Here is a 278,239-nt window from a genome sequence, read left to right as displayed (position 1 = left end):
CCTATTCCAAACCCATCCAATTTCCCCATAACAGGACAATGACCAAAACCAGCATTAAAGAGACTTGGAAGGTAGGGATGTTTTCAGGACAAGGCTTCCTGTCTATGGTAAGGTCCAAATGGTCTTCTAGTCTTGCCTGACTCTAAGCTGACCCATGATGGAATACCTACACTCTTTGAGCCACTGAGGCCTTGAGAACTTGCTTGTGGTGACTTGGAAGTGATGTAGGAGGCAAAAAAGGGTTAAAAGTGTAGCAACTGGAATGATGCCACCTGCTGGAGACTTACTGCAGGACGCTCTACCATGAGGAGAAGGCGTCTGAGGGCAAGACATGTGGCTCTTTGGTGTCAGGAAGTGACGTTTGCTTAGACAGATGAATCTAGGCCTTTCTCTCTCTCTTTAACAAATTCTTATTCTCCTTAATAAATGCTTAAAAGTCTAACTCTTGCTAAAGCCTATAATTTATTGGCGACCACTCATTAGATATTTTAGACAGACTACCCAGAATTTCAGCCCCTTACAAAAAAAACCCCAAGACTCTAATTCAGATATGAGCTATAAGAGGGATTCAGACCCCAGTTAATGGATAACTTAAGATATGGGAAACAAGTCAGGGCCTAGGTTCTTGTTACCCACATTAATCACCATTCATAACAAGAACATAAAGAGGCAAGTCAGAGAGACTTTAACAATAACAATGATATACTGACAGAGTATAGAAATTCAACTGATAAATGAAGATATTATGAAAACAACATGGGAATCAGGGCAGCTAGGTGGCAATGGCTAGAGCACCAGCCCTGGAGTCAGGAGTACCTGAGTTCAAATCCGGCCTCAGACAGTTAACACTTACTAGCTGTGTGACCCTGGGCAAGTCACTTAACCCCAATTGCCTCACTTAAAAAAAAAAGAAAGAAAAGAAAACAACATGGGAATCAAAAGTGACATGCGCAGAAAAGGCCAAATTTGTCCCCAGGTTCACCTTATGATGTGTAAACCCCCAAAACACACCTCCACGGAAAAACCCCTCAGGGGTTGGCTTAGGATCCCAGGAACTCCAAATTAGGATAGGCCCTCCCCTGTACCTCCCTAAGGTAGAGATCATTATAATGAGACTGACAATCAATTTATCCATACTATAAATATAACTATCTTTTCTTTCACTATATGAGAGATACATTTCCACTTTTCTGGTTCACTCACAGTATTGTAATAAAACTTGGGAAACTGAGTCAGAGTCTTGTAATTCTTTTGGGATGACTCACGATCAATTTGACCTTAATTCAATCCCACATCAGAAGTACTAGTGGGGGGAAATTCAGGAAAGCTGCAAATTTTGCTCCAACCAACTGATAGCCTACTACAAAAAGATTCAACTGTCAATATTTTGTTTTCCTTCTCTAAGTAAACAATTGGGTGAAATGTTAAATATGTTGTCAAGAGTAGTCACTGTGTCAGTTCCTTTTGTTTGATTTTGTTCATGTTACAAGATAGGGTTCAATGAGGCAAGGGGTGGAACAGATTATTGGGAAAAAACTGAACCAAAGTCCAAAATATGTTAATATTTAATAAACTGTTATGGCCTGTTAAAGGGATCCCCTGAATTTGTCTTTTTGAGTTGCTGTATTTCCCAGAAACACTGGACTCAGAGCATTCAGGAGGCCCTGAATATGTCAAGGATGAAGCTCCTCCTGAGCTGACATAATTTGTTGTTGCCCCCCAAGTTGGACTCCCCATGTGTCCTTGGGAGGCAAGCCAGGTCATTTTACTATAACCCACCTCCAATCATGTCAACTAATTAGATTTAAATAATATTAATCAAGTATATTTGATTGCTGAGTGATGGATCTCCTACAATAGGAAGGTTATATGAATTCTGACCCTGCTGCCATGAGGGGTCTTTGGTCTGAAAGATAGCTATAGACCTCCTTTTCTTAATAACCCATTGGCCTGGGACAGCTAGGTGGCATAGTGGATAGGGCACTGGCCCTGGATTCAGGAGGACCTGAATTCAAATCTGACCTCAGATACTTGACACTTACTAGCTGTATGACCCTGGGCAAGTCACTTAACCCCAAATGCCTCACCAAAATAATAATAATAATAATAATTAAGGAAAACATTCCTCTTTCAAAGAATCACTCACCCGCATGATCCAATCAAAATTGAAGTAGAAGTTTTTATTATTTGGCACACAGAGGTATGGCCTGGAGAAGAAGCCTAGACTTCAACTCCTGGGGAGGTACAGGTTTATGGCATATTCCTTAATCAGACAGCACATAGAGGTATGGCTGGGAGGAGAAGTCTAACTTCAACTCCCAGAACAAAAGAGAGGATGACAATTTTATAGAGGCAAGAAAGGAGTCAAGTGTCAGGCCAGATTTGAACTCCGGTCCTTCTGAATCCAGGGCCAGTACTCTATCCACTGCACCTCCTACCTGCCCCAAGAGGAATGTTTTCAGGAACCCATCTACCGGTAACAGCTGGGGAACAGATCACCTTGATGACTGTCCCCCTCACTCCAGATTCTTAACAAGAAGCATCCCTTACATGGGCCCATGTGGGGAGTTACTCCATAAGAAAAACATACTGTTAGGACTCTGGCTATGATCTGACTCCATTTGTGTGTTTGTTTTTAACCAGGAGTAAATTTTATCTGGGTCAGCATTTATGTATCTGTAATGTCTGTCCCTAATTTTGGTGTTTTGTTATATGCCTGTATCTAAATTTTCATATAAGTTTTTATGTCTGTTCCTGTCTCTAAATGTTTGGTGAATTTCACTCTCTATAGTCTGAGAAGCCCCCTCAACACGGGGACAGGGACTGTCTTTGCTTGTAAAATTGTTTTTGAAGAGACTCCTAAGATCTCTGGAGTTCTTGTGGAACAGATTCCTGCGTCATTCCAGACTCTGATTCTTGATCTGGCAGTATCTAGAGTTTCTCATAGGAGAAGTTCATAAGGGAGTCCCTCAAATTAATAGGGTCCTGAACTTTAGGCCACAAGAGCTGTTTGTTTTCTCTGTCCATGGGAGAGACTGTCTAAGCATTTTTAGCCTGGGGCTAAATCTTAGGAGCAAGACCATTATTTTAAGTGAGGTCTACTTAAAAGCAATTCAGGTTTAGCTAAAGTTTGTAGTTTCTGTTTAAATTAAATCTAGAGAAATGTCTTTATCCCCCAAATATCTGACATCAGGGCAATGTGTTTAAAATGGCAAAAATCAGTTTTTTGTCACATAAGATACTTTGATGAGGACTCAGTGACTCAGTTTCTCAAGTTTTATTGAAAGACTGCTGACTACAAGGAGATCACCATGGAGATAGGTGTCTCAAATAGGGAGAAGAACAGTTATATTTATAGTGAGAAAAAGTAGGTTATCTCCTCATTATCTTAATCTCCTCCTTGTGGGAAGTTCATGGGAGGTCTTATCCTAATTTGGACTTCCTAGGGTCCTAAAACAACCCATAAGTCGGGTACCTTTTTCCCTGGAGGTATGTTTTGGAGGTTTACCTGTCATAAGGTGAACCTAAGGACACATTTTTGTCCCTTTTCTGTAAATGTTCCTAAAGACATGCTTAAACTTGTCAAAGCTCGAGGGTCTCTGTGTTTTGGTATCTCTTTACTTAAGATCTGGTTTCTAGGTGTCCTGTCATCCAGGAATATTAATGACTATTAATGGTTAATAGTCCCTGGTTACTGTCTCTGTTGATGGTGAGGATTGGTAGGGACTGAACCCTCTTGGTTACAGTAAGAACACAAACCTTAGTTTCTCTGTTAACCCTTTTAGGTACTATTAGTCTTAGGTTATTTGTCAACCCCTTTTAGCTACTATTGATAGATTACCTGTTAACCCTTTTAGCCTCCTCCATCACTGTTAAGTAGGCAATCAAGGATTTCCTAAAGAACACCTAAATTTTGTAATGGGCAGATTAATGAAGAAAATCCTCTGGGTTTAACTTTAGAAAAATAGGGTTTTAGAAGATATTGGCTTAATAATAGTATATGCAGTCTGAGATCTCTTAGAATGTAAAGGAAAGTAGGCAGTCTGAGTAATGGGTTTGAAAGATTAAGAAAGATAAAGGCTTCAGGGAAAATCTGGAAAGTGAAGAAGGATTAGGGACTGATGGGGGACACACATTCACATGCTCTCAGTACCACCACTAACCCAGTCTCTGGATAGTTGGTAAGGCACCATTATGCCAGTTTCAGATGGTTTAAGTTTGTTGAGAGGGTGTGAGGAAGTTTGATTTTGTTTTAATAGAAAGATTGTGAAGGATAATTTTGTAGTTTGATTGAAAATCCAACAGACAAAGTTATGGGGGGTCCTAAGCCCCTCTCTTTCCACATGGGAGTTTCTGCTATAGGGGAAAGGAGAAATCTGATAATAACTGGTTCCTAAGTACAATAGGATTTATTATAATTAAAATCTGTTATATACTGCCACTTTAAACCTTTTGTAGTGAAATAGCTTAAAATCAGGAAATCCTATAATATTAAATGCTTGGAATAAATAGCTCTTGTGTAAAATATAACAATAAAGAATTAAAATTATAAATTAAACTTTTATTGGATAGTATTTGGAATATAGATCCAGATATAATTGGATGAATTCATTTTAAGTGAAATGTATTATTTGCTGTGAGTGACTTGTAAAAATGCCTAATAGTTTAATAATTCATTGTATTAGAGATATTGTTAGGATGTGAACTCTAATTCTTTTCAGTTATGGACTTCATTGCTAAAAGACTGGTATAATACATTTAAAATTTTTAAAAACACTTTTTTTTAGAAATATAGAATGTAGGAAGGGGGGGTTTCCCTGGGTTTTTTATTACCAATTACTGCCAAGTAGTTACACTAAACATAAATAAGACACTAAATACAAACAGGACACCAAAATAAACAAAGTTGTAACTTCCCCAACAGTGTGAGGGCTTACCTTGGCTCAGAAGAATTGGGACTGAGGGGAGAGTCAGGTCTTTGGTCCAATCCTCTTTAGAAAAATCCCCACCCCTCATGGAAATTCTGCTTAGGCTTTCTGGGGAGGACCCCTAAGAGGCTGCTCTGAGGGCCAGCCTCCATCCTCCAGTCCCTTTGTGGTTGTTATGATCAAAATCAAGGTAAACTGAGACACAAAGTTCCAAGCATGATCAATTTATTGACAAAGCAAGAATTTTCCAATCAACAATCTCGGCCCCCTCAGCTAGCTAAGACCGTGAATGAGGGGGAAGGTCTATTTTATAAACGAAAAGAAAAGTATCCCAGAAATAGAAAGCAGCATTATAGATGGGGAAACAGTGGGATTGGCTACAGAGTCTGTAGCATCATAGGCATGAGGGACAATATTATTGACTGGAAAATGGGAATACAGGGCTAGCAACAACCCTTCTTCCACTTTGATTAATGACGTCTACCTGCAAGTGTAGCTGGTAGTACTAAGTTAATAGGTTTCTTTTAATTAAGGTAAGATTTACAGGAAAAGCTGAACTTTTAAACTCATTCAGAGGGAGAGACTGAACTTCTGAATTTCTATACTTATAAAATTAGCTTAAAGTCAAAGAAAGTGACTTGGATAGTTATACAAAATGTAGCACTACCTATTATAGAATAAAATCAATTACAAAATAAAATCAATCCATTACAGGATAAAATCCATTTGGTTTTCTCACTCACCAAATTGTAGTATATGAATTGATGAAATATTGTGCCATAAGAAAAGGTGAAATGGACAATTTCGGCAGAAATGGAAAGACCTTTATGAAATGATGCAGAGTAAAGTGAGCAGAACCAGGAGAACAAGGTATTCAGCAATCACATTATACAGAAAAACAACTTTGAAAGTCTTCTGATCAGTTTAATGATAAGCTGCAAGTCAAATCAGGTTTCTACAGTGAGAGTGTTAATAATGGGATGGACTTTGACAAGTTAATCTCTCTTGGTCATTTTTTCTAGGTTGGTCAGTCTAGCTGAGGTATTCCAGAGGCTGTGGGCCACTTCAGGGTCCAGGGCAGGCTTAGCAGGTAAGGTCAGGTTACATCTGGAGTTAAAATATTTTCCTGAAATGCCATCCAATTCTTCAGCTAAGCTTAGGTACAGGACCGGAACAGCACCCTGTTCAGGAGTCTTAGGTGACAGCAAAGGGAGAGAAAGGTCAGATGGGAGAGTCACACCCAGCTCAAGAGATCCAGCAACACATGGATGTGGGGGAGTGGAGGTAGGAGAGAAGATATTTCTTTCTAATCCATAGTAGAAAGAGCACACTGGTCTTAGAGTAGGGAGTCTTAAGTATTAGTGTCAGCTCTAATACTATATTACCACTTCTCTGAATCTTAGTTTTCCCTTCTATAAAATAAACAGGAATAATAACACATCTATCACAAAGTATTGTTGTAAGAGAGATGCTTACATGTTATAAAAGGGGAAATTATAATCTAAATATGAGTTATGATTCTAGGAGTCAAGTATAGAACTGTACCTTGCTCTGGGATCTAAGGGAGGTCCCTCCAGGGGAGACTATACAGAGACCACCACCTTCTAATTAATTACTTTTTCCTAATTTAAGTTGTATAAATGCATGCAACACAACAGGCCTACTTTCTCTTTTTTTTTTCTTCTTTTTTTTTCTTTTTCTCTTTCTTCTTCTTCTTCTTCTTTTTTTGGTAGGGCAATGAGAGTTAAGTGACTTGCCTAGGATCATACAGCTAGTAAGTGTCAAGTGTCTGAGGCTGCATTTGAACTCGGGTTCTCCTGAATCCAGGGCTGGTGCTTGATCCACTGTGCTGCCTAGCTGCCCTGGACCACTACCTTCTAGACTGCTAAGGAGGACATGAGAAACATTAAAAAGAACATCCCTTCTAGTATCTCCTCACCTTTAAGAAGAAGGTCAAGAGCCAGAAGACGAAGCGATAAAACCACATATAATTCCTCATAATTTCTGTCTTTACAATCCCTGGCTCCACTGAATTCACTGTCACACCTGAGGAACAGGGGTTGAAATATAAGTCTAAGTGAGAGAGGCTGGATAGAAGAAAGTGTTACAGCAATGGAGGTTGGGAAGGAGAGTTATGGAGCTCCTTATCAAATAAAACCCCAACTCTTGCAATCAGAACTTCCACAATCTATCTCAATCTACTTTCCCTTTTTTTTAAATCCAATATTCTTTTATTAAATTTTTTTTTTTTGCAGGCCAATGAGAGTTAAGTGACTTGCCCAGGGTCACACAGCTAGTAAGTGTTAAGTGTCTGAGGTCGGATTTGAACTCAGGTACTCCTGAATCCAGGGCCGGTACTTTATCCACTAAGCCATCTAGCTGCCCCCTTCTTTTATTTAAAAAAAAAATAATTGGGGCAACTAGGTGGCACAGTGGATAGAGCACTGACCCTGGAGTTAGGAAGGCCTGAGTTCAAATCTGGCCTCAGACACTTGACAAGTACTAGCTGTGTGACCCTGGCCAAGTCACTTAACCCCAATTGCCTCACCCAAAAATAAAAAATAAACATTTTTATTTATAGTTTTGAATTCCAATTTTTATTCCTCCTTCCCAATCTCCCCTACCCCCTCCCTGAGGAAGTAAACAATCAGATATAGGTTCTACATGTGCAATTATGGAAAACATCACCATACTAGTCTTTTTGTACAAGAAAACTTGAATTTAAAAAATGAAAGAGAGAAAGTGAAAAATAGCATGCTTCAGTGTGTGTTCAATCAATATAGCACTTTGGACTCCTCTTATACACTCCAAACTTTGCTGGGTCTTTTCTGTGTCCCTGTTTTCACAGAATCAGAGAATTTCAGGGGAAGAGGGAGAGATTTATGCATTCCCTTTCCCTCATCCATTTGATGTAATGTCAAGATGTAATCACAGGTGTTCAGGTTTTAATGTGTCAATAAGGCATTAACACCCTGCTAAGCCTTTAAGAAGTATGAAAACCTTACTTAGTCAGAAAGAAGTAATCCCATTGGACAAAAGCAGAAAAACTGGTCATGTCCTTGCTGACTTAGTCATGGAGATAGCAGTTCAGGTGAATTCAAGTGAGCCAGCCCCCTTGTCCTTCATTCCTGAAGAGGGCCATGACATTGGGGTGATGTCATGACTTTCACTGAATGGGATTTAAGTGAAGGAGGACTTTGCAAGGTCACCAATCTCACTTTCTTCTCCAGAGCTATCTGGGTCCAATGATGAGATATATATCAGGATGGCTAGAGATGGCTTCTGATGTTTAAGGTAATTGGGGCTAAGTGATTTGCCCTGAGTCACGTAGCTAGTAAGAGTCTGAGGTCAAATTTGAATTCAGATCCTCCCAACTTCAGAGCCAGTGCTCTATCCTAGCTGCCCCACCAGCCAGTTAGGGAGGAAGCTAGTTCTTCAACTTTTGGAGGAGGAAGATAAGGAAGGGGATTTTTCTCCCATTCCCCTTCTCTCCCCCCCACCAATGGGCTTTGAATCTAGTAGCAGAGCTCCTTCCTGAGAAGAAAGTACCTCATCTAGCACCTAGAGAGGCCAATCCAGAGCATTTGAGGCACAACAGAGGGAGCCAGGACCTTCCTTAGAAGTCATTTGTGGACTAGTCCATACTTTAGAATCCCTATTGTAATTCCACCAGACAGTCATCCATTGGGGCAGCTAGGCTAGCATCGGCCCTGGATTCAGGAGGACCTGAGTTCAAATCTAGCCTCAGACACTTGACCCGTACTAGCTGTGTGACCCTGGGCAAGTCACTTAACCTTCATTGCCCCAGAAAAAACAAAAGATAGTCATCTAGTCATTTCATAAAGACCCCCATTAACAAGGAGCTCACAACCTCAGAGGTAGCTCCTCCCCCTTTGAGGCTGCTGTGATCATTAAGAAGTTTTCTTCACATTGAGCCCAAATCTGCTTCTAGTTCCTAGTTGCTATTCCTAGTTGTGACCTCTGCACCTAAGAAAAGGTCTCATTTATCTTCCTTAAGACAACTCTTATCAAGGAACGAGTTTCATAAGAGCACAGCCCATGGCACATTTAGTTGGATGGGGGAACATATAAGGAGGTGTTGGGATGTGGGAAGAATGAGCCACTTCAGTCACACCATTACTTATACTTGGAATGGAGTACTACACAGAACCTGAGTATTAAAGGTCATACCGTTCAAAAGAAGTAAGAAAAAAAGATCAAACACCTTTTATGGATAGAATTAGAGCAAGAATTCTTAACCAAATAAGAGCTAAAATCAATCACAAAAGATACAATGGATCATTTAAGATGTAAAACTGACATTTTTACATGGAAATTAATGTAAGTAGTATAAAGAAGGGGAGTGGTTGATAGAAAAAAATCTTCATGCCAAATATCTCTGAGAAGTTCTAATATCTAAGATATATAGGGAACTGACATGAATATGGCAGCTAGGTATCATAGTGGATAGGGTGCCTGGTCTGGAGCTGGGAAGACTGGAGAGTCAGACAATACTAAAACAAGCAAACAACAACAAACATGAAAATAGAGATGAGGACAGGGAAAAATTTCTGATTTTGTTAGTAAAGGGGACTTGAGGGTGTTGTTGTTGTTGTACAGTTGTATCTGACTCTTCATCACCTCATTTGGGGTTTTCTTGGCAAAGATACTAGAGTGGTTTGCCATTTCCTTCCCCAGCTCATTTTAGAGATAAGGAGACTGAGGCAAAGAGGGTAAAGTGACTTGTCCAGGATCACATAGCTAGTAAGTGTCTGAGGCTGGATTTGAACTCAGGAAGATGAGTTTTCCTGACACAAGGTCCTAGGCACTCTATGTACTAGGTCACCTACCTGCCCCATTCTGCAACCAAAAAAATAGAAGTGTTATCTGAACCAGAAGTCAAATGCTTTGCCCCAAGGGGAGAACTGCAACCCCTTAATCCTCCCTCCTTTTCCAGGGCTTGGCTTCTCCAGGCTTGGGCTCTGTCCTGAAGGATAGAATTGTGATGCTGAGTATGGGTAGAGAAATATGAGTCATGATTAGTAGAGGGATTTAGAAGACAGAAGTGGAATTTAAGAGAGAAGACCAGAGGCAAGGAATGAATTTGTAACAGTAGAGAGGAGACCTCCTGGAACTACAGGTCTGTACTCCAATACAATCAGATGAGAAAGTTTAAAGTGACATACCCAAGGTTATACAATGTTTAAATGTGTCTGAGATGGGACTCAAATCCAGGTCTTCCTAACTCCAAGTCAGGAGGGTAGGTTCCATGCAAAGTGTTCATCTTGCCTTTCATCTTCTCCCTAGAATTTGACTGCTCTGCTCTCAATCTCTTGGAATTCTCTCTGCCAATCAGTACTCATGTCTCCCTTAGCATCATATCACAGGACTATTCTTCAGGAAACCACCAAAGCCAACTTAGTATCCTGGTGTTTCATCATCAATATTAAGAAAAATGGGGGGCAGCTAGGTGGCACAGTGGATAAAACACCAGCCCTGGATTCAGGAGCACTTGAGTTCAAATCCGGTCTCAGACACTTGACACTTAACTAGCTGTGTGACCCTGAGCATGTCACTTAACCCCCATTGCCCCACGAAAAAAACCCCCAAAAAACAACAAAACAACAAACAAACAAAAAAAAAGAAAAGAAAAATGCAAGGGTGTGGGGGTTGGGAGGGAAAAAGAATTTGGAACACAGTTGTTTTTTAAATTGATGTCAAAATTTGTATTTTCCATGTAATTTGGGAAAATAAAATTCTAAATATAAATATAAAAAAAGAAATGAAATGAGCTGATCTCATTAGTTAATTGGGGGAAAAATGCAAATCACAACAACTCTGGAGTTTTGTGCCTTAATAGCAAATTGGCAAGATTAGCCAATGTTGCAGGAGTCATGAAAAAGAGACGCACACTAAAGCACTGGTTGGTGGAACTATGAATTAGTCCAACCATTCTTGTGTGTGTGTGTGTGTGTGTGTAACCAAAATTTATTTTGGGCGTACATTACAGAGAATACATCATAAAAATTGCTATTAATAGTGGTGAGACATGTTCGTGCTAGTTTAGCGAATGCTTTGAGGAGTTAGCAGAAAATGCTCATACAAAGATGTATTTCTGCTCCCTGCTGTTTTGTGGCACAGTGGAGAAAAGAGCACTGGGTGAGGAAGTCAGGGTGTCTGGATTTCTAGTCCTGGCTCTGTCAGTAATTGGCTGAGTGACAATTGGTAAATCACTCTTTGAGGAGCCTCTATTCTTCCTCTGCAAACTGAGGGGCTCAGACTAGAGAGCCTCTGAGGTCCCTCCCAGCTCTTACACTGTGACTCTATGACAGTTGGATTAGTGTCCTGAGATGGGTGACTGAGATGGCTGGGTCTGACTGAGCAATACCAGTCTGGAAGAATTGATGGCAGGCAGAGCAGTCTTACCATGGGGCACAGTCTAAGTGGATTTTTTCTTTATAGTTTATCAGTTTGACTTTCACACTTAAGATTCCCAGACTGCTCTAAATGGAAAAATCAACCCAAAACATTATTTGCCCTTATCCAGTTTCCCAAGAAAGGTCAATTAAGTACCTTCTTGTGAAGGATTCACTCCAAAGTACAATCCAAACTAGATGGGGCATGAATAAGTACTGTGTTGAAAGGGTGTCAGTTTGAAAAAGTGACTCATTTTCTAAAGTTTTATTTCCATTCAAAGCAAACAAAATCCTCCTTGAACACCTAAACATTATTGGCAGACAAATGAGTCCTTGAAGAGGAGTCTGCCTAGTGCATGTATCTGGATCCTTCTTGGGCTATTTGTAGTCTGGATCCAAGGCATAGCAGCAGACAGTGGAGATTGGGTGCTGTATCTCTCTTCCTCCCTCCACAGAATAATACAGCACTCATACAGCTTGATTAAAGTGCTTTGCATATCTTAGTTCATTTGATTGATCCTCACAACAACTTTGTCCCCCTCCCACTAATGACTCCTGGTTATATCTTCATATAGCAACTTGCCTCTGTGTTTTCCTTTATTTCTGGAGGGGAGGTTAGGAGGCATATTAATAGCCTACATTCAAATGCGTATGTGTTTGATTTTAACAAATGTTTTGTTAGGCTCTTTAAGGCTGAGGTGATCCTGAGATGGGTGACTGAGATGGCTGGGTCTGACTGAGCAATACCAGTCTGGAAGAATTGATGGCAGGCAGAGCAGTCTTACCATGGGGCACAGTTGGCAAGGTCATTCAGTTTTCAGGGGAGTATAGTTTAACCAGGTACTGGACTTCTGTTGCATAGCCTGTGATGGGGCAGGTTTGGTGACTCTTCACATAGTTATACACACATCAGTAACAGAACACGTAGCCAGGGGTGTCGAGGGCAGTGTCATTCACCCGGGTTTTGCGACATAAGGGGCACACCATCTTCAGCTTTGGCAGCAGAGAGAGACCAGAGTTGTAGTCCAGGTGCCCAGGGGGTGGTAGGGCGGGCAGGGCAGTCAGGGATTTGATGGTTTCTTGATTCTCTGATGAGTACCACCAATCTAGGAATTGCAGGAAGAAAACACCTACAGAAAGGCCTGTGGAGACAGACAAGGCAAGGCCCCCTAGAGTTTTCTTGACAACCGACTGGCACCTTCTCAGGAATGCTAGTGGCTGGCTGATGCATCCCACCAGCTCCAGATAGTGTCTTTTCCAAAGCTCCAGCTAGGCTCAGCAGGGGTGAAGGATGCTGAGCCTTCCCCAGAATGTTGCATAGCTGCCGAATGAGGAACCATGGTCACAAAGGGATAAGCTGCCAGGAAAACTCGGTAAAACTGATTCCAGTGGGAAGAGGGGGAATGAAGGGAATAGTCGTCCTCTTCTCTTAGGCCGGAGACCAACTTCTCAAACTCCACTTTCAAGTAGGGAAAGAGGACCAGGAACAAGAGGGATCTCCAAAGCTGCTTCTTTGGGAGGCCAGCACTGGCCAACCTCAGGACCCCCAGAGGTCTCCCATCACGATCCTCTTTAAGCCGCAAAAGTTTTTGGAGAAGAAGGCACTGGCTTTAGACAAGTATTGCTGCTGCAGCAAGAGATCCAGAAAGGTCTCATCAAATCACCTCCAGAGGAAGCCATAGTGGGCAGGGCTGGATTCTTCAAGAACCTTAGCCACATGCTGACAGGTAGGCCTCACAGCAACCATCAGACTGTCCTGTGCTACCACCTCGAAGATGGAGGGCCGGTCATCAGCGCTAGGAGTGGCCGTGATATGAGTGCCGTGCTTGGTCATCATGCCTGCTCTGTGCCGGGCCCTGGCAGTGCTCGCACGTCACCAGGCGAAGAGGTATGAGGGGGGCCATAGGTGAGCCCGGCCTTCCTGAACCTCGGGGGTGGGGGGCGGGGGAGCGAGAGCTCAGCAGGGACCGCTTAGCGGAAGGGCGACAGGAGTCAGGCCGTCATGTCCTGGGGCGGCCACTTCGACCAGGCCGGGCCTGAGAACCCGGGCCCCATCGAGGAGCCCGATGCAGTGAGGGAGGGCCCTGTGGCCCGGAAGACTAGGGCCGCACAGCCACACTCCAGGCCAGGGAGCCCAGAAGCTGCGCTGCTGGTGGGAGAGGTGGAGACGCTCTAGCCCGCACGCCGCCACGCGATTCCTCTCCAACCATTCTTGAAAGCAATTTGGAGTTATGCTTAAAAAAATGTCCATATACTTTGAGGAGTCTAGTGATAAAAAGAAAGGTTGGCTGTATACTAACATATTTATAATAGCTTTCTTTGTAGTAACAAAGAACTGGAAACAAAGTAAATGCCCATCAATTGAGTGTTGGTTAAATAAGTTTGTGTTACGTGAATGGAATGGAAAATTACTATACCACAAGAAATGATGAGTATGACAAATACGAAGAAACACTGAAAGACATATGAACAGATGCAAAGTGAAGTGAGCAGATTTAAAAGACAAAAAGTCATGACTGTGAAATTAGGACCGATACTTTTGGCTCAGTTTCCTCAAATGTAAAATGGTAATAATAATAGTGACTACCTCCCAGGGTTGTTGTGAGGATCAAATGAGACAATAACTATAAAGCACTTAGCATAATACCTGCCACATAGGTGCTATGTAAATGTTTGTTGTTGTTATTTTGCCTTAAAGGAGGTATGTGAGGGAACCAGGGAGGTATAACTATAATGTGGGACTTGGTTGATATATTTGTCAGTTTTTGCTGAACTATATTTTTTATTTTAATTTATTCTTTGCTGAATGACTTTTTTTTTTTTTTGGTGAGGCAATTGGGGTTAAGTGACTTGCCCAGGACCACATAGCTAGTAAGTGTGTAAAGTGTCTGAGGCTGGATTTGAACTCAGGTCCTCCTAAATCCGGGGCGGGTGCTCTATCCACTGCACCACCTAGCTGCCCCTGAATGACTATTATTAATGGAAGAGGAGAAAATATTGGGAAATTAAGGTGATATAAAACAAAATATGCAAATATAGTTTTTAAATTTTAAAATGATCATCCATAAGCCCCCAGGCAATATCTCTAAGGGTTTATTCTTTTCCTGCCTTCAAAGCCAAATTCAGGGATTACCTCCTCCAGGAAATTTCCCTGACAGATGATAAGGACCTAAAGGAAGGTAGTTTTGTGTACATGTCACATTACCCTTGTATTAGATTGTAAGGTTCTAGAAGGCAAGGACTGTGTTAGTGTTTATCTCTGTTTCCCTGCATTCAGTACAGGGCCCTTCAAATCAAATTAGTGCAAAGTGCTTTGCAAATCTTACATTATTATTGCTATTAATATTGAAAACTTAATAAGTATTTTTAGAAATGTTTTTTAAATGTGTGAGGTCAACATTACTATAACAGTAACTAGGACAGGGAGACTTGGGCTTTGCACCTAGGTACTGAAATTTAGAGAGCACAAAAATTTGAGGTTATATATGCCTTTAGCAGCTAAAAGCTACTGTAGTAACTAATTTTTCCTCTCAAATAAATTTGTCTCAATTACTTGTATTATTTTTTTTTTTTTGCAGGGCAATGAGGGTTAAGTGACTTGCCCAGGGTCACACAGCTAGTAAGTGTCAAGTGTCTGAGGCCGGATTTGAACTTAGGTCATTCTGAATCTAGGGCCAGTGCTTTATCCACTGTGCCACCTCGCTTCCCCTACTTGTATTATTTTTACACTAGATTACAAAATTGATTTGACGGTGCATTTTGGCCTATTATGTCTGCCCCAGACCCATTTCAGGCTAGTCGACTCTAGTTTACTTGCCCTAGACTCATTTTAGTCTTTCTCAAGTGCTAAATAATAGTTCTGGACATGAAGGTGGGTATTCTGGGATGTTAGCTTATTCCCCTCTTGGACCTCTCTTTTTATCCCTATAATGTATTTATTATGCATTGTTGTGCACTCTTGCTATGGTGTTTGTGTCTCCTCCCTCCACCAGACTATAAACTTCATGAAGACAGGTACAGTGACTTATCTAAACTTTGTGTGTCTCAACTCCTAGCACAGAGGTCTGTACACAATAGTAACTTAAATATTGGCTGAGTTGAATTGTATTGAATGGAATACCTATGGGGCAGTGATGGAGTTTGGGGAACATAGAAAATGGTACCAGTGGTTCTCTATCTTCTAGTTTTCCCTTACTCCAATCCAATCTACACACTGACACATATGTATGATAGGGATTCATTCTGAAGAACAGAGCTAGGGGACATGTTGATGACATAGTAACATGGGCAGATGTGGAAGACTATGGCAAGAGAGGAAAACATTAGAAATGGAGGGAATTATGAGTTAGTACAGGAGTGCAGTAATGGAAGATGGTGGGAGCTAAGCTTTAGGAGGTATCAAAGGATCATTTGGGGTGAAGTAGACAGAATTTTAGGGGTAATATAAGAGGGAGAAAAGAGGAAAGATGAGGGGGCAATAGTTGAGGTGGTATAGAAGGGCTGTGGGATGAAGGGGTGGATGGTAGGTAAAACTCTAGAGGTGATATGGGGGTAGGGGAATAATTACCTGTTCCTTGAAGTCTCTGAGCAAGCTCCTTAGTGAAAGAGATCAACAGCAGCTTGGTACAGTCATACGCCACGTGTATTTCAAGGGGGTGCCCAGCCCCTACTAGGTGCTGTTCATCCACAAACCCATATGTGTGTCGAAAAGAGCTCACATTCACCACTCGGGCTGAGTCTGCCTGGAGCAGGCCCTCTGAGATAAAAAGAAGAAGAACTCTCCTTACTTTAACACTTTAGAGATGGAAAGTGACTTGCTCTGGGTTCCACATCAACAAGTTAATAAGTGTAAGAGTTGGGACTTGAACCCTGATTCAGAATTCAATGTTCCTCCCACTTTTTAACTCATCCTTCAGCTCCTTTGTGGTAAGATTATAGGAATTTGGCTGACTCATTCGGAGGGGCCACACCTGGCCTGCCCTGCAGTGATGTATGCTGCTGAGGTCAGAAGGAGAAAGCACTATCCATAGGCAGTTTTTGAAGGACCTCCCCTTTTGGGGGAGGAAGATTAAACAACCCCTGAGTGGAGCTCACAGCTCTTCCAGAGTTATCTTTTCCTCTCGGTGGGGTGAGCAGCAGGAGCGGTGGCAGACAAGTCCTTCAAGCCCAGCTGTAAATTGTTCTTTCCATTTAAGCTACAAGCTCCAGGTGGTGAGTTAAAATACGAACTGCTCTTTTGAATAGACTTAGGTTAGAGCTAGGAGGATTATCCGTATTTCTTTTCCCCTATTCCCTTGTCTTTGATTTTATTAAGTTCACCTTTGCTGTATACTTTATTCTCATTAATAAGACCTGATTCATTTGTGGAACAGAGGCTGTTAGGCTCCTTTATTATTGGTCTGGGAGAAATATCTAAAAAGGCAGTTTGGAGGGGAGAGAGCTTTGAACCTAGAGGTCCCTCATTATTTCTGGGACCCCAATATTTCAGTGAACCACCCAATTAACTCTCCATATATTAAATTTGGCCCCCACACCTTGAATGGAGGTGATGGCTCCTTCAGACTGGAGAACCATCTCTGTGGAAAGAGCATAGGGCTTAGAGTGAGAGGATCTGGGTTTAAAGGCCAACCCTTTAAGGGTCAGAGAGAGGGTATAGTGGTGGGCCCCACATGTACAGTGAGACTCTACCTGTTGGGAAAGACACTGCACTTGTGTGTGGCTTGAAGGGAGGCAGACTAGACATCTCTTCTCTTTTTTCTTTTTTTCTTTTTTTCTTTTCTTTTTCACCTTTGCAGGGCAATGAGGGTTAAGTGACTTGCCCAGGGTCACACAGCTAGTAAGTGTCAAGTGTCAGGCCAGATTTGAACTCAGGTCCTCCTGAATCCAGGGCCAGTACTTTATGCACTGTGCCACCTAGCTGCCTTAGACTAGACATCTCTAGCCTCTTCTCACCCTCACCCTTCTCCAAGGGAGAGTTCCATTCCTGCCAGGTGGGGAAGCAGGTGTCTGGGACCAGAGCCCACTCGATTATCCTCAGAAAATGAGGGTATTGGGCTATAATTATATCTATTTGCTCCCTTAAATATTGTTTGTCTGAGGGATATTATTGGGTTCCAGCTAACTTCTGATTGCTTTATCATTTTCAGGGGAAGGGAACCCCAAGTTCTATATCCAAGGGTAGACCCATTTCCCACCTAAAACCAGTTTCACCATGAACACACGGGACAAATAACAAAGAAACCCATTTATCCAAATCAATAACAAAACAGAGATCAGAGAAGGCCACGTATCAGGCCAGACAGAGTAAAGGAGCTCTTCCATTGGGAGTGAGATAGCTCAGCTTAACCAAGAGAGAGGGTCTTATATCTCACCCAAGGAGAAACTCCCCCAAATCTCTATAGTAGCATGCTGGATAGAGGAACATGATGGAGACTGTCCACTCCTTTCATCTTCCCAGAATCTTTTCCTTCAGCAACCTAAAATGAGATTGACATCTTCTATCTTTTCTCTAGTAGCTAGAAGGCAGGAGTACTTGGAGTAACTCAACGCTTGGAGAGTCAAGAAGACTGAAGCCCAATGAATTGCCAAAGGGGACTCTCACTTGGAGAGTCCCAAAAAAGACTCAAAGGGGATTGAAACTCTCAACTGTTGAGCAGGGTAGAGCCTTCATTTTCACCAATAAGGAGAGAATCCCATACCACTGGGATTTGGGACAAGGGTTACACTACCTTTAAATGAAGTTGTAGTAACTGATAACCCCAGGCCATAGCTCCTGGTTTATATAAATGGCATGCAATCTTTAATTAAATTTCTCTCTTTGGGGCTTATTTTGCCCCAACTTGAGGTCTCCCCTGGGAACATTTGGCTTGTGTCTGGGCCTCATAGAAAAGGACCTTCAACTTTCCTGCAAGCTTTCGGGCTACTTCAGAGCCCTAACTAGGGGCAGGAGATTTAGACTTTGCTCTTTAGCATTAACATTTGGGGGGTGGGGCGCGTGTCTGACATTGTTTACACAACTTTTGCAGAAACAATTGAATTTAGCACATAGTTATCAAGATAGTTAAACCAGAAAGCTACTGAGTACCCCTCTTTCTTCCTTCCAACCCCCTAGAAACTATACCCTAAGTGAGCTTTTCCCTGGTCTCGCCCTGTCCTGCTCCATCCCCACTCCCCACCAACCTGGCAGTCTTTCCAGCAGTGGTCTCCAGCTATCTTCAGGCTTCTGCTGATGGGGCCTATGTCCCAGAATCATTTTATCCCCATAACTAAAATGTCTCAGAGAGATGATTTGAGGGTTTATGCTGCTTGCTGCAGGGTACATGTTGTGAAGCTTTCTTCATAAACCAAAATTATTGAATGTGAAGTTTAGCTAACACAATGTCAAATATGGGACAGGTTTTATATAATATGACAAAAACATTCAATAGATTGTGCCTGAAATGATGAAAATTTAAGACAATGTTTGTCCCCCAGAGGTCCCACCTTGATCAGGAACTTGGTCCACATTGTTTATAATACCCACAAGGAAAAGGCCTCACTTATCTAGGCTTCAGGTCCTCAACACCAAGTAAATTGTGTTCATGTACAATATCATGAAAAGCCACTGAATTTGGAGAACCTAGAAATTCTTGGTGAATTCAAAATATGCCAGGCCTGTGGAACATGCACAAAACTGAGAATACAGAAAGAATTGATGAATGCAGTTGGTGAGCTGTTGTTAGTGATCTCTGAAAAAACTGAAAAATAAGACAAGAAAACAAGTCTCAATTTTCAACAAAAAGAGAGATTTTTTCAAAGTATATGTTGATAGTTTTTACTTTGATCTCCGACAGAATTCTAGAATATGTCATTAGATGGACAGCTTGTGAGCATGTTGAAGGGAAAAATCATTGATCACATACCAGTATGACTTAACTAGGTCATGATCAATTAACCTCTGTTCCTTTTTCTTATAGAGTTACTAACCATCCATAAATGGAATAAGCTTCTTCTTGAAAGTAAGTCTCCTAGTACTGGAGCTTATCAAGTAGAAATCGGATGAGAATTGTGTCAGAGAGATTCCTATTTAGATAATGATTTACTAGATGACCTTTGAGGTCCCTTTCAACATTGAGATTCTATGAATTTCTGAAGCATGGCTTTGTTCAGAGAATTTGGATCTAGGAGAGAAGAGAATGGGAGAAGGGTGCATTTTGTCCTTACTCAGTAACAGGTTTGTGAGCAGAAAGGGCCCAAGGTAGTTGGTCATGAAAGTCAATTCCAGGCCATCTGAGGTAAGAGTCTTGTAGGGAAGCCCTAGAAGAAAATAAGGATACAAAGGACTTACAGGCATCATAGAACCTCCAAGTTAGGAGAAGGTAAAAAGGATGTGTGTTGGGGAACTTGGACGAAATTTATGAGAACTAGACCCAGGAGGTAAGATGGAACACTAATTTTGAAGTATGGATGCTTAGGGGGGAGGGGTTAGGGTAGGGAATTGTGTTAGAATTTGGGAAATTTTTCTCTTGTGGCAATTTCTAGACCTGGGGTGTGGGGAGATGTACCACAGACTGCAGCATTGTTGACCAGCAGGTGGATATGGGGTTCCTCCTGAAGAAGCTTCTGGGAAAAGCTGTGGATGGAGGCCAGAGAGCTGAGGTCCAACTCTCGAAGCAGCAGCTGCTTACTTCCAGTGGCTTTTTGGATGTCTGCAAGTGCCTTTTGCCCTTCAGGGAGTCTCCGGCAGGCAAGGACCACACGGGCCCCACGTCGGGCCAGCTCACAGGACACAGCCTTCCCTATCCCTAGGCCACAAGAGACATGGTTGGGATGGAGGGGGCAAGAATGGTGAGAGGAGGAAGCTAGAACTGAGTCTGGTGGTTTCTCTCTTACCTCAAATTTAACAATACAACAAACATTAGTTGGGCACCTAGAGTATTCAGAGCCCTATGACTGGCACTGGAAGAGAGAGAAATTTAAATCAAGTCTAGCTCTTGTTCTTTTGTAGTTTACAATCTAATAGTGAGGGTTGAGATCATGATAGGAGGGATCCTCATGCCATCTCTAACAGTTCCTTATTAATAATCACTCTCCTAGACTGGTGCAATCATTTACTAAAGAAGACTTCTTGCCTTTGCTCTCACCTACCTCTGATCTATTCTTCACAAGTAGCTAGAACAATCTTTGTTTTACTTTGTTTTGTTTTTTAATCAAAAAAGTATCTTATTATTTCCCAGTTACATGTAAAGATTAGTTTTCAACATTTGGTTTCATAAGATTTTTAGTTCCAAATTTGTCTCCCACCCTCCTTTCCCTCCCTCCTCTCCAAGACAGAAAGCAATCTGATATGGGTTATATATGTACAATCACATTAAACATATTTCTGCATTAGTCATATTGTGAAAGAAGAACGAGAACAAAAGGGAACATCTTCAAAAAAGTAAAAACAAAAACAAAAGTAGAAACAATATAGTTCAATCTGCATTCAGAATCCGCAGTTCCTTTTTCTGGATGTGGAGAACATTTTCCATCATGAGTTCTTTGGAATTGTCTTGGATCACAGCACTTCTGAAAAGAGCAAAGTCTATCACAGTTGATCATCACACAGTGTTTCTTCTGTTACTGTGTACAACGTTCTCCTGGTTCTGCTCATTTCACTAAGCTTCAGTCCACTTAAGTCTTTCCAGGTTTTTCTGAAATCTGCCTGCTCATCATTTCTTTTGTTTTTGTTTTTGTTTTTTATTGCGGGGCAATGGGGGTTAAGTGACTTGCCCAGGGTCACACAGCTAGTAAGTGTCAAGTGTCTGAGGCCGGATTTGAACTCAGGTACTCCTGAATCCAGGGCCGGTGCTTTATCCACTGCGCCACCTAGCCGCCCCCTGCTCATCATTTCTTAGAGCACAATAGTATTCCATTACATTCATATACCACAACTTGTTCAGCCATTCCCCAATTGATGGGCATTCCCTCAGTTTCCAATTCTTTGCCACCACAAAGAGAGCTGCTGTAAATATTTTTGTACACATGTGTCCTTTCCCCTGTTTTATGATCTCTTTGGGATTCAGACCTAGTAGTGGTATTACTGGGTCAAAGGGTATGCATAGTCCCATAGCCCTTTGGGCATAGTAGAACAATCTTTTTTTTCCTTTTTTTTTCCCTTTTGGTTTGTTTTTTTGTGAGGGGCAATGGGAGTTAAGTGATTTGCCCAGTCACATAGCTAGTTAAGTGTCAAGTGTCTGAGGCCGGATTTGAACTCAGGTCCTCCTGAATCCAGGGCTGGTGTTTTATCCACTGCACCACCTAGCTGCCCCGGAGAACAATCTTTCTTATCCATGTTCCCCACTGCCAAAAATTTTCACTGCTCTTCCCATTACCTCCTGAGCAGAATTCAAATTCCTTGGCCCTCTAAAATTTAGCCCTACTCTATTTTCCAGTTTTATTTCATGTTATTTTCTTCATTCGCTCTATGCTCCCCCAAACTGGGTGCCTCTTTGCCCCTGTAATAGATAACAGTAACAATAATAATGCCCACCATTTAACTTTAAGGTTAACAAAGCACTTTAAATTTATTATCTCATTTAATCCTCATGACAACCCTGGGAGGTACATGCTATTATTATTTGCCTTTTGAATTCGATGAAACTGAGGCAGACAGAAGTTCCGTGACTTGCTTAGGGTCACACTGCTAGAAAGTGTCAGAGGCTAGTTTTGAATTCAGGTTTTCTGGTCTCTAGGTCCAGTGCTCTGTGTACAACATCCTGCTCTCTCCTGTATTTTAAACCTTGGCTCACATTGTTCCTTATTTACCCATGGGTAAACCTGTGAATGAGGAAAGGGAAAGATGGAGATTCTAGACCGTGTTATGGGGAATGGTAATGATAAGGTGAAAGGAAGATGAAGCTCTCAAGTGAGGGCAGTTGTGGGAAATATAGGAACCTGGAAGGAGGTGACTTTTACAGAAGTAGATTAAAAGGAATGGGATCTCTAGGGAGAGAGATGGAGGGTTCTGTGTATATGCTGTGTGTGTGTGGGGGGGGTGCAATGGAAAGGAATGAGAGGGGCAGCTAGGTGGCGCAGTGCATAGAGCACCAGCCCTGGAGTCAGGAGGACCTGAGTTCAAATCTGGCCTCAGACACTTAACACTTACTAGCTGTGTGACCCTGGGCAAGTCACTTAACCCCAGTTGCCTCACTAAAAAAAAAAAAAAAAGGAAAGGAATGAGAACATTGTCTAGAAGAGAGATGGGGAACCTGGGAAGGGAAGGAGTGTGAGCAATGACCTCCCTAGGCAGTAAGAGGGAGTCCTCACCTGTGTTGGCTCCAGTCACTACAGCAGTCTTCCCAGTTAAGTCTACAGGGCAACTCTGGAGGGTCCAGATGCTTGATCCCAGTCCATACAGCTTCAATAGCACAACCAGAAAGAGGAAAGGAAGGACATAGGAAACATAACTGCCTAGACTCCAGGCCTCTGTGCCCAGCAATGCTAGCAACTCCATGAAACTGGATGGAGATAGAAGCCTTTTAAGAGTTGAGATGAGACACCCCACTGTCCTCTCTGTTGACTTTGAAAAGCTCCTTTATATGGAGGGGGAGGTTATAGATACTTCCTTTATATGGAGTTCGTGGTCTGGCAAAAGAATGGAGTACCTAGGACTTTGATCAGAGCAATTTGTGATGATTGGCCTGACTACAGAGAGAATGAAGGTGGATCAACACTGTCCCCACCCCTTTTTTTTTTGTTTGTTTGTTTTGGTGAGGCAATTGGGGTTAAGTGACTTTCCCAGGGTCACACAGCTAGTAAGTGTTAAGTGTCTGACGCTGGATTTGAACTCAGGTCCTCCTGAATCCAGGGCCAGTGCTCTATCCACTGTGCCACCTAGCTGCCCCCCACCCCTTTTAATCACCCTCCTAGCTGGCAGAAAGATAGTACATAGGGCAGCATGGAACAGAAGAATGAGCATGGCAAGGCATTTCCACCTCTGGGCCTCATCTTCCTAATGTGTATGAGGCAGGATGTTTTGCTGGGTGCTAGGCTAAGCCAACAGGAATGCCACTCAAAACTAATATCACTACCCCCACACAATTTACAGGCTCATCTTGTAACTCTACACTCAAAAATTATGAAAATTCCTTTATTTCTCTACTCAAGCTGAGCCCAATGGGCTGGCTTTCTTTATCTTCAGTCTTGAGCTCCCTAACTCAAAAGAGGAAGACACATTCAATGTGAATGATCCTGTGATTTGACAGCAGAATGAAACAGCACAAAAGCAGACAAACATCAAAGTGACATGGAGCAGGGGAATGGCAGCCAGGGTTGGATCATTCTTTCCTACCTGCTCCTCCTCTTAGTTGGTCTGATGTGGTGCGGAAGAAATGCAATGGTTAAGGATTTTTCTACTGTACCACTGTCTACTTAAACTTTCCCTTAGACTGTTGCCAATCTCTGTCCCTCAGTCTAACAGTAACCTAGTTCTTTCTTTCTGTCTTGCTTTGGCTTCTATTGTTGACACATCCTGTGACCAGAACCTTCTTAAAGGTTCAGCTCCCTAACACACAGAACCCCCCCCTGAAGGGAAGAACAGTTCCCTCTTCAAACTGGGGGCTTCTGAAGATTGGGCTCTCTTTTCCTTCAGAATAAGGGCTCTTGTGGCTAAAGGCCTCTCTTCAGACAAGGGATATACCTAGTACATACATAGTGTGAGACCTGTAACACATTGACTAATTTAGGTTTTTATAAAAGATATGTGTGTAACTTGTAGCTCTGCTTGTTCTCATCTCTGAATTGTTTATTAAACCTGCTCCTGGAGTAATGTGTGCCAGCAAGATTGAGTAATTTTTGGTGACCTTGGCATAGGAGAGAGTGATCACCCCTCATCCCTCCAATGGATATCACAGTAGACTCTCATTTGCAACAGGGGCAAGTTCCCTCATGGGAAGAAGAAGGATAAGATCTGTACATTGCAGGATCTAGGGTAGGCTCCTCTTTTTTTCAGCTTCCCTTGGAGCCATGAAAGGAAGGGAAATAGTGACTGGTAACACTTTGGGGCATGTGGGAGCCGCCCCCACTAGCACTGTGGGGAAAGTCCTGATCCTGAGAGTGAAACTACTACTGTCCTCAGGGAGAGAACATCCCAAGCTGCTAAAATGGCCAACTACTGTGAATCCTACTGGGCTGGAAAGCTAAAAAGATGATTTCTCTTACCATCTCTTTCCCTTTTTTCTAGATCCTAAGAAAGAGTTTGAGTAACTCCTCTTTCTTCCCCAGGAATCACAGGCAGATGTCCTCTATGCCATATCCAAAGATCTGGGGTAGCCAGGAGGCAGGTTAGGAAATGGCTAGAGGTAGACGCGTTCATATGACAGGCTTTGTTTCCTTTCTATTTATGTACAACAAATGATGAGATTACAGCAGAGTAAGTGTATGGGATGATTATGCATTTTAAGTCAGATTAAACTCTGAGGATGGGGTCTGGAAGATACCCAGCGCCCCCCCCCCCAGTATAGTTAGTTTCTCTGTCTTTTGCCTAAGTTTTATTGCTTGTCAGTTCTTTGCTCATTAGCACCATTAGTCTCCTCACTTGTCAGCTACATCTTAGTTTTATGGTCCTGTAATAAAAATCGTGTCTCTGCTAGGTCGCCTGGTACTCATCTCTCCCCCCTCATATGTCAGAACCCCCAGTCCCATGTCATGGATAATTTGCAATCAGATAAGGGAATGATTTCTCTGCCCTCCCCTTTTTCTTCGACATTCCCTCAGCCCCCTGGTACTCGTTACCCCCCCTTCCCCCCTTCCCTCGGTTTTGACCCTTGTTTCCCCCCATCCCTTCCCCCCCCCTTGTTCCTGAACACATATACCATGTCTCCATACATTGATCATGAGCTAAGCACGCACCCTGGGTGAGACAGGATTGGATGTTAGATTGTGAGCTCACTCAGTGCACATGGGGGCTTCCCCCCCTCAAAATTCCTATAAAAATCCAAAGCATGAGCCTATTATTGTGACCCAATCTCAGTCATTGAGTTTACCCATTTTTATGAGAATGCGATAAACCTGTCTCTGCTTGACCTGGTGGTCTCAAGTTATTTGGGTAAACTGAGGCAGTTTGTCCCAAACAGTAAGTATCTGAGTCTGAGGTACACAGGAGCCTGATTTGGATGGGGAGGGGGAGGTGATGGAGGTGGGGAGGGGTTATGAGCTAATTACAGACTGTAGTTTTCCAAATGTTTTATGCAGTTGTTTCATTCCCAAGACTGATTTCAGATCCAGCTAGCAGAATTTGGTTCAAATTGCCTAGCTCTGCCTGCCAAGCACCATTGGATCAGCGAGGAGACCAGCCTGTCCATTTGCAAGCTGACCACCATCTGGTGGCAAGGCGGGATAATGCAGCCTTTAGGAAGACTTCAACATAAGCAACAGAAATGGGCAAGCTGGCTGGGTTGGTGGCTCAAGTAGAGCACCACCTAGTGGACAATTCAGATATTAAATTCCCTTGAGGGAAAATTAATATGGTGACAAGCTATTCCATAACTAATAATAGCTAGCATTTGTATGACACTTTGAAGTTTGCAGAGCACTTTAATGATTTTCCCATTTGATCCTCCCAACAACATTGGGAGGTGTGTTATCTCTATTTTGCAGTTAAGGAAATTAGGGTGGGGGGCAGCTAGGTGGTGCAGTGAATAAAGCACTGGCTCTGGATTCAGGAGGACCTTAGTTCAAATTTGGCCTCAGACACTTGACACTTACTAGCTGTGTGACCCTGGACAAGTCACTTACCCCTCATTGCCCCATTAAAAAAAAAGAGAGAAACTAGGCCATAGAAAAGACAGATGCCTTACTCAGGGTCACACAGCTGGTCTCTAAAGCAGATTTCAAAACCAAACTTCCTGAATCCATATTCAGAACTCTATTTCACCACCAAAGGAGATCAGATGGAGGGGCAAAAATGTCAAATAGTTCTCCCACAGAAGATGTCAGCATAGCAGATAGAGTGCTGGTCTTAAAAGTCAGGAAGACCTGGGTTAAAATTCTAACTCTGGAAGTTACTAGCTATGACCATGGGTCACTCACCCTTTTGGTGCCCCAGGTAATTTTTTTTCAGGGCAATTAAGGTTAAGTGACTTGCCCAGGGTCACACAGCTAGTAAGTGTCAAGTGTCTGAGGCCAGATTTGAACTCAGGTCCTCCTGAATCCAGGGCTGGTACTCTATCCACTACGCCACCTAGCCCCCCCTCCCCAAGGTAATTTTTTAAGACTGCAAATTCTAGAGTTGCAAAATTGCTGATCTGGTTGGTTGGAGGGAATTTCCACTGATGCAGTCACCTGCCTGGACACCCAAAGCCCCCCACCCCCAAGAAAATGGAAGCAAGGACAGATAAAGATGTTGAATACAAAAGTGTCATAGTCTTCAACTCTCCAATTACTTGGATATTTGAACTGTTCTGTCTTTCTGCCAAAAGTTTGTCTTGATGGTAATTCCCCTCTTCAAATGTGAAGGAACTTGTGCTCTCCCCCCCCCAAAAGCAACTAGTGACTAAAATAGTGACTATTTGGGGAAGTACCTACTCTATTTTGGAATATGATAGTAACTAAGAAAACCATGTACACTCTGAGATTCAGTCATATAAAAATGCTCTAAATCACTATTGATTAGAGAAATGCAAATTAAAACAACTTTGAGGTACCACTTCACACCTATCAGATTTGCTAATATGACAAAAAAAAAGAAAATAATGTTGGAGCTGTGGAAAAATTGGAACACTAATGCATCGTTGGTGGAGCTGTAAAATGATCCAACCATTCTGGAGAGCAATTTGGAACTATGTCCAAAGAGCTATGGGACTGTTCATACCCTTTGACCCAGTGGTACCACTGCTAGGTCTGTATCCCAAAGAGATAAAAGAGGGAAAAGGGTCCACATGCACAAAAATATTTATAGCAGCTCTCTTTGTGGTAGCAAAGAACTGGAAATCGAGGGAATGGCCATCAATAAAGGAATGGCTAAACAAGTTGTGGTATATGAATGTAATGGAATACTATTGTGCTATAAGAAACGATGAGCATCGAGTTCAGAGAAACCTGGAAGGACTTACATGAACTGATGCTGACTGAAAGGAGCAGAACCAGTAAGAACATTGTACACAGTAACAGCAACATTATGTGATAGAACAATGGGGATAGACTTGGGTCCCTCTCAGTAGTGCACCAATCCTAGACAATTTACAAGGAACTCATGATAGAATACAGTGTCTCAACATCCAGAAAAAAAAACCTGTGGATTATGAATGCAGATTGAACCATACTGTTTCTACTTTTGGGCCGTTTTTTTCCTTCTTTTTTGAGTTTTTTTTCCCTTGTGCTCTGATTCTTCTTTCACAAGATGACCAATGTAGAAATATGGTTTAATGTGATTGCACATATATAACCTATATCAGTTTACTTTCTGTCTTGGGAGGGGGGGAAGGAAGGGAGGGTGGGAGAAAAATTTAGAACTAAAAATTCTATGAAAACAAATGTTGAGGGCAAGCCTAGCGGTGCAGTGGATAAAGCAACTGGCCCTGGATTCAGGAGGACCTGAGTTCAATCCGGCCTCAGGACACTTGACACTAGCTGTATGATCTTGGCAAGTCACTTAACCCCATTGCCCTACCCCCCCAAAAAGAAAACAAATGTTGAAAACTATCCTTATATGTAACTGGAAAATAATAAAATAATTTTATTAAAAAGAAAAGAAAGGAAAAGAAAAGATAGGTTAGATTTGTCACAACCATTCTGGGAAAACAATTTGGAACTATGGCCCAAAAGCTATTAAACTGTGCTTACTCTTTGACTCAACATTACCAGAGAAGAAATCTAACCTATGACCACAGAAAAATGTCAATGACCTTGATTAAGTGTAAACAGCAAAAGAAGCTCCAATTATTCCATGGGAAAATCGCACAAACCCTAGGCCATCCCTGGCACTATGCCTTCTTTGTTCTGTTTCATATATAAACCTGACCCTGGGCTAGTGTTGGTATGGGGATCCACTATGTTACTTTGTCCTGCTGCTGCCCAGGATGACTGGCCTCTTGTGAGTAAACTCTCTCAACTGAACAATTAACCATAATAAAAACTATAACTAAACTGGTTCTTTCTTTGATATCTCAGTATTCTCCAAGGGTATGCCACTCTACAATTGGCATAATTAAGGGAGAATTATTCTTCCCCCTTACATTTGGCATAGTAGTGTTTGGGCCAGATCTAGTATGGGGAGAGTTAACTGGGCGGCTTGTCATAATATTGGGGAATATTGGGGTTCAGAAAATAACGAGAGACCTCTAGGTCCAGAGTTTTCTCCCTTCCAAACTACCTTTTTTTAGTTATTTCATTCAGACTGATAAGAAAGGCAATTAACAGCCTCTTTTCCACAAACAAATCAGGTTTTATTAATGGGAACAAATTTATAACATAAGTGAAGTTAATAGAGCCAGGGACAATGAGAAAAGGGATAGAGAAAGGGAAAGATATGACCTACTTCTCAGATGGTTAGAATCTAAATCTCTAGGGTAAAAAGGCCCCCCAGGTACTTGAATAAGCCTCTACTTCCTCAGCTACTCAGAACAGCTTGGCTGGAGCAAAAACTGACCTCAAACCCTAAACTTGCTTCCAGCTCAGCTGGCCTAAAGAGCCAGCCTTGCTTCAACCACACAAACTCACCACCTCTGGAATCTGTAGTTCTAAGAGAGAATCAGCTATGCAGTGTCTCCTGGTTTCGGTCAAAGGTCAACCACCACCAGCTTCTCTCTCTCTTCTCTTTCTCAATTATTTTTCTTTTTTGTCCCTCCCAGAGTTCTCCCTTTTCCTTCCTGCCTCTCCCACCAGAAGGGAGGTCTCTAGCCATGCTGAGGCTCCAATTGGTTCAACATACCCCCTTTATAATTGGTCCCCATTATAATTTGGCCATGCCCATGTAGGTGTGGGGGAACTCCCCTAGGTGAGGCTTTAGGTACTTTGTTGGATGTTTTGACTCAATCAAATGTTCTTTGTGTTATTCAGTCCACCTATATACCTGACAAATCTGATCAGAGTTCCTTTTGTTTGTTCTATTTCTCACGTAACCCACCCATCTTTTCTTGGCTTTTCAAGGTTACATCTTTTCAGTATGACCATGAGGAAGCAAAGATGGGATCATTGAAACCCCAAATCACAACTAATTCTTTACAGTAGGTAGAAAACAAAAGAATGGGCTTGGGGAGTAAGACTTTCACAGGGGGAATCCTGGGCCATTCTCATGTCTGCTGGACCAGCTTGGTCCGCTCAACAGGTGGCCTGAGCCACAGAAGTACACCTGGAAAATACACATTGGCTTGTACCTTGATAGGCTTCACCCATATAAGGGTGGGGTGAATCCCATATGCCAGCTGTTTGTATTGCTTAATGGAAAATGTGTAGCCCAGGCAAAGATGAGAACTTTCAGCACTGGTGAGAGATATTGATAGAGAACGTTATGAAATGCAAAATAGATCATTTTGATTGCATTAAATTAAGTTTTTGCACAAATAAAACCAATGCAACCAAGATTAGGAGGAAAACCAAAAAGCTAGGAAATTATTTTTACAGCCAATATTTCCGATAAAGGCCGCATTTCTCAAATATATAGAGAACTAAGTCAAAATTTTATAAGAATTTAAGTCACACCCCCAATGAAAAATGATCAAAGAATATGAAGTTTCCAAATGAAGAATTTAAAACTATCCATTAGCCATATGAAAAAAAATGTTCTAAATCACTGCTGATTAGAGAAATGCAAATTAAAACTACTCTGAGGTACCACTTCACACCTATTAGATTGGCTAATATGACAGAACAGGAAAACCATAAATGTTGAGATGTGTGAAAACTGGAAAACTGATGCACTGTTGGTGGAGTTGTGAACAAATCCAGCTATTCTGGAAATCAATTTGGAATTTTGCCCAAAGAGCTATAAAACTTTACATACCCTTTGACTCAGAAATACCACTACTATAGTTCTGCATCCCAAAGATATCCTAAAAAAAAGGGGAAAGGATTCACATGTACAGTAGCAGCTCTTTCTGTGGTGGCAAAGAATGGAAATGAGGGGAAGGGTCCATCAACTCTGGGAATGGCTGAACAAGTTGTGGCAGATGAATGTAATGGAATATTATTGTGCTATAAGAAATAATGAGACAGGTGGATTTCAGAAAAAACCTGGACTTACATGAACTGATGCGAGTGAAGTGAGCAGAACCAGAAACATTGAATACAATAACAGCAGCATTATGCAATGATCAAATATGACGGACCTAGCTCTTCTCAGCAATGCAATGATCCATGAGAATTCCAAGACTCAGAAGGGAAAATGTCTATCATCTAGGAAAAGAACTATGGAGTCTGAATGTAGATTGAAGCAGACTATTTTCATTTTTGTGCGTGTGTTGTTTTTTCTCATGGTTTTCTCTTTTGTTCTAATTCTTCTTTCACAACATAACTAATGTGGGAATATGTTTAACATGACTGTGCTGTATAACATATCAGATTGCTTTCTGTCTTAGGGGAGGAGTGAGCTAATGGAGGGAAAGGAGAAAATTTGGAACTCAAAATCTTATAAAAATGAATGTTGAAGGGGGCAGCTAGGTGAAACAGTGGATAAAGCACAGGCCCTGGAGTCAGGAGGACCTGAGTTCAAATCCGGCCTCAGACACGACACTAGCTATGTGACCCTAGGCAAGTCACTTAACCCTCACTGCCCCACCCAAAATAAAGTAAAAATAAAAATTAATGTTGAAAGCTATATTTACATGTAATTAAAAAAAATAAAATACTATTAAGATGGGGGAAAAGAGATCTTGAAATGGCAATTGCCCTCTGTATCATAAGATAAAAAACAGAGTTTCTTTTCTTTCTCTCCCCCTCCCTCTCTTTCTGGCTGCTTGAATCAATAGGAGAAGAGAGGGGCAGAGGAAAAACTAGGTTAAGATTATTTGTTATATGATTGATAAAGTGCCAAATCAGAATATACAAGAAAAAAGAGAGGTACAATTTTAAAAGAGTAATAATTTCTAGGACTGTGTGTATATTTTTTGTGGTATATGTTAGATAGCATGGCCACTGAAGACAAATAGTAAGATAGGAAAGTAGAAGTAACCTTTTTTTTTTTTTTTGGTGGGGCAATGAGGGGTTAAGTGACTTGCCCAGGTCACACCACTATTAAGTGTCAAGTATCTGAGGCCAGATTTAAATTCAGGTCCTCCTGAATCCAGGGCTGGTGCTTTATCCACTTCGCCACCTAGCTGCCCCAAGAAGTAACTTTTAATATTGGGGGCCACTATCTCAGACAGTTGTCGGTCTGTTTATATTTTTCTTTGCCTGTGTTTGTCTCTCAAAGAGTATAATTGTGCATATGGAATTTAGGAGGAAGAACTTTGCCAGCAAATCCATCTATGCCTTTTTAACTAAAGTGAATGTTATAAGTTTTCTGAAAGATTCTTTCTCTGCCTTACATTCTGAACTGTGGCTAGGTTCGGTAGTGTCAGGGGACAGATAAGAGAAAAAGGAGGGGGGGAGGAGAATCTTTCTCCTCAGACCCTATACTGGTGGTTTATGAATGTTTTTATAAATGCTGAAATAAATGCTAGCAAGTAATTAGATTAATATTATTTAGAATTGTTTTAAGGAAATAAGAGCATTTCCCACTCCTCATCCCCCACCCCCCCGCCCCGACAAATTATTGCTTTACAGCTAGAGAAGAAGGTCATCTATTTTAGAATTGCCAGTGAGTTTCAGGGGGAAAAATAGACCTGGCACTTTAAAACTGTCTGCCTTGGGGAGGCTAGGTGGTGCAGTGGATAAAGCACCAGGCCTGATTCAGGAGTACCTGAGTTCAAATCCCGGCCTCAGACACTTGACACTTACTAGCTATGTTGACCCTGGGCAAGTCACTTAACCCGCATTGCCCCACAAAAAAACAACAACAAAAAACCCAACAAACTATCTGCCCATATCATTAACACTTTCCTAGCTCATGAAAAAGAGAAAAGGTTTTGAACCAGGAAACAATTAAAAGGTAATTGAGTTTTACTAGAATATGCAATTAGGGAATCTTGAAAACTAAAGCACTGGATCAGTTTTTACTTTTTTAAGTTGGTGTCTTGAAATTGGAAATTTGGCTGAAATTCTGACTCCTACCCATTTTGGTAATAGATTATATTAAATCTAAATTTTAAGAATTGTCTTGCTTCCTCCCTACATAGAGAAAAAACTTATTTATGGGAACAGAAGGACAAGCCCAAACCTTCCTGAGAACTTCCAGATACATGAGTTGCAATAGCTTGAGGAAAAAAAATCCTACTAATCAGGTCCATTACCAAAGTGATGAGATTCAATAAGAAGATGGAAAAAAAAAATATGGGGGAAAGGGAGGTAAATTGGCAACTGCTGTGGTGAGAATAAGATACAAAGAAAAAGTTCCCCTTATTTGCAAACTTTTCAGGTTCCTGGAAACTGTTGTTTGGGGCGAGCTTTAGAGCCCTGTGAAAAGAGCTTTCCTAAACAATTTCATTCCTAAAACAATGAAATTGGGTTACTGAGAATGTACAGGGTTTGTTTATATTACAGAAATGATTTCTAATGATGATCTTTATACCAGAATGAGTTTAAATTCAAGAAGAAAAAATGAAGGATATTAATGAAATCTCTTGTGGGAAGTCCTGGTAAATTTTTGTTGCTTTATTGCAATTCCATGAGCAAGCCTGTGATTAGTAAAACTTGCTATCTGAGGTAAAGGTTTTTCAGGGACCATATCTGATATTGTTTTAGTTTCGAATTCAGGTATATTTGTCTGATGGATCCACCATTAGAGAGATCTGTCACAAGCTACTCAGAGAGGAATGTGATCCTGAACTGTTGTTACAAGTGTAGGCCTGTATCTGGGAAAAAGCCAAGAGGAGGACCTTAGCATAGCCAAAGGTAGAATCTTTTTAGTGGTTTCCCCATTTGTATTACTTCCTTTTGAACAGGAATATTTCCCACCTGGCTATTCCTGAGTCTGGCTATGAGATAAAATTGTTACCATGTAATTGGTTGTAAACTGGTGACTCTTACCTGAAGTCAAACAGAGCTATAGGATGCTTTATCCTGCCATGTATGCGTTGAGTCATTCTGTGTCCTTGGGCTTAGGTCTGAAGGACCAGTTTGATGCTGTTAAAATCATGGCTTTTTCCTTTTATAATAAATTTCTATAATCAGAACAAGTTGTCAGTAGAAGTTATGAGTACAATGTAATTATGTAAGACCTTGTTGATAAGAACATGTAGTCATTCCATATCCCAACAACCAAGCAAATTAATACATGAGCTTGCTATCTGCCTGCTAATACTTATATATGTGGTATGATTCTTTTTCTTAACAAGTAGATCAGGGGAATGCTTCAGACTTAGTATAAATATAGTATAATATGTTTTATCTCAGCAAAGTATTTCACAAAGTATATCATGCTATTCTTGTTTTTGTTTTTAAGTTGTTGTTTTTTTTTTTTAAGTGAGGCAATTGGGATTAAGTGACTTGCCCAGGGTCACACAGTTAGTAAGTGTTAAGTGTCTGAGGCCAGATTTGAACTCAGGTACTCCTGACTCCAGGGCTGGTGCTCTATCCACTGTGCAACCTAGCTGCTCTCATGCTATTCTTGTAACAAAATTGAGAGATGTAGTAGGCTCCTTATTATACATTAAAGTTTTCAGAACTGGCTAAATGACTGAGCCCAAAATGTAGTCATTGACAGGCTGTCGATTCAGTGGGGCAGCCTCCAGTGAATACTCCAAGTATTTCTATTTGGCCCAGTGTTGTATAATATTATCAGTGTCTTGGATTATGATATAGATTTGACGTATATTATGCCTCTAGTATGTAACAAGACATTATGCTGATTAAATATGCAGTGACACAAAGTTTGGAAGGCTAAGAGAATATAACAAGTTTGAGGTCCAAGTCTGGATTCAAAAAAGATCTCCACAGCTAGAATGATGGACCAAATCTATTAAGATGAGACCTAATGAAGATGAATCTAAATCCCAAAACCTGAATGAATACACCCCTCCAACAAATTACCACAATCTTGGTTTTGGAGGGTTCCTCTCTCTAGAGAGGTGGGGGACCACAGGAGAAAACTATTGTACTATTGATACAAATAGGTGATTTGTGGCTAAGCTTGGCTTAACTATTTGTCTTTTGTACAAGGAAGGATTCAATATGAGAGTGGTAGATTGGCAAATAACCAAAAATAAAACAAGAAGAATAAACAAAACTTTTTTTAAAGAATTGATTACAGGATAAGGGAGACAAAACAACAGTTTAGTGTAAGATCTAGATTTTAGTATAAAATATCTAGATTTTAGCAGATCTAAGCTCCAGATGAGTTAACCATATGACACGATTACCAAAAAAGCTAAGGAAACACTAAGCTACCCAGAGGGGCCTGGTATCTAGAATACATAGTGAGAGCCCACTTGCCCTGGTCAGATCACTTTTGCAGTTTGGTTCTGGGGGCCACATATTAGAAAACACATTATTAAACTAGAATGTATCCAGAACTAAACAACCCAGAATGGCAAATTTCATGCTGTATAAGAATAGTTGAAAGAAATAGACCTTATTGGTTTTGGTTTTGGTTTTTGCAGGGCAATGAGGGTTACGTGACTTGCCCAGGGTCACACGGATAGTTAAATGTCAAGTGTCTGAGGTCAGATTTGAACTCAGGTACTCCTGAATCAGGGTTGGTGCTTTATCCACTACGCCACCTAGCTGCCCCCTGACCTTATTGTTTTTTCACATGTTGGAAGACTTGTAGAATTGTAGTGTAGGAGAGAAAATAGACTTGTTCTGGACTCCAAAGGACAGAACTACAAACAAGTGAAAATTGTATTGGCAGATTTGGTTTGATGTAGGAAAATGTTCTTAACATGCTCAGATTAATAAATTGAATGAGTTAGCGGATTCTCCCCTCCCTAGAGGTCTTCAAGTAAAGGCTGAATGACCTTTAACAGTCCTAATAGGGATGTTAAGAATATTATTGTTTTCATACATTTATTTGCCAGGATAGCCTCTGAGATATTTCCCAACTCAATCTTTGAATTTCTTGTCAGAACTAGGTTTCCCAATGTTAGGTCAGTCTGGAGTTTCCTATGAGTGTGGGTGTCTCTCCTCTCAGCCTCAGGCTCCTCATCGGCTGTGTGTAAAAAGGTAGTGGTGAGTGTCTCCTTATTCAGAACCTGTCATTTCATAGCCCACAGGATTGGCACACTGCGTGCTGGAGTGATTTCAAAAGAATCACTTATCCCTGACAATAACATACCTGTCAATATTCACATTTGGACACAAGATTTCTAGTATACTCTCTATATATCCCAATTTGGAATGTTCTCTCTCCTTGAGAGAAGAAGCCCTAAGTACTAGCATTCATTTAGAGGGTCCTTGGCAGGGAGGGAATGTCTCTGCCATCTGAATGGAGGACACCTAAAATCAAGGAGTGGGGGAAATATCTTTGTTAGAGGGCCTTTGGACATGAAAGAGTGATCCTCTTTTGCAGGGATTATCGGATAGTGGTCACAGATTCATCAGTCTAGCATCTAGAGCCCCACAAGTATTTATTTTAGGTAGACAGGCATAGTGTGATTTGGGTTTTCAGGGCGTTGCTGGGTAGGGTTGGAATGTCATGGTAGAACTCACAGCCTTTCTTCATTCAGGACTCCTCAGGGAGGGTGGGTGCTGAGGGTGTCCAGAGAGGGAAGGGCCCGAACTTTGGGTGGGGGAGCCCTTCAGCAACTGAGTCACAGTGACCTGAGGGTTAAGAGCATGTGTCTGGATGGGCCGCTGCTCAGAGGGCTCCTTAGCAGTGGACCAGGGGGCTGCTCTCTTTCCATATGGGAAGGAATACCGCCACTTCGATGGGTGTTTTTGCTTGGATTCCAGAGGCTCACATGAGGCTTCAGTTTCATTGTGTCCAGCAGTAGGGAAGGTTTCCATATCAGCTGGGAGGTGGCTTCCAGGACTCTTGGACCATGGTGAGGGAAGCATACTCAGATCAGACCTTGGGATCTGTACTGATCCCATTCCTGGAATAAGACTTGAACCCAGCGGCTGCATCTGCAACAGATCTGCTGCCCCCTCCAATCCACATGGCCACTGGATGCTAGACCACCGCTTCAGAGGAGGGAAGCGCTGGTTCTGGGAGGGGAAGGCTCAAAGCCAGGGGCTGGGAAGGGAAGCCCTGGGCTGGGGAAAGGAAAACCACGATGGAAGTGGGGTATGGGGCAGTGGCGGCCAGGCAATTGGAATTTGAACCTGTTCCCATACTTTACATGCTTCCTTTGTTCCTTGTAGGACTCCAGTGGGTGGACCTCTGCCTCAGGGACCACAACTTTGGCCAGGGGCTGAATTTGGTGCTGGGGTAGATGGGTAGGATCCAGTGGATCCATGGCTATGATTCGTCCCATCTTATCATACACCAGACCTGATGCCAGGTATGACCGCCCTCGCTGTAAGCGCATGAACTTGGCAGAGGCAGCAGGCAGCAATGAGGGGGTAAGTGTAGGTACAGGAGCTGGGATAGGCTGGGCTCTTGGGAGGCCCCAGGGAGGACTAGCCAGGAATGGTGGAAGAGGTACTGACAGATAGTAGGGGGAAGGTAAACCAGTGTCTTCCACTTGGCCTGAGCTGTCCCCACCCCCGGTGGGATGGGAAAGAGGGTTGGGGGGCTCTGTGAAAGAGACGGAATATAACCAGGCTGTGAAGTTAGGGATGTCTGAGGACTTCCCCATAGGGACATATCTAAAGAAGGATGTGGACTCACTGGGCTGGCCACTTCCAAAGAAAACTGGGAACTCTCCCATATAGAAAGATCCAGAGAGGGATAACTGCTCAGGATAGGACTTGACTCTAGACAGGGGTGGGGCAAGACAAAGTGTTGGGGGCTATGTGAAGAGGGTTCTGGTGTTGGGGGGGGACCTGGGGTGGGCCTCAATTCAGGAGGTTCCCAGAAAGACAAGCTCTGATCCTCAGGGACTGAGATCCAACTCTTCTGATGCAAGGGGAGCTGGTCCCCAATCTCAGTGCCCTGCTGGGATGGGAGGAAACAGGAGAATGAGGGCTGTGGGGTGGCTAGGTTATTCATTCCTACATCATCACAGAGGTATTCTAGGAAGGGATTTAGCCATTGGGAGAGGATCTGGGGGGTGATTTGGTGGGGAGGTTAGATGGGAGGAAGCTGGAGAAGTTGTGGAGGTAGTTATAAACTAAGGAGGGATAAAGTGGTGAAGGCATTACCTCAGGTTGGGAGGAGGGTTCAAGTCCTGGGGGAATAGCAGGGGAAGGTGCATGCAGCACAGGCACAGACCCTTGAGCCCAGGTGTCTGTGGTGCTAGCCTTAGGCTCCTCATCCTCCCCCCATGTGGGGTCTTCGGCCACATCTGTCTCACCCTCATCCCTCGCAAGGAATCGCCACTCAGTGATCTGCAACATGGCCTCTCGAGCCTGGCTGATGGTGAACGGGATACACTGTAGGGGAATAAAGGGAGGCATTGAAAAAGGAGTTTTACTGGGCTTGGGAGAGTGAGGAGGTAGGAGTAGAAGAAGTATAGTTTAAAAAAATAGAGCTGGGAGTTAAATGATCTGTGTTGAAATCCTAGTACTTTTTGGATGTATTATAAATGTAATAAAACATTTACTGAAATATCACTGAAAACATTTGCTGAAATATCACTGCTAGGTTCATATCCCAAAAAAAGAAAAAAAGACCTATTTGTACAAAAATATTTATAGCAGCTCTTTTTGTGGTGGCCAAGAATTGGAAGTCAAAGGAATGGCCATCAATTGGGGAATGGCTAAACAAGCTGTGGTATATGATGGTGATGGAATATTATTGTACTATGAGAAATAGGATGATTTCAGAAGGGACTGGCAAGACTTGTGTGAACTGATGAAGTGAGCAGAACCAAGAGAATGTTATGCACAGAGACAATATTGTTTGATGAAGAACTGTGAATGACTTAACTATTCTCAGCAATACAATGATCCAAGACAATCCCAAAGGACTAATAATGGAGTATATTATCCACCTCCAGAGAAAGAACTGATATTGATTGAACACAGATTGAAGCACGCGATTTTTCACTTTCTTTCATTTTTTTCTTTCATTCAAATTTTCTTATATAAAATGACTACTATGGTAATGTTTTACATAATTGCATATATGTACAACATGTTTGCCTACCACCTCAGGGAAAGGGGAAGAGATGGAGATAAGAAGGGATAAAATTTGGAATTCAAAACTATAAATAAAAATGTTTATGATTTAAAATGTATAAAATAAAACATTTGCTGAATGATAGATTGTGATAATGGGCAAGTCATTTCATCTGAGCCTCAGGTTTCCTCATTTCTAAAGTGGTGATAACAATCTTGTTATCAACATACCTCTGGATTGTTGTGAGAATCAAAGGACATATGATATATTGAAAAATACTTTAGAAACTGTAAATCCTTATTTTAAAATATCTGTTATAATTATCCCTGCTTTTAGGTGGAGGGAGAGTAAATGCCCACCTGCTGGGCTAGGTAGACCTTGAAAGCAGCATCCATCACACGGGCCAGCAGTTCAGCCAAGACATCCCCTACCACATCCTCACCCTCCTCAATGCCCATAAGTGAGATCCATTCAGATTCGTTCAGACGGCCAGGCACAATTTCTATCTGAGGCACAGGCACCGTAGGGGGACGAACCTTCTCCGCCTTGGCCCTGGCCTGCCCTCGGTCCCTGCCAGTTCTCTGTAAGACGAAGAATAGACATAGCTGACATTTCTGTAGAACTTTGTAGCCCCTATTACCCCATGTGGTCCCTATGACGGCCGTCAAAGTAGGTAGGTACTAGTCACGGTGGGTCTCTCACCATTCCAATCTAGCCTGAGCCCTGTACCCTGCTCACCCTCCCCCCGCTTTGTGTCACAGCTGAGTTGCCTCGGGCAGCCCCCCACCCCCCTGGCATTCCTTGATGGAGGGATTGTTGGTCTGGATCATCTCTAATACCCCTTCCTGCTTCATTACTTGTAATACTCATTGAGGTCAGGCCGTGACTGCAGAAGGTCTGAGGCCCCGCCAGGACGCTCAAGGCTGCTCCTAAACTACCGGAAGCCTGCGGAGCTCACCGTGCCTTCATGCGCCATGGATACCGGCTCCTGGAGTCTGGTGGGACTGGAGCTTCCCTAATAGCCCCAACCTCGGTCCCCTCGGCTACAATGCCTCCAGCAGCGCTCCCTAAATCACCCGGGCAACCGTGGGCGGCGCCAGGCGCTGACCCGCCCCGCCTTCCCGAGCTCCCGCGGAGACCCGGCCGGCGTGTGACGTAGACACCACCACGGCGGCGCTCCGTGCGTCGTCTCCATGGCGGCGGCGGATGCGGGGACTGACAGAGTGAGGCGCGGTACCCGGGCCGGGGGGAGTGAGGAGGTCTGAATGGGATGTCTGACCCGGGCAGGGGGAGGCGGGGAAAGAACCGGGGTCTGGTGGGAGGGGTCTTGGCCCTGATCTGCCTCCCCCTTTCCTCTTGCTTAAGTCTGACTGAGGCTGCTCCCGCGTCGCCTTGCTGTAAGCCCCGACCCCCGTGCGTCGGAGGTACATTAGCGCGGGTGGTGTGGAATCGGAGACTTCCACCTCGGTGTCCCTCCGCGGTCCTACTGCGCAAGTGTGAGCCCCACCGGTGTCCTTCCGCCTGCTCGTTCTCCCCACCTGTAGGGTCAGACGCCTGGGTCCTTCCACCTCAGCGACCCCAAGGGGTGGCGGTGCTCCCGGGGCCCTCTCCGCTGACGCTCCGTGCCCTTGAGCCCAGCCATCCATCCGGGACTCAAGGAATGCCCATACTGACCCTCCTTTACCCCTCTTTGACCCCCTGTATGCATTTCTAACCCCACCCTTTCCCAGGGAACCCCCCCTTTTCCCCATCGCCATACCCCAAGCAGACCTCTTGCCCCAGGGTCTCTCCTAGTTCCTCAACCCCATCTCCCCCATCTTCATCACCCCCCCCCCAGCTTTGTGATGCGATGGATAGACTTCAAGACCTGGTGTCAGGATGTTCAAATCTAGCCTGTGTGACCCTGGGCAAGTCAATTAACCCTTGTCTGCCTCAGTTTCCTCAACTGTAAGATGAGGATAATAGCAGCATCTGTCTCCCAGGGTCTTTGTAAGGATCAAATGAGATAATATCTGTAAAACTCTTAGCACAGCACCTGGCATATAGGAGGTGTTACATGTAAATGGTATTCCTTTCCTCCCTATACTGTATACTGCTGTGTGTGTTCCCTTCCTCTCAGACTCGTGAAACTTCATGTGTTTTTCCTGAAAACTTCCCTGACCCCCCCAACGCCCTTTCATATCCACCTGGTCCTAGCTACCCCTCAAGCCCGGAGTGTCTCTACACACAGGATGTACCGTAGGGAACAGCCTGTCCCGCTCCGGTCCTGCCCAGCGGCCCTGTGCAACAATCTCAGCGTGCTGCCGTTGCCAGCCCCGGGGCTGACCCAGTTTGCATTGGTCCATGGGCCCAGCGTCCAGCTCCTCAGTGCAACCCCCGATGGCCTTCCTGTGTCCCAGCGCCAGCTGCAAGCTAAAGAGGGGACTGGGCTGAGCTATCCTCTCATCACCCAGGTGAGTCATCTGACCCAGAGGAGAAGCAAACCCTTTCAAGGGAGGGAGGTTCTTTCAAGGATAGGACCTGATGCTGGCAGGTGCCCCTTCCTCTGGTGATCCCTGCACTGTGTTGCTTCGTCTGCCGAACCTGTTCACATCTCTTATTCTAAGCCCCGACTAGTGTCCCTCTTCCTGGTGAATATTTCCTTCTGACACTCATATTCATTGCTCCTCAGGCCTACTGGTGTGTGCTGCCTTTCCGGGTGTTACTAGTGTTGACTTCACAGAGGGGCATACAGGTGAACAAGAAAAGGGACAGTTCTTTGCTTTCGGGGTCCCCCTCCTCCATCCTGTCCCTTGTAACTGACCCTACAGTTCTATGTGGGGACATCCCATTCTCCATACTTAGGGCTGATATCCCCAAGAGGATTCTACCCCTTCCCCCCAACCTTAGCTTAATCTTTGTACCTGTTCCCACAACATAGTTCCACTTCTGTTATTCCTCCATGCCAGATATATGAGTCAGATGGATCTGTCATGGTCTACTGGCATGCCCTGGACTCTGGTCATGCCCCACCAGGTACTGCAGGGCAGGGATTGGGCTGGGCTGTTAGGTGGGGAACTGGGAGGGAAGAGAGAGGGGCACAGGCTGGGTTTCTGTGGGGTAGTGGATGACCCTCCTATCTCAGCACAGTCCCTGTTTGCCCGAGGAATTGCTGCCAGTGGACACTACATCTGTGTGGGTGAGATGGCCTTGGGGAAGTGATGTGGAAGGGATCTGGGCCGGGTGGGAGCATGGAGGGATGGATGCAGGGACCACATTGGTGCGTTCAGTGGTTGGAGAGATTCCAAGGGCTCAGTTAATTGAGGGACTAAGTGGAAGCCTGGCCAGGGTGGAGAGTGATTGATATGGTTGGAGACAGCCACTGAGGGGACACTGTGGCCCTGGCCACAGGGACGTGCTCTGGCCGGGTCCTGGTGTTTGATGTCCCAGCCAAAGGACCCAACATTGTGCTGAGTGAGGAATTGGATGAGCACCAGGTGCCAGTGACGGACATTGCAGCTGAGCCTGCTCAGGGCCAGGTAAGAGACCCTTGTGTAGGGAGGGAAGATCCCAGGGTCATAGATTTAGGTCTGGGGTCGCTCGGGAGGACAATGACTACAGATGAGGAAGCGGCACAGAAAGAGAGCTTGAGGTCACCCAGTGAACTCTTCCTCCCTGTAAACTCGGCGAACTGTCTGCTAGGCCACACTTCCCCTCCAGCAGCCCCGGGACCTTGGGCAGGTCACTCTCAGCTGCTGTAGAGTGAGGGGGTCGGGCTCCATTTAAGTCTTCTAACACTACTTCTCCAGACCTTTCTGTGCAAGGGGGATGGCCCCGTTCATGTCCCATTTCTCTCATCCAACCTTCCCATAGGAATTCCCATTTACCAATAATGCACTTCATACAGGCTCTCCTAGAAATGGCTGTTTTTCACTTAGTGTCAACATTTTACAGCTTAGCAACTGTTTCTGCTGTTACAGGACACTTCTGTCTCTCAGTATAGACCGGGGGTTCTTAACCTGGAGGTTTGGAAACTTTAAAAAATATCTTGATAACTATATTTCGGTATAATTGGTTTCCTTGGTAATCCTCTGTAATTTTATTTTATGCATTTAAAAACATCATCCTGAGAAGGAACCCATAAGGTTTCTCCAGACTGACTGCCCAAGGGGTCTGTGACACGTAATAAAAGTGCAGAGCCCCTGATATTGAGACAACAGGAACCACAGCTTGGACTTTATGGGGGAAAGCTCAGTAAAGAATTTTAAATTGATTGTCTACAATTCAGGAAACCCGGGTCCTCATCCCAGAGGCCTCTTAGGTCATTTCCTCTCTCTGGGCCTCAGTGTTACTTCCCCAAGGGGACAATGATACCCACCTTCCAGGGGTGTTCTGGGCGGCCAGTGAAATCCTGGTTCTGAAGGTAGGTATTGCTGCTGTGAGTTTGGCTGGGAAAGAGATGCAGCCAGAAGTCTGGATTTCAGTACTGCTGGCATCCCTGGTCCAACCTCCTGAGCCCATTCCACCAGTGGTCAGTGGCTGACAGATAGATGCTGCCCTGCCCCTCGGATGGGAGGTGGCCATGGGAAGTTGACCTAGCCTATCCTCCCTCAGGACTGTGTAGCTGATGTGGTGACAGCTGATGACTCGGGCCTTCTGTGTGTCTGGAAGTCAGGGCCAGAATTTAAGCTGCTGACCCGAATCTCAGGCTTTGAGTAAGCGAGGCTCAGGAAAGGGAGGTGGGTCAGGCTGGGTCAGGGTTCAGATGGGAGGTCAGCCCTGGGGAGGCTACCCAAAGCCCTCTATCATCTCCCCAGGACTCCCTGCCCCTCAATCCAGTTGTGGCAAGGCACTATAGCTGCTGGTTATGGGGACGGGCAGATCCGCATCTTCGAAGCCAGCTCAGGGGCCCTGCATGTCCAGATCAATGCTCATGGCCGTGCTATCTGCGCCCTTGACTTGGCACCTGAGGCGGGCAAGGTGAGTTGGCCCAGGCCCTGTAGCATCAGTGACCACCTTGTGGGGATCTCCTGCTAGGCCTCTCAGTAGGGACCCTGATGAATGCATCTGTCAGCCCATTAGCCCCGTTTCCCCTCTCCTACAGCTGCTCTCTGGGGCTGAAGACTCCTTTGTGCATATCTGGAAGCTAAGCAGAAATCCAGACAGTGGCTGCATTGAGGTCTGTATCAAGCCAGGGCAGTGTCCCAATGGGGAAGGATCCTGGTGCTTTGGGCCCCGTGCAGAACACACAACCCTCCTCCCCTCCCTCCCTGTCCCCAGGTGGAACACTGCTATGGAGAATGTGTGACCGACACACAGGTGTACGGAGCCCGATTCTGTGACCCCCAGGGCTCTTCCTTTGCTGTGATTGGCTATGACCTGGCAGAGATCCTGAGATACAGCTGTGTGTGAGGAAAGGGGGCATCTGAGAGAGGAGGAGGAGGCAGCGCTGCCCAACATCAGCTGGGAGGTGGGAAGAGGGAGCCAACCTCCTTGTGTTGGCAGCCTTCCCCTCCCATTTGACATTTGTGAACCAGTAACTCCCACTGTTGTATATAAAGATGTGATGTGAGCCCCAACCCCAATGTGTCTGTTGCTTGTTTTTCTTTTGTGACCAAGGGACTTTACCCAGAGAGACTAGGACTAAGCCGGCTTTACAGAAAGCCTGGGAGTCACAGCCAAGATGCTCACGCTCAACTCATGATATTAAATAGACTTTAATGACTGAGTACGGGGGAGTGATGGGGGCAGGCTCCCTTTGGGGGGGTTATAGCTCCCTCCTTCCAGAGCCTCAAGGCAACCCGCCTCACTTTTGCCCAAGGCAGGGTAGTGCAGTTGGGCTGGGGGTGTTCCAGTTTTCTCTCAGGAAGTGGCTGGGGTCCACCAGCCAGCTGTGGACGAGGTCCCCTTGTGGTGGCCCCACAGTTACGAAGGAATCTGCCCTTGAGCCAAAAGCACAGCAGACCAGGCATCAAGTTGGCTGTCCCAAGACCCTCATCGTGGCACTGCTGACCCTCCCCTGATGTCACTCACTCCTTTGAGTGACATCAGAAGGCATTTCCTCTTCCAGCATTACCCTGTTTCCAGTAGCACCCCCTTCCACAACCCTTCACACAGGTGACTGGAGCCAGGGCCGGGCTTTTGCCCGGAAACCCCGGGCTGGAGGAGACCGTTGACGGGGTGCAGGGCTTCCAGAGCCTGAGCTGGAACTAGAGCTGGAACGGGGAGGAAGCGGGGGGCGACCTCGGGGAGCAGCGTCCAGGGAGAGGGTACGGGGTCGGCCCCAGGGAGTGGCTCGGGGGCCTGGGCAGGCACGGGCTGGAGAGGGGCTTCGGGGTACATGGATGGGGAGCTTTGAGGAGGGTAGCTTCTCTGTAAATAATGCCAGCCAGGGTGGGGGAACGTCCAGGGGGGGCCCCTCCCGCTTCGCCAGGATGTCTGTCACTGCTGCGATGTCATCCAGAGGTTCAATAGCTGCAGTACCAGGAGGGGATTTGAGGGTGGGGTATGCATCAGAGCTTCTGCCTCAGACTTACTCTGCTCCACCCCTATCACCCAAACCCCCTCCCAGCCACCAGGCCAGCTGTCACCTGTCGCTGTAATAGGAGGAGAGCAGAGCCCGGATCTCGGCTGACACAGCGTTATCCTGGAGCAATAGCCCCTCGCCTGGGCCCCCTGGGACCAAGGCTGACGGAGGGCAGGGAGGGGAGGGGAGAAGATGGCAGGGCACAGAGAAACCAAGAAAAGGAAGGGAAGTAGTCCCCGGAGACAAGACCAGCATGAGGAAGGGGAGACAGAAAAGAAGACATTAGGAAGGGAAAGGCCTGGAGAACTCTGTTGAAAGAAACCATTTTGGGGGGAAATCTAAGAGTATGGGGAGAGATCTGAAAACAGGCCTAGGGAGGAGGAGAAGGGGAGACCTGGTGGGGGGGGAAGGAGAGGGGAGGGGGTCTGAGAAGAAGGGCAGAGGGGACAGGGGAGGGTCAGGTGACAGGGGGGAGAGGTAGTGGGTCTTCTGAGAACAAGTCAAAGGTAGGGGGAGGTAAGTGCGTCTGAGAACAGGACAGAGCTGGAGGTGAATGAGTCTGAGAAGAGAGTAGGCCAGATGGGAAGGAGAAGTGACCTGGGTATGGTTTCTGCTCAAAGATGACGTGCCCAAGCCTGGGGATCCTTTTCCATCTCCCTGCCTCCATTCTCTGGGCCTCCTTGAACACCCGCCTCCCTCCTGTTCCCATACATAGAGTCTCCCTTACCCATCTCGTGGTAGAGCGAGCCTTGCTTGGCCAGTGCAGGGGGTGCCTTGCGTGGAGGAGGTACTTCTATCTTCATGAGCTCATCGCAGCATTGCTTCCATTGGCCTGCAGGTGGGGAGAAATAGGGTGCAGGCCAAGGTGGGTCAGCTGGGCACCTAGACTTCACCCTGGCTTCCCAATCATCAGAAGGGATGTCAGTCCAACAAGACCCTGCTGGGCTGTCTTCTAGTCTTAGGAGGGGACTACTGCAACCCTACAACCTCTCCCACTACTTAGAGCCTTCTCAGAGCTCAGCAGGCCCTCCCCAACCCATCTCCAACTCATAAGAGCCCCCAGGATCGCTGCAGACCCTGAGCCTGACTGATGGAGCCCCCAGGAGCAGCACAGGCCCTGTCCCCCACCCCACCCCACTCACTCATGTCAAAGAAGAGCTGCCACAAAGCCTCCATCCAGCGCTGAAGGGCCCCCCGGCTTTCCATCTGCAGTGTGTGGGTCACTTCATCTCCCCCATACCGGTTACTGATGCTGAGGGTGAGGGGTCCCCCCAGGCTCTGGTCCCGCTCCCCAGCCCGGACCCGAGTCTCCTGCCAAAAGGGAAGACGTTCAGGTCCAGCCCAAGTGCCAGATTCAGCTTCCTCCTCTCTGGTCTCCCCCCAATTTTCTCTTTTTCAGAGAACCCCCCATGAAGCTCCCTGCCAAGTGGTAACATAATCAGTTACTAGCATATCCCTGTTTAACCAGAGGTCTTTGAACCTAAAGCGAGACCGGATCAGAGGCTAAGCGAAGACATTTGACAAGAAACTCACATGACTGACAGGGAAAGGAAGGGACAAAAGAATCCAGGACAGAGATCTAGCTACAGCTGGACCTTAGCAAATATCAAATCCTTCCATCCCTTCATTTTACAGATAAGGAAACTGAGGCCTGGATTTCACAGAGTCAGGAAGTGAGGTCAAAGGCAGAGCTGGATAAAGTCAAACAGAAAAACAGGGCAATTTGGGAGACAAAACCAATGAATTTAAAAGAATGCCTTCTAAGGTGTTTCTAAAAACCTAGGGTCCCTGACCTTGTTTTTTAAAAATACGTACACACACATACATACATATATATGTATGTGTGATTTCATTTCAATATAATTGGGTTACTTTGTTATCCCATGTTTTATTTTTTGCATTAGAATGATATTCTGAGAAGGGGTGGATAGATTTCCCCAGACAGCCAAAAGGACCCATGACTTAAAACACCTTGGAAACCTCTGTTCTGGAAGAAGGGAGGAAGAGTGGAAAGAAGGGTAAAACTTATGCCATGGGACAGAGGAAGGTTGAGTGTTAAAAGACAGCCAGGGTCAGAGACAAAGGAGGAGGAGGATGGAGACCTCTAAGGAGAGGAGGAAGGGCACAGCCTTTCTAAAGAAGAAGCTGAGGCCTCGGGAGGTTGGGAAGCGAGGACCCAAATCACAAAGGAAAAGTCTCAGGTGGCATCTGAGGCCAGAGGAGCCTGGCAGACAACTGCAAGTGGCTCCGTTTCCAGGAGCCACTTGGCTGTTTTGAGCGGAGGCAGGTCAGCCTCACTGTGGCCTGGAGGCCAGTGCTGGGCAGTTTTCATCTTTAAGGCCTATGTGAGGGAACCCCCTTTCTGTCCAAGGCCCAGTTCTGAGGTCTGAAAGGGGGGTCCTCCCATGCTCTGCAGAGAATCCTCCCTGGTCCCACACTGGAGTGCTCAAGCTGGTATCATCACCTTGTTGATTGCAATGGTGAACAATGGATCTTTCTGAATGCTGGCTTCCCCAGGATGTCGATAACAGAAAAGGTTTGTTCCTTTCAGGATGCCGTGTACCTGGCCCCAGCTCTGCAGGTCGGGGGATACAAGCCAAGGCTGGAAGTCACTTCGTACCACCATCCTCCTCCCTATCCTTCCCATCCCCCCTCCCCAACTCTAAAAACCTCCCCTCACCCTGGTGCCTCTGTCTGCTTTCCCATCATACCTTAGGCCTGAATTTAAGGTGATGATTCCCCCACTTAGCTACATCTGATCACACAGGCCCTGTTCTGACATCGTCATCTTTTTTCCCCAGCCGTTATTCCTTAAAACAATTCTGTACATTTCCTACTGCTTCTCTCTCAGTCCCTCTACACACCCTCCCTTCTCCCTCCTTCCCCACCCCCCCCCACTCCTTCGATCCCTCCCCACCCTCACCTGCACCCTGAGGGTACCACTCATGACGGGCTGAGTCATGCAGAGGGGCTGGGCCGCCAGGCGACAACACACGCTGCCGTATAGGGGCAGCCACGCTGGGCTCTCCTCTGGAGAGAACAGAGAACAGAGTAGTGTTGGGGAAGGGGAGGGGGACCCTTTAACTGGGCCCCTCTTCTCTCCATCCAGAACTAGACTTCACCCCTATCCACCCTGCCCCTGCTCACCGTTACTAGTGAGGGTGAGGTCATGGGTACGGAAGCCGTCCTGTACCTCTGCAAGAGTCAGGGTGGTCTGGGCCAGCAGGTGGTATCGGGGACCCCTATGGGAGCGGGAGCAAGAATGGAAAACAGCCAGTGGGGAAGGGTCTTAAGGCAGGAGGACTGCATAGTAAAGCAACTCTCTTCTCTTGCCACTGATGGCTTTCTGAGGCATCTCTTGTTTCACTAGAGACCTCGCTGCAGGCCTTTCAAAACCACTCTGAGCCTAGCCCACCTTGCTGTCAATCACCTAGACACATCCTGGACCATATACATGTGTGTAAATGGTTTTCCTTGCCTCCCATGTCAGTGTTCTTTAGTGGTATGTTCCTTCCCTTCCTCCATGATAGCCCAGTGAGAGTTTGAGGCCAGAGGGCACAGAGATGATGTCTTACCCCACAGCTGGGGTAGGGAGCAGGATGGGACTGGCTGCACCGCTATTCCCAGAGCCCCCAGCACTCTCCAGTGAAGCCCGGACCCGCCTTCCTGAGGATCGGCCCAGAGAGTTACTGAGCTTGCTAGCCAGTCTCCGGGGGGCCCCAGCCAGGGCTCCCTCCTCTTCTACACAGGCCCCATACAGCTCTAACCGTAGCTCAAAGTCTGGTCCTGCCTCCGTGCTGCAAAAGATGGGGGTGAGGTGAGAAAGGGTTCTGGAGGAAGTGCAGGGAGACCCCAGGAGAGTTGTGGTGGAGAGGGGAGGAGTCCTACAGGGTCCGGATCTTACCTCCCATATCCTGCCTTCCCTCAGAGACATACCCTGGGTACTCTGCCAAGGATCAGGTCTGGGTTGGAGAGTGGGGAAGGATGAAGGGGTTAAGGACTCACAAAAGAACACTGCTCTGAAAGGAGATGTCTGTTAGTGTCCTGTCTACCAGGACCATCTCTGTATCCTGGATGTTCCCCCCCAGCTGCAGCAACAGGAATACAGCCCATCGGTGTAGGTCTGAAGGTAGAGAAGCCACAAGTCAGATAGGGAGAGGGGGTTGATGGGCTAGCAGACATTGCGAGGTACCTCCATCAACAGAGCGGAGAGGGTCCATTGGGGACTTTACCCAGCCCACTCCTCGGGGGAAAGATAGCAGTCTATGAGACTCACCTCCCTTGTTCTTGAAATATTCTGTGTCCTTCCACATGAGGGGGATTCGGATATCTAGAGGAGAAGGGATGCAGGGTGGGTTGAGACAGCAGAGAAATAAGGAAGGGGACCCAAGAGAAAATATTTTCACCTTGGACAATATTCTTTAGCCCCAGGGACAGAGCCTGTGTGCAAGGAGAATCATGGAAGAAGGGGATGCCAGGACGGGGTGAGGTAAAGGGTCAGTGAGGATGAACCAAGGCTTTCTTACCAGAAATGCAAATTGTGCCACGACATGGGGAACGTTCACCAGGGGCCCCAGTATCTGAAGGCCTTGGGTATAGGAGAGGAAATAAGCATGTTATAATAGTTAGACACCTCTCCTTCCCCACCCCCCAACCCCTACACAGAAACATAGGGATTATGGGCCATCCCTATATCAGGGACTCTCATACCCAGAATTCCCTCCCATGCCAGGATAACAGCTTCCTGGCATAGCAGACATTGGGGGTATCAAAAGGGGTTGGACAACCCTGGAAATGTTTGTACAGTGGTCGATAATTTGCTTAGTAACACCATTATTTGTGACGGCGATCACTTTTACTATACTTCCACCCGTGTATACACACATGGTTACAGAGATGTACAAACACATACACACTCCCTGGCTCAGATGCCTTGTTAGAAGAATAATCTTGCTTTATTGGGTGCCCTTTATTGGGGGCCGAATTTAGGAGTAGGAGAGACCTCACTTTGAATCCTGCTCTCTGACACTAGCTACATGACTAGAAGCAAGTCACCCAGCCTCTCTAAGACTCAGTCTCCACTTCTGTACATTGGGAATAACAATACACATCATACCTATATCACAGGAGTGTCACAAGTCTCAAGCGGGAAGTTTCCAAACTCAAAATCATTCCATAAACATCAGTTATTTTTTCTTATTCATCAACTAACATTACCCATCTCCTACCTTCCTGACCTACATCTCATTAACCCTTCCCTTTTATATGATAGATTCCATGCATTTGGGGAGGAGATGGGGAAGAGCATAAAGGAACTTAGCAGGTAATTAATAAGGAACTCTCCTGGTGTGCTGATGGATGGGAAGAGCACTAAAGCTTATCTTCATTGACCCAGCATTGTAGTTCAAGGGATTGTGGTGCTCTGGATTGGCAGCTAGGACTTCCAGTGGACATGGGTTGGAATCCCGGCCCTAAAATTTACTCCCTCTGTGACCTGGGGGAAGTTACTTCACCTTTCTCAGTCTCTTCATTTTTTTTTAAATGATTTTTTTTGTGGGGAAATGAGGGTTAAGTGATTTGCCCAGGGTCACACAGCTAGTAAGTGTCAAGTGTCTGAGGTTGGATTTGAACTCAGATACTCCTGAATTGAGGGCCAGTGCTTTATCCACTGTGCCACCTAGCTGCCCCCCATTTCTTCATTTTTAAAACTAGGGAATTGGACTAGGTCCCCTTCAGCTCTAAATGCCACATTGAGCCCCATGCCAACCTCTCCTTTACCCTGCATACCACGTAACTAGTACCTTCTCTCCATGCCCTTTGGCTAAGCAGTTTCCCGCTACAGTGATCTCAACTCTCGGACCCTCACCCCATCAACACATACCTCTAATACCTTGGAGCCCTACACTGCTCGACCAATCTTTTTTTGTTTGTTTGTTTGTTTGTTTTTAGGTAATGGGGGTTAAGTGACTTGCCCATGGTCACACAGCTAGTAAGTGTCAAGTGTCTGAGGCCGGATTTGAACTCAGGTACTCCTGAATCCAGGGCCGGTGCTTTAACCACTGCGCCATCTAGCTGCCCCCCTCGACCAATCTTACCAATGAGGACTATAGATTTGAAGTAGGAAAGGCCTTTTGAGGCCATATACAGTAGAGGCCCGCCCCACCCCTGCAATTTTGTAGATGTCTCAGGTGGGATTTGAAGTCTAGTCTCCCTCCGACTCCAGGGTGCCATGATGCTTCTCATACAGAAAGTGAACGGCATGGACTTGGTCTTTTTCAGGCCCTGTGTCTATAGTCTTCAGTTTGGAGCAGCTTTATGTGTCTCTAACACTGGACCCCAAGTCTTTGACAGCACAGACAACTTCCCCTGAAATCCCCTATAACTGTGGTTATCCCAATAGGTCACAGTGCTTCAGAGCACCCTGAAAGCCTGCCTCCCCTGTCCCCCTTCTTATATTCATCCCCATTAATTAACATCCTCATTAAGAGCTGGTGGAAGGGGCAGCTAGGTGGCGCAGTGGATAGAGTACCGGCCCTGGAGTCAGGAGGTCCTGAGTTCAAATCCGGCCTCAGACACTTAACACTTACTAGCTGTGCGACCCTGGGCAAGTCACTTAACCCCAATTGCCTCACTAAAAAAAAAAAAAAAGAGCTGGTGGAGATACTTCCAGCCTCCTTGCTTAGCACATCTCTGATGCCATGGAATTGTTGTATTCTATGTTCAGGGCCTCTCTGGAGGAGCTTGTGGGGAATCCTGTCTTATAATGTCAAAATCAGTGAGCAAAACAATTCTAGAAGCCTGATGTGATGTCCATTGTGGGCACAGAGTAGCTCAGTCATTCCAGGGGGCTCCTTCCATCTGTTCTGAAGCTCCTAGACACCACACACACAAACGCTCTGCCAGCCTAATACAACCTAAGCTAGCCCATCCCATTCAATCCTCTTTGTCAATTGGGCATCACCGGATACCCAACTGACACTCAATATGTATTGGGTAAATGAATTCTGGCTCTCTGGCCAGCATCTTTGGCTCCAGACAATATTTGCTTAGTGCTGGAGGGCCTCCCCTGAAACTCATCTCCTCCTTTTCCTCCCCCTGCTCACCGCCTTGCTGTCCTCTCTAGCACTTGTGCTTCCTTACGACGCTGCAGTTCCCCCATGTAGCTGAGGATGCGGCTGCTGCAGACCAGCAAGCTCTTGGTGGCCTCTAGGGCTTGTTCCCGTTGGGAGCAAGCAGCCAACAGCTTGCAGGCTCCCTCCCTCATCCGGATTTCATGGTCCAGCTTTCGCTGCAGCTCTGTATCCTGAGGGAAGAGAAACAATTGGTAGGACTGGAGAGGCAGATTTCCCCCACCCTCATCCCTAATAGCAGAGTCAAAGAATGCCCTGGGAAGCAAAACCCACAGAAGAATGTGCTGAAATCATCTTCCAACCAAGGACAGCTTGGAAGGTCGGAAGGAGGGAGCTGCTGTGCTGAGACAGGAGTGGAACCCAACCCCACAGTCACCCTGACACAGATCCAGTCCCAGGAAGGCCTCACCAGAGAAAGAGACCACCCCACCCCCACCCCCCAAGCCTCTGAATCAGCTACAATGCCAGTGTCATATGGAAATCTGGAACTGAGCTCACAGTCTGGTGAGAAGGCTGAGCCCTTGGCAGGGGGGAGACTACAGGGGTCCATGCTGGTGCTGAGGCAGAACTTGGGTTTTTCACCCCTGCTGGGAACCAGGAGGTAGGCTTGAGTAGCAGTGGCCCAGGTGGGGGAGGGGCACAGTCTGGTTGGAGCTGACAACCACATCACACAAAGCTGGTTGATTAGCAAGTTGGTCTGGGGTCATCTATGGATCAGGGAACAGTCCAGGTGAATGAAGAACCTGCTCCTCCTTAAATCATACCACCTGGGACTTCTTAAGCTTGGGATAGTGCAGCCTGGGAACAGTGCCCCACTTTAAGGAGCTAAAAGTCAAGTAAAAGAAAGGCAAGATGAGCAGACAGAGAATGGTGAGGACCATAGAAAATTTCTTTAGTACCCTAAATTCCTCACCAAAAAAAAAAAAAAAGAAAGTTCCTTTAGTGACAAGGAAGATCGAGGTGCATCCTCAGAGGAAGATGTCAATGTCAGGGCCCCTATATATTTATTGTTTTTTGTTTTGTTTTTGCTGGGCAATGAGGGTTAAGTGACTTGCCCAGGGTCACACAGCTAGTAAGTGTCTAGTGTCCGAGGCTGGATTTGAACTCAGGTACTCCTGAATCCAGGGCTAGTGCTTTATCCACTGCGCCATCTAGCTGCCCCCTGCCCCTATATATTTAAAAGTTCCAAGAAAAATACGAATTGGTCTCAGGCTATAGAAACACTCAAAAAGGACTTTGAAGATAAAGTTAGAGAGGTAGAGGAAAAAAATGGAAAGATATGAGAAAAAAGTCAACAGCTTGAAAAGCCAAATTGGACAAAAATGGAAAAGGAGTACAAAAACTCTCTGACAAAAATAATTGCCTAAGAATTAGGATTGAACAAATGGAAGCTAGTGACTTTATGAGAAACCAAAACACAATAAAGCAAATCCAAATGAATAAAAAAAGAGAGGGCAATGTGAAATATCTTATGGGAAAAAAAAATGCTGACCTGGAAAATAGGTCCAGGAGAGATCATTTGAAAATGATTGGTCTACCTGAAAACCATGATCAAGGAAAGAGCTTAGACATCATCTTCCAAGAAATTGTCAGGGAAAATTGCCCTGATATTCTAGAAGCAGAAGGTAAATTGGAAATTGAAAGAATCCACTGATCACCTCTTGAAAAAGATCCCAAAAGGAAAACTCCTAGGAATATTAAAGCCAAATTCCAGAGCTCTCAGGTCAAGGAGAAAATATTGCAAGCTGCCAAAAAGAAAGAATTCAAGTACTTTGGAGCCCCAGTCAGGATAGCACAAGATCTATCAGCTTCTATATTAAAGGACCAGAGGGCATGGAATATGATATTCCAGAGGGCAAAGGAATTGGGATTACAACCAAGAATCACCTACCCAGAAAAACTGATCATAATCTTTTGGAGGAAAAAATGAGACTTTAATAAAAAAAGAGGACTTTCAGGTATTCATGATGAAAAGACCTGAACTGAATGGCAAATTTGACTTTCAAATACAAGACCCTAGAGAACCATAAAAAAAAAATTGGAGTTGGGGGACATACCTGGGGTTGTGCAGTGGGTGACTGTCTTGTGTCTGAAGCCAGGTTTTGGCTGGGATCCCCCTGGGTCCAGGGTGGATGCTTCGTCCACTCTGTCACCTAGCTGCCCCATGATGACATCATTAGGGTTAAATTTAGGGGTGAATGGAATGTACTGGGGGAGGGGGAAGGGCAGAGGTAGCATGGGGTGAAATCCCACATGAAAGAAACAGGAAAGGGCTTATGGAGTAGGGGAAGAGATGGGGGAGGAGCAGGGCAGTAAATGAACTTTATACTCATCAGAATAGGCTCGAAGACCTTAAACTCATCAGAGTTGGCTCAAGGAGGGAATAGCATACACACTCAGTTGGGTGGAGTAATCTATCTAACCCTGCAGGAAAATAGGAGGGGAAGGGGGATAAAGAGAGGGGCAAAAGAAGGGAGGGCAGATTGGGGGAGAGGACAGACAGAAGCAAATCCCTTTTGAAGAGGGATAGGGTGAAAGAATATAGATAATAGAGTAAATATCATGAGGAAGAGAATAGGATGAAGGGAAACAGCTAACAATAGTAATCATGAAAAAGGGAAAGGGGGGAAACTGTACAAAAAATATTTATAGCAACTCTTTGTGGTGGCTAAGAACTGGGAATCAAGGGAATGTCCATCAATTGAGGAATGACTGAAGAAGGTATGATATATGATTGTAGTGGAATGGTATTGTGCTATAGGAAATGACAAGCAGGATGATACCAGAAAAACTGATGTATTACTAGTGAAGTAAGCAGAACTGGGAGGACATTGTGCATAGTGACAGCATTATTGTTCGATGAACAATTGTGAATGACTTAACTACTCTCAGCAGTACAATGATCCAAGACAATGCCTAGGGACCAATGCTGAAGCATATTATCCACCCCCATAAAAAGAACTGATAAAAAGAGCACTTGTGGATTGTACATATATAACTTTGTTGCTGTCGTGTGGAGGAGGGAGGAAAGGGAGGGAGGGAGAAAAATTTGGAACTCTAAATCTTATGAAAATGAATGTTGACGGGCAGCTAGGTGGTGCAGTGGAGAGAGCACTGGCCCTGGATTCAGGAGGACCTGAGTTCAAATCCAGCCTCAGACACTTCACACATACTAGCTGTGTGACCCTGGGCAAGTCACTTAACCCCAATTGCCCCACCAAAAAAAAAAAATGGAAAATGAATGTTGAAAACTACCCTTACATGTAACTGGAAAAAATAAAATAAATGTTTGTTGCAAAAAAAAAAATCAAAAAGGCCCTGGGAGAAATTGAGTTAAACCAATAATGAACTATCATTATGGCTCCTAAATTGGTCTCCCTGCCTCTTCTTTTTCCCTACTCCAATCTATCCTATACACACTGCCAAAGTTAGTGTCTTAATTCAGTGCTCTGATCTTCCCAAAGCACAAAGAGAGGCCTCCCCTTGCTCTAAAATAAATAAAAAAACAAACAAAGAAACAAATAAATAAAATGAATGAATGAATGAATAAATAAAAATCTCTAGTAGCTCCCCAATGTTTATAGCATTCAAGGCCTTCCACTATATATTAATAGCACATTGTGCCCCATGTTCCCAATTCTGCCTATTGACTTTCTATTAAACCTTGATGATACAGCCTGACCCCAATGCTGCATGCTCTGCTGAGAAGTCCTTAGATGCATAAGTGATCTTTGGGTACTTCTCTTAGGTGCATCACACCCTGCATATACACCTTATCTTCCCCTCTAATACAGGAAGACCTTGGAGAGAAGAGAATAGACTGTGTCTTAGTTATCTTTGAATCTTCAGCCCTTAACAATATTTTAGGTACCCAGCCACACAAGTGGGGTTGAATGAATAAAACACTGAGTCAGGGTTGGTAGGTACAAGGGGAGTCACCAAATAAATGATATGCCCCTTTCATCTGCTTAGGGAAGCGAGGTGGCACACTGGATAGAGTCCTGGGCCTGGAGTCAGGAAGACCTGAATTCAAATCTAGCCTTAGACAACTTATTAGCTGTATGACTCTGGGCAAGTCACTTAATCCCATGTGTCTCAGTTTCCTCATCTGTAAAATGGGCTGGAGAAGGAAATGGCAAAGTACTCTAATATCTTTGCCAAGAAAACCCCAAATAGGGTCACGGGTGTTGGAAATGACTGGAATTTTATCTGCTTACACTCTAGCTTGGAGGGCTGAATCCACTGAAAAGATCATGAGGATTGTCACAAAGCAACACATGCTATCCTGCAACATAGAATAAAGATTTAAGACTTGTATGATGCTGGACCCAGAAGGGAACTACAGGAAAGGAAGGAAAGAATCCCCTATTTTAGAAACCTTACAAGGATGGAGGGTCTGAAATTTTGAGAGGATCTCTAAAGTGTAGAGAGGAATGGGAAGTGAAAAAGTGGGAGGGGGGAAACTACAAACCCCTCTGGCCCATTTGACCTACAGGTCGGTCTGAACCCAGAACTTTAGGGCAAGAAGACCCATCCACTTTGATCCCAGCTCTGTATTTGGGAAAAGAGGGGGAGAATCTTTAGTCAAATACAGCTCAGGAAGCAAACGTAGGAAAACCACAAAAAAAATCTTCTGATCAAGCTAGAGTGGGGCAGGAGTGAAAGGGGAATGGGGGGGGGGTCAGGGCAAGAAGGCAGGAGGCTTGGTTAGAGTAGCAAGGAATAATAGAATGTTAGAGTAGAAAGGGGGCTTAGAGAACACCCAATCCACTTTACAGATGAGGACACTGAGGCCCAGGTGGTAAGCAGGATGATTCATCCATCCTGCAGAGCACTCACTATGTACAACTCACTGCACTTAGGTGCTATGGGAGCCATAAAAACCTGGAAAATGTGGTTTCTGTCCTCCTGAAACTCACCGGGAAGACACACACACACACACACACACCCCTACAACCAAAGGCAGTATGCCATAGATCTGTAACCAAAAGCCTTACTGCAAATTGGGTTAATCAGGAAAGTGTTTATATAGGAGTAAATATTTCAGCCGGGCCTTGAAGAATGGCTAGAATCGTGACAGAAGGAGGGCAAAGAGACCAGTGGCCTGGTGAAGGAACTTTGTGGAAGTGAATAAGTAAGCAGCCTGGTTTGGCTGGACAAAGACTTTTCTCTAGGGAAGTAGTGGCAGAATGCAGCATTTGAGGACTGTGAACACCTTTATCTCAAAGCCAGAGGGGAACCGTTAATGGTTTTTTTGGAGTTAATGTTAGTGAGCTAGGCATGCTAGCCTGGGATCTTGGGCAGGTCTGAGTCACTGAGCAATTCCAAATAACATCCCTAATCATGCTCGGCCTCCAGCCCTCACCTCTCACTCCATTTCATGCTCCTTTCCACACCCAAAACTTTAGGGGGGCAGCTACTGGAAGAGAAGGGTTCTCTGCCTTGACCTCTACCTCAGTCTCTTCCCTCACACCAATCCCCTCCTCTAGATACTCCAAGCTCAGCTTCATGGGACCCATGCCCCTCCCACTTACCTTCTCAACTTCAGCTTCTTTTATTCCTGCCAAACCAATAGTTTTCCTCCCCTAAGCCTGCTACCTGCTGACTCCCCCCCCCCCCCCAAGCCCCCTTCACTCCCGTTGTCTCTATCTGGAATTCCTTGTCGTTGCTCTCCAAATAAAGTACCTCTTCAGTCCTCCATCCCTAGATTTTTCCTCCTAGGGTTTTCCTTCGGGAGCCGGCTCTTCCCATTGGGATTTATCCATGTGTCATCGTTAGCTGCTTGCCTGCCTGCCCGCCCGCCTGCCTGCCCCGGGCTTGGCCAAGCTGTGCGCTCTGCAGTGGCTGCCTATGCAGGGGTGTGTGGGCGTGTGGGAAAGGCACAGAATTCCCTTCGTCCATACGACATAGGGCTATTCCCAGGGCCTCTCTCCTATGCCCCTGGTCCTTCGGCACAGACCACAAGTGATTGGCGGCGAGGCTCAGGGGGCTCCCTCCCGGACCGTCTCTCCCTCAGGCATCACTTACTCGTCCTTCCCCGGCTCCGTCCATCCCGCCGCCGGCTCTGGCCCCTGACTCTGACTGGCCGGGCCAGGGCCAGTGCAGAGCTAGCTAACGGGGGCTGCAGGCCGGAGGGCAGCGCCAGGCCAGCTCCGTGAGGCTCGGCCGGAATGCTCCCGGGTCCTCCCCAACGCCTCCAGAGCTCAGAAGCTCTGGTGACATCAGCTCCAAACCGACGCGAGAGCAGCCGGGGCGGGGGGAGGCCAGGGTAGTAGGGACATGTGTCCAGTCTTTCACCTCTCCCAGGCCACAGAGCCACCATCCCGGGGTCTCGGCAGTCCCCTCCTCAAAAGCAGCAGCCCCCACCCACAGCATTCGGCCCACAGTCCAAGCCCCGCCCCACCCCGAGATGGCCACGCCCTGCTGCTTCACACCCCTCGTCCCCCTCCCCTGGCTAGGGAAACTTGGTACTCAGTCCAGACCAGGCACCGGGACCTACCCGGAGAAATAGAGGGAGAGAGGGTTGTAGAAAACAGCTTCTCACCAAGAGCTTGCTGCCAATCCACTCTCATCCTCTCCTCTCCAAGAGAATCAAGGATTTATGAGCAAAGTTCTACCTGTTGGGCACAACGACTGGTGCGGAGGAGCCAGGATACCGAAGAAAGACTAAACAAGATCCTGCCCCAGTCCGGGGAAACTCTTTGGTTCCACCTTGGAAGCTACTCATTATAAAAACTTCGAAGCGGGGAAAGAGGGCAGTACAGAGAACCTCATGCCCAGGGCAAACAAGAAGAGGAAAAACATCTCACAACCTGTACATTTTGCTTTCCAGCTTTGGACCCCGAATCCGGACTTTCCAAGGTGTACAGACCATGGCCTCAGCCCAGCATCCTAAAAGACCGTTCTTTGTCACCAGTACAGCATCCCATTACCTTTAATCCCTTTTCCCCCTCACTTCCTGCCCCACCTGTGCAGGAGAATTCAGGAGTCGTTTTTTTTTAATCTATGCTCTCTCTCCTCCCCTTGGTCTATCTCTCCCTTTGGACAATGGACTTCTCAAATCCAGTTTCCCTAGTTTCTTGTCAGACTTCCTTCTATTAGTCTCCAGTGGCCCCCAGTAGCATCCTGAGCTTCAAATCTGACTGCTGTCTAGCACTTACTTTTGGTCTTCTGTTTCTTGACTCTGATCCTCCTCGGGATGCTCCCTTCCCCACCAATCTTTTGCCCTGGTATATATAACAATACAACTACTAGATCACATTTCTATGGTACGCTAAAGGTTTATAAAACTTTTCACTCTTTCTTTTTTTTATAAAACTTTTCACAGGAGCAACCCTGTGAGGCAGGTAATGTAGGAAATAATATTCCCATTTTCCAGAGGAGGAGACTGAAACTCAAAGATCCCATTCGTTTCAAGATCATAAGTGGCATCAACCTAGGTTTGGTTACATATATGTGTGCCTGTGTATTACTGTCTTCCTATGTCTCCTTTAAATGCACATTAAAGTCACCTTCAGGTTCTATCTTCTTGTTTTTGGGGTTTTTTTGCGGGGCAATGAGGGTTAAGTGACTTGCCCAGGGTCACACAGCCAGTAAGTGTCTAGGCTCTGTCTTCTTCCCAGATTCTATCCATTTTAGCCATCTGGCCCAGACTTTGGGCACCTTTCACACAAGTCCATCTCCATACCCTCCCCAACCTTGGTGGAGATGGAGGTACAGGAAAAGAGAGTTCTAGCCACTCAGTTCAATTCAACAATCATTTTCTTAGGCCATGCTGGTAATTATAACTCCCATAGGACCAGATTGCAAGGGAGAGACGGTCAGCAGAGAACAATGTATGTGATTTCAGCCAGTGAGGAAGGACTCTTGGATATGCCGTGGGCAGAACACAATTGGCATTTTTACAAAGCTACACTGTCCCAGTTCTGTTCCTTACCTTGCTTCCCTTTGTACCCAAGCCCCATACAACACCAGTGGCTCTCAAACTTCTGACCACCTCCTAATCTGTCCTATCTTATCTGGCTTCCTCGCTGTCAACTTTAGAATTGCTCTTTCTAGAAGGAATTTCAGAGGCCATCTCTGACCCCAACCTCCCCTCACCAACCTGCCTTCATTTTACAGATGAGGAAACGGACTTGCCACAGGGAAGTGACTCACCCACTTTCCACTCCACAGTGATTTTTCTCCTCTTCATCCTCACCCCTCTCCTAATTTCCAGAAAAGGCACATGCCAGCAACCAACTTCCAGAATGTGTGGGGGTGGGGGGCAAGAGAAAGGGCAGTGAGAGGCTCTCAAGATGGCAGCTTGGGGTTGGGGTGGCCACTCTGAAACCCACCCTCCCAGAGTCTGCAAGTAGACAATCCTTTGGGGAGCTCCCTGCCCCTTCCCCTCTGTCCTCAGTACCCAGCAGATTCTGGCACATGCAGAGTTGGCCTGCACCCCTGCAGGGTGGGGGTGGGGGTATTACCTCCAGGCTGAGCGCCATCTGCCGGATGTACAGCATGTTCAGGTCTTCCAGGATGTGCAATCTGTCCTGCATCTCTGTGGCCCTCAGCTCAGCCCTGAAGCAGCCCTGATTCCTCCCTCCAACCCCCAAACTCCCTCAAGTCAGGCCCCTTAGGCTGCCACGACAAACTTTCTCCACTGCTGCTGACACCGACACCGCCCCAGGCGGGAGCGAGGGATGGAGGGAGGGGAAGGGAAAGGAAGGTGGGAGGGGAGAAGGGAGGGTCTGGAGAACTGACTGAGGGGAGGGGGGCTAGCGGCAGAGGGGGCCCCTAGGCAGAGTTGAGCATCCAGTTTGGGTGTGATGGCAGCTGTTCGCCCAGCTGTGGAAGAGAAAGGGCCTTTCATTCCCTGCCCAGCCCCGCCCACATCACTGGCCCAGTGGACAGAGGGCCAATGTGTACAGGGATGAGGGTGAAGGGTACAGTGGTGGTGTGGGGAGGCAGAATGGGGATGTTTTGCAGGGGGACGGCAAGCAGCATTTGGCTGCAGGTTTCACATGGTTGTTAAGGGTCCCTAAGGAGCAAATGAGGACGGTTGGAGGCTTCCAACTGGGAGCCTGGCTCGGGTTCAGCTTTTGAGTGGGGAGGATGGATGTGTGGAGAAAGTGAGGAAGCTACAGAGCCCGGGAAGTGGAAACGGGTGAGTTCAAGAGAATGGCCCATCCACTCCAAACTGCCCCTCCCATGCTCGGCTGTGCCCCGCCTCAGTCCAGCCCAGTCCAACCCAGCCCAGCCTCTCCCCAGTTACCTCACGATTTTCCAGCAAAGAGAGGGGGCTAGGTGGGCAGGGCCTGCAGGCAGCTCTTTTCCCCCCATACACATACTCCCTTCTCTGGGCCCCTTCCCTTCCAGACAGGAAACCAGCCCCAGTCCCCCGCCAGCTGCAGCTCTTGCCCCCCTCCCACTGGAGCACACAGTGACCCACAAGGTCACAGTAATCCAGGCTCCGCCCTATTATCCTGGGCCAAGCCCAGCCCTTCTCTCAGTCCACAGTGTCCTCTAGCCTAGGACTGTGTTCCCAAACTCTGCAGCCTACCCCAGGCTAGGCTCCAGCTCCGCCCTCAGATCCCTGCCCCACCTCTTGGATCCAAGTTTAGGGTGGTAGGAGGGGACGGCCTTTTCCTTCCACAACTTAAAAGTTCTGCCCCAATAAACACCTCAGCAATTCCTAGACCTTGGAATTCTGCTGCCTGGGTGTAAAAGTGTAATGGTGGTCACCCTTTGTGTACGGAATCTGGGGGAGGCATTTCAGAGTAGTCAGTCGGGGCCTTCCCAGCCCTTCCCTTCCCGGAGGCAGCTGTGGGGAGGGAGAAGAGTAGGTGAGGAGAGAGCAATGAATAAGGCCTTTGTTCCCAGGGGGAGGAAGAGAGCAGAGTTCCAACTGGAATCTCTGGGGGGAATGAGGGGGTGGGCAGGTGGAGCCTTTCTACGTAACCCTTTTGAGGTGTGGAAGGGAGAAGTAAGCCAGATACTAGATGGGAGAAAGATTACAACTTTATTTTCTCTAACTCCAGGTTTCCTTCTAATCCTATACATTTTATTTTATGCATTCTCAGGAGGATGTGTACAGGGTTCACCAGAATTCCAAAGGGGTCCATAACATGCAAAAAGGTTAAGAGCCCTGGTTAGCACAAGGATGCCCTTGATATTTGATTAGGAACACTGAGGCCCAAAGAGAGGAAATGACTTATCCAATATCACAGGGGCAGCCAGATCTGGTTAAACACAACTCCTCAAACTAAAATGAGTCCCCCAACAATCTCTCTCTCTCTCTCTCTCTCTCTCTCTCTCTCACACACACACACACACACACACACACACACACACACACACACGGCAATCCCCATTTCCTTCCACCCTCACTATAGTAAAAAGAAAGAACTCTCTCTTCTAGATAAGTATCTGAGGTCATGGCTTGGACATTTAGGGACATCCCTGGTCCAACTCCAGTCTTAATTCCTAGGAATTAATCCATTGGAGGGAGCCAATTAATTTGGCGAAGATGGATAGTTGGAGAGGGGAAGTGGAAAGGGAGTCGTGTCCTCTATTATCTACCACATTGGTATCCCAACTCATGGAAATAGAAACTATATCTCCACCTTAAGCATCTGCCACTTGTCAATTCCACCAAAATCAGTTTCCAGACTAGACACAGGGAGAGTTCCTCGGAGTGCAAGAAGATTCTAAGAACTAGTCCTAGGTGTGTGGTTTTGGTGCCGAGAGGGGGTTCCAGGTTTCCTGAACATGATGGAAGGGTTGCAGGTGTGTGTGTGTGTGAGTATAGACGGATCAGGTTCGGGAAGTTTTGAAGTCTTAACTGGGTCCACCGAAGTGGGGCTTAACCTGCATGTTTTCCCAGACTGAGCCAGCCCAATCGGACATAGCAGAGGCTAGGAAAGGTCGGCCGGGCCAAAGTTAGTGCCTTTCTAAACCAACACCCTTGGTACCCTAATAGTGGCACTTGCAAGGTCCACCCCTTGCCCCACCCCCTTCCAGGCGAAGGGGAGGGGGGCGAACCGTAGGAGGCAGAGAGAGAAGCTGAGAGAGACAGAGGGGTGAGGAAGGTCTCCTACCTCTGGGGTGTCGCAGAATAGGCTGAGACGAAAGCGGCCGCGTTTGAACTCCATCTCCAGGGCAGAACCCCGGGCTACAGTGACCCGACTCCGGTGATTCCGGGAAAACATTCTTCAGTCTGTCTAACACTGGAACACTGGACCAGACCCCTTCCCTAGTTCTTTCTTCCCTTAGCCACTCTATCGTTAGGGTTTTTTTGGGGGGGGGAGGGGTCTGGTTGAGTCGTTATTTTCTTTTTCTTTTCTTTTTCTTTTTGTTTTGTTTTCTGTTACCACCAAGCCTCGGGTTTCCCTAATCTAAGTTCCGGGCTTCCTCTCATCTCCTCTGGGCTCCTGTCCTGTCCTGCCTGGCTTTGTCCCGTCCCTTCACGCCCAGCCACGCCTGGCCCGGCCCCCTCACCCACTCTCAAAGCCCGGGAATCTCCCAGTTACTCTACTCCCAAACTTCGCCCGCCCCTGGCCTTGGGAGGGGACACCTAGGTCAGAAATGAAGAGGAACGCACAGTCCAGAGTTACCTCGAGGAGAGCCCCGCCCCAAAGTGGACACCTGAGCCAACTCCGAGTTAAGAGCGAAGTTAGAGCAACAACCAATCTGAACTAAGGCCTGGAGATTGTCGGTTTAGGGACCAAGAGGGCGGGCCCCCTACCTGAGGCAAGGGCGGGGCCAAGGAGGCTCGGTTCAGCTGCTGGCTCCACCCTCTCAGCCGGAGAATGTCTCCGTGAGAAATGGCCTCTTCCGTATTCCCAAGAGGTTCTTTCCTCCGCTTAGGGACACCCGGGGAAGGGCTCTAGGATTGGAAATCAGAAATTGAAAATCGGGGAAGAAATGGGAGTGGTTGAAAACTCTGCATTGTAGGTGATGCTGTGAATGTGCGTTCAGGAGAACGCAGGAATGAGGGGAGTGTTACTTTGTCAACACATGTGTGCAGGTGTATGGGGTAGGGTCGTTATTTATACATGTCTCGTGTGTCAAGTAAACAAAAATTTATTAAGCGCTTACTATGTGCTAAGCAGCAGGGATACAAAGAAAAGCAAAAAGTCTCTGCTCTCGAGAAACTCGGGCTCGAATTGTGTAGACATAAAAGACAAGGGAATGAGTATGGAGAATACTAGACTCAAATCAGAATTGAAAAGGACACTAGAGATCGTCAATCTTCTCATTTTCTGAAAAGGGAAGTGAAAAAAAATCAGACAACCAGCTCAACAAGCTGCTATTTAATACCTGTTTATGTTCTAGGCACTGTTAGGCGCAGAGGAAACATGCAAAAACAAAACAGTCCCAACCTTCCGGGAGCTCAACATGAAATTTTGGAAAGAGCACTGGGCTGGGAGTCTGTACTTGGGGAATTCTTGTTTCTGTCTTTGGGTCCCGGTCCAAAACATCCATGGGGTAGGCACTTAATAAATACAGTGCCCCAAAAGTCTGAGTGCCATTTAAGCTGCAATCGCTTAGTTTAATGGCTGTAATAGTTTTTTTTTTTTAGTGAGGTAATTGGGGTTAAGTGACTTACCCAGGGTCACACAGCTAGTAAGTGTTAAGTGTCTGAGGCATGATTTGAAGTGTCTGAGGCAGGATTTGAACTCAGGTACTCCTGACTCGAGGGCCAGTGCTCTATCCACTGAGCCACCTAGCTACCCCAATGGCTGTAATAGTTTAAAAATTGTATTATGGCTTTAAAGCGGCACTGAGATAACACCCTGTATCCGCTGATTTGGAATACATCTACGCCGATGTTTCCTAGCAGTGTGACGTGGTGTACGATTCGAGTCGGCTAGGTGGTGCAGTGGATAGAGCACCGGCCCTGGATTCAGGAGTACCTGAGTTCAAATCCGACCTCAGACACTTGACACTTACTAGCTGTGTGACCCTGGACAAATCAGTTAACCCCCATTGCCCCGCAAAAAAAAAAATATATATATATATACTTTTTTTTTTCAATCAACAAAAATCTGCCTTTGGAATAAAGGTTCCTCTCCACTCCACTAAGGACAAAACCTCTCACCCAGGGGTGTGGTAAAGAAACATCTGTTTCAGGTGTACAGGACCGTGGGGTGGGAGGGGTGTTCGTGCGAAAGCGTATGCCGCAAGTGGATCGCTGGGGCCCGGAGCCCCGCCCCAGCCCCGCCCCTCCCGAGCGGCCGGGCCGCGGTGTGGAACCCGAGCTGGGCCCCCTAGGACCCGCCCTGTTTCTCCAGGGGACGCATTTGGGCGTCGGGTCGGCCCCGCATAAAAATGGCTGGCGGCCCAGGGCACGAGCGGAAGGGGAGTGATTCCATTTCCGGGAGCGGAGCTTCCGCGGGGCGGAAGGGGGTCGTCCGCGTGTGTCTCCGTCTTTTCCCGTCCTTATTAGCTACAGCTGCCCATGAGCAAGCTGTGGAGACGCGGAGGCACCTCCGGGGCCGCGGAGGGGTCGGAACCCGGTAGGTGGTACCCTGGAGGGCTCCGGCCCAGGTGGGGAAGGGGCCCGCCTCCCAGAGTTCCTGGGTCGCCAGCTGAGGGCCTGCGAGGGGCAGTGGGGGTGGGACCCCGAAGCGCGTCCTCCTAGGAGCCCCTACTGGCCGGGCCGGTCGGACTGGGCCAGCCTGCACGCGATCTCCATGGCAACGCGCACTCTCCCCTCCCCCCGAGTGGCGGCTCCTCGGTCGCTATGGAGACGGCCCGTCCTAGCCACAGTTCCCCGCTTCCATCCCCTCCCCGCCCCCCAGCTCCCGGGAAGGGCTCCCGGTGCCTGCCCAAATTGTGTATCCCGGGCGCCGCCCCTGCCCCGACCCCCAGCTAACGACACTGATCCCCCAGGGGAAGAGCTGGAACTGAGCGGCCACGGCCACGGGGGCCACAAGAAGAAGCATAAGAAGCACAAGAAGAAACACAAGAAGAAGCAGCACCAGGAGGAAGGGCCCGGCCCCCCTCTACCCAGCACGGCCTCCGGTCCTGCCCCAGCTCCGGCCCAGCTGAAGCTCCGGATCAAGCTGGGAGGCCAGGTCCTCGGCACCAAAAGGTAAGTGTAAGCGCGTGTGTCCCTAGGGGAGGGTGGGTACTAGCGGCGGGGTCTGGCTGGGGCTCTCCCTCCCGAGAAGGGGGTTAGATCGTGGGCTGGATTGTCGGGACTGTGGGGAGGGAGTTAGCTTTTAGGATGTCAGGACTGCAGAGTGGCGAGGAGAGGGCCCTCCTTGTTTAGACTGGGAGGAGGGTCTGCTCGCCTTGGGGGGAGGACAGTTGTTTTTGTTCCGTTGTTTCACTCGTGGCTCACTTGGTGACCCCATTTGGGGTTCTCATGGGAAAGGTACAGGAGGGGTTGGCCATTTCCTTCTCCAGCTCATTTGACAGGTGAGGAAACTGAGGCAAGCAGGGCAAAGTGACTTGCCCAGGGTTATGCAGATAGTAAGTGGATTTGATCATAAGACTGGATTTGAACTCATGAAGATGATTTTCCCTGATCCATGGCGCCAGAATGACCCCAAGGTTTCTTTGGGGCGGATGACATTGTGGGAGGAGGCAGGAGCCCAGCTCGATGACCCAGGAGCCATCAGAATGTGGGCGCTACAAGCCTGAGGGACTGTTTGTACATTCCTTTGGAGCCCCAGCACTTAGCACAGGGCTTGGCACACGGAGGATGGTTCCACTTGTTGCCCTAACTGGGAATCCTGAATGTGGAGCTCACTGCTCACCGGAGCAGCCAGAAAGTTAGACCAGAGGGGAGGGGAAGGCAGGCCAAAGGGCCAGGTAAGCAGGTTTCTCATTCGAATTCTGGGGCGGGGTCCTTCTTCTCCAGCGTTCCCACCTTCACTGTGATCCCTGAGGAGCCCCGGTCCCCCTCTCCCCTCATGGTTGTGGACAATGAAGAGGAGCCTATGGAAGGGGTCCCCATTGAGCAGTACCGAGCCTGGCTGGGTGAGAGGGATTGGGGGTGGGGGTGGGGGAAATTGCCCCCATTTTACGAGCTTTGCTGGATTGGGGTAACCGGATCCCGCGCTTCCGTCCGCAGATGAAGACAGTAACCTATCCCCTTCCCCTCTGGGGGAGCTGGCCGGAGGCTTGGGAGGCCGGGAAGACGAAGAGGAGCAGCGCTGGTTAGATGCCCTCGAGAAGGGAGAGCTGGATGACAACGGGGACCTGAAGAAAGAGATCAACGAGAGACTGCTCACAGCCCGCCAGGTGGGTGCTGGTGCGGGCTGGGTGCGGGGTGGCTCTCCCCAGGCAGGCCCTGGGGGGGAGGGGGGGCAGCCTGGCCGGCGCTGACCTCCTCAGTGGCCCCCACAGAGAGCCCTGCTGCAGAAAGCCCGGAGCCAGCCATCGCCCATGTTGGCCCTGCCGGCGGCCGCAGGCGCGCCGGCACTCACGGAGGAGATGCTGATGAAGCGGGAGGAGCGGGCCCGGAAGAGACGCCTGCAGGCGGCCCGCCGGGCCGAGGAGCACAAGAACCAGACCATCGAGAGGCTGACCAAGACGGTGGCCCCCAGCGGCCGCGGAGGCCGAGGGGGCGCGCGCGGGGAGCGCCGCGGGGGTCGCCCGGCGGCTGCCACGCCCATGGTCCGCTACAGCAGCGGCGCCCGCGGCGCCACCCTGTCCTTCCCCGTGGGCGTGCCCACGCCGGCCCCGGTCTCGCCGCCCCCTCCGCCGCCGGGGCCTCGCCCCCGCTGCTCCGTCCCCGGCTGCCCCCACCCGCGGCGCTACGCCTGCTCGCGCACGGGCCAACCCCTATGCAGCCTGCAGTGCTACCGCCTCAACCTGCAGCTGCAGCTGGGGCTACCCGAGGGCACCGGGGCGGCCCCGCCGGGCCCCCTGGTGGCCACCTGAGGACTCCCGTCCGCCCCACTCCCTTTCCCCGGCGGCTGCGCGTCTGCCCCTCCCAGCTGGGGGGCGGGCTGCGGGCTTTTCCGTCCTCCCCGGACTGATATACCTCGGGCTCCCTCCCCCCCCCCACCCCTCCCCCACCTCCTGCCCATGTCGCTGAGCAAAGCTCAGCCAATCCTTTGAGACTACTCTCCGAAAAAGCGGCCTTTTCTTGAAGCTCTGAACATTAATTGGTGGACATGGCTCCCACGAGGCGGGACTGATACCTTCCATTGGCTATTGGTGCTGCCGATCATAGCTGTTGGGCGATTACTTCTTCACTCTTTGTCTCTGGGCTCCTGTTGTCTGGGTGAATGGTGGAGACGCGGCAGCGCATTGGTCTCCGGAAGTGCCTTAGAAGGCTGTTCCCATTGGCCGAGTCTCAAAAAGCGGCTCCTGATTGGTGGCAACCTGACGCAACTCGATTGCCGATTGGTTGAGAGGCTCCAAGGCTCGGGAGCTGTGAGTCCGGATAGTGATGGCGGCGGTAGCAGCTATGGCCCGGACCGGGACTATGGTGGTTGCGGCCCGGAAAGCAGTGGCAGGCTGGCAGGCGGCGGAGGTGGCAGTTCTCTGCCCGGGCCAGTAGGCAACAGCATGGAACGGGCCGGCCCCGGGAACGGCAGCCATGAAACTTGGGGGGCTCTTCGGGTGCGGCAGCTGCAGGTATCGTGAAGCTAATGCCTGTTGTCGCGACAGGCCAGAAACTTGTCACGACAGACGATCCCGCCCTCTTCCACCCGGCTCCCTCCTGGAACAGAGGATGCCTGGAAAGTACCCTTTTCCTTGCCTATTGGGCAACACGTTGAGTGTCTCGATAGGTGTGGCCGATCTAGTTTTTCTGTCTTTGTCATCCATTTGGTCCCAGGGCTGGGGGGAGAATGATGGGCATTTCTTGGGGAGGTGGGGGACAGATGTCCCGCCTCGGGGACTCGGCCCAGGCATCTTCAGAGGCCTTTGTGAGCAGCGGGTTTGTGCGGCCTGGTCAGGCCCTCGGCAGGAGGTGGAGGACGCTGGATTGTGGTGGTGAGGAGGCGCGGCTGGGGAGCTTTTGGAGCTAGGAAGTGGCTTCTCGTCCCGTCCTCCCCGCCCCCCGCCCCGTAGAAGCGAGCTCCTTGGCCCATGGCTGTGATGCTGCTGACGCTGGAGCTTCTCTGTTGACATGAAGCTCACTTATAGAGGCTGTTTCACTGCTGGACAGCTCTAAAAATTAAAAGTTCTTTGCTCACGTCCAAGGAAATGTGGCTTGTGCAGTTTTTCCTCGTATCTTAGTTCTGCTTACAGTGATAAGACAAGGGTGAACTTTCTTTGTTACAGTTCTTGATGGGTTGAGTGCCCTCCCTCACCTTCCCACCAGTCTTCTCTGACTCCATTTCCTTCTCCTAGCTTAGGGAGCTGTGCCCGGGAGTGAACAATCAGCCCTATGTCTGTGAGAGTGGCCACTGTTGTGGAGAGACTGGCTGCTGCACCTACTACTATGAGCTCTGGTGTGAGTGTGTCCCAGGGAGGGTTTCTCCCCCCCCCCCCCAGCATAACTGCCCTTTACTGTCCAGGGGCAGCCCTCCTTCTGCAAGGGGGTCCCGACCATCCAGCCCCACTTTAACTGTGGCCTATCTCTGAAATTTCTCATGCCTTGCCCCCCACCCCCACAGGGTTCTGGCTGCTTTGGACCATCCTCATCCTCTTTAGTTGCTGCTGTGCCTTCCGTCATCGTAGAGCCAAACTCCGCCTGCAGCAGCAACAGCGCCAGCGTGAGATCAACCTGTTAGCCTATCATGGAGCCTACCACGGTGGTGGCCCCAGCTCAGGGGGCTCCGGCCTTGACTTACGTAAGCCACTGACCTTAGGGTTTCCAAGGGGTTAAGATGCTCACATTTCCTTATGCAACCTTATCCTGCTTGGCCTGGGCACTGACCACCTCCCACCCCCTTCCATAACCAACCTCCCCAGGCTCTCTGACTTCTCTATTCTGTTTTCAGGCCTTCTCACCTCCTTCAAGCTTCCTGCCTATGAGGATGTAGCTTGCCGCCCTGGAACCCCACCTCCCCCATACAGTGTGGCTCCTGGGCCCCCATCACCCAGCTCCAGTGACTGCACCAGCTGTTCCTGTGCCTCCAGCTGCCCCCCTTCTCCACTTGGTCCTATAGGGGCCTCTTCCAGGACCCACCCACACAGGGTAGAATGGGAGAGTGGAGCTGGGGCAGTTGCCCAAAGTCAGCCTGGGGATATGGGGGAAGGGGAGAGTCCAGCACCCCCAGACCGGTCCTGCCGCCATCGAAGGCTGACTGGAGATTCGGGAATCGAGTTGTGTCCTGGTACCTGCCATGGTCTAGTTGACCAGGGTCCTGCCAAACCAGGGTGGGCAGAGCCACCACCACTCCAGGAGAGCAGTGTCTGTTCCCTCAATTCAGCCCCTGCTGATCCTGTTCCCTGTGAATTCCCAGTCTCTTCTGAAGGGTCTGGACCCAGGCAGAGCTGTGCTCTGACTCCTGGGGGAAGGGGTTCTGGCAGTAGTAACTGCATATAGGAAAAGAGTGGTTGGTTGCCCTTCCCGTTCACATACCCGACACCTCAGGTCTCATTAAAGAGATTTAACTAGCCAGCTGTGAATTTGAAGTCTTTTTAAGCCTTGAGTTGAAGCCAGGAGAAGATTCAAAGGAGGGAAGGTTAGGAGAGAGGAGGGGACCATAATCAACCAGAAGCCACGGGTAGGCAACTTTTATTTTAGAAAAATAAACTCTTGACTTCACCAGCCCCTGCTACCAAGACTACTGGAGAGGGGTGGGGCAACACCTGAGATGAAGCATGCCAGGCATGGGACCAGGAGCTCCGGAGCCCCCACTCGGGGCCTGCCCCCACCCCTCCCTCCCCGTACCACGCATGAGGCTCTCGACCCCAGCAGCAAAGAGGAGCCAAGGGAGTGGGGAATCATCTGTTCCTAGCAGGCCTGGATGGGTGGTTGTGATTTGGGGAAAGCTGGCCCCAGGGAGTTGGTCCTGAGTTGACATGGAAAGGGCTCTTTGGAGGGTATCAGTAGTCCTCTGCCATAGCAAGGAGCACAAGACTGGTCCAGCCGTGGAAGGGCCGGCAGCCCATTCCACGGCCATCTTGATCACTGTACTGTTCCCATAAAAAGCCTGTGTCCCGGTACTGGCGCCACACGTTGCCCACAAGGTTGGTTCGAAGTTGGGCATGGAGTTGAGAAGCCTGGGCTTGGTGGGGGCCCTCCAGGCGCCCGTAGTGATCCAGGGCACCCAGTGCCAGGTAGTTGATGTTGAACCAGATGGCCCCTCTCCAATACGGGGGGTCATGCTCTGTGTTGCGCTGTCCGTAGAGAGGGCTGGAGGCGGACAATGACCGCAAACCAAAAGGACTCCATAGGTGTCGGCTGTCTGCCAGCAGGTCCAGCAGAGGTCCCAGGCGTGCAGAGTTAGGGCTCAACAGCCTAAGAAGCAGTGGGAAGATGCTGACATAGCCCAGGGCATCAACATACTGTAAGCGGGGAGGAGGACGCCCCACCACACGCACCATCCCCTGCGGACCCCTGGCAAGGCGAACAGCTGCTGTATGATTCCCAAAATCAGCAAAGGCTCCCAACTCAGCAGCCCAGTGCATTGAGTCCAGACCATTCTCATCCCTCAGCCTGGCTTCAAGCTCAGCCAACTCAGTCTCTGCCTCGCTCTCACCAAGCTTCTGTGCCACCTGGGCCAGCACGCTGGCACCAAGAGCTACCCAACAGCGTAGGTCCAAATGCCGCTCCTCTGGCGATGGGTGTGAGGCTCGTGGGTAGTCATCCAGGCCCGAGGGCAACGTTTTAGGGTTCAGCAGACCAGCAGTTGTCTGGTCCCGTCCTCGCCAGCGGAAGGACAGAGGGAGAGGGCCTGCCTGGCTGTGTTGGAGCCAAGAGAACCAGGCCTGGAGGCGAGGGAAAGCTGTACGCAAGAAGTCCAAGTCAGCAGTGTTTCCACTGTCCAGCATGCGCATCACAGGAAACAAGAGGGACGGGGGGTTAGCATGGGCTGCCCTCTGCACTAGGAAAGGTGGGGGCACGCGGGCCCTGGCCTCATCTCCCAGCACCTGCTCCCGCCCAATCCAGCCATCAGCATTAAGAAGCCCAAGCCAGTGGCCCAGGGCCTCCCGAGTCAAACGTGGCTCCCATCGATGGACCACAAGCTGGTGGAAACCTTCATCCCACAGAAAGCCACGAGGGAAGAAGGATCTTGAGGGGACAGCTGTGAAGAGTGGGGCTGGAGGGAAAAGGGATGGGGCTGGGGCTGGCTCCTCCTCAGGCCCTTCACTCCCAGGATCTGGTAACACCAAGCCCTGTCCATAGAAATAGCCAATGCCCCCCAAGAGCTCACTCAGGGCTGCTCTACCGAGTGCCTGCTCTCCTGAACTCAGGCCTCGAGCTCCCAGCCTGAAGATCTCCTCAAATCGGTCAGTGAAGGCTATGGCATGTGTCTCCAGGGCCTGAGACAGCACTGGCCCAGCCAGACGACCTCCAGGACGGGATTCCTCCAAGCCCACGCTTCCTGATTCAAAAACCAGCTCAACTCGGAAGGGAGGCTTTAGTGTCAGCTGCTGGACCACAACCTGTCCTTGCACTTTGTGGCCCGATTTGGGGCTTTCCCCTTCCCACTGAGGGGCTCCAGGCAGGCCCAAGTACCGCTCTGGGGAACTCCCAGGGGGCCGGTGCTGGAACCATCGATTTAGACGGTTCTTCACAGCTTCCGTCAACAAAGGCAGCCCTGGGCTGGGCATCCAGAGGACATTGTAGCTATGGAAGACAAGAGGGTACAAGTCAGTTGGAAAGAAGAGAAACTGAAAAGCATGGGAATGGAGGGAGGGGGGAGGGTTTGAAGGTTCCTGGGTAGACAGGAAAGAACAATAGAGAAATGGACCAGGATCCCTAAGGGGGCCAGAAAGAAGTAGGAGGAGGAAGTGGAGTCAAAGGCAAGGAGTCCTGGGCTACCAAAGGGCTTGAGGGAGAGGGTGATCTTTACCATTACCTGCCGTGTTTCAAGGCTGTCCCTTTGGCATTGGTAGGAGGAAGAAGGATGAGTTGGAAGTCACCAAGCTCCTCAGTGTGGCCATTAATGCCATTCAGTTGCCCCCCTGTCCCAGGCTCTGGCCTCAGCGTCCCCTGCCCATCAGTGGCCATGTAGAAGAACAAAGAGAGCAGAGGAGGCACAGAGCCCTGTAGGGTCTAAAAGGGCGAAAGGTAGGAATGGATGTCAAACACTGGTTAAAATGTACCACAGCCCCCAAAACCTTGTCACACTATCCCCATGGGAAACCTCAAGAGAAATCACCAGGGTTCTGAACTCTTCCTAGGGCTGAAAACACTCGTGTGGTACATGGCGGTGGTAGTGGTGGGGGGAGTCAGGGAAGAAACCAGGGTGCCTACTAGGGTGAAGGGCTGCTCTGCCTCCTCTTCGAAGCCCCTCCAGAACAGCTAACCGGGGTCTGAAGGGCTCATCCTCCAATCCCGAGGCTGCGAGCGGCCGGACTCCAGGGTCCTTTCCTGTGCTAAACCTACAAAGCCCCGAGCCCCAGGCTGGATTTGGAGGGGGCGAGAGGAGCCGACCTGAAGCTCGGCCGTGATCCTCCAGCTCCAGTCCCCGCCGTGGCTGCCGCCCGGTCTCTTCACAAACTCGGTGGTCAGCAAGAGGGGCCCGTCATGCAGCCGCTGCCGCCCAAAGCTGAGCCCGTCGTGCATCTCCCAGCCGTAGGGGCCCACGCCGTCGCCCTGCTCACAAGTGTGCCGTAGCTGGCCCGGCATTCCCGGGGGAGTCCCCTGCTGCAGCCACATCAGGCCTGGGGAGGGCGAGAAGGGGCGCGGGGAGGGGGCCGGTGCTTTCCCCCTCCTCTCCCCGCTTTGCCATTCTGCTCCTGCCCGTCGGGCCCCTTCCGTGCTTACCGGTGACCGGCGCGCGCGGGCTGCGCGTCTTCATGCCGAAGTAGACGTGCGGCCGGTAGGTGCCCCAGAAGAGGTCCGGGGCGGCCGCGGCGCTGGAGCTGTTGGGGGACAGCACGGGCGGCGCCGGGTGCAGGGTGACGGCGCGCCTCGCCCGCTGCCAAGCTAGGATCCCGCGCCATGACAAGCCCAGGCCCAGCGCCAGCGCCAGCGCCAGCCCCAGGGCGGCCAGCGCCGCGAACCCCGGCCCCGCGCCCCCGGCCCCGCGCCGGGGTCCCGCGCCCGGCCCCGCCCCCACCCGACCCTCTCGCCTCCTGCCCGCAGCACCCCGGCCCGCCTTGTCCGGAGTTCGCGGCCCGGGGGCTTCCACGGGGGGTCCTGCCCGGCGCTTGCGTTCGCCCCGTGCCATCCTGGGCACTGAGGCTACCAGATGGGTCCGGAGCCCGCCACGAACCCGCAACCAGGAAGACCGGAAGACCGTGAGCTCCCGTGGGCGGAAGTGACGCGCCTTCCCCCCGCCCACTGGCTAGTTCTCGGATCGGTAGTGTCCTTTTCTTCCCCCAGACAGACAGACAAAAAGGTTCGAGCAGAGACCATGATGGCTCGGTTTTATTTGCTCCACCCCAGCCCCTGCCCCCCCCCCCCCCCAGGCCTAGGCCTTCAGCCTTTCTCCCCAGACAAGGCACGGTTCTTGGCCTGGACTCGGGAACCGAAGGCTGCGAGCATCTCCTGCGCCGTGAGGTGGGCGCCTCGAAGGATCAGGCGGTCTCCGTCTCCTGGAAGGGGAAAAACGGCGGTCAAGCGGGGCGGGTAAAGGGCCGGGGTCGGGATCCGGGGGAGGGCGCTGGGCAGCGGGGGCCGGGGCTCGGACGCACCGAAAAGCACGTCCACGCAGGGCTCGGAGCCGTCGTGCCGCACGTCCGCCTGCACGATGCAGTTGAGGTTGGAGGCGCGCACCTTCTCGCTGCTCACAGCCTGGAGGAACTTCCTGCGGTCGGGAGGGAAAGGCAGAGAGCATCAGAGGGGGCCCGGGTTAGGGTGGGCAGGGCAAGGATCGGGGCGTCCCGTTACCTCGTCGCCTCCACGTTGCTCTCAAAGGGACAGAAACGAACCAACACTCGCTTAACACCCTGCAGCCCCAGCTTCCTCCCCGCAGCCCCGGCCATGGCGTCCTCGAGAACTGCCGGGGCCGCAGCATGCCGGGAAATGTAGTCCGCGCCTGGGGCCGGCGGGCGCGGCCCCGCCCCCATGCCTGGGCACGCCCTCGCGCCCTTTCGACCCTCTGGAAGAGAGCCATGGGGAGAAAGGCTTGCCCTGGGATGGGCCCTGCGGCCAGCGGCATGCCCAGGAAGCCGTGACGTTTCCGACTCGGCTTCTCACAGCGCCACGTGCTTCCTGGCCTCTCGCCCTAGCAGCGCCTGGTGTTTTCTCCCATCTCTGCCAGTCTCTCATCAATGTCCAAAACCTGGTTCTCAGTCTCTTCTAGTGTATCAGTGGCACCATCCGCCCACCTCCACCCCCAGTCAGGCTCCAAACTAGTCGTACCTTCCTCCTTTCCACCCCTTGGCCACCAACTTCTACTCAAGTTCTCATCGCCTTGGCAGGGGCAGCCATTCTTCCTGCCTGCACTGTTCACCATCCAGGAGATGCTGCCGGATTCATCTTTCTTTAAGCCTCTGCTCAAACCTTTTCAATTTCCGCCCAAGATCTGTGGGACAAAGTCCAAACTTCAGCCAGGCATTAAACCTGTCCAGAACCTGGATTCAGCCTACCTTTCTGCCCAAACCAACAGCACTAGTGGTTTCTTGAACAACTGTTCCACTTTCTCAGTTCGGTGGCTTTGCTTATTTCCAGGAGGTTTAGAAATCTTTTGCACACTTAAAGGCCCAGTTTAAATCCCTTTCCTTATCCACTCAACTGGAAGTTATCTCACTTCCAATTCTCTTACATAACTGTGCATTGTACTTGAGCACTGGACAGCACCTGAACAACTTGGTCCAATTGCCCATTTTACAGATGAGAAAACTGAGGCCCAGAGGATGCAATAACTTGCCAAGTGATAACAACAGATAGTGAATAGCAGTCAAGATTGAAACCCAAGTTCTCCAACTCCAGGTCTTTCAATTTCATCACTATGGTTTGCTACCTTTATCCACTCCTTCCCTTCCTGACTAGGCTGTGAGCTACTGGAGAGAAAGAACCCCATTCCATTTCTCAACATCTCCCTGGTAACCTAGTACAAGATCATATACAACTAAGTGCTTAATAAATGGCTCCTGATGTGAAAATAGTACCTTGTTTGTGGCAAGGAGAGGAGGACTGTTGTCAAGTTAGGAAAGAGCCCCTCAGCCCCTGAGGTATTTAGGCAAAGAGTTGGAGGATGAGGGCAACTGTTGGCACTTACACATGCAGAGTTTCCTGGTTCCTCTCCTTCCGTTGCTGCAGTTATTTATATCTAGTCTAGGGCATGAGGTTCTCAATCTTTAGGCCCACACAAGGCCCAGGGTCCGTGTTTTTGGTAGCTGGGTCTCAAGTCCTGTCAATGTTTGGCTTCCAGGCTCTTGATATGTGGCTGCAGCCAGCCCCTGGGTTCATGTCGATTTGGGGTAGTAAGCTCCTCTAGATACCTCTGACTTTGGCTCCAGATTTGACTCCAAGCTTCCCCTGGTTCCAGGTTCTAAGCTCCTATGGACTTGGTTCAGACTCTGGTGTCAAAGATTTCTAGGCTCTTCTGGGCATGTTGTTCTTGCCAGTTTCCACAGCTGTCAAGGTTCAGGACTAGTTCGAATGCAAAGAAAGCCGGGCAGATGCCATCGTGGGGATCGGTGCTGTCGAAGGGCCAGCCAGGCCTGCTGGTTGCCTGCCAGGTAAGTCTCAGGGCTGGGTCCTCCACCCCGAACAGTGCTGAGAAGTTGGGCTGTTTGGAGAAGAGTAACCCCAGGACGCAGGGGAGGTGGTTCTAGGTTCTCTAGGCTGTTGAGGCTGCTACTGGGTAGTTCAGGGGTCTGGACCTTGTTACAGGAACCTAGTGAGATTAGGGTAGGGTGAAAAACAGGTCAATAGGTGAATGTGGGGGTGACTGACAAGTTTGTGTGTATGGAACAGGGAACTAGAAGACAGCCTGATGGATCCAGAGGCCACAGATATAAGTAAGATAGAAGCTGAGAATGGGTTATTGTCCTGAGTAGCAAGTGGGTCACTACATATGCTTATGTGAAATTCGTACTGTGGCCTAGAGATAGTGCCAAGAAAGACTCACAACACGGCAAAAAAAAAAAAAAAAAAGGCAGCTAGGTGGCGCAGTGGATAAAGCACTGGCCCTGGATTCAGGAGGACCTGAGTTCAAATTCAGCCCTAGACACTTGACACTAGATGTGTGACCCTGGGCAACTCACTTAACCCTCATTACCCCGACAAAAAAAAAAAAAACTCACAACAGCATGGGGATCCTCTATAGGTATGGCTCCCGGGCACCGGCTGCTGCAGCAGGCACAACAGGGCCCCATCCACCCGCTGGAAGACACTGAGGGTGAGCAAAGTCTGACGAAGTTCGGGGGCCAGACCCCACTGCTCCTCTTCCAGCAGACCCCGAACCACTGCAAAATCCTGCCTCAGCTGTAGCGCTCCCTGCAGGCTGAAGGCCAGAGCAAGGTCAGCATTCAGACCTGACTCTGTCCCACCCCTGGCCTCCTACAGGTATTCCCTCCTCTCCCCCATCCCAGACCTACCTGAACCGAATCTTCTGAGTAAGAATGTGGTTGAGCCAGGTGTCAAGAAGTGCAGTCAAGGCCTGTGTGAGTGGGGGCCCTTGGACCTGGGGGGGCAATCCCTGTACCCCCTGCAGCACAGGCCCCAGAACAGCACCCACTACCAACTCTGCATAGTCATTGGGGATGCTCGGGAGTTCTGAGGAAGGGAAGAGGGCAGAAAGTGAAGCTCAGAGGTCCCTTTGTGTGGTTTTGGGTAGGGAAGAGAACCATGGGGACTAAAGTGGGATAGGGAAAGAAGGGCACAGGGACAAAGACATGGGCAGAAAAGAATGGTGGGGCAATTGTAGGGTCACTGGAGGATTGGTTGAGGAAAATGAGGACAGGGAATTCTAGGCCCCAGGGGGAGGAGTTACCAGATCGAAGTCTGAGCCTCCAGTGACGACCCTGGGGCATATGGAGCTGGAAGCCCTTAGCTGCTTGTCGCTGACATTCTCGGGAGAAGAGACACAGAAACTCCTCAGGCAGGACCTGGGAGGGTGGGAGAAAGGGTTTTTACTGGGCTCTGCCCCAGCTCCAGCTCACATATCTTCCCGTTCTTTGCCCTAGGTCTGAGATGAGAAGCTACTGAAATTCCGGGGTGGGTAGAAGTGTTGACACTTAAAGGTCCCAGTGACCAAGCTCGAAGGGGACATCCAAGAATCACCACACAAAGAATCCCCTTTATAAACCAGAGGCCTCCAGTTGAAGACCTCCAGGGAGGAGACCCCCCCCCCCGCCAGGGCAACCCAGAGCACCACTCCTTGTGCCAGGAACAAGCAGAAAAGTGTCTAAACCTTCTGACAAAACCTGTAATGTTCCCATCCGGCCTCAGGCACTTAACTAGCTGTGTGACACTAGGCTGTCACTTAGGCTCTTTGCTGAAGTTTTTTCAATTATATAATAGCACCTATTTTTCAGGGTTGTTGTGAGGATTAAAGGAAACAATAATTATAAAGCACTTAGCACAGTGCTTGGCACACAATAGGCGTTCCCTTCTTCCCTTCGGCCACTCCTAGGATGGCTATGTCTTTGGTGGCTTCACAGTCCTGGTCACCTTCCTCCTTGTTAATGTTGCCCTCACATGCCCTGGGCAAGAGAAGAGTACAGCCCCCTCCCAGCTCTTCTGGACCATGGGGCTTTTTCTCTCTTTTTTGAGGGTCATGGCAGCGGGGGGGCGGGGGGAACAGGACCTGTGATTTCACTGTGAATGGATAAGGTGCCTGATGCAGGTTGGGCAAAACATTCTTTGCCAGTTACCTGGGACGAAGACAGAATCACACAACCAGGATGTAAATGAGTGTAAACTATCCATGACCCTATTTTTTTTTGTTTTTTTTTTTTTTAGTGAGGCAATTGGGGTCAAATGACTTGCCCAGGGTCACACAGCTAGTAAGTGTTAAGTGTCTGAGGCCGGATTTGAACTCAGGTACTCCTGACTCCAGGGCCGGTGCTCTATCCACTGCGCCTTCTAGCTGCCCCCATGACCCTATTTTTTAATGCTTCAGTAACTGAGAAATGCCAGCAAAGACCTCTGGAGTGTTGCCTCCCAGCTACTGCAGTGGTGGAGAGGACAAAAGGCAGGAATGCTCCGTGGTAAAAGGACTATGGGAATTACAAGGATCAGTGTAAACTAAGAGAGCCAAGAGAGCTCTGAATTGGTCCAAACATTCTGGAGAAAACCTTCAACTCTGTGAGGAGTAATTAACAAAAACGTCCCTCCCCATGGATCCAGAGTCTTCACCACTAAGCATATACCTTGAGGAAGCCAATGACAAAGATCCCAAATACTGACAGCAACACTTTCTTGTAGAGGCACAACAACTGGCAACAAGTGGATGCCCTTTGATGGGGAAATGGATGAAAGTGTGAGGACACAAATGGGGTAAATTCCCCCCCCCCATGGAGACCTCATGAAGTAGTCAGAGACATGGGAAGACTGGTGTGAAGTTCAGAAGATGTGCCTGTGTAACTATGTGGATAAGCACGCTAATGACTCCAAGCAACTCTGGTTTTGCCAGCTGTCGTTAAGTAGAACAACCCTGGCCAAGAGTTTGTTTTCTTCCATTTGAAGGTGTGGGCCACTGTCTCCTCCCAAACCTGTGCCTCTCTCCTTTCACCAGACTGAACGCTGATAAGATTGCTCCCCAGGGCCAAACCACCATGGCTCCCTCAGCAAACACCCCTGGGCTCTCCCTGTCCCCGGCCTCCCTCTCCTCTTATTTTATTTCTATTTTCTTCTCAGTCTCTGGGTCTCTCAGTGGCTACTGATCTTCGAGCTCTCTGCATACAGGTAGAATGCTAGGCTCTGTTCTCAGTCATCTAGCCTTTACTTCCATTGCTTCAATCCCATATGTGAAGAAATCCCAGCTCTGACTTCTCTCACAGGCTCCAAATTCCTGGGTGGCAATGAAGTTTAACATAAAGAATACTGGACAAGGGGGCAGCTGGGTGGCACAGTGGATAAAGCACCAGCCCTGGATTCAGAAGGAACCAAGTTCAAATCTGGCCTCAGACACTTGACACTTACTAGTTGTGTGACCCTGGGCAAATCACTTAATTCTCATTGCCCCGACAAAAAAAAAAAATACTGGACAGATGGGTAGGAGCTTAGGGTTCCAGCCCCAGCACTACCACTCAATGGCTATGGGTCCTTGGCCAATTCCCTTCTCCATACACCACAGATTTCCCATCTGTAAAATCCTAGTATCATTTCAAACACTGTCTAAACTAGGCTCTTCTCCAAAAAACAGCTGCCTTATGGCATCCCTCATATTTTCCCATTCAGTCATCTGCCCTGTACTCAGCACCATGGGGGATATAAAAAATTATGGAGGACGAATTCACCCAAGAATAATCCTAACTGTTCAGGTTGTCCCATCCCAAGCTCCAGAGATACTGCTATCGATCCAATGCTTTGTTTTCACAATGACATCCCCCTCTCCCCCAATCACTCTTTAGTCCTCACCTGGATCCGAGCTGTCAGTCTCTGAATCTCTTTTCCCAGCTGCTGGTCCAGTTCCAGGACAGATGCCCCTTCAGAAACCAGAGCTGCCAGGGCCTCTGCCTCACAGAGCAGCAGCTTTGGGGGAAGCACAATGATTAGAATCCAGACTAGCTCTTCAATCCAAAGTTCCTATCACAACAGATCCATTCTCACACCCTGAGTGACTTCTCTTGGGAGACACTCAGATTCCCCTTGATAACAAACTTAGGTCTCACACAAACACAGGAAAATTTTCCTTGGTCACACCCTTTCAAAATCACTATCGACTCCAAGATTCCCCCTTCCCCAGGTCATACTACTCACAGATAGTGACAATCTCACACTCAAATCCTCAGAGTCACTTGCACCACCATTCCCTGCCAAGGCTTCACATGGACATTCCCCTTGGTCACATAGGCATTCTTTGCCTTCACCCCATCCTCCTCAGGTCTCACACAGAGATGACAGCAGTTCTTTCCCCTCCTTGCCATGAACAGGAGATACTCACAGGTAATTCCCTCTGGGTCAGCAGCAGCAGGAGTCCTGGGGCCCAAGAAGCCAGATGCTGCTGACATTTGCTGAGGAGCCAGAGGGTGGTGACTTGAAGAGTACAGAGCCCAAGGGCTAGGGGTAGTGGTCCTAGCCCTGGGGTTGAGGATGAAGAAGACAAAGTATCAGAGAAGCAGTCCTAAGAATAGCACTTAAGTAGAAAGGTCTGACATCCCAGCAACCCCTCAAAGTCATGTCCTGCCCTCACCTGGAGATTGGCAAGAAGCTGATCCTGGTTCTTGAAGGGCAGAGGTGAGTGGAGGAAAGAGCTGTTGGAGGAGACTAGTAGTGGGCATGCAGGGGGTGCCATCCCAAGATGTAGGCATAATCGTACGGTCTCCACGAGCAGATCCCAAGGCTCGGCAGAAACCTAGGATAGAGGGAGCAAGGGACACTATTGGAATATGGATGATCTTATTGTCTTAAGGCTCAACATTGCTACTTGCCCCGACTCACCTTGGTCCCAGGTCCGGGTCAGCGCCCGTCGGAGCAGACCATGGCACAGGGAAGTCAGCTCTTTCTCACACTCCTGTGGCAGGGATGCTGTGGGAAGGGAATAGAGGTGGCCACGTACACCCAGGTCTCACAAAAATGACATAAATGGAAGCTAGATCCTGCCCTATCCAGCACTCCCTTCCTCAGGCAGTGACATCAGAGGAAAGGGGACTGTGGCCTTCAAGACCCTCTCTCGGGAAGGAGGAAGTTAAAGGAATAGCTGTCAACCACCTCAGTCACTGCTGAGGGCAGGCTAACCAGTCATCTAGGGTATAGGTTAGAGTACCTTCCCCTCTGCAATACTTTTAAACACTAACTCCCCTTAGTTACTTACCCTGCCCCAGGGCCTGTCTCAGCTCCTGCACAGCCTTCTGAAGGTCTTCCCAAGGGCCCAGTCTCCGACCAAGGTTCTGGGCACATGCTGTCCAAAAGAGGCTCCAGTACTGGCCCCACAGCTGCCGAGACCCTCCCAAGCCCCGAGAACCACTTCCTGGAGCCCCAGTGTCTCCCAGTAGGCCAAATAACCCAGGAAGCAGGTCTCGTTCTTCCTGGCAAAGCTGATGGAGCTGGGTGGGGAGCTTGGATTCCTGAAGCCCCATCCAGAGCCTCTCCGATCCCTGTCTGCCCCGTCCCCTAGCCAACAGTCTGAGCACTCGACTGGGTGGAAAGGGCTGAGCTGCCTGTGGGACAACCCCGACAGCCACAGCCAGCACCTGGTGGTAGGCAGGGAGAACCTGAAGGAGTTCGCTGATCTGGGACACCAAGGCTGGACTGGGAGAAGCCTGGCCCAAGCCCTTGAGTTGCTCTTCAATGGCCATGTCCAGTTTCTGTATGGCTAAACCAAGGGGGAGTGCCAGAGGCCGAAGTTGGGGGTCACCGTGGGCCCGCAGACGCAGGGTGGTCCCGTGCGGGCCGTGGGGCAGCAGCTCCCAGCACTGCTGGGGCAGGGCGACAAAGGGCCGAGGGGCTTTCAGGAAGCACACGGTGGTCTGAAGGGAGCGGGCACAGTCCCGGGCCAGCAGCAGCTCCTCCCGCTCCCTCTGAAGCCTCAGCAGCATGGCTCGGAGCCGCTGCAGGGCTGCAGGTAAGCGCGGTCCGGAGAAGGAGCCTTGGCTCGCGCCTCTCCCGGGCCACGCCACCGAGTCCGGCTCTTCTCCTTCCTTGAGGGTCCCATCCTGCCCCTTAATTGCCCGGGTCCACCACAGCTGACCTCGGGGAGGCCACAAGGGGCCTGGCTCGAATTTGCCGTCCGGCCGAATGCCACCTGTAATGGCCACAGGGCGGCAGGCCTGACCACTTCGGCCGGAACGACCGCGTCCCTCCCCGTTCCCACCCCCAGACGCCGAGCGTACCGACACCTCCCTCGAGGGAGCCCATTCTCACCTGGCTCCCCAGGAGGCGGCGGCCACAGCGGGGGCAGGAAGCCCCCGGACCTGGACGAACGTGACATAGCTGCAGCGACAGCCTAGCGATCGACACCCAGCCCGGGGCAGGCCCGGCGCCTGTCAAAAGTCCCACCGCACCCGCAGCACGCCGGCCCCAAAGCCCACCCCGTCATGGTGTTGGGTACCTGAAGTGACCACCCTAACCCCACCAGGGGCAGGTACTGACCCTAGGCCCTCGCTTACAGCGACTGGGCCCCAACGCTCCCGGAAGTTGATTAAAGGGAGCCACGTGACAGAGGGGAACCAACGGCCAGGTACCACGTGATCAGGGTCAGCGCCGACCTCCGCTGCACGTTCTCCCACCCCTGGGAATTCCCTCTGCCAAGAAAAAAGATGACTAGCCGGGCGCTCCACAGGCTCCCCTCTGCCCCCAATAAAGATGGCCGCTCAGGTGTGTCATGGCCTCTGTCCTCTACCCCTTATCACGAAGGCTGCCCACGTCACGTGCCTCGCTTTGGGCCCTCTCAGCCCCCAACTAAGATGGCTACCCAGGTACGCCACAGCCGGCGCCTTTTGACGTTCATGGCTCTAGCTGAGCCTGCGCTTGCGCCTGCGTGCCCAAGAAGCAAGAGCTTCGTCTAGCCTCGCCCCGCCCAGTCTTGGCCTGGGCTTTGGAGGCGAGTGATTCCCTCTTTCTGCTTCCGGGGCATTAGAAGCGGGAGATGGCTCCGGTTCGAAAGAGCGACGGGCGCTTGCATCTGGGTATGGGGGGGCAGGGAGTCTAAAGTGGTGGGTGAGGAGGGGAAGGCCGGATTGTGGGGGGCTGACTTCCCTCCCCGATCCGGCTCTCACGTCGGGACCACCTTTCCCCGCACGGTTCTCACTGTCCCCCGACTTATTTACCTCTCGTTTCCGCTTCCGCGCGGTGGGGGCGGGGCCAAGAGAGGAGGAGATGGGGGGTCGGGGGGGGGAGAACGGTGGGAGAGGGACGGTCAGATGGTGGGGAGGAGTAACCTGGGGCGGGCGGGCGTCTGGGAGCGGCGGGGGCGGGGCCTGGGAGGGTGGGGCTTTTGACCGAGTTTCCCTTGTCTTTTTCAGTTTGCCCCATCCAGGACAAGCCCCCGCCTTGGGATGCGGACCCCAGGTTCTGCCGGGAGTTTGGACCTGAGGATTATGGAGATGAGGTAGCGCCTCATAGTCCAAGGTTCCCCGTGGGACCCTGGCCCCATTCCTTCTCCTCCCTGTCAAATGAGGATTAGGTGATGTCCAGACCCCCTCTCCTGTTACCTCCCCATAACTGCCCTCGGCCCCCATCACCCAGGCCTCCCTTCACTGTTCTAGACACAGATTATACTGTAGCTCAGTCATCATGGGAAAACTTCCTAGAGGAGGTGTCATTCTGGCTGGGCCTTGAATGATGGGTAGAATTTAGAAAGGTGTGAGAAATGGCATAAGCAGTAATTAGGGCAGAGCAGGCTCTGTGTCCCATCCCGGGATGACAGAAGATGAAAAACGACCCAGTTCTTCTCTGTGTAAGCTTTTCATTTACCTAAGCAGCAGTCCTGCGGTCTTTGTATCAGGAACAATAGACTTATGTAGAAGAATAGAAGGGCATTAGTCCCAATGCTTGGAGAGCCCTGAATGCTGGGATCAGGAGTTGATTGATCCTAAAGACATTGGGGTGTCACTCAAGATTTTAGAGCAGGGGTGTGATGGTGATATAATTTAAGGACCTTAGTCCAATGTCCTGCTCAGGATTGATAGAAAAATGAAGCAGGAAGCAGCTAGGAGGTGATTGCAATAGTCTAGATGTGAGTTGATGAAAGTCTGTACTAGATTTAAATAGTGGCTTGTGGGGATGGGAAGGCAGGGATGAATCTGAAACTTTAACAAGAAGGCTCAATAGAACTTGGGACGAGGCAGCGAGGTGGTGCAGTGGATAAAGCACCAGCCCTGGATTCGGGAGGAACTGAGTTCAAATCCGGCCTCAGACACTTGACACTTACTAGCTGTGTGACCCTGGGCAAGTCACTTAACCCCCATTGCCCCGCAAAAAAAAAAAAATAGAACTTGGGACCAGATTGGATATAAGGTAGTTTAGTTGTATTTGGAGGGACAAGAGTCAGAGTTAAAGACACCTGGGTGGTACAATGGATAGTGCTGGCTTTGGTACAGGGAAGACTCAGGTTCCAGGTTCCCTAAGACTATTAGCTGTGTGATCCTAGACTAACCTCTTTCAGCCTGTTTTTCTTGTCTCTAAGATGGGATTAATAATGCTACCTTCCACACAGCACTGTTGCAAGCCTCAAATGAGATGATATATATGTAATGCATACCTAAAATCGTTATGGAAATATTAGCAGTTACTATGAAGCAATTTATCAGGAAGCATGTAAGTGTCTACTATGTATCAGACACTGCTAAGCACTGAGGCTACAAAGACAAAAATGAAACAATGTCTGCCTTTTCAGGGAGTTTACGTTCTTTCAAAGGAAAACAACACGTGCATATAGAGAGTGTACAAAATTTACAGAAAGCAAATATAAGGTCATTTCAGGGGAGGACAGTAGGAGCTGGGAGGGGGGAGGCCTCAAGAAAGGCCTCCTGAAGGAGATAGTGCTTGAGTCAACATCTGAAGAAGATGAAGAGTTCATTCTAGGCATCTCAATCTCTTGGAATATATGAGGTAAAGTGAACTAGTGAGGGAGAATCTAGGAGGGGGAAAATTAACTCTTTAGGCAAAGGGTAACACCCTAAAATTACTATTATCATGGAGTGAGCTGGGGAGGCAAAGAAAGACAAGTAATAGAAGTCAGTGACCATAGTCTGCATTGAAGTTAGATGGCATTAATCTGTATTGGGTCAGGTGTGTGCCTTTCTCTAGTCATAACTTGAATAAGGAGAGGAGATACCAGCAGTGGAGATGATCCAGGTATGAAGTGTTCACATCAGACAGAATGGTGGATAATAGTGTTGGTGCCCCAAGAGGAACTCAGGTTCCTGGAGTAGTAGACCAAATAACTTGGGAGGAGCTGAAACAGTAGAGTCCAGTCTGATAAGGAAATCAAGAACAATGGCCACTGAGAAAGCTAGAGCTGGTAGGGGAGGATACAAGAGAGATCCAGAAGTGGAGCAGGGACGGACAAGTCTCATGCTAAAGTGCAGAGTTTGCCTGGATCTTGTGTGATTGATGATGGAGAGGCTTAGAAGTTGTTCCCATGGGGCAGCTAGGTGGTACAGGGGGCTAGAGCACCGGCCCTGAATTCAGTAGGACCTGAGTTCAAATCCGACCTCAGATACTTGACACTTACTAGCTGTGTGACCCTGGGCAAGTCACTTAACCCCAATTGTCTCACCAAAAAAAAAGAGAGAGAAGTTGCTACCATCAGGAAGTAAAAGAATATAGAGGTTGAGGTCTTCAAGAATGGCCTGGCTGCAGGGGTCTGTCCCTGATCCTTGAAGTCCTTGAGGAGCAGCATCCTTAGGGAAAAAAAAGAGTAGACGACAGAGTAGAAGAAAGTGCTTCTACAAGTAGAACTAGACAATTCCCATGAAGACAGAACTCAGTGCTGGGCATCAGAGCTCACCCCCTGTCCCAGTTCTGTTTTTAACTCCAAAGGAACCCCTGTGAAAGAACCAGGTTGGGGGGGGGGAGTCAAGTTGAGGACAGGAGTTCTAATGGATTATGGTACCTTACCACCAGAAAGACAAGCCCTACTAGAGGACCAAGGGAACAGATGTATTCATTCTTGCCCACTACTCTCTGAGCTCTGGGCCTCAGAATTTGGAATTAAAAGCAAAAGTGGGAGATCTCTTCTGATTACTCAGCACGTTATTAACTCCCTTCCTATACCCCCACCCCAAAGCCTCCCTTGTTTTGCCACCTTAAGGACTTGGAGCTTATATTTTGAGGTGGGGGGGAAGATCAATGTCCAGATCCCCAACAAAGAGAACAGAAACCAGCTGTGCCTTTGTGACCTCCCTGTGGTATTCTAGTCTATTTGGCTTGAATAGGAGACCCTACTTCGGGTTGGGTCCCAGATCCCTTGCCCTAGAATCTTTGTTTTATTGTAAACCAGAACCCACATACTTTATTTTAAAGTTTATTTTAATTGGAATGATACTGTTTTTCAGTGTTTCAGTTGTGTCTCATTTTTCATGACCCCATTATGGGGTTTTCTTGGCAAAGACACTGAAGTGGTTTGCCATTCTTCAGCTCATTTTACAGATGGGGAAACTGAGGCAAACAGGGTGAAGTGACTTGCCCAGGGTCACATGGCTAGGAAGTGTCTGAGGCTGGATTTGAACTCAGGTCTTCCTGATTCCTGACCTGGTACTCTATCTACTGTGCTGCCTGGCTGCCGTTAGTAGTAATAGCTAGCACTTGTTTAGCACTTTTAAGATTTTCAAAGAGCTTTACAAATTTTTCATTTGGTCCTTACAAGCATCCTGGGAGATGGGCGCTATTATTATCCCTATTTTACAGATGAGGACACTAACGGTGACATGCCCAGATTCACACAGCTTGTAAATGTCTGAGGTAAGACTTGAACTCAGGTCTTCCTTATCTCCATAGTGCTCTATCCACTCCATTATCCCTTTGTCTTTTCCTCTGTAGCCATTATTCAGTCATTTTTGTCGAATAATTCAAAAACATGCCTTTGTCTGTGAGCTGGAGTCTTGGCCAGAACAGCAAGGTGGTGAAACGGATAGAGCACTGGCCCTAGAGTCAGAGGACCTGAGTTCAAATGTCACCTCAGACACTTACTAGCTATGTGACCCCTGGACAAGTCACTCACCCCCAATTGCCTTAAAACATCCAGGACCAGGGCAGTTAGGTGATGCAGTGGATAAAGTACTCGCCTTAGATTCAGGAGGACCCAAGTTCAAATCCGGCCTCAGACACTTGACAGCACCAACTGTGTGACCCAGGGCAAGTCACCTAACCCTCATTGCCCCACAAAATAAAAACAAAAAACATCCAGAACCATCTCCAATCGTCTTGATATTTATCTTGCCGCAGGACCCAGATGGCTCTGGAGGAGAGAGTGAGATTGGTGACCTTGCATAGCCCTTAAATCCAGTTCACTGCAAGTCATGACATCACCATAATGTTGTGGTCCTCTTTGAGATTGAAGGACAAACAATACCAATAAGAGTCTTGGCTACAAAGGAATGGGAAAAGGAAGAAGATTGTTTAACCCCTGCTTCTACCCACTACCCACAAGCCTCCTCTTCATACTAAATTGACTTGATTGAGAGACTCAATTCCTAGGCCCCTGGTAGCTATAGGTCATTCTGGAAGCAGAGCCCAAGAGCAAGGAAGATGCCCCAGCTAGGTTACAGCACTCTTCTAGCTCATCCTAAAAGATGTCCTCCCTAGAGATTTAGGCCGGCTACTATGTCCTCATTCTACCCATGACCCTTTGACCCCATTGTGCCACCTCTTCTCACCCAGTGAGTGAACACCTGTGAAAGTTGGGATTTTTTGAGATCATCTTCAGAGTTCCCTGCCCTCACCCTCCAGGAACTTCTCCCAGCTCTCTCCTCTCTTCCTCCCGTCTAGGACATAGTAGCTTTTCTTCGGAGACTCATGGCACGTGACCCCCATGGCCGACACCGAATCCGAATGAATGGAAACAGTGGTCGGCTGCAGCTGTGGCATTATGGTGAATTAGTGGGTCCCAAGGAGCATGTGGCAGGGACTGGGATATGAGCAGGGAGTTCGTGGGACACGGTCTTGGGGAGATAGGGGAGGCTGGAAACCTCTGTCCTTATCTGTCTCATCCATGTCCGTGCTTTCTTCTTCACAGACCCCAGCTTGGATGATTTCTATGAGGAAGAGGAGGAGGAAGAAGGGGAAGGGGAAGGGGCCAGGGGTCGGAGTAAGAGTCAGAGCACTCTCTGTGGTTTCCGAAAGTCCCTTTTGTGCCAGTCCTCCAGAGCTTGGTCCAGCCCCAGCCCCAGCCCCCCACCCAGGCCTTGGTCCAGCCCCAGCCCCCCAAGATCTGCCTTCTCCCGTGGCCGTCCTCCCAGTCCTCTTGGCCCATCCTTACTCCAGCTGGAAATGCCCCAGAAGCTGCTGGTGACCAAGGAGGTGAGAACCCTGGGTGGAAAGCCTACCCTAGGTAGCCATCTATTGCCTACCCCCCCCCCCATCACCATTAGTCTAGACCCTGCATCCTACCCTCCTTCTTCCTTTCTTCCCCACTAGGAAGCTGACCGCTTGGCAGAGGAGCTCGTGGCCGAGGAGGAACGAGCAAAACGGCGTGCAGAAAAGAAACGGCTAAAGAAGAAGGTGGCTGGGGAGGGGGCCCTTTGAGGAGATTGGGGGGGAGGGTCGAGGAGGGGCACGCTGCTCCCCAGTGAGGCTTCTTGATATGGGGGGAGAATAACCATGGGGGACTGCTTGGAGGGGAGGCCCTCACTTGGTGGGTGAATTGCAGCGACAGAAGGAGCGGAAACGTCAGGAGCGAATGGAACAGGAGAGTGGAGGGGGCAAGGTGAGTATGGGGCATGGCAGAGGGGGCAGGATAAATACTTGGGGGGAAATCGGTTTGGAAGGGTAGGGTGGATGAGGAGGGATATAGGGTGCATGTTAGGGGGAGGGGAGCATGGGGATGTGGGGGCAAGAAGGGACAAGGTAAGTTTTGAGGGGTGGATTTCAAGGTTATTGGCCCAGGGGAATAGCTTTCAGATGACACTGTTTCTATTGGATATCTCTAACTAGGTGATGGAAGGGGTTGTGGCAGCAGCAGCAGGAGGCCTAGCAGCTGGGGCAAACAGCCTGACCTCCAGCCCCCAGAGCCCTAGTCAGGGTAGCAGCAATGAGGAAGTGAGCTCTTCCTGCCTTCTCCCTGGTGCTCCCGAGCTCTCCCTCCCATTCCCCAGAGCTTCCCCACACCCCTCACCCTTTCTTCCTTACCTCTAGGAAGAATTGGATTTGTCAAGCACCTTTGTGTCTCAAGCCCGGCGCAAGGTCAGTGACAGGCCTTCCAATACCTGCAGAGAGAAGAGATTGAGTCCTGAGCCCCCCAGCTGCAACCAACCAAGCCAGAGCCCACAGGAAGGGAGCAGGAGCCAGAGTCCTCAGCCGGAGGTGAGGTCACAGTGAGGGCTGAGCTAGGCTAGAAGGGGAGTACAGCTTGGACTCTCTAGAGGAAGGCCATTCGCTGAGAGCTCCCTCCTCCCTCCTCCTCCTCCACCTCATTTCACATTATCCAAGTACCTTCTGCCACTCTCTCCTATTTCCCCCCTATCTCCCATGCAGTGGCCCTTCTTGCCTTGGCAAGCCACTCGACAAGGGATCCCACTCCATCCCACCTTCTCCAGCAGATTTCCCTCTGTCATTTATCTTCAATCTCTCCTTACCTACTGGCTGCTTCCCTGCTGCCTACAAACATGCCCATGTCTCCCTCATCCTTGAAAAACTTAACTTGACCCATGCATCCCTGCTAGCCACCATCTCATATCTTTCCTCCCTTTGGTGGCCAAACTCCTTGAGAAAGCCACCTACAGTAGATTCCTCCACTTCCCTAACTCTCACTCTTTTCTTAACTCTCAACAATCTAGCTTCCAAACTCATCATGCAACCAAAATTACCCTCTCCAAAGTTACTAATGATCCCTTAATTGCCAAATCTAATGGCCTTTTCTCAGTCCTCATCCATCTTGACCTTGGCCTTTGACATCTTCTCCTTGATACTCTCTTCTCTCTAGGTTTTCGAGACACTCCTCTCTCCTGGTTCTCCTCCTAACTATTTGACCGCTCCTTCTCAGTCTCCTTTGCTGGATCTTCATCCAGGTCATGCCAGCTAACAGTGGGGATCCCCCAAGGCTCTCTCCTGGGCCCTCTTCTCTTCTCCCTCTATATTTCACTTGGTGATCCCTTCAGCTCCCATGGATTCAGTTACCATCTCTATGCTAATGATCCTCAAATCCACTTATCCAGCCCCAACCTCTCTGCTCACCTCCCGTCTTGCATCTCCAACTACCTATGGGACATCTTGAAGTGGGTGTCCTGTAGATATCTTAAACTCACCACATCCAAAACTGAGTTGTTATCATTTCCCCAAACCCTTCCCTCTTCCACACTTCCACACAACCACTGTTGAGGGCACCACCCTCCTCCCAGTCACCCAGGCTCAGAACCTGGGTGTTCTCCTCAACTCCTCACTCTCTAGCTCACCCCTCCACCTATATCCGATCTGGTAGCCAAGGCCTAGCAATTTCACCTTTTCAGCGTCTCTGCCACACACCCCCTTCTCTCCTCTGACACTGTCACCACCCCCCGCACAGACCCCTCGTTCCCTCACGCCCAGACCACTGCAAGAGCCTGATGGTTGGTCTCTCCCTCCTCCAGTCTGTCCTCTACCGAACTGTCCAAGCAGCCTTCCTAAAGGGAAGATGTGACCATGTCACCCCACTACTCAGTGTACTCCAGTGGCTCCCATTCACCTGTAGAATCAAATATAAAATCCTTTGGTTTTCATTCAAAACCATTCATAACCTCCCCCCCAGCCCCTTTCCAGTGTTCTTAAACCTTAGCACCACTACCCCCCAACACACACACACACACACACACACACACACACACCCCCAATCCAGCTCCACTGGCCTCCTTGCTGCTGTTCCTCGAACAAGGCACTCCATGTCTTCCAGGCATTTTCACTCACTATCTTCCATGCCTGGAATGCTCTCCCTATGCATTTCTGCCTCCCTGGCTTCCTTCCTATCTTAGCTAGAATCACACCTTTTACAGGAAGCCTTTCCCCACCCCCCTTAATTCTAGTGCCTTCCCTCTGTTGATTATTTCCAACGATCCCTGTAGAGAGCTTGTTTGTACAGTAGTTTGCATGTTGTCTCCCCTGTTAGATTGTAAGCTCCTTGAGAGCAGGGACTGTCTTTTGCCTCTCTTTGTATCCCCAGCACTTAGCACAGTGCCCAGCACATAGAAGGCGCTTTATTGACTGACTGACTGACTGACTGACTAGGACTGGAGATACAGTGCAGCAACCTGCTCCACTTAATATCTCCATCTCTAGGCACTCCCTGGATTACAGGCAGCTGCCTTAAGGCAGAGCCAAGAGCTAGCAGGTAAGAGTTTCCCCTGACACTGTATTGACATAGTCCCTGCTGTCAGGGAGTCCCTAGTCTGGTAGGGGATACTATTGTCCCCCCCTCCTAGTCGTTTGAGGGAGTTGTAGATGATGATGTTATGGGACTAGAGGTGGTCTAGTCCAGCCCTCTCAAGCATTGGAGGCCCAGATAGATGAAGGTGACTTTGCCAGAGGCAGCAAGTGGCCAAGCTGGACTTTGAACCCTGCATCCAAACCCAGCACTTTCCCCATCACGTCAGGAAGCCTCCTCGAGGTCCCTGTTCTTAGGGATTCCTTACTCGGATGGGAAGAAAATGGAACCTGCTCTAAGAAACTCCTAGTCAGATGGGAGAAATAGGAACACTGTTCCCAGGAAAGTCCTGGTCCGAGCAGGCAGCCCTCATGCCAACTGAGCCCCGATCTCCTTCCATAGAGCTGGCTACAGCTGCAGCCTGGAGGGGCTTATATCAGGAAGCTGTGCTCCTCTTCACGAAGGCTATAAAGCTCAACCCTCGGGATTACAGGTGGGTGGGGACCAAGGCAGAGCATGGAATGGAGGGGCTGGGGTGGGGGGAGAATGGCTCTTGAGGGTACGCTGACCTTTGGTTTCTCGTGTGTTGCCCACAGACTCTTTGGGAATCGGTCCTTCTGCCATGAGCGGCTGGGCCCTAGGGGATGCGAGAATTGCCCTCAACTTGCGGCCACAATGGCCCCGGGGACTGTTCCAATTGGGCAAGGCTCTGGTGGGGCTGCAGGTACTGGGGACGAGGGAGGGATGGGAGCTTGGGCTTGTGGGTAAGATAAGTGGTTGACTCTCCCTCCCACCCTTCACAGAGGTTCAAGGAAGCAGCTGATGTATTCCGAGAGACTTTGGCCATGGATAAGTCCCAGCCAGATGCTGTTCATGAACTCCAGCAGTGCCTCCTCCAGCTCACTCTGGTGAGGGGCCATATAAAGCAGAGACCTCCTCTTAGTCCATCCTTTCTCTCCTCCCCCGCCCCCAACACCCCCTATATAAGCCTAGGGAAGCCTGAAAGGAGAGAGAGGATCGGGTGGAAGTCCAGACTGGCCACAGAGAGCCAGGTCCTCTGTGCTTAATCTCTTCCCTTCCTACAAACTGAGTCTGGAGGGAAGGTTGAGAACTGAGGGGTTCTGAAGAAGTAGACCTGGTTGGAGCGTTGGTGGGGAGGTAGGAAATGGCACAGAACAGGGTTTTCTGAAAATATTTAATCCTTATCTGACCTTGAAACAACTTGGTGGATTGGGGAGTAGTATGAAGAGGGAGTGACCAAGGAGGACTTATGGAGAGTGAGGAAATGGAGCAGTGATGGGGAAATTCTCCTCTCAGCAGGAGCGTCAAGGGAGAATCTATGGTGCAGCTTTAAAACTCAGGACCCCACAGCAGCTTCTTCACTCTGAGGCTGGTGGGGCCCAGGGATTGCTCCTACCGAGTCCTGCTACCACAGTCTCCCCTCGGATCCAGGGCCTCCTGCCTCCCCCACGACTCCCCTCTGCTATCTGGCCCATCACTCAGGCTCAGAGTGGTGGCTTCTGGGCCTCCCAGCTTCAGGATTTTGCCAAGGCCAGGGGCATCCTGGGACAGCCTCCTCGCCCGCCTCCATCCAGGTGAGGGCCTGCCTGTCTATCTGTGTGTCTGCCTCTGTCCATCCCTGTGTGCAGGCCCCACATCTCGTGGTAGGAGGGATATGGCAGTTCACCATATATCTAACAGGATGGGGCTTGTTGCTTTTCTCCCAAGAAAGGGGAGTCAGCCCTGCTCAAAGGCTGGCACATGTAACTGGCCATCTTGTAACTCACTTCCATAGGGCCAGTTGCCAGGTTCTGAGTGGTCCTGGTCATCTGTCCAGAGATTGGCTGAGGGGGGATCCTCAGTTCACTTCAGAGTCCACTTTTCTCTCCCTCTTCTTCTGTTTGCAGGTGGTCATTACTCTTAGGCCTGGCCCAGGTGCTCTATTCTGTAGCCACTGGCCTTTGGCCTTCAGGGGCTTGTCCTGAAAGAGTTCTCCGGGATGCTGTAGGAAAATGGCCCTTTCTTCTCTAGTGTCCAGAAAGCCCCTCCTTGACTTAGGGCTAGTCATTGCTCCCTCCTGTTCTGGATGGGCAGTCCTCTCCTCTGACCTAAGAATAAGAAATCACCCCCAGGCCTCCCCAGCTTGTCTGGGGCTTTCAGCTTGGGCCTGGGGGCTGCCTTATGGGCGTTCTAATTGGGGCATTTTCTTTGTTGTTGTTGAGTCGTTCCAGTTGTGCCCAACTCTTTGTGACCCCATTTGGGGTTCCCTTGACAAAGATACTGGAGGGGTTTGCCATTTCCTTCTCTAGCTCATTTTTACAGATGAGGAAACTGACGCAGACAGGGTGCCGTGACTTGCTCAGGATCACACAAGTAGTAAATGTCTGAGGCTGGGTTTGAACTAAGGTCTTCCTGACTCCAAGCCTGCTGCGCTCTCCACCTGACCGCTCCTTTATACTTGGGGGATTCTGTATTTGGCAGTAAGCCTCCAAATGAGAGGTTCTTGGGTCCAGCTTTCTTATTTTACAGATTCAGAGGCCAAAAGGGAAAAGGGGATCTGCTCCTGGTTACCTGACAATAAGTGGCAGAGGGAAGATCTCTGGCATGCAGGAGCACTTCCTTTCTACCACCACCCTCTCAAATCTGTTGTCACTAGATTGTGTTTTTAGGGGGGTGGGGAACAGGGGACAGAGAGAGAAAGAAGATCTCAAAGTCTCCCTGTAACTGAGGACCGTTGGTCCCAGCTCTCCTTTGGGGCTCTTCCCACAAAACAAGCCTTCCCTTTTCAAGCAGTCCCTTCACACTCCTCCTCTGGACCTGCTCCAATTTTTCAGTGGCCTTAAAATGTGGTGGCACATAGGACTGAATACAGTACTTCAGATATGGTCTTAGTAGGGCAGATTATCTTCTTGGACTTGGGTCCTATTCATATTTTGGCAGCTGCATCATACTGCTACTTCTTTTGGAATCTGCATTCCACTAAAAATTCCAGACCTTTTCAAATGAACCAACCTGTTTGCACCTTGGTCCTGCCATCCACTGTGTTAACTAGCTTCATGAAGACTGAAAATTGTTGACACTCTTTGGGTCTGTTCCTTCAGCTCCTAATCCCCCCAACCCTCCTGTCATCCAGCACACTGTCATGAGACTTTGTCAAATACTTTGCTTAGGTGTACGGCATTGGGCATATTCCCCTGATCTACCCAGCCCAAATAATCCTGTCAGTGAAAGGAAATGAGGTTAGTCTGGCATGAGCTATTCTTGATGAACCTGTGCTGCCTCTCAACAATCATTATTGCTTCCTTTTCTAAGTGCCCGTCAACCATTTTCTTTCATTCATAATTGATCCTAGAATTTTGCTGGCCATCATTGTGAATTAAAAGACAAGTTCCCATTTCTGTATTGCCTTCAGGCTCCTGAAAGACTCTTCCTAATAACCCCACAATGGGTTACAGAAAGGTTGTCACATGATCGCACAGTTAGTAAGTGGAAGAGCCTACCAGCTGAACACAAGATCTTTAAATGGACCCTGAGCTGCCATGAGCCGTGCTGTCCCTCCTTTGGAAGAGGAGGTCTGCCCTTCTTTCTGCTGCCTCTCTTGGGGAGGGCTCATGTCCTGGGTGTTGGGTGATCACTGACCACAAGCTCCTGGGGAGGGATGGGGAGGCAACAAGGCTGCAGCTTACAGTCTGTCCTTCCTTCCTTCCTTCCTTCCTTCCTTCCCCCTCTCCCTCCCTTCCTTTCTTCCTTCTCTCCCTTCCCTCCCTTCCCTCCCTGTACTCCACCAGATTTGGTCCCAGGCCATTTATCCTGCCAGTCCAGGTTCCAGTTCCATTACCTTCACTTCAGCACCTTCAACTGCCAAAAACCTGGTGAGGCAACTTAACTCCCCTAGGTTTTTTTTTTTTTCCCCAGTTCTCAACCCCCTCTGATTTTCTTGGGCTTCCCTACCCACGTATGCACAAATGAACAAAACAATGTTTTCCTCCCCTTTCACAACTATGCTTGCTTCTCTCTCAGCAGCGGATTTCTTCCTGACATTTTCCCACCACCTTGCCAGCTCTAGTCTCCCTTCCCTTTAACATCCTTCCTTCCTCATAGGAGCCTTTAGCAAAGCCTCAAGGCCAGTGCACCATGTGTGACCTGCATATGGGCCCTGTTTAGGACCCTGAAGATGGCTGCTGTTGCTAGGACCCTCAGTGTCCTAAGGCTCCTGCTCAGGGCTCGCCTGATGCCTGGTGTCTGATGAAGAATCCATCCATAATGGCCAGGTTTGGCCCCCGGCTAATGAGGCAGAACTTTGTGTGCTGCTCCCCCTTGCATTCCAAGTCCGGGAACTGGGCTCAATAAAATGTTCTTCAGCCTCCAACATTTTGCGGCCTTTTCTGTCTGATATATCCAGTTTATTCTTTTTCTGAGCTATCTCGTCATGGCAGGGAAGACTCCCTGAAGAAATTAGCTTGGAAATGTCTGAACTGGGGAGTGAGGGAATGGGGGATATAGTCCTGATCCCCCCCGAACAAAAGAAGAGGGCTGGATAGGACCTAATGGAGGTAATTGCCCACACCCAACCATCTCCTGAAATGGATTTCCCCTTCCTGAACTCCTGCAGTGCCATGAGACCCTTAATCATCTGGGTTTAGAAGCCTAGGTATCCTCTCTAACTCCTCCCTCTTACTGACTCTACCATCCAGAAGATATAATCGCTCACCAAGTCCTGTCTGTTCTTCCCTTACACTGTCTCCTCTGCCCAAACCCCACCAGCCTCATTTAATCTCTTGGTTACCTCCTTGCAGGTCTTCTGGCTTCCAGGCTCCCCCCTCACCCCCCAATACAGGATTTATATCCTCCTGCTTAAAATCCTCCATTGATTCCCTGTTGCTCCTACTCAGACCCTACTACACCTAGCCTACTCCCTAATACAACACTAAGTTCCAAAGGTTTACTCATTCCCCCAACAGGCTGGACTTATTCTCTACACATTTTCATGTTAGGTCGTTTCTCCCACTTTAGAAGCCTTCCCTTCTCTCCAGCTTAAGGAAACCTCCTCATCCTATAAATTGTAGACCAACTTAAAGAATCCAGCACTGATGTCTTTCCCAACTCCTGGAACCCACCTATTATGAACCACACATTTATGGGTGAATAATACAACTGGAGGAAACCCAAGGGAAAGGCCTACAGGGAGACATCACTCTTTAAAGTAGCTAAATTAGGATTTGAACCCAGGTGTTGTGTGGCTCTGCCTTTGGTCTAATTCATTTATTTCCTTCTGTATGTGTCTTGTCACTCAACTAGATACTATTGTGATTCCTGGGGCTAGAACCCACAGATATACCCCACACCCCTCATTTTACAGATTAGGAAATGGGCCCAGCAGAATTTTCTTTAGTCAGAGGAGAGTACAAATTGTGTTTATAGGACCCAGAAAGGCTGGGGCGGGGTTGGGAGGCGGAACTGGTTTTTTTTTTGAAAGAGTACAAGCGTGAGTCCTTGAATGAGCAAAACCTTACCTGGCCTAGAGTCGGGTAGGTAGCCACAAATTTCCCCTTCCCCTTTCCTTTCTCTCTGGTCCAGCAGCTCCCGGCGTCCCCTCCCCCCAGTGCGTTTGATGTGCAGACAGGCCCTGGGGAGGGGTGGGAGCGGAGGCGGGGGCGGGTAATTAATCACAAGTTAAAGGAATTAAACTCAGTCGGGGATGTCAGCAGCCAGCGGCGGCCCGGTCACCCGGGAAATTACCGGGGGATGGGGAGGGGGTGCTGCCCAGCCACTCCACAGTGTGGGGGGTGGGGAAATCTTCCCAAGTCTACTCCCCCCCACACACACACAAGCTGCAACAGAGGGAGGGGTGGGGGGTGGGGGGAAGCAACCTGGACTCGCGAGCTAAGGGAATGTCTTTGTGTTACTCGCGTTAACGGTATGTGCCCTTACGTGTTCCTGCTTTGCCGCATGTGACTGCGGCTTCCTGTATTATGTGTGTTGTATGTGGTGCGTTACAACGGCGTGTGGGGTCGTGAGGCTGCTGTGTCACAACGGCGTGTACGATTGTCTATCCGACTTTGCCGTCTTCCCGTGCAAAGTTCACTTTCAGAAGCATTTACCAGGCGCTAGTTAGTGTATGTAGCAGTTAGTGCATGTATGCGGTAAAGTGTTACTGTGTGTCCCACAAACACTCTTTATTGTGTCCATGTTACAGTGTGTAATTATTGCCTCTGTTGTTGGCTCTGCATTACTGCTTGGACGTCTGTCGCTGAGGACGTTGTGAGTTGCGCGGTCACCAGGTCTGGGACAGCCTCCTGTACTGTGTAATTTTGCCCTTTCCTCTGTCCTCTCTCGACAATTTTCATTTGTCTCTCTGGTTTGGATCCAGGTCAAGGTCATCATTAATAAATTCTTGGGGTGGGGCTGGGACGGGCAGGGGGAGGTGTTTGTAGAAAGGAATTCCGGCAGATGCCCTCTAGGCCTAGTGGATTCAATTTGGAGTCTTGAGGGTTCAATCTCACACGATCTTTGGATCCTATAGGGTGAGGGAGGAGAGCAGGGTTTTTTTTGGGGGGGGGGGTCAGCTCTACATCACAAAAAGCTGGGGGGGGGGGAAATGGGGTACGGACCCTTCCCCCATTTCAGCTCTGCAGTCAGTCAGTCAGTACCCAGAGCTTGCCCAAGGCACACAAGCTCCCAGCCTCGGGGGACTGCTCCCACCCTCTCCGCTCGCAGTAGGTAAAAAGCGAAATACCCCGTCGGATCCTCTTTATTCACACAGACTGAAGGGCCAGGGATGGGGTTGGTGGAGGTGGGAAAGGGGCTACAAACCGCCGGATAGCAATAGTAGGCAGAGAAGACCTGGTTGACCCAGCTCACTGTCCATGCGCTGAGCAACAGCCATTGCTGGGAGAAGCCTCCGGCCAGAGGCAGGGATATAGATCTGATTAGAACAGAACTACAGAAAACGAAATGTGCGGAGGAAGGGAGGGGACAGGAGAGGTGAAGTCTATAAGGGCCAGAGGGCACTAGGGTTCCGAAGGAGGAAGTGGGTGGGAGAGGCGGCGCCTGGCGCCAGAGGGATCCCTCAGCCTAGAAGAGTGGGGGATTGGGGAGACTGGGCGGTATAGAGTCTGTCTGGGACAAAGTTAGAGAAAACATGGGTGAATAGACAATGCCGAGCAGGGGAGGCGGTTGGGATAAGGAGGAACACTATCTGAGACTCCTGGGTTTTCCCAAAAAGTGAGAAACTCGGGACGTCGCAGAAGCGCATGAGTGGGGAGTAAGCAAACTAGCTCCATAGATGTGTCTGGGACTCCTAAGTAAGGCCCTGGGACTGGAAAAGGTGGGGTTTTGTGTAGCGATAGAGAGCCAGGGACGGTGTGGAGTGCCAGGATGAACCACGCAGAGTTGACCCCCCCCCCGCCCCCAACAAACACCACAATAGGAATAAATGGGGGAGGGGTCGAGTGATCCAGTTAGTCCGGGGCGGAAAACCCCCAGAGACCGGGAGGTTGGCTAGTATGGAGGCTGGGGTGGAGGGACAGTGAATCGAAGGAGAACGGTGTGGGCATAAGTCAAAAAACTGGGTCGGGGACCTGGATCCTCTGAGCCGGCCCAGTGGGTAAAGCTGGGTCGCAATAGAGTCTGACATAAGGCTAGTCCGCGGGCCCTGGGAGCCAGGGCCAGACTTCTCTTCAATCGTCCACCTGGATTTCCTCGTCCGAGAGCTCCGGTCCAGGGGCAGGGCTGGGTTCCGGGACGGTGGAAGGATTGGAGCCTGATTCTGGAAGAGAGAGACTCAGCCGCCGGAGAGCTGCTGGCGGCAGGGAACGCAAGGAGGCCACGTCCGCCTTCATCTCCTCCACGTCCCTCTTGAGCTTGGCGCGGCGGTTTTGGAACCAGGTAATGACTTGGGCATTGGCCAGGCCCAGCCGAGCTGCCAGTCCGTCCCTCTCGGCTGGAGCCAGGTACTTCTGGAAGACGAAGCGCCTCTCCAGCTCCAGCACCTGCTGCGCGGTGAACGCAGTACGCGACTTCCGACGCCTGCGGGTCACAGGCCTGGAGCTCAGCGGACTCAGTGCCACCCGACCTGCAGGAACACGAAGGACCCGGGACATGATAAAGCCTGGGCCAGGACCTCCCCGAAGGCGGGCAGGAGGGCTTTATGGCAGGATTTGAACCACTGGAGTGGGCTTCTCCACAACAGGAAAGCTGAACCCACCTCAGAGTTCAGGGAATTTCCTAGGTCCCCTGGGGAGGGCCAGAGTTAAAGCCTGGGAAACAGAAGGTGATCTATGAATTCCTTAGGGGAACGGAGAGCCCAGCAAGGTCTGAGCCTAGGCCAGGAGGCTAAGGCAAGGGTCCCGTAGGCCAAGCATGGGGGGGGGGGGGGATAACTCAAGGCCCCTGGGTATAGTAGGTTGTTTGCAGCCCCCAGAGCCCGCAGGTTCGGGCAGGAACTGCTCTTCCTCCATTTCCTCCCAGCACAGGGCTGGGCGCATGGGGGTGTGGGGTGGGAGGGGAAGGGAGAGGAGAGGGTCGAGTAAATTCACGGGGAAGACTTGTTGATGGTTTGATTGATTGGGATGTCTGGAATGACTAAAACAGAGGTCAGGGTGTGTAGAACTGCGAAGAAGTGAGAGACTAGGGCAGGGTTAGGGTTAGGGAGGGAGGCACAAAGAGGTAGGGAGTTGAAAGAACAGAGGTGGGCAATTAAGGGAACAGGGAGATGGGGGCAGGGTATTGGAGGTCCACAAGGTTGTGGAAAGGGGAGAAGTTTCATGGGGTAGAGAGCTGTGCGAGGGACAAAGAGGTCAAGGACTGGATGGTGGGACTGATCAGGGCTTCAGGACCAGTAAAGGCCTCAGCAGCCAGGTGAGGGAAAAGGGAGAGACTAGCGATCTACCCCAAAGACCTCTCTCCCCCAGACCTTAGGACTCCTTCCCTGGGATCTCAGTCCTTTTCCGGGCCCCCTTATAGTCCCAATGGCTTGCCTCACACCTTCCCCATGCCCCTCCTCCACCTCCGGAGAGCCAAACGGGCCGCTGCAGGAGCTGGAGCCTTGGAGACACAAAAACAGCAGGGGAGAGATGAGCCTGAAGTCTCTGATCCTTACAAGCCTGTTAAGAGGTGAAGGCGGCTCCTGAACAAGGCTGGATCTCTCGCTACCTCGCTCTCTCTTCCTCATTCATCTATCTGTTTCTGTCTCTTTGTCTTTCTGAGCCTGACAGATCTCTACGCAATGTAGAGAGTAACAGTAGCAGTCAATGCTCCAGTCCCAATCTCTGCTTAGCCTCTCTTGGTTCATTGTGGTTGCGATTGTGTGGTTGTGTAAGTGTGAATGTGTGCTTACGCGCGCGTGAGCGTATAAGCGCGAGCGCATTCTCCGCGGGTCGGAACTGCCTAGAGAGAAGCCGGTCAGCTCAGGCTCGGGTCTGACAGAGACCTCGGCCTGCCGAAGGAAGGAAAAGAGTAAGACCTGCCGAAAGAGGAAAAGGCGGCCTCGCACAGTGCCCTTGACAACTCAAGGCCAACTGACCCAGGAGGAGGCACGTCGTGGCCCGAATTTTCGAAGGAACCGGACTCAGGAGAGAGGAGGAGGGTGTTGGATAAGGGCAGACCGGCTAAAGGGGAAGCAGTGAATGAAAGTCGGGGCACCACAGGGGCGGAGAGGGGGGCGGGGAAGGAGAGCAAGGGGAAGAAAAGAAACAGACCCACGAAAGGTGTCAGACGGGGAGGGGACAGGGGAACCCCAGGAAAGAGAGAGAAAGGGTGAATCGAAGGATAGGTGGGGGTCAGGAGAGAAGGGAAAATCAAGGGAAAGAGGAGGAAACGGGGGGAGGAGGAGTAAAAGGGTAATCGGGAGGGAGATGGTGAGGAAGAAAGGATTCGGGAATGGACAGATAAGAGGAAACGGTATAGAAGGGGAGGAAAGGAAGAGGTAGGAGTTGGAGGGGGAGGCTGTAGCAAGGAGTCGCGGTAACAGGCACAGCAGTTGAAGTACCCAAAACCCCCTCCCGTTCGCCTGCGTCCCTCTAACTGGAACCCCAGCCAGGCATCTGACTGCGTACCTTCGGCCGCCTGCAAGACACTGCCGTCGAGCCTGCGGAAGGTCTTACTGGCCAACTCTTCTAATGCGCAGAGAGGTGAAGTAGGGTCCTGGGCGGGCACGGGGGCTGGGGTCGGGCGGGCTGGTGGACCCAGGATGTCAGCAATGCTGAAGGGCGTCAGCGGCTTATTGGAGGCGGCAGGCGGCGACCCGGAATCCTGGGCAGAGGTCATGTCGGGGCTCCCGGGCCAAGGGCTCCCCGCTGACGGGGCCGCCAGAGCCGCGCCACAGCCTCTTCCTCCTCCTCCCCCACCTCCTCCTCCGCGCATCGGCTCATGCTCCGGGCCCCGGGGCCCGGGGCCGCCCCGTGCCGCCCCCCGGGGCCCCGGTTTGTACCCAGAAGATTGCTCTGGACAAGCCTGAAGCTGCTTCTTTGCTTTAGTCGGACGACTCAGTTCGTGTAGCCCTGCGCCCGCCAGCGGAGCCTTAGCCCTGCCTTAAAGGGCCTCGGGGCCGGAGGCGGCAACTGGGTGGGGAGGGGGGGCGGAGCTTGCGGCGGGGGCCGTGTATCCTTCCTCCAGAAACCACCCCCCCCCAAGGGTCCCCCAGCTCGTCTGACCGTCCGCTCTCCTCAGGCTAAGGCCCAGGTGACCCTGGCGGGGACTAAGGAAGTGACCTCTTGGGTCGAGAGCCCTTCAGAGACCCAAGGACCGGACACAGCGCTACCCAGAATGTACCCACTCCCCGGTCCTCTTCTGACTCCTGCTCTGGTGGCCACCACCGGGCCCATCGGCTCTTTTCTCCTGCCCGTTTCCAGTTTGCCTTCTTACTCTTACGACCCTCGCCCCTGTCCCTTAATCCCTAGACCCTGTTCCCCCTACTGTGCCCCTCGCCGCTGTCCAGCCTGGGCCCCCGACCCGTAATGGGAGCAGGCTCTCTGGCCCATAAAACTGCGGGCGATAAAAGGGTTTTTCCTCCCGCGGCCTCAAGGGCTTTTAAAAGTTCCCAGCGCAAGAGCTGGTGGGTGGATGGGGTGGGGGCCCGTTGAAACCAGCTGTGAGGGAAGAGGGGGCTGAATCCAGCTGTGACCGGACCTAGGGGACAGCTGTGTGTCTGCCTACCTTCCTCCCCTGGCTCAGGCCTGGCTCCTCCGTCAACCCAATCCTCCTAATCTATCCTTCTCCCCAGCCCCACACACAGGATGGGTCCACGAGGCGATTGGGGGGGGGTGACTGCGGCTGGAAGTGATTAGGAATGTGGGGGTGTGGGGCTAGGGCACGGCTCAGGTTCCGCAGACCTACCAAGGCTGAGTCGATCGAACAGCGGAGGCCTCGACAACCCGGCTACTACAGAGCCCTATACAGCCTTCTCTGTCTGGGACACCCCCCACACACACACACACACCCCGGACAGAGGTTCCTCAGAGCGATCTGAGGCACAGGGCGGAGGAGCCTAATGGAGGAGGCAGGTGAGGGATAGAAACCTCTGGCTTCCTGGAGCCCTCAGTCTCTCGGCCTAGTCTATCCCCTTCCCTTAGTACTAGTTCCATTCTTTTCAGTTCCACTCTCCTCTCTGCTCTGACCCCAGGCCCTGCATCTCACTCTCCCTCCACCCCAGCCCTGAGGCCTCCACCTCTTCTTTCTCCGTTTCCTATCCCTTCCTTCCCTGTTATTTCGACCCCTTTTCCCAGTCTCGTGGTACTTCACAGAGTACCCGTCTCCTCGTCCCTCAACCCCAGCTTTCTGAATTGGCTCCTCGGGGGCTCCGGAGGCTGCAGGATCGACTCTCTGGAGGTTCTGATTTCTGTTCTGGACTGTCTCAAGACCTGGGGCTCACGATCTATCGGATCGCACTGGGACGGGTATTGGACGAGCTAGGAGATGGAAAAAAGAGGACGGAGGTGGTGTTCTGGGGGCTGGAAGAGGGACCTAGAGGAGCCCTTCCATAGACACGGCCTCCGCTGCCGCCATCACTCATTCAAAGGGCACACGGACAAAAGCAAGGACCCAGACACGTACAACCCCACGGCCAGAGGTGAGGTCATTCCGTGTTTCTGTCAGTGCCTGTGTCTATCTTCATTCAGCCTCCACAATCAATGGGAGCCGCCGTCCTCCCACGCCCCACCCCGCCCCGGTCAGCATCTCACTTCAGACAGAAAACCTGGGGTCCAGACGAGGCAAGAACTGGCCCCAGACGTGCCCGCGACTATGGGTCGGAGACCTAGTCTGAGCCCCAAGCCTGGAGAGTCACTCCCAGGGCCTCAGGCAACCTTGGAGCCTCAGGTTGGTGTAGGTGTCTAACTCAGAAACAACACCATGCCCCCAGGGAGACACACACATTCGCGCACATACGTTGGAAAGACAAGTAAGGCATAAATATACAAAAAAGACACCTAGAACACCACAAACCTGTCGAGACAATCTCTCTCTCTCTCTCTCTCTCTCTCTCTCTCTCACACACACACACACACACACGCACACGCACACGCACACACACGCACACACACACGAGCTCCCCACTCATCTTCTGTGGGTAGTAGCGAGAGCACCACTGTTACCGACCTATCAGAGACCCGGCTTAGGCGAATTACGACGGAATCCTAATAGGCCTCAGGAAATGGTGCTGGGACATCGAGTGCCGGGAGCCCCTTGGTCCAGCCGCGGCCCAGCAGGCTCTCAGGGTCTCTCCGGGATCTGTCGGTCGGTCTTTCTGAATGAATCACATAAGCCTCCTTCATAGTCACCCCATTGCTCATTATAGGGCTACGGCGACCCGCTCCAAAAGACGCGATCTCTAGCTCCGTGGAGCACACACCAGCAATTATAGTCACAATGACACAAAACAAAAAAGACGACACACACTGCGTTCTGAGCTTCCCCAGGCAAACTGTCGGGTCCTCAACAACTTCCTGCAGGAGCGGGTAACGCAGGCTTGGACACCGACGGACAGACTCCGGAGCCCTCAGTCCCCGCGATTTGGACCCACTGTCACCCTTTATCCCCATCTGGGAGGTAACTTTTGTTTCTCTGAGTCTCTAAGCCCCCGCCCCCTCCCCCTCCTAAAAACCAGGGGATTAAAAAAAGTGTCCGACCGCCTGTTTGGCCTCTGTTCCCTCTATCGCCGGCTCTCTCTGGATATTTCTGTCTCTCGCCTCCTTCCATTTCCTTTTATCACCTCTTCCCCCCTCCTCCCCAATTGTTTATTAGCAACCTCTGTCCATCCTCTTCTTCCCCCTTTAGGGAATGTGTGTGTGTGGCTGTGTGTTACGTGGGCTTGTGTCCCTTGTTCCTTCCACTTCTTTCTCCGCTGTGGGAAAAAAGGAGGGAACCCGGGCTGCTTTAGACAGAGCTCAGATCTCTAGATAAGAACCTGGTTTGCTTTGGTCCCCAGAACAGAAACTCGGACACCGGGAGAGGGACAGGGACAAGGACCGAGTAGGAATCAGGACAGTCTGTCTGGGTAGTGTTCACTGAGAAGAGTCAATCAGTTCAGTAACCACCTCAAAAAGGACACGCTGAAACCCGCCCCCGCACACACTTGGAGGTAGGTAGATATACAGACACAAAGGCAGCCATACAGGTAAAGACGGAGACACAACCATACAGATACAATTGTGCAATTATATAGACAGACACTTCCACACTGGTGACTAACGGTCAAAGATCAGAAGGGACACAAGTGTGGAGGCCGGCTGAAGTGATTCAAGAGCCTCTCGATTGGTTATTTCTTGGGGGAGAGGGAGACACCCCCCCCCTACACCTCCCCACCCTTCCTCAGGCTGATCTGGGAGCTGCCTTTCTTCGCTCAAATCAATGTCTGTCCCATCGATGTTGTTTCACTTAATCTGTAATTAAAGTGGGTCCCAAGAGAGGCTCCATGTGCCCCTCCTCCCAGCCCCAACCCTCATTTCTGTAATCCCTTCTCATGTAATCCCTCCACTCAGAGAGGCCAAGATATACAACACATAACTCACATAGGCACAACACAAAACTCCCCAAGTATATGCAACATAGACACACAACTAATGCGTACACATTCACAACACAACTGTTAAATGCTAGAATGAACAAGAAGGTATGTATGTATGTGTATACATAACCACTAGACACAACATGAAGTTGGCCCCTGACATTGCCATACGTCTCTCTCACTTCTCCTTTGCTCACAAGCTCCCCTTCCTCCCCTTCTCTATTTTCTCCCCTTCCTTCCTCCATCCCTCCTTACCTGGGTCTTAATTTCAGAGCTCCCTGCTGTGGATCTCTTTCTCTCAATGAATGCCTATCCCTGAACTCTCTCCCTGTGCTTGTCCTGAGAGGTCCCAGGTGTGCTGGGGAGTCTCTTTCAGGTCTGAGGGGTGATATCTGGCCCTGAGTCTGATGGGGAAACCTGGTTCCCCAGCACGAGAGCCTAAGGCATGATAACTAGTGGCCTGAGGGTGAGGAAGTGGGACTTGAGGAAAGTGGTATGACCTGAGTCTGAGGCAAACTCCCATCTGTGACCCCCACTGGAATTGGGTTGAAAGCTGAGGGTTCTTGCATCTTCCCTTTTTCTTTCCTTCTGTCTCAGAACCCCCTCCCTTTCCCTCTCATCTTATTTCTCCCTTCCCCTCCCCCTCTCAATTTGTGTCTCAGGTAATGGGGTTAGCCTGTCCCCGGGGTGGGGGAGGCGGGTTGGAGATGCAGAAACCGAGATGATGGTGATGGGATTTATATTGGGGGATGGGGGAGAAAAGGAACACACACACAAAAAAACCCCAGCAACAATGAGAGACACCTGGGAAGGCATAGTCGCACAACAAAATAGAAATTAAGATATGCAGACCAGAGACAGACATACGAAGATATGACAGACATTTTTGAGATAGAGGGGTTAATAAAGAAACAGGCAACCAACAGACACCAACAAAGAGACAGAGACAGAGAAAGATAAAAAAGGCTAGACATTCAGAACCTGAACAACAAAGACAGTTACAGACTCAGCCGAAGAGAAAGACCGGTACAGCAGAGCAGACCAGAATCAGGCACAGCCCTATGGCTCACACATAAAGGAGGTCCCCAATTTTTCAAGGAGAGTCTTCCCCTGGGACTAGTGAGGGGCCACAGAAGGGATTTCTCAGCCTCCCCCCCCCAATACCCTACCCCCTAGCCTCTTGCTGGCCCCAGGTCAAGGAGCCTGAGAGAAACCGGATCCATTGGATGCTAGGAGGAGCTGGGGGAGGAGAGAGGGGTGAGTGATTAATGAGGGAGATTAAACCTCGGGGTCCAGAGGTCACTACCCCCCTTACGATGGGAAACTGAGAAGATCTCTCTACTAGGGGAGAGGGCAGGGAGTGAAACCGACTGAAGATCCTCCTATAACCTGATACTCATCACTCCCCCCCATCCCACCTTTTGCCACAACATACCACTCCACTCCCTGGTTACGGTCAGTGTCCACAGGCTTGGTCAATGATTCCCCCTGTCCCAGCACCTTAGTGGATGTTCCATGAACTTCATAACTGAAAACCTCCTCAGCCCCTGTAACCACCTCCACAAACTTGTTTCATGACCTATCACACATACCCCATTACTGACCCACACACTGACCCCTAAACTGTCACTAACCCCATGCACACATCACATACATTGACCTCACAACCTGTCACTGAGTTATCATTGACCTCATATCCTAGGGGGAGCCCCACCGTTACTGAGTCTGCCCCATCCCTCAAAACATCTCATCAGACTTCCCATGACCCACACCACCAGGGCACCCCCTACAATCTGGTCACAGATCCCTATGTGCCCCCATTACTGATGCCCCACACACATACATGGGGTCTCATACATCTTATCCCTTGTGGCCTCATCCCCCACTCTTCTCACATCTTCGACACCCCATCATTGACCCTACCTATACCTCACAGCTGTCCATAGCAAACCACCACTGATCCATTGTATTCCTGGAGATGGACCACCTCACCCCACCTCAACCCCATAGAGGCCTCTTCACCGTCATTACCTGCTTCCATATTTTGTCACGGCTGCACCTCTACACAAACAACCTATCAATTTCCTAAACCACTTGGTGCCCACCACCGCAGTTACTCACTTTTCTATAGTCCTCTGGGGTTTGGGATGAATCCAACTCCAAGTGGCTATGCCCTCAGCCCTTCTTCACATTAGAAGTATTAGAAAACAATTCAGGTCAAGGTCAAGGCTTGGTTGGCCTCATGCCTAGTCCATTTTTCTCATGTTTTCCCCTTTCTTCCCCCTCTTTCCCTATACCTCCAAGACTTGGGCCAGACAGGTGGTATAAAACACATTAGGAAAATGTGGATTAAGCTCTCCCACATCCTGTGACCCTGGGCAAATCACCTTCCTTCTCCAAGTCCCAGTTCCCACTTCTAGAGAATCCAAAATATTTGCCCTGTTTGTTTTTTAAACCTCAAAGTGCTATCCAAGTGTCTGCCAGGATGAGTTTCATTTGAAAGTAGGAGGAGCACTGGTAGTTAGGAAGGAAATAGGCCTAGAAATGTTATGTATGTAAATCTGCATCCGGACTGCACATACCCCTATGCCCTGCTTTGTACTTTTAGGAGGAGTCAGGCCCTCTCATCATATATATCAAGTGAAATAGACATTAAGGTCATGGCAACCAAGACCAAAACTCGAATAGGTTTCCCCAGGACCCTGGATCCAGGGTTCTTTCCATAACACAGTACATATGTCCATATGTGTTGCGTGGCCTTTTACTTTTTAGTCCCTTGGAGATAATGGGGAGGGCAAGGGCAGGGGAAGAGTAACCTTCATCCCTGACTGCTGGGAACAGCTGGGGGAGTTGGGGAGAGGGAAGGCAGAAAGCTGAAGACAGACAGCAACCAGGGCACTCTCTCAGCCTTATTACAATCATTTTTGAGCCTCCAGGAGGAGGCTACCAGGCCAGAGGGTGAGAGCAGTGTACTGGGCATGCAGTAAGGGCTCCAAGTACCTCTTTCTTTCGACTCAGGCACTGGTTGCCAAACCATTGATCAAATCTGGACCCCAAAGGAGCCTCTTCCCTGAGACCCAGATCACCATGAGGGCCCACCCCTAGCTCCTGAGATGAAGACACACAACCAGGAATAAGGGAGGCTGGTAGAATCGGGGCCCTGCTGACCCTACAGCTGGTCTGAATCAGTGGCAATGGGGAGGGAGCAGCTGCCAAAGCAAGAGAGAGCTTGGCCAAACCTTCCCCCCACCCCCCTTTGATGAAAGACACAAAGAAGATCCAGACTAGAGGTCTGAGCCTATGCTAGAAACATCTCTGAAGGGCATGGGGGAGGGGATGACTGGTCCTGGGTGGGGGACTCATTCCCAGCTCCTGACAAGGAGCTCTCCAGGTCACATACTTGGGTTCCCTTTGCTGATCACCTCAGGCTTTCCCCACTTCTTCAGGGTTTCATTCCCTCTCACCTGGACGCAGTATCCCATCCTACCCCGCACAACTCTCGAACTCTCCAGGAAGTCCATTGCTCCAATGCTAGGTCACCTGGTCTCAGGCCTCCACCCATGTGTCTTAGCCCTGCTAAAAAGTCCTAGTTACCTCTTATTGATCCCTCAGAGTCTACTCAGATCCTCCCACTTTGGGTCCAGCATAAGTCGCTGGGACTTTGAGGGGTGGTAAGGGAGGACAATGTCACGTAATAGGGAAGGATAGGAAGAGGAAGAATGGAGAGGTCAAGAAGCAGCCAAAGGTGCCTTTTCAGCTTTTATTTCAAAAATAAAGCCGCTGTGGGTCTGACATAAATATCTGGGGTGGGGGAGGGAGGCCAGCTTCTACCTCCTTTTTTCCTTCACGCTGTAATGCAAGAGCAGGGGTGCAGGCTAGGGGAAGAGAAGAGTGGGCAGGGCTGTTACATTTTCTCTAGCCATAAGTGCTCCACGTTTTCCCTTCTCTACCTTCACACCTTCCCCGAACCAACCCTTTTCTCTGACCTGTTTCCACCTCCAGCCCTCCTAAAGCCCCTCTCCATTCTGGTCCCTCACTCTCCCGGACCTTCTCTTCCCCACCTTGCCAAACCAACGAGAAAGCCAAATCTGTTTCATGGTCATGTGATCTGGGAGAACTTCATTGTCAAAGAGGAGCTGTACCTGGATGGGAGAGAGAGAAGATGAGGGGCTTATGGTGACACTGGCAGCCCCTCTTCCTTCCTCTCCATCCCTCACATCTATCCCCCTTACAGCTTCTTCTTGGAACAGTAACTCACATGCTGGGGGTTCAGCATCAGACGTCTACACAGAACCCTCCGGAGATGCCGAACCTCGGCTCGGACGGAACAACGGACAAACTTGTGCTGAAGGGCAGGGTCAGGAGAGACAAAGAAAAAGCAATGGACCCCAAGCCAAGAACTCCCAGTTCAAATCCCAACTCTGCCACTCACTAGCTGTGTGACCCTTCCCCCCTCAGTCTTTAAGTGTCCTCATCCTCGTAATGGGGATACCATATGTATAACTACCGCCAGGATTACTGTGAGGAAAGTACTTTGCAAACTTGAAAGTGCTCTAGAAATTAGAGCTGCTATTATTATATGAGGAAGAAGTGATATTAAGGTGGTTGTTATTACATTTATCATTTAGATGGGAAGAATATGGAGACCTCCCTCTCAGCCCCCTTACCTGTAAAATGCTTTTGTTTTTGTCTTTGCCAGAGCTGTTGTGGGGAAGGGGGAGCAAAGACAACAGTTAGGTATCTTTCTACCACAGGCCCTGCCCCCATTATTCCCAAAGCCCCCCCCCCCTTTCCTGGTATGTCCCCTCCTTCTCAAATCTTTTTTATGGACTCACCTCCTAGATAGGGAGCATCAGCTGGTTTACCTTCCCCCTCCCCACTCTGCACTAAACTTGGGGTAGGCCATCACCTTGGACTAGAGTCTTCCCTAGGCACACAGCAGGCATGATTTATGTATTTATTTCCCTGCCCCCCCAATCACACCTCTCACCTTAGTTTTTCTAGGCATAGGCTGAGCTGCTCATCATAACGGTAATAGTGGGCTTTTGAATGGTCAAAGCTGTTGTAGGGGAGGCCAAGGGTACCGGGGGCTGGTTCTAGGGGAGACATGGTGACAACTATCACAAGGGAGTAAGATGTGAGATGGAAGAATGAAAAACTCTGGGGAAAAAAGGTGGTTACCTTTCTTTAGGTTATATTTACCTTCCCCGGCAGGTTGGGTGACTCGGTCCAGGCCACGTGACTGATAGAATTCTCGTATCCTTTTCTCTTCACCTGGAGTGGAGGGGAGGATGAGGAAAGGGAAGAAGATATGTTGGACCTCATAGGCCCTTCGCTATTCCTGGTCACACCACCCTTTTCATAGCCCAACCTCACATCTGCTGGTACATCCAGGTGGGGATGAAGTATGTGACTGTTCTGCTGGCTCTACTGGGAACTTAAGAATCATTGAAAGTCAGAGCTGGAAGGGTCTTTAGAGATTAATTGGCTCAGCTCCTTCATTTCCACAGGGGGACACAGATACCCAGGTTGGGAACAAGACTTGCCCAAGCTTGCAGTGGGAAATCTAGGAGATGAACCCAAATCCCTGGCTCTTTTCTTATTTTCTGGGGAGGCACTCACTGTCCTGTAGGCCGGGCACCAGTTTGTACACGATGTCTTGCATGACCCGATCAAGTTTGAGGTTGAGCAGCGGTTGAGTCTCGTGAATCTTTATGTTGCACATGGGGCAGTATTTGCTGGTCTGCAGGTACTTCACTATGCAACTCTTACAGACTGGGGGGGGGAAAGAGGCCACACACCTTGCAGCCCTCCTCCCTCCCTCACCCAGGTAAAGGGATGGTGGGGGAGAGGCTCAGGAGCAATAAGAAGGGTCTGCCCCAAAGGGAGCTCCATCCGACGGGCTCCCTCCTTCATGGAGGACACGGGGTGGGGTGGGGGAGGGGAGGTGGGGAGGACCCTCACAGGTGTGTAGACATTCCGTGATGGTCGTGGCATCCACAAAGTAGCCGGCGCACAGACAGCAGACGATATGCTCGTTCAGGTCCTTGATCTTCACTCGGACTTCCTCCTGCAGCCAAACTGACCATCACTGACTTTCTAACTGACCACCCCGACACCCGACATGATGCAGCCCAACAATGACCTCCTTCTGTGTCGTAGTCCCCCCACAGCCCCCCATTAGACCCTTGAGGACTAAGGGGATGGGGGGGGTGCTCCACACCAGGGCTGAGGGCCCCCCCCCCCTCCACCTCCGCCCAGCAGGGGGCTTCGCACGCAACTCCGGCTCTCGGCGCGTGGAGGGGGGCGAGGGAGGGGGTCGCGATGCGCATGCGTTCTACTCGGGGGGTCGCCCCCTCTACAAACACCACGCACGCGCATCCGGTACCCAGCCGCAGCGCAAGCGCATTGGGCATCGGGCCAGCTGCCCAGCCGCCCGCCGGCCCTAGAGCCTCAGTTCTCCGCGCTGCCTGGCTTCTCCAGCTTGCCGCCTCCGTACCTCGTTCCGCAGTGGGTCCATCTTGTACACCGACTGAAGCTGGTTCCGCAGCCGCATCGCGATCGCCATCGGGCCCCCCTGAGGAGACGCCATCTTAAAGGCTGAGCCCGGCCAGCCACTTCCGGTGCCGCCTGCTGGGCGGGGCCTGTCTCCAGGCAACGGGGGGCCGGGGCCTTTTCTGATTGGCCTCTCCGCCCCAGGCCCCGCCCCACCGCTCCCCGCCCCTCTCTCCCGTGTGCTCACCTGAGTTCGTCCCGCCCCTAACCCCGCCCCACTCGGCGTCAGAGCTGCCGAGGGGGCTCTTAGCGGCCCCGCTCTCCGGGCGAAGCCGAGGCCCGGTAACCCTGAGCTAGACCCCGAGGGCGCCGCGGTGCCTGCGTCTTCCGGAGGCCGCCGCGGCCGAGGAGGAGGGCACCCGAGTCTCCTTTTCCAGCAGCTCCCCCCGGGGGTCCTCCCCAGCCGAGCTGGGTCTGTCGTGGGGCGACGAAGGCGTCTTGCGGGGAGCATCTCCCGGGCGGGAAGGGGCCTTTGGCAGGAGGCCGCCACGCGAACGTTTGTGCCCGAAAACGGGGCCCTCCGGGGCCGGAGATTGACTGAGCACGACCGCGGTCAAATCTTGGACTCGTGGGGCGCAGTCGTAGCTCCTGTGTGCCCGTCCTCGCTCGATCCCCTTGCGGACCTCCCTCTGCCCCTCCTCTACTCGCTGCGGCGTCGCCCCCAAAGGGATCTTCCCATGTGACCCCCCCCCTTCCAGGGGCCACCCAAAAGGCCCTCCTCAGCGACCCCACCCCCATGATTGATGCTGCTTATCTCAAGTTGGTTTCTCTAGGCAGAATCGACAAGCATTTGTTACGTGCCGACTATGTGCCAGGCATCGTGCTAATGGGGGGTGGGGACCATACAAAGAAAGGCAAAACAAACAAAAAGCCCTTAAAAACAAAAACCAAACCCCAAATGGTCCCAGCCCTTAGGGTACCTCACGATCTAATGCGGGACAACGTGCAAACCCCAGCGTCAGTGACCACTCACTCCATTGTTTCTCCTTTAGTGCATCTCCCTCTGGGTTTCCCCATCCTGTTCCCCACCCCTCAGTTATTTGCCGTCCTTCAGTGATACCCCTTCCCTAGTATCGACTCCCTCAGTGACCACCCACCCCGTTGTTCTGTCCCCAGCTATAGCATCCTCTCATTTTCTTCATCAGGGACCCATCTCAATGTTTCCCCTTAAGATGTTTCCCCTTTTGTTTCCCCCATCTGTAAACTCCTCCCCCCTTCTTCATTCCTACCCCCCAGTAACAGACCTCTTCTCTCTGAGGGAATCTCTGAGTCTCTTGGGGAGTGTCTTTGGAAGTCTCTCCGGGCATCTCTGAGGGGAGGGGCCCATGGGGGGTTGGCAGTGATCCCCCATCCCCCTGCTGCTGGGGGGGGGGGCCAGGCCCAGCTTAATGATGGTGATTTAATCATTGGCGCCTGCCAAGGCCTGGGACAAGCTAATGCAGAGCAGATGCTGAAGGGGGCGGGGAGGAGATGAAGGGACAGAGGGCACACAGCAAACAGACAGACACCACCCACACATGGATGCATGCATCCCACACAGACACACTGAGCACCCCCTCCACACTCAAACCACACCCAGATAGTGTACAGTCCTCCTCCCCATTATAGTCGAATTGCACAGGAACTCCACAGACACTACATACACATCCCAGACCCAGACATACCACACACAGAGACAATACCAGTACGTTGTATGTCAGCCACACACAGAGACAACACTACACCCATTCGCTGCATGCTAACATCACAGTGACACATATAGATCCATAAACACACACAGTCAAGGGACACACACACACACACACACACACAGCAAGCAGATACTAACAGATTGATAACCCCACATTTGCTCAAATACACAGACACGCACACAAGACATAAAAGGCACACTAGCACACTGTTCAAATAGTTACTGAGCACCTACTATGCGTCCAATCCTGTGCTAGGCAAAGAGAAATCAAAAGTCTAAGCCATGTCTTCAAAAAGCCCACTGTATAGTTGAGGAGACAAGCACAAATAAAAAAACCTCAAAGCCAGCTAAATTGTATAACACAAATAGTTATAATAGCCACGTTCTTCGAAGAACTTTGCAAGTATCTTTTTATCCTCACATAGGTGCTGGGTTTGCCTCCATTTTACAGATGAGGAAACTGAGGCAAAAGAAGTTATGTGACTTGCTCAGGGTCACAGAGCTTGGCAGTTGGATTCAAATTTAGGTCTTGACTCCAGATTCAGATATCTATCCAGTATACCACCAACCTGCCACCTTCAAGGGTGACCAGGAATAGAATCGGCAGGGAAAAAGACATTCTAAGTAAGGGGATCCATATGAACAAAGGCACAAGAGACATGGAAAGATCACTGGATTAGAAATAAGCTGGCACTTGAGCTCCTACTCTGCCACTAGCTATGTGTGTGATATTGAGCCAGTCATTTCACTCTTTGAGTCCATTTTCTCATTTATAAAATGGGGATAATACCTGCAATTCAACTCCACCCCTCAGTAGTTTCTGGGCTCTCACCCCTATTCTTGCTACACCCTCCCCTCTTCTCAATCCCTAGGGAAATTGGACTTTTCACTACCCTCTCTTAAATTCCTTGTTCATTTGTTCTATTGCTTTAGCCTTCCAAGCCCTAAGGCTGTATTATTCCCCACTATCTATCTCTGCCTCTGCTCCTCTTATGCTCTGAACTGAGCTGGAGGAAATCAGGCAACAGTGCCCACTATGTCCATTACAAATTGATCTAATCTCAATTGGATTCTAAATGCAGCAAGACAATCTTTTTACTCTTCCCTAATTGATTCTCTATCCCATTCACCAGAGTGTTCCAAACTGAATCCTCTCAAACCTCCCAGAGTACTGTCCCAGTTCTCCTCATTTAAGGATTTCAACTCATATTTTTATTAAAATATAACCAAGGTTACGCACCATCTCTCTTCTTTGTATGATCTTTCCTCTTTTAAAGGATTTTTTAAAACATTATCTACATTTCTCAACTTTATCCTTCCAAAAGGACATCCCTTATAATAAAAAAGCTAGAAAAAAGTCCAGTAAAATCAACATATGGAAAATATTTGATGTTATATGCAGTGTTCCCTATCTATGGTCTCTTACCCCTGCAAAGAAACTGGAGGTGTCTTCTCACATTTTCTTTATGTCCCATTTTAGCGTTAATTTCCCAGCATTCAGTATCAATAATGCCTTAACTGTCATATGTATTGCTCCTTTCTCAATCCTCATCCTTCTTGACCTTTCTATATCACTGTTGATCACCCTTTCCTCCTAGATACTCTTTCTAGTTTTTTGTGGCAATGTTCTCTCTTGGTTCTCTCCCTCAATGTATGTCTGTTCCTTCTGAATCTTATTTGCTGGGTTATCATCCACGTTTTCCACACCACACTGTTCTGTTCTTCCCTTCACCTCATCTTCCTTTCCTTCTCTTTCCCTTAGTTACATCCTCAAATCCCATGAGTTCAATCTGTGCAGTTGATCCCCAGATCTATACCCCAAGTCCCAATCTCTCTCCTGAGCTCTAGTCCTTGCAGCACCAACTCTGATTGGACATGTTGAGCTGTATATGTTTTAGGCATCACAAACTCAACATATCCTAAAGAGAATTCATCTTTCCCTTGAAACCCACTTCTCTTCCAAACTTTCCTATTATTATGGAAGACATCACCATTCTTCTAGTGATCTAGGTCCAAAATCTTATGTCTTCACTGTCATTCACCTCATATCCAATCAGTTGCCAAATCTTGTCATTTCTAACTCTATAGCATCTCTTCCATATGTCCCCTTTGCTCTACTCATATCCGTTACCGTAGTTCAAATCCTTGTCACCTCTTGCCCAAGTTATGGAAATAGTTTCTTATTTGGTCTTTCTCTGAGTCTCTCCCTATTCTAGTCTCATCCTCCAGACAGGTGCCAAAGTGATTTTCCCCCATAGCATCAGTTTGTGATACATACATTCAATAAGCTCCAATGGCTGTTACCCCTAGGGTCCTCTCTTTCTTAAAAAAACTTTTAGGGAGGCAGCTAGGTGGCACAGTAGATAAAACACTGGCCTTGGATTCAGGAGGACTAGAGTTCAAATCTAGCCTCAGACACTTGACACTTACTAGCTGTGTGACCCTGGGCAAGTCACTTAACCCTCATTGCCCCACCAAAAAAACCCCACAAAACTTTTAGACCTTGGCATTCATATCTTTCCACCCTCTTTTTCTTTTACTGTGTGAAATTTTAAAAGCAATCTTACTAAGGGAAAATAAGCAATCTACAAAACGTCTTCTCTACTCCAAATAATTAGCAATGATTCTTCTAGGTCCTCACTTTGTTGCTTAGAAGCATATTTCTCATCACTCTGAGGGGCAGTTAGAGAATATCAAACTCTTATAGCTAATGAAAATGCTCTTCAACCCCATTTGAATCCTCAAAGCGACAAGGCAGTTTCTCAGCAATGATGCATGTATCTCTAAGCTTCATTTTGGCTGCATGAATCCCTGAGACCCTGCCTAGGCCAAAGCTTCTTAAACAGTGGGCCGAGACCTTATATGGGGTCACTTGACTGAATGTGGGGGTCATGAAAAATTTAGCAACAAAAGATTATGTATACCTATTTTATATACCTATATACCCAAGGCTGAATAAAAACTTATTGGGCTAAAAGGGGTAGAGAGTAGGAAAAGTTTAAGAAGCCCTGGAATACACAATCTCTCCTGGATTCATTTTATCTTCCACTGATTGTAATCAGGGAATTCCATTTTTCCCCCATGACCATGTCCATGCTCAAGTCTGTGTACCTTTTTAGTGGCAAATAAATTAGTGGGTTTCCCCACCCAGATCAATTCCATTGTTTGACTGGAGTCTTGACCTCTCAGGGTCACTCCAAAGTCAATCTCCTTTCCAGTCTTTTTATGTATTACTCTCCTCCATGGAATCCATTATTCAACCTTTCCTGCTATTCCTCATGCACTCCAGTATCCATCTCCAGGCCTTTGTACAGGGTGTCCCATGCCTGCAGTGTTGACCCTCCTTACCTCACCTCACCTCACCTCACCTTGGAGTCCCTAGTTTCTTCAGCTCAGATGCCACCTTCTACACCTGAGTCTTCGCATTTGCTAGTGCTTTCCCTTGCAAGGTTACCTTTATCTGCTTTGCATTTGTTTGGCTTATGCATATACATATGTGTGTGGATACACACATGTACACAGAACTGTTTTGCTTGTCCATCTTATTAAGACCTATCAGAGCCCCTCCTCTTTGGGGAGCCCAAAGTTATCTCCACAAAGAAAACATTCCAAATTCTTTCCTTCCCAGCTCCCTGGAAAGAGAGGGCAAGTCTCACAAGGGCCCCCAAACTCACCTTCACCAAGGATCAACATGGAGAGTGTGTAACTGACTGAGTGACCCAGGGTTAGAGGGAGTCAGAGGAGAGGGAGGTATCAACAGACAAGGAGGAATAAGAAAGACCATGATGGGAAAAAGGGTGGGATAAGAAACTGTATGGAACAAACCAAGCAGAACTGTTGCTTTATACATTCATGCTGATGCCCTTAAACACATGACCCTCCTGGCTGGACAGTTGTTCATCTTTTTGACCCTTTTACTGAATTCCCCACAGGGCTGTTCAGGACCTTATCTACTTATGCCCACCATCCTCACACTCACTCTTCCACTCAGTGAATGACCTCACCTCCTACATCCCAGAGAAGATGGAGACCATCCAGTGTGAGCTCCCTGATCAGTGATTGTCTCTCCTCCCTGAGCTCTTGTCTTCATCTCAAAATGCCACTTTCATCCTCTTTTTCCTCTTCCCTATCTCAGAAGTATAAGCACCTCTCTGTCAGGGCTAACCAGTGCTTTTGTTTGCACTTCATCTTGACACTTGTTCACATTTCAAAGAGGTGATAGGTAACAAACAGTGCTGAAACCTAAGGGAAAGCATCTCTGAAAGAATTCAGAGACTTGCTCAATACAGTGATCATTTCTAAAGATCTATGGAGAACCATGCTGTCTGTCTTTTGACAGAGAGGTGACTAGAGATACAGAATAAGCCACACACTGTCAAACATGACTAATCTGTCTTGTCCTACTATTTTTTTGTCTTGTTTAGGATCGGATCTTACTACTAGGTTACTATTAGGGTTGGATCTATTGGTGGTTAGAAGTTGTTTAATTTGGCAAAGATGACAAAAGGTGGAAATAGGCAATTCCGGAGGGAAACTGGAAAGAACAGCACATTAATACACAGTGGAGATGTGAATTGGTTCTAACCAGTCTGGAAAGCAATCTGAAATGATTTTTAAAAGCGACTAAAATGTCCATTCACCTCGACTCAAAGATTCCCTCACTTAGGCATATATTCCCAAGGAAGCCAAAGACAGAAGGGCTCCATATTCACCAGACTCAGTACTTTTTGTCATGACGGAAAAATGAAAGATGCCAGTCAGTTGGGGAATGGCTGAACAAAACACAGAATGTGAATGCAAGGCAATATTATTGTACCATGAGAAATACAAGAAGACTCTGGAGAAGCTGGCAGACATGGATTGATAGAGAGTAAAATATGCAAAACCACGGAAACAACATGAACATCTTCAATGTAAATGAACAAAAAAGAAATCAAACACTATGCAATTATAATGATGAAGTTTGGCCAAAGAGAACAGGTGAAGAAAGGTAAATCCCTTTTTTTCCAGAAGTGGGGGGTTGGTCCTGTGTAACGGTGAATATATTGTCTGATTCAATTGGTATGATCACTCAAGGAATGATTCACTGAAGAGAGGGGAGAGATGGATGTATTTGAAAATGAAGGTGATTTTTTTAAAAAAGCATTATTTTTTTAAAGTGGGGAAAAACAGGCTGGTAAAAGGTCAGAGAGGAAGAAGACATTAGGAGGTAGCTCTTTGGCTACACAAAATAGGTTTTTAGGTTCCACAAAATGATAGGAAATTTGGAAGCCAGATTACAAAAATTTTAAAACTCAAAAGGTGGTGAGGGGGCAGCTAGGTGGCACAGTGGATAGAGCACCGGCCCTGGATTCAGGAGGACCTGAGTTCAAATCCAGCCTCAGACACTTGACACTTACTAGCTGTGTGACCCTGGGCAAGTCACTTAACCCTCATTGCCCTGAAAAAAAAAAGGTGGCGAGGAAGTGGAAATGGTGGGTATTGGCCACTCCTTTGTAAATAAGTTCACATTTACAAAGTACTTTCCTCATGCCAGTCTTATGTGGTAGATAGTATGAGCATATCATCCCCATTTTACAAATGAAGAAACTGAGGCTGAGAGGTTAAAGAATGTCACCATCACAGTTAATGTCAGGGACAAGTTTTGAATCTGGAATGATGTAAAATTTGGGGAAAGGGTTTGTTGCAAGATTTCGTAGGGCTCTGAAGGCCAGACTACTTTATTCTGTAGGTATGGTGCAAACTGAATAGCAAAGTGTTGTGGTCAGAGCTGTACCTTGGGAAGATAACTCTGGCTGTTTGTACTGGAGGAAGGACCAGAGGTAGAGGAACCAATTTGTGGACCATTTAATAATCCAATAAGGAGATGATTAGAGTCTGAATTGAGGCTGACTGCAGTAGGGACAAAGAGGAGGGGACAGAAGTAAATGATGAATCAGAGGTAAAGTGGCTAGACCTTTGCCAGTGTCACATAGTGTTATAGCTGAGATTCAAATCCAGGTTCCCTGACTCTCTGTTAGACAGTCAAAGAAAAGATAGTGGGGGGGGGGAAAGAAGATAGAGGGGAGGGAAAGGGAGAGAGAGAGAGAAGGAGAGGGAGAAAGAGAATTGTACGTTGCAGCATGAAAAGTCGGACTGGGAAAGATATGAAATGTTATTAGCAAAGGGGAAGAAGGCAATAGAGAGGGAGAGGTTGAAATTATTAGGGCAGGAGATAAATGTGAGAACAAGCTTCAAGATGAAGTGCAAACAAAAGCACTGGTTAGCCCTGACAGAGAGGTGCTTATACTTCTGAGATAGGGAAGAGGAAAAAGAAGAGGATGAAAGTGGCATTTTGAGATGAAGACAAGAGCTCAGGGAGGAGAGACAATCACAGATCAGGGAGCTCACACTGGATGGTCTCCATCTTCTCTGGGATGTAGGAGGTGAGGTCATTCACTGAGTGGAAGAGTGAGTGTGAGGATGGTGGGCATAAGTAGATAAGGTCCTGAACAGCCCTGTGGGGAATTCAGTAAAAGGGTCAAAAAGATGAACAACTGTCCAGCCAGGAGGGTCATGTGTTTAAGGGCATCAGCATGAATGTATAAAGCAACAGTTCTGCTTGGTTTGTTCCATACAGTTTCTTATCCCACCCTTTTTCCCATCATGGTCTTTCTTATTCCTCCTTGTCTGTTGATACCTCCCTCTCCTCTGACTCCCTCTAACCCTGGGTCACTCAGTCAGTTACACACTCTCCATGTTGATCCTTGGTGAAGGTGAGTTTGGGGGCCCTTGTGAGACTTGCCCTCTCTTTCCAGGGAGCTGGGAAGGAAAGAATTTGGAACATTTTCTGGTAGTTGGGAGGTTTAAAAGGCAGAGGGGACAATAAGGAGAAAAGAGGGGTTGGATTATAGAAGGAATGGCTCATGGAAAGGAAACATTGATGTCCGATACCCTTTTGTCATCACTGATCCCAGTTCTGGGATAGTCATTCAGCAACCCCTTCTCCCTCTCCAAAAGGAAATGTGGGGTCTTTACAAATGGGGTTATTCTCCCAGGAAACACGGAAAGATTAAATTCCTTCTGCTTTCCCAAGAAGAAGTGAATGTGGAGGCATCGTGATATTGTCAGAGAATTTGGGTTTGAGTCCGGATTCCTGACGCTGGCTGTGAGACCCAAGGAAAGCTATTATCCTGTTTCCCTCATCTATGAAATTAGGCAGTTGGAACCTCCAATGTTAAATCCCGTGGTCCTATCGGGACCTGCTCCAACACTGTCACTTCCTAGGCAAGTAACTTCCCGCCTGGGCTTTAGTTTCCCTCTCTCAGGGTTACAGGGGGGAAAACACCCCTTGTTAACTTAAAGTGCTAAAGAAATGTATTATTGTTATTCACAATAGTCTGGCGGGCATTGATTTTAGGGGTGGGGTGGGGCTGGCACCCAGGAATTCAGAGAACTCTCAGCCCAGGCTTTTTTCTGCACCAGATGCTGAAAAGAGCTGATGGATCGGGGAGAGAAGAAGCCTCTGCCCTCTCTGCTCAGCCCCAGGCGCCCCGGCTGCTGGCCCATCTGCTGGGAAGGGAGGAGGAAGGGAGGGGAGAGTTGCCATGAACTAATCAGTCAATCAATTCTCCACCCCCGACCTCCAGGCTTCCTGAGTGCCCACTCTGTGCCACCGGGATGGAACCAAATCTCTCTGAAAATGGGGGATCTGAATCCAGGGGATCCAGTGCTTATATCCCCAGCTGGTCGGGAGGATGGGGAACGGGGACAGGGACCAAGTGAGTCCCTCCGGAGAAGGCAAGTAGCCTGAGGCCAGGAGTGCAAGGATGGGGGAGAAGGCCCTAGGGAGAGAACAGGGGTCTATGGGGAGATGGAGTTGCACCCCCTCCCCACTCCCTGTCTGACCGGCTCTAAGGCGCCAGGCCCCCCCGGGGCCCGGCCGGGCTGGGGAAGGTAATGTAATTCCGGCGCCGCTAACCCGATTACCACAGCCTGCGCGGGGCCGGGCGGCGGCGGGGGCGGGTCTGGGGGTGGGGTGGGGGTTGAGGGCGGAGGCAGGGCTGGGGGTCCCATCCTGGGGAAGGAGGGGTAAGCATGCAGAGAGCACTCCTCCCCAGATCCCCTATCCGGCCGAGCTCAAGGTCCGAACTTCCGAAATCCTAATTTTCCAGCTGAACTCCTGGTTCCGTATTAGAAGGGCTGAGGATGGAATTTAGCCAAATATCAAAGGACTCGATGTGGACTTCTAGAGTCGCTGGTTGCGCTAACTCCAAGTCCTGCCAGGCCCCAGGCCTGGCAGTTCCTGGTCCCTTTCCCGAATCCCCAGAAGGCAGGTGAAAGGGGTCCCAGGGATAATGCAGTTGGGATGGCTAGAAAATGAACACCTGAAGGGGTCCTCTGAGGGGAGGGAGTCTCCTTGGGTCACAGCGGGCTTCTGCTGGCTGCCAAGAACAATTGGCAAACTACAGAGACGGCGCAGCCGCCGTCATCTTTGGCCTGATCCCATGAAATCGAAATCCCTAGAAACAGGGGAAACTGGCCCCCGAGCGATCCCGAGCAGGGCACTTTGGGGTCTCCTCGAACGAAGTCAGCAGGTGCAGCCCTTACCCAGGGTCGCTTCTCTGGCCCCACCCCAGTCGCTTCTACTGGGGCTGTCAATTCTGTGCCGTGGCCAGAACTGACAATCTGGCTCCGCAAGCATCCCCCTAAAGCGGCGCCCAGCTTGACTCCTACCCCGCGGTACCAGTGACTCCTTAGGGTCTAGGCCACCACCATCTGTCTCTCCTTCCCCGAAGGCCTCCAGTCACACCAGTACCTAGCCTGGCATAACGAGATCCTGGCTCGAAGCTAGCTGGGCCTGGAACCTGAACGAATCTGGGCTCGATAAGAGGTTGTGCCCGGCTGAGGCCCTCTGTGGAATCTAGCTGGGACCTCGGGTTAGGAGTGCCAGCCTGGCCGCATCTCCAAGCAGGACAACTTCAAGGCACCTGCTGCTGAGGCAAGGGCGTGTGGGAGAGGCCTCCACTTCTTCCCACCCCCTGGCCCTTCCCCCCACTCCTGCCTGCGGGGCGCGGTCCCAAGCTAATTTCAGAGCGCACCCCCACCCCCAGCTGACCTCCCCAGTCCCCCCGCCCCAAGGCGGCTCGGCGTCTGCTCCCCCACCCGCCATACGCCCCACACACCTCGGCGCAAACAGGCGGCTCTTTCCCTTTAACGAGCCGGGCCGGCCCCGCCCCGCCCCCGGGGGCCGAGCTGTCAGTCTTCTCTAGAGCTGGCCAACCCGATCCACCCCGGACTTGGGCAGCCGCAGCCCAGTGTCCGTCTATCTGTGTGTCCATCGGTCTCGAGCCCCGGAGTCCAGACGCCAGCCAAGTTCGGGGCCAGGGCCCCGGGGTTGCGGGTCCGGGAGTTACCCCCACTCCCAGTCCCGACCGGAGATGGCGGCCCCTCTGGGCCGCAGGGCAACAGGCACAGGTCCGGACCCGGGCAGTGCCTAGAGAAGATGCTCCCGGAGCCCGCGGGCCCCTGAGCGCCCGAGGCCGTCCCCATAACTGCAGCCCCAGAGGACTCTCCTTCCTCACCTCCACCACACGACCTAGTCCGGGCAGGTCCTTTCCCCATGGATCCGGTCGGACTAGCACCGCAGACCCTCCAGCACCATGAACCCATCAGCTTCGGCATCGACCAGATCCTGAGCGGCCCCGAGCCCCCTGGCAGCGGCTGCCTTGGCCCAGGTCCCGGGCGCGTGGGGCAGACGGAGGGTGCTCTGTATACTAGCGGATATGCTGGGCCCTCGGGCTACGGCCCCTCGTGCTCATTGGCCTCTCTTCCGGGGAGTCACGGCGGGGGGTCTACGGGGGGCGTCATCCGCGTCCCCGCCCATCGGCCCCTCCCCGTGCCGCCCCCCACCGGGGGCCCGGCTGCAGCCCCAGGCACCCCCGGCCTAGGCGCTGGAGGTGGCCTGTCAGGCCTTACCTTCCCCTGGATGGACAGCAGCCGCCGTTTTGCCAAGGACCGGCTCACAGGTGAGGGGGTAGGGTGGGGCAGGCTTTCTTCACCTTCAGTCCCATCCTACTTCACTCAAGATCCCTTCCTTTCCCGTGCATCATATCCCCCACCGCTAGATACTTTGAAATTCTTCTTAAATCCTCAATTTTCTAATCCTACCTTCCTCACTAATCCCAGGACAGCCTCTGGAACCGTCACAGAAAACTCCCCCCCCCACCACCTCATATTAGCCCTACAAAACCCTCACAGCGCAAACTGACATCCCCAAGCCTCCAATTCCCCGATTCCACTTTTATGTGTAAATCCACTGCATCCCCACCTTTCCCCCCCCAATTCCAGGACTTCCTTGGAGAATCCTTTACTCCCCCCAAATTAGTATTCCTGGGCTCACTGGAATACCTCACCCCTGGGCACACACACTTTTTTATCCCCAAATCCAAGACAACCCAATGAAAACCGCTCTTCCCAAGATGAAGTATTTCTATACAATTCTGTTTTCCTCCCTAATTCTCCAATACCAGACTCCCATTTCCTAGGAAATTCGTGAGGAATTCCATTTTCACTCCCGAATCCCCAATCCCCTCCCCCACCTAACCCTAAAACCCCATATTCCACTAGACCACTTTCCCCACACACCCCACCTTTGATCTATGCTTTCCTCCCAAACCTCTCATGCTTTCTGAACACATCTAAAGATACTTTTCTTCCCCAACAAACATTAGCTTTCCCTAGCCCTCCTGACCAGAACCTGCCTCCCTTTATTCCTCGTCTCTATCCCCACATTATCATTCTTGAGGTTTCAGTCTCTCCCTTCTAGATATCGACATACAACTAACCCCCTAATATCCACCCCTCCCCAACTCCCACTAAACCCGCCTTCACTTTCCCCTAATCTCAGGATTTGAGGTTTAAGGACCTGGGCCAAGATAATTAGAAGGAATCCAAAAATGCTTTAGAGGCAGCCACCAGGACTATATGCAAGGAGATGGATAAAGCTCAGGGAGAGGGTTCAGTCAGGAGTTCTAAAATCCCAGTAACAGCCGGGGGCTATGGGCATATGGGAGTTCGGTGTAATCTGACTCTCACCATAGTCGGCTCCCGTGCGGGTCTGCCCTACGGGTCAGAACGTGGTTCTAGGGAAGAGCAGTTGATTCCAACGTTTTTCGTTTGTCTCCTTCCCCTACCTCTGGGATTCATCCTCTTCAGCCAAGGAATGCTACTCTGGAGAAAGGGGCCGCCTCAGCATCCAGGGAGTGTTGTGGAGATGGGGAGTGGGGAACCCAGGGGTACCGGTTACACGATTCTGAGTCGGTACAGGAGTTGGATTGGGCTTGGTAGCGTGTCCGGTCTGGGTGCCCTAGAACCTGGGCAGGGGGCGATGGGGAGGAGGGTTGTTGGCTAGTCCAGATTTCCAGCACACGCATCTGCTGTGGCTGAGGCTGAAAGCAGCATACGGCGCTGGCTGGGCTGGGACACTCTGTCTTCCCCTCCCCCTCAGCTGCGCTGTCTCCGTTCTCTGGGGCTCGTCGCGTGGGCCACCCTTACCAGAACCGGACGCCTCCTAAGCGAAAGAAGCCGCGCACATCCTTCTCGCGGGCGCAGGTGCTGGAGCTGGAGCGGCGCTTCCTGCGCCAGAAGTACCTGGCCTCTGCCGAGAGAGCGGCGCTAGCCAAGGCCCTGCGCATGACGGATGCGCAGGTCAAGACGTGGTTCCAGAACCGACGGACCAAGTGGCGGTGAGGGCGGGATAGCCTTGGCAGAGGAGCACTGAGAACGCAGCTGTGAGGGAGGAGGGGAGGGATTCAGGGGAGGAAAGAAGGGGTAGGCAGGTCAGAGTTTCCCAGAAATTGGGAACCCGGTGAGCCTGCGTTATCCGCTTGTGCGGAGTGGCGATCGCTTGGCTCTCTAGTGGGGGAGGATAGGAGGGGCGCTCCTTCCCACCCTCTCTGCTAACTCTGGTCTCCTGATGCAGGAGGCAAACTGCTGAAGAGCGGGAGGCCGAGAGGCACCGCGCAGGGAGGCTGCTCCTGCACCTCCAGCAGGACGCCTTGCCTAGGCCCCTGCGGCCGCCGCTGCCGCCAGACCCTCTGTGTCTCCATAACTCCTCACTCTTCGCGCTGCAGAATCTGCAACCCTGGGCTGAAGACAACAAAGTCGCATCCGTGTCTGGCCTCGCCTCTGTTGTCTGAGGGGGGGGGGACCCTGGTTCAGAGCCTGGGAGATACATTCCACACCCTCCAGGACTGGGCCAAACACTGCATTCCCAGAGCCTCTCCACAGACTGGACACCATGCTTTCTGTAGGGCTGACTATACACCACCTGGATGGGATATCTTGTCTCCATACCAGACATTTCCCTCCTGCACAGACGGTGCTGATTTGGCACTCTCACCTGGACCCGGTTGGACGCTTTGCCTCCTGGAGTTGGCCTGTCGCCTATCCCCACTTTTACAGTCAGACAGCCCTTGGCCACCAACTGTCCATGCATGGAGGGACCAACACACTGCACCTCCAACAGGACCTGGCTAGACGCGCCTGCCAGGAAAGGATCCCGTTCTCAACCCTTTTGTGCCACCATGCTCCCTTCTCAGACTGACCACAACTCCCCTCCACCGTTGGTCAGACACCTCTTCCCTGTCCCCTCCCTACTGGAGGCCAAGTCCCAAGTTCTGACTCGGCAGGACCCCGCGACGAGCCTCTACTGAGCTTACGATGGGGGAAGGGGAGGGGCAAGCTCACTGGCTGCTTGAGGTCATGGATACTTGGGGCTGGACAGTGGAGATCGGGGCTGGGGAACTGGCCAGGACATGCCCCCTCCTCTCTCCCTAATTGATTAGTTTGGGGAATAAAAAGCCTGAGGCGGAAGCGAGATCTGTGGACTCAGGCGGGTTCTTTTCTCAGCTCCGTAGAGACCTCGGTTCCCTGGAAGGAGGTTCCTTCCCTTCCCTACTCTCCCTCCCAGTTCCCTCTTCCCTGTTCTCCCTTGTTGCGGATCGCTCCCACTGCGGATTCGTGGGCTCACATTTCTAAAGCAGTGTGGGAGACAGGATCCAGGATTCCCTAAATGATGACCACATCGCTCCCGGCACCTCCCAGCTCCGCTCGGCTCGGTTCAGCTCAGCACGCGGTCTTTGCCGCCTTTTCTTCTCACCTTCATCTTTCTACCTGAAGCGGTAGTATCCTAGTTGGACCAGCTGGGCCGAGCGGAACAGACCAATGAGATTAAGGGGTGGGACTGAGTGATTAAAAATTGGCCAATGACAGCCAGCAAGGGCCAGTGAGGGGCGAGGCTTCGGATGCTGTACATGCAGCCTGAGTCGGTCGGCCAGCGCTTTGGGGAATCCGCTACCGGCTCTGGCTCCAGCGCCAAGCTCACCTTAGGGGAGTGGAGGCAGCTGAGGTAGGATGAGGGAGTGTGGGGGTGGGGCGGGAGCCTCGAGCGACCATGACCCTGACGGTTAGGAGAGGGGGCGCAGTGTAGAGGGCACGTGACCCTTAGGGCCTGAGGGCGGGGTCTGTGTTGTGACCGTTAGTGTGTGAGCACGTGACCACGAGGTGTGCGTTTGAGTGGGTGCCATTGGGGAATGACCTATTGGGGTTGGAGGGGGGTGTCACTGTAGGGGATGGCTTGACCATTCAGAAATATGTGGACGGGGAGTTCCCACTAGATTGTGTGGGGAAGGGGTCAGTAGGAGGGTGGAGCTAGAGACTCGAGGTCGACCAAAAGAAGCGTGCCTGCAATTGAGGATAGGAAATCAACGGGCGTAAAATCTAATCAGAAAAAGGAGCCTGTATGTCACTGAAAAAGTTACTGAGGAAAGCCGGGAACCAGACAACGGGAGCCTGAACTTGACAGGAAAGTCATTCATTCATTGTGAATTTCAAACAGAATATTGAGGAAGTGGGAGTTTTTGAAACCAGCAGCACCTGCAAAATAGATTAGAAAGGGAAGAGAATAATAATGGCAGCTAACATGTATATCGCACAGGTACCCTGTTAAGTGCTTTATAAACATCTCACTGGATAGGAAGTAGGGAGATATTTTAGACACAAAATGATAAAGAGCAGAGCAGGTCTTGGCTTGTGGATGATACAGGAAAGGCGAGCTGTGAGTGGACTTTAACAGTTCAAATTCACAGGGCCTACTGACAGACTGGAAATGAGAAAGCAAAGGAAAGAGCTAAGAGACTGACCAAAGAGAAAATCCATGGCTGTGGGGGCTGGGAGAACAATGAAGGGTGAATAGTGTAGCTGGGGAAAAAATGAATGAGGCAAGTCCTGTAAAGAGTTCCCAGTTAGGGACAGTTTTGGATTCAGGGCTCAAATACACGTGGTCATTTAAAAACAGAAAAAAGAATGAGTGCACTGGGACCAAAGGTCTACAGGAGAACAGAGGAGCTGTATTGGAAGATGCCCATACTTAGCAGACCAGAGGACTCTGTAAAGGAGACCAAGAAGGTACACAGAAGAGCACATTGTGTCTCTGAAATCCTTCCAGCTCTCAGCCTATGAGGATGGTGGTGGTGATGTGTCTAAAGCAAAGGTCAGCGGTTTTCCCTTGGCTGGTGAAAGGGGTAGGGAACTGGGAAGACTCAGAGGGAAACTGTGTTGAGGAAGGGGAGGTTTACAATGGTCTCCAAGTAGAAAGTGGGGCAGAAGCTGGGGAAAAGGGAAAGAGGCTTGTTTGGGTTGCAAGCCTTCAGCAGCTCGTACCACCTCTAGCTCAAAATGTAATGCAGTGTTTTTCCTGGGAAGGCCAAAGATAGTTGTGACCAAATCATCCATCAGCTTTGGTCATCAGCTCAGTTGGTCCTTAGGGAGGTGGGCTGAAACAGGATGAGGTAGAATAAACCTGCGCCTTGGACATAATGATAATAATAATAATAATAATAATAATTAACTAACATTTATACAGTGCTTACTATGTGCTGGGCACTGGTGCTAAGCACTTTATACAATTATTGCATTTGATCCTCACAACAACCCTGTGAGGTAGGTGCTATCATCACCATTTTACAGATGAGGAAACTGAGGCAGAGATTAAGTGACTTGCCCAAGGACATACAACTGGTGTATGAAGCTGGATTTGCACTCAGGTCTTCCTGACTCCAGGCCTGTCCCTAGCTGTCACCATCCCACTCCCAAACCCAGGATCACGAATTCTTTATGTTCATAAGTATAGAATGTGTCTAAGAAGAAGTCCAGAAAAATCTAGGCATAGAAAAAGCTTTATGAAGGGGTTGAGAATTGGGGGAGGGAGGAAAGAGGGCATGTGGACTCTTCTCCACAGGGCCTAAGGGCAGGCCTAGGATGTGAGGTTGGCTGCCCACAGAAATCTTGTCATTTTGGCTTCCAGAGCCCCTTCACTTGAAGTCAGCAGTCACGCCCTCAGACTGTACCCTGTGCACCCACAGCCTGTCACCTCCAGTCATATAATTTGCTAGGACCCAGGGCCCATGTATCTGGCCAGCTGCCTGTGTCCAGGCTCCGGGGCGGACAGGGACGGCTTCCATTCTAGCTCATCTCCAGGCTGGTTCCTTAGGCAGAGATCACTGCAGGGCACAGGCTTCCTTGTCATCTAGGTTGAGGTCCTGGGTAGGAGGCTCATTCTCTGAGGAGACTCCAGTCATTTCTTCCCTCAGCTGATTCAGAAGGTCTCGGCTCTCACTGGGAGGCAAGTTACTCAGGAAGTAGGGGGGAGCCAACTCTACCAGCCTGGGGGAGGGAGATGTGCTTGGCTGCTGTTTCCCACCAAAGGTCGTCTATCCTGTTTTTCACTCATCCCTGACTCAGGACGCCCTCCCTTCCCTGAAGGCACTCCCTCCTTCCCCAAAGATGCCCCGTCATTGTAATTCCCAAGGGGAGAAAAGAGGGAAGAAGGGCACTCACATGTGGGGCTCAATCTCAGACACAGTGGAGAGGCAGTTGTCTTGGGAGATGGAAAAGTTATGGTAGAGGACCCAGGGTGGAGGCTGGGCTGGGGGCCGGCGACTTTGGTAGCAGCAGGATGGGGACAACTGGGCCACATGCTTGTGGGTTAGGAGCAGGTAATTGCCAGTCCCATCTGTGTCTCGGGCCACCTGAATGAGGGAGGCCCAAGGGAAATAGGTGAAAAGCAGAAAAAGTCTAAAGGGCTGAGAGACAAAGGACCAAAAGCCCAAGTGGATTAACGCCCGCCCCCACTCTGACCTTCCTCCTTTAGCTCTGGCCCTCAAACGACCACAGGAACACCTCCTAACCCCAAGGAATCCATTCATGACCTGTTTCTAGGCTGCCCCTCCCCAGACTAGCATCCTCTGCTTCCTCAGTCCCCCCCACCACACCTTGAGGAAGTACCCCGACACCAGTGCTCTCTGCAGATTTTTTCGATTCTGTTCAGAGCCAAATGCTGGTGGAGACAGGGGAAGTTCAATTCGCTGCATCAGCTCCAGGAGCTCCCCCCGAAATGCCCGGGCTTGGCATAGTGCTGCATAGCTCAGGCCCCGAGCTTGACACCAGGTCTCATCTTCACCACCTAGGAGAAACAGGGATCAGCCAGCCACCACAGATGTCCCACAGCCAGATGTTCCACAGTTATTGCTAGATTTCCATCCTTTACTAGGCATTTTTGCCAGTCCCCAGCTCCACCAACCCTACATGTGTTATTTTCCATTTCCAGGAAACCTTGGGGAAACCATGGACAGAACTTGGGGAGGTGGGGCGCCAGAGAGGGAGAAAGGCATTCACTCACTCTGTATAAAGGCCTCATACACCTGAATTAGGGTGCTGTGGTCACCATCGGGATGCTCCAAGGCTCGTCGGCGGGCAGCCTCCTCTGCACACATTGGTGGGCCCTCAAACCCAGGGGCAGCTGGAGTGTGTGTGGGGAGAGGGAAGAGAGCAGTATTAGTGGGGTGAAGCGGGTTGAATTGTTGTCTTAAAGACAGGGAAGGAACGTCTGAGCTAGCTACGACAGCTGGAAACAGAGTATGTTCTTACTGGTGAGCATGGCTGCTATCGTCAGCATCTCATCCACGCAGTCAAACTCACAGGCAGCCAGCAGGGCTTTGGCGAGCTCCGGGGGCAGGGGGAGTTCAGACAGAATGACCCCGAGGTCTGACAGGTCACCATCGTCATCCAATGCGGCCAGATAGTCCAGGTCTTCCAAAGCCTGCATTAGAGCCTCTGGGGCTAGGAAGGACAGAACGAGAGAGGGTCAGAGGCAGAGGTCAGAGCCCTTTGGAAGGGTCCAGCATTTCACCGGCTCACAGGGAGGCAGCTGGCTCACCGGGCCGGTCCAGAAAGTGACACTCTCCTGGCTCCGCAATGTGTCTCCTCTTTAGCAGTAGTACTAGGCGGCTTAGATTCTCCTCACATACCCGGGGTGGAGAAACTGAGGGAGCTCTAAGCTCCAAAAAAGACTTCGGATATAGACGGAGACAGGACCCTGAAGGAAGAAAATGAAGGAGGGATTCAGAAGGAGGTTCGATTCTTTTTCAGCCTCATTTGGGGGAGAAGTCCTTGTTTTGGAACAAATGGGCTTCTTACCTAGTGGGAGGCCTCTGGTTCTCAGCCTCCTGGCTTCTGCTTGGCTCTTGCTGATCGGCCTCATCACTTGGGACTCGGCCCGGATCTGAGGATTGTAAACCTACCCCCAACAGGAGCCAGACACAGATCAGGGTCTACTATTTCCAGCCTAGGCAGCCCTTTCCACTCCCACGCTGCCCCCCTGCTCAAAGGCAAAGGCCCCCGTCCCTCACATTTCGAAGCTCTAGTCCTGAGTCAATGACGTGGTGGATCGAGGGGAGAGAGAAAGATGAGTCAGCCAGCCAATGAGTGACCACGACCTTCCGAGGGCCTCCCTCTACATCCTCATACACAGCCTGTACTGCCCGGCCAAGCCCAGCATGTAGTGGCAGCACCTGGAATGGGGTCAGCTCAGGACTCAAGTGCTCTGCCTCCTTCCGAAGACACTCACAGCAATGCAAAATGTCCTGTGGAAAGAGGGGAGAGGAGCTGGCGTGAGAAGAAAGCCCTGCCTCTCTAAGACTTCTTTTCAGCATTCCCCCATGATCCCACTCACCTCCTCACTGGGCAGGTAGACTAGCACATCCCCTGGAGTCCCACTCTGGTGTAACTCTAGCACAGCCTGGCAGGCAGCACCCACCAGATCAGTGGGAGCAGGGTCCCTATACACAGGATCAGGCCCCTCTTCAGGCCCCTGGGCCACCCGCACCACAGGAGGGTTGCCCCAAAAGGCACAGAGCTTGGGTTCGAAGGCTGGATTGGTGATCACAACTAATCGTGGGCCCTCGAGGCTGTTCCCTAACCCTGCATCCCGCAATAATCCCTGCAGCACATCAGAGGCCACAGACCGCTCCTGGGCCTCATCCAGTACCAGAACACCCCAAGCTCCTGCACCTCGGGCTGAGGCTGCTTCCTGTAACAGCAGTTTGTCCCAGCAGAACCTGTCAACAAAAGCAAAGGAGGGAAGGAGTGGCTGGGTGTTAGGCTTACCCTAGAGGTGTGGCAGTCACTTTCACCCAGGACTCCAGCTGTGTTATATAGAGTCAGGATTCAATCATGGATTTAGAACTATAAGTGAGAAGTCACAGTCTAACTCCCCCATAGGTGGGAAACTGAGGCACAGATGGGTTAAATGGCTAGTCCAAGGAAGTGGAATTTGACTTGAGGTCTCCCTGACCCCAAGCTCTATGCTGCCTCAGCAATATGATGCTTGTGGCATGGTACCTTTTTTGGTTATGAAAACTTAGACTTGCTGAGTTACAACAGATAGAATGAAGATGGAGTTGGGGAAGGACTTGGGTCCTTGGGTGAAGTGAAAAACGTTTGGTTGAGAATGGACCAGATAGTATAGAAAAGCAAATGGGTGTGTTTACAGTAATTAAGATCCCGTTGACTTATTTTTTTTTTGTATTGAGTGAAGGGAGGATTGAGCAAGTGTCAGAAAAGCTGACTGAGCAGGGGGAACAGGGTCTGACTGTTACATATATGAAGCACTCCACCTGAGCAGGGTGTCTGGTCCAGTGCAGTCCTCCAAGGGGATGCTGTAGCCAACTTCGTGGCCCAAGCTCAGATCCATTTCATCAGCTACTCGAAGAGCTAGGCTCAGGGCAGCCAAAGGCTGTGGCTGTGAGACAGTCACCCGGCCATACTGGAATCCCCTGGCCAGAGCAAACTCGGCACACCACTGAGGAATCTAGTTGGTGAGTCAACAGACACGCAAGCCGCCTGTCAGGTGGGGTCAACCGGTCCCAAACTCCCTCTCCCTCCCACAATCATTCAGATTCACAGGGTTGACAATGTTAATGCATGCACTCCGAGCGTTCTCAGCCCCCTCCGGGCCACGCCCCCCCCACCCTACCCCGCCCCCACCTGGGTGCTCTTGCCGGAGCCAGGTTCTCCGGACACCAGCACTACGCCGCTGGGGCTGCTCTCCAGCTGCTCGAGGAAGCTAAATCGTGCGGCCCAGATAGGGAGGGCACGTCGCTGGGCCAATAGGCTGTAGTATCGAGAGGAGAAGGGCAGTCCGTCATAGGGATTCACGGCCAGGTCCGACCCGTCGGGGCTTGGGCCTGACTCCTCGCTTAGGCCAGGGGGGTCCGAGGCCATGGCAGCCTAGGCAAGACCTGCGGGAGGCCGGCGGGAGATCAGAGGAGGCGGTCGCTACCGATACTCCCTCCCCTCGAACGAGCCCGCCCCCTCCTCGGACTGACCAAATCCCACTGCGGGACGCCTAGAGTAATGATGGGGAGACCCAGACAGGAAAGGATCCAAACCCTGCAGTCAGGTGACGGGCTCCCGGAGGGACGGTGGGGCCCGAGGCGGAGCTTAGGAAGACCAGGCACCCTCGACCCCCTGCCTTGGGGGCGGGGCTACCGCCAGACAGCTGCAGGAGCAGAGGTAAGGGTGGCCGAGGACCGGCGAAGGAGAACACTGCTGGGCCGCCAGACTCGTGGAGTGAAACCTTCGTCAAGAGCTGGAGACCCGGGCCGGAGCCGGAGACGACGACACTCGGACGCGAATTTTGCCCCACCCGGCGGACGCCACTCGTCCCGACCCGACCCGCCCTCCACGTTCAGTACAAAGGTAAATTCCGGCTCCACCCTGGAGCCCGGTGTGGGGGGGGCGTGGCCGCTTCCCCGCCCCCGCCGGGTACCGGGGACCCATGGAAACGACCGTTTCAACACTGAGCATGTGCAAGGCCTGCGCGGCCAGAACGAACGCATTGCATGTCGGGCCTTGATAGTGAAATGTATCCTGGGACTTGTAGTTGAGTTGCCGGGCACCTGTGCTCAGGCTTGGTGGTAAGGTGAAAACCCAAGTTCGTTCCCTTTTATTGAGAGCTTTGGTCCGCCTTTAATCTGCAGTTTGACTTTCCTTGACAACCCTTAAATGGGATGAATCCCAAGGACCCTCTTCTTTCCCCACCGACTCCCCATTATAGCCAATACCCTAGAACCAAGAAGGAAGGGGGCTTGACTCTACCCTAAGGACTCCAGAAGCCCAGACAGGAAACGAGGCTGTCTTGAGTGAAAACCCTGAATTTAATGGGAAGTTGGGGAGCCCCATTCCCTCCCTTCACACGCCCCACCCATCCGGCCTGTGTGTGGGGGGGCCTGCCCCCTGGCCTCCGTCCTGCGGCCCTGGCTTGCTCCATCTCCTTTGGGCTCAGTCAGTCTCCTGGGCCCGTCTCTCTGTGTATCTCCTGCAGGATGGGGAGGAGGGAGGTTGGGAAATGTGGGATGTGCACTACCTACTGTGTGATTTTTCTCCCTTCCTCTTGCTCCCCCCATGTTCCCCAGGCTCCTTCCAACCTCACCTTCGGGCGTATTCATACAGTGCCTGCTTCCTCTCCTGCAGGCTCTCCTGACGGGCCCAGGAAGACTTGGCAAACAGAGCTGCAGGCTGAGGGGTCACGGGGTCAGAGCTGGGGGACTAGGGGTCACAGGGTTGAGATGTTATCCAGTATTTATTGAGCACCTAACTTACATAAGACGCTGGGGTAGAACTGAAAGATCCATCCTGGGGAGAACCCCATGCCCTACCCTCCAGCCTGAGTCCCACCTCCCACCCCACTTCCTGGGTCTCACCTTGGAGACAGAAGTTGTGGGAAAGGGCCCAGAAGGTGGAAGAGTGTGGGACCCCTCAGCAATATCCTCAGGCACAAAGGCTACAGCTCCCTCCAGGAGATTGGTGATAGTTGTGTCTACACAGCCAGTGCGAGCTGGAGAAGAGAGGAGAATGGGGGTTTCTCTCCCCCCCATTCTCAGGTTTTTTCCCTTGCCCACATTTCCTTCTCCTGATTCTCGGAGGTGATCTTTCTTAAACCTGTACCCAGTGTCCTTGGAGTTCTTCCCCATCCCATATCCCAAGTCTCTCTGCAACAATCTTTTCCCTTCCCCATACCCAGGTCTCTCTGGATGACGCCAATTGGGACATGGGGTAAAACCTCTTTGACTCTTTGAGAAAGAACTGCCAGCTGCCGGTCAGGGGAGGGGCCAGGCGTAGAAGGTGGAGAAGGCCGAGCTGTAAAAAAGAAACGGGAGATGTGATGAGGGGTGACACATATACAGAGACAACCTGAAGGAAAATGACATACCTGACTGGGGGAGGGGTCTCGGGTGTCGCTGCCGCTTCATGTGTTCTGCTTTGTCTGCAGGTGTGAGTCGAGTCCCTCTCTGGCCCAGCTCCCTGGCCACCAACTGGAGACAATTGGAAGGTGAGGCCAGGGATCACAGAGCCTGTAGGCTCCCCACAACTCGATAATGGAAGGCCTCCCACCCTCACCCCTCTAATCACCATTACCTGCTGGACACGGAGAGCAAATGCCTCACTCCCCTCCCCGGGCTGTCGATGGGCAGGACGAAGCCATCTATGACACAGAATTAAAACAGAAGTTGGGGAGACCATAGAAGCTGACGGCTTTTGCTTCTTCTGCAATCCATACTTCCTTGGGTCTGGAGGAGACTGTGTATGGGAAGAGGCTAAGAAAGAATTTATGGGGTGACCTCCCCCTTCCCCCCAAAAACTAAGAACAGTTAGTACCTTACTCGATACACTGTGAAAGGGACGAAAAGTGACCAGAGCAGCTCCGAGACCCAGGAGGCATCGGACACTGTCTGAAGGGAGGAAAGAAAATGTTGACAACTAAGCCAGGGTCAGTCGAAGAGAATTCCTTGCCCCCAACTTCCTTCCCTGTCCATACACTCACCACAGAGACCAAGGGCCTCTGGACCTGAAGGGCAAGCGGTTGAACGATATCCTGGATAGAAAATGGCCAGGAACTGCAGAAGGGGACAAAGATCATAGGATCAGAGTTAGTTGTGAAGGGTGGGTCACCAGAAGTCACACCTGAGACATAAGAAAACCATGGGAAAGGGAGAAATGTAAAGAAGAAAAAAAGACATTTGTAAGGAAGAAAAGGGCCAGAAGGAAGGGGAGGGTCCCCAGTCTCTGGCATCTCCTAGGTAACCTCAAATACAAGTTTACTGGCTTAAGGGCCTCTTGTTTGGTTTGGCTACCCTCGTCCTTCTTAACCATTTACCTAAATCGTAAGAGCCCCTCCCGGCCATTGGTCGCCTCCTCTTCGGGGAACAGCAACAAGGGGGCATGTGGGCTTCCCCTCGAAGAGCAGAACCTTTTCAGCGACTCCACCAATTCCCCGCTGCCATCCAGCTCCACAAAGCCCCGAGACCAGCACACGAAGCCTGGGGGGCTGTTGATGAGAGGCTGGGAGGGGGAACAGGGGAGTAGCACCAGAAATAAGGGGAGGGGGCGGAGAGGAAGAAAGAGAAGCTTTGGCCTCGGAGCCTCCCTGGGAGGAGAGGACGGTGGTCGGGAAGGGCAGGAGGACCCCTGAATGCCAGGCCGGGTATGGGTAGGGGTGGGCTCCCGCTCCCTCCCCCCACACGAGACACACTCACGGTGCTACAGCTGGTCAGGAGGTTGACCATGTTGTGGTCAAAAGGTGTCACGTGATTGGAAATAAAGACCCTGACGCTGGGATCGCGGAGCCGGGGAGCCTCCTGTCGGACCACGAACCCCAGCACCGCACACATGGCCCGGACCACGAACCTGGGGGACACGAGACGTGCTGTGGGACCCCGCCGTGGGGAGGGCCGTCCCTGACACTGTCCCTGAGGCCGGGCCGGTACCTGCGGAGGACGCTGTCTGGCAGCGCGCAGCTGACGAGGAACACATGGAGCCCGAGGAAGAGGCGGAGCACCAGGAGGCAGAGCCCGACGGGCGCGTAGAGGAGCAGGGCGAGCAGCAGGAAGCCGTCACTGGGGAGCCTGGGCCCCGCGGGGCAGGGGAGGAGGGAAGGCAGCGGCCGTCAGGGGCCTACGGGCCCGGGCCAGGAAGGGGCTAGGGCCGGGGCTCGGGGCAGGGAGGGAGATAGGCAGGGAGGGCCGGGGCGGCCTTCTCACCGGTGTGAATCAAAAAGCCGCTCCGGGCCCGGGGCCGGCGAAGGCTCCATCGCCGCCGCCGCCGCCACCACCGCTGCCTCAGGGCCGCCCAGACCCAGTCGCCATGTTAGTCCCCGGCCGGCCGCGCGGGCTCCTGGGAAGGCTAGGGCCGGGCCTTTGGGCGCCAGCCCTCCGGGCTGGTGGGCCCAGAACTCCCAACACGCCCCGCGCGTGGCGCGCCGCACAGCACTGTGGGTCTCGGAACGTAGGAAGCCGACTGAGGACTACGCATCCCGGCATGCACCGCAGGGCCCCGCCCACCCCGGCTCGAGAACTACAGCTCCCGAGGTGCGCCGCGATCTGAACTCGGGTCAGTCCTCGTTAGCCCGGTCAGCCCTCGGGCTACGCCGCCTTTTGGGTAAGGGCCCGGGGCCGTCGTGGAGCCATGGCGGCGGCGGCGGCGCTCCTGAGGAAGGCGGGTCGGGTTTACGCCTTGAACCTGGGCGGTCTCCGGAGCCTCGCCGGGAAGCCCCTGCCCTTGGCCGAAGCGGAGGCACCCGGAACCGCGGAACCTGCGGAGCCCCGAGCCCGCCGGTGGGCGGCGGCCGCAATGGGCGCGGGGACGGCGGCGCTGCTGTTGCTGTGGGCCTCGGGGGGACGCAGGCGCCGCCTGGGCTTGGGCCTCGCGCCCCCCGCCGTCCTGGCCGCCGTCCCCGCGCCCCCACCCTCCTCCCCGCGGCGGCTCTACAACTTCATCGCGGACGTGGTGGAGAAGACTGCGCCCGCCGTGGTCTACATCGAGATCCTGGGCCGGTAACTGGGCGGGCTGGCGGGAGACGGTGCGGGGAGGGAGCGCTGACTTCTGACCTCCCCATCCTGCTCCACCTTGCCCTTTTGGGGGGTGTGGGGCTGGGCTACCTCAGTGGGCAGAACCTTAGAGTTGGTGGGGAGGGACCACGGAGTAGGGGTGTGGGGGAAGGGACAAAATGATCTCTCTGCCCCTCACTGACCATCCCCTCTTAGGCAGCTTTGCCACGCCCCTCCCCCTTCCATTTATGTCCTTTCCCCTTATTCTCGAGCCCACCCCCACCATGCTCTTCCCTTCCTTCTCCAGACATCCTTTCTCAGGTCGAGAGGTTCCCATCTCCAATGGTTCAGGCTTCATCGTGGCCTCTGATGGCCTCATCGTCACCAACGCCCATGTCGTGGCTGACCGGCGCCGGGTCCGTGTGCGACTGCCCAGTGGGGAGACCTACGAGGCCACTGTTACCGCTGTGGACCCCGTGGCAGATATTGCCACACTCAGGATCCCAACCAAGGTTGGGGGGGTGGGCATTGGACCAGCCCAGTCCTACTCCAACAGCTCCTCAACTCCCCAAGTCGAGCTGATACACTCACCCAACTCCCTATGAGCTTCTCTCCCCCCTCAGCAATTCCTCCCACTTCCCAGGACCCCCTTCCCACGCTGCCCCTGGGCCGCTCGGCTGAAGTTCGCCAGGGTGAATTTGTTGTTGCCATGGGAAGTCCTTTCGCACTTCAGAACACCATCACCTCTGGCATCGTTAGTTCAGCCCAGCGACGGGCTCGGGACCTCGGCCTACCTCAGCCCAACGTTGAGTATATCCAGACGGACGCTGCTATTGATGTACGCAGGGGATGGAGAGATAGGAGAGGGGTGTGAAGGTCGATTGGGCCAAGGACATAATCGTGTAGAGGAAGATGGGAAGAGAGATGTGGTTGTCGTGGTGTGTGTGGATGTAGAGTTTGAAGAAAGAATCTACATCCCAGTCTCATTCTCTTACTGTTCCTCTCCTGTCTTTTACAGTTTGGAAATTCTGGGGGTCCTCTGGTTAATTTGGTAAGTATTCCCTGTCAGGACCCATTTGGGAGTGGGGAAAGCACTGTGGCTTTGTCTGCATAAGGGTTCTTGGTCAGGTTTTAGGGCTGGTCCTATTTCCCTGTCCATCTTTGTCTCCCCCTTAACCCTGTACCCCTGGCTGAGTGGAGCTGGGGTGGGGGCTGTGTCCATGCAGGATGGAGAAGTGATTGGGGTGAACACAATGAAGGTCACAGCTGGGATCTCTTTTGCCATTCCTTCTGATCGCCTTCGAGAGTTTCTGCAGCGAGGGGAGAAGAAAAGTAAGTAGGGAAAAGGAGGCGGTCACAGGCTGATGTTGGGAGTAAAGGAAGAACAGTGGCTGAGTGAGGAGGAGTAGTTGGGGGACACAGGGGCGACTGAGAAGGGAGGACAGATGATGCTGAAAAGGTAGACAGGACTCCTTAGTTTTCTGTCTGTATTAGGTTCCTGGTTTGGGAGCAACGAGTTGAAACGTCGATACATTGGGGTGATGATGTTGACTCTGACACCCAGGTATGATCTTCAGCAGGAATGCAGCATGGGGAGTGGTGAGAACGACTACCCAGTGGGAAATCATAAGTCACTGATTGTTGTTTAATCTTCAGCCAGTAGACGGTAAAAGAGTCCATATCTTCTTTCGTTTCTCTTTTACTAATATCATGCTCACCATATTTCAGGCCTTAGTTATCTAATCTGTACCAGGATCACTGTATTCCCTCCTAACTCATCTCCTTGCCTCTAGTTTGTCTCTAATTTAATCTGTCCAGATAGAATCACGTTAAAGCAACATTTTGCACAAGTGTGTTCTGCTCCAGTGATTCTAGTGTCTCCCTATTGCCTGTGGAATGAAGTACAGACTTTCTCAGCTTGGCATTCAGGGCTCTGTCTGGCCCCCACTTATCTTTTCTGCCCTATCACTGTTCTCTTAAGACTGGCCAGACTAAATTAGTAGTTTTTGCACCTTTGGTTCCGTTTCTAACTCTAAAATGCACTATGCTTTTTTTCCTATCCATCCATAGCCCAACTTAAATCCCACCTTCTCTATGAAGCCTTGAGTGAATATCATGGAATTCAGTGATTCTCTCTTTTCCGAGCTTCTCTATGTGATGTTAACTATGCCCCTCATTTGGTAAAGGACCAGTGCTTAAATTGCCCCATCTACCCCCAGCATTTCACTTGGGCCTACATTGAGAATGTGGCCGTTCTGTTTGGCTGAAGAAGGGGGTGATGACTAGACAAGGCTAAACATATTTCGCTTCCCCATTAGCATCTTGGCCGAGCTGCAGCTTCGAGAGCCGAGTTTCCCTGATGTCCAGCATGGTGTCCTCATCCACAAAGTCATTCTGGGCTCCCCCGCACACCGGTGAGGGCAGTAGGTTGTGTCTCGGTGGGTTCAGGGGAGCTGTGAGAACCTTCAGGAGGGAGGTCGGCCACGGGCCCCTCCTTGATTCTCTCCTCTTGCAGGGCTGGTTTGCGGCCAGGGGACATAATTCTGTCCATTGGGAATCGACCGGTGAAGTCGGCAGAAGATGTCTATGAGGCTGTTCGTACACAACCCAAGCTGGCCATGCAGGTCCGAAGGGGGTTGGATACACTGACCCTGTTTGTGACTCCAGAGGTCACTGAGTGACCCAGAATGGACAGAAGGGCCTAAGTCCTTATGTAACCTTACTTACCCTGAATGGAAGAAGGGAGGGTATGGCCCCTGCCCTGTCTCCATACCCCCTTTTCCTTGAGGCTAGAATAGTTTGGGAGGGGGCGAGGTGGGGAATGAGCCAGGGGAGGGCAGGCCCTCCCCCCTACACACCCCAAAGAAACAGGAGAAAGGTTTTATATAAAATAAAATTAAAATAAAATAAAATTTTAACTAGTGACATGTTGTAGCCAAGAGTGAGGGGAGTAGGATGGATTCCTCCCCCAAACCAAAAGACTGGAGGTATTGACTGTGTCCCCAGGACGTGAATGTGCATGGTCAGGAGCGGCTCTCTGCTCCAGTCCACTTGTGGAAGGGTGGGGAATGCTCCTTCCCAGTCCATGCGCCAAACTGTGTGGCTGCAGCCAAGGTCTGGCTCCAGCAGCACCCTGAGGGTGGGCCCACGAGGGTGAGGCTGTCAAGCCAGGGGCCTTACACAATCTGGTTGTTGGCCTGCCCCGGGTAGCGCTCGAATCTCCTGTTGGCCTCTTCACTGAACGCATCGCCTGGTGAGGGAACAGCAGTGAGGCTGGGTGAGGCTCAGACTGATGGGAAGACCGAGTTGAAGGGTAGTGGGTGGGAGGGGAACAGGAAGCTAGCATGCCCAGCCCAGCCCTCGTACCAATGTGACAGTTGTGCACCCAGATGCGATGTCCATCATACTTGCAGTTGCATTTCATGGCGTTGTTGGTAAAGTCACTCTCGGCCACTTCAAAGTTGGGGTTAATGACCACCTGATATGGACAAGGATTAGGGCGCAGGATACCTTTGCAGTAAAGGTATCCTGCGCCCTAGAGACCCCAGGGATCCTCTCACTTTGTCCCCCTCACCTGCAGGATGTAGTTTCCTGGTTTGACATCAGTGATGTCAATCCACTGGCAGTCAATGTCATGACGGTATAGGTCCCAGCAGCCCACGGTGATGCCCTGTTCCCCAAAGTTGGCACACTCATACCGCTTGGAGACATCTAGGGGGGGATGGGGAGTTAAGAGGATGGAGCAGCCTCAGGAGGTCTCAGTGGCCACAAGTCCCAGGCATAGCAGGGGGTCAGACCCAAGGTAAGGGAGTCCCTTAGACCTCAGGGGCAGGCTGGGATGCTGGTGGGTGGGGGGAGTCCCTTCTGGGCTTTGACTCACCCTCTTGACATTCAGTGTCCTCCAGACAGAAACTGGCTTTGTGACCCTCAGCCACCTTAGTGCCATTGGGTGTCAGGATGTCATAGTGAGTAAAGATGTCCATGCTGTGGTAGTGTCTGTGGGGGTGGATTTACAGGGGCCTACAGGCCTGCACCTGCTGCCCCTCTCCTGTAGAGTGCACAGACCCTCCTCTCTCCCCTCCTGACCCTCAGCCTCTCCCTCATTAGCTAAGACACCCCTGCCCTCACCCATGGCATTCGTGCCACACCCAGGAGTGCCTCCCAGCCTTGGGTCTGAAGTCAGCTCGGCCAAGGTTATGGATCTGGGAGGAGAAACGGAGTAATCGCCGGTGGCCATAAGGCCAGTTGGCTGACCGGGCAGAGCGAGCCAGACAGTTTTCCTCTGCTGCACAGTACAGCATGTGTAGTGGTCGGTCCTCAATGTAAGCAGTCTCTTGCACCAGTGCCGAGTGCAGTATCAAGTCTGATGCAGCTGGGAGGGAGGAAGGGTCACAGGTTACAGGGGCAGGTGACTTGTGAGTCTGGAGAGGAGGGGCATCCTCTCTCAGTCCTCACAGGGGCTGGTTTTTCATGGGAGATTTTCCCTTAGGGTCACAGGCCTCCCCTTCCTGGACCCACTGCCCCTCACTCTCAGAACAGATGACACCGGCAGTGAAGCGCGTGCCTGTCCTCTTGCAGGCGACATGGGGGCCATGGTGAGCACACTCTCCTAGGGACAGCTCGGCGCCTGTACAGCGCACTCCACTCAGTACCACATCGGTGACATTCCCGGAGTCCCAGTACCACGTCTCCTGGAAATGTTGACATGTGGACACATCAGAGCCCAGGAGACATGGGGGAAAACCCTCACTCTGTCCCTTTCCCTCCATCCCTACCTGCAGGCCATGGTTGGCATAGCCCAGGCCGAGTTGCCGACAGGCCACCATGGCTTCCAGTGTTCCCCAGTCATCTCCACAGATAAGGCCCCAACGAGGGGAGCCAGGCCCCCCTACCTGCACCTCCACCCGTCCCTCATAACGGCTGCGACCCCCACTGAGCCGGATCTGCAGGGAGCAAAGGGAAGGTTGAATGGGGGTGTCACGAGCTCTCCAGGGTGATAGAGATGAGGAGTTGGGAGGGATGGTTAGAGGTTGAGGGAATGGGGGGGTTGGGAGATAGGAAGGGAAGAAGGCAGTGAGGAGAGAACAGGACTGGAGCTAAACCATCCACCAGGCATTGGGGAACAGAGCTGACCGTGGTCTCAGCCCCCGTGTAGGGCAGATTGCAGCGGACAGCGGCATCCTGGGAGTGAGAACAGTCCTCAGCTGTGATGTTCTTGTAGGGGCAGCTCCAGAGGGAAGCTTCCCGGCCTGAGCAGCGCACCTCACTTAGGTGGATAGGGCCCATACCTGGGGTCGGGGGACACAGGTCAGGGGGCTAGAGGTAACATGTCCCCAGTTCCACAGTATCTGCCTGATGACTTCCCAGTGCCCATGGCACCCCTTCCCTCCACCCTATATGGGTACTGCTCTCTGCCCTTCTCGGCTCACCCTGTCCCATTCGGGCACCGCTCAGGGCTTCCCGGGCACTCCCAAAGCCCAATTCCCGGCACAGAACACTGGCTGACTGGAGGTCCCACTTGTGGTCACAGACTGTGCCCCACTCACCGCCCCTCAAGACCTCTACCCGGCCCTCACCCGGCCGTGCCCCGCCTTTCAGACGAAGCCGGGGCTGAAGAGAAACAGAGATGGGGGAGAGGATTGACAGGGTTAGGGAGGTAGGCACAAAGTTTGGGGGAGGGGGTGGAGGGTATTGTAGGGGACTGCTATATCTGTGGCTTGGAGGAAGGTATTGTCAGGGTCCCACTGATCCCTTGGGGTGGGGTGGGCTGGGTCGGTCAGGATGTGGGGGTGGGGGTCCCTCCCTCTGCTTGGGTCACACACACCTCTCCCCGAGGTTGTGTCGACGACTGCTTCTTTCTCTGGCCACTGGGTGTGGCATAAAGAGAACCTGGCACACAGCTCACCACGGCGGGTGCCCCACCTGGGCACCGGGCACTGTCATTGCCATGATAGAATTCCAGGGGGCAGAGGGATAGGTGAGCCTCAGTGCCCAGACATGCCACTCCGTGTAGGCCAAAGGAGTGACGTTGGCGCTGGGCCAGCAGCCTGGGGACAGGGGAAGGAGGAGGATGGGTCCCCAAACTCTAGCCTCCTCATCTATGACCCTCCTCCCCATCTCCCTGGTCCCATCCTCTCTCCCATCCTTTCCCACAATCTCCCACCCCTTTCTCAGAAAAAACTAGCATCTCAGCAGATGCAAGAGACAATGGAGGTTTCTCCAAAAAGGAGGTAAGGAGATGGAGGGAGGAAAGATAGCTCGTTGTGACCTTGACCTTACCTCCATCAGCCCCCCTGATGCTGGCACAGACTGAGCACAAAGAACCATGGACTAGGACCATGGGGCCCCATGTGTCTGGGGTGACCAGGAGGTAATGCATGCCTTGGCTTAAACAGGAGGCCCCATCAGCCCTCTAGTGGACATAAGTGCTCCTGCATGCATGCGATGAAGTAGAGAGTGACAGAGCATAGGGTTTGAGATTGAGAAAGACCTGGGTTTGCATCCTGCCCCTGACACTTCCTAGCCATGTGACCGGGAACAAGTTGCCTATAACCTCTCTAATTCTGTTTCCTTTTTTTTTTTTTTTTTTTTTGCTGGGCAGTGAGGGTTAAGGGACTTGCCCAAGGTCACACAGCTAGTAAGTGCCAAGTGTCTGAGGCCAGATGTGAACCCAGGTCCTCCCAAATCCAAGGCCAGTGTTCTATCCACTGCGCCATCTAGCTGCCCCTCTGTTTCCTTTTATTAAATGGGAACAGTACTTATTCATAGTGCTTCTCTCACAGAATCAGGTGAAATAATAATGAATATAAAATACACTTAAGCCATAAAGCACGATGTTAGCTGTTAGAGAATTGGCTATGGTACAAGGGAAAGAGGACAGGCCTTGGGAATCAGGAAAGACTCCGATTCAATTTCTGCCACTTTGTGGAGAGTTTCAGCAAGGGACTTCACCTCTGTAGGCTTATTTCCTCAACCATTAAAAAGGGTGATAATTACACCTATGATACTTACCTCATGGGGTAGTTGAGAGGATCAAATGAGATCGTAAAGCACTTTGCATACCTTAAGGCATTACATAAATGCCAGCGAATATTATATTTGTTTTTCTTAGGAAATGTTCTAGGTGAGAGGAGGATAAAGCGGCTGGTGAGGCCGGTCAGGGGTAGAATGGGACAATAGGCCGAGAAAACGAGTTGGGAAGGGGAGAGAGAGGACAGAGCATGTGGGAAGGATCAGGATGAGTCAATATTGGAGAGCTCGACCAGGCAGCGGACAGGTGTGGAGGGGTGGGGCGGGAGAGAGCTTGAGATGGTCTGAGGAGACGCAGGGTGATGGAAAATTAGGATGAGATGACATGCCTGTTGTGATAGGCAATGGAGTCTCAGGAGGGGTCACTGTGCATCTCGAATAAAAACACTCCGAGAAGAAGACCCCATAAAATGGCCAAGCAGGCAAATGGGATGGAGCTGGAATTGTTAGAGGGAGGCTAGGAACAGCCGTGAGACTTTGTTCATCCAAAGCCCATAAACACCAAAGGGTTGTTGTGTGAACAAGAGAAATTGTGTCTACACCATGAAGGAAGGAGCCAGGAGCACCAGGGACCTGGTGCTAAAGATCATGCTTGGGAAAACCAGGAAAAACCCTTCATCCTGTAGTTAACTGAATATTAGCTAGGATGGGGCTGGGACCACCAGAAAACTGCCTATCAAGATGGGTACCAGTATAAGTGATCGTGTGTGTGTGTGTGTGTGTGTGTGTGTGTGTGTGTGTGTGTGTGTGTGAGAGAGAGAGAGAGAGAGAGAGAGAGAGAGAGAGAGAGAGAGAGCAAGCACGTCTCACAAGAAGCCCAGTATAAAGTATGCCAAGACACCAAAGGGGAAATAGGCTTATGTCAGAGCAGAGATGCCCTTTGGAGGAGGCCCAGATTGGGGCTCATCAAGGGCAATTCAGACACCAAAAGGAACCCCCAAAAGTATAGCTTAAAGAGGCGATCTCAAGTTCTTCAAACCTTGAGAGTGAGATGCTGAGGAAAAGATGCCTGCAGGATCATTTTGTGATCCCTGGCCCAAGGTGTGGGGAGTGGGGAGATGGGAAAAGGAGAGTGATGAATTCTCTGCTTGGTCTGTCTTCACTGACCAAACAGAGAGATTCCCACACTCAAAGTGTCTTCTGAAGCTGCTGGGCTGGAGGCATCTGTTCTGGGGGGCCGATGGGGCAGGGTGCAGTGTGGGACAGAGGGATGAACTCTGGGCTGGCCTTCAGGAGACCTGCTAAGTCTCCATTCTGACACTGCCTCTAAGGTCTTAGCCAAATTGCTTCCCTGCTCTGGGGCTTTGGGGATTAACTATCTTTGTTCTACCAGCAGTGGTGAGAATCAGTGAGATGACACCAATAGTGCTTGCTGTGTAAAAGGGAGTGGTATTGTTATTCTTGGGCCTAAGCAGAAAAGCCTCATTCCCCCAGGGTTCTGAAGTAACTTGAAGAGCAGAGAGAGGACTGAGTCATGAGCTGGGAGGACTGTTCTTCTAAATGCCACTGTACTAGGAAGCTGTCCAGCTGCTGGGACCTCTTCCAATAGAAGGGTTTCAGAGGGCATCCTGAATTTTACCTCCATCCCAAGTAAGCTGAAGGAATATATGATGAAGGATGGGATCACTGGTCACTAAGGCAGATATCATAGGTGGGGGTGGGGGGAGGGGGGGACAGAATGAAGCAACACACAACTGGACTCATCAGATTTCCCAGTCCCTAAAACCCTCCCTCTTTCCCCTGACCCTGTGGTCTCTTGCTCCGACCAGGGAACTCTCAGTCCCCGTGCCTCCTTTTACCATCCCATTCTTTATTTACCTTTTTTTGGGCCCCTGGCCTGCACGGGGTTTGTGTTTGGCTTTAAGTTTGGTGACTGGCCTGGAAAAAGGAGACAGGCATGGAGGGAGGCAGAGGACAAGTGGAAGGGGGTCAGGAAGGGTCAGGGGTCATCAGACTCCTTGTCTTTTCTGTTCTGTTCCCCAGAAAGAGACAGAGGGCAGGGTGAGGGAAGGGGTGAGGAAGGAAAGGAAGCCTGGGGAGATGCAGTCAGGTGGCTGGGGCACACTGTCCATACTGACCCCTCCATGGCCACACTGAGCAGGGCTCCAGGGGCCCATGCTGCCCCACTGGAGACACCCGATCATTGCAGAGAAGATGAAGGAGCCAGGGAAACTATGGGATTTAGGCAGAGCCATGGGAAAGAAGTGAAGGGAAAAGGACAAAAAGGGGAATGCGGAGGGGAGCGAGTATGAATCGAGGCTGCTGGGGCTGGGGCTGAGGCCCTAAGGCCAGGGTTGTCGAGGGGGGGCAGAAGGGAGCGCTCCTTCTGCTTGTCCCCACATTTGACCCTGCTCGGCCCACACCCGATTCACTACCCTGGGATCTGGAAAGGACAGTGTCCTTCCAGTTCCAGGAGCCACAGGGAGGACCAGGAGGCCCCTGGATTCAGCCAGAGGTCAACTCCCTCCTGCCCTGTTACCTGCTACGAGACCCACGGCGTCGGGCAGAGGCCTTGGCTGCCCGTTTCCTCAACCGTCTGTGAGGACAAGAGAACACTGGAGTGAGGACTAGGCTAGAGGACCAATGGAGGTCAGGAACAAGAGAAATTACTCCCTGGGAGCTGAGAGGGACCTCTTATCTCCTGCCCTACCATCCTTGGTTACCAGAAGCTAAAAGATCATTTTTCCTTTCCAACCCACCCCAGCCAGTTAAGATGTCAGAGACAGACTCTTGTAGCTCAAGGTTGGATCTGAAGGCCCAGGATCAGTGGGAAAGGGACAAAGCAGATGAAAGTAAGCAGACGTTTGAAGACGCAGGACAGGATCCCTGCCCTGGGATGACTGGGACTGGGAAGCAAGAATCTTAAGTCAGCCAAAAGTAGAAGTATGGAGGTTAGGGGTGGTGGGGAGTGAACCACTCAGGCCACACCCAAGCTGGACATGGGGTGGGGCATCAAGCCCAGGAATTCAGAAGTTGGCCAAGGATGGAACCATGGAGCTATGAAGGCCAAACAAAGTCAGGCCCAAGCAGATCAGCAATCTTTTCATGGCCTGCAGACAGTCCCAAGGCTCATGGCCAAGAAGGGAAACCGAAAGCATAGAGCTAATGGCAGAGACAGAACACTTGAGGGCGAGGCCCTAAAGGTCTACCGGCCCCTTCCTAGCCCCAGCTTAGATCAGCTCCCTGTGAGGGAGGTCCAAGAGTTTGCTTCCTGTTTTACTGGCCTAAGCTCAGTATGTCCTAAACCAAACTTGATCTTACAGCTCCACCTGCCAATTTCCCTCTGGTTCCCTCACCTCAGCCCCCAATTAATTGCCACATCTGGTCAATTCTACCTCCATATTCTCTCTTTTTTTATGTGGGGCAATGAGGGTTAAGTGACTTGCCCAGGGTCACACAGCTAGTGTCAAGTGTCTGAGGCCGGATTTGAACTTAGGTCTTCCTGAAACCAGGGCTGGTGCTTTATCTACTGTGCCACCTAGCTGCCCCCCCTCCCCTTTTTTCTTTTTCATATTATCTTTTTTTTTTTTGACTGGGCAATGAGGGTTAAGTGACTTGCCCAGGGTCACACAGCTAGTGTCAAGTGTCTGAGACCAAATTTGAACTCAGATCCTCCTGAATCCAGGGCTGGTGCTTTATCCACTGTGCCACCTAGCTGCCCCCTTCATATTATCTCTTAAATCCTTCCCATCTCACCTAACTAGTCACTCTAACACCAGCTTCTCTTTCACACAGCACCAAAACCACCTAGATAATCACCAGATATGACCCATGTCACTCCCTTTTTAAAAAAACCTTCAGTGGTTCCCTATTTGCCAATAGAAACTCCTTGGGTTGGCATTGAAGGCCCTCTACAACCTGGTTCTGGCTGCATCTCATGTTACTCTCATGCCCTTTCTGTGCCAGCCAAACTGGACAAATCTCTGTTCCCTATGCCTGGCAAGCCATCCTCTGCTTTTGCACAGATGCTCACATCTATGCCTGGGATGCCCTCTTCACTTCTGCCACTTGGAATCTATCCCTAGCTTCCTTGGAGATGTAGTGTGGGTGCCACCTCTTATGGGAAACTTATCCAGATTCCTCCTGGCTGCTAGAACATTAGATGTCAATGCTCTTTCTTTCCCTCGTGAAATTACTTAGTATTTCATTATATACACTTTGTATCTACTTTCTTTGTATACATGTATCGAACCCAGCATAAAAGAAGCTCTGTGAAGGCAAGAACTGACTTTTTGGTTTTTTGGTGAGGCAATTGGGGTTAAGTGACTTGCCCAGGGTCACACAGCTAGTAAGTGTTAAGTGTCTGAGGCTGGATTTGAACTCAGGTCCTTCTGAATCCAGGGCCAGTGCTCTAGCCACTGTACCACCTAGCTGCCCCAAGAACTGACTTTTTACCTGCAAATCTCCAGCACCTAGCACTAAAGAATTTGTTGAATTCTCAAAAATTTAACTCAAAAATTCTAAATCCCATCTACACAGGACTATTGGCCCTCCCCAGCGCTTGACCACTTTTCTTCTGTCTCTGTAATGATGTTGCCCCCACCTCCCACCCCTACCATGCACAGAATGAACTCAGCACACAAATCTCTGCCTATATCCATTCCTTCTCCTAAAGTGGGTCAGGGGCCACCCCCTCCTCTATGAAGTTTTCCAGGATTTCCCAGCTGAAAGTGATCCCTTTAGTGACTCTGGTTTCTCTTATTCACTTGGTATGTTATGACTTATAAACCCTCTGTATTAGACTATAAGCTCCTTGAAGGCAGGGACTGTATTTTTTGGGGGGGGCAGGGCAGTGAGGGTTAAGTGATTTGCCCAAGGTCACACAGCTTGTAAGTGTCAAGTGTCTGAGGCCAGATTTGAACTCAGGTCCTCCTGAATCCAGAGCTGGTGCTTTATCCTCTGCCCCACCTAGCTGCCCCCAAGACTGTATTTTTATTATTTTTTTTTTAGTGAGGTAATTGGGGTTAAGTGACTTGCCCAGGGTCACACAGCTAGTAAGTGTTAAGTGTCTGAGACCGGATTTGAACTCAGATACTCCTGACTCCAGGGCCAGTGCTCTATCCACTGTGCCACCTAGCTGCCCCCAAGACTGTATTATTTTTAATCTTGGCCCTGTCCATAGTAAGTATTTAAGTTGAATTGAATTTGCTTTTCTCCACCTTGAAGGGGTTCCTGGTGGCTGGGATTTCAGCACTAAGCTTTAGTTAGCTCCATTCATTAACCACTAAGCTTCAGTTGCCCCAATTCATTAACCATCCTCATGGACTTGGGTGAAGATTCCTTTGTGGCTGTTCCTCCCCAGACCTTCTGCTCTGCAGGAAAGAGCCGTGGCCACAGCTGCATCAGGGTTTGGGGGACCATTGGTGGTGATCCCTAGCTCCTTTCCCACACCCATCCCAAAGAACTGGGACCCCTTGCTCCCTGTCCTATAAGCATGCTTTGGAATGTTTCTCCTTGAATACGTTACATAAACTTGCTTAGAATGCACACATTCTGAGGTGCTGGAGAGTTTCCTGCCTCATTCTTCCTTGGAGAATTGCTGCGGCCTCAAACGTGGTCTAGTTAGAAAGAGCACTGGGCTTGGTGGTGAGGTGCCTCGGTTTGAATACTGGGTCTGTCACTACCTGTGTGACCTAAAGTAAGACCCATTTCACTCTCCAGGCCTCAGTTTCCTCAATGAGAGGGCCAGATTATCAGATTGGGGGGGGGGGAGGGCAATGAGGGTTAAGTGACTAGCCCAGGGTCACAGAGCTAGTAAGTGTCAAGTGTCTGAGGCCAGATTTGAATTTAGGTCCTCCTGAGTCCAGGGCCGGTGCTTTAGCCACTGTGCCACCTAGCTGCCTCTTTATCAGATGTTTCTAAGGTTCTTTCCAGCTATAGGTCTGTGATTACTTGGAAAATCTCAGAGTTGGAAGCAGCTTCAGAAGTCATTCAACTCACACTCCATCAGGAATTCCTTCTACAGTATCCCTAAGTGTGAGGATCAGCCCCTCCTCACTCCTCCTCCTCCCCCAAGGCCCATTTCAGACCCTTTTGAGCTTTTCTTTTCTCTTAAGCTCACATCTGCCTTTTTTTTTTTTTTTTGCAGGGCAGTTGGGGTTAAGTGACTTGCCCAGGGTCACACAGCTAGTAGGTGTCAAGTGTCTGAGGCTGGATTTGAACTCAGGTCCTCCTGACTCCAGGGCTAGTGCTCTGTCCACTGCGCCACCTAGCTGCCCCTCACATCTGCCTTTTTGGGTGCCCATGATTATAGATATCAAATAAGACAAGTCCAGCTTTGACTGCAGTGAACACTTTCTTTCCCAGATAAATATTTCTTTATCACTCTTCATTCCCAGTTTTTATGGAAATATATCTCCCTGAGTTCAAATCTAGCCTCAGACACTTCCTAGCTATGTGACCCTAGGCAAGTCACTAACCCTGTTTGCCTCAGTTTCCTCATCTGTAAAATGAGATGGAGAAGGAAATGGCAAACCACTCCAGTGTCTTTGCCAAGAAAACCCCAAAAAGGGGTCACGAAGGGTCAGATAGGACTGAAATGACAACAACAGCAAAATAATGAACTAGATACAGTGGAAACAACCTGTATCTAACCAGGAGTTTCTCCCAGGGTTCTCTGTCCTGGGTCCTCTTCTCCCTCTATACTATTTTACTCTGTCACCTCTTCAACTCGAATGGCTTCAATTACTATCTCTCTGCAGATGCTTCTCAGACCTCTTCATGCAGCCCCAGCCTCTCTCCCAATCTCCAGTCAGGCTTCTCCAGCTGTCTATTAAAATTCTTGAATTGGATATCCCAGAGGCATCTTGAACTCAACACATCCCAACCCGAACTCATTATCTGTCCTCCACATGCTCCCTTCTTACTAATTTCTCCATTTCTCTCACCATCTTCCCAGTCACCTAGTCTCTGAGTCTAGATGTCATCCTTGACTCCTCTTTCTCGTTGCCAAGTTGCCTGCCTACCCTTGGAACATCTCTCATGCACTCCCTTCTTCCCTCTGACACCCACTGCCATCACTCTGGTACAGGTCCTCAAAACTGGTTGGTTCCCCTGCCTCATCTATCCCTATCACAGTTCACCCTCTATTCAGCTATCAAACTGATCTTCCTAAATAACACGTCTGAGCATGTCACCGTGACAATGCCCCCCCTTCCCCATAAATTTGGATGGCTCCCAATTACTTTTTTTTTTTTGCGAGGGGCAACTGGGGTGGGGGTGGGGCAAGCGACTTGCCTAGGGTCATACAGCTAGTGTCAAGTGTCTGAGGCCAAATTTGAACTCAGGTCTTCCTGAATCCAGGACCGGTGCTTTATCCACTGTGCCACCTAGCTGCCCCTCTCCCAATTACTTCTAGGATCAAATATAAAATTCTTTGTTTGGCTTTCAGTGTCCTCCATAACCTGGCCCTTTCCAAACTTTCTAATCTTTTTACACCTTATTCTCCTGTCCTACTCTGCAAGCCAATCATGTTGGCTTCCTTCCTGTTCCTCAAGCACACCTCTGACTCCTGACTCCAGGCATTTTCACTGGCTATTTCCAAAACCTCCTCACCTCCTCCTCCATGCTTCTTTCTAGTCTCAACTAAAGTCCCACCCTCTGCAAGATGTCTTTTCGGGCGGTCCTGAAGCTTAGCGCCTTGTCTCGGAGTTTACCATCAATTCATCCAGTCTTTTTTTTTTTTTTAATTCATCCAGTCTTTATCTCGATTACACACAGTTGGCGAGTCCTCTGTTTTTATCTTTCTTTGTATCTTCAGTGCTTAAGGGCAGTGAATGGCACTTAGCAGGCACTTAATAAGTGCTTGTTGACTGGACTTGGTTCTGGCGGCTGAGGAAATGGGTTCAAATCCTGGCTTTGTCACTTACTACCAGAGTGACTTTGGGCAACTCATTTCCTCTCTTTGGGTTTCCGTTTCTTCATTTGCAAAATAAAGAAGTTGGATTGGATGACTCAAAAGATTTCTTCTAGTTCTAAATCTATGAAATGGCATTCAACAGGCACTGTGCCAAGCACTGGGGAGAACTGATAAATAATCCCTGCCCATCAAGGAGAGTAACCACAGTGAACAAATGCCACTTCTTCCGGGAAGTCTTTCCTGATCTCTCCCCCTTCAGCTCTTCTTGGAGAGCACCAGAAAAGAGCCTCGGAGTAAGAGTCAGAAGAATCTGCTTAGAGCTTGATGATGTCACCAAAATGAAGGCGTGAAAAGACTCAGACCAACCCCAGGAGGGAGCTCCGCCCCATTACAGCAAAACCCCACCCACTCATGCAGGCCCCGCCCCGCGACAGGATTCTCTTTCCAGATCGCAGCCAGGCCTCCCCCCACCCCTCCCTCCCCAATCCCAGACCACCAAGTCAGGTCCCATCCCCCACCAGGGTCCTTCCAGCATCTTTCTCCCCTCAGATCCCAATCCGGTCTTATAGCTCAGACCCCTTCCACCCGGACTCTATCACAGTCAAGTCCCCACAATCTTCACTCAACTTTAGTCTTCAGACTTATCATGCCTCAAACCCTTCAAATTCAGAGAGCTCTTGGCACCTGGCAGTACAGACCCACCTCATCATACGCTCTCCTCACCGTCTCGCCCCGCCCCTCCCAACCTTGGGCTTCTGCCCCACCCTCCTTATGTCCCAAAACACGGAATTCCTCATTCCTCGAACCCCAGACCCTCTCACACCCCAGACTTTGAACGCTTTGACTTGCTTTGACCATCACACCTATCAAAACCCAAACAAACTCCTACCCTTGACTTCTTCAGACCCTTAGATTCCAGACCTGGACATAGCTCAGACCTCAGACATTTTCATACTTCTTACACCTCAGACCTCTCCTTACCTCACATCTCTCTCAGTCCTCACACATGGGGTCCCCCTTCCCCCATCCCCTGATCCATCCTCGCTCTTACCTGTAGAAGGCAGCATTAACTCTCCGCTCGCTGGGGAAGCCCAGCATACCGCAGATCACACGGCTGTTATGGGCGGTCCATCCTTGGTCACACACCTGGGCCCACCCCCCAGGGAGCCGGACTTCAACCAGACCCTCGGTGACTGGCAGGGGCCTTCGGCCCCCGCCCACAGCTGCCTTCAGACGAACCTCTTCCACCTGCAAATGCTGCTCCTCCACCTGGAGATGGAATGGGACAGATTTGGGGTAAACCCTTCTTCATCACACAAACATACCTTGGGGACTCAAAGAATCACAGAATCAGGAGGCCCCTGAGAAACTGCTCCTTCCCATTCTCTTGTTTACCTGAGGATCGTAGGCTCGAGAATGGGAAGGTACCTTAGAGATCATCTTCCAACTTTCTCTATTTTACAGATGAGAAAACTAAGGTCTAGAGTTAGGTTGGAATTTATTTAAATTGTATAACTCTTCAGCCCCATATCTCCCCCTGGAGGAACCGAAAACAAAAATCCTTTCTCTCTCTCTCCCTCTCTGCGGGGTAATGAGGGTTAAGTGACTTGCCCAGGGTCACACAGCTAGTAAGTGTCAAGTGTCTGGGGACAAATTTGAACTCAGGTCCTACTGAATCCAGGGCTGGTGCATTATCCACTGCGCCACCTAGCTGCCCCCACAAAAATCCTTTCTTACATAATAATAATAATAATTAAATTTTCTGCAGAAAAATCTAACCCTCTCCTGAAAAAAAAATAGAAAGAAACAAGTCTAAGCAAAAAAAAAAAATTCCTCATAGCAACCTTGTGAGAGTAATATAAAGAGTATTAAGCCTATTTTATAGATGAAGTGACTGTAGCCCAGAGAAAGAGCAGTGGAGCTGGAGCTGGAAGAGATCTTGGACAGGGTTGGGGGACCTGAGGCCCAGAGACATTAAATGACTTGTTATATACAAAGGAACCAGCAGAGCCCAGAAATGAAACTGGTCTTCTGACTCCCCAAAGCTGTGATTTTTCCACTAAATCAGGTTGCTTTCCCTATGATATTATATGATATTAACTGCCCCAGCTAGGTAGCATCATAGATAGAGTGCCAAACCTGAAGTCAGTTTAAACCCAGCCTCAGACACTTACTAGCTGTGTGAGCCCTCCAAAGTCACTGAACCCTGTCTGCCTCAGTTTTCTCATCTGTTAAATATGCTGGGGAATAAATGTTAAACCACTCAAGTATTGCCAAGAAAATCCCAAATGGGGTCATGAAGAGATGGACATGACTGAAAATGACTGAACTGCCACATGACCCCTGTATCAGCCCCCAAATCCCAGTGTGCCTACCTGTGTATATATGTAATAATAATAGCTAGCATTTACTTAGCACCTTAAAGTTTGCAAAGTGTTTTACTTTTAAAATATCATCTCATGGGGCAGTTAGATGGCACAGTGGATAGAGTACCTGAGTTCAAATCCGGCCTCAGACACTTAACACTTACTAGCTGTGTGACCTTGGGCAAGTCACTTAACCCCTATTGCCTCACTAAAAAAAAAAATAAATAAAAACAACAAAAAATATCATCTCACGTTGGATCTTTGTAAAAATTAAGTAAAATTGAATTTTTAAAAACCCAAATAAGTGTTATCTCATGTTATCCTCACAAAAACTTTGGAAGGTAGGTACTGTTATAATCACCACTTTACAAAGAAGGAAATGAGGCAAGACAGAAGTTTAGTGACTTGCCTAGGGTCACACAGCTCATAAATGTCAGAGACAGGGTTTGAATTTAGATCTCCCTGACTCAAGGTCTAGGCCTCTCCAAACAGCACCCCATAGCAGTCACATGGATAGGAACTATGTCTTTTCCCATATACCCACCAACCTCTATGATGTTGGAATCAGAGAAACCAGGAAGTCGCTGGTCCTTGCATATGACCCCAGCATCTTCATCGTGGGTACAGTCGCTGTTGCCCCAGCCTCGGGAGCTACACTCTGTCACGCTTCGCTCTGTCCCTCTGCAGTTCAGGTTGTCCAGCCAGATTCGGCCTTGTGGAGTGGGACAGAAGGGACTGAGAGGGAGCACAGATGTAGTGATGGAGTTGGGGATGGGGATGGTGGTGGGCCATGACAGAGTTGGGCTACTTGGAGGCCTTCTATCTCCCTCCCCTCACCCCATTTTACAGACAAGGAAAGAGTTGATCAGGAGTGGTAAGACAAGAGGGCCTTGGAAGTCCGAGAGCTGCATCCTGGGCCACCACTGATTTCTTGAATTAATGAACTGAATGTTTCCCTAGTAGTTCACCTGGCCCAAGCAGATATGGGTGAGGAAAGCAGAAGGAATATGGGAGGGATTCAGAACCTAGGCATGGGGAGTGCAGAAGGGCCTTGGAGGAGCCATTGGATGGTGAGACTGGGGAGGGAGCAGCAATCACACCGAATCATTGGTGGGAGATTGGAAACTACTGAATCCAACTATTTTGTTTTTCCAGGGGAAAACTGAGCCCTAGAGAGAGGAAGTGACTTTACCAAAGACACCCATAATTTAGAGGAAAAACCAGAATGAGAACTCCCATCTGATCTGGTCCCAAGTTCTTTTCCTACCAGGAAGATGACAAGGATGACCCCCTCAAGTCTGATTCCCCCTCCCAATCAGTACCCCTCATGTAATGTCCGGGCCTACCCTGACATGCTCTTTTGTCAGGCTAGAATTACAAATGAATAGGATCCCAGAGCTGGGAGGGACCTTAGAAATCCATTGTCCAAACTCCCTCTCAGCATAGGAATCCGAAAGGATCGCCTCCCTGATTCTGGGATCAGTGAAATTCTTCTTCAGGACTTTTGAATGTGTGGGAACTCACTACTTCCTGAAGAAGGCCATTCTTTTTATTTATTCATCTATCTATCTATTTATTTATTTATTTGAGCAGTTCAGGTTGTCAGGTAGATACTATTTAATTTGAGCTTCACTCTTTCTCCCTGTAACTTCCACCCATTGTACTGAGTTCCGCCCATTGGGGGGGGTAAAAGGAGAACCAGTCTAATCCACTCTGCAAATTATAAACACTCATAGACATGTACAGGACCTTAAGGGCAATCAGAGGTTAAAGTGAGTTGAACACGGGTCATACATGTAGGAAGTATTGGAGGAGGCAAGATTCAGACCTGGGTCTTCCAGGCTCCAAATCCGATTCTGCCTCTCAGATAGGGCAGAAAGGTCAAGGAGGAAGAGAACTGAGCAAAGCCCTTTGGATCTGGCAATTAAAAGGTCACTGGTGGTGACCTTGGAGAGACTCACTAAGTAGCGTTAGGGAGAGAAGCCAGATTTCAAGTGTGCTGAGCAAGGGGAGGCTGAGTTCAAGTGATTCTTCCTAGAAGTATGACCATTAAGGGAAGGAGAGAGATGTAGGGCCATGCTTTGAGGGGATGGCATGGTCAAAGAGAAGTTGTTTGTTTTTTAAAGTCAGAGGAGACCTGAGTATTGGGAAAGGAGAAATATCCTGTTGGTGGGATAGGGGAGAGCTGAAGGTGTTCATGTCCAGTGGCCTTTGAAATTGGAGCTCATTCAAAGAATTTTCCAACAATCAGAACTGTTTAGTAACAAAGTGGGCTGCCTTGTGCCACAGTGAGTTTCCTGTCCATAGGAGTGTTCAAGAAGAGGCTGCAAGACCATTTGTTAGGAATTCTCGAATATTTCCATGTCCTGATAAGTAAGCCTTCTCTTTCCCTAGGATCATGAATCTAGAATTGAAAGAAACTCCCCAGGGCCATCTACTCCAACCTCATTCCACAGATAAAGAAATGGAGGTCTAAGGAGGCGGCGATTTGCCCAATAAGTATCATAGGTGGGATCTGAACCATGTCCTCCAACTCCAAGAACAGCGCTCTTTAGCTTGGGTACCATGTTGCTTCAGTTCCCCATTAGTCTTCCTCATATATGTTTGTTTTTCCTCATTCTGGGCATTCAGCCTCTACTGATGCTGCTTTGAATCACTTTCCTTTTTTTTTTTTGCTTGACATATAGAGCTTGCATGCAGTTCACTAAATCTTCCAGACTCTTAACTTAGGAATAGTTTAACTGCTCATAGCCCCTGGGGAAGTGCAGTTGATTTTCTGAACCCAAGCCCAACTTTACATTTATATTTATTACATTTCATCCTATTAGATCTAGCCTGATGACATATTTCTTTTTAGATTTAGATTTTGTCAATATATTTATTATTTGCTCAACCTCTCCTTCCTCCCCTGCCTCTAACAGCTCTGCTTTTGTATCATCTGCAGACTACATCTTTTTTTTCATGTATTCCTGAACCTCCAGCTAAGGACCTGGTGCTGTTTCCCTGTTCCATGGCCTTCCTTGGTGTTTGTTCTCACCTGTGCCTGGGCCGTACTTGGCACTGTGGGCCCATCCCGTGGCTTCAGTAAAGCCCAGCTCCCGGCAGAGTACATGAGCTGCTTGTAGCGTGAAGTCATCATCACATATGGTACCCCACTCGCCAGCCCGCTGTATTTCTACACGTCCCTCGTAGTGCTTCCGAGGGAAACCAGCTAGGCGGAACCGAAGCTTGCTACTGGTGCTTGCTGCAGGGCTTGGGGAGGGAGAGGGGGCTCCCAGGCACTGGGTACATAGCATGCACAGAAGCAGCCCCCAAAGGCCCCAGTGCTGGCCTCCGGAAAGCTGCATATCAGACATGGTCTAAGAGAAACACAAACCCCGACTTTAGTGATAGCGAGATGGTGACAGAGAGAGTAACAATAAGGTAGAGATGGAGACCTGGACTAAGAGAATGAGAGATATAAACAGTTTTGATGATACATGGAGACATAAAGAGACACCAAGTAAGGCACAGAGAGAGGGAGGGAAGGAGATATACTATGAATTCAACAGATGAATGATAGACTAGATTAACTAGGAGATACAGTGTGAAAGTGATGGAAGAAGTCAATGAGACAAGTTTCTGTGGAATCTTGATTGAGGAGGAGGAGACTCAAATAGCAGTCAGTCCTTTATCCTCAGAGCTGGGAAGATACACCACCCCATCATCACAGCGTGTGCAGGACAAACACGCTCCCACCCAATTCATGCTCTTGCACACACACAGACACCTCCCAGACAGGCACACAGAATAATTTGAGCTGCATGGATCACACACAACCACCCATGACAGAAATCATGAGGAGCCCTCCATGTTGATAGCAACACAGGAAACAATGTCACGGATGGTGCCACTTTGACAGAGTCACACTGTGGCACTCCAGTCCCTTGGCTACCTGTCCCAGGGGAGCATGGGGACCCAGAGGGACCGGGGTTGAGGATGGGGCGGGGCAGTGGGAGCCACTGGGAGGAAGGGAGGGAAGGAAAGGAGGGAGAGCTAAGGTCCAAGCGGTTACTGAGGCAACAGAGACTAGGCCAGGGAGACAGGCCCAATCCCTGGGGGGATGGGATAGAAGCAGCTGACTCTGGGATTCTGGCATATCCATCCCTCGCAGAGTCTTTGGTGGGAGCAAACTGGACCCTGCCCTATCCCCACCCTCGGCCACTGCTCGAGCCTCCGCCCCCCACCCCCCATCTCAGTTCTAACCTTCTCTCCCTCCTCTCCCTTTCTTCCACTCACTCCTTTATGGAAACTTTGACTCTTCTGGGCCAGCCTCCCAGCGGAGACTCTTGTCCTCTTTTCCCCTTTCCACCCTGCTGGCCTCCTACCCTGCACGACCCTCAGACGCGGTGCTTATCCCCTCCCCTGGCTGCCACATTCTCTGCCCCCTGCTAGGCCCGTTCCCTTTCACCTTTCCGTTGTTTCCCCCACTTCCCCTGAACTGGCCATCAAATGCCTTCCTTGGTGTGACTGGGGACTGGCCAATGACAGAAAGTATAAAACATCTTCAAATGTCGGTTATCTTCATCCCGATAAACCCCCTATATCCTGTGTCCTCCAGCCTAGGTTCACCCCCTTTCCTGTTTCTAACACCCTCCTGTTTGTTTCTTCATCCTTATTACCTGGATCCCCCATTTCCCACACCTTCCTATAGCCCTTATCACTGTTACCCACACACATAGCTTCCCTACACCTAACTTTCTTCACTCCTATTTTCCTCTCATCTTTCCTTCTAAATCCCATGCCGCGCCCCTCCTCCCCCCTCCTCCAGTGCTCCCACTCCTTTCCCAGTGATCATCATCTATTATCCCACCCTTCCAGCCCTCCTCATTTCTCGTTTCTCTGTTTGTCTGTTTTGTTCCCCTCTCCCCAAGCGCCCCTACCTCTCGGCTGGAATTTGCCTCCGAAGGAATGGGATGGGGGACGCCAGTCCTGTCCTCAGAGCTTAATCCAGGGACTTCCAAGAAAGTGCCGGGCCCTGGGAGACTGGACGCCCCTCCCTCAATCCCTCCCACCGTTCCACTCAGTCTGTCCCTCCCCCTCCCTGGCCAGCCAGGCCCCAGCCTCGCCTCCTCCCCTCCGCCCCTAGCCGCTCCTCTCAATGAGGCTTTCTTCCCTGGCTGGCTGAGGCTGGAGGACACTTGGGGGCCCGTGTTGGGCGAAGCCCCTGACTTTGGACTTGGGAAAGTCTTCTCTTCACTTCTCGAACTTCATCCCTTTGCTCATCCCCCAAGGTGCCGACCTTCTTCCAACAATCACCCCCCTGAGGTCTCAGTAACAGACACTGAACACTGTGTGTGTGTGTGTGTGTGTGTGTTCAGGTCAACAGGCATTTATAAGCACTGAACGGTTTTCTGCGCGTACGTGGGTGTGTTCAGATCAATAAATATTTATAAGCACCTACTATATGCCCCCGGGCACCTGCGGTTAGTCTGACACTGCGGATGTTGCTATACGCCTGGGTCTGACTTGTGGATAATGGAGCGGAAGCTCTTAGAGGGCAGGGGATATTTCATTGTTGTCTTGGGCCTGGAACATTTAGATGCTGATCTGGACCGGGAACTTGCCCGGAGGTGGCATTTATCTAAGTGCAGGGAGCCTGCCAGGGAACCTTCGGGACACCTGTGATGCAGTAGCGAGGGGGCCCGGAGCTTTGCATCCAGTAGGCACCTAAGGTTTGCGTGCTTGTTTTGCTGGGGCCGAACGGGAAGAGGAGGCTGAGTGTGCTGAGTGTGAGTGTGAGCGTGAGCGTATGTGGGGGAGGAGGGTGGGTTTCCTGAGCCCTCCCACTTCTTTCCATTTCAGGCGTCGGGGCTGGCCGCAGGAATGTTGGCCGCGCCTGTAGCTCCTGTCCAGTCCCTGTCTCATCGCGTCCCGCTGGAATCCCGGACGTCGCGCGCCGGCAGCTCGGGGATGGGAGGAAGGGGTTCCGGGGGGGGGGGTGTTTGGCGGTGATCCCGCCCCCAGGCCCCGCCCCCTCGGGCCCCGCCCCGCCCCGCCCCGCAGCGCCAGGAAGCGGCCGGAGGCGCCTGGGGCCATGGACGGCGCCGCCATGGACGGGGCTGCCATGGAGGGACCACTCTTCGTTCAGAGTCAGCGCTTCGGGGCCAAGGTGGCTGCAGGGGCTGGGAGCGCGGGGCAGCGGTCTGGGGGGGTGGCCGGTGAGAGCCCCCGGGGCGGTCAGAGGTGGGGGGGGGGAGGGAGAAGAGGAGCGAGGCCCCGGGTCAGTCTGGGAGAAGTTTCTCCCCAAACTCCGGAGGAAGTCCCAGCCCCTCCAAGCTTCCTCCGACCTCTGCCGGACGGAAATACGCCCACCCCAACCAGGGAGCTCCGCCTCCTTTAGGAAACCCCTCCTCTCTAAGGGTTGCGGGGTGGGAGAGGGCCCCAGGGCTGGGGTCTTTGCGGGGCGGCCTCCCTCCTACAGTAGCTTGCCTCTGAAGTTGGGGACCTGGGCTGTCCCAGCCACGTTCCCTCTCATTGTCCCACATCCTCCGAGCCCCCTTCTCCCTTTCCTCGCCAGAAGAGGGGCTGGACTATTTTGTATGGGGTCCCCTTCCCTTCTCAAGGTCGCCTTGCCTAGCCCGTATGTCCACCTCCTCTTGCCCCTTCATTTATCTCTCATTTCCTAGTCTTCCACATATCTCACCAGGGCTTCCCCACATCTCCCCTGCCTCTCTCCAAAAGACGGCTAGGAAGATAAGGCTCTTGTTTTATAGAGAGAGCCAGTCCTTTTGCGTGTCCCATATTTTCCCATATCTTCCCTCTCATACAGTCTTTTCATGTCTCTTCTTTCCCTGGGCTTTCTTGTAGCATTTCCTTGAATCTCTTCCTCTCAATGATCTATCTATCTATCTATCTATCTATCTATCTATCTATCTATCTATCTATCTATCTATCTATCTATCTATCATCTGTCTTTCTTTCTTGACCTCTGCTCACCCTTGTTCCAGAAGTTGAGGAAGTCTGGGGCATCCCTGTTCAAATAAAGCTCCCATTTCCCATGTCCCTTCTCAGTATCTTCCTCATGTTCTCCCCTACTCAAATATCTTCTCAAAGTATTTTCTCCCTTTCTCCCCATTATAGAAGTGGAAGAAGACCTGGGCAGTGTTGTACCCTTCCAGCCCCAATGGCGTGGCCCGGCTGGAGTTCTTTGAGCACAAAGGGTCAGGCTCTGGCAGCGGGTGGGGAGGCTCTCGACGCCTAGACTGCCGAGTGATTCGCTTGTCAGATTGTGTGAGCGTGGCCCCTGTGGCCTTAGACAGTCCCCCGGTACCTGGCACCTCAGCTTTCCGACTGGACACTGCTCAGCGGTCTCACCTCCTGGCGGCCGAGGGCCCTGCCAGCGTGGCCTGGGTGCAGATACTCTGCCAGACTGCCTTTCCGGTGAGAGGGTAGAGTGAGCAGGGGTGCTGTCCATTTAGTGATAGGGGCAAGAGTCAGGGTCAGTGCCCTGTCCCCCTTTATTGGGCTCAGAGCCCAGGTGGAGAGCACTGTGGTTGGATTACAGGATCACTGATACTTTCTCCCCTGCAGAAAGGCTGCTGGTCTCTGGCTCCCGGAGAGGGCTCTTCCGGGCCCTCCTCGATAGAGATGCAGGAGAACTCCTTGTACAGCCCCCATGGGCAAGGTAAGGGGTGAAAGGAGAAAGGAATGGGGAGAGGGAGAGCCAGGGGAACATGGAAGGGAGGACATCCCATGGATTTGGAATAGGGATTACACCGGCCTACATGGGGCTGAGGGGCACCTGGAGGATTGGGGGGTGGGGGTCTGGATCCCTGGCAGGACCCAGATGTGTCTTTCCCCCTCTCCATGTGGGAACGTGCCTGTTTGACCCTTAATTTCTCCCCAGGGTCCGAGTTCTGGGTGACAATACAGAAAACAGAGGCGTCTGAGCATTGCGGGTTGCAGGGACACTATGTGCTCAGGGTGGAGGACAATGGGCTGAGTCTCCTGGCGCTGGGGGGGCAGGGTCAGAAGAAGGAGCCCCTGCTCTCCTGGTCCTACACTCTTCTCCGTCGCTATGGCCGGGATCGGGTAAGGGGCTGGGCTGGGGCAGAGCTCCCAGTTACAGGAAGACAGCAGAGATTGTATGGAGGGGAGGGGAGAGGAGGGGAGGGGTGAAGGGTCCTCCTGTGAGCCCCCAGTGGCTCCCCTCAGACCCATGCACAGCAGGAAGAGCTGCCTCTGTTGCTAGTGAGACTGCGGGTCAGACTCTTCCCTCCTGCTTCCTGGCCTGTAGGATGAGGGGCTGGGAGGACCATCCACACAGTCTGCCAGCGATGGGCTCACGTTTCTCTTTCTCCCTCTGCCTCCAGGCCATGTTCTCCTTCGAGGCTGGAAGGAGGTGTCCCTCGGGCCCTGGGACCTTCACTTTCCAGACCTCACAGGGGAATGACATCTTCCAGGCTGTGGAGGCCGCCATCCAAAGGCAAAAGGCTCAAGTTGGCATCGGCAGCAGCCCCGGCCCAGGCCAGGATCAGCAGTGCCCTGGCTCGTCCGAGGCTGGGACAGCAGGGGCTGGGAAGGTGCCCGCCGCGCCCCGCAGCCCGGAAGATTCCCAAGCTGATGGCCCCGCCCTGTACTCAGAGCCCTTGGACGCCCTTCGGCCCCTGCCTCCTCCCTCTCCTGATGCCCTGTACTCAGATCCCATAGACAGTTCAGGCCAGAGGACGGGACATGGGACCGGTGTCCAGCTCTACTGGGGCTTGTATGAACAAGTGCAGCAGCAGCTTAAAGATACAAAGCTAGGAGGAGCCAAGAAGGAGCCCATTTATGATGAGCCTGAGGGCCAGAGCCCAGCCCCACCTGCAGGCCTTTATGACAAGCCCCAGGAACCCAAGGATGCCTGGTGCCAGCGAGCTCGGGGGCAGGATGAGGGCTACGAGCTTCCCTATAATCCCGACACAGATGACTATGCTGTGCCTCCTCCAAGGAACCTCAAACCCATCCCACCCCCCAAACCCCAGCTGCTCCCCAGCGGCAGCCCAGGACTCCCGCTATACAGCAGGGTCTTCAAGGGCGCTGCCGCCAAGGGCTGGGGCCAGGGCGTGCCTGAAGGTGGATCTCAAGCCAGGACCGGGATGAGATCAGAAGGACCCATGTGAAAAAGTCCTAGTTGGGGGCTGGAGGGCCTAAATTGGTGCTCAGAGGACATCTGTATGAACTGGAGAGGGGAGCGATCCCTCAGGACAGAGGGCTGGCCTAAATGGGGGGTACGTGGTACCAGTGAAGCAAGGTTCGTGGTACGTGGTACCAGAGAAGCAGAGGCTCGGGATTGCCGGGGATTAGCAAAGAACCAGAATTTGTGGCCGAGTGACAGGGCTTGGGTCTAAGTGACGGCATCTGGAGCAGGTCAGGGGCCGGGGAAAGAGGCCCAAGTTGGGGCCGAACCCTGCTATGACCCCTGACTAGTTGTGGGGGAAGGTGTGGGCTGGGGGTGGTCTGGACCCAGTCTCATCTCCCAACCCTGGGCTGCTCTATGCCAGGACACTCAAACTCATTAAAATGATTTGGGGCCAGAGAGAGCTCTGAATGGCTATGTCTGCATGAATAAGCAGGAAGTAGGACCCAGCTGTTTGAGGATTAAGCAGTGAAAACTGTGGAGGGCAGGAGAGAGGGCTTGTGGGAGGGAAGCCCGAGCTGGAGGCTGGGCCATTGTGATACAGGGCAGGGCAGGAGGAGATGGGGTTTCAGAAAGGCTGTCTTACCCCTTTGGGATTCCTGTATGTCACAGGTGAAAGGTCACCTCTCCCTTCCCTCTGCCTGTGGGCTGGAATCCACTCCAGAATACTAGAGTCTGGGAACAAAATTCCGGTTCTTAGTGTCCTGCCCGCAGTGGCAGGATCTAACCAAGCCCTGTAACATGGCTCTGGCTGGGCCAGCCCTCTGACATCTGATGGGGCCGCCCCCTCTGCCTGGCTTCTGTAAACTGAATTTCTGTCCTTCAAGGCCCGGCGTCCCAAATCCAACCCACTCGTCCACACATCGAGGCTCCAAGTGGGAACAGGTGCTTTTTATTCAATGGGAAGAGAAAACTTGGAATAGTGACAAGGTTATTGTTGAACTGAGCCCTATTGCCATCAAGTGCATTCCTTGGCACTGCTGGGGTGACACGGGGTCCTGCCAGGAGAGGTCCCTGTCACTTCTAGCTACTGACACAATCCTAGCCCTGAGCTAACATCCTGAATACAGAGTGGGACAGAAGCACAGATTCTGCCCCCCCCCCACCTCTAGTACATGAGAGTTAGACACATATACAAGTCTTTGTGTGGGAGAAGGATGGGTGGGCCTGGGCACACGCTTGCCCAGATCCTTTGGGGGTTTTGCCATGAGTGGGGCTGAGGTAATCTGAATCTCTCAGAAAAATTGTTCATCATCTGAAAGCAACAGTGCTGGCTCCAAGGATGCCTTTTTAGCTGCTGGCATCTTTTGGGCCCTCGAGGGAGCCAGGGTTGGCACCAGGGGCAGAGGGGACACTGTAGCTCGGGCTCGGTTTGGGTGCAGTCTTCCAACCTGCAAAAAGAGGAAGCAATGCCATCCTGGGGTGTGGAGGAGCAGGCTCCCTGGGTGGGGTGGGAGCTTCTTGTCATGCAGGCCGACCTTATCTTGACCTGGTGCCACTAAATACCTACCCTAGGCCCGAGGGGGTACAGGCCTCTACCCCCAAGGGGTAGCTTGTTCAGGCAGGAAGGGGATCCAGCAAAGCCATCTGGCTCCTAACCTGTGGCTTCCTTCCATCTCCATCTTGTCCCACTGCTGGATCCCTGCCACCACCAGCGCCCGGGCACGAGACGTGCCCTGATGCCCTTTCTGTCCTCTGTAACCGCTTCCTTGGTTTCAGCTGAGCTAAGATGGGGGGCTTAGGAATTTTGTTAAACCAATAAATCCAAGAGAAACAAACATCGCAGGCGTCCCCTGCCCATCCTGCTGACACTGCAAGGGAAATGTGTCTCTCCCAAACCTGCTCTCCCTCATGACCTCCCCCTTCTTGCTCAGAGTACCACCATCCTCTCAGACTTCTGGTCTTAGGACCTCAGAGGGAGCTCTAACTCTTGTAGTTGGCCAGGCAATCTTCATATTTCCCACATGGGTCTGTTTCTTTCCACTTCCCTGGTGGACCCACTTGCTCAGGTCCTCAACCTGTCACTTGGGCAGAGAAGCAGTTTTTGTGGTGGAAGAGCACTGGACCTGCAGTCAGAGGCCCTGGGTTCAAACCTGGTTATATTCCTTAATGCCTGTGTCCGATTTTGGGCTTCTCTGGATCTCAGCTTCCTCGACTTTATAATGAAGTAGTGGACTAGCTCAGAGGTCTTAAGCTGGTGTCAGTAAACCACCCCCACACACAGACACACATGTTCTGATAACTGCACTTCAGTATAATTAGTTTCCTTTGTAATCCTGGTGTTTTATGCATTTTAAGAATATCATTCTGAGTTTCCCCAAAGGTTTCCCTAGAGTGCCAAAGGGCCCACAACATAAAACAAGGCTGTGAGCCCTCCACAGAACTCCTCCTAGAGCTCTTAGGTAACTCCTTTTCCGGTTTTGAATGCTATAATCCGGTCCCTATTCTAAGAGCCTCTCCATTGGGAACCATCCTTCACACACGGTTGAGTAATCTCAGTGACTCCAACACCCGGAGTGCTTCCCTAGGGAAAAGCCATCCCCGACACAGCATTCAGAGCCCCGCTGATCTGCTGGCCCCAAGATAACCTCCCTTCTGCTGACTCTGTTTTCCTACTCTCCCTTTTGTACCGTCCTTGGTGCCACCACTCACCACCACGTGGGGACACATTCACAAAGCTCTGGGTTGGGATGGCAGGCCTGGCTTACTTCAGTGCTCTTCTCAGGGCCTGAGTCCTTTGCCTTCTTGGGGGGTGGGGGTGGGCTGTGGTCTGGCCAGAGCTCTAGGCCCTGCCCTCTGTTGAGAGGACTGGTGGCCACCCCGCCCCACCCCTTTTCAGTTTTGGAAAGCCATCACATTCAGGGTGAGCAGCCGGAGAAGCTGCAGATATGTGGGTGCCTCCTCCTCATTACCCCACCCCAGGAAGGGCTATGCGATACTTTCCTTCCAGGAATAATTCCTCCCCTAGGCCTGGGCCTTGATCCTTCCCTGCCTCCACTTGAGCCTGACCCTGGACTCAGGATGAGGCTGCTGAGGGACCCCTGGACTGGCATAAAGGCTTCCAGGTCTTTATATTTTGGTTTTCTGGGACCAGTGGGGGCCATACCTGTCTGGGGGGGCGGAGCTCGTGCCCTGGAGCCAGTAGCCCCTGGGGCTTGGACAAGATGCTTCTCAGGTGTTCATATAGATGGCCCTTAATCTGCAGGGGATTATAGGTAGACTGGACCTCTAGGCTGTCCAGGGTGTTCTGAGGAGAGAGACGGAGGAAAGGAGAGAGGCAAAGAACAAGTATTTTTTAAGGACCTAGTACATGCCCTCCAGTGCTCTACAAATATTATCTCATTTAACCTTCTGAGGGAAGGTTAATAGGAACTAAGGACAGTTATACAGAATGTAAGAAATGTCACAGGCCTCCCAAATGACTCCCAGCCTGAGTCACTAAGGCAGTTATTCTGAAAGTGAAAGTCCTGGGAAGTTACATCGAGTGTCACAGGGTTCATTAAGTGTGAGGAGTGTGAGCATCATGTGGAACACAGAGGATAGAGATGTGTCACAGGGAATTACCGCCGGCTCTGGCCCAGAGCCGTGTGTCACTGGAATGTGAGACAGTCCCAGGTGCCAGGAGAGGCAGGCTGGAGGGGGGTACGGCATGTCCTCTGGCCCTTTGAGGTGGGAGAGAGTCCCAGGCAGGGAATACATGAGGACAACATTCCTGAGCAGTCAGGTCTTCCTGCCACAGCATCCTCTGCCAGGAACTGCTGGCCTCAGAGGAAGGCTGGGAGAGTCTCAGGACTGCATCCTCAGGGCTGGGCCTGGCCTGGCCTCCTCAGGAGTGAGTGGGCTCAGTGCTGCCACCTAATGGTCTGCCCACCCCTCCCCACCTCCAGTCTCAGTCTCATTTCCACTGCAGGTTTAGGATGTGGGGCTCTGGAGCCGGCGCAATTTGAGGTTGGTATGGCGCGGAGGAGTAGCTGTCTTTAGGCTTCCTCCCCAGGATGGCAGACAGGAAGTACAAGGCCATGTCTTCTGGGATCAGCAAAGGGGAATGGTAGTGGTGGTCAATGGTCTGCAGGTCTGTTTTCTCTTCTGCAGTACAATCTCATTTTGAAGCCAGTTAGCAGACTATGAGGGGGACTACTAGGAAAGTCTTCATCCCCATCCCACCTGACTGCATCGCCCCAGAGAAACAGGCAAATATGCCTGCATAGAAACAAAGAAGCAGACAGACAAAGACCTGCAGACAGATCCAGTGATGTGTGATGTCCTGCCTGGTCGGGGTGATGAGCTCTGGAGGCTCAGGCAGAGGCCCCATTCCTACATTTCAGAGAGGTTACTGAAAGGATTCCTGTTCACATATGGGTCAGATTATATCCCCTCTGAGGTCCCTTTCTGCTCAGAGATGTGATTCTGCACAGACCCAGTAACACAAGGGCAGAACACAACCAACACATACCTACACTTCAACATAAAGGCATATCAGACAGAGATCAACATGGTGGGCAATGGACCATTAGAAGTAATGTCATTTTGATGGTGTGAAAAGATCATTAAAAGAGAGGGAAGGGGCAGCTAGGTGGTGCAGTGGATAAAGCATTGGCCTTGGATTCAGGAGAACCTGAGTTCAAATTCAACCTCAGACACTTGACATTTGCTGGCTGTGTGACCCTGGGCAAGTCACTTCACCCTCATTGCCCCTTCCCCCCAAAAGAGAAGGAAATAAAGAAAACAGCTCTGTACAAATGGATCAGACATTATACTGGTTGGTCCTGGATCTATGAGGAACACAAAACAGAAGAAGCCAGAGGTCTCCAGGTAGAATATGGAAGAACTTCTTGAGCTTGCCAAAACCAGCGGCATGGGTGCCTGGGGTTGTGGAGATGACATTCTGATTTTTCAGAGGACTGTGTTCATTTGTTTTTTTCACTTTGTTTTTGGGCAAGCTCCAGACAGTAAAAAGACTGAACTTCCGTGAGAACAATGCCCCTTGTTAAACCAGACAATTACTTCCAGGAGTGTTTTTTTTTTTCGGTAAGGCAATTGGGGTCAAGTGACTTGCCCAGGGTCACACAGCTAGTAAGTGTCAAGTGTCTGAGGCCGGATTTGAACTCAGGTCCTCCTGAATCCAGGGTCTGTGCTTTATCCACTGTGCCAGCTAGCTGCCCCTAGGAGTGTTTTTTAAAGATTACGATTTCCTTAAAAATTGATCATGCAGAATTACCAGAAGTGAGAATGTTAAGCCCATTTTTCTTTTCTTTTTGGTAAATAAGAAAAACATTGGGAGAAAATATTCCAGTGTCTGGCTGGTTGGTCTGATGATTTCACCATTGCAGATTCTCTTCAGTTCTTTCATCATGTGCTTATGTACATAAGCCTCTTTTCAAATCATGACATTATTTCTGTAATTGTGGCCATCACCCAATTTTCCATCTGCCTGGAACTTGAACTGGAGGACTTTATGTCTCCACTTACTCTCATGGCCCAAGTGGTAACAGCAAAACACAGAGAGCCAAGTGACTCCCAAACCCAAGAAGGCAGCCCTCATCTCTTCCACAAATGGTAGCTGTTGATGGCCGTTTCCAGATGGACGTCCAGCTGACACCTCCAGCTCCCAAGTCCTCTTCCCTGACAAGTCTCCCTCTCTTCTAGACTTTGCTATCTCTGTTCCTGGCACCACCATTCTCTCAGTCACCCAAGCTGGAAAGCCTGGAGTCCCGTCCAAGGCAGCTTTTCCCTTGTTTTCCAAAATCCAACCACTTGTCAAGTCTCACAGATTCTAATCGTGTGACATCTCTTCAGTCCCTCCCTTTCTCTCCATTCCAGTTCTCACCTGTATCATTAGTCTATCTGGGTCTCTCCCTCCCCCAACTTTGTGACTATTCTTCACAAACCTACTGAGATGTTTCCCTATGGCACAGGTCTGCCTGGATGGTCCTTTGGTCAGAAACCTTCCATGGCTTCCTAAAGTCTCTGATAAAACACAAACTCATTTGAGTAGAATTTAAGCTGTGGTCTGGACCTTGTCTACCTTTCCAGTCTAATTCCTCATGATTCCTTTTCATTTACTATACTTGTAGCTAACATTACCTTCCTTCTCCTGCTTCTATTTGTGCAGGTTGGTGCGTTCCCTCCTCATTTCTTTTCTTTTCTTTTCCCCTGATGGGGAATGGGGGTTAAGTGACTTGCCCAGGGTCACACAGCTAGTAAGTGTCAAGTGTCTGAGGCCGGATTTGAACTCAGGTCCTCCTGAATCCAGGGCCGGTGCTCTATCCACTGCACCACCTAGCTGCCCCCCACTCCTCATTTACTTTCAGCATCACCTTCCTTGCCAAGCCTTCCCTGATCTCCCTTCTCAAATTATTCTGGAGCAGGATGCCCATATCTCTGCTGTCTCATTCACCCTTTACCTTGTATTATATTATCTGTTTTCCCAGTGGAATGTAAGGATCTTGGGCACAGCAATTAAGTAATCTTTCATCTTTGCATCCCTTGGGCTTTGCCCGGTGCCTTGCACATATTTGGGGCGAAACACATGCTTGCTGAATCAGATAGATACAGCAATACCCAGATCCTGACACAAACACATGAACACAGAGAATCACTTGGCAAACATAGGAACCCAGATGAAGACATGCACATGGTCATTGAGACAGGTCTCTAACACATAGAAACAGACGCAGACATATAGAAGCACAAAGACGCACAAATCAACATGGCTATATATGGATTTAGATCTATCCTTTCTTCTCCCTTTTCTCTTCCTCCCCACTTTGATCATTTTTGGTCCTCTTTTCTTATTCTCCCTCTTCCTCACTTCTACCCTTCCTTCTCCTCCTGACCCTTCACTTTCTTCTCCCTCATTTTGCCCCACCCCCAAAAGCCACCCTCCTTCTACTCTCTGGTGCAGAGGAAGTTGAGATTTGCGATTTGTCTACATAAGCCAAAGGTCTCCCTGTGATTGGCTGCCTGCTTGCGGTGCATTGTCTTCTTCCTGCATCTTTCCCCAGTGCCACAGGTGCAAAGCTGCAATGCATCCCCTGTGGCAACATCTTTCCTTCAAGGTCTGTTCTACCTTCATTTTAACCAGATTTCACCTGTAGGGCAGGTCCAACTCTGCCTGCCCGACGCTCTCCTTTGCTGCCCACTTCATGGGCAGCTATTCTATTCTTCCTGTTCCCAATTCACCTCCTCTCCTGCCCAGGCTTCTATCCATCTTTTGTCTCCCCCTCCTTTTCCTTTCCTTAAACTCTGTTTGCTCCTCTCCTCTCTTCCATGGGTCTGTCTGGTAGCCCTGCCCCCTTACCTCCACTCTCCTAAGGATGTGCTCAGGCGGGTCCTCAGGAGGCAGAGGGAAGGAGCTGGGAAGCAGCAGCTCACACGTGGCCACTGCCTTGACAAGCATTGTGAGAGAACTGGATGGGAAGATGATGTAGAAGGTGCTGGTGTGACCATTCTGGCTGGGTCCTGGGCTTGAAGGCTCTCTTTTGGCCAATAGCAGCCAGTCTCTTTTCTAAAATAAGGAGACATACAAAAACATGCCCAACTGCACATACCCTTGTCATTAGCCACCCCCAAAAGTTTTAGTATCACAGGTCACAAACAGGGTCCACTGTAGGTGGCAGGAAGACAAAAGCCACTCTTGCTCTATCACTAAGCAGGGGAATCTTATGCCATTCTTGAGCAGGTCTCATCAAAGCCTGGTTGGGCTGTGTCATATTGCACATATGGGATATATCAAAGACATGTGCATCAAAAACCGCTCCTCTCTCCAAAAGGGTGATTGTATCCTTTTCTGGTGAGCACTCCCCAACAGGAGTTGTCTACACCATTAGAAAATAAGCTCTCCGAGGGCAGGGGCTCTTTCCCTTTTGCATTTGTATCCCCAACACTTAGCACACAGTAAATGCTTGATAAATGTCTGTCACTCACTCACTCATTCATTCAATAGAGTGGCCCAGGCCAAAAGAAAAGACAAAAGGAGAAACAAAGTAGGAACCCAGAAACTAGGTGGGTAAAAGTGAGTCTGTGGCAAAAAGAACACCCCAGCAACTGAGAGGAAATCGCATTTTGGTTTCTAGCCCTGCCCCTAAGCTATGCTATGACCTTAAGCAAATGACTTCCCCTCTCCTGGCCTCTTTCTTTTCCTCTGAAAAAGGAAGGTGTTCCTCCAATGCCTCCTCCAGTTCTTCAAGACGGGGCTGGATGCTCGCTCACTTTCTGGGGCTGTTATAGTGGGGATTCCTTCCTACCCAAGTACTATTTGAACTAAATTCTGTCTAAGGGCCCTTTCAGCGCTGAAATTCCGGGATCCTGACCTTTCAAGAGAATGTGGTGTATACTGCCTGATCTTCCATGAGAGGGGGATCTGAGGGTGAATAGAGGGAGAATTCTGTTGTGTTGTGTGTCTGCCCTAGCTAGGAGGCCATGGCAGTCTTGGAGGTGAGCAGCAAACAGCAGAGAGAAGGCCTGACAGGCTTAAAAATGGTATTTCCAGGAGTTTGAATCAAAACAGAAATGGAAAATGGGTAATTTTCTATGGTGATTTCCAGGACGAATTCATCAAGGAGAGCAAGAGAACTGACACATACAGCAACTTGTAGGATTCCAACTATTTATTTTTTTTTCTGGTTAGGATGATAACCAAATATATCTGCTTCAAAGGCAGCTGGTCTTTCTGCTAGAAAAATGCCAAGTAAAACCTTTCCATACTCTTTTTTTCTTTTTTTTGGCAGGGTTAAGTGACCTGCCCAGGGTCACACAGCTAGTAAGTGTCAAGTGTCTGAGGCCAGATTTGAACTCAGGTCCTTCTGAATCCAGGGTGGGTGCTTTATCCACTGTGCCACTTAGCTGCCCCCTACATTCTAGTTTCTTAGAGAGGATGAAAGAAATGGTGCAGAAAGAAGCCAAAAGAAAACAATTCTGTAGGGGTGGACCATGGCTTGGATGAGAATGCAGCACTTGAAGCTAACATAAGACAATAAGGCAGAGGGAGAAGCGGGGAGGAGGTGAGGGGGGAGGGAAGAGAGGACACAGAGTGCTAATGTAAAGAATAAGTGATCTAAGACAACTCTTTTTTTTTTTTTTTGGTGAGGCAATTGGGGTTAAGTGACTTGCCCAAGGTCACACAGCTATTAAGTGTTAAGTGTCTGAGGCTGGCTTTGAACTCAGGTCCTCCTGACTCCAGGGCCAATGCTCTATTCACTGCGCCACCTAGCTGCCCCTAAGACAACTCTTAAAGACTTAAGATGAAAAATGCTATGCATTTCCAGAGAAAGAACTGAATAATGATTGATGCATAATTTTTTTACTTTATTTTTCTTCAAGGTTTTTTTTGGTCAGTTTTCTTTCACAACCTGGCTTAAATGGAAATGTTTTACATGATTACATATGGATAATTTATATTGAATTGCTTGCCTTCTTAAGGGTGGGGCTGGGAAGGGAGGAAGGAAGAGAATCTGGAACACAAAGTTTTTAAAATGGACGTTAAAATTGTTTTTACATGTAATTGGGGGAAAATAAAAACCTAAATTAAAAAAAATAAGGAGGGGGCAGCTAGGTGGGGCAGTGGATAGAGCACCAGCCCTGGAGTCAGGAGGACCTGAGTTCAAATCCGGCCTCAGACACTTGACACTTATTACCTGTGTGACCGTGGGCAAGTCACTTAACCCTCATTGCCTAACCCAAAACCCAAACAAAAAAAATAAGGGAAAAAAAAAGAATAACAGGATGAAAGAAAGTGATTTCAAGAGTTTGGAACTAGGGACTGAATCCTGAAAAAAAAATTCAAAACTTCCATCAATACTCTGAGGACCTAGAAGAAGGTAAACTCCCGGAGGGCAGGCACTTTCATTCCTGAGGCTCAGCACAGTGTCTTGTGTGTAGGAAGCACTTGGTGAATGTTTGTTTTGAGTTGGATACTCAGCTGCATTAGCTCCTTCTTCCACAGAAATCACGGGCTGGCTTCACTTGAGAAGATGGTTTCATGAGACATAGTCCCATCCTTCTCTCCTCCTCCAAATTCTTCTGGTGCTTAACCTACCCATGAGCTTGTCTTTGCCTGGTTAGGTTGCTCTTTGTGTGACTTCTGGGTTCTTACTCAGACTTTTTCCTGTTTGACGGAACCTGCAGAGCTCTTGAGAATGTCCACTTGGGCTAGCATTTTGTTTTGGTCTTTTGAATATACCTAGAATCTAGCTTAGAGGCCTGGTGGGTGAACCAAAAATGCTTCACTGACCTTTCTGACATAAGGAGGTATCTGAGAAGACCTTTAGTGGAAGAAGATGAAATTTAACATAGATCAATGTGAGCACTTGTCTAGGAACAGAACAGGGAGAAATTTTATTGAAGTTCATATGAAAAAGTCCTGGGGCTTCTAGGTCTTGTGAGCTCTATGTAGTAAGTGAACATACACTATGGTAAGTGCGTTCAAAATTACACTTGGTCTTGTCTGGCCATGTCTTGAATACTGTGTTCAGTTCTGGAACCCCCTGATAAGTTCCAGTGTCTAAAGAAGAGAGAAGAGGCTGGTGCATAAGATGAGGAAGAGATGATGGGGAAGGCCCAAGTATGAAGCGCTCTGGTAACTCTAGGGAAACCTCCCAGAGGCCCAGCTCCCCTTCAGAAGGTAGTGGGAGCAGACAGGGAGCTGTTCACACCTGCGGTTCCTCTGGAAGAATATAATAATGCTAACAACAGCAGCAGCTAACATTGATATAGCTAGCACTTACTGTGAGCCTGACATTGTGCTAAGTGCTTTACAAGTATTATCTCCTTTGGGCCTCACTACCACCCCAAGGAGATCAGTGCTATTATTATTTTTTTTGGCTTATTTATTTTTTTGTTTGTGCAGGGCAATGAGGGTTAAGTGACTTGCCCAGGGTCACACAGCTAGTGTCAAGTGTCTGAGGCTGAATCAGTGCTATTATTATCCTCATTTTGTAGTTGAGAAAACTGAGGCAGACAGAGTTTAAGTGACTCGCCTAGGTTAGACAGCTAGTGTCTGAGGTGGGATTTGAACTCCAGATCCAGTGATCTATCCGCTGTGCTACCCAGCTGCCACAATATTTGCTTCAAGTCTTATGGAAAGCTTCTCTTGAACTCAACCATTTTCGCTTGCTCTTCTGCTTATCTGGCTTTGGTTGACTGTCACTTAGCCTTGTAGCCTTGGACTTGCTTCCTTCCTTGGATTCTGCTGACGTGCCCTACAAGTGTAAGGAAAGCCTCTTCTTGCTCCTGATCCAGGTTCTGTAGGATGTAGAGGCGGAAGGGACCTCAGGGTGCATCTAGCCCAGCCCTCTTATTTTACTGATGAGGAAACAGGCTGAGGGAGGTTAAGAAAGCACTAGTATCTGATATAATGCATTTTCCCAAGACACTGCACTTGATCACCTCCCCCTTAGGAGACCTGCCCCCTCCCTCATACCTTATCTTACAGTGTCATCCTCTGCTACCTTTCAGTTAGTGCCAGGGAAGACTTCTGGCCTCATCAGTTTGCTGGCCCCACCTTCCCATCCATCTCTAGGAACAGCGACAGGGAACAGGATACCCTGAAGGATGCCCCAGATCATCTTTAGATAGTTGCTCAGCTAGCCACGAATCTATTTCATTGTACTGTCATTCAGGCCACATTCTTCCATGTGTTCATGAGGACACCATGAAAAGACTTTGTTGAATACTTTGCTGAAATCAACCCACACCACACTTATGATCTCTCAACCTAGTGATCCTGACTGGGAGGGAAATGAGGTTTGTTTGGTCTGAGTTATTCTGATATGTCCCAGTGATCAGCGGCTGCAAACTGTTCGATCATCTCTATACTGGTGTGAGGAGAGACAGAAAAACCTTCCCTGGGCCCATGATTCCCCATGTTCATCCTATCCTCCTCTCTGAAAACTGGGACAACATGGGCTTGTCTCTGGAGCTTCCTCCTCTCTCCCTGATTCAGTGAGCCCTGACAGAGATGACAGGGCAAGTTCTTTCAGCATTTGGGCATATAATTAATCTGAGCCCAGAGACCCAAATTTATTTCAAGTTGCTGGAGCCTCTCTGAGGAAATTATTGGTTTTTTTTTTGTGGGGCAATGGGGGTTAAGTGACTTGCCCAGGGTCACACAGCTAGTAAGTGTCAAGTGTCTGAGGCCGGATTTGAACTCAGGTACTCCTGAATCCAGGGCCTGTGCTTTATCCACTGCACCACCTAGCCGCCCCCTCTGAGGAAATTCTTGGGCTTTGATTTCCTAGCACAACGTTTGTTCTTGCTTTTGTGTGCCAGATCATTGCCCTTGTCAGAGAAGACAGAAGCTGTTCTTGTTTTCTCTGTTGTTTTTTAACATTACTCTCTCTTCCTCAAGTGCTGGGCCTGTCACTTCCTTTTTGTTGGCTTTGCATTATTCACAAACCTTAGCTCATTGGGGACTTCAGCTTGCCTGACAATATTTTTACAGCTGATGTGGTGAAAAGAGACCTGGAGATGAGGCTAGAACCCTGGGTGTGAGTTGAATTCCCACCCTTCATTAGCTGGAGATCACAGACAAGTTACTTCAACTCTCCTAGTATGTTTCATCACCTGCAAAATGGGGCTAACAATACAGAAAAATAATAGGCAAAGTGAGATCAACATTTTAAAAGCACTCTGTAAAGCCTCAATATTAGAAGTCTTACTATGGAGGCTGGATCCCAACTTGTCAGGGAGGCTGCTGTGGGGAGAGGTTGCTCCACTGAAGCCCTTTAGCAGGAGGTTCTAGGTCTCCATAAGAGAAATGCCATTATTTTTTGGCCTCCTGAGCTCAAGATGAAGTGGAGTCAATCCACACTGTCATGGGTCTGTGCCACTCCTGGTAGGTGCCGAGGTTGGATGTTCCCTCCATTTGACTTTTGCTCACGTCCTTTTTTGTTTTTTTTTTCCAGGGTAATGAGGGATAAGTGACTCGCCCAGGGTCACACAGCTAGTAAGTGTCAAGTATCTGAGGCCAGATTTGAACTCAGGTCCTCCTGAATCCAGGGCCAGTGCTTTATCCACCGTGTCACCTAGCTGCCCCTGTTCATGTCCTTTTAAGATTGGCCTTCCCTCAACAGACTGTAGCTCTGCATGGGTTCAGGACTCCCCTTACTTATTGATTGGGGTTGTTCTTCCTCATCAAATCTCCACCCTGGTCACTCTGGAGAGGGATCCGGATGAGGGCACCCCTAATGGTTGAGTGTTGTGGGGAGAGTAACTGAGATAGAGCCTGCTGGGCTAGGCTAGAGAGAATTAGACTATGAGGAGGGACAATAAATAATAATGAAAACAACAGTAACACCACCAATGATGATGAGAGCTCATCCTTCTCTAGCCCTCTCAGCAGGTCCCCAATGTGGTACAAATACCGCAGGTGTTCTTATCCCCACTGAACAGAAGAGGACATCAGAATGCGGAGCTGACGTAATGTACCAATGATCCAGGTGTGGACATTGCCGCTTCTCCCTTGGGAAGTCTATTAAAGAGAGAGCAGTGATTCCCCCATTTACACCCAGAGGGGGTACAGCTGGAAAAGAGAGCCAGCCTCTGCTATGTACACAGCCTGGCAGGCCCTGTGGGAAGAGATCATTCTAGAAGGACCCCAGCCTGCTCACATTCCTGCTCCTCCAGCCACAGGCCATTTGGCACCCACTGGGCTACCTTCCACAAGGACCTGCCTTTCCCTGAATTACTGGAGAACACATATCAGTCTGGCTGGCATTCAAGGCTCCTCCATACTACAGCCCCCAGTTCCCTTCTCTCTCCCTTCCAACTACGCTGGCTGGCAACTATAGTGCTCAGGCCTCACGCTGATCCTTCATGATAACAGTGGGTGGGTGGTGGTGGAGGAATACGGGAAGGACTACTTGCTGTTGCTAAACTTGGGGAACTCCACTCTCTAAAGCTCTCTAAAGCTCTCTAAAGCTCTTTCAATTTCTGCCCTAATCCCTCCTTCTGGGTTCCCTAGTAGAGTGCTGGTATACCAGGGTTGTCAGACTAGACATCTAGAAGCAGCTTTGAAGTGAAGCGTGTGAGTGAATGCAGCGATGAGTGGCCAGGTTTAGGGCTCCGGGAAGATCACGGTGGCTTGGGTTCAGGGCTGGGTCTTTCCTCCTGTCTCTCCATGCACTTGTATGTGGTTTCCTGCTGCACCTCCAGGCCAGGCAGGGAGGAGCTCACGTGCTGTGTCGAATGGGGCACATAGCTGGGCCCTGCCTTGCTCGAGGGGTCTAAGAGGGGATCTGAGCAATGTCTGCGTGGCCTGAAGGTTTCTCTGGAAAGCTGCGTGTTATTTCTCTAAAAAACCCCTCAATAAGGCATTTACTATGTGCCTAGTACTGTGCTAAGTGAAGGGGCTACAAAGAGAGGCAGAAATATCTCTGTTCTAGAGCTCACATTCCGAAGGAAGCTACAACATATCAAAGACTAGGGATGCAGAGTAGTAGTGGGCAGCGGGCTAGGGGGCACAGCAGAGGGAGTGCAAAGCTGGCTTCAGACACTAGCTGTGTGACCCTGGGCAAGTCACCTCACCCTGTTGGCCTCAGCTCCTTCATCTGTAGAATGCCCCGGAGAAGGAGAGGGCAAACTATCCCACTATCTTCCAAGAAGACCCCGGATGGGTCATGAAGCATCGGACATGACCGACACAGCTCAGCAACGACGACACGCAGGACAGAGGGGCTACCAGATGGCCGCACTGAGTCGCACATTGCTTCCTCCCTGACTGAGGCTGACCTCCGATCCCTGGGGAGGCATTTTTGAGATTCTCTGTTCAGGCCTTTCCCCCCACAGCAAATGCTCTTCTTCCAACACTGGCAGCCAGTTTGGGGGCCTTCCTCCCTCCCCTTTTTTCCTCCCTCCCTTTCTCCTTTTTTGGTGAGACAATTGGGGTTAAGTGACTTGCCCAGGGTCACACAGCTAGTAAGTATCAAATGTCTGAGGCTGGATTTGAACTCAGGTCCTCCTGACTCCAGGGCCAATGCTCTATCCACTGCACCACCTAGCTGCCCCTCTCTCCTTCTTCCTTCTCCTCCTTTCCTCCCTTTCTCCCTCTGTCTTTCCTTCTTCCTCCCTCCCTTCCTCCCTTCCTGCCTTCCTCCTTTTCTTCCCTCCTTCTTTTCCCTCTTATGCTTCTCTCCCTCCCTCCCTTCTTCCTTTCTCCTTTCCACATTCAGGCTCACACTTGCCTCCTCTGAAAGTTCTTTCCTGATCCCTCATCCCAGCTGACTTGGACCCCACCTTTAGTGTTTCCCCTGAGTGTGCCTGAACTCACCTGCACTCTCTGTGCTGCTTTCCCAGTGTCAGTACCTTGGTTTTTTCATGTATCTTTTGGGCCATCTTCTCTTCCCTCTGGCCATTTGCCACCTGATACTTGAGAGCTCAGTTTAACAAACTGGGGATTTCCAAGTGGTCTGACATTGATTTGAGGGACTCTGAGTCTTTCAGAAAGAAACCTAGACCACCAGATCTGCCCTAGATGTAGGAGTCTCTCCTTAACTCCACAGGGACACAAGGCTGACCCAGGGCATGTGTACCAGGGGGTGAGGGAGTGAGGGCTGGAGAGCTCTGAGTAGGAATACCATCACTTAGGGCAAACATAGTTGAGCCTGCCTGGGACCTGGGGAAGTCACAGTGATAGGATTCTATAAGGGACAAGGGTGTCATGGCCTGGGGGGTGAGAACAGAGCAGAACAGGTTGACCCAGGACCTTGAAGCAAGGTACAGTGATTGTAATTACCATAGGGAGCACCCTCCCCCCACATCGGCATCCTGGCTCTAGGGGGGTTGGTGTAGATTTGGGGGCTCATGCCTGTTTGATGGCTGGTACTTCAGCTTTCCCACCTCTTGCTACCCAGTGCCACGGGAACTTACCTGCAGGCTGTGACACAAAGCATGGAAATGTTGCTGGTTTGTCTCTAGCTCATCCCAGTCCAGCTGCCAACAACTTGTTGGCCTGATGATGAGTGGCAGTCCATATGTCACCGACTCGCAGACTCCCCTGGATTCTAGAGCCCTGGGACAAGATGAGAGCAGAGACAGAAGGGACTTTCTGAGGTATCCAAGTGTATCCCAACTGGGCCCAAATCCAAGTAGTCACCACGAGGGCCCAGACCCTCTCAGGCATATCCTGGGATCTGAAAGATCACTTCCATCTCAGGGTGGGGGGTCAAAGATGGATTCATGGAGGAAGCAGCACCTGAGTAGGGCCTAGAAGAAAGTGAAGTTGGGTAGGAAAGAGCTCCCTGCAGGGCCTGGGAGAGGGCTGGATCGGAACGGAAGACTACACTAAGAAAGATAAAATGAGATGAGGCTGGAAAGGTCGGTTTGAGCCAGATTGTGGAGAGGCCTAAATGAGGCAGGAGTCGGTACTTTGTTTAACTGGCAATAGGAATCTGTAGAATAATAACAATAATGTGGAAAAGATGAGCTGATCATGAAAGCTGACATTTACTTAGAGCTTTAGGGTTTGCAAAGCACTTTGGGCACATCATCTCCCTTGATGTATGAGCTCCCTGGAGGTTTCTGAGTGCTAAGTGATCACCATGGTTAGGATGATTCCGTAGGCAGCATGTGTACAGTGATGGTGGTGCCCTAGAACTACACACGTGGAAGGAGATACTCCCACAGGGAGAATATGCAGACACCCCAGCCAGATGAAGCACAGGCAGAGTTATCCCTCCTCCCCCTCCTCCTCCCCCTCCTCCCTGCTTCCCCCTCCCCCCACTCCCTTTAGCATTTCCCAAATCTCAAAGTCAGGCCAACAATCAGCAATTATTTCTCAGAGTAAATTCAAGGGGAAGAAATGGAAAGGGAAGAGATGGGGCCACTTCTCAATGTCTCCATCACTGCTCGTACCTAGCACTGAAATCATCTCTCAACTCTTTCCCCTCCTCCTTGTCCCCAGGTCACTGCAACAACTTAGAGGATCACGGATTTAGTTCTGGAGGGTACCTATGAGATCATCTATTCAAACACCATTGTTTTATAGAGTGGAAAGAACTGACTTGTCTAGGGTCACACAGGCAGTAAGTAAGCAGCAGAGTTGAGGCTTTCCTACTTATTCCTTCCCCATCATTCCCACTTCCCTCAATCTAATCCAGATCTTGATCTCTTGCTAATATTTTTAGAGACAGCCAAAGTTTCTGCTTTTCTGGTGGAAATTCTTTCTGCTACCAAAAAATGAGAGTAACGATTAGTTATTTAAAGAGCATAGCTATGAATATAAATGAAGTTGCTTTTACCCCCTCCTACCCTCTCTAGCTACACAAAAATATCTTCTCTCCTTTGAAAACCTCTAGGCCAGTCCCTTATTAAGGGCCTGGAGAGGAACAAAAGCAACTTGAAGTGGGGTAGAAAGTTCCCTCATTTCATCAGCATTATAGGATTAGGAACTGGATGGGATTTTAGAGTTCAGTTTATATAATCCTCTAATTTACAGATGAAGAAAGTGAGGCCCTGATTTGCTTATGGGAGGATTCAAACCCAGGTCCTCTGATTCCAAATCCAACGCTCCTTCTACTCATTTTCAGCACTGATGGGGACTAAGGGGTGGCTGGGGACACTCTGGTACCTTACTTGATCACTCGGAGTCGGTAACATGATGCTGCTGACTGAGGGGCCATCTGGTAGAATGAGCTGAGGTCTCCTCTGGGGCTCTCTGCTGTGCCAGGGAGGAGGGCTGGGTTAAGAAGCCGCTCTTGAAGATCACATTTCAGACACACTGCAATAAAACAGGCAGCAGAGGGAAGGCTTGTGGGTCACAGCCTCCCTCAGGGCATGCAATTAGGAGGCATCCACCCATTCTTCTTTCACAGTTCAAAGAGCACGCATGCCAAGGGTTGGGCAGCAGGTTGGTGAGGGAGAGGAGGAACACGGACTGCCTGAAGGCAGGACTCATTTGGGAGGAAGCAGCGGTCCGTAGGACCCCTTGCAGCTAGGGTGCCCTTGCTCTCGTGGCTTTAGCAGCACGTTCACTTTGATGGGTAATGAGCTGGCACACTGGGAGCCCTGTATTGCTTTGGCACTTATATGAGTGATCTGGCTTTTTAATCTGTCTGTGGGGAACATACGTCTTCCGTGTGAAAGGAAGCCAACACTATAACCTGGAGTGGGGCCCTCTGCCAATTACAGACAGGACTTTCCTCGTGCAGCTGCCCAGTTCCTATAAGACAGCAGAAATGGGAAGGCCTGGAAAGCAGAAGGTGGGGAGTCAGCTGATGGCTAGGGCCTCACTGTGGGTTCTTGCTGGGACAAAGAAGGGAAAACAAGGTCTTGAAAGACGTTATTTTTAAACCGTCCCTGGCTAGGAGGGTTGTCTGCCCATGACATGCCTAGGGATGAAAAGTCCTTCGGCCTGGCCAGAGGGAGGATCCCAAAGCTATGGGTATTGCTGTATTCTTGTCCTGAGTGCTGGACTGGAGTGCTCCACCATGTTCTCATTCTTTTTTCCCTCCATTTAAGGAGTGTTATCATTTAAAAATTATTAGTAATTTTTTGTTTCAACACATCATACAACTTTCCCTGACCCCAGTGTCTTTCTAATGGTATGGCCCACAATCAGTAAAGCAAAACATTAAAAAAGTGATTTAGACAGTACCTGCAACTTTATGTTAATAGTTTTGTCTGTTAAAGGAAAGGGCACATGCTGTTTAAATACCCACATTACCCCATGTTTTTAATCTGAATTCTGTTGCTATTTAAAATGATCTTCATGGGGCAGCTAGATGGCACAGTGGATAGAGCACCGGCCCTGGAGTCAGGAGTACCTGAGTTCAAATCCGGCCTCAGACACTTAACACTTACTAGCTGTGTGACCCTGGGCAAGTCACGTAACCCCAATTGCCTCACTAAAAAAACAAAAAACAAAAAACAAACCCAAATAAAATGATCTTCATTTAAGACTTAAACGGACTGATGAGGAGTGAAGCCAGCAGACCCAGGAGAACATTGTACATAGGAACAGCAACAGTGTGTGATGATCAACTGTGACAGACTTAGCTCTTCTCGGCAATACCATGATTCAAGACAATTCCAAAGGATTCATGATGGGAAATGCTCTCCACATCCAGAAAAAGAACTGTGGAATCTGAATGCAGGTTGAATCACACTATTTTTACTTTACTTTTTTCTTTTTCTTTTTTTTCTTTTTTGGTGGGGAAATGGGGTTAAATGACTTGCCCAGGGTCACACAAGAAAAATAACTTTTTTTGTGGGTCAATAAGGGTTAAGTGACTTTCCCAGGGTCACACAGCTAGTAAGTGTCAAGTGTCTGAGGCCAGATTTGAGAGCAGGTCCTCCTGAACTCCAGGGCTGGTGTTCTATCCACTGTACCATCTAGCTGCCCCCCTTTTTTCTTTCTTAAGGTTTTTCCCTTTTGTTCTGATTCTTCTTTCACAACATGACTAATGTGGAAATATGTTTAATGTAATTGTACATATATAACCTATACCATATTGCTTGCTGTGTTGGGGAGGGAGAAAAATTTGGAACTCAAAATCTTATAAAAACAAATATTGAAAACTATCCTTACATGTAACCAGAAAAAAATAAAATACTATTTTTTTTTGCCTTTTTTTTTTAAGTGAGGCAATTGGGGTTAAGTGACTTGCCCAAGGTCACACAGCTAGTAAGTGTTAAGTGTCTGAGGCCGGATTTGTACTCAGGTACTCCTGATTCCAGGGCCGGTGCTCTATCCACTTCACCACCTAGCTGCCCCAAAATAAAATACTATTAAGGAAAAAAAGAAAAAGACATCAATAAAACTTACAAGTAATAACAAAAAATGATCTTCATTTACATAGTTGTAGTAATTGTGTCTATTTTTCTTTGATTCTGTTTTGATCATGCTGCATGGCTTTATATAATTCTTCCCATATTTCTTTGAATTCTTCATTTTTTGTCATTCCTTATGATGCAGTAGTATTTTATAGTTATATACCCCAACATATTCAGTCATTTCCCAATCACTACACACACAGTTGGTTTCTACTTTTTGGCTACATTTGTAAATAACACTATTATAAATATCTTTTTGCAGATATTTTTCTTATTGTCATAACCTCCTTGGGGGTAAAAACCCAATACTGACATCACTGGCACAAAGGTTATGAACAATTTTCTAACTTTTCTTGTGTAATTGTAAATTATTTTCCAGAATGGTTGGATAAATTCACTGCTCTACAAGCAGTAAATTAGTATGGCTGGTGAGGGGTGGTGGTGGTAGTGCTGCCACATACCCTACCAACAATGATGATTTTTCTTTTACTATATTTATTCATTTGAAGAACTGAAGGGCTATCTTAGCTGCCTCAATTTTCATTCTTTGATTATTTGTGATTCTGAGCACTGTTTTATGATTGTTGATGGCATAACCTTAGTTTTGAAACCACTTGAGTTCTCTGCCCTGGGAATTTACCAAATTGCTAGCCACACAGAAAAAAAAATAGGAACCATAGGGTTGGAGTTAAATTGCCTGGAGCATCTGCTACTGGGTCTTTTAAAAGTGGTCACCTCTTTTAATCACTTCTGGTGAATGGGGGAGAAATGAAACATAGGCAATATGTTTGCTGTATGGTACCAGATAAGGTTAGACACCATTATATTATAGATACTTTTTAAAAAAAGAAAATAATTGGTAGGCACTGGACATGGTAAGCACTAAATCCCATCACAAAAAAAGAAGTGATTATATATATATGTATATATATATATATATTTTTTTTTCTTTTGTGGGACAATGAGGGTTAAGTGACTTGCCCAGGGTCACACAGCTCCTAAGTATCAAGTGTCTGAGGCTGGATTTGAACTCAGGTCCTCCTGAATCCAGGGCTGGTGCTTTATCTTCTGCGCCACCTAGTTGCCCCGCTATACTTTTATATCAAAATTTAACCAATGCAAATCATCATAACAAGGAGACCAAAAGTGCCTAAAAGCACCTGTGACATTTAAAAAGGTTTGAGAGACATAGCTTCTGGGTAGTTTAATCATTTTATTAATAAGACCAGCCAGTTATTAATAAAAGAATGGTCATTTGGCTGTCTCTCTTAGACCAAAGACCCCTAATGGCAGTGGTGGGGTCACAGCTAATATGCCCTTCAAAGAAGAGATGTTCCCAAGGGGTGCCTACTCAATTCTGATTGGTTAACAAAATGGGAGATGGGTTATTCTGGGGTAATAACTTAGGTCACTCAAATCTTGGTAAAAGAGACACCAGTTTCAATATCACCTGTCTTCATAATGAGAAACAATTCCTCCAGACCTGTCTGAGCAAACACAATGAGCAAGAATATACCTATTAGCCTAAACTTAGAACTTCTTTGACTGTCTTGGCTTGGGTAAATCTCTAAGAGAGATTTCTCACACTGGTTGGTTTCTAGATGCATAAGTAGAAAAGGGGAAAAATTTTGGTTCTAATACAATAATTAGTTATTTTGTTTGTTTGTTTTTTGGTGAGGCAATTGGGGTTAAGTGACTTGCTCAGGGTCACACAGCTAGTAAGTGTTAAGTGTCTGAGGCCGGATTTGAACTCAGATCCTCCTGACTCCAGGGCCGGTGTTTATCCACTGCGCCACCTAGCTGCCCCAATTAGTTATTAAATATAAGAAAGACATATTCATTTCACATACACCTTAGTTAGCAACTACTTGACTGACTTATCAAGTTGAGAGAGATGGAAGCCAAAAGTAACACCTCTTAAAGATGTGTGTGTATACATACATACACATACATTTACTTGTAAAATCTTACAAAAGAAGATGATTAATTATGAACAATTCAGTTCAGTTCAGTTGTTTTCATTCGTGTCTGACTCTTCATGACCCCATTTGGGGTTTTCTTGGCAAAGATACTGGAGTTGTTTGCCATTTCCTTTTCCAATTCATTTTACAGATAAGGAAATTGAGGCAAAAGGGTTCAGTGACTTGCCCAGGGTCACACAGCTAGTAAGTGTCTGAGGCTGGATTTGAACTCATGAAGATAAATCTTCCTGACTCTAGCCTGACAATCTATTCACTGTACCACCTGGGTTGACAGACTGTTAATACTACAATTTTCCCAGTAGTTATTGACTATTACTCTGTCTCTAGTACTTTATAGTCTTGGGCTTATTAAAAACTATGTTGACCTAGGCATTTCCTTCTAAGTCTAGCTTATTTATCGATTCCATTGTTAAACCATTCAGTTTTGTTTGTTTGTTTGTTTTGTTGTTTTTTTAATGAGGCAATTGGGGTTAAGTGACTTACCCAGGGTCACACAGCTAGTAAGTGTTAAGTGTCTGAGGCCAGATTTGAACTCAGGTACTCCTGACTCCAGGGCTAGTGCTTTATCCACTGTGCCACCTAGCTGCCCAAACCATTCAGTTTTTATAGTTTATATTTAATACCACAATTCTGATAATTACTACTTTAATGTGAGATCACATTAAAGGCTAAGCCCCCTTCATTCCTACTTTTCTTTTCCTAGACTTCCATATAACTTGTTATTGGCTTGTTTTTTTTTAATTCTATAAAATAGCCTTTTAGTCATTTGAAAGGCATAGTGGGGGGCGGCTAGGTGGCGCAGTGGATTAAGCACCGGCCCTGGATTCAGGAGGACCTGAGTTCAAATTCGGCCTCAGACACTTGACACTTATTAACTGTGTGACCCTGGGCAAGTCACTTAACCCCCATTGCCCCGCAAAAACAAACAAACAAACAAACAAAAAAGAAAGGCATAGTGGCAAATCTACAGATTAACTGGGGAGGTATGATCTTTTTTACCACTGTAAATCATTGTGGTGCAAGCAAAGCATCAAATGTCCCTCTACTTTTTGAAGTCTTCCTCCATTTCTATTAAAATTGCTTTCTGGTCATATTATGGGTTAAGAATTGCATAAAGGAGTCAGGCATGGCTGGTGTGCAATATGTATTGTTAGAAGGAACATCCACACCATTGAAGGTACAGTGCCATGTGAGTATTTAAGTTGCACTTATATAAGTAATATGTGTCTTGGGTAGGTGAGCAAAGATATTTAATACACATTGTTATTTGAAATCATATTCCTTCTTCTATCTCATTTTTCTATTTTTTGTTAGTAATATACAAAAATGCTAATGATTTTTGGTGTATTTATTTTGTATCTTGCTACTTCACCAAGGCTATTGATTTTCTCTTTTTTGGTTTATTCTCTAGGATTTTCAAATCAATAATGTTATATTGTTTTGTTTTTACTCTATCAGATCCTCTTATTATTACTTTTTTCCCCTACTGATTTGCTTATTAAACAGTAAGGCCCATTGGCCCTTGCACTAACACAAATCCCATTTCCTCCTACCCAGCCCAAACATATACATTTTATAACAATTTAATCTTTAAATATATTTGTGTGTGTACATACATATATGTGTGACACATACACACATACACATATATATCTTTTGATTTTGTATCACTTGTATATTCTACTATATTCTTCCCACACCTCCCAGAAAACCACCCCTTATAATAAAGAAAAAACAAAGAAGGAAAGAAGCATTTATGAAGACCCAACGATGTGCCAGGCACTGCGTTAAGCACTTTCCCAATATTATCACATTTGATCCTCACGACAACCTTAAAAGGTGCATACTATTATTTCCCATATTTTACAGCTGAGGAGACTGAGGCAAACAGAGGTTGTAAGTTGCCTGAGACACAAAGCAAGTAAGTATCAGAGGGTAGATTTAAACTCAGGTGTCCAGCCCTTTACCCACTGTGCCACCTAGGTATCTCAGCAAAGGAAAAGAAGAGAAAGGAAAAAGACAGCTCAGAAAAACTATCTAACATATCCCAAAAGTCTGTTATATTGAGTGTTCCACACCTAGGGAGGAATCTTCTCCTAGCTTGTTTGAGGCCAAGCTTAGTCAAGATAATTTCAGAATATGCATCTTAGATGTTGTTCTCTGCACTGTGGTCACTGTGTATGTGGTTTTTCAGGTTCCCTTAGTATTAGTTCATCTAAGTCTTCTTATGCTTCTCTATATTAATCTTATTCATTGTTTCTTATAGCACAGTGATATTTAATTACATTCATAACATAACTTGTTAACCATTCCCTAATCAATGAGTGTCAACTTGTTTTTTCTTTTCTGACATGAACTATGGTCTGCATCTTTCAGCCACAGCTGCCTCATTTATTGTTTTTTCTTCTTAATTCAATTTTATTTTAGTTTCGATTCAGAATTCTATCTTTCTCCCCTCCCCCTCTTGCACTCACTGAGAAGGCAAGAAAACCAAAATCCATTACAAACATGTATATTTATTTGTTTTTGTTTTTTTTAGTGAGGTAATTGGGGTTAAGTGACTTGCCCAGGGTCACACAGCTAGTAAGTGTTAAGTGTCTGAGGCCGGATTTGAACTCAGGTACTCCTGACTCCAGGGCCGGTGCTCTATCCACTGTGCCACCTAGGTGCCCCAAACATGTATATTTATGCAAAACATATTTCCTTATTAGCCATGTTCAAAAAACAAATAAAGAAAAAGAAAGAAATTATGCTTTAATTTGCACTCTGACTCTATCACTTCTTCTGGAGGCAGGAAGCATGTTTCATCATGAGCTTTTTGGAATTTTAGCTGGTCATTGTGTCTTTCAAAGTCAATTATCTTTATGATATTGCTGTTATAATATAAATTATTCTGAGTTCTGCTCATTCACTTTGCAGCAGTTCACACAAGTCTTCCCAGGTTTTTCTGAAACTGTCCCCTTTGTCAATTTTTACAGCATAATAGTATTCCATCACAATCATATACCACAACCTGTTCAGCCGCTCCCCAATTGATGGGCATCCCCTCAGTTTCCAATTCTTTATCACAGAAAGAGCTGCTGTAAATATTTTTCTTTGTTCTCTTTGGGACACAGACACAGTAGTAGCATTGCAGGTCAAAGGATGTATACAGTTTAATAACTTTTTTAGGTGTAGTTCCAAATTGTTTTCCAGAACAGTTGGACTAATTCATAGCTCCACTAATAATGCATTACAGTCCCGTTTTCCCACATCCACTCCAGAATGAAAAAATTTTGTTTTTTGTCACTTTAGTCAATCTGAGGGGCAGCTAGGTGGTGCAGTGGATAAAGCACCAGCCCTGGATTCAGGAGGACCTGAGTTCAAATCAGGCCTCAGACGCTTGACACTTACTAGCTGTGTGACCCTGGGCAAGTCACTTAACCCTCATTGCCCCACAAAACAAAAATAAAAACTTTAGTCAATCTGATGGATGTGAGATGAAACCCCCAGAGTTGTTTTAATTTGCATTTATCCAATTATTAGATTTGGAGTATTTCAAAAATATGGCTATTGCTAACTTGGATTTCTTCCCCCGAAAAGTGCTTATTCGTAGCCTTTGAGCATTTATCATTTGGGGAGTGGCTCTTTTTCTTGTAAATGTGACTCAGTTCCCTATATATCTTAGAAATGAGACTTTTATTAGCAAAACTTGTTGCAAAGACTTTTGGACCAGTTTTCTTCTAATTTTCGCCGCATTGGTTTTGTTTGTTCAAAACCTTTTACATTTTATGTAATCAAAATTATACATTTTCTCTCCTGTGTACATCTATCTCTCTCATCTGGTCATGAACTTTCCCCCTCTCAGTAGATTTTATGGGTAATTTCTTCCATATTCCACTAATTTGTTTATGATGTCACCCTTTATATCCAAATCATGTAAAATGGGTATCTACTTACATTCTAATGTTATGATTTAACTTCACTCCCTTTCCTTCTTGCCCACACCAAAGCTAGATCCTCGGATTCTCCTTTTACTGAAGCAGTCTAAAATATTTTTCATTTATTTTCCTCTAGGTATACTATATAAGTAGTTTAAGAATCATTTACCTCCTCTTTGTTTGATTAACCTTCATTTGTGGCACTTAATTTCAAAAAATATTAATTTCTACCAGCCCCTTTCCTTTAGTCTTGATGATGTTTAAATCCATCTGTTCCCTTTTTCAACATTCTTTCCTTATATTCCTAGCCTTTGTTTTTTCAGTGACCTTTATGCCAGTTTTAACTTAAAAGTTATAAAAACACTTATTACTTCCTTAAGAATGTCAACACTTAATCCTTCTTTGCATCCAATTCTGGATTACTTTGTTTAAATTTCATCTGTTTCACCCATTTTTAGGCCAAAGGTTCTGCCCAGGTCTGGATATCTCACTAGGAAATAACTGAAGTTTATGATATTATAAAAGAATCACCTTTCTGCATGTCGGAACAGCCTTGATTTTCCAGGATTGTTCATCTTGGAGTACAGCCTGCTTTCCCTTGTCTTTTTGGCCTCTTCCTCCATTTCTTGTCTTTGCACGTTTGAATTGTGCTTGCTGGTTTGTAGCTTGCTTCCTCTTGGCTGCTTTCAAGACTCTGATTTCCTTCTAGATTGTGAAGCTCTGAAATCTGGTAGCTCTTTCTGTTAAATTCTCTGTGTTGGCAGCGGATGGATCCTAATAGATTTGTCTTCTAGAGTCTGTTTTCAATACTTCTGAGCAGTTTCCTTATATTAGCTTCAGGCTGTTAGCTTCTAAGTATTTTTCTGAGAGACTCGTTAATTCTCAGATGCACCTCTGTTGCTTTAGTCCGCAGAGACTGGAAGTTTCCTTGACATATTTTTATCATCAAAGGAAATTAAGGTTTCATTTTGGTCAGAAGATGGAATGAATATTTGTGGAAAAGGTAGATAACATGGAAAAGTCTGCTTACAACAGAACAGGGCATGATGAAAAAAGCTGAGTAGAGGAATAGGCAGGGGGAATGAGTTTGAATATAGGATGAGGTAGAAGGGGAAATGGGTTTCATAACTATGTCTGTCCTACTCTTTTCAGTGTGATGACCATTGACTATCATAGAGATGACCTCCTGAAAACAAGCTAAAACAAAAAAAATCAGAGTTGGGGAATCTTTTTTTCCTCTGTAGTCTGTTACCATTTTATCATTTGGCATCAGAAGTATTCCTACTGGGGAGGGAGGAAGAAAAATCTGAAAATGGAAAGCTTGTATAAACAAAAGTCGAGAACTATCTTTACATGTAACAGGAAAAAAATACTTTATTAATTAAAAAAAAGAAGTATTCCTACCACTACGAATTGGGAATCAAAGGGATGCCCATCAATTGGAGAATGGTTAAGCAAGGTGTGGTATGGTGATGGAATATCATTGTGCTATAAGAAATGACAAGCAGAATGCTTTCAGAAAAACCTGGAAAGACATGAACTGATGCAAACTGAAGTGAACAGAAGCAGGAAAACATATACAGTAACAGCAATATTGTTTGATGAGGAACTGTGAATGACAGCTATTTTCGGCAGTACAATGATCTAAGGCAACCCAAAGGGTTCATGATGAAGCATGCTATCCCCCTCCAGAGAAAGAACTAGTATCGTCTGAATACAGACTGGAGCATGGTTTTTTTTTTACTTTCTTTCTTTTATTTTTTTCTTAAAATTCAAGTCTTCTTGTACAAAATGATTAATATGGAAATGCTTTACATAACTGCACATGTATAACCAATATGACTACTTACTGTTTCAGGGAGGGGGAAGGGAGGCATAGAAGTTGGAATTCAAAACTAAAAAAGTGATAAAAATTATTTTAACATGTAACTGGGGAAAAACAAAATGTTATATATTAAAATTAAAGAAAAAAGTAGTCCTACCCTTCTTTGTTCTTCACATTCTTCTGGACACTGCTCAATGTTTTCATGTTATCGAAATTTTTTCCCTTTGTTTTGCAGTCTTGGTTTATTCTAGGTTTTCGTCTTCTTGACAAGATTTTTTGTAGGTTCATCCCATTTCTTTTATTCATCCTTCTGATTTTTGTACATCTTCTTCTTCTTCTTCTTTTTTGCAGGGCAGTGAAGGTTAAGTGACTTGCCCAGGGTCACATAGCTAGTAAGTGTCAAGTGTCTCAGGCTGGATTTGAACTCAGGTCTCCTGAATCCAGGGCTGGTGCTTTATCTACTGTGCCACCTAGGTGCCCCGCTGTACATGTACTTCTTTTGTTTTTGTTTTCTTTTTTTTCTTTTCCGGGGCAATGGGGGTTAAGTGACTTGTCCAAGGTCACACAGCTAGTAAGTGTCAATTGTCTAAGGCCGGATTTGAACTCAGGAACTCCTGACTCCAGAGCCGGTGCTTTATCCACTGTGCCACCTAGCCTCCCCTTGTACATGTACTTCTAAATGAGCCAAAGAACTTTTTGTGAATCTATATCTTTGTCTTTAGACAACTCCTCCTTTCCCCCTAATCTGTGATTGTGAATGGAATAGGATGAAGCCTGTGATTCATGGGTGCAGGGGATATGGAGAGGGATCTTCTTAGGATCCTGAGAGCTCAAGTGACTTGGTTAAAGTCACACTGCCAATGAAGACAGAGTTGGGACCTGAACCAATGTTTTCCTGATCTCAAAGGCCATCTCTACAATTTGTGACTTTATTATTAGACTTTTGTTTCTTTGAGCCTCGTCTTTCCCATCGGCATTTCCTTTGAGAGTCTCTTTGAAATCTGCTCTCCCAAAGTTCAAGGTGCAAATCTCACAATGTCCAGGATTCCCTTTTCAGGCAATTATTTAAGGTCAGATGTCACAGTTGTTTCCTCCTCCCCAAGTTCTGGGGTTGTACTGGTGGGGTTTTCCAGGGGTCATTATGGAATGAGGCCCAGTTTGGAGTAGGGGCATTAATGAAATCAGCCCAGGAAATCAAGGCGGAACAAGGACCAAGTTGCCATTGGGGAAAGTCCAGGTCTTAACGAGGGGATTCTGGTCAGTGTTTGGGTCCAAAGAGGACCCAAAGAAGGCAGGAAACATTGAGCATGAGGTAATGCTTTGCTTCCTGCTCTGCCTGCTTTCAGGCCTGCAGCCTTTGGGGTAGCCAGCCCAGCACAGTTCCTGTCATTTCCATATCACCAACTTTCTTGTGGTCAGAATTAAGTCCAGTTCCGTTTGTTGCTTCCTCTCTCTGCTGAAACATGAAGTTGTCAGCAAGACAAGTACAGACTTCCTCAGATGCTCTGCTTTTAGCAGAAGAAACCCTCCAGCTGCAGCTCAGAACGGAGAAGGCACCACAACTTTCATGTATCTGTGCCACAGGGCACTGAGCTCCTTCACTAGCTATAAAGCCACTTGGTATTCCACAAACCCTACCTATGTTTGAGTCATATGCTAGCCACTGGAAATGATTATTCACTGCCTTGCCTGTGCTTCACCACTATGGTGCAGACTGATAGAATGATGCTTCTGAAGCCCTATCAGATTGGGATACATATTATATATATAAAAAATGTGAAATCATGTTCGGCATTGTTTAATTAATTAAAACAATTGATATTTCATTGTATAACAATGACTCATTTGTAAAGCACTTTATGGTTTATGAAGTGTTTTTCATATATGAGCTCATTCTTTGATTATTTTCTTCATAAATCTTTTTAAGTTGGTAAACCATGCAGGTGATACATAGCACTTTACTACTTTTTGTTGTTTTTTTTTTTTTTTTTGCAGGGCAATGAGGGTTAAGTGACTTGCCCAGGGTCACACAGCTAGTAAGTATAAAGTATCTGAGGCCAGATTCGAACTCAGGTCCTTCTGAATTCAAGGCTGGTGCTTTATCTACTGTGCTACCTAGCTGCCCCCATCACTTTACTAATAATTAGAACTTCTGATGCACTAGACTCTCCCATCCTCAACCATGCCATTCTCATACCTCTCACTACAAATGCTACACTATTCCTATGATAGATAGACTTTCCTGTGTGTATACTGGGGATACTGTACTTGGTTCTGCTCTGGGACTGGAGAAGTTGCTGAAACACTGTGAAGGAAGAAGGAGATGGAGGTGCTCTTGGTCTGTCCCATTGTCTTGTAGCCAAGCTTTGAAGAAACTCTCTATGCTCACAGGGTCATTTTCGATGATCTGAAGGTCAATGTCAGTTCCCAGGATGGAACACTCTGCAAGAGATAGGAACAATTTCCAAGTTCATTTTCTGAGTTTCCCAACATAAGGTAACAGAAAACACTGAAATCAAAACACTGGTTGAGTATAGGACTTAAGGAGACAAATGACCATTTTTTATTTGTGAAGCTCTTCTCACATCCAACAATTAATCAACATGTCTTTTACTAAGACCTACTATGTACCCAGCAATGTGCAGATAGGAAAAATTTTGGCAAGTAAATCAATAAGTATTTGTTAAGATACAGTTTGCTTTGTTTGCTGGAGTTTGCTCAAACTCTTCCTTGTTACAAGGGAGCAATCAATGGGTGGGTATATTGAAAAATAATTATGATGTAAAAAAGGCATAAAGAGAAGTTATCAGGAAAAACAATAAGGGAAAAAGCAATCTATTGAGCACCTAGTTTGTATTAGATATTGTGGGGTTTTTTATCATAAAAGTATTTTATTATTTTCCAGTTATATGTCAAGATAGTTTTCAACATTTGTTTTCATAAGATTTTTAGTCCCAAATTTTTCTCCCTTCCTTCCTTCTCCCTTCCCAAAGACAGAAAGCAATCTGATATAGGTTATATATACAATCACATTAAACACATTTCTCCATTAGTCATGTTGCAAAAGAAGAATCAGATCAAAAGGGAAAAAACTCAAAAAAGAAAAAAAAACCCCAACAATAAAAAAGTAGAAACAGTATGGTTCAATCTGCATTCAGAATCCACAGTTCTTTTTTCTGGATGTGGAGAACATTTTCCATCATGAGTCCTTTGGAACTGTCTTGGATCATTGCACTGCTGAGAAGAGCCAAGTCTATCATAGTTGATTATCACACAATGTTGCTGTTACTGTTGTACTAGATATTGTGGAGGTCTGCAAAGGAGGAAAAGACACTGTCTCTGTCTTTAAAGGTCTTACAATCTAGTTGGGAATCAGATATGACAGTTTATAATTTAATGCTAAATTATGTAGTACATGTTACAAGTAATATAGGAATTGACAGAAGAAATGCAGCCAATCACAAGGGCTGTGGCAGTCAGAAGATGTTTCATGGATAAAGTAGTGCCGAATTCATTCATTCACTGAGTGCCTACTATGTGTAAAGACTATGCTAGGGATTAAATGGGAGAAAAAGGTTGTTAAAATATGGATAGTGCCTTCAAGGTGATCCTCATACCTTATTCTTGTTGGTTCTCCATGTCATTTTCCACAATGACTATCCCAAACCTTTTCTACTTTCCTCAAACCTTCAATCTTCTAGGGAAGGGACAGGGATGGGAACAAGCATTATACAGTCCCTACTAAGTGCTAAGCACTAACCTTTACCTCTACCCCCCACAATTAATAACACATGGCTGAGCCTTTTACTTCTTTTTTTCCCTTTTTTTGGGGGGGAGCAGGTCAATGAGGGTTAAATGACTTGCCCAGGGTCACACAACTAGTAAGTGTCAAGTGTCTGAGGTCATATTTGAACTCAGGTCCTCCTGAATCCAGGGTTGGTGCTTTATCCACTGCACCACCTAGCTGCCACTGCCTTTTACTTCTTTAAGAAAAACTGAGCTAAAAAAAGAAAGGGAGCTCCTTCAGCTCTCCTCTGTTCTTCAAAAATTCATTACCCATTTTTCTGCCTTTATTCCTGCCTGATTCATTTAAGTCACCAGACCCCAATGAACTATATCCCAAGACACTGAAAGAAATGGTAAATATGATTGCTGAGTCATTGTTAGCTTTGATCTTTGAAAGATTATGGAGGAAGAGAGAGATGTTGCAGACCTATTGAAGGGCAAAGGTTGTCTTGATTTAAAAAAAAAAAAAAGAGAAACCAATAACAAAGAGTGGAGATTACAACCTATGAGTCTATGAACCTGACATGTATTTCTGGCAAAATTCCAGAATGTATTCACTTAAATTTTTTTTGAAAATTAAGTTTAATTTAATTTCTAGCTAACCAGCATTTATTTTCTCTCCCTCCCACATACCCCCAATTAGAAAAAGTAAAGAAAACCCTTGTAACAATATGCATCATCAAGTAAAACAAATTCCTGAATAGCCCACGTCCAGAAATATATACCAGTAGATCTGGTGAATGCTATAGATAGTTTGCCTAGATTTCAGCAAAGTACATAGGTGGCAAATGACAAAGGATTTCAGACTCAATCCTCTAACTTTCTACTGCATAGCTGACCAAAGCTTCTTATTATTCTTATGGATACGACAGAGATACGGAAAGACTATACATAGGAGGATTCAGGACTCACTGAATGGCTGAACTGAGGAGTAGTCAACGATGGACCAATGTCACCTTGGTGGGAGGTCTCCAGTTGAATGCCTCAGTGATTTGTACTTGGTCTTGTGCTATTTGATATTTCTTTTTATCAATGACTTGCACAATGGCTTGGGCAGTATACTTATTAGATTTGCAAACAAATAGATTGATCAGGGGAGTTCTTCAATCAACCTGATGATGTGTCTATAGGAAGGTAAGCCTTTGTCCATCCTCTATTAGGAAATGAATTCAAAAGTTCCAAAGGTTGGTTTTGACTGATGAGAGCTGCCACCAAGATAAATTAGTTGGGCCCCATGTTTATTTGATGAAACTATTTTGGGAGGTGCCATCTCCTTTACTCTGGCCTATTAGAGAGATGACACACCACTTCGGACTGCTTTTTGCCTTTTCCCCTTCTGCTGTCCTTGGAGAGAGCGCCCAATAATTCAGCTCCCCAGGGGCCGTTAATGGCAGCTTTGTTCCATGGCAGAAGGGGGCATGTGCTTTACATGGGGTAGGAGAATGTCTTCAATAATGTTAATTTTGGAGATGATTTACAAGAGACCCTTTTAAGTTAGAGAGTACTCAAATCTGGCCTTTTAGCCAAAGTAGGCACAACCCAGGAACTCTGTCATTTGGCTAGTGATGGGAGATTTTTTTGGGCAGGTATGGATTTTGGGTTACCTAACAAGAGAATCCAAATTCAGGAATCCAGGCATCCAGGGATCTCTCTCCAGGAGATTTCCTATGCTACATGCTAGTGAATCCAGTTTTTAAAAGAGAGAGGGAATGGATATTTCTCAGGCATCATTAACCTTGGAGGTTAATGGCTTCTGAATAGCTTCTGAAGAACAAAAGTTCAGGTCCTGGTCTTTTATTCAAGGAAAGGCAATTTCCCAAGTACTGTACTACTTTGGAAAAAGATGGGCCGTTTGGCCTGAATATGGCAAAGTGCTAAAAAGAAGGACATCAAAGGGGAAACAAAAGGTCTGTGAATTATCGGGGTTTCTGTTCCTGAGGAGTACAAACCCTCAAGATGTGTCCATGAAATGCAATAGGGACTCATTGTTCTATTGGGGTATTGTCTGCTTAGCTTCCCCCAAAAGTGTATTTCCTTTCTGGGAAGAGTCCAAACTACATGGTGGTAGTAGCAGCCTGAGGGGAACTGTGTGGAAAGGTGGAGACACCAGAGAGAGGGTAACTGTTTTTATTGCTCATGAGCTATTGTAAATCCTTTACATGTTTTCTACATTTATTTATGTGCTTCTGTGAGTCCTCTGCATTTTGTGCATTTTGTCTGGGATGGGATAAAGGCTGTCCCAAATTTGATAATGCATTTACTATCTTGAAAGCTTGTAGAGGTACTGAGTGCCCTATCACCCACATCAGTGGAGACCCAGGCATGATGACCTGTATAAGCAGATTTCTGGGAACAAACACTGGGCAGGGACAACATGAGCCAAAGAGAAAGAGATCTTTTAGGGTGACACCTAAGATTAGATCACATTCCCTAGAGCTCAGAGCTCTGGGCCCCAGTTACATGTAGATGATGCAAAGTTGGAAAGGATAACTAACATACTGAATGACAGACTCAGGATTCAAAAAAAGTATCAACAGGCTAATGATGGGACTGAATCTAGTAAGATGAAATTTAATAGGAATAAATGTAAAGTCTTAAACTTGGGTTCTAAAAATCAACTTCAAAAGTATGTACACTGCTAGCTGTGTGACCCTGAGCAAGTCACTTAACCCCAATTGCCTCACAAAAAAAAAAAAAAAAAGTATGTATACTGGCTCCCTTCTGCCCTTTATCTCTTTGCATTCTCTAGGCACTTCCAGGTTCAAAATGACTTTTTGAAAGTGACCCTAGCTAAATGGTGTAATACACAGAGTGCTGGGCTTGGAGTCAGGAAGACCTGAGTACAAATTGGGCCTCCGACACATTAGCTGCGTGACCTTGGGCAAGTCACTTAACCTCTGTCTGCCTCTGTTTCCTCATCTGTAAAATGAGCCGGAGAAGGAAATGGCAAACCATTCCTGTATCCTTGCTAAGAAAACCCCAAATGGGGCCACAAAGAATTGAACATGAATAAAATGACAATAACAATAACAACAAATTATGTAAAAACAGCTCAAGGTTTATTAATTCATAATCCATTCATGACCCCTAAACTAGCTCTTCAACACTTGAGTAGATATGGTGGTTGTTCATACTTCATCAGTTATTTCAATACATAACTAGGCAGTCTTTTTCAACACAGCTGTGCTTCACTGAAATTACTCCTACATAGTATACAACAATTTCCCAACAAAAGATACAATGTCATTTAATACACAATGAATCAATTTATTGTACTGGAAAGCTGCCATCAAATTGTAGCATCAACTGAGAAAAAAAGCTAACATCCTCAATGCTCCTAGTAGAAAAGCTTAAACAATGTATTTTACTGTTAGTTGTATAAAACATCAATGTAGCCATGCTTACTAGTGGAAGGCTACAAGGGGAAGCATTTTAATCGCTGTACATTAGGAGAGAAATAAATTAATGGTTCAGTACTTCATGTATGCTAGCTAAGCTCCCACAGTTTCATCTTTAAGTCCCCTAGATACTTTCAGGTTCAGTTTGGAGGATTTGGGGCAAACCTCCAGTCCTGTGCATGATGCCAGTTGAGAATGGCCACTGGATTGGAGGGTCCAGCTAATAAGAAGGAAAAGTCAGCTTGAGGACTCTAAGGAGCCGAGCAGAAAGCTATACCATACTGAAGGGGCACTTAATATAGGTCCCATGAAGGAGAACAATGGTTCAAAGAGTCCTAGGAGCTTGGAGCTCCTAGCCTTGGACTCTTGCAAAGACTTGTGGTAGAGAGTATCTCGGACTTTTGTCGAGAGGTGTGCATGTGTGGGATATTTTGTACCAACAATTTCTACTTTACCATCTTGGTAAAGAGCTATTCTTTAAAAGGTAAGTTTAGCTAGCTATTTGCTATCAATTGATAATGAGAGAATCAGATTCATGGGTGAGCTATAATACCAGAAAAGCACCCCCAGCTTCTCAGGGTTTCCTAGAATTCGGAGGGGAGCAGTATGAAGTGGCCTTCTGGGTGCTCAAGGGACCTGCCAGAGCCCATGCTACACAAGGCACAGAAAAGAGGTATGCATATGAAATTTAAGATCTTCATCATATCTAGCTCAATTTTTTAAAAAAAGTATACAATAAATAAAATGTGTAAGTTTCAAAACTGTCATGCTCAGCTGTGTTGACCTTTAAGACTCCTTTTCTCTTTACTGCATTCTTTCAAATATTTCATTGACTCTCTTTACTTCTTTTTGGCATCACTATCTATAGCTTTAGGGCAGCTAGGTGACACCATAGTGCATAGGGCCTGGAGTCAGGAGGACTCATCTTCTTGAGTTCAAATCTGGCCTCAGACACTTCCTAGCTGCGTGACTCTAGGCAAGTCACTAACCCTGTTTGCCTCAGTTTCCTCATCTGTAAAATGAGCTGTAGAAGAAACTTCAGTACAACTTCAGTATCTCTGCCAAAAAAAACTCAAATAGGGTCACAAAGAGTCAGACACAACTGAAGTGACTGAACAAGAACAACAACAAATCTATAGCCCTAGCTCCACCACACTCCCAAATCAAACCAAAAACATCCTTTGTAACAAATAAGCATAGCCAAGCAAAACCAGTTCACCTATTTGCCATGTCCAAAAATGTATGTCTCATTCAGCTTCACTGGTCCATCACTTCATCACTGGTCCTCTGTCATGGTTGGTCCTTGTATTGGCCACAGCTCTCAAGTCTTTCAAAGTAGCTATATATATATATATATATATATATATATATATATATATATATATGTATGTATGTATGTATGTATGTATGTATGTATATGTGTATATATATTATAAATATATGTGCTCCCCAGTTACATGTATAGACAAGTTTTTAACATTCATTAAAAAATTCTGAGTTCTGGGGCAGCTAGGTGGTGCAGTGCATAGAGCACCGGTCCTGGAGTCAGGAGTACCTGGGTTCAAATCCGGCCTCAGACACTTAACACTTACTAGCTGTGTGACCCTGGGCAAGTCACTTAACCCCAACTGCCTCACTAAAAAAAAAAACAAAACATTCTGAGTTCCAAATTTTTTCTTTCCCTCCCCTCCCTTCCCTCCCCCCTCCCTGAGAGAATAAACCATCTGATATAGGTTATATATGTACAATCATGTAAAACGTATTTCCATGTTAGTCATGTTGTAAAAGAAGAAAAAGATCAAAAGGAAAAAATATATGAAAAAAATACAGAAAGTGAAAAATAGTATGCTTCGATGTGCATTCAGACTCCATAGTTCTTTTTCTGGATGTGGAGAGCATTCTGCATCATGAGTTCTCTGGAATTGTCTTAGATCATTGTATTGCTGGGAACAGCTAAATCAGGCATAGCTGATCATTGCACAAGGTTATTGTTACTGTGTACAATGCTCTCCTGGTTTTGCTCACTTCACTTTGAATTGGTTCACATAAGTTTTTTCAGGTTTTTTGGGAAGTTCTCCTGCTCATCATTTCTTATAGTAGTACAGTAATATTCCGTTACAATCAAACACCACAATTTGTTCAGCTATTCCCCCAATTGATGGATATCCTTCTAATTTCTAATTTCTTTGCCATCACAAAAAAGTGGCTATAAATATTTTTGTACAAATAGGTCCTTCCCTCCCCCCACTTTCTTTTACTCTCTTTGGGATACATACCTAGTAGTGGTATGGTTGGACCAAAAAGTATTTTGTTTTATAGTCCTTTGGGCATAGTTCCAAATTGTTCTTTTGTTTGTTTGTTGTGTATTTTTTTGTGAGGCAATTGGGGTTAAGTGACTTGCCCAGAGTCACACAGCTAGTAATGTGTCAAGTGACTGAGGCCGGATTTGAACTCAGGTCCTCCTGACTCCAGGGCCGGTGCTCTATCCACTGCGTCACCTAGCTGTGCCACAAATTGTTCTACAGAATGGTTGGATCAGTTCCTAACTCTACCAACAGATCATTACTGTTCTAGTTTTTCCACATCTCCTCCAACATTTATTATTTTTTTCTGTCATATTATTCAATCTGATAGGTGTGAGGTGGTACCTGAGAGTTGTTTTAATCAAAGTAGCTTTTTAAAAAAATGTTGCAATTATTGCAGAAATTTTTCTCCTACTTCTCATTTTACTTCGTATCAATTCAAAGCTCCACCAACATTGTATTAGTGTGCCTGTCCTTTTTTTATCCCTTCTAGTGGTGGCAATTTTCCTTTTGTGACATTTTTGCCAATCTGATGGGTATGAGATGAAAGCTCATAGTTGCCTTAATGTGCATTTATCTTATGAGTGATTGGAAGCATTTTTCATATGGTTGGTAACTTTCTGTATGTTGGTAACAATGCTCCTTTGGGAACTGCCTGCTCATATCTTTTGACCATTTATCTTTTTTGTGGGGGGAATAATAGACATTTTAATTTAAAGTTTTGAATTCCAAATTCTATCCTTCCTTTCTTCCCTCCTCTCCCCCCTTCCTGAGGGAGTAAGCAATCAGATATAGGCTATACATGTACAATTATGTAAAACATTACCATATTAGGGTTTTTTCATATTAGTTATTTTATACAAGAAAACTCGAATAAGAGAAAAAATGAAAGAAAGTGAAAACTAGCATGCTTCAGTCTGTGTTCAATCAAAATCGGTTCTTTCTTTGGAGGTAGATAGTATGCTTCATCATTAGTCCTTTGGGATTGGTCATTGTATTGCTAAGAATAGTTAAGTCATTTACAATGCTTCATTGAACAATATTGCTGTCTCTGTGCACAACATTCTCCTGGTTCTGCTCACTTCACTATACATCAGTTCATACAAGTCTTTCCAGGCCTTTCTGAAATCATCCTGCTTGTCATTTCTTATAGCTCAATAATATTCAATCACCATCATATACCACAGCTTGTTTAGCCATTCCCCAGTTGATGGGCATTTCTTTGATTTCTAATTCTTAGCCTCTACAAAAAGAGCTGCTAGTTGACCATTTATCTACTGAGGAATGGTTCTTGTTCTTATGTCTTTGACTCAGTCTCCTATATATCTTGGATATGAGACCTTTAGCAGAGAATTCTGCTTCTGAGATGTTTTCCAAGCCAACAGCTTCCCTCCTAATTGCAATTATCAGTCAGTCAACAAGCATTTATTAAGCAACAGTTACCATGTGCCAGGCACTAGATAAAGTGCTGGGGATTCAAAGAAGAGCAAAAAGTGGTCCCTGTTCTTACAAAGCAACAGTCCAATGGTGGAGACAATGAGCAAACAATGGAAAAGGAGGCCCAGGAAAGGTTTCTGACAGAAGAGAGGACTTTAGCTGAGACTTGAAGGAAGCAAGGGAAGTCAGAGGGTTGGGATGATCAGGGAGAGAATTCCAGGCCTGGAGGATATCCAGAGAAAATGCTGAAGTCTGGAAATGGAGTGTCTTGTTTGAGGAACAGCTAGGAGGCCAGTATCACTGGATTATACAGTGTGTATGTGTGTGTGTGTGTCGAGGGAGGGGGATAAGGTGTAAGAAGACCAGAAATGTAGGAAAGAACCAGGTTATTAAAGGTTTTAAAAGCCAAGCAGAGGATTTTATATTTGATCCTGGAGGTAACAGGGTGTACTGAATGGATGCGTAAAAACCTGGATTTGGGGAATATCAGTTTGACAGCTGAGTAGATAAAGATGAAGCAGGCAGATCCACCAGCAGCTATTGTAATAGTCTAGGCATGAGGAGATGAGGGTCTGCACCAAAGGGGTGGCAGTGTCAGAGGAAAGAAAGGAGCACATATGGGAGATGTTATGAAAGTACAAATGACAGGACTTGACCACTGATTGGATATGGTGGAAGAGAGAGTGAGGAGTTAAGGAAAATATCTAGACTGGTATGAGTGACTGGGAGGATGGTGGGACCCTTAATGGTAAAAAGAGAAGTTAGGAAGAAGGGAAAGTTTCAGGGGGAAAGACAAAGAGTTTGGTTTCAGACATATTAAGATACCTGCAGGAAATCCAGTTTGAGATGGTGATGTAAGACTGGAGGTCAGAAGAGAGTTTAGGGCTGGGACAAATAAATTTGAGAGTCACTGGCACAGAGATGATAATTGAAACCATGGAAACTAATGAGAGATCATCAAGGAAAACAGTATAGAGGAAGAAGAAAAGAGGGCCCAGGACAGAGCCTTGGAGAGCTCTGACTGTTACTGGATATGGCATGGATGAAAATACAGCAGATGAGAGAAGGGCCTTTCAGACAGGTAGGAGGGGAGCCAGGAGAAAGCAGGGTCATGAAAACCTAGAGATGAGAGAGTTTCATGGAGAAGAGGGTGATCAAGAGTGCCCAAAGCTGCAGGGATATGATGAAAGATGAGGATTGAGAAAAGGCTGTTAGATTTGGAAATTAAGAGGTCACTAGGACTTTGGAGTGAGCAGTTCTGGTTGACTAATGAGGTGGGAAGGCAGCCTATTGAAAGTTAAGAAGAGGGAGAAGAAGGCAGGTAATTTCCAGTAGCTGGCCTTCTCTAGAAATTTGTCAAGAAAAGGGAAGAGAGGTAAAGGATGACAGCTATCAGGGATGGGGGACACATGGGCATGTTCATAGGCAGTAGTGAAACAGTAGGTAGGCAATGATGCAATTGGTAAGAGAGTAGAAATGATAGAGGGGGCAACCTGCCGGACAAGATGGAATGGGCCCACTTGTGCAGGGACAAGGGTTTGCCTTGGCAAGGAAAAGGGCCTCATGTGACACAGGGATGAAAGAGAAGACAGTGGCAGAAGGCACCTGGATGATTTCAGATGCTTTTGGCAAAGGCCTCACTTTTTCCAGTCAAATATGATACAAGTTTTCAACAATACAATGATCCAAGACAATCCCAAAGGACTACTGATGAAATATACTATCCACCTCCAAAGAAAGAATGGATATTGATGGAACAGACTGAAGCATGCTACTTTTTACTTTCTTTCACCTTTTTTTTTTTTTTTTTAGTGAGGCAATTGGGGTTAAGTGACTTGCCCAGGGTCACACAGCTAGTAAGTGTTAAGTGTCTGAGGCTGGATTTGAACTCAGGTCCTCCTGACTCCAGGGCCGGTGCTCTATCCACTGCGCCACCTAGCTGCCCCTCACTTTTTTCTTTTAATCAAGTTTTCTTGTACAAAATGACAAATATGGTCATGTTTTACATAATCATACATGTATAACCCATATCTGATTGTTTGCCACCTTGGGAGGGGAAAGGGGAGGGAAAGGGATAAAAATTGGAACCCAAAACTATAAATAAAAATGTTTATTATTAAAAAAAATTTAAATATGATACAAGATTCTCAGATGAGAGGATGGCAGAGGGGAGCTATGGGAGGTTTGAGGAAGGGTTAAAAAAAGGTTTGGAAAAGCCACTGTAGTGAGTGAGATGGTGACTCAACCAGGGAGGTATAAAAGGTTTGCTTTTGCCAAAGAAAGTGTCCAGTTGAGATGAGCCAGTCAACAATGGCTTTTTTTGTAGTTTTTCTCCAACTTCATTCAGCAGCATAAGAATGGGAATGAAGTAAGCCAGTGCTGGGAATAACCCAGGGCTGTGGTTGGGAAGGTCAAGCTCTTCAGTAGGATAAAGGGGCAAGGGACTGGAGAGAAGAGGGCAGTATAGAGTTGAATGGTTTCACCAAAGGTTAAAATGGGGAAGGAAAGAGAGTGTTTCCAGTTTGGTGTAAAGGCCTGAGAAAGAAGCGAGGGGTGGAGGGCTTGATGAGGACCAAGAACAAGACCTGGAGCTGGAAGGCAGAGGGAGGGGCGAGATGACACCAGAAGCAGCCCTGGCACATAAGGGACTGCAGACAAGAGGGGGTATCAATAAATCAAGATCAGGGTTGTAGACAGGACAGGGGATTGGTGAGGAAGGAACAGGACTGAGGTAAATTGGAAGATCAGAGCATCAGAAGTAAGGCTGAGGATGAGACATGTCAGTGAGTAAGGAGCATGCTGAAGGAGAGCTGGGATTTCATTAGCACATCAGGGGATGGGCACAGCCTGGATGGGATGGCAGTTCCTAAGGGCGGAGGACCGGCTAGTATAAATGCACAATGTAGCAGTTGAGTCAGGAGAGAAGGAAAACTTTCTCTTTTTTTGCCTATGTGGGTCTGCCTCTGAAACAGCTTTCCTAAGTGCTGAAGCTGTGTCCATTGGCATTTGAGAGAATCTGGCCTGTCCAATGATTAATGCTTTAACTGACTCATAGACCCAGAGGGAAAGACTGGTTACAGCTTTGATGGTTTATTTTTGGAGAGACATTCCTGAGGAAAAGCCTGCAGGGGCATCACAGCCCAAGGATAGCAAATTCCCAACAGGGAACAATGGAACTTCAGTTCCCTGGTCTGGTACTCGGCATCGGGGAGGGGCTGGGGTCGAGCTGGTGGTGGCAGAGAGTGGAGAGACGGGCAGTTTTATGAGGCATGATTTACACGAGGCCGACTTATCCCATGCTTGAGGAAGTTTCTTAAAACACATTCACATTTCACTGAGTCGGAATAGAGTGCCCTGGCCAAGCTCCCCTCCCCATTTTCCTATGAACCCTGATGGAAGAGAGGTTTCATTCATTCAAGCACCCTACGTTGAGACTTGCTACTATGTGCAGAGCACCACGAACATTTTCACAGGTGGATGGATTCATTCTAGTTCTCCCCTTCTATGGCCCACATTAGAGCAGTCTGATGAGAATTAAGGAGTCGTTTCCAAAGGAAGGTTTTGGGAATCACAAAATGTCAGAGCTGGAAGGCACCTGAGAGGTTGTCTGATAATACAGGCTCCTCATTTTAGGAAACTAAGGTTCAGAAAGGAGATAAGCCTAAAGTCACAAGTCAAGTGGGATTCGAACCCAGGTTTTCTGATTTAGGACTATGGAGTTTAGGACTACCATGTTACCTCCCTAACGTAATGGCAAGTATAGCTACAAAGTCCTTTCTTCTCATCAGTGAAGGGTAACAGCTCACATTTACTGAATCCCTTCCCCTCTGTCAGGCATTTAAAGCTCATTACAATTGCACTTCAGCCTTCCTTTCTGGGTTCACTGACTAGAACATGCCTTCTACATTCTCCAGACTGGCCTTCTTACTATCTTCGGGACACAATATTCCTTTTCCTGCCTCTACACATTTGTATAGCTTGTTCCCCTTGCCTAGAATGCCTTCTCTACTCACTTCTGCCTGGTAAAATCTTCCTTCAAAAAAACAGCTCAAGAGCTGTGTCCTACCAAAAAAAAGGGCGGGGGGGCTATCATTATATAGAGTTTACTATGTGACAGGAACTTTGCTAAGCACTTTACAATCATTATCTCATTCGATCCTCACAACAACCCTGGGAGGTATGGGCTGTTATTATCCCCATTTTACAGATAAAGAAACTGAAGCAAACAGAAGTTAAGTGACTTGACCAGGGTCACAGAGCTAGGAAGTGACTGAGGCTAAATTGGAACTCAGGTCTTCCTGACTTCAAGCTCAGTGCTCTAGTCACAGATCCCTGAAGTTGTCATATATATTTTTGTTGTGTGTGCATGTGGTTTCCCCTCCAATAAAGGGAGGGGGAACTCGAGGGGGGGGGACTGGCCCATTTATCTTTGTATCCCTAACACTTAGCACAGTTCCTGGAATATCAGAGATGCTTATTAGAGTGAGTTTCTATACTGTGCAAAGCACTGTGTTCAGAATTGGGGAAGAAATAAAGTTTGGATACTAGAATTTCTGCCTTTGTGAAGTTCAAAGATTAGCAGGGAAAAAATATATATACACACATATATACACAAATATAATTCATTTTAAGTCAAAGAGGTGCAAAGCGCTTTTGAAATTCAAGGTGAAAAGTCTTTTTATGGTGTAGGGAATGGGGAGATTGGGGAAGCTTCCCATGGCCCTAGACCTAGCTCCTCATCACTCAATGTCCCTCGGTGCCTCTGTGATTCTGCCAAACCATATTTCCCACATCTGTTAAAATTCAGGAAAAATTGGGGAAAAAAAGGTCACCTCTTTCAGGAAGCTATCCTTGATTAACACCCCCTTCCTGCCTCGGTCTGTATTCAATTGCATTTGACTTGTTACTGTGAAAAGGTGTTCTTCCCTTGTTTTATGAGTACACTCTGTTTTCTCAATCAGCTGGTTGGTTTTAGCCCCACCTTCATGGTCTATATAGCAGGCTTTGTTGCCTTTCAGAAATGTGCTAGACTTAATCAGGAGAAAAATACTGCCATATATAGCCCCACCGCAGGCCAGAGGGGTGGTGCTATGTAGCTGGCCAGCTCAGCTGTGCTGGGCTTCCCTTGGGTCAAACTGTACAAAGGCACCACTGAAAGGCTCCGGAAGTTGAGGCTGGAAATGTGGCAGAACTGAGGTGATGCTCAGGAATCTTGAGCCCCTGGGCTGCCACCTCCAGAGCTGTAAGAGGCTGTGAGAGGCTGTGAGGCTGGGAGCAGAGCTGGGCTCCTGGCCTTAGCCCGCCCTCCAGTGGTTACAGGTAGCTCTGCCTCAAGGACGCTGATGCTAAGACTGCCTCTGTGCACAAGGAAACCCTGAAAAAACATTCTCTTATTCATTGTCCACAAAAGGGAAATAGCCCGATTTAAGAAGCATCAACTCCTTCTGGTGGAGGAGGTTGAAAACCTTCTGCATTCCCATTTGAATAGTTTGTATTGAAATTCGACTCACACGTTGTACGCCTTTTAGTGTGTACAAGAGAAAGTGGATGGTGTTTTTACTTTTGAAATTTACAGGACAGAGGGCATTTTGTTGGTCTGCTGCAAGACTGTATTGTATATATGTTTTCATGTAAATGAATGAAAATCCATACTCCAAGTTATGTTTTAATTTCATTCTAAATGAAAAATTCCTTTATTAGAAAAATTGCAAGCCACGTTGTTAATAAAGCAAAAAACAAAGTGCCAAGTGCTCATTAGTCACAACTGACCCTATCTGATCAAATGAGCACTTGGCACTTTGCTTCTGTTGCAATGGTTAACAACTATGGAGGGTCTATAACCCATGCTGGTTCAATTCGATTTGACTCGATTCTACTGAATTCTATTAAGAATTTAGTTTGGTTAGAGAGGTAGAGGAAAAAATGGAAAGAGAAATGAGGGTGATGCAGGAAAGACATGAGAAAAAAGTCAACAGCTTGAAAAGTCAAATTGGCCAAATGGAAAAGGAGGTACACAGCTCATCTTCCCATGGCACCCCAATGTCTTGACTCATTCGTTGACCTTTTGTTGATGACTTGTAGAACTGAAAATTCTTAGGAAAGGTTCCAGCTGTGACTAGATGTCCCAAAATGTGAATATTTTCAGTGTCAGCCTGTTCTGCATAGTTATTTTCTTTATTTTCAGGTGATATACTATGGCTAAGCCAGGATAATGTCCCTGTGGAGATGTCTGCTTAAATGCTATGATGCTTGGTAGTGCAGTGGATAAAACACTGGCCCTGGATTCAGGAGAAACTGAGTTCAAATCTGGCCTCAGACACTCGGCACTAGCTGTGTGAAGCTGGGCAAGTCACTTAATCCTTATTATCCCTTAAAAAAAGAAAGAGGGAAGGAAGGAAAGAAAGAGAGGATACTTGTGTACAGAAATTGTCAGGGCATATATGCATATGCTGAACCATTGTCATCTGGCTCCATAAAATCTTGTTTTTTGGTGGATGGGTGTATATAGTGGTGGAGACTGCTTTAGGCTGAATGCTTGTGAAACGTTCAGTCATATAACCTCTTAAAAGCAAGAAGAGTGCTTTTAGCAGCAGACCATCAGGCCAATCGTAAATTTGATATGCATTTTTATGTATAACTATATTATTTTGCTCAGGAGTAAAATCTGTTGTTTTAATTACACTTGTATAGTAAAAATAAAGGTTTAGTGTTCTTTCTGGGTTTACTTGAAATATAAGATATTATTACCTAAAGGAAAATGTTGCTGCCTCAGAACTTTCACTTTTTTTTATAATAATAGACTTGCAAGTTATCTATAAAACCTAAATAAGCCTAAATTAACTTTTGGAATGTTTGAGATAAAATAAAATGAACTGATACAGATCAAAAAAAAAAAAAATAAATGCTATGATGCTTGTTTGGAATATGTTAAAATATTGTACATAGTAGGTTTAAAATATGTTCTAACTAAAAGATGAGGGAAAACCTAAAGGTATCTCCCCAAAGTATCTTAATCATAACTTAAGCTGGTTTCCCTAAAATATTTGTTTTTAAGGGTCTTTCTGGAGACACCTCAAACTTCTGTTTGGACATAAAACTCAATGCTGCGTGTTATGCACTAAAACTGGGATAACTTGACATTTTCCTAAGTAACTGCTGACCCTTGACAAAGCAGCACTCATGGGCAACAGTTTTATTCCATTTTACACTTTGTTTTATGGAACATCCAAATAAAAACTTTCTCCATGTCTCCACTGAAGAATCACCCCTGTTAAAAATGGCAAGAGCCAACAAATCCACACTGATGTTTGTAACATTTTATCAAATAAAGTTCCCTGAATAAAAAAAAAAAAGAAAAGGAGGTACAAAAGCTCTCTGATGAAAATAATTGCCTAAGAATTAGGATTGAACAAATGGAAGCCAGTGACTTTATGAGAAACCAAAACACAATAAAGTAAATCCAAATGAATAAAAAAAGAGAGGGCAATGTGAAATATCTTCTGGGAAAAACTGCTGACCTGGAAAATAGGTCTAGGAGAGATAATTTGAAAATCATTGGTCTACCTGAAAACCATGATCAAGGAAAGAGCTTAGACACCATCTTCCAAGATATTCTCAGGGGAAACTGCCCTGAAATTCTAGAAGAAGAAGCTAAAATAGAAATTGAAAGAATCCACCGATCACCTCCAGAAAGAGATCCCAAAAGGAAAACTCCTAGGAATATTATAACCAAATTCCAGAGCTCTCAGGTCAAGGAGGAAATATTGCAAGCTGCCAAAAAGAAAGAATTCAAGTACTGTAGAGCCCCAGTCAGGACAGCACAAGATCTAGCAGCTTCTACATTAAAGGACTGGAGGGCATGGAATATGATATTCCAAAGGGCAAAGAAAATGGGATTACAACCAAGAATCACCGGGGCAGCTAGGTGGCGCAGTGGATAGAGCACCGGCCCTGGAGTCAGGAGGACCTGAGTTCAAATTCGGCCTCAGACACTTAACACTTACTAGCTGTGTGACCCTGGGCAAGTCACTTAACCCCAATTGCCTCACTAAAAAAAAACAAAAAACCAAAAAACCAAACCAAGAATCGCTTACCCAGCAAAACTCAGCATTATCTTTCAGCAGAAAAAATGGGACTTTAATGAAAAAGACTTTCAGATATTTGTGATGAAAAGACCTGAACTGAATGGTAAATTTGACTTTCAAATACAAGACCCTAGAGAACCATAAAAAATTGGAGCTGGGGGACATACCTGGGGTTGTGCAGTGGGCGACTGTCTTGTGTCTGAGGCCGGGTTTTGGCTAGGATCCCCCTGGGTCCAGGGGTGATGCTTTGTCCACTGTGTCACTTAGCTAGGTGATGACATCTTTAGGGTTAAATTGAGGGGTGAAGGGAATTCACTGGGGGAGGGCAGAGGTGAAATCCTACATGAAAATAACAGGAAAAGGCTTATGGAGTAGAGGAAGAGATGGGAGAGGAGCAGGGCAGTAAATGAATTTTACACTCATCAGAAAAGGCTCAAAGAACTTAAACTCATCAGAGCTGCCTCAAGAAGGGACTAATACACACACCCAACTGGGTGTAGTAATCTGTTTAATCTGGGCCGTAAATGAGCCTAACACTCATCAAAATTGGCTCAAGGACCTCAATCTCACTAGAATTGGCTGAAGGAGGGAATAATGTACACACTCAATTGGGTGAAGTAATCTCTCTAACCCTGCGGGGAAAATAGGAGGGGAAGGGGATAAAGAGAGAGGGGCAAAAGATGGAAGGACAGAGTAGGGGAGGGGACAGACAGAAGCAAATCCCTTTTGGAGAGTGATAGGATGAAAGAAGATGGATAATAGAATAAATATCATGGGGAAGGGAATAGGATGGAAGGGAAACAGTTAACAATAGTAATCATGAAAAAGAGAAAAGGGGGAAAAATTATACAAAAAATATTTATAGCAACTCTTGGTGGAGGCTAAGAATTGAGAATCAAGGGAATGTCCATCAATTGAGAAATGATGGAAAAAGCTGTGCTATATGATTGTAGTGGAATGGTCTTGTGCTACAGGAAATGACGAACAGGATGATCCCTGAAAAACCTTGAAAGACTAATGAACATCGATGTATAGTGAAGTGAGCAGAGCTGGGAGGTCATTGTGCGTAGTGACAGCAGTATTGTTCAATGAGCAATTGTGAATGACTTAACTACTGTCAGCAGTGCAATGGTCCAAGACAATCCCAAGGAACTAATGAGAAAGCTTACTATGCACCCCTATAGAAAGAACTGATAAAAAGAACACTTGTGGATTGTACATATATAACCTGATTGCAATCTTGTGGAGGGGGGAGGAAAGGGAGGGAGGGAGGGAGAAAAATTTGGAACTCTAAATCTTATCAAAATGAATGTCAAAAACTACCCTTACATGTAACTGGAAAATAAAAAATAAATGTTTGTTGCTGGGAAAAAAAAAAGAATTTAGTTTGCCAGGCACCTTAGTAAGTAAGTAGTGGGTATACCAAGACAACAAATTAATCTGTTCCTGTCTCTAGGGAACACAGGAGTTGAGCCTAGAAGGAGAGGGGTACTAAGAAGCCTAGATGAAGAAGGGAGTGAATTCTAGGTGTGGTGGGCAAAGGCATGGAAACAAGATTCCCTTACAGGGAATAACAAGTAGTTCAGCTGGGCTGGAATGTACAGTGCATGGTCAGCCATGGTATGTCATCAGCCTAGAAACAGAGGCTGAAAGCAGATGACGAAGGCCTTTATTTTTTTCTTAAGATGTGCTTGATATCATTTGTTTTTCTATCACTTTCGTTTCCAAATATATCCCTTCCCCTATCCTATCTAGAGAACCATTTCTTATAACAAAGAATGAAAAAAGTGGGGGGAAAGGCAGTGCAGCAAAACTAATCAGCATGTAAACCGTGACAGTTGTCCCAGAGGGGCAGGGGGTCCATTTCCTTATCTCTTCCATGGGGCCAAGCTCAGCTATCATAATTATGTAGCATTCAGTTTAAGTTGGTGTTAGCAAGCAGAGAGGGTGGGGACATCTTCCACTGAGGATGGAGTAGAATGATAGGAGAAATACAAAGGAGTAAGATCATTCGCTCCCAGCTGTGGGCAAAAGGGATGGCTTCCATGAAGGAGGTGACACTTCATCTGAAACTTAAAAGATATGTAGAATTTCCATTATCAGAGATAGAAAGGGGAACGTTCTCGAGTGGCCCTCCCCCTGGAGTAACTCCCACAATTTCCACTTGCAGGTCCTCTGAAGGCAGCTACCCTTGTGGGTGTGTACTCCTAGTATATAGTTCGTGAATCCCCATCAGTAGAGCTCCCAGGAACAATCGGCCAATGGACATAACAAGCTCTTAGCAAAGGTCTATTTATAGCAAAAGCTGTCAAAGTAAAACAATAGCTAGAAAACATTCATTCTATAAGCCTGGGATGTGCAATTACAAAAATAATATCCGTGGGAAGAGTGGGCTCAAACTTAGAGCATAATGGTAGAAAGGTTTACAGAATATACATGCGGCAAAAGCAAATCAAAGCTCCTGCTACTTCAGGGCCTGGAAGTCACTTTTTTCCCCACAGAATTCTTTTTTTTTTTTTTTTTTTTAGTGGGGCAATTGGGGTTAAGTGACTTGCCCAGGATCACACAGCCAGTAAGTGTTAAGTGTCTGAGGTTGGATTTGAACTCAGGTACTCCTGACTCCAGGGCCAGTGCTCTATCCACTGCGCCATCTAGCTGCCCCCTCCCTGTAGAATTCTTAAGCAGTTCTCTGCTAGGTGTGGTGCTTATGGTAGATGGGTCACTCCACTGGATTTCTCAGTTTGCTCCCAGATGGGCAGGTGTACTCTCCACTGTCTAGCTTCAGGTTCAACTATAATCCTTGACTTGAATACTGTTGTGTTCTTTCAGAAAAAAACGAGAGATCTTGAGCTTAGGGCTGGCAGAAGCTTTGCTCCCAGTTCTGCTCACTAAGGGCCTTGGCTCTGAAGCTTGCCATCTCTCAAGCAGGAGATGGGTGACCAGAGGTTTAGCCTGTTCTGAATTCTGGGCTGGGTCTCCTTGGTGAAAGACTTAATTTAATTTATGGTGACCATACAGTATATTTCCCAGATCTTCATCTGTGTAGGTTAGGTCGTAATTGGGCAACGCTTCAAATCTTCCCAGACTCTTTAAAGTTGTTGGTTGAGATAAACAAGTGATTGGGGAAAAGGTAGAGGCATTCTATACCATAGCAAGTTCTGTTGGACTGTTCATATACAAATGAATTGCCCAAAAGCTTTGCATCTTTTACCAGGTCTAGGCTGATTCGGTCACATCTGAAAAGGGGCTTACTGGCTACAAAGTGCAAATGAAGTCTTCGAGGGATGGACCTCATTGTCTCTACTTCCCCTTATGACCTGCAAGTTTGCTGATGTTTGATAGGGCACACCTTTTAGACCAGAAATAGGCGAGGTATAAAGAATGGCACAGATGCAAACACGGAATGTGTCTTGGGAGTGAAAAAACAATCCGCTGATTTCACTGGAGAAATCAGTGAACAATAGTAGCAGAAAAGCTGAAAAGGCAGGTGAGAGTCAGGTTGTAGAGGGCCTGAAAACCAGCTTGGACCTGGGGCCGACTTGGGACCGTATCTCAAGAACTGTGGTCAGCTCTGGGCACCATATTTTAAGAGGGGGCATTGAGCGCATCTAGAAGAAGGCAATCAGGATGGTGAGAGGACAAAAAACCTTGTCATATGACGATGGGTTGAAGGAAATAAAGCTGTTTAGCCTGAAGCTTCCCATGGAAGAGAGTGCAAATCTCTTCTATGTTACTCCATTACAGCAGAATGGGAAAAGTACCAATTCTGGGGTCACAGCACCTTGTCTTGAATCCTGGCTCTTCCACTTTTTCCCTGGGTACCCTTGGGCAAGCCACTTGACTTCTCAAGGTCTCAGTTTCCTTGTCCTTAAAATGAGGAGGCTGGAATAGAGGGCTTCTTCCAACTCTATGATCCCATGGGCTAGAAACTCATGGATGGAAGTTAGGATAAACAGATTTCAATTCAAAAGAAGGAAAAACTTCCTAATAACTGCAAAAATAGAAGGGGTTGCCTTGGGCTGTATTAAAGCTGATATTAGATAACCATTTTGGGGGAGTATTGTAGAGGGGATTTATCTATTTTTGGCAGGGAAATGGACTAGAGGACGTATAAAATCCCTTCCATCTCTAAAACTCTACAGTTCTATGTTCCTCAGTGTATTTGAGCTGAGAGAAGACTGTCTTGGACAGAAAGGAACCTATGACAGAGAATATGGATTTCTCAGGAACCTAGGCCGAGAAAGACCTGGGTAGGGAAAGACTGAGCTAGAAGAACGGGCAAAGATTGAGAATCGTCAGGGCCCAGTACAAGACATTTTCACCAAGGGGACTCTGAAATAATTATGGGGCATAGTAGAAAAAAGGAGGGTAGTACTTCCTTTTAGTGGCAGTCCTGACATCCCCAAATGGGACAATAACTTCAAATGCTTCAACATGGCTATGGTCCTGAGAAGCAGCAAATTCTTTTTTCTTTTTCTTTTTTTTTTTTGCAGAGCAATGAAGGTTAAGTGACTTGCCCAGGGTCACACAGCTAGTAAATATCAAGTTGAACTCAGGTCCTCCTGAATCCAGGGTCAGTGCTTTATCCACTGTGCCACCTAGTGGCCCCCAGCAAATTCTTAGGTTATATGATTTCTTAGGCCGAACAAGGCTAGAATCTATGGCTTTGTAACTGTGGAGCTATACAGCATATAGTTTTGTACCTTGATTAATTATCAATTCTGGCTAAAGGATGGTGGAGCTCCTGACTCAGGGAAAAAGAGTAAAGAAGAGACCAAGTTGTAATAGTGGGATTGGCTGTTGACAAATAGGAGAAGTACGGATCCTGTTATACATGTGGAGAGTGGATGTTAGAGGAGTTTCAGAAAAACTGAACTGAAGCTAGAGTTTCCAGAATATTGAGGAGTTTTGAGTCTTCTGGTCTGAGTCAGATGGTCAAGCTTCAAGTAGGGATCAGAACTTGAACGTCATAGTTTTTTCTTTGTATCTGTCAGGGTGAGGATTCAGGGAAAACCCAAAATGTTCCTGGGTGAACAGAGGCACAGTATCCATTTCATAGAAACATAACTTTTGTTTCACCAACAAGAACATGTTTCTCTGCATTACGTAGTTCTAAACAATAAATGCACCAGTGCACATTACCCTCTTTCTAGGGTAGGACTGACTCTAACAGGGTCTTGCTATTACAGGGAAATGCTTCTAATGTAGTCACTGAAAAAGGAACTAAATGTACGAGTAGCATTTCCTGCTCTTGGTGCCACAATGCTACGAGGAGGCGGGGCAATCAATATATGGGCTGGGAGTGATACACTGACAGTCAATTGGTTTCCCAGAATTCTTCAGTATATAACACAGCTTCATCTCCAGAAATTGGGATGCTATTTATTTGCTGTTTGCAGAAAACACACATGGCTAAAATACCTTTCTAAAAGAAAAGACTTACTCTACATGTCATTCAGGCAAATGAGTTAGATGAGGCCAGCAGTAGTTCTGGATGTGGTCTTTGTTCAAGGTCAAATGCTGATCAGGACTGTTCTGAGTAGTGGCTGCTGCTGAGCTGCAGGAATATTAGTGAAGGCCCAAGGTCTGAGCATTCCGTTGCTTTCTGGCAAACCACTGAAGGACGAGTATCAAGAAGAGTTTGGACCATCCCACTTTATGCTGCCTTAGGCTATATAAAGAGGGCAGCTGGAGAAAACTCTGCGCAGATATCCGTATTTAGAAATAGCCCAGACAAGGTTTCCTAATGAGCATGTTAATTCATAACCCCTCCCCTCCATTTCCCCTCCTCCAAAGGGGGTTTCCATTGAGGGTGCCAGCATCCTACTAGTCAGTCACCCAGCTTTGCAAAATTGGAGTCATTTTTAGATTCTTTCTTCTCATCCTTCAAGTCCAGTCATTTGTCTTGCTGATTCTCCTTTCACAGCACATCTTATATCCATCTCCTTTTCTCTGCTCACCCACAGCACCCTAGTTAAGACCTTTATCATGTTTCATCTGAGCCATTTCAACAGTCTCCTAATTGGTTTCCTTGCTTTCAGTCTCTCTACAAATCTTTTTTTTTTTGGGGGGGGGTAGGGCAATGAGGGTTAAGTGACTTGCCCAGGGTCACACAGCTAGTAAGTGTCAAGTGTTTGAGGCCAGATTTAAACTCACGTCTTCCTGAATCCAGAGCCAGTGCTTGATCCAGCTGCCCCGTGCAATTCTTTTTCTACACAGCTGCCAAAATAAGTTTTATGTCACTCCCCTGATTGATAATACTCATGGATTCCCTAGTGCCTCTAAGAACAAAATACAGACTTGAAGCCCTTCACAATTTAACTCTGGCTAACTTTGTAGACTTCATTCACATTACTCCTCCTTGTACATGCTATATTCTTGCCAAATGGACCTCCCTGGTGACCCGAAGTCTTGTAATGCCATCTTCTCTCCCTGTGCCTTGGCCCAGGCTGCCCCCAGGACTCTAATTTATTCCCTCCACATCTCAGCCTCTTAGAATCCTCAGGTTCTGCTCCAGATGAGTATCTGAGAGCACCTGTGGTACTTTCCAGTAGAATTTAAGCTCCTTGAAGGCAGCCCACCCCACAGCAGTTATTTAATAACCATTTGTTGACCTCGATCAGTACCTCTGCCCATACAATCTGCTCTGGACATTGATTTGCAGTCAGTCCCTCTTAGACGTTCTCGACCTTTGTGAGCCACCTTCTCTCATACATTTTCCTCTCTCTGGATTTTGAGATATACACACTCTCTCTGTACCTCTGTCTATCTGACCACTTCTCAGTCCTTGTTAACCATCATCCATGTTATGACCACTAACCGTACATGTGCCCCAAAGCACTGTCTTTTCTCTATCCTCTCATTTGATGCCATTAGCTCCCATGAGTTTAGATATCACTTCTATGCAGATGGCTCCCAGCCCTCTCTTGTCCTGCATCACCAACTGTCTACAGGACATCGGCATTCACAGGTACTTCAAACTCAACAAGGCCAAAACAAAAATTTGTTATCTTTCCTTCAAAGCTCCCCTCCTTGGAACTTCCCTATTACTGCTGAGGACACTGTCATTCTAGTTGCTCTCACAGGTTGGGTTCTCCGATTCAACTTACTCTGGGTTCAGACTTCTAAAAATACAACTTATGTGCTCCCACTGGAACATTTACTTTTTTTTGGTGGGGCAATGAGGGTTAAGTGACTTGTCCAAGGTCACACACCTAGTAACTGTCAAGTGTCTGAGGCCAGATTTGAACTCAGGTCCTCCTGAATCCAGGGCTGGTGCTTTATCCACGGAACCACCTAGCTACCCTGAGCATTTTCTTTCTTTCTTTCTTCATTCATTCATTCATTTGGCAGGGCAATGAGGGTTAAGTGACTTGCCCAGGGTCACACAGCTAGTTAAGTGTCAAGTGTCTGAGGATGGATTTGAACTCAGGTCCTCCTGAATCCAAGACCAGTGATTTATCCACTGTGCCACCTAGCTGCCCCAAGCATTTACTTTTAATAGTCAGTCACAGGACACAATTAGCTAAAATTGAAGGCATTCATTTGGTTTTTTTGTTTGTTTGTTTGGTTTTTGCGGGGCAACGAGGGTTAAGTGACTTGCCCAGGGTCACACAGCTAGTAAGTGACAAGTATCTGAGGATGGATTTGAACTCAGATCCTCCTGAATCCAGAGCTGGTGCTTTATCCATTGTGCCACCTAGCTGCTCTGAAGACATTCATTTGTAACCCCATCCTCTCAGATATTCCCTCAAATTGCACTAGAACTCATGGGCTGGATTCTCAGAGAGCAGTTGGTAGCCTGTTGTAGAGGTATAACTCTGTGAATTTGCATTTTTAATTCCATAGCTCATCATTTTGCCACTGTGCTTCCCATCTGCAATCAGCCAGTACACACAATTAGCTTTTATCAAAGGCATTTAGTAAGACAACAACATAGTAGGAATAATAACTACAAAATATTTTCTTCCCAAACTTAGGATGTACTCTCCCACACATACACATAGCATCAATCAAACAAGCATTTATTGAGCACCTACTAAGTTCTAAGCACTGTACTAGGTGCTAGGGATATGAATACATAGACGAAAAAATCCCTACTTACAAGAAGCTTATATTCTAATGTAGGAGACAACAAGTACATATAAAATATGTATGATCTAAATACACAATAAACAAAAACATAAGTAGTTCAGTATAAAATAGTTTTAGAGGAAGACACTAGCACTTGGGAAGGCCAGGAGAGGCCTCATGTAGAAGATGGTGCCTGAGTTATATCTTATGGGAAGAGAGGTCTTTTTTTTTTTTTTGGTGAGGTAATTGGGGTTGTGACTTGTCCAGGGTCACACAGCTAGTAAATGTCAAATGTCTGAGGCTTGATTTGAACTCAGGTCCTCCTGAATCCAGGGCCAGTGCTCCATTCATTGCACCACCTAGCTGCCCCAAAAGAGGTCTTTATAAAGTTGATAAAAGGAGGGAGGCTTTGGGGACAGCCAGTTGGAAGGCATAAAATGGGAGATAGAATATCAGGAGAGAAAAAGAGAAGGCCAGTTTATATAGAATTAAATAATGTCCAGTGAGTCTGGAAAGACAGCTTGGGGTCAAGTTGTGTAGGGCTTTAAAAGCTAACCTGAGGGGGCAACCAGGTGGCACAGTGGATAAAGCACTGGCCCTAGATTCAGAATGACCTGAGTTCAAATCTGGCCTCAGACACTTAATAATTATTAGCTGTGTGACCCTGGTCAAGTCACTTAACCCCAATTGCCTCACAAAAAATAAAACAAAACAAAACCCAGACATTTGACACTTACTAGCTGTGTGACCCTGGGCAAGTCACCTAACCCTCACTGTCCTACCCCCACCCCCACTCCCAAAAAAGAAAATAAAGCTAACCAGAGTAGCTTATTGGAAGCCACTGGAGTTGGTTGCTAGAGGAGTCCCATGGTCAGGAAGATTACTTCGGCAGGAGAGTGTACGGTGGACTGGAGTGCAGAGAGATTTGAGGCAGGAAGGCCAGTTAGGAGGCTGCAGAAATCATCTAAGTGAAAGCACTCATGGGAAGAATGGCTTAAATGGAAAAGCACAGTGGGAGGGAGGTGCTGACTTGCAGGGCTCGCAGCTCCTGGCATTCCCAGGCCTGGAAGCCTTTTCTCTGTGTAGAGTCCTCCTGCATTCCTCCTTGGGGGCAGTGCTTCTGCTGGAATGGCTTCCTCATTTGAATCTCCAGGGTCTGGGGACACAGGCAGCAAGTGCTTGTCTTGGCTGCTCGGGTTCCCATTCCTTGAAGGCAATTCCTCCCTTGAGTGACTTTTGTTGTTGTTCAGTCCTTGTAGTTTCCTCTTTGTGACAGCCCCATATGGGGCTTTCTTGACAAAGATACTGGAGGGGTTTACCATTCCTTCTCCAGCTCATTTTTGCAATGACTTGCTTAGGGTCACACAGTAAGTATCTGAGGCCAGATTTGAACCCAAGAAGGCGAGTCTTCCTAACTCCAGGCCTGGCATTCTTAAACATACAGATGACATGCTTTTCAAATACACACATGACAAAAAGCTGGCAGGGGCAGGTTACACAGTAGAGGACAGTTAGAATCCAAGACAACACTGAATAGGGACAGATGTAAAGTCTAGCACTTGCATACAAAATCAGCTTCATGAGTACAGAATGGGAGAGCCCTGGCTAGGCAGCAGCTGTTCTAGAAAACATCTGGGATTTTGGTGGACTGCAAATTCCATATGAGTCAGCTGTAAGACACTGCAGCCAAAAAGGCAAGTGTCATCTTGGATTACATTAAGAAAGGCACAACTTCCAGGCATAGGGAGGTGCATTTCATTTCACTGCACTCTGCCCTTATCAGATTTCATCTGGAGAACCTTGTTCCACTTTTTAACTGTGTTCCATGACTTAAGAGGATACTGAAAAGCTGGTGGATGCACGGGGAAGGGCAGTCAGGACAGTGAAAGGCCTCATGTCCATGCTCTGAGGAGTGGCTGAAGGAACAAGACATGTTTAGACTAGAGAAGAGAAGACTCAGGGGACATGATAGCTCCAAACATCTGAGGAGCTGGCATGTGGAAGAAGGATTAAGAATTGTTCCATTCAGGACAAAAAAGGAAGATAATAAATGTTGGAGAGGCTGTGGGAAAATTGGAACACTAATGCATTGTTGGTGGAGCTGTGAGCTGATCCAACCATTCTGGAGAGCAATTTGGAATTATGCCCAAAGGGCGATAAAGCTGTGCATACCCTTTGACCCAGCAATCCCACTTTTAGGTCTTTTGCCCAAAGAAATCATGGAAGGGGGAAAAGGACCCACATGTACAAAAATATTTATAGCTGCTCTTTACGTGGTAGCAAGGAATTGGAAGTTGAGGGGGTGCCCATCAATTGGGGAATGGCTGGACAAGTTGTGGTATATGAATACAATGGAATACTATTGTGCTGTAAGAAATGATGAGCAGGAGTTGTTCAGAGAAACCTGGAGGGTCTTACGTGAGCTGATGATGAGTGAGATGAGCAGAACCAGAAGAACATTGTACACAGTATCATCAACATTGAGTGTTGACCTACTGTGATGGACTATATTCTTCTCACCAATGCAATGGTACAGAAGAGTTCCAGGGAACTCATGATAGAAGAGGATCTCCAAATCCAAGAAAAAAAAAAGAAAGAAAGAACTGTGGAGTATAGATGCTGATTGAACCATATTATTTCTTTTGTTTTGGGTGCTGTTGTTTTTTTTTTTCTATTTTGAGGCTTTGCATCACTGCTCTGATTCTTTCTCTTGTAACAGGATTAATGCAGAAATAGGATTAATGTTATTATGTGTATATATATATGTGTGTGTATATATATATATGTATATGTATAGAGATATATAGATATAACCTATATCAGATTACCTGCTGTCTAGGGGAGGGGGGAGGGAGGGGAGGGAGCGAGAAAAATCTGAAATTGTAAAGCATGTATAAACAAAAGTTGAGAACTATCTTTACATGTAACGGAAAAAATAAAATATCTCAAAAAAAAAAGAAAAAAGAAAAAGAATTGTTCCATTCAGCCCCTGGGGCAGAACTGAGCACAGTGAGTAGAAGTTGCAAAGAAGCCTCATTAGGCTAGGTGTTTGGAGCAACCTCCTAACAATTCAGGCTGCGCAGAAGTACAACAGGCCACCTCGGGGCAGCTAGATGGCGCAGTGGATAAAGCACTGGCCTTGGATTCAGGAGGACCTGAGTTCAAATCCAGCCTCAGACACTTGACACTTAACTAGCTGTGTGACTCTGAGCAAGTCACTTAACCCTCATTGCCCTGCAAAAAAACAAAAACAAAACCAAAACAAAACAAAACAAAAAAGAACAGGCCACCTCCAGAGGGAGCTTCCTTGAAGGCCCTTGGCCAGAGGCTGGATGACCATCTGTCAGCTGTGTTAAAGATTCCCTTCATGCGTGAGCTGGATTGGATGGCCCGAGGTCCCTTCACAAATTCTGTGGTTTGGGGCCCTGGTCTAGATAAGAGAGAGCCTGAATCAGGGTGGTGGCTGTGCGGCTGGAGAGAAGCCACAGCTGGGAGAGATGCTGTCCAAGTGAATCAGTAAGAATTGCCATTTGAATGAAAAATACCCCAGTACTCTTGGGGTTAGCTTTGCCCAGCTCATCATGGTCACAGAACTTTGCCAAAGGTGGAGACAGATGACTGTATGTAATGGGGGATAGGCCCTAACATCTGCAGGAACAAGAGATATTACAGACAGAGTTTCAGTCAAGCATCACCTAATGTGGGTTAGAGTAACATGTTATATTTAGGGCCAGAAGGGAACTTAGAGATCAGCTAGTCCAGATAAAACCAAAACTCTCTCCAATCCTTGTTGAAAAATCATGGCTCATCCATTCTTGGGTTATGACATCCACTCATGGATGTCAAAGAAGGTGGGAGAAAGCTGGAGAAGGCCCAGAAAAGTGTACCGAGAGTGACCAAGAGAACACTGATGGAGGGGTGTGAGTGTGCGTGTGTGTGTGTGTGTGTGTGTGTGTGTGTGTTAGTAGTATCATGTTGGAGCATGTGGCAGTACAGGGCAGTGAAAAGTCTGGGCAAACTGAAAAGATTATGTAAGACTGAGAACGGATATGATGGAAGACTATAAAATCATGATGGAGATGGTGAGAGGAGGGAATTTCCCTGAACACTGAAGTCAGCATTTTAGGACTAATAAAAGGAAGTATTACTTTGCACAGCAGGTAGGAAGCAGGTCTTGTGGGAAAACAGCTGAGGTTTTGTAGAGGCCTATAAGGTGGACATGAGTCAACAGTGAAATAATAGCTGAAAAAGCTGGTGGGAGCTTAGGGTTACTCTGAGAGGCACAAAATGCAGAAAGAGAGGGGATAATAGGGGATCTCAGAGGCCATTGAGTACAACCCCCTCCTTTTAGTTTCAGGAAGGGACTTGTCCAAAGTCATACACAGGTAGTAAGACCAGAGGCAGAATTTGAACCCAGGTCCTCTGACCCCACAGCCAGTGTTCTTTTCCATAGTCCCACTTGCCCTCTGCCCCAGTCAAACCAGATCCAAATTACTAACTATATTTAATCTTGGGAAACACACTTAAGGAAGCACTTGACAAATATTTTCTAACATGTTTGGGTCAATTTCCAAATCAACAGAATTGAATCTTTTAAGACCCTTAGGATCTCAAAGAGTCTTAGATCAGTGAATCAGGAGTAGAGAGAGGTAAGAAACGGTGTACTGCAACCAGGACATAGCCCAGAGTTCTTAACCCCTTTTTGTTTGTGTTTTTACAACAAATATTATTTTTAGAAATAATAAAAACTTTTATTTAAAGTCTTGAGTTCCAAATTTTATCCCTCCTTCCCTCTCTCCCCTCTCCCCTCCCTGAGGCAGTAAGCAATTAGATGTGGGTTATACATGTACAATGATGCAAAACATTACCATATTAGTCATTTTATAAAAGAAAAAATGAAAGAAAGTGAAAAGTAGCATGCTTTAGTCTGGGTTCAATCACTATCAGTTCTTTCTTTGGAGGTGGGTAGTATGCTTCATCATTACTCCTTTGGGATTGTCTTTTGTGTCACATACTCCTTGGGCAGTCTGGTGAAGCCTCAGGACCCTTCTAAGAACATTTTTTTTTTTTTTAGTGAGGCAACTGGGGTTAAGTGACTTGCCCAGAGTCACACAGCTAGTAAGTGTTAAGTGTCTGAGACCGGATTTGAACTCAGGTACTCCTGACTCCAGGGCCGGTGCTCTATCCACTGCGCCATCTAGCTGCCCTCCTAAGAACATTTTTAAATGAATAAAAGAACACCTAGGATTCCTAAGGAAATAAATCATATTGAAATATGGTCATGGAAATATGACACAAATTCACAAACCTCAGTTTAAGAACCCTTGCCTGGAGGCTCTGTTTAGAACAGACCTCTGGTATCTGCATTTTTTCCTCCATTATTTGTTTTGGTTTCTTTTTTCTCCTAAACTCAGAGTTTAAAAGAAGTCTAGGTAATCGAGGGCTTTGGTTATTTGAAGCAGACTTCAGAAGGATTAGTACAAATTCTCAGATGATGGCTCCATAAGAAATTAAGGAAAGTTGGGGACCTGTCCTGCCATCCCTAACTCCAAGAATTAGCATCAGAAAAAAATTTTTTTTTTAAATTAAAAAAAAAAAAACAGGGGGCAGCTAGTGGTGCAGTGGATAGAGCACTGGCCCTGGATTCAGGAGGACCTGAGTTCAAATCTGACCTCAGACACTTAACACTTACTAGCTGTGTGATCCTGGGCAAGTCACATAACCTTCATTGCTCTGCCCAAAAAGAAAGAAAGAAAGAAAGAAAGAAAGAAAGAAAGAAAGGAAGGAAGGAAGGAAGGAAGAAAGAAAGAAAGAAAGAATCAGCACAAGTCAGACTTACAGGGACTTCAGAGGACAAGTACTAAATTCTGTACCTTACCAGGAATGTCAGCTGTGACATCTTTGACAAGCAGGCCTGAGAGTCTATCTTTGGTTTGGGCTGTTTGCTACAAGCACACCCTAATATCTCCCTTAAAAAGCTGCTTTTCTGGTTAACTTAATGACATGACACACCTAGTTTGACAGTAAGGATCACTGCATTATGCAGTAAGTGCTTATCAGGTAATAGAGAATATATGTATAGGAAGCCTATGTTTTCTCACTACTGTGTCTGGGTGTAGCGGATAGTGCCCTGAAGCCTAGGGTAGGCAAGACCTGAGTCTGAATGTGACCGTAGGCACTTATTTGTGTGACCCTCAGCAAGTCATGTAAACTGTTTGCCTCAGTTTCCTTATTTGTAAATTGGAGCAACAGAAAAATAGCACCTACATCTCAGGCTTGTCAGCAGAAAAAAATGAGATAATATTTCTAAAGCACTTAGCACAGTGCCTGGAACATAGTACAACAGGACAAAAGCCCTCTGCTTCCTCTCTGACTGGTACTCTAGAAAATTCTCTGACCTATTTAAGTCACCAGGGGTCAGCCACGTCCAGGGCAGTATAGCACAGGGGTGTCAAACCCAAAAAGAAGTGGGGCCACTGTACATAAGGATCCCTCCTGTCAGCACTGTGACTTAGAAAACTACACAGTAACACCATCTGTGTTTTATTGTAATTTTATTTATTTTGTTAAATATTTCCCAATGACATTTCAATCTGGTTTGGGCCATACTTGAGAGTGTTGTGGGCCTGTATTGGATACCCCTGGTGAAAGGGAATCTTTAGACTCTTTGTCTCAGGTTGGCCATTCAATTAGTATAACAAATCCCTGATTCTGTATTTCAGTTCAAATCATAGAGCCCTCTTTTAATTCGAATCTATTAATCAGTTCATTGTTAAGATAAGAAAAGTTGTAAACAAACTGAATTATGATGAATGTGCTTTATGGGGGTTCAAGTTGCTTGCGGCTACTAGGTTAAGAACTTAATGAAGATGGTTTCAGTTCCCACCATAAATGAGTTATGACTAACAGCAACAGACTTTATCTTTTGGTTCAGGTCAGTGTAGGTCCGATTCAAAGCTATCATATATCAAACAAAATCTGATGACCCGTCTGTGAGATACCTAAACATAGAAGAGAATGCCAAAAGGTTGAGGTCATTTGTCAAGGTCATTTCCCTCCTCTCCCCTCCTCATCTTCCATGTTTCTGCTATTGTTCCTAACTATATCTTTCACACTAGTCTCTGGGGATGAGGTGGTCCTTCTGCTTATCAAGGCAAGCTCTTCTACATGCATCCTCGATCCCAGCCCTTCCCATTTTCTCCAGCAGACTGCTTCCGCTATTATTCCCACTCTTTCTCTAATCTCCAATCCCGATTGCACTGGTTCTTTTTCTGCTACTTACAAAGACATTCAGGTCTCCCTTATCCTTAAAAAATCCTCACTAGATACCGTGATGCCTGCCCTCCAGGTATTGCCCTATATCTTACATCCTCTTCTTAGCTAAACTCTTTGAAAAAAGCCACTTACTTCCTTCCTCTCCACTCAGACAGCTACCTCCCTAGTCTAGGCCCTGATCTCCTCTCACCTGACTATTGGAATAGCCTTCAAATTGGACTCCCTGCCCTGATCTCTTCTCATGCCCATCCATCCTCCATACTGCTACCAAAGTGATTCTCCTAAAGCACAGGGCTGACCATGCCACCTTCCTACTCCATCGGCTCTAATGGTTCCTTTAGGATCAACTATGAAATCCCATGTCTGGCACCGAAAGCTCCTTATCCTTCTCATTATCTCCTAACACTTGGCTCCCCTCCATGCCCTCCCTCTACAACCCAGCCACAGCGGCTCACTTGCAGTTTCTCCAATGTGACAGCCCATCTCTCTTCATTTCTTTTCTTTCTTTTTTTTTTTTTTTAAGTGAGGCAATTGGGGTTAAGTGACTTGCCCAGGGTCACACAGCTAGTAAGTGTTAAGTGTCTGAGGCTGGACCTGAACTCAGGTACTCCTGACTCCAGGACCAGTACTCTATCCACTGCGCTACCCAGCTTCATTTCTTCAGCCTTTGTACTGGCTGGCTCCCAAGCTTGGAACGTCTTCCCTCTTAACCTCTAACCCTTAGCTTCCCAGGCTCCTTTTAAGATGGCTCAAGACAAATGCACTTCCAAATCAAGACCCAGTGGACTTAGAGCATGGCTGAAGCATGTTTTTTCTCTTTTTTTTCTTCGGAACATGGCTAATGAAATTTGTGTTGCATGACTCATATTTGTAAAGGGTTTTGTATTTCTTGGTTTCTCAGTGGGGGATAGGTTAGGGGAGGGAGAGAATCTGGAACGGAAGGAATGATGCGACAATACTTTGATCTCTTGTGATGGCAGCAGGGAAGGGGGAATGGATCAAAAGAAGGCTAACCACTGATACAGAAGAACTGACCTTAAGAATGGTGAGGGGTGGGGCAGCTAGGTGGTGCAGTGGATAAAGCACTGGCTGTGGATTCAGGAGGACCTGAGTTCAAATCCAGCCTCAGACACTTGACACTTACTAGCTGTGTGACCCTGGGCAAGTCACTTAACCCTCATTGCCCTGCAAATATATATATATATATATATATATATATATATATATATATATGAATGGTGAGAGGGGAAAGGGGAAGGGAAAAGGCACTTATTGAACACCTACTATATGTCAGGCACTGTGCTAAATTTTTTTTTTTTTTGCGGGGCTATGGGGGTTAAGTGACTTGCCCAGGGTCACACAGCTAGTCAAGTGTCTGAGGCCGGATTTGAACTCAGGTACTCCTGAATCCAGGGCCAGTGCTTTATCCACTGTGCTACCTAGCTGCCCCCATGTGCTATTTTTTTTTAATTTTTTAAATTTAAATTTTTTAAATTTAATTTTTACATTTACTTATTTGTTTTCAGTTTCAAACTCTCCTTCCTTCCAGGCTTCCCCTACTATTGAGAAGGCAAACAATATGATATCCATTATACATGTGAGGTCTGGCAAACTATATTTCCATATTAGTCATGTTGCCAAAAACAGAGAAACAAGTGAAAAAAAATGCTTCAATCTTCATGAGTTCTCTGGAGATGGATAGTATTTTTTGGGTGAGGGGCATTCCAGGTTAAGTGACTTGCCCAGGGTCACACAGCTAGTAGTATGTGAGGCCAGATTTGAACTCAGGTCTTCCTGACTCCAGGGTTGGTGCTCTATTCATTTGATCATCTGAGGATCCTTGCAAGGCAAATGCTATTATGATCCCCATTTTGCATTTGAGGAACTTGAGGTATACAAAAGGGCATCTCTCCCCACCCACCACTTCTGACATGTGTAGTGGCTGCTGATGCATGGCATCTAGAGCATGCACTCCTCTAAGTGAGCCTGAGTAAGGATCTCAAGGCCCTAACTGTCTCTTCTGCTTTGTGTTTCTTTCCTCAAATAATATGACCAAACAGCAACTTGAGATGGACTTTTTTAGCTTTGGAGGCAACTTCGTGAGTTTAAAAGATGGCAGCTCCTGAATCCTTCACAGGAACTGACAGACATAGTTTTCTTCCTTTCCCTCCTTCTCAGGGAAGATGACCAATGACAGGAGGCTGAGCCCATGCCTGACTTGCCAAAAGACATGATCTTGTGGGAGTTGTGCAGACAATGTGAAGATGAGGTGAAGGTGTAATGGCTCTTTGGTAGTCCCACAAAATGTTTCATGATTTGACATTTTAGGTATTAACCTTCCTGGAGAACATAAAAGGAATCAGGAGTTATTATAACATATTTTAAGTCTTTGATTACATCTATGATTCTTTTACATCTTAAGCATTTCTTTTGTGCTGTTGTTCAGTCATGTCAGATTCTTCATGAGTCCATTTGGGGTTTTCTTGGCAAAGATCCCAGAGCGGTTTGCCATTTTCTTCTCCAGCTCACTGTACAGATGGGGAACTGAGACAGATGGAGTGAAGTGACTTGTCCAATGTCACACAGCTAGTAAGTGTCTGAGGCCAGATTTGAGCTCACAGAGATGAGTCTTTGTGACTCTAGGCCTGATGCTGTATCCCCTACACTACCTAGTTGCCTTACTTCTTTTGTAGTGGAGGAAATGAGTAGCTGTCTATTTCCCTGCTTTATCCTGAACACTGAGTACTGTTTGGAGAGACTGTAGGCAAGAGCTTAACCTAAGTGTCAGCAATTTTCCCTAGGTTCCAAGGCTGAAACCCTAAAGAGCCAGAGACAAGAAGGAAGAAGAGCGGAGGCTCCCCACGCCTGAAGTCAGCCCTTAGAAGCCCTGAATTAGGCTGGAAAAGGGCAGCAGTTGAGTCCCTCTAGATGGCAGCAGATGAGTTGTTCCATGAATTTCTGGTAATGTTCCCTTTTACCTACTCAAGTCCAAACCTAGTTAGTGCTGCCACCAGAGGATTCCAGTTTGGCAGTAGGGGATCTGACAACATTCACTGGGGCTGGGGGCTCAAGCAGAATGCCGCCCAATGGGCAACACATGTCAGGGACAAAGGCATCATACAGAAAGTCCGTCAGACTTTTCTGTCATTCTTTCACAGACTCTGAGATGGCACCGGAGGTCCTTCTGCATGTCCCCAGCAGTTCTTCTTTGGCACCCAGGCCCTCACTAGTCAAAATCTAGTGCAGTTTGGCAGTTCTTATTGATTCGTATGCATTTTAGAATGAAGTTCACATTATGGCATACAGAGAATTGATGAGCTGTTCTGCTTTTAGAGGAAAGAGAGCTCAAGTGTATGCAGGAATGCTTAAAGTCCCCCACTGCCCACAACAATAAGAGAGTGACAGGGACTTTTTGGGGCATGGGGCTCATCCCCTTCCCTTCTGTGCCTCACCAAGCCTCAAGGGAGCTTGGATGGCCCCCAGCACGAGCTGCCTGAGGCATGATGGGAGTTGGAAGGGCCAATGAAAAACTGGTCCCTGTGTTTAGTCTCAACCTCAGAGAATCAGAAGGAGTTTTGTGTTACGGAAGGGCACATAGCTTATACTCTTGAACAGTGAGGGATGCCAAACATTTATTGACTGTACCAGTGAGGTGTGAGGATAGGAAACTCTTGCATGAGAGGGGATAGAGTAGGAAAGCTGTGACAGATCTCTGATCGACCCTTTTGTGTGTCATCCTGGAGTGATATGGGACTTTCTAAGAAAAGTTGAAAAGCAGCCATTTTGGTCTGGGTCAGGCTCACAAAATCAGAGAATCACCTATCTGGAGACTTGGAAGGAACCTCAAGAATTCTTCAGTATAATCCATGCCTAAAGGGAATCCCTCCTAGAACATATCTGACAAATGGCTATTATCTAGCTTCACCCTGAAGAGTTTTCATTGGGGGGGAGGCACCACTTTTTTTTTTGAATTTTTTTTTTATGGGGCAATGAGGGTCAAGTGACTTGCCCAGGGTCACACAGCTACTGTAAAGTGTCTGAGGCTGGATTTGAACTCAGGTCCTCCTGAATCCAGGGCCAGTGCTTTATCTACTGCAACACCTAGCTGCCCCCGGGGCACCACTTTTGTTTCTGTTTTTTTTTTTTTACAAGGCAATTAAGTGACTTGCCAAGGGTCACACAGCTAGTAAGTCTTAAGTGTCTGAGACCAGATTTGAACTCAGGTCCTCCTCCACTGTGCCACCTAGCTGCCTCTGGGGCACCACTTTTTTTTTTTTTAAGTGAGGCAATTGGGGTTAAGTGACTTGCCCAGGGTCACACAGCTAGTAAGTGTTAAGTGTCTGAGGCCGGATTTGAACTCAGGTACTCCTGACTCCAGGGCCAGTGCTCTATCCACTGTGCCACCTAGCTGCCCCTGGGGCACCACTTTTAAAAAAAAACCTGTTCCATGGAATAAACTTAATGCACAATTTTAATTGTTAGGAAGTTTTTCTCCAAAATCAAGCCTAAACTGTCCTCTGTGCAGCCTGTCCCCAGTGCTCCTGGTTCTGACTTTGAGGGCTAAGCAGGACAAAGTCAAACCCCTCTCTTTGAAGAAAAGAGCCTTTCCAATACTTGATAGCTGTCTCAATCCTTGTCTTCTCCAATGAAATCTCCCCAGTTCCTTGAACTGAGGCCCAGATGACATGGTCTCAAGACCCATCACCATTCTGGTGCCTTTCTCTGGATGTTCCCTAGCATCCTATCAATGTCCTCCTTAAATCGTGGGGCCCTGACCTGAACACACCCCTCTTCCTGAGGAAGAAGAAACCACAACAGTAGATCGCTGCTCCAACAGATGTCAGCAGCAGCTTGGCAGAGAAGCAATGAATGGTAGCTTCAGAAACAGACGAACAGTCCCTTCAGAAGCAGCACAGAACAGCACGGAGACACCCTAGAACCATGCATGCCAAGGGAGTTTTGAGGAGGCCGTCTGAGAAGCTACAAGGCACAACTAGTTGCTGGGAATCAATGCTGTGTGAGGTGTCCAGCCACAATGCTACCCTGAGGAATGCTCCCTTCCCTGCTGTCCTTGAGAAATTATACCCCTTTACACTCTGGGGGTGGAAGGCCTAGAATGATTCTGCTACTTGATTTTCTCGTTATTTATTTTGCTATTCTGCCCTCATATGATTGGCTATTTGATTTATAAGAGGAAAAGAATACATGGGAGAGGGACTTAATCCATATTTACATAAAATTATAAGTACCCTGCATATACCACACAAAAGCTGGGGGGTTCGAAAAGGGTATTCCAAAGTCCAGTGGGGAGCTTTATTAAAATAATCATCCTTATTTGGTGGTGGTGGGGTTCAGTCGTTTCAGTCATATCTGACTCTTCATGACCTCATTTGGGATTTTCTTAAAGATACTGGAGTGGCTGGCTATTTCCTTCTCCAAGGTCTTATTTGTACTGCACTTTATAGTTTCTAAAACATTTCCCTCACAACAACCCTCTAAATGACGTAGTTCAATTATTATTGTTTCTATTTGGAGACTAAGGGAGGTTAAGTGATTTCGCCCCTTCTATATGCATTTAAAAAACTATTTTTTTTACTATGAACTTAATAATAATAACTGAACATTTCATTACACAAATAAAAATAAAAATGAAGATTGTATATGAATCCAAGAATTTATTTGACACAGACTGTTTTTTTAATATATTAAATTTACCATGGAAGTAATGTTTGTATCCCTAACTGGAATTTTCTGGGTTTTTTTGGTGTATTTTTAATGTTTTATCAATGTTCTTTTCTTAATCTCTGTCACTACCTGCTAACTCAACCTAAACAAGTGGAAGTCCTTCCTTGTAACAAAGAAATATAATCAAGCTAACCAAATCTATATATTGGCCATGTCTGAAATCGCACATTTCAGTTAGCACCTCTAATCCATCATTTCTCTGCCAAGAGGTTGGCAGCTTGCCTTATTGGTTAAGTGAGCTTCTCACAGTCACATCACTAGGAAAGCCTCTGAGTAACAGCAACATTGTGTGATGATCAACTATGCATGACCTAGTTCTTCTCACTAATACAATGATCCAAAACAATTCCAAAGGACTCATGATGGAAAATGCTATCCTTATCCACAGAAAGGACCAACAGAGTCTGAATGCAGATTGAAGCATATTATTTTCACTTTAGTTTTTTGCATGTTTTTTTCCTTTTGGTCTATTTCCTCTTTCACAACAGGACTAATGAAAGTATGTTTTACATGAATGCACACATATGATCTTTATCAAATTGCTTACTGTTTTAGGGAGGGGGGACAAAGAAGGGAGAGGAAGTAGGGAGAAAAATTCACAACTCAAAAAATGTTAAAAATGAATGCTAAAAATTGTCGCTACATGTAATTGGGGAAAAAAAAACATAAAAAAGAAGGTACCTGAAAAAAAAAACACCTTTGGTGGGATTTGAACCCATGCCTCATGACTCCTAATTCAGGGCTCTTTCCACTGGGCCTACTGGGTTGAGAATGTGTTTCTGAAGCACCCACATCATTTATTCTGGAGGCTGATATCATAGAGGGTGATCGTCCCAACTCTTTCTCCTAAACATATACATATATATGTGTATGTATATATGTACATGTGTACATACACATATATGTGTATATATGTATATGTATATATGCATCTATGTCTATGTGTATATCTATCTATCTACCTGTCTATCTACCTACCTATCTATCTATCTATCTATCTATCTATCTATCTATCTATCTATCTATCTATCTACCTACCTACCTACCTACCTACCTACCTACCTACCTACCTATCTATCTATCTATCTATCTATCTATCTATCTATCTATCTATCTATCTATCTATCTATCTATCTATCTCAGTCCTTCCTGGAGAGAGGATCCTAGGCTGGATAGATCTGGTGGTTGACCCTGGCTGGGGGCAGGGGTATAGTTCTTATATTCTCTTTGTTCTTTCTATATAGACTTTAGTAGAATAATTCCAAGTCCAAATGATGTGACACCAGGCAACTGGCACCCAGCTTCTCCAGCACTGGTCAGGCTCTGAGACAAAGGCAGAGTCATCAGCAGTGCCAGGCCCTGTAACAAGGGGCGGAATCTGAGGTCCCAAGGACAGTCTCTGTGCCTGCAGCACAGAAATTAGTTCCTTCACTGTGGTCACAAATCAGTTTCTTCAGTTCCTCAGACTGACGGAGAACAATCACTATCTGTAGCTTCATCTTTAAGAACACAAAGGGCAATAGTGGATATAAATAGAAGCAGGGAAATGGTGGGGCCAGAAAAGAGGGTCTCATGGTCAAGGAACAGAAGCTCAGCAGTGGGAAACAGAGGGAAGTAACTCTGTCGTGCTCTCTTCTTGGGCACGTAAAGCACAGGATAAACGCTCTCAGAACAGTTTCACCACAACTCCTCCTGGAGTCCACCCTCCTTCTCCTCCACCCCCACTCCAAGCAGCAGTGTTTCCCCAGAAGCTAACAGTGCTTTCTCATTTTGTATTGGGCTTGAGGATTCACAGGCCTCGGCAGTCACCTGTCACCTTGGGAGTCTTCTCCAGGCGGATGGGGAACAGCTGTGACCTGAGTTTCTGGAAAATGCTTCAGTCTGACTTTATGCTAACTACCCGGCCATCTCAGGAGGACAAGGTTGACTGGAAGAGAGCTGAACTACTTTGTCTCTAAGCAAATTCCTTTCTCAAGATTTTTTTCTTATAAAACCACTTTTGGGTGGTATTCAGGCTCCAACCTGCCCTCCAGGCTCATTCCCAACATAACAAGTCAGGGTGCAAGGTGAGATAAGTATGAAAAGGCCGTGTCTTCTCCAGACCCTCTGGCTCCACTCCTTATATTCTCAGAGAGACTTCCCATTTTCTTTATCAACATTACTCTAAAATATGCAACTGCCTAGGAATGAGAGCTCCTAGGAGCCAGCAAAGGACAACCAACCCCCCCAAGCATGGGAGTTATGTCAGGTGCTGTGCCTTCCCTCTGAGAGATAAAGGAACTTGCTGCGAGGAAGGAGGCCAGGGATGCTCAGGCTGGAAGCTTAGGGCTAAAAGCAGCAATTATATCCTTGTGGTTTTTTTTCTTTGTTTTGTTTTTATTTTTGTGGGGCAATGGGGGTTAAGTGACTTGCCCAGGGTCACACAGCTAGTAACTGTCAAGTGTCTGAGGTCAGATTTGAACTCAGGTCTTCCTGAATCCAGGACCAGTGCTTTATCCACTGCGCCACCTAGCTGCCCCAGCAATTATATCAATGAACTAGATGCAAGCATAGCTCACAGAGAGAAATGACAAGCTTTTTGTGGGGGTTTGCATTATTTATAATTAGAAGAGGTCATTGCTGGAAGAAGTGAGAGCTGGGAGGGGAGGCCGAGTGAAGTCCCGTATTCTGCTCCATGCAGAATCCCCTTTTCAGATTTCCCTTCTAGTGGGGAAACACGGTGGAATGCACCTCTCCCAGATCCTAATGACAACCTACTGAAGGATCTGGTGCTGTTTGGAGTGGATGCTCAGTACATTCTTCCCAGATACCCCATAAGAGCCACTGGAGAGACATGACGGGCATGTCTCCCCCAAAGGAAGGCTCTGACATCTATCTGTCTGTGCCTGAATGCTTGGAAAATACAGAAAGTAAAGCCAAGGCCCAGGGAGGCTCTGCTGAGAGGGTAGATTACAGCATACACACTCCAAGAAGTTGGCAGAAGAACATGCTGGGAGGGGGAGGACAAAGATTCGTGCACAATAAGAAAATGCTGGAAATGCAAGCAGAGGAGGAAGATTATCTGGCAGGCAAGTCCTGGACCAATAGGAAGATCGTCTGAGGAAATTACCTAGCCCAGGGCTTCTTCAACATTTTTACCTGCAACCCTTTTTTGCCCGAGAAATTTTTATGTGACCCTGGGTATACAGGCATATAAAATAAGTATATGTAACCTTATTTTTTTGACCCCCACATTCAGTTACGTGACCCCATTCGGGGTCGCAACCCAGTTTAGGAAACTAGAATCTAGCGCACACACCACCTAGGATGAACCATTCAAATCGGCTTAGACTTCCTTCATCCCTATGGATTTATATGTCTACCAGGAGTGACCAACACTATATTCTGAGGCCTGTGTTAACACAGAGGATGCTTCCAAAGGAGGGGGAAGGAGGACAAAAGGCAAAGTCCTTTCCCACAAAGTCTGTGACCCAATGGGAGTAACAGGTCCAATTGCCACCTGCCCATATTCTGCCAGCAATGACTGCTAGGATGACTGTTGTGACCCATCACATGGAATTAGTGAGGAAAGCCTTCTCAGAAGAGGAGGATCTTAACTTGGCTTTTTTTTTTGGGGGGGCGGCAATGAGGGTTAAGTGACTTGCCCAGGGTCACACAGCTAGTAAGTGTCAAGTGTCTGAGGCTGGATTTGAACTTAGGTAGTCATGAATCCAGGGCCAGTGCTTCATCTACTGTGCCACCTAGCTGCCCCCTTAAACTGGCTTTTAAAGGAAGGATTTTTTTTAAAACAGGAAGGATGTTTTGAAATGTGTTTTGAAGAAAATATTTAGGCAAAGTCTTGGGGGAGATGGGACATAAATTGAAGGTCTGTCAGTCAGAAGCCATGGGTAGAAGTTGAAGAGTGACAGATTCCAGTTCCATAGAAGGAAAACTTCCTACCGATGTTGTTGTTCAGTCATTCATTTGGGTTCGACTCTTCATGACCCCATGGACCACAGCATACCAGTACCATCCATGGGGTCTTCTTGGAAACTGATTCTGGCATCATTTGCCATTTCCTTCTCCAGTGAATTGAGGCATAAAGATGTTAAGTGACTTGTCCAGGGTCACACTTGGTATCTGAGACCATATTTGAACTCAGGTCTTCCTGACTCCAGACTCAGTGCTCTATCCACTAAACCATCTAGCTGTGTCCTTCCTAAAAATGGTTATCCGGAGACAGTGATGCAAGTTCCTTGTCCCTTGCAATCCTTATCGGAAGGCTAGACAACTGGGATGATACAGAGGGGACTCTGGCTCTGAAAGAGGCTGCATAAGATGAGATCACAAAGTTTCTTCCAACTCTGAGATGTTGTGATTCCATGATTTGATAAAGAAGAAATGGGAAAAATGGCCCAAGTGATGGCTCAGATTTTTAAGTGAGCAAGTTGTATGTAGGGGTGGTGACGGGATTTTTTGGCAAGTGCAGAAAAGAAAAGCTTTATGTTGTGAACTATAGGGTCTATTTACTCTAGGGAAATAAATGGACAACCTTCAAGAAGAACAATTTTGATTCAATAGAAAACCAATGCCCCGTGTATATGTCCTTCAGATGATACATCACAATTTTGGAAGAGAATTTGTCTTTGAAAGCTGAGGCTGGGCACTCATGGTAGATTCCTATATGTTGTAGGTATGTAATAAATATTTGATACTTAGAAAACAGATAGGAATCTGATATATTATTATCCCAATAGAAATGCCTATAAAAAGACTATTTCTTTTTTCTTTTTTTTTGCAGGGCAATGAGGATTAAATGACTTGCCCAGGGTCACACAGCTAGTAAGTGTCAAATGTCTCAGGCCAGACTTGAACTCAGGGTCGGTGCTTTATCTACTATGACACCTAGCTGCCCCAAGACTAGCTATTTCTGCATAAATAAGGACCAAATTTGGAAATTTAAGTCTCTCTAGTCATGGTTGCATCCTCCACATAAGCCCAAGGTTCAGAGGTTCATAGAGATGCATGGTTGCCCACAACTCCTTTCCAATTATTTTTTTTTGAGGTGCAATGAGGGTTAAGTGACTTGTCCAGGATCACACAGCTACTAAGTGTCAAGTGGCTGAGGCTGAATTTGAACTCAGGTCCTTCTGAATCCAGGACTGGTGCTTTATCCACTGTGACACCTAGCTGCCCCCTCTAATTCTAATAAAATAGAGAGGAGGATCAGAGGCGAAGAGAAATAGAAGGAAGTATGTGCGGACAGATCCTATCTCAGAGAAGATCTGGGAAGAAAAGGATGATATAATAGGGCACTGCCTTCAGCAAATTTTCTTGTCTTAAGGATCCTCTTTAGAACCCAGAGCCCCATACCTCACTGTGAAGACAAAGACTTCACTAAGTCTGAATCCTTGCACTTTTCCACATTCTCAGTCTCCATTTCTCAGGGCATGAAAAAAGGGCAGTTCTGGCTGAAATGTCAGCTGAGCCAAGAAATGAAAGGCTTTGCATGAGGACACGAAGAAGCAAGACCCTCTAAAGATCCAAACTTTGGACGTGTCAAGCGTTGGTTCTGGAAGCAGGCAGCCTGGGCATGGTGGTGTGTGTTTGTAGTCCTGGCTACAGGGGAGGCTGAGGCCAGGCCGGGGAGGGGCCACTGTACTTCTGGCCTTGGTGAGAGAGGGAGGCTCAGTCTCAAAAAACCCAAATATGATATTATCTCCCATTTTATAGACGAGGAAGCTAAAGTTCAGAGAGGGTGAATGCCTCCCCCTAGGTCACACAAGTGGCAGGACTTGAGTCTGTCTTGGCCATATTCCTTTCTATTACAACACAACCAGGCAGCAGCCTAGAGCAGAGAGGCACAGAGGGATTTCTTTAGGCCTGGGCCCAACAAGGCTGAGGGAGAGACAAGGCTCTATCCCCTTCCTCAAGGGATTGATTCACAGTCTAGGTGAATGCGATATAACTATAACTATATAGAGAGAGTTAAGTACATATGTATGTATATAGTATATATGTATATGAATATATATAGTTAGATATGGCATGTGCCAAAAGTGTTCTGTGGAGAGGAAGAATGATCCCTGTGGGCTACCGTTGTTAGGGAAGGCTTCATGGCTGATGTGAGAGGTAAGCCGATGCTTTCAGGATGGGTAGGATTCGGACAGTCTGAGAGAAGGGCTCTAGACAAGTGGAATCATAGACTGCTTTAATTAGTTGTGAAACAAAATTCTCTACATTGAACTTCATGTCCCATTAACCACATTTTTTTTAAAATTGCATTCATGTGGATGAGGTCTTCTGCAAACCTTAAAGTGTGACATAATGTGAATTATTATTACTGTCATTAGAGAGATATGGGATTGAGTGGTCCCACATAGCCTGGTTTAGGCCTGCCTAGCCCTGCCTGGATGTCTTAGCTGACATACAGATGAGCTAGAAGGGGCTAGGGCTGGACACCACCAGTGGGGCTCATGTCTAGGTAACCTATCTTAATGCTGATTCAATGCTAACACTCATGCTCTGTGGGGAGTGGGGAGAGAGACTGGAACTATGCAAGGGGTCTAAAAAGACCCTTCCTGCTTCTGACTGGAGAAGCCTGCTGCTTACCACTAGGGTTCTAGTGGGCAGGTGTGAGTCCAGGCTTGGGATGTACTCCAGGTCCTGGCATTCCCGAACACAACAGTCTACCCCATGAGAGCTACACTTCAAGCCCTGGGATTCTCTGGAAGTCCTATTTGTCCCAGCTGACCTGGGAGATGAGTGTGTGCTTTGGCACAGGCTCAGGAATCCTCAGCAACTCTGGGCCATTCTGGGGTACATGGGAAATCCCAAATTAGTTCCTGAATTGAGTGGGCCCCTGGGTAGAGCTGGGCCTAACTTTGTGAGGCAGAAGGTTGTTGTTAGTTTTAACTGAGAAAACCACGGATTCAGGATGGTCACGACAAGGTAGAGTTTAGGGTTGGAGCACAGGACCTGGTCTCTGTCCTCCAGGTTTGCAGAACAGTGGGGGAGTTCAGATAGAATGGCTATACAGGTATCTGTAATACAAATTTCAGTGTGATGAGTGTCAAGAAGTAAACTGCTATAGATGTTTATATACAGAAAGTGGTAAGAAATGCCTCAACCAGGGGGCTAGCTGTGGGGATGGAGAGGAGGGGGGACTATTCCAGAGACAGAAGTCAGCAGGACTCAGTGACCTTCCCCATGGGGTGGCCAGAGGAGGAGCTATGATTGTACCTTGGATGTTGCTAAGCCTCCCTAAGCCCTGGAATGTTCTTTACTACCTGTGTGACTGAAAGCAAGCCCCTTCCCTGTCAGGACTCATTTTTCCCCTCTATAAAATCAGAGCATTTGATGAGATGATCTCTAAGATACCTCCTAGTTGTGGGTGCAGGTTTAGATCTAGATCTCAAGTCTACATTTTTCTAGGATTTGTAGTCTCTCAGCTCATGAGTACCTCTTGATACTCTGCTTCAGGGTTTACTCTGTTAGCTGTCACAGTTAATTAAAGTGAAGACCTGATCCAGATGGGTCCCCTCTCCTGGCCCTAATCGCTCCCCTGCCTCTGTGGTCTTTGGGAGAGAGGTAAGGACATATCGGTAGGCCAGGGCCTCTTTGAGACACAGCCATAGCCAGTCATAGTAAGGCTGCTGAGCCTGCACTGACAAAGCCTCAGATGACAGTGCCCTTTGGAGTTTCAAAGGGAAGAGGAACAGGACTGGGGAAGGTGGCCTCTGTCCTCAGTATAGTGTATGTATTGCCCAGCATGAGCCAGTTGCCGAAGCTGAAGTCCCCCTTCTCCCTTTTGGCCCACTGCCTTGGCTTCACATCCTTGTAAACTTGGTAGAATGACTTTCACTTCTCTTCTGGCTTAGTCAGAGCTGCTTTCTTACAGTTCCAGATTGGAAGAAGCGCAGAACTTACATGTCTGGCACAAAGGTAAGGCTACTGTGGGGGATGGGGGGGGGAAATGTAGGCTTGGGGTGTAATAAAGAGCCCCTTTTGAAGTCAAGTGACCTGGGATCAAATGCTAGCTTGGCTACCTATGATCTGTATGACCTTGTGCAAATCACATCGCCTGCATGGGCTCATTCACGTAGACCTCAGGCCAATCTGTAACCTCTCAGGGTCTCGGTTCTCTATTTTATTTTAAAAAGGGGAAAACTGACCTAGATGATCTGTAAGGTACCTTCTAACTCCAAACCCTATGTCGAGGCTCGCAGCTATTCTCGAGCTCAGAGGATTCAAACACCAATAGATGTGTGATGGCTTCAATAGGGGCATCCCCTTCATGACACGGATCATAACCCAGCCTGTCTGTCCAGCCTGGGCAAATTTGCCACAGAGACTCCGCCCAACGTGCTAGGACTTTCTTCTCATTCTCTTGCCACTACAGGGAGAGCAATGGAACATGCAGGCTGTCCACTGGTTGCTTTTCATCTTCACTTTTCATTACATGACCAGTCCACTTCTTTTTTTCTGATTATATATTTTTATTATGATTTCCTTAACACCACTTTCCTTATGTTATTTCCTCATTGGTAATGCGTTGCAGCCTACTCATGCCCTTTGGGTAATATGCAACCTTAATTCTTCTGAATCTGTGGTATTTCATGACTCATAACTATATAACATCAGGAAGGATGGAAGGATGCTGGTGTTAAAAATGGACTTGTTAATCTATAAATGCTTTTTTAAAAAGCCCAAAGCATTATCTTGGCTGAGTAGCAAAAAAAGGTATGCCAAAAAGGACAAGTGGCACAAAGATCAAATTAGTTGAAGGGACTCTTGTTATTAATATTAGTCATCATTCCTAAACTGATCTACCATGTACAACTAGGATTTCATGTATCCTCAGAACATCATGGTAGCTTCAAAGGCCTGGAAAGAAACCTGAAATTTGAACCAATTGGGCTCTGATGATATAACTGGGTTAGCATGAGCATAATGCCACTGTCCTTACAAGTCACAAAAATAGAGAGTGTGGCATGGGGTTGTAGGCTGGTTCTAGATGAGATGTTTTTAACCTTTTTTGTATCAAGGACTTCTCAAAATAATGTTTTTATTTTTAAATTTTTATTTATTTATTTATTTTTGCGGGGCAATGAGGGTTAAGTGACTTGCCCAGGGTCACACAGCTAGTAAGTGTCAAGTGTCTGAGGCTGGATTTGAACTCAGGTCCTCCTGAATCCAGGGCCAGTGCTTTATCCACTGTGCCACCTAACTGCCCCACAATATAACGTTTCAAATGCACAAAATAAAATTCATAGGAATTACAAAGGAAACCAATAAAAAATGGCCTTGTTTCAAGCTTAGAGTCATTAAAAGAACAGTGCAACTTCTCAAAGTCAACCTAGCCCAATCCTGTTCAATTCTGGACTTTACTTACTAACTACTTAGGCTTTTACTTTATCTGTTTCTGATACATGTATGAACAGATGAGCTCTGTAGGTTGCCCATCCCCCTGCATGCCATCGTCTGGACAAAAGGCATTCTTTAATTGCTTGTTTTTTTCTTGTGTGAATAGTCAGAGAAATCCCTCAAACTCTTTTGAGTCAATCAGTCAATAAACCTTTATTAAGTGCTTACCATGTTGCCAGGCACTGTGGCTAAACAAACACTGGGGATACAAAAAGAGGCAAAAGACAGTTCCTGTCTTCAAGGAGCTCACAATCTAATGAGGGAGACAACACCCAAACAAATAAGCCTGAACAAACTACATACAGAAAAATAGGAAATAACTGAAAGAGCGAGGACACTAGAATTAAGAGGAATTGGGAACAGCTTCCTGTAGAGGATGGGATTTGGGACTTGAAGGAAGTCAGGTGGAAATGAGGAAAGAGAAGACAGCCAGTGAAAATGGCCAGAGCTGAGAGACAGTGTCTTCTCTGCAGAAGAGCCAGTGGGCCAGCATCACAGCTGGAAGAGAACATGTAATGAAGTAAGGTATAAGAATCCTGGAAAGAGGGGTGTGTGTGTGTGTGTGTGTGGTTTCTGAACAACAAACAGAAGATTTTATATTTGATCCAGGAGGTGACAGGAGCCCCTAGAGTTTACTGAATATGGGGGTAACATGGTTGGGCCTGAACTTTGGGAAAATCACTTCGGCAGTTGAATGGAGAATGTACTGGAGTGAGGAGAAAGTCGAGGCATAATCAATAGTGATTATAAATCTGATTTAGGATACTTTGCAATGGTCCAGAGCTTGATTCAATTAGTACAATAACATTTGCAAAATATATACCAGGTAAATGCAAAGTAATTTCCAGAAGGAAGAACATTAACAGCTGGGAGGATGAGGAAAGGCTCAATGTTGGATGCAGCACCAGAGCCGAGTCTTGAAAGGAGATAGGAATTCCCAGAGGTGGAGGCAAAGAAAGATTTTTGCAGGAGTGAGGACCATCCTATACAAGGCATGGAGATAGAGAGACAATGTCATGTAAGGAAGAGGAAGTGACCTAGTTTGGCTGGAACACAGAATGCATGAGGGGCAATAATGTGAAATCTCAGTAATTTTTTTACTCAGAAATTTCTGTTATGTGAATCTCCTGGAAACCACTCCAATCCTGCATCCAAATTGAGCTGGGTGATCTTCAGATATACCTAATTTTACTCCTAAGTAAGACAAGATGGAGTCAGTGACAAGCATATTTGGTGAGTAAACATCTCTGTTTAATGCAGACAGTCACTGATCAAAGTTATCTCTGTTTTCCTAATAGAGGTATCTTGGTATCTTCATGGAATCTTGTATGATTCTGACATGTCCACAAGAGATCCTTTGTTGAAGAAAAGGCTTTAAAGTGGTGGTTTACTTTACTTCAGTGATATCGAACTCAAATACAAATGAGAGCACTAATTTGAGCACATACTGCAATAGAAAATCACATGCTAACATTATGTATATTCTATTGTATTTTTATTTATTTTGTTAAATATTTTCCAATGACATTTGAATCTGGTTCAGGGGCACTCGTGAGTGCTGACGTTTGATATTTCTGCTTTACTTAATCAAAGACTTTTTTATGGTCAACAAATAGTAAGCCCAGTGTGTTATCGTAAAGATGTGGTCTACTATGAAATATAACTGTGAAAGCTTCATGGTTTAATTCAAATGCCCTCATCAAGAATGCCCTTGCTCTGTGTGTACACTGTTCTCATAAAAATTTTTATAAAGATCTGAAAGTGTGTATATGGGTCAGTGGTTATTGATATTCTCTCAGTCACCTTATTTTGGTGGTAATAAGATCCACGTTTTTTTTCTGGGCCTTTGGGATATTCTCCTCTTTCCAATACCTTTGAGAATCAATACCTGAATGCCTTCCACATTGTGTCAACTCTCTCATGGACCTTCTCCATGCATACTTTTGGGAATGAGTCCTGATCAAACAGAATGCCTGGGTACAGTACAGTGTAGTAACCCTAGTTTCTGTGCATCTAGTTGTGGTTCCTCAAGGTTATTACTCTTTTCAGATTTTTGTCTGTCTTCTCCTTTCAGTTTCACCCTTTGAGGTCACTTTAGAGCTTAACTGGGTTTTTAACCAAACTTCCTTTAAACAGGTTTTCTCTTTACTGCTTCTTATTTCATGAAGTGCTATGGGCTCAAAATTTTCTATCCTTCTCCATAAAACTTTATAACTAAATATACCCTAGACTTAGAGGATCTAGGCTGGTGCTGTCCTTGTCTGCAATCTTTCAGAAAACTGAATGTTTATTGACTGAGATGGTTTCTAGACCCTTTTGGTCTCCTTATCAAGACAGCTAATATTTCTATCTTCATGTAGGGAATTGTTATAACCAGTGTCAATGTTCTTTCCTATATCCATTTCCTTTTTTTGGTGTCTATAACATCTTTAAATAGGTCAGGGTGGAGTTGTTTTACTTCAATGGAATATTTTTTCTTATTTTTGTTCTTCTAGTTTGGCACTGATTTTGACGTTTGTACTTACAAGTCAGTAGTCTATAAAGATAGTTGATCAATATCAGTCACATTGGTCACAACTGTTAAAAAACCAACAACCAGGCAAAGAATCCTAAGAAATAATCCTACAAAAAAAAAATAAAAAAGAGAAATAATCCTAGGCCCTGTCTCCAGTCAGGATTGAACTTTACTCTCTATGAATAAACAAGGTATTTTTTAGCATTTATAAGAAAGAAAAATCCAACCTGTTCTTGGACAAGAAGGCAAGGGTGAAGGAAGGGAAGTAGCAAGGATGAGTATATCAAAAGGGAAAGACCAGAGGGTGCTGTGTAGACAAGTAGGGTTGCTCTGCAGCTGCCAAAAGGAGGAGAGAAGCTGCTTACCAAATGTCCCCCTGCCCCCAAGTCTTGGATCTGGAGTTACTCAGACTCCTCAGTTACTCAGTCTGAGGAAGTACTTTTTTGGTCTAACATTGAATGGCAGGCAGGCGACATGTTTAGCAGTGCTTGGCATTGCCCCATAGTGTGCTTCTGTCCAAGGGTTTGGGGACTTGGTTACTCTGTGCCTCGTAGCAGAGGAAAGGACAGTTGTGTGCTCTGGGCTTCCTACCATCTAGGCTCTGAGTGGGACAAGATAGTTATTGCCATTATTCAGGCAGCCCCCGCGAGGCTGAAGATCCCTAAAAGCATGAGTCCATTAAACCCTACATTTATACATAATAAATGCTTTATCTATACTCTCTGAATTCCTAGGAAGTACCCCTTCCTCAAGATCACTTCCTTTTTTGACAGAGTAGCCAGACTGGGAGACCAAGGAAATGGTGTAAGACAGCAGGCATTTGACAATCTGTCAGATATTCTCTGGATAAGACAAGAGAGATATTGAGGTATACAATAAGTATCCTTGCTTGGATTTGGAGTTGGTTACCAGAATATCATTAAATGGATGAGCTCTCTAAAATGCTAAGATCCTAATGAGCTGTGGTCAACTTGAAGGATGGTATCTCTAGTGCTCAGTGGCTCTGTCTTAGCCAAGCTACATTTTTATCAGAGATGAAGAACATACTCAACCTTGGTGATGCTAGATACATGGAGCACCGTGGCTAGCTCCAAGTCCCACATCCTAGGAGGTGTACCACCAGCCTGGAATGCATCCCAGAGAGGGTGCCCAGAATGGGCCTGGCCTAGAAACCATGTCACATGAAGAACTGCTGAAGGACCCAAGATGGCAGTGTTTATACCCAAGCATCTGAAGGGCAAGTATATGGAAGAAAGCGCATGTTGACATTCTGTAGCTCCTGAGAGGGAAGAGAGCCAAAGTTGAGAAGTTAGAAGAAAGCAGGTTTGAGCACAATAGAATGTTGGAGAGTGTCTGAAAATGGAACTGGCCACTAAATGAGGCTGTGGACTCCATCACTGGAAACATCTGTAAGGAAATGCAAGTATTATTACTTCTATTTTGCTGAGGGGGAAAATGGGAACCAGAGAGATGGATGGAACCAGTATTCAAACTGATCTCAACTGATGCTAAAACGTGTTATATCTTCTACTATAATAAGGATAATAAGCATGATAATAACAATAGTTAACTTTTATATAGTACTTTAAGGTTTGCAAAGCACTTTACATACATTATGTCATTTGTTCCTCATAACAGCTCTGGGAGGTCGCTGTTCTTATTATTCCCATTTTATAAATGAAGAAATGAAGGCAGTCAAAGGTTAGCACATTGTAACCACAGCTGGTAGGCATAGTGGACAGAGCACTGGAATAAGCATCAGGAAGACCTGAATTCAAATACTGCTTCACACAGTAATAACTATATGATCCTGGCAGCTAGGTGGTGCCATAGTGCATAGAACACTGATCCTGGAGTTCAGAAGACCTGAGTTCAAATCCTGCCTCAGTTACTGACTAGCTGTGTGACCCTGGGCAAGTCACTTAGCCTCTGTCTGCCTTAGTTTCCTCAACTGTAAAATGAAGATAATAACAGCACCTATCTTGAAGGGTTGTTGTGAAGACCACATGAGATAACTGTAAAGTGCTTAGCAAAAGGCCTGGCAAGTAGCAGATGCAATTTAAATGCTTGGTGCCTTCTTTCCCTCCCTCTCCCCCCCCATTCATCCTGGTAATGATAAAGATGATATGTGATGGATGTTGTTGAAAGGATTATTTTTAGTTTAAAATCAGGAGTCTTAGAACTTGAAGAGACCTTAGAGGTCACCCAGCTGTTCCTCCCTTCACATTTGCCTAGTTTCCTTAAACAATGGCTGGATACAATCAGTAGACACAAAGAAATCCTTTCCCAGAATATTTAATAATCCCTCACCTCTTCCCATCTTTTTTGCTGCTCCTGTTCTGAGAGGTCAGGCTCCTAAATTTCCACAGGACAGCAGGCTGGATGAGATGACCTCTCGATCCATGCTAACTCCAAGTCTGTGATTTTAATATCAGTAACTCAATTTGTGGAGGTGTTAATTATACATGGGTTCTGGGGCAGCTAGGTGGCGCAGTGGATAGAGCACTGGCCCTGGAGTCAGGAGGACCTGAGTTCAAATCCGGCCTCAGACACTTAACACTTACTAGCTGTGTGACCCTGGGAAAGTCACTTAACCCCAATTGCCCTGCAAAAAAAAAATTATACATGGGTTCTGGTCTGCACAAGAAAACTATAAAAAGCGACCCAGAGCAAATGAGAGTTGGACAGAGCCAAGGAATACCTCTGTTGACTTCTATCAGCACAAGTACCAGGTAATGTGTCTGAAAAGCTGTTTATCCTACATTGGGTAAGGGGACATTTCTCAAAGGTCCATTCCATGGGAGGGGGAGGGGGCAGAATTTCTATCTGTACCACCTAGAGCCTTTGTTCCAACACCCTTTTCAAATGACTCTCATCTTTCAATCACCTCCATTCTTTTTCAATTTCTTCTGATCAGTATTTACCCTAAATGTCCAACATCTTACTCTAAGGAAGTTATTCTTATTTATTTATTTTTGTGAGGCAATCAAAGGGTAAGTGACTTGCCTAGGGTCACATAGCTAGTAAGTGTCAAGTGTCTAAGGCTGGATTTGAACTCAGGTCCTCCTGACTCCAGGGCCAGTGCTCTATCCACTGGGCCACTTAGCTGCCCCATTTCTATTTATTTCTATTTATTTCAACACAAAAATGTGTAAAGTCCTGTGCTTGTTGCTGATGATACAACTATAGAGATAACACAGACCCAGTGCTCAAAGAGTTAATTATGATGGGTAGGGGAACTGATGAAGCCAGCTCTGGAATGTAGCTTTAATCTTAAACTTCCTCAGGAAGTTCTGAGGGCCAGAGGCAAAAGGCTCTCATCCCATTCCTACAGGGCCATTTAAGGATTGGATTCTCTCCCCTTTCACTATGAAAAAAATGGGGCTTTATATCATCCCAAAGCAGAAGCAATAAGGAGAACCTGATCTGACGAATCAATTTGATGAATTCCCCAATCAATGTGATGTGATTATAGGCCATGTTGAATGAGAATACCTTCTACAGAGCTAGATTTGTAGTCTAGATGCTTGCAGACATACATACTAGTTGCTTAGTGGGGGGGTACAAGGAGCTTGTCTGACTGGTCTCCTGGAGCTGGAGCTGCCTCCTGATGACAGGTACTTGGGCACAGAAAGATGGCCTAATGCGGGAAGAACTGCCCTCTTCATGGTCTATGAGAATGCTCTATAGAGCAGGCTACCATTTTTTACTCCTTTTCTTTCACCCCTCCCCCAGATTTCCAGACTAAAATGCAGCAAGGCAAGGGAGGAGTGGGGGAGGATTTTTCTTCTTCTTTCCTCTTCCCCCAAGAGCAGAAAATGGTGACTTGTGGGAGAAACAAACGGCGGGTGCAATTTATGCTTGCCGAGGCAAACCCGATCTTGGAGTGTCTGGATGTTTTCGTCTGCCTTTCTGTTGCTTTTTCTAAGCATGTCATAGATTGCCGCTCCTGAGAATGGCTGTTTCTAGGAATGGAGGTCACTGTGATTAATCCTGAATTCAAGAGTTCCTGATTTTGAGAGTGGGCACTGATATTTCTTTAAAAGGATTCTTTTAGTAGTTGTACAGCTGCCTCATGACATGAGGAAGCAGAAGATTTGGACCTTGCCAACCCTCCTTGTCATCGGTGTGTGTCCATCCAAGGTGAACGAGGACTGTTTGGGCAGGATAAAACTGTCTTTACCTTCCCTAGGGGAGTTTAACTATTGTAATGGACCATTTGAGTGTTTTATATTTCCCATCTGTTCATACATTCCTTTGAATCCTATGCATTTTTTGTGATGGAAAAAATAAAAAGCTGTCCTCTGCCTAGTACCCATATTCTACACTGATTAGCTTTTTGGGAGTGGGCACTGTTACCCACACCAATCAATCTGCAAGCCTGGCGCTGAGCTAGGTATTGGGGATACAAGTACAAAGAAGGAAACAATCCTACCCACAGCTTCTCTACTAATGTGGGAGCCATTAAGTACACATATAAATATGCAGCATAAATATAAAGTGAAGGCATACAAAGTAGCTAAACATAAAGTGGTTTGGGAAGGAGGGCAACAGCAGGAAAAGCTTTATGCAGAAGATGGTGTTTGGGCTACTCTTTTTTAAGGTTATTATAGATAGTTTATTTTTTAAAGTAATAAACATTTTTATTTATAGTTTTGAGTACCGATTTTTATCTCATCTTCCCTCCCAGATATGGGTTGTACATGTATGATTATGTAAAACATGACCATATTAGTCACTTTGTATAAGAAAACTTGAATAAAAAAATGAAAGGAAGTGAAAAATAGCATGCTTCAGTCTGTGTTCCATCACTATCAGTTCTTTCTTTGGATGTGGATAGTATGTTTCATCAATAGACCTTTGGGATTGTCTTGGATCATTGTATTGTTGAGAATTGTTAAGTCATTCACAGTTCTTCATCAAACAATATTGCTGTCTCTGTGTACAATGTTCTCTTGGTTCTGCTCACTTCACTATACATCAGTTCATACAAGTCTTTCCAGGCCTTTCTGAAGTCACTCTGCTTGTCATTTCTTATAGCACAGTAATATTCCATCCCCATCATATACCGCAGCTTGTTTAGCCATTCCCCAGCTGATGAGCATTCCTTTGATTGCTAATTCTTAGCCATCGGGCTACTCTACTCTTTAGGAAGAGAAGGAATTTATCAGGGGAGGCAAAGAAAGGGGACATTCCCGATGTGGTGTGGCCAGCACAAAGGCATGGAGATGGATGATGAGGCATTCTGTATAAGGGACATTGAGAAGGCCAGTGTAGCTGGAATGGAGAGTCCAGGAAACAGAGTAATGGCCATCCTTCAGGACCCCAGTTGGGATGGGCTTTAAAAGTTCAACAGAGGAGTTTCTATTTTGTCCTAGAGGCAAGAGGAGTTGGTTAAGTAGGGAAGTCATATGCTCAGACACGTGCTTAAGAACATTTTGGGAAACACAGCCATAAACCCGACTTAGGCTTTGCTTGGAAGATTTTACTGGAATCAAAGAAAGCTATTGATGCTCTTGGAGGGGAGGGTCAGGTCTCCAGGATCTAATCCAGTGAGCTGTGGGCCCACAGTTCCTTGGGGAGAGACTGAGGGGGAGCCCAGGGTAACAGTCCAAAGATCCTGGTCAGAAGTTTTTGGCAAACAGACCCTTGTCAGGCTGAAAACAAGTTTAGGACTACACGACTGGCTGAGCAGAGCCGGCTGGATAAAGGGAGATGGCAGCAGACTATGATATAATGGTTTCCTTGACACTGGGAAAAGCTTTCCCTCAGTTAAGTGTTCTGAGAAAGCTGCACTGTTACCACTTCCTTACTTCAAGGGCAATGACACACAGCCGCCTTCCTGGGGAGGTGACTCATTCAGTGCATTGACTGGAGGAAGGCTGGGAACAGGATAGTAGGGGAGGTGCCACCTACTTACAGTCAGCCTCTACTCCCTACTCTTACCCTCTCAGCTAACCTTCCTCTGCCTCCAGGTAGAAGAGTTTATTCCCCTTCTCTACCCCCAGGGGCTGTTCTGTTCATCTTCTAGTGATTTGATCCAGTAACCACAATTCTCTCTTTTTTTTTGGCGGGGCAGTGAGGGTTAAGTGACTTGCCCAGGGTCACACAGCTAGTGTCAAGTGTCTGAGGTCAGATTTGAACTCAGGTCCTCCTGAATCCAAGACCTGTGCTTTATCAACTGCACCACTTATCTGCCCCCCAGTAACCACAATTCTATTCCACTGAGCAAACATTTATTTCAGCACTTAACACCTGTAGGGCACTATGCTAAGTGTCTGGAGGGCAAAAGTGGAAAAAAGATACATTCCTAGTGTGCCTGTTCTCAAGACATTTATAGTCTAACACACAAGGAAGTATGATATAAGGTAAAATATGAGAGAGAGATTTTTATGGATGTCTCTTGCCCCAAAGAAAACTTAAGGAGAGCAGCAGACCTCCCACTATACTACAGAACAGGAAGTAACAAAAATTTTGGTTAAAGATTAGAAAAGTTGATGAGTGGTTCAGATTAGGAACACAAGATCCACAAGTAAATGCACATAGTAGCCCAGTGTTTAATAAACCCAAAGATCCCAATTAGAGGTTAAGGACTCATTATTTGATAAAAACATCTGGGAAAATTGGAAAGCAGTCTGGTAGAAACTAGGTTTAGATTACCACCTCAAACCATATGCCACTACTAACCTTAAATGGATACATTACCTAGATACGAAAGGTTACATCATAAACAATTAGAGGATTGAGGAAGGAGATACTTTTTCCAACTACAGGCAAGAGGTAGAGTTCTTGATGAAACAAGGAATAGAAAAGACTACAAGAGAGAAAATGAACAATTTTGATCACACAAAATCAAAAAGCTTTTGCACAAACAAAATCAATACTGTTACAACTAGAAGGGAAACAGTTAACTGGGAAAATATCTTTGTAGCAAGTTTCACTGATAAAGGTCTGATACTCAAGATATAAAGGGAACTAATCCAAAGATATAAGAACAAAAGTCATTCCCCAGTAGATAAATGGTCAAAGGACAGGAATAGGCAGTTCTCAAAAGAAAAGCAAGCTATCAACAGCCATATAAAAAGTGCTCTAAATCATTAATATAAGAGAAATACATAACAAAACAACTCTGAGGTTCCATCTCACACCTTTAAGATGACCAAAAGAAAAAAAAAGAAATGACAATTGTTGGAAGAGAAGTGGGAAGACAAGGACACGAACAACCTATCTGTAGAGCTCTGAATTGGTTGAATGATTCTAGGACTCATTTTAGAACTAAACCCCTAAAGTCACTAACCTGTGCAGATCCTTTGACCTGGGAATACCCCTATTAGGTCTAAGACTCCTCCCCCAAAAAAAGCAAAAAGGAAGAACCCATATATACAACATTAATCATCAAAGCTAACATTTAAGTAGCACTTTAAGCTTTATAAGGTTTAACATATATTATCTCATTTGTTAATCATAGATGCACTTTTTTGTTGTAGAAGAAAATTTAATTTTAAAATTTTATTTATTTATTTATTTTGCAGAGCAATGAGGGTTAAGTGACTTGCCCAGGGTCACACAGCTAGTTAAGTGTCAAGTGTCTGAGGCCGGATTTGAACTCAGGGAGTCCTGAATCCAGGGCCGGTGCTTTACCCACTGTACCATCTAGCTGCCCCTGTAGAAGAGAATTTAAACTAAAGGGCTGTTCATTAATTGAGAAATGGCTTAACAAAATGATTATAATAGAATATTTTTGTTGTACAAAAAACCGATAAAGGGGACAGATTCAGAGAAATATGGGAAAACTTATATGACCTCACAGAGTTGAAATGAGCAGAAGCAGAACAATTTACATACTAACCACTACGCTGTAAACAACTGACCAGTGAAATGACCAATCATGACCAGAGGACCAGTAATAAAGCATGCTTCCCACCTCCTGATCCATAAGTGATAGACTAGCAATGTGGGAAAAACCTCCACATATTTTTGGACTCAACCAATGTATGGGTTTGTTTTCCTCAATTATGTTAACCTGTTATATGGATAAATTAAAAAACAATCTTTTGAGGAGGGAGAATTCACATTGAGGCAAGGAGAGTAAGAACAATGCAGCCTTCTCTCAAAAGAGCATTAATGAAGCATGTTTTTAAAAAGTGAAAAGAGAAAGCAGAAGGGGTTCAGAGGGCGACACAGACAAGTAGGACAGCCTGGAAGTAATTTAAAAAACAAGCTGCATGTGAAGAGCTGTCTCATAAACAATCCTCTTTTTCTGTTGTTCTTTGTCATATAGAAATGTTCACATTTGTTGTTTTTCAAGTTCAGAATAACAAAAAGGCTGGTTTTTTTCATTTGAGTAGAGAAAGTTTCATGGAGGAAATGGCATCTAAGCTGCACCCTGAAGGAAAAATCACAAACAAAGATCTAGAGCTGGAAGGGACCTCAGAGACGACCTAGTCCCATTCTGGTCTTACAGATGGTCAAACTGAGGCTCGAGGAGGTTAAGTGACTTGCCCAAGGTTATGCAAGTAGTATGCATCACACCATGATTTGAACCCAGTTCCCCTGACTCCTGAGGCAGTGCTCTTCCCACTGGATTTCTACAGACAGGGGTGTGGAGGGAATACATTCCAGGCTTGGGGGGCTGGCCTTTGAGAAGGATAGGATGATGATGTGTGGTCTAGTTTGGCTGCAAAATCAAATGTGTTTTTCATGAACTTGCAATGTGAGCTCATCAGAAGTGGCCTTTTAGTGATCAGTGCATTTACTGATACAGAAGTAAGATAACATGTATTTAGTTTAGTAATATAGGAATTCAGATCTGGGAGGGTCCCTAGAGATCACTGAATACAACTTCTCCATTTTACATAAGGGGAAACAGATCCCATTTGCTCTTGTTCAATCCCTCACCCATGAACAGAATCATCATCCCACCACCTTGCTCCTCATAAAAACTTGTGATGAACATGGAGACCACTTACGTAATGAGACTGAGGATAACTGAGGACAGCCTGCCCTCCTCCTGCACATGGACAGGACCTGTCTAAAATGCACATGCTGAAAACCTGTTTCAGTGAGCCACCTGTCTAACAGTGTCATGGTCTGGGTAACAGGTAATTTTTCTCCAGTTTACTTTTCCAATCCGGATGGTTAGGTTGCTCTCTTTTGAATAACTCTGGCTTTCACTAAGGCCCCGGAGTGTTCTGGTTCTTGATTCAATCAATTAAAATATTACAACAGAATTGGGTTATTTGGAAAAACAAGTCATCAATAGAAAATCACTCATCTATTTTGATTCTAAGAAAGATATATATTCTTCAAGACAATAACCCCATTAGATGAGCATACGGCTCCAAGTTTTTTTGTTAAACACCTAAGTTTGAACACATTTCTGTTTCTGTAATAAAGAAACTCACAGAAGGCTAACAGAGATGAAGAAATTCAGTCTCTTTATAGTAAAACAATAGGAAACAACAAAGGAAGAAATATTTTGAGAACTACCCCACTGCAACTGAAAATCAGTTTGTGGATTACCATTGAGTTATGATCCCTACTTTGCTGTATGAAGCAGGGACCTTAAGGACAACCTAGAAAAGACAGTGCTGACAAGGAAGGTGTTTCTGAGAGGGATCCTGCCTGGTTGTCGGCACAGGCCAACTGTTCTCTTGGCAGTTAGCCTCAGCTGTCCTGCAGTCCTATTATTCTCTGTATGTCTACATCCTATCTTCCTACCTGGATTAGAAGGCTTTTAAACTCTTCCTTTAGAAGCAACTGACTCACTGACTCTGAGCCCAGACTTCAGCCAGGACGTCCATCATAGAGGGACCTGACCAGCTATAGTACCTGGCTGGGGTGCAACTCCTGAGAAAATGATATCTGCATCTTCAAGAATCCTCCACAGAGCATTTGAAGGTAAAGTTGTTGCTCAATTCTGTCTGACTCATTGTGACCCATTTGGGGTTTTCTTGGCAAAGATCCTAGAGTGGCTTGCCTTTCCTTTTCCAGCTCATTTTATACATGAGTAACTGAGGCAAACAGGGTTAAGTGACTTGTCCAGGGTCACATAGCTAATAAATGTCTGAGGCTGGATTTGAACTCAGGTCTTCCTGACTCCAGGCCCGGTGCTAATAAGGAGCCCTGTACTAACTCTGATTCTGTTGTTACATATCTCCCCATATGATACATATGATACAGATCCCTTTGGTATGCCCCCTTCCCCCAGAGGGGAGTACAATGAACTGCTCATCATAAACATGGTAAGTAAGAAAATTCCATTGAATACGGATGATTCTATATACATCTGCTTGAAGGCTGGAGATTGTACAATATACCAGGAGATAATCCAAGAGTAAGAAAACTGATTCAGTGTTGTGTGGTACAATGAAAAACGGTTGAATTTGGAATTATAGGACCTGAGTTTATATCCTGGCTCTGCTAATTACTACCTGTGTGACTCTGGGCAAGTTACCTAACCTCTTTGGTCCCTCCCCCTCCCTGTGCCTCAGTTTCCTCATGAAAGGGCTGAATTAGATTACACCTAAGGTCTCTTCCTGCTCCAAGACACTGCATTTCTGTGTTCCTATGAGTATAGTCATTACCACCACTGAAAGACTAAAGCAAGAGTAAAAACAAAAAGCAAAGTTGAAAACCCAAACCCATTTTTTCCATAAATGGACCATGTGCCCGAATCCTGACAAGAGCTGCAGGGCCCATCCTGTAGAGGTGTAAAGAGCCCACAACCGAGTCACCCTCACCCCTGACAGCTGGCTGCTCAGCACAACCCCCTGTTCTTCCTGTACTCACCATCGGGGCTAAGCTCTTCAATAGGGGCTTGGCTGTGCCATGGTGAGTCCTTCGACTCCAGGACATCTCCCTTTGAGATCTCAGTGACTTGCAGTCTCCGGAGGCTCACCATGTCTGTGTCTTGCAACTCTCCCTCTAGCTGTTTAACAATCTCTTTCCCCGACTGGCAAGTCAGAACTGTGATCTGAAGAGAGAGCCAGAAATCATCAGGGGCTGGTTGTTCCCTCTCTGCCTCACACACTTCTGTAGCATGTGGAAGGAAGTATTTCATTTGCCAGACAATGAGGAGGGGGATGAGGTTAAAATACTGACTCAAGTTTTCACATTATAGAAGCAGACTAGGGGAGTGATTATTCATTCACAATCACATCGAACCCACCCCAGAAGGTGAATAGCAAAAACCACAGTTTCCATGCACAGAGCTGGGGGAAGTGGTGGTACAGGGGAAGGTGGGAAGTTTCCATCGGGTCCTTCCTGTCTAGGTGTAGAGGAAGGTACTTCTTCCATCTGGGGCATGGGAGGCAAGTGGCTGGCTTATCTATTACGATGCTTTCAGGTTTTCTTCTCCCCCAGCCTGACTGGGATTATTCCTATTATTAATTATTAGAAATATTAACTTCTGTCATTTTAGCCTTGCAAACAGTTGCACATCTGGGGCCAAAAGCCTTTGACAGGCATGAAGGCCAGGAATACTGAGGGAAAGGTTCTGGATCCATTCATGGCTCAGTTTCCTCTGCACACCCCTGCCCCAGCTGATTCCCCCCAGCCAGGGCTACCCACTTCCATCTTGGAGGAGCGGTGTAATACACAGTGTGCTTGTTACACTTGGAGTTAGTAAGGCCTGACATTAGCTGTGTGGCCATGGACAAATCCTCTGGGTCTGTAAAAGGGGCATAATTCTGGAGTAGCTCTCCCACAGGGTTGTTATAGGGCTCTAATAAAATACGTTAAGATGCTTGGCAAGCTCAAAGTCCTCCATGAGTGCAAGCTATCATTATCATTATTATTCCTGGTACCTTCAGCAAGTAACAGCTCTGAGGGTCAGCTGGATAAATGGCTATCCCCAATGATCAGCTGACAACTCACAAGGAGGAGACAGTATAACAGGAAAGAGCACTGGGTCATAAGTCAGCAGACTTGGGTTTGAATCTGGGCTCTGCTACTTGATACCCACATGACCTCTAATGGGTTACTATGCCTCTCTGGGTCTCAGTTTCCCAATTTGTAAAATGAGAGGGTAAAGTGCCTTTTTAGCTCTAAATCCTATGATCTTATGAGAAGCTGGCATGCATCCAGAGGAGAATAAGGAGGATGGTGGTGGGACTCCAAGACTATCCATTCAATTTTTAGTCTGCCTTTTGAGTCTCTTACCACTTCATTACCCCCACCCCCGATATACTCTCTGATCCAGCCACACGAGCTTCTTTGTTGTTGTTCATTGCACAGGACATTCCATCTCCCAACTCCAGTCAATCTCCCTGGCTGGTTCTCACACTTGGAAATCTCTCCCCTCAGCTCTGTGCCCTGGCTTCTGTGCTTTCCTCCAAGTCCCAGCTAAAAACCTCGCCTTCAACAGGAAGGCTCCTGATCCTGCTCCTGCTCCTGATTCCCCTTCATTCTCCCTCTGTTCATTATTTGTAATGTATCCTGTAGGTATCTTGTTTTTACATAATTATTTGCATTGTCATCTCCCCCCATTAGACAACAAACTTCAGAGCAGAGACTATTTTTTGTCTTTGTATCCCCAGAGTGTAGCACACACAGTAGATGTTTATTAATTGCTTGTTGACTTGACTAATTGAAAGAATGGGGGATGTTTAGGTGGAGGAAGAGAACTCCAAATAATTGGACGGCTATCACAGGAAGAGGGATTAGCTTTGCTTTGCTCAGAATAACTAATATCAGTAAGGGAAAGTTAAAAAGAGGTAGAATTTGGGTCAAAATAAGGCAAAACTTATTAGAATCAAGGCTGTACAAAAATGGAAGGGACTGCCTGAGGACATATATGTGTGGAAGTGTTTCAAAAGGAGCTGAAGGATGCCAGAAAGGTGAAGTGATTTTCCCACTGTCCTTCAGCTAGTATGCATCTGCCCCAAGATGCAAACCTGGACCTACTGACCCTCAATTCAGAGTGCTTTCCATTAAACCATTATTTTTTTAAAATTGGTGACACCTTTTGTTTTGACCCAGAAGACACTTCCCAACCAACACCAAACCAACAACCTGACAAAGTACCCTCCAAAAAGAGTCTTTGAGTTGGCTGTTAATAGGAAAGTGCTTTTTCCTTTAAATTTGTCAAGATGACACAATGTCAGCTGCTGTATTTGCCCAGAGTTTTGTTGATTCTCTGTGGGACCCTTACTTACACTGTTCTCTTGCACCCTTCTTGCTGCTTATCTGAGAAGAGATGACTTCTTTAATATCATGATACTGCCTGAAATGCCATCAAATAATTTCTACTCAAGTTTTTAAGTAGAAATTTAAGAGTACCTGAGTGTGTGTGTGTGTGTGTGTGTGTGTATAGGAAGCACCTAAATCCTTGAATTGAATCCTGTAAAATAAAAAGGTACCTAATGACAGCTGGCTCATGTGCCTACCAAAGAGGTCACTGGGAATAAAAATAATTAATTTCTTTTTTTGGGGGTGTGAGTAGTAGAGGGGAGTAAAAGTTCCAGGTGTATACAAAGATTCCCTAGCTCAATTTGGGCCCAGGAATCTAATCCCCCTCCCTCAGCCCTTCCAACCCAAATGTATGTACCTGTACATGACGCAATAGTTTTGAAAAGTTTTATTCTGCATGTCCAGCATATGCTTGTTGCTGTCACCATGTGTCTCAAGACTATTAAGCTCCTTGAGGGACATGGTCTATGCAGGTCTCTGTGACATTCAACACACACTTTTAGATTTTAATGAAGGAAAGTGGGCTGCTTGTTCTTTTAATTTCTTGGAAAAACCGCTACTTCTTGAGTACCTCTATCACCAAGTGAGACCCAGGTCCTAAAAGAGTATGTATGTTGGCTCCCGGCCAATTTCAATGTTGAGCTGATCCTAAAAGTCATATTGTTGGTATCAATGCCAAGATCTGACCAATTGTATTAGTAAATCCCTGAGGGCATCAGGACAAATACACCAATCTGATGGCTGCCCCACTGTAGATGTGCCCAGGAATGTGGCTGCCACATTTTTAGACTGGCTCTGATAATAGGTTGAGTACACAATTTAACTGCAATCCAATTTGTATTTTCCCGGTGACTACTGTACAACCAGCCCTGTGCTAGGCTATGCTGTGGGGGCTCTGAAAGAAGGAAATGACATCTGCTCTCAGAGAGTTTGTAGCTTAGCTAGGGAAATTAGATTCACATAGGTAAACATTTAGAGAAAAAGACAAAACAGGATCACATTTGGTGATCCTATCGATGTAAATTGATTATAAAACCCTGCAGGGAAAGATGGCGCCTCTACGTGGGGAGTACCAAAAGTCAGCCTCCTTTACCTCCACTGAAGGGCTTCTTGGAGCTGTGCTCGCCATCACATGCCTGCTGTACTGTTTGAACTGCTGGAGCCCATCCTGCACCGCCAGATTCAGACAGGATCTCTGGGCTTGGCAAATCCCTTCTCTTGGCAGCAGGCGCAACTCCGAGATGCAGGCCTGTAGCCGGACAAAGTTCCCTTTCACCTGCTGCAGAGTGGAAAGAAAAGTTAGAAATGATGACTACCTGGCCAAGGAAAAGCAGCCCTCTCCAAAATAGGACCAGCAATGTCTGATCTTAATCGTCATCATGACACACACCCCTGGCCAGGATGGGATCCCCCACTCCTGTCCCAAACAGTCAGCAGGGCCTCAAATCTCAGGGTTACCCAGAACAGGAAAACCAACACACTCTCTGGCCCTCCCTCTGCTGATCACTCAGAGCAGCTGACTTATGATTGCTCAGCATCTGCTCAGAGAAATCTGGCTGACTTGCAAGGTTCTCTCATGCCAGTGTTTTCTTTGTTTCTTCTCAGGCCAAATATTGACTGTCTCTGCTCACCTCCCCTTAGGTGTTTTCTTAGAAAACGGAAATTTTATTCACTTCCAATTCTAACAGGGAGGCTGTTCAGTTGAATCTATAAGTGTTCTAACTGTCTCATTCACAATCATCAAGGCAGGGAAGTGGTTAGCGATGTTTAATCTATTATATAGTCACACAAGAGACCTGTTCTCTCCTTAGTCCTCCCCTTATTCAAAACCTGCTCTAAGGAAGGGATCTGAATAGAAATAAGAATATGAATGCCTTTATTCTCCAAAGGGGCGCTATTCATATTTATGTAACACATTTAGATTTACAACGTACTTTCCTAACCACCATTCTATGAGATAGGCAGGGCAAGTACTGTCCTATTTTACAGATGAAGAAACTGAGGCACAGACAGGTTAAATGACTTGCTCACTGTCATTTGGCTGGTAAGTGCTGAAGACAGAATCTGAATCAGGTCTGAATCAGGTCTTCTGATTTTTTTCCCCACTATGTACTCATATTTTCTTTTCTTTTTTAGAATAAAATAATCCTTTATTTAGGTGCTAGGGAAAGGAAACCAAGAGAGAAATCCTTGGACTGCTTCTCATGGGGAGAAGGTATGGCACAGAGGCGTGGCTCTCTCAGATACCTATCTCTATACTCACATTTTCACTAAAAAGTAAGCTCTTATTGTAGAAAGAAAGGTTCCACTAGAAAAATTCCAAGTATTAGCAACAGATGGGGAAGCAGGAAGAGTTATTTGGAGAGCTCGTCAATACCATCCTAGGTTCTGAAATTAAATCGTGCAAGCAGATGCCTAGCCCATCTATGTGACCATCTGCATTTGAGGGATACAGAAAAAAACCATTGCTTTACACAAAGTTTGTGCTTAATAGATGGTTGTTGAATGAATGAAAATATAAGATAGCTTTGGGCAATAAATAGCATATAGTCTTCTTGGAGAGACAAAGCAAATAGAAAAGAAATAGGCAAATTATGTGGCAGTGTGATGGTGATATAATGGGAAAAGCACCAGAATTCCAGACAAAAGCCTAGGGACAGTTTTTGGGTTCCACTCCCTGCAATGTGGCAATGGACAAGTCTTTATCCCTCTGGGGCTTGGTTTTTCTCTGTAAAATGAACTAGATGATCTTTCAGGTCTCTTCCACATTTAACAGCCTTCTGCTCAATTACGAAGCAGACTAAACTTCAATACCGTATGTACTTTGAAGGACTGGTGGTTTCGTTGGGTGGGTATTCCCTCCAACAATACAAGCTGAAAACCCTCCACAACTTAGGAGATGACCACTGAGAGTTGCTGCAGCTGGAAAATTCATCTCCCTGTGGCCAACTTAAAGACGAATCTCTGCAAACTTTGGTTAGTTCTTGGATGAAAGCAGCCCATATTCAAAGCTTTTTTAAAAAATAAAAGTATTTTATTATTTTCCAGTTACATGTAGAAATAGTTTTCAACATTTGTTTATATAAGATTCCAATTTCAAAATTTTCTCCCTCCCTCCCTTCCCTCCCCCCTCCCCTAGACAGCAGGTAATCTGATATAGGTTATATATACATAATAACATTAAACATATTTCTGCATTAGCCATGTTATAAGAGAAGAATCAGAGCAAAAAGGAAAAACCTCAAAACAGAAAACCAACAGCACCAAAAACAAAAGAAATAGCATGGTCCAATCAGTAATTATATTCCACAGTTCCCTCCTTTTTTTCTGGATTTGGAGAGCCTTTTCCATCATGAGTCCTTTGGAACTTTATTGTACCACTGGATTGGTGAGAAGAATCTAGTCTATCACAGTTGATCAACACATAATGTTGATGATACTGTGTATAACGTTCTTCTGGTTCTGCTCGTCTCACTCATCATCAGTTCATGCAAGTCCTTCCAGGCTTCTCTGAACTCCTCCTGCTCATCCTTTTTTACAGCACAATAGAATTCCATTACATTCATATACCACAACTTGTTCAGCCATTCCCCAATGGATGGGCATCCCCTCAATTTCCAATTCCTTGCCACCACAAAAAGAGCACCTATAAATATTTTTGTATATGTGGTTCCTTTTTTATGATCTCTTTGGGAAAAGACCCAAGAGTGGTATTGCTGGGCCAAAGGGTATGCACAGCTTTATAGCCCTTTGGGCATAATTCCAAGTTGCTCTCCAGAATGGTTGGATCAGTTCACAGCTCCACCAACAATGCATTAGTGTTCCAATTTTTCTACAGCTTCTCCAACATTATTTTCCGTTTTTGTCATATTAGCCAATCTGACAGGTGTCAGGTGGTACCTCAGAGTTGTTTTAATTTGCCTCTCTCTAATCAATAGTGATTTAGAGCATTTTTTTCATATGGCAATAGATAGCTTTGATTTCTTCATCAGAAAACTGCCTGTTCATATCCTCATATTCAAAGGTTTTACAACTTGGGAGGAATTGGCAAAACTTGTGCTCTAAACTAGGCACACAATTCATACTGTAACAACTCTGTAAAAATGAGCACTTTGAAATACTAAAGAACTCTGATCAATCAACAGTCAACCACCATTTTAGAAAACCAATGATGAAGAATGCTGCCCACTTCCTGACAGAGAGGTAAGGGACTAAATGTGTAAAATGAGACACATTTTTAGACATGGCCAATGTGGGAATTTGTTTTGCTTTACCACACGTCTTTGTTAAAAAGGGCTTTTCTTTTCAGTAGGGGGAGGAGGGAAAGAGGGGAAGGAAAGGAAAATACTTGTTAACTGAAAAATAAAATAAAATTTACCTACCAAAGCTTGTGCTCTGATGGCATAGACTTCAAAAACCCAGAGTCACTGCCACTCCATGATGAGGCATCAGAATAGAATGATACTATCCTCTAAACCTGCCCTTCTCAATTTTCCTCTTTCTGTTGCTGACACTACTATCTTCATGGGACCTTGGTGTTATATTTGACTTTTCTCTCTACTTTACTTTCAATATTTTGGTTATTTTCCAAGTCAATTCTGTCAATCCCACCTGCACAGAATCTCTTGCATGTGTCTGCTCTCCAAACAGAGGCGCCATCTTAGTTCAGGCCATCAGTGCCTCTTCCCTAGACTACTCTAAAAGTCTTCCAATTGGTCTTCCTGCCTCCAGCCTCATCCTTCTTTAATCTGCCCTTCACACAGCAAGTTCCCAAAGCAATCTCTCTATAGCAGGAGAAGCAGAGATGGAGAGATGGTCATAGAGCCAGGGAGGTCTGGCTCCAAGCCTTCCTTCCATCGCATTTACTGCCTGACCCTGTCAGACTTACACTATCAGCGTCTGAAACAATCTCTAAGACTACAAGCACAGGGCAGCTGCTGATCAGCTCTGATAAAGGGAGTTTCTTATAGCTGTGAAACCACAGGTCTGCCAGTGCAATCCACACTTTTGACTGTGCCATTGGTCTATTAAAAACCTTTCAATAGGGGGCAGCTAGGTGGCGCAGTGGATAAAGCACCAGCCCTGGATTCAGGAGTACCTGAGTTCAAATCCGGCCTCGGACACTTGACACTTACTAGCTGTGTGACCCTGGGCAAGTCACTTAACCCCCATTGCCCCGCAAAAACAAAAACAAAAACAAAAACAAACAAACAAAAAAAACCTTTCAATGGCTCCCTATTGCTGATAGGGAACAATGCAAACTTCTTAGTCTAGTATTTTAAGTCCTTTGTAATCCGGCCTCAACCTACTTTTGTCTAATCTTTCTTTACTTTGTATTATAGTTGTCTGTGTACAAAGACTAGAGGGAAAAGACTGGAGTCTTCCTTTGTTGACAAATTTTTGCCTTGATATAGAAAATAAGTCCCACCAAAACTCACTACTGAGCAACTCTTGACTCTTGTGCTCCTATTTCAAAGTTCCTATGCAGCTTTGGTCTTTTATCAGGAATGCAGAGAAGCCCTCTATTTCATTAGCGATTTCTTTTCTTTCCCTGGAGGATTATAACTCAGTTGTGCTAGGAATTAGTCTTGCTTCTAAGTCTACATTTTTTGCCTTGTGGAATATCAAAGTCCAAGCTCTCTGTTCCTTTTTAGTGGTGCTGCTAAATTGTGTGTGATCCTGACTGTGGCTCCTAAGTTCTTAAAATTCTTCCTTTCTGATTGCTTGCAGTATTTTTTCTTTGACCTGGAAGCTCTGGATTTTGTTTGTAACGTTCCTAGTTTTCATTCTAGGACAAAGACTGATTGATGACACCCTTGTCTGAACTCTGCAAGCTCCTGATCTAGGCTTGAATATAAGTAACACACCTGTAGGCTTGCTCTTGGTTGGAATTCCAATAGACTACTGTTGAAATTAGCCACTGTCAGGGGCAGCTAGGTGGCGCAGTGAATAGAGCGCCGACCCTGGAGTCAGGAGTACCTGAGTTCAAATCCGGCCTCAGACACTTAACACTTACTAGCTGTGTGACCCTGGGCAAGTCACTTAACCCCAATTGCCTCACTAAAAAAAAGAAAGAAAGAAAGAAAGAAATTAGCCACTGTCAGTCAGCTGGAAACTTCTGCTGGTTCAAAATAACAGAATTGCAAAGCTGTCTTTTGATCTGAGCTCCTTACCCTGGTTAATCAGATGTAGGCTTCAGACTGGACTGGAAGTTGGAACTGAGAATCCTGTTTTGCTTTGTTCCCAGGGTTGGACCCACACAGCTGCTGTTTGTTTCTAAACTTGATCCCTGATCAATGCACAGTATAGGGCTCCTTTCCCTACACTGCTACCCCTAGGCACAGGTTCCCTTCTCTGTCCACCCTGGATCTGTGACCTGGAACTGAGCAGGGAGCACTGGAGCTGTCAGCTGGCACCTGTTCCTGAACTGTGTACAAGTTCAGGCCCTTCTGTTTAGCTCTGGGACCTCTTCTTGCCCTGGTGTACAGCCTTGTCCCTCTTTCAGGCCCTGTGTTGAAATGCTCTGCGCAGCTGTTTTTTACTAGACCCAGCTAGACCACAGATGACAATATCTCCTTATGCTCTTTTAAGCTGGAAAAATGACTCACTGTGACTTTTTCTTGGATTTCTTAATAAGGACTCAGTCCGGTGCCTTTTCTAGATCTTTATGGAGGACTTGTGGGGCTGTATTTCTTCCTGCTATTCTTCCATCTTGGCACTTCTCTCAACAATTCACAAAACACAATCATCTCAAACAATTAAGATAACATAAACATTATTACTACAAATATGAAACCTACCAAACACTTTGACAGCTTATCAATTGTTTTATTTTGGGTTTTTTTTGGAGCTTATCAATTGTTAAAACAAAGGACGGGGTGTGTGTTTTAACTTTAATGTTGTTCATTATATCTGAACATTTTTGCTGTTTATAGCTATCAGACCCTCAACTTCTGTTCACTCTCCAAATCTACTTTTCTGAAGCTCTTGCCATCAGTCAGGGGGTGATGATAAACTCCAGAAATAATTGTTAACTTGTTTATATGAGTATCTAAAAACTGTGTCTCATAGACATATTTCTGGGCTTTTAGTGATAGGCACTGGAAAAATCAGTCAAGAAGAGAACAATCTCTAGTTCCTCTCTAATCCCGAGTCCTATGCTGAAATTCAGAATTTGGGATATGGACCAATGTGCCTGAAAGCATCCCAGTCCGATTTTCTGGAACAACAAATATTTAACTAGGGAAAGCGAGTGAGGATTAGGGGAATTTCCTGATCAATTTGATGATCTCTCCAATCAATCCAATGAGGTTTTATTCATGAAAACAACCTTTGTCTGGGGGTCAGGAAAGAACCTCTTAGAGAATATGTCTGTTTTGGCTATGTTCTGCAGGAAATCTAGCAGTGTCCTGGCTGCTGTTGTCTGTCTGTTTGTCTGTGTGTCTCTTTTTGTGGGGCAATAAGGGTTAAGTGACTTGCCCAGAGTCACACAGCTAGTAAGTGTCTGGGGCCGGATTTGAACTCAGGTCCTCCTGAATTCAGAGCCAGTGCTTTTTCCCCTGTGCCACCTAGCTGCCCCATTTTTATTCATTTATTTAAAATTTTTTTCTTCTTGTTCTTCTTTATAGGCCAGTTGTTCTCATGAATGAAACCTCACTGGGTTGATTCTGGAGATCATCACAGTGGTGGTGGCTCTCAGGTAAGGAGTTTGTCCTCTTGGATCTCAGCCAGCCAACAATCTTGGGAAAATGCCAGTTCCTTGAGCCCAACCAAGACCTCATTTCCTGTCCTCTCAACAAGCTACCAATTGGTATGCTTCTATTCTCTAAGGAGAATACTAGAATCTCCTTCCTGCTCTCCCAACTTCTACTTAGCTCAGTCTATGACCTTATCAAATCAATTAAGAAGCTCGTCAAATTGATCATGAAAATCCCTTATTCAACCCTTCTTACACAGGTGTTATTATTCCCATCTTCTGAATGAGAAAATAAGGCTATCTTGAAAGTGGTCTTGGAAATGGGGCAAATTCATATTTGTCTAGGGCTCTCTACACTGCACCACACAGAGTGAAACTCTGACTGGAAAATCAAGTATATACATAGTGATGAACTATCTACCTGTCATCTGAGGACCAGCTTAATTAAATTCAAAGAGGTTCATGGTTTCACATTTTCAAGCAGAGAAAGATCATCTACTAAGTCATAAAAGTCGTGCTATGCATCAGTGGAGGGATTCAGGGAAGCTCTACCTGGTCAGTCTCTGGGAATGATTAATCCTTTCTGATTCAACAAGGATAAATAAGCTTCCACTGAGGCAGGCCTCTAAGACAGAAGAGAAGTGAATATTTTTGGAGGTTAAGAGTATTCATTTATTAGTCACACCAATGAAAGGAAGTACTTCAAGTACTAATGTTTTACAAAGTGCTCCTCTTAATAACCTCTGAGCTAGGGAGTGGTGAGTACCGATACCTCTAGTTTGCAGAGGAGGAAAGTGAAATTTAGAGAGGGTTTCATGGCCCAGGGCCTCATAGGTAGCATCAGAGTCAGGATGTGAATCCAGGCTCTAACATGCTGCTTTTTCCATATAACGAGTTGCCTTTTAGGTGGAGTGAGGGTACTATAGAATTTGCCTTTCTCTTTGGGACAAGGGTATTCTTCAGACAAGACACAGGGTTTATGCCCTCAGAAATGCAGAATGACCTATTCCACACCCTTCCTCCTTAAGCCTGTAATGAAGAGGGCAGCTCTTTCTGGTCAGTCCTTGGTAACAATCCTTCCTGATCCAACAATGATAGACAAGCTTCCTCTGTGAGAGGGCTCCAGGGGAGAAGAGAAGCAAATACTTTGTGAGCCTAAGGGTATTCATTTGTTAAAACTGGCCTAGTTTTAGCTGTGGGTAGAAAGCCTCCATAAATGGACACATTTGTGTAAAAACTGAGGCACTGGTTGGCAGAGAAGTGTGGTTTTTGCTGGTATAGGTGCAGCCAAATGAGTCACCCGGCTCCTTCTGAAATGGTTTTGCTGACACCTGACTGAATTTTTTTTCTTTTTCTTCTTCTTCTTCTTCTTCTTCTTCTTCTTCTTCTTTATTTTTTTTACAATCCAGTCTCAGTGAGAAAACAACTCTCTAGGAACTCAAATCCTTTTCCAGAGAAGCACTGTCATTTCTTGACACTGACACCTCCCACCCCAAATCCCACCCAAACAGTACATTCCATTCGTGATACAAGGGAACAATTGTATGGAGACTCAGAGTTTAGAAATAGCTAACATTCATGAAATCTGGAATCCACAGAAAATAGAGGCATAAAAGGAGATTTCTGAAACACCCTCAAATTCCAGATGATTAACCACATGAAAAGAACATGTAGCTTGTAAAAGCAGGATGAGTGGCAACAGTTACTATAACTTGGAGGCAATAGTTATTTCCCTTTTTCTTAACCATCAATGGGAGTAGAATCCTTTCTTCTTTTGACCTCTCCCCTGTCTCCAGCAAATTATCTCTGTACCTGAGCAGGTCAATTTCTCTTTTATGATTTGCATACTGTCACTAGCTTGGTCTTTATTTAGTACTTGGCTCAATAAGTATATATTGATTGATTAACTGATCAATCTAGGAACTGGGTCTTCCTGACTAACCTTCTTGCTTGGGGTGAGGGCAACAATATGAGCAACTGGATTTGATCATTCTGACACCCCTGGGGTCTAGAATATTCTACTATGGTAAGATAGAGTGTGGGCCCTTGGCATCAGTCTCATATTTTGGGGCCTGGATTTTGAAGTATGCCAAATTAGGGGTACACTTTATTCCAAGCTTCTCCAATCACCCCTTCAGTTGTACTTCACAGAAAGGCCCAACACAGGGCAGAGTTCCCAGAAGAGTACTAAATTACTGCACCTACTAGAGCTGGATGGCTGAAGAGTCTGGGCTTTTCACTAGTTTCTGGCTCTCCCACCAAACCCCAAGCCTGAGGCACATTGAACAAGGACAACAGTATAGTGCCGTGTTTCCAGAGCACTTGTAGCACTAGGCTCCAAGATGTATTATATGTTACTTTTGTTCTTCATAGTATAGGTCTCCTTCGAGAACTTCTGACACCAAGTTGTGATGGGGGGAGGGTTACCCCAGGTCCCCAAAGGCTATGCCAACAGAGGCAAGTTCTGGCAGGTTCTATCATATTGGAAAGACTCGAGGACTGTTTGTCATTTAAGGAAGAACCTAGCCTGGAAAGGTTGTTATCAGAAGGCTGACCACTTTTTGGCCACAGAATTCAAGAAATTTTACTGAGGTTTGGAGGAGGTGCAGACTTCCTGCAGAAGCTCACATACCAAAGAAGTCACAGATACTTTAAATGTTCGAATAAATAACACAAACAGAACTTGCTTCTCTTTCTTAGAGTGAGGAAAACTCATTCCAAGAAAATACAGAGCGTATGACGACTCTAGTCAGACAGGGCATGAGTAGGTCACCTAAAGAAAAAAGAAATTTTCTATCATGGAAGTCTTGAATAAAAGGATCAGTACTCTTCTAATGGGCTATACACTAAATGACTTCTAGCAGTTCTTCCTGACCCTGGGATTCAGAATTCTATCCAGAGGAAGGTTGGTGGTTGTTGTTCAGTCACTTCAGTCATGTCTGACTCTCTGTGACCCCATTTGGGGTTTTCTTGGCAGAGATATTGGAGTGCTTTGCCATTTCCTTTTCCAGCTCATTTTACAGATAAGGGTTTGGGTGAAGTGACCTGCCCAGGGTCACACACCTACTAAGTATCTAAGGCCAGATTTTAACTCAGGAAGATGAATAAGTTTTCCTAATTACAGGCCCAGCACTCTATCCATTGCACCAGCTACCTGGCCTGGAAGAAAAGGTAAATAATACCTGTAAAAGCTATCTTACAGGACTATTGAAAAAATAAAATGACACATGTAAAGCATACATTATATACGGTATATACATAATACATATAAAGCACATGATAAACCTAAAAGGGCTAGGTGTCAATTATTACTACTATTGTTATTATTATTTTGTTCTCTAGTTTGATGGAGCTCAGGTAGATATATGGTCCAGAGACAGGTTGCAATGAGGCTTTGATGTTTAACGATCTCCAGATTATTGCATGAATGTTAGAATGACTGCTTTCTGAAATTAAATGAGAGTACTAGGATGTTAGTTCTTTCTCTGCAATCTTCCTGAATCCATCTCTGGATCAATTCCAAGAGGAGCAAGGAAGACAGGGATGACATACACTTTATACTCTTCCCACCCAGTTTTTATTGCTTCTACTAAGTGTCTGTCTGACTGTCTGTCTGTCTCTCTCTATCTATCTACACACACACACACACACACACACACACACACACACATATAAAATTTTTTTTGGTGGGGCAGTGAGAGTCAAGTGACTTGCCCAGGGTCACACAGTGTCAAGTCTCTGAGGTCACATTTGAACACAGGTCTTCCTGAATCCAGGGCCAGTGCTTTATCCACTGTGCCACCTAGATGCCCCGAGTCTCTATATTTTTAAAGGCTTTTCATCCCATGTAGCCTGGAGATCATGAATATTTTGTGTGGCAGTAGTTACTAAAAACATTGTTCTCAAATGTTTATGGATAAATACTATTTTCAGGAGATTGTGAGAAATACTTTTGCCTGTCCAGCAATTTATTTGCTGTATTTCCAAGGATATTCTGAGGTCTATATTTGTAGTACAGGGATTTATCATCTGTTAGCTTGTGAAAGAATTAGTTTCTCATGTATAATTATGGCCATTAGGTTATATCTTATTATTTATTTTATAAGTGTTGAATTTTTGCAAACTTCAGTGACATTTTTTTTAATAGTTTATTATTTTTTCAATTAACAAGTATTTAAAAAACTAACCTGTCCCTCTTCTTCCCACCTTTTGTAAAACAAAACAAAACAAAGCAAAACAAAAACAAACATCAAAATAAAATCTACAATACAGTCACATAGTCTGGCAAAAATGAATTTCCACATTAGCTATGTTTGAAAATGTATGATGATGGGGCAGCTAGGTGGCGCAGTGGATAAAGCACCGGCCCTGGATTCAGGAGTACCTGAGTTCAAATCTGGCCTCAGACACTTGACATGTACTAGCTGTGTGATGCTGGGCAAGTCACTTAACCCCCATAGCCCTGCAAAAAAAAAGAAAAAAAAAGAAAATGGATGATGATAATAACAGCTAGCATTTACAAAGGGCTTTCAGGTTTATGAAGTACTTTACAAGTATTATCCTTAAAAACCTTAGGAAGTAGATGCCATAATTATCCCCATTTTGCAGATGAGGCAAACAAAGGTTAAATGACTTGCTCAGGGTCACACTGCTAAGTGTCTAGGGCAGGATTTGAACTCAGGTCTTGCTCTCTTTAGGTGTTTTATTCTATCCACTGTGCCATCTAACAGCCTCATCACCTCTCTGTCAGGAGGTGAGTGGTGTGTTTCATCCTCATTCTTCTGGCCTTCTGGTTTATCATTCCATCAATTAGAGTTAAAATCTTTCAAAATTGCTTTGCTTTTCAATGTTGTCATTGTATAAATTATTGTACTCTTTATGCTCAGTTCATTCTGTATCAGTTCATTAGAGGTATACACACTTTCTTCTGAAGATGTCTATTTCATAATTTCTCAAGGCACAAAAATTCCATTCCATTCATACACCACAATTTGTTTAGCAAGCCCCCAATAGGAGACCACTCCCATAGTTTCCAGTTTTTGACTGTCACAGAAAGAGCAAGTGCAATATGTTGCAGTTTGTTTCCTTGCGTAAACTTCACTTATCAATAAGTCTGGTCTCCTTATACTTCTTGTAATTTCTGGTGGCAATATCCCGCACTTAGATAACTAGGACAGACCCTTTTGTTTCTACAAACTCTCCTTTGCTGACATCATTACTGGTTGAATTTAGAGGTACACTGCTCTTGAAGGGCCTTTAGATTTCATTCTTAGATCTCGCCATTTCATACAGTCCATTCAGAAGTAAAGCAACTTCAGTTACATTTGACAAATACAGTGTTGTATACCTATCATCAGTCTTTATTATTGCTCTGTGAAGTCGCATCTGTTTGTTCCAGAGGTATTGGTTAAAATTTTTAACCTATGATGTGCTCTAAGACCATGTATCAACCCTTCTTTGTTATTGTTGTGGTTACCAAAGGGAAAGTTGTTAAATGTGAGGAACTCTCATTGATCAGGTTACTGATTATGGATCTGGTTTGTTAGGCTTTGGGAAATTCCAGGACTTGATATTATTTACAGCACAATGCTCTTCACTCTCTCTTTAGGGAACCCCTCTCCCATGTACATGCTGTGCTGGTCATCCTCCATGCCAGGGCTTTTTAAACTTTTTCCACTCACAACCCCTTTTCGCCTGAGAAATTTTTACGTGACTCCTAAATAAAATGGGCATACAAACCAAACATTTACTGCCAAATTTTTTGTGACCCCCACATTTTAAGACCCACAGTTTAAGAAGCTTTGCTCTATGCTAGTGACAAACATCTTATGGGAACATATAGCCCCTTGTTTATGCCTCATCTGGCTAGTTCATAATGAGAGGGTCACTGAACAAAATTATCTCAGCTGTGTGTCTTTCAAGGAATCTTATAAGATTTTTTTTTGGTAGGGCAATGAGGGCTAAGTGACTTGCCCAAGGTCACACAGCTAGTAAGTGTCAAGTATCTGAAGTCGGAATTGAACTCAGGTCCTCCTGAATCCAGGGCTGGTGCTTTATCCACTGCACTACCTACCTGCCCGAATCTTTTAAGATTTTAACATGCATGTGACACACCTTGTTGGATGGAGAAAAGCCTTTAAAGTGACATTTTGTGGAGTGAATGATATGCTTTTTTATAGTTAACAAATAAACACAATGGGATGCTGTATTCTTTGGACATTTCTGGTGATTGTATGACTATGAAGATATGGTTTATAGTAGAGTGTCATTTTCAAAAGTATGTCTATTTCCTGCTCAGATGCACTTGTTATGTATGTACATCATGTTCAAAAACATTTTTTCTATGTGGAAAATAGGGTCGGTAATTATTGATACAATTTCTTGGTTCCTTTTTTCTTTAACAAGAATATCTATGATTTTCAAAGTGTTTGTTACCTTTCTCACTTTCTTAGAGAATAGATCCACCAATGCGCTCACAACTGTGCTGCTTACAGTGCACAGCTCCTCCATGTGTTGCTGGTCTGGTCCCGCTAATCTTCTCTGTTTCTACTCTTTTATGAAACACAGAGAAGACTGCAATGCTGGAGTTCAACTGTGGGGGCTCCAGATTAACGATGAAGTAATTGGCTAAAACAACCCTGTCTCATCTGTTCCTTGTCCTCCTACTTCAGTCCTTAAACACTCTCAGAATGAGCTGGCTTATGTGGATCTCTTGACAAGCTTTCCATCAGTTTGTTTTTCCTTCCATTGCTTATTGCTCTTTTATGAGATGATACTGCCCATAATTGTCTACCATCCTCCTACCCGAGTTTACGTTTATATTCCAAACTGCTTTTGCCCTTGTCTTCTCCACCTTACCACTTAGCAAGGGAATTAAGTGTTTCCTCACGAAAGCAGTTCCTAGGCAGTCTGGTGAAACCTATGGGCTACTTCTCAGAATAACATTTTTAAATACACAAAATAAAATATATAGGACTGCAAAGTATACAAATTATATTGGAAGAAAGATACACCCTTTTCCTATCCAAGGCCACGAATTCCCTGTAATCTACTCACAGATCTCGATGGTCTGTGGACCCTCAACTAAGAACCTCTGTTTTGGACTTTGTTGGTTTCTTCACTGTGCAGTTGTCTATAAGAGCTAAAATTCCTTAGGAAATGGTGATAGTTTATATGAATGTGTGTTCTTTAATTTAGTGTCAGTAGTTTGTATAAACCTGGGTGCTGCTGATTTAATTGTATGCCGTATCTTCTCATGTTAATTCTTTTTTTCCCCCCATGGAAAACATCTCTAGGTTATGAGAGAAAACATAAAAACAAAACTTCAGATTAAGGAACTATCAAAAAAGAATTATGCTTCAATCTGTTTTCAGATACCATCAGTTCTTTCTCTGTAGATGGAATGCAATTTTCATAAGTCCTTCAGAGTTATATTGGATCATTGCATTGCTGAAAATAACCACGTTATTTTCCCAGAAATCATCTTACATTATTGCTCTTATTTTGTATACAGTACATTTCACTCTGCTTCAGTTCATGTAGGTCTTTCCAGGTTTTTCTCATAGCATCCTGTTCATCATAACTTTTATATAGTACCTTAAACTTGACAAAGAATTTCCTTCCCAATAGCCCAGAAGAGTAGGTACCATACGTTTTGCCATTATAATCAATCATCATAATTATTTCCCTCTATCCTATGCCCTTCCCATGATATTTACTCTATTTTCTATCTTCTTTTACCCTAATCCTCCTCAAAAGTGTTTTGCTTCTGACTGTCCCCTCCCCCGCTCTGCCCTCCCTTCTTTCACCCTTCCCTCCTTATCCTCTTCCTCTCCTACTTTCCTGCAGTTAGGTAGATTACTCCTCCCAATTCGGTGTGTATGTTATTCCCTCCTTGAGCCAACTCCTCATGTTCATTCTTTCTTCAGTTTGGTATTGATTTTGATCTTTGCCCTAAACAAGCTGATGGTCCCACTGTACACAGAAATCTGATTCAGAAATAATTTCCACATCAGTAGCCGGCTGTTTCTTGTCTCTTAAGATACAATAGTGGGGGGGGGCAGCTAGATGGTGCAGTGGTTAAAGCACTGGCCCTGGATTCAGGAGTACCTGAGTTCAAATCCAGCCTCAGACACTTAACACTTACTAGCTGTGTGACCCTGGGCAAGTCACTTAACCCCCATTGCCCTGCAAAAAAAAAAAAAAGATACAATAGATGTCATTTTTGTGATGTTATTTGGTGTCTGCCATACCTAGCACTATCTTTCAGAAGAATTTATTTGTGATATATAGGTGTCAGGTTTGGGGACAGTATGTAAACTGTTGGCCTCCCTTTTCCTACTCTTGAGCTGTATTTTCTTTTTTCTTTTTCTTTTCTTTTTTTTTTTTTAGTGAGGCAATTGGGGTTAAGTGACTTGCCCAGGGTCACACTGCTAGTAAGTGTTAAGTGTTTGAGGTCGGATTTGAACTCAGATACTCCCAACTCCAGGGCCAGTGCTCTATCCACTGCACCACCTAGCTGCCCCTTGAGCTGTATTTTCAAAATACTTTTGACCTCTTCCCTTATGTTCCATGTTTATTTTTAAGTTAGCTATATTAAAAGTACATATTGGGGCAGCTAGGTGGTGCAGTGGATAGAGCACTGGCCCTGGAGTCAGGAGGACCTAAGTTCAAATCTGGCCTCAGACACCTAACACTCACTAGCTGTGTGACCCTGGGCAAGTCACTTAACCTCAACTGCCTCGCACACACACACACAAAGTATATATTAATTTAATGTGGAAAGTCTCATCAAGGTCTTTGTAGAATTTTTATGTCTCTTCATTCTCTCCAAGAGATGTCAGCACATAAGCTCCAATCATCTTTATGGTGATCTTTTTTTTTTTTTTAAATGCTCATCTGCAAAATGAGCTCATTTTAGGCTCCTTATAAACCCTGTAACAAGAGGACTGGGCATCCCATGAAATGATGTTTCTTATTAACTTTGGACACACGAGAAAGCCAACTCCACCAACCCCTTCCTTTATTTACCTCTCCTGGAAGACTTTTGGTCATGCTTCTGTTTAACGGCACCTTCTCTGTGTCTTCTGCTTTCATTTCTGGCTATTCGGCAGTCAAAGGACAAAGATCTTACATTCGGAGTACCAATAGTTAAGCTAATGTTTATAGATAATCTAAAAATGGGGTTCTAAACTCCCTTAACCCCTTTTTTATATAATTCTGCTACTGTCATTGAATAAGTGGAGGTAGCCCTTCTGCCATTTTGCATTGGTCTTCGTTTCGTGTACTGTGATAGCCAAAGAAGTCAATCCCAAATGGCCATACTAGTGGTGATGAGCCTCTTCATACTGAGCTACGCTGGTCCTCAGAAAGCAGTCTGTAAGTGGGACTGTACTTGAAGCCTTTCCAGCTCAGTAGAAACTACTAATAGCATCACCTTTAAGAGAGTCCAGAGTCATCACCAGATTACAATGAAGCATCAGATTTTGTGCAGGAACCTAGAGCATAGGGCTCTCAAACTGCTTTACTTTCCACTATACCTCACTGTTATTGGTAACTTGCTGCCTTCCCAGCCTAAGCCTTAGCTGCTCTGATGTACTGATTGTGGTACAACTCGCACCCAGCTCAGGCTTGACCATTCTCAACCCCACTGAGGAATCTTCTCCTGGTTCTACTCACCACAAAAGGAAGGATGCATTCATGCTGACTCTGAACCACATACATGCTGAACAAGGGCATGCGGATAGGGCCTCCCAGGCTGCAGGCGAGAGAGAAGAAATTCTGCAGAGCCTCACAGAGATTGGAGCAGACCCTGGCCCAGGAGGGGAGGGCAGCATCCACAATGAGAAGGCGGGGAGGCTGCCGCCACACATGTGCTGGGCTGAGGGGTCCTTGGATAGCACCATGTCCCTGATGCATGGTGGCCAGTCCACAGTGTAACTAATGCAGTTTTCTGAGTGTCCTCTTTGCCTGTAGGGAAGGAAAGAGAAATAAATCTCTAGTCTCCAGAAAAATGATAAGTAGTAGTAACTAACTTTTTTTTTTTTTTTTTTAGTGAGGCAATTGGGGTTAAGTGACTTGCCCAGGGTCACACAGCTAGTAAGTGTTAAGTGTCTGAGGTCGGATTTGAACTCAGGTACTCCTGACTCCAGGGCCGGTGCTCTATCCACTGCGCCACCTAGCTGCCCCTAGTAACTAACATTTAGTTAACAATGCTTACTATGTTACAGGCACTGTGCTAAGAGCTTTACAATCATTATCTTATTCCTAGGAAGGAAGTGTTATTATTATCCTCATTTTAACAGATGGGGAAACTGAGGCAAACTTTTTTTTTTTAAATGACTTGCCCAGTCAAGCAAGTATCTGAAGCAGGATTCTTGATTCCAAGTTTGGCACTTTATCCACTGCATCACCTAGTCCCCCCATGAAAACGGAAATATTGGTAGCATGCAGACCTAGAGGCTCAAGCCCAGGATAGTTAGCTACTTTTTGGGGTCATCCAAGCTTGGCTATTCAACAATTTTTTAATAAGGTCTTCCCTACAAAGACCTTCCAAGAAGTAAATTCATTCTGTCTGGGTTGAATAGCTCAATTTATATTTGCTTTCCCACCTTGGAGTCTGAGAGGCTATCTGTAAGACTGAAAGTTGGAGGACAGTGAAAGAATTTTTGGACTTTTTCTTCCTGTTATGTGTGGGAGGGGGAAGGATGGGCATGTGGTTCCTAAGGAGAAGAGGAATTCTTGGAGAACTGAGTCTGAGAGATAAATGTGGGCTATAAAGTTTGGGTGGAACTCTTGTGATGAACTTATGGGAGAACATGGGACAAGCAAGGAAAAGTTGTGATCTGTATCATTGTAAAATGTAAAATATTAATACCATACAGCACTGACTTTTAGGGGAGGCAGCTGAGTGATGCAGTGGACAGAACACCAGCCATGGAATTAGGGGGACCTGAGTTCAACCTCAGTCACTTGCTAGCATGTGACCCTGGGCAAATCACTTAACCTTGATTAACAATCCTCACCCCGCCCCCCACCCTGCGTCCAAAAAAAAAAAAAGACTTTTAGGCACAAATGTCAGAAATGATTATTTACTTTACCATTAACCTAATATTCAAGTCATTTCTAGATTAGAGAGGTGAGGAAAAATGGCATAGTTGTCCCCTGTTTTCTGACATGTCTTTTAACCCCAAGATGACTTGAGGCAACATTCACAGGAATCATGAACAAGCAAAAGATGTGAAAATACAGGTTTGGAGTTAACATTAATTCCAAACATAGGAGGAGCTAGGCGGCACAGTGGAGAAAACACTGGTCTTACATTCAGGAGTACTTGAGTTCAAATCTTACCTCAGGGGGCTACTAGCTGTGTGACCTTGTGCAAGTCACTTAACCAACTGCCTTAAATATCTGGGGCCATCTCCAGTTGTCTTGATATGTATCTTGCCATTGGACCCAGATGGTTCTGGAGGAGAGAGTGAGGTTGGTGACCTTGCACAGCCTTCCTCACTTAAATCCAATTCTGTGCAAGTCTTGACATCACCCTGATGTCATGGTCCTCTGACAATGAAGGACAAACAGCATTCTAAACAATGGTGACCATTCAGTTCTTTCTTTGACCACTCCTCTCAAGTCTTTCCCAGAAGAAAATAGTGACCTATCTTTCCTGCAGCCAATATTTTTTTGGGGAGGGCATGGCAATGAGGGTTAAGTGACTTGCCCAGAGTCACACAGCTAGTACTTACTAGTCAAGTGTCTGAGGTCAGATTTGAACTCAAGTCTTCCTGAATCCAGGGCCAGTGCTTTATCCACTGCGCCACCTAACTGCCTCATAGCCAACATCTCAATGCTTTCTCAGTGGAGAAGGGGGTACTAACACCAAACACTTCAAGGGGGTTGAAGATAGCAAGGTTTTTAATAAGGAAAGTACTTTTTGTTCTTAGTTTAGGTATTAGCCTTGATCTGTTTCCCTACCTTCAAACTGTGAAGTCTGGCAAGGGCTTTTAGACCAAAGAAAAGATTATTTTTAGATGTTTTCAGTTTTACTAGAAAGCAGGTTTTTAATAGGCTTGCACAGAGGGCACATTTGGATTGATGAAAACAGAATCGTTTGAATATTTGAGGGAAAACGGTGGCTGAGGGATGAACTGAGGAATAAAATCTGAAAGAAGGGACCAGAGGTGAATAATGGGAAAACTAAGAAAGAAAAGGGACTGGTTTCCAGGTTAACCAAATAAAGAACCAGGATTAACCAAGGGATTCTTTTTTTTTTTTTTTTTGTGGGGCAATGAGGGTTAAGTGACTTGCTCAAGGTCACACAGTTAGTAAATGTTAAGTGTCTAAGGCCAGATTTGAACTCAGGTCCTTCTGAATCTAGGGCCAGTGCTTTATCCACTGTGCCACCCAGCTGCCCCCCTAACTAAGGCATTCTCAATGACTGTGGACATCTGAATTTTTGTTATTTTGTTTTCCTGCACACATAGATCTAAAATGGCAAAGGTCCTGGATGTTGAGTTCAGCCCTCCTTTTACAGAGGAGAAAAATGAGCCCTTGAGTAGGTTCTTGGTCAAGGTTACCCAGGAAGTAAGTAAGGAGTCAAATAGGCATTTGAATGCAGGGCCTCTGACTCCCAAGCTAGGCCTTTTCCATCCTGCTAGA

The 278,239-nt window shown here is 47.3% G+C and overlaps 18 protein-coding genes and 1 pseudogene across 46 annotated transcripts; 7 read left to right on the top strand and 12 right to left on the bottom strand.

The window, feature by feature from the left end:
* Positions 1–5,136: 5,136 nt before the first annotated feature.
* LOC122732591 (retinol dehydrogenase 11-like) lies at positions 5,137–22,959 on the bottom strand. 5 transcript variants are annotated; one of them, XM_043972832.1, is made up of 6 exons: positions 22,631–22,949; positions 19,867–20,127; positions 19,547–19,639; positions 15,912–16,100; positions 6,868–6,974; positions 5,137–6,121 (listed from the first exon to the last, which is right to left on the bottom strand). In XM_043972832.1, exons 1-6 carry the CDS (start codon positions 22,815–22,817, stop codon positions 5,924–5,926), a joined length of 1,035 nt encoding a protein of 344 aa, XP_043828767.1. In that variant the 5' UTR covers positions 22,818–22,949; the 3' UTR covers positions 5,137–5,923. The 5 variants fall into 5 exon arrangements, with proteins under 5 accessions (XP_043828767.1, XP_043828769.1, XP_043828770.1 ...); XM_043972834.1 differs by having other exon boundaries at positions 19,888–20,127; positions 22,631–22,946; XM_043972835.1 differs by lacking the exons at positions 5,137–6,121; positions 6,868–6,974 and adding an exon at positions 11,603–13,609 and having other exon boundaries at positions 20,011–20,127; positions 22,631–22,959.
* Positions 11,603–13,181, bottom strand: LOC122732592 (annotated as a pseudogene).
* Positions 22,960–36,056: 13,097 nt separating the features above from the next.
* On the bottom strand, positions 36,057–39,684 carry C6H2orf81 (chromosome 6 C2orf81 homolog). Its single transcript, XM_043972520.1, is given in 10 exon segments — positions 36,057–36,077; positions 36,079–36,123; positions 36,125–36,207; positions 36,210–36,384; positions 36,386–36,553; positions 36,556–37,068; positions 37,071–37,430; positions 37,640–37,870; positions 38,918–39,139; positions 39,517–39,684. Coding segments are annotated over 10 exon segments (1,836 nt in total). The 5' UTR covers positions 39,535–39,684.
* Positions 39,685–39,691: 7 nt separating this feature from the next.
* On the top strand, positions 39,692–44,106 carry WDR54 (WD repeat domain 54). 7 transcript variants are annotated; one of them, XM_043972523.1, is made up of 11 exons: positions 39,692–39,781; positions 39,924–40,054; positions 40,755–41,011; positions 41,230–41,292; positions 41,507–41,573; positions 41,662–41,736; positions 41,988–42,076; positions 43,152–43,252; positions 43,355–43,517; positions 43,642–43,716; positions 43,818–44,106. In XM_043972523.1, the coding sequence occupies exons 1-11, from the start codon at positions 39,765–39,767 to the stop codon at positions 43,947–43,949; spliced, it is 1,170 nt and encodes a 389-aa protein (XP_043828458.1). In that variant the 5' UTR covers positions 39,692–39,764; the 3' UTR covers positions 43,950–44,106. The 7 variants fall into 7 exon arrangements, with proteins under 7 accessions (XP_043828458.1, XP_043828459.1, XP_043828457.1 ...); XM_043972524.1 differs by having other exon boundaries at positions 39,693–39,781; positions 41,683–41,736; XM_043972522.1 differs by having other exon boundaries at positions 39,693–39,781; positions 41,683–41,736; positions 41,949–42,076.
* A 137-nt stretch (positions 44,107–44,243) lies between these two features.
* On the bottom strand, positions 44,244–63,843 carry RTKN (rhotekin). 9 transcript variants are annotated; one of them, XM_043972451.1, is made up of 13 exons: positions 61,450–61,578; positions 60,662–61,022; positions 52,167–52,366; positions 49,590–49,651; positions 49,340–49,393; positions 49,069–49,186; positions 48,639–48,860; positions 48,211–48,305; positions 47,987–48,093; positions 47,528–47,638; positions 46,206–46,374; positions 45,791–45,895; positions 44,244–45,011 (listed from the first exon to the last, which is right to left on the bottom strand). In XM_043972451.1, the coding sequence occupies exons 2-13, from the start codon at positions 60,731–60,733 to the stop codon at positions 44,647–44,649; spliced, it is 1,680 nt and encodes a 559-aa protein (XP_043828386.1). In that variant the 5' UTR covers positions 60,734–61,022; positions 61,450–61,578; the 3' UTR covers positions 44,244–44,646. The 9 variants fall into 9 exon arrangements, with proteins under 9 accessions (XP_043828386.1, XP_043828385.1, XP_043828394.1 ...); XM_043972457.1 differs by lacking the exons at positions 60,662–61,022; positions 61,450–61,578 and adding exons at positions 45,128–45,224; positions 63,275–63,839 and having other exon boundaries at positions 44,870–45,011; XM_043972450.1 differs by lacking the exons at positions 60,662–61,022; positions 61,450–61,578 and adding an exon at positions 63,275–63,840.
* Positions 63,844–65,431: 1,588 nt separating this feature from the next.
* On the top strand, positions 65,432–69,348 carry INO80B (INO80 complex subunit B). The gene is made up of 5 exons (XM_043970873.1): positions 65,432–65,695; positions 66,072–66,273; positions 67,048–67,166; positions 67,261–67,430; positions 67,536–69,348. The coding sequence occupies exons 1-5, from the start codon at positions 65,638–65,640 to the stop codon at positions 68,070–68,072; spliced, it is 1,086 nt and encodes a 361-aa protein (XP_043826808.1). The 5' UTR covers positions 65,432–65,637; the 3' UTR covers positions 68,073–69,348.
* On the top strand, positions 68,641–70,708 carry WBP1 (WW domain binding protein 1). Its single transcript, XM_043970874.1, has 4 exons — positions 68,641–68,774; positions 69,495–69,597; positions 69,761–69,937; positions 70,088–70,708. The coding sequence occupies exons 1-4, from the start codon at positions 68,706–68,708 to the stop codon at positions 70,633–70,635; spliced, it is 897 nt and encodes a 298-aa protein (XP_043826809.1). The 5' UTR covers positions 68,641–68,705; the 3' UTR covers positions 70,636–70,708.
* A 103-nt stretch (positions 70,709–70,811) lies between these two features.
* On the bottom strand, positions 70,812–74,580 carry MOGS (mannosyl-oligosaccharide glucosidase). 3 transcript variants are annotated; one of them, XM_043970866.1, is made up of 5 exons: positions 74,029–74,580; positions 73,696–73,925; positions 73,118–73,314; positions 72,470–72,885; positions 70,812–72,040 (listed from the first exon to the last, which is right to left on the bottom strand). In XM_043970866.1, the coding sequence occupies exons 1-5, from the start codon at positions 74,432–74,434 to the stop codon at positions 71,139–71,141; spliced, it is 2,151 nt and encodes a 716-aa protein (XP_043826801.1). In that variant the 5' UTR covers positions 74,435–74,580; the 3' UTR covers positions 70,812–71,138. The 3 variants fall into 3 exon arrangements, with proteins under 3 accessions (XP_043826801.1, XP_043826802.1, XP_043826800.1); XM_043970867.1 differs by having other exon boundaries at positions 72,485–72,885; XM_043970865.1 differs by having other exon boundaries at positions 70,812–72,885.
* A 54-nt stretch (positions 74,581–74,634) lies between these two features.
* LOC122731054 (39S ribosomal protein L53, mitochondrial-like) lies at positions 74,635–83,723 on the bottom strand. Of its 4 annotated transcripts, none has more exons than XM_043970869.1 (13): positions 83,185–83,723; positions 82,136–83,065; positions 81,763–81,849; positions 81,515–81,676; positions 81,266–81,402; positions 80,740–80,853; positions 78,149–78,263; positions 77,754–77,931; positions 77,460–77,659; positions 76,430–77,050; positions 75,571–75,752; positions 74,901–75,013; positions 74,773–74,801 (listed from the first exon to the last, which is right to left on the bottom strand). In XM_043970869.1, exons 1-10 carry the CDS (start codon positions 83,249–83,251, stop codon positions 76,791–76,793), a joined length of 2,250 nt encoding a protein of 749 aa, XP_043826804.1. In that variant the 5' UTR covers positions 83,252–83,723; the 3' UTR covers positions 74,773–74,801; positions 74,901–75,013; positions 75,571–75,752; positions 76,430–76,790. The 4 variants fall into 4 exon arrangements, with proteins under 4 accessions (XP_043826806.1, XP_043826804.1, XP_043826803.1 ...); XM_043970868.1 differs by having other exon boundaries at positions 75,571–75,733; XM_043970870.1 differs by lacking the exons at positions 74,773–74,801; positions 75,571–75,752 and having other exon boundaries at positions 74,902–75,013.
* Positions 83,724–83,781: 58 nt separating this feature from the next.
* TTC31 (tetratricopeptide repeat domain 31) lies at positions 83,782–96,680 on the top strand. Its single transcript, XM_043970872.1, is given in 16 exon segments — positions 83,782–83,948; positions 84,285–84,370; positions 88,753–88,855; positions 89,000–89,283; positions 89,401–89,484; positions 89,633–89,689; positions 89,917–90,021; positions 90,118–90,285; positions 92,230–92,281; positions 92,717–92,807; positions 92,911–92,943; positions 92,945–93,038; positions 93,118–93,222; positions 93,632–93,909; positions 96,103–96,186; positions 96,479–96,680. Coding segments are annotated over 16 exon segments (1,746 nt in total). The 5' UTR covers positions 83,782–83,908; the 3' UTR covers positions 96,561–96,680.
* A 2,162-nt stretch (positions 96,681–98,842) lies between these two features.
* Positions 98,843–102,676, bottom strand: LBX2 (ladybird homeobox 2). Its single transcript, XM_043972765.1, has 2 exons — positions 102,370–102,676; positions 98,843–100,388 (listed from the first exon to the last, which is right to left on the bottom strand). Exons 1-2 carry the CDS (start codon positions 102,674–102,676, stop codon positions 99,994–99,996), a joined length of 702 nt encoding a protein of 233 aa, XP_043828700.1. The 3' UTR covers positions 98,843–99,993.
* Positions 102,677–110,062: 7,386 nt separating this feature from the next.
* On the bottom strand, positions 110,063–113,030 carry PCGF1 (polycomb group ring finger 1). 2 transcript variants are annotated; one of them, XM_043971349.1, is made up of 9 exons: positions 112,816–113,030; positions 112,281–112,386; positions 111,939–112,091; positions 111,498–111,590; positions 111,307–111,412; positions 110,984–111,017; positions 110,575–110,661; positions 110,378–110,458; positions 110,063–110,191 (listed from the first exon to the last, which is right to left on the bottom strand). In XM_043971349.1, the coding sequence occupies exons 1-9, from the start codon at positions 112,906–112,908 to the stop codon at positions 110,144–110,146; spliced, it is 801 nt and encodes a 266-aa protein (XP_043827284.1). In that variant the 5' UTR covers positions 112,909–113,030; the 3' UTR covers positions 110,063–110,143. The 2 variants fall into 2 exon arrangements, with proteins under 2 accessions (XP_043827284.1, XP_043827285.1); XM_043971350.1 differs by having other exon boundaries at positions 111,519–111,590; positions 112,816–113,019.
* Positions 113,031–124,162: 11,132 nt separating this feature from the next.
* On the top strand, positions 124,163–126,740 carry TLX2 (T cell leukemia homeobox 2). The gene is made up of 3 exons (XM_043973158.1): positions 124,163–124,568; positions 126,050–126,287; positions 126,524–126,740. The coding sequence occupies exons 1-3, from the start codon at positions 124,163–124,165 to the stop codon at positions 126,738–126,740; spliced, it is 861 nt and encodes a 286-aa protein (XP_043829093.1).
* A 3,021-nt stretch (positions 126,741–129,761) lies between these two features.
* On the bottom strand, positions 129,762–134,464 carry DQX1 (DEAQ-box RNA dependent ATPase 1). 4 transcript variants are annotated; one of them, XM_043970184.1, is made up of 12 exons: positions 134,331–134,464; positions 133,927–134,180; positions 133,557–133,750; positions 132,614–132,998; positions 132,291–132,524; positions 132,079–132,178; positions 131,819–131,977; positions 131,530–131,721; positions 131,282–131,401; positions 130,875–131,065; positions 130,441–130,631; positions 129,762–130,266 (listed from the first exon to the last, which is right to left on the bottom strand). In XM_043970184.1, exons 2-12 carry the CDS (start codon positions 134,161–134,163, stop codon positions 130,101–130,103), a joined length of 2,169 nt encoding a protein of 722 aa, XP_043826119.1. In that variant the 5' UTR covers positions 134,164–134,180; positions 134,331–134,464; the 3' UTR covers positions 129,762–130,100. The 4 variants fall into 4 exon arrangements, with proteins under 4 accessions (XP_043826119.1, XP_043826121.1, XP_043826118.1 ...); XM_043970186.1 differs by having other exon boundaries at positions 133,927–134,053; positions 134,331–134,461; XM_043970183.1 differs by having other exon boundaries at positions 134,268–134,404.
* Positions 134,465–135,079: 615 nt separating this feature from the next.
* Positions 135,080–138,407, bottom strand: AUP1 (AUP1 lipid droplet regulating VLDL assembly factor). The gene is given in 15 exon segments (XM_043970187.1): positions 135,080–135,259; positions 135,374–135,489; positions 135,645–135,778; positions 135,961–136,080; positions 136,154–136,256; positions 136,360–136,426; positions 136,600–136,673; positions 136,766–136,838; positions 137,099–137,283; positions 137,478–137,628; positions 137,709–137,846; positions 137,982–138,209; positions 138,211–138,328; positions 138,331–138,391; positions 138,393–138,407. Coding segments are annotated over 15 exon segments (1,620 nt in total). The 3' UTR covers positions 135,080–135,222.
* HTRA2 (HtrA serine peptidase 2) lies at positions 138,291–141,653 on the top strand. The gene is made up of 8 exons (XM_043970188.1): positions 138,291–138,773; positions 139,075–139,279; positions 139,411–139,605; positions 139,786–139,818; positions 139,994–140,099; positions 140,262–140,331; positions 141,086–141,181; positions 141,283–141,653. The coding sequence occupies exons 1-8, from the start codon at positions 138,406–138,408 to the stop codon at positions 141,446–141,448; spliced, it is 1,239 nt and encodes a 412-aa protein (XP_043826123.1). The 5' UTR covers positions 138,291–138,405; the 3' UTR covers positions 141,449–141,653.
* Positions 141,654–141,700: 47 nt separating this feature from the next.
* On the bottom strand, positions 141,701–161,045 carry LOXL3 (lysyl oxidase like 3). Of its 2 annotated transcripts, XM_043970181.1 has the most exons (15): positions 160,943–161,008; positions 160,471–160,536; positions 159,058–159,379; positions 156,569–156,732; positions 154,706–154,923; positions 144,592–144,814; positions 144,197–144,377; positions 143,901–144,055; positions 143,543–143,710; positions 143,296–143,458; positions 142,896–143,139; positions 142,648–142,763; positions 142,342–142,478; positions 142,134–142,245; positions 141,701–142,017 (listed from the first exon to the last, which is right to left on the bottom strand). In XM_043970181.1, exons 3-15 carry the CDS (start codon positions 159,374–159,376, stop codon positions 141,944–141,946), a joined length of 2,274 nt encoding a protein of 757 aa, XP_043826116.1. In that variant the 5' UTR covers positions 159,377–159,379; positions 160,471–160,536; positions 160,943–161,008; the 3' UTR covers positions 141,701–141,943. The 2 variants fall into 2 exon arrangements, with proteins under 2 accessions (XP_043826116.1, XP_043826117.1); XM_043970182.1 differs by lacking the exon at positions 160,471–160,536 and having other exon boundaries at positions 141,702–142,017; positions 160,943–161,045.
* A 1,005-nt stretch (positions 161,046–162,050) lies between these two features.
* On the top strand, positions 162,051–165,577 carry DOK1 (docking protein 1). The gene is made up of 5 exons (XM_043971277.1): positions 162,051–162,171; positions 163,143–163,442; positions 163,593–163,686; positions 163,909–164,093; positions 164,375–165,577. The coding sequence occupies exons 1-5, from the start codon at positions 162,097–162,099 to the stop codon at positions 165,161–165,163; spliced, it is 1,443 nt and encodes a 480-aa protein (XP_043827212.1). The 5' UTR covers positions 162,051–162,096; the 3' UTR covers positions 165,164–165,577.
* A 556-nt stretch (positions 165,578–166,133) lies between these two features.
* On the bottom strand, positions 166,134–275,500 carry LOC122732425 (meiosis 1 associated protein). Its single transcript, XM_043972558.1, has 9 exons — positions 275,261–275,500; positions 258,980–259,165; positions 255,487–255,670; positions 194,943–195,116; positions 182,749–182,893; positions 181,045–181,186; positions 172,481–172,687; positions 168,287–168,427; positions 166,134–166,571 (listed from the first exon to the last, which is right to left on the bottom strand). Exons 1-9 carry the CDS (start codon positions 275,498–275,500, stop codon positions 166,416–166,418), a joined length of 1,575 nt encoding a protein of 524 aa, XP_043828493.1. The 3' UTR covers positions 166,134–166,415.
* Between the last annotated feature and the right edge of the window lie 2,739 nt (positions 275,501–278,239).

This window comes from Dromiciops gliroides, chromosome 6, assembly GCF_019393635.1.
Source record: "Dromiciops gliroides isolate mDroGli1 chromosome 6, mDroGli1.pri, whole genome shotgun sequence".
In the NCBI taxonomy this organism is placed as follows: domain Eukaryota; kingdom Metazoa; phylum Chordata; class Mammalia; order Microbiotheria; family Microbiotheriidae; genus Dromiciops; species Dromiciops gliroides.
Note: the sequence above shows the minus strand (reverse complement) of the source record. Positions and strands in the feature narration are given on the sequence as shown.

Excerpts from the sequence above, each read along its gene's own strand:
- LOC122732591 (XM_043972831.1), bottom strand. The coding sequence starts at position 22,817 with ATGGAGTTGCTAGCATTGCTGGGCACAGAGGCCTGGAGTCTAGGCAGT. Across the intron at positions 19,640-19,866 it reads TACATCTCCCCACACCCCAG|GGCTTCCCTACAAGACTCTT; the intron begins GTCTAGAAATTG and ends ATTTTCTTCTAG. Across the intron at positions 16,101-19,546 it reads GCTCACAAACCTGTTACTGA|AGGGCCTGCTCCAGGCAGAC; the intron begins GTAAGGACAAAA and ends TTTTTATCTCAG.
- WDR54 (XM_043972521.1), top strand. Across the intron at positions 41,012-41,229 it reads GCTATCCTCTCATCACCCAG|GCCTACTGGTGTGTGCTGCC; the intron begins GTGAGTCATCTG and ends ATTGCTCCTCAG. Across the intron at positions 43,717-43,817 it reads CAGACAGTGGCTGCATTGAG|GTGGAACACTGCTATGGAGA; the intron begins GTCTGTATCAAG and ends CCCTGTCCCCAG.
- RTKN (XM_043972450.1), bottom strand. The coding sequence starts at position 63,385 with ATGTTTTCCCGGAATCACCGGAGTCGGGTCACTGTAGCCCGGGGTTCT. Across the intron at positions 52,367-63,274 it reads TATTCTGCGACACCCCAGAG|GATACAGAGCTGCAGCGAAA; the intron begins GTAGGAGACCTT and ends CTCTTCCCTCAG. Across the intron at positions 49,394-49,589 it reads TGGCACAATTTGCATTTCTG|ATATCCGAATCCCCCTCATG; the intron begins GTAAGAAAGCCT and ends CTTCTCCTCTAG.
- INO80B (XM_043970873.1), top strand. The coding sequence starts at position 65,638 with ATGAGCAAGCTGTGGAGACGCGGAGGCACCTCCGGGGCCGCGGAGGGG. Across the intron at positions 67,167-67,260 it reads GCAGTACCGAGCCTGGCTGG|ATGAAGACAGTAACCTATCC; the intron begins GTGAGAGGGATT and ends TTCCGTCCGCAG. Across the intron at positions 67,431-67,535 it reads GACTGCTCACAGCCCGCCAG|AGAGCCCTGCTGCAGAAAGC; the intron begins GTGGGTGCTGGT and ends TGGCCCCCACAG.
- WBP1 (XM_043970874.1), top strand. The coding sequence starts at position 68,706 with ATGGAACGGGCCGGCCCCGGGAACGGCAGCCATGAAACTTGGGGGGCT. Across the intron at positions 68,775-69,494 it reads TTCGGGTGCGGCAGCTGCAG|CTTAGGGAGCTGTGCCCGGG; the intron begins GTATCGTGAAGC and ends TCCTTCTCCTAG. Across the intron at positions 69,598-69,760 it reads CTACTACTATGAGCTCTGGT|GGTTCTGGCTGCTTTGGACC; the intron begins GTGAGTGTGTCC and ends CCACCCCCACAG.
- MOGS (XM_043970865.1), bottom strand. The coding sequence starts at position 74,434 with ATGGCACGGGGCGAACGCAAGCGCCGGGCAGGACCCCCCGTGGAAGCC. Across the intron at positions 73,315-73,695 it reads GGATCACGGCCGAGCTTCAG|ACCCTACAGGGCTCTGTGCC; the intron begins GTCGGCTCCTCT and ends TCGCCCTTTTAG. Across the intron at positions 72,886-73,117 it reads ACAGCCTTGAAACACGGCAG|CTACAATGTCCTCTGGATGC; the intron begins GTAATGGTAAAG and ends TGTCTTCCATAG.
- LOC122731054 (XM_043970869.1), bottom strand. The coding sequence starts at position 83,251 with ATGTCACGTTCGTCCAGGTCCGGGGGCTTCCTGCCCCCGCTGTGGCCG. Across the intron at positions 81,403-81,514 it reads AGCTTCTTGCCAATCTCCAG|GGCTAGGACCACTACCCCTA; the intron begins GTGAGGGCAGGA and ends CCTCAACCCCAG. Across the intron at positions 78,264-80,739 it reads GACTGACAGCTCGGATCCAG|GTCCTGCCTGAGGAGTTTCT; the intron begins GTGAGGACTAAA and ends CCACCCTCCCAG.
- LBX2 (XM_043972765.1), bottom strand. The coding sequence starts at position 102,676 with ATGCGCGGAGGAGGAGGTGGGGGAGGAGGAGGAAGAGGCTGTGGCGCG. Across the intron at positions 100,389-102,369 it reads TGTCTTGCAGGCGGCCGAAG|GTCGGGTGGCACTGAGTCCG; the intron begins GTACGCAGTCAG and ends GTGTTCCTGCAG.
- PCGF1 (XM_043971349.1), bottom strand. The coding sequence starts at position 112,908 with ATGGCGTCTCCTCAGGGGGGCCCGATGGCGATCGCGATGCGGCTGCGG. Across the intron at positions 112,092-112,280 it reads CACGGAATGTCTACACACCT|TCTGTAAGAGTTGCATAGTG; the intron begins GTGAGGGTCCTC and ends TCCCCCCCCCAG. Across the intron at positions 110,192-110,377 it reads TTTCTCGTTGGTTTGGCAAG|CCTGCACCCCTGCTCTTGCA; the intron begins GTGGGGAAGAGA and ends CTCTTCCCCTAG.
- TLX2 (XM_043973158.1), top strand. The coding sequence starts at position 124,163 with ATGGATCCGGTCGGACTAGCACCGCAGACCCTCCAGCACCATGAACCC. Across the intron at positions 124,569-126,049 it reads TGCCAAGGACCGGCTCACAG|CTGCGCTGTCTCCGTTCTCT; the intron begins GTGAGGGGGTAG and ends CCTCCCCCTCAG. Across the intron at positions 126,288-126,523 it reads AACCGACGGACCAAGTGGCG|GAGGCAAACTGCTGAAGAGC; the intron begins GTGAGGGCGGGA and ends CTCCTGATGCAG.
- DQX1 (XM_043970184.1), bottom strand. The coding sequence starts at position 134,163 with ATGGCCTCGGACCCCCCTGGCCTAAGCGAGGAGTCAGGCCCAAGCCCC. Across the intron at positions 132,999-133,556 it reads GGACCAGACACCCTGCTCAG|GTTCTGCTGGGACAAACTGC; the intron begins GTGGAGTGCTTC and ends TTTTGTTGACAG. Across the intron at positions 131,978-132,078 it reads AACCAGAGGCCTCCCACTAG|GGTCCTGTCTCCGTCTATAT; the intron begins GTAAGAAGCCCA and ends TTCTTCCTTCAG.
- HTRA2 (XM_043970188.1), top strand. The coding sequence starts at position 138,406 with ATGGCGGCGGCGGCGGCGCTCCTGAGGAAGGCGGGTCGGGTTTACGCC. Across the intron at positions 139,606-139,785 it reads AGACGGACGCTGCTATTGAT|TTTGGAAATTCTGGGGGTCC; the intron begins GTACGCAGGGGA and ends TGTCTTTTACAG. Across the intron at positions 140,332-141,085 it reads ATGTTGACTCTGACACCCAG|CATCTTGGCCGAGCTGCAGC; the intron begins GTATGATCTTCA and ends CTTCCCCATTAG.
- LOXL3 (XM_043970182.1), bottom strand. The coding sequence starts at position 159,376 with ATGTCTGATATGCAGCTTTCCGGAGGCCAGCACTGGGGCCTTTGGGGG. Across the intron at positions 143,711-143,900 it reads ACACGGGGGCTGAGACCACG|ATCCGGCTCAGTGGGGGTCG; the intron begins GTCAGCTCTGTT and ends TGCTCCCTGCAG. Across the intron at positions 143,459-143,542 it reads ATGCCAACCATGGCCTGCAG|GAGACGTGGTACTGGGACTC; the intron begins GTAGGGATGGAG and ends CAACATTTCCAG.
- DOK1 (XM_043971277.1), top strand. The coding sequence starts at position 162,097 with ATGGACGGCGCCGCCATGGACGGGGCTGCCATGGAGGGACCACTCTTC. Across the intron at positions 162,172-163,142 it reads GTCAGCGCTTCGGGGCCAAG|AAGTGGAAGAAGACCTGGGC; the intron begins GTGGCTGCAGGG and ends TCCCCATTATAG. Across the intron at positions 163,443-163,592 it reads TCTGCCAGACTGCCTTTCCG|AAAGGCTGCTGGTCTCTGGC; the intron begins GTGAGAGGGTAG and ends TCTCCCCTGCAG.
- LOC122732425 (XM_043972558.1), bottom strand. The coding sequence starts at position 275,500 with ATGCATCAGGGACATGGTGCTATCCAAGGACCCCTCAGCCCAGCACAT. Across the intron at positions 172,688-181,044 it reads CTTTGTGTCACAGCCTGCAG|AAAAGAGACTGGCTGCTATT; the intron begins GTAAGTTCCCGT and ends TCCTTATTTTAG. Across the intron at positions 168,428-172,480 it reads ACATCCTTAGGAGAGTGGAG|AACACCCTGGACAGCCTAGA; the intron begins GTAAGGGGGCAG and ends CTCTCTCCTCAG.